Source organism: Dama dama, chromosome 28 (genome assembly GCF_033118175.1).
Source record: "Dama dama isolate Ldn47 chromosome 28, ASM3311817v1, whole genome shotgun sequence".
In the NCBI taxonomy this organism is placed as follows: Eukaryota; Metazoa; Chordata; class Mammalia; order Artiodactyla; family Cervidae; genus Dama; species Dama dama.
Genome location: NC_083708.1, coordinates 30986890 through 31275247, shown reverse-complemented (window position 1 = coordinate 31275247; position 288358 = coordinate 30986890). Strand labels below are relative to the sequence as shown.

Genomic DNA, 288358 nt, shown 5'->3' with positions numbered 1-288358 from the left:
TGAGATACCTATGGGACATCGAAGTGGAGATGCAAGTGAATTCACTCAGTTGCAAGTGAATATAGAATAGGGGAGGTAATGAGAGTAATCAAATCTGAATACAACAAGAGAAGGTAAGTACTGCTTATAAGAGCAGACTAGAAAAGAAGCATCGGTGTAGGTGGGTTGTCATCTACAACGTGATAGAACTTGTCCTTGAGGAGGAGTCATAACCCAAGGCTGCAAGCATCAGGCCCAAGGGATGAGCTGGAAGTAAAAAAATAGTGAGGAGTAGAGATGGGTCAGAACTTCAAGTCCAAGGCTCTTGTTTCACACATATTGAACATCAGAAAGGTTGAGTTGCACAAATTTTAAAAGCCAGTTAAAGCTAGAATTATTACCCAGATGTTTTAAACCCCAGCTCTCTGGTTTACAGTAATTTAAAGTTATTTATCAGAGAATCTCTGTTCTGGTATTCTCTAACTAGACATTTCTTATGCTAATATTTCCATACTCTGATGTTGCAATATGATTTGGATTTGCAGTGATGTCTCAGAGGATTGCAAATTCCCCTCAACACTTTCTGCACTGTTAAAAATGGTGGGGAGAGGGAAGAAGAAAGTGGTGGTGGTAGCTGTGAAGACCAATTGATGATGAAGCTACTGAGACTCAGATGATTCCGTCCAGGAAGGGTTCTCATGAGTTATAACATGGTTATAAAATTTAGTAAACATTTATATTAACAACTTTTTTTTTTTCTCTTAAGTTTTCCAAATCATATATACTTCATGCTCCAGAAAACCTAGATTAATCCCAGGCAGCAGTATGTAAAGTTAAGAATTTAATAGAGGGTTGGAGTGGAATATGACATACAATGGAATATTACCTAGTCATAAAAAAGAATGCAATAATGCCATTTATGGCAACATGGATGAACCTGGAGATTATTGTATTATATGAAGTAAGTCAAAGACAAATATCATATATCACATGTGAAATCTAAAAAAAATGGTACAAATGAACTTATTTACATAAGTGTCCAACTCTTTGAGACCCCTTAGACTATAGCCCACCAGGCTGCTTTATCCATGGAATTCTCCAGGCAAGAATACTAGAGAGCATAGCTATTCCCCTCCTTCAGGGGATCTTCCCAACCCAGAGATAGAACCCAGGTCTCCTGCATTGCAAGCAGATCCTTTACCTTCTGAGCCACAAGGGAAGGCTTGTTTAGTAAACAGTTTATAACTATTTCTGAATTTTATTTTACTTTTAAAAATTGTTGATTTGGCTGTGGCAGGTCTTTGTTGAGGCCTGTGGGATCTTTAGCTGCAGTCTGAGAACTCATAGTTGTCGCCTGTGGGATCTAGTTCCCTGACCAGAGATCAAACCACAGCCCCTGCCTTGAGAGTACAGAGTCTTAGCCACTGGACCCACCAGGGAAGTCCATATTTCTGAGTTTTAATTGTCTTCACTTCAGCCACCAAAAATATCATTAGTTTTTCCTTTATTAACAAAGCCAACTTTTTCTATAAACATCATTGAAAGATCAGCAGCTAACTGACTTACTAATCTACCTCGTTTGAGTTTCTCTGAAAGCAGAGACTGAACCAGGTCGTTTACTTGGTAGGTGATTGTGGGAGCCAGAGAAACTGACAGTAAGAAGGAAAAGCATTAGAGGATACATTATTGATCTGACTACCATTCTGATCAACTGGGACTCAATCCCACTAAGGATTCTCTGAGGAACCATGTAGAAAGCATGTCAGAATTTGCCTTCCCAAGGACAAATGGCTGACATTTATCCAGTGTCTCCCTTCACTCACTGGTTGAGGGTGGCTCCCAGAGGAATTGACTGCTCAGTGTACCTGGTTATTCAGTATGAATTCGGCTCCTGGGGCTTTGGAGAGAGCTGTTAGTTAGGAAGATGTGCAGCAGGCACTTGAGGGGTTCTAGGGGGCTGTGGAGGAACTGTCCAGCACCTCTGCAGCTGAAATAAAAGGAAATGGCATGGGACACCAAAAGTATATGCTGTGGTCTACGACTTACACCTTTCAGAGCTATTCTTTTTGCCCTATGTAACATCCAATCTCTCACCAATTCTTTAAGTCATGACCAACTGCTAGTTAATTTTCAACAGGAGTTAAGGCAAGACAGTTGTGTAGCAAGATGTCTCTTGCTGCAACTGGTGCAAAGGCCATAATACATTCATTGGGTCCCTTCTCCACCATTCATTTTAGATTTTCCTTACCCTTAGCAAGCACTTCTGCTGGTCTAAATTACTTGTTTGGTAGGGAAACCCAGGCCTTCATCCTTAAGGTGTTTAGCCTTGTTCATGTTAGGCTGAGGTTGTCACAGTTTTGCAAATGACACCACTCTTATGGCAGAAAACAAAGAGGAACTAAAGAACCTCTTGATGAAGGTGAACGAGGACAGTGAAAAAGCTGGCTTAAAATTCAACATTCAGAAAAACTAAGCTCATGGCATCTGGTCCCATTACTTCATGGCAAATGGATGGGGAAACAATGGAAACAGTGACAGGCTTTTATTTTCTTGGACTCCAGAATCACTGCAGATGGTGACTGCAACCATGAAATTAAAAGACACTTGCTCCTTGGAAGAAAACCTTTGACAAACTTGGACAGCACATTAAAAAGCAGAGACAGTACTTTGCCGACAAAGGTCCATCTAGTCAAAGCTATGGTTTTTCCAGCAGTCATGTATGGATGTAAGAGTTGGACTATAAAGAAAGCTGAGTGCCGAAGAATTGATGCTTTTGAACTATGGTCTTGGAGAAGACTCTTAAGAGTCCCTTGGACTGCAAGAAGATCCAACCAGTCCATCATAAAGGAAATCAGTCCTGAATAGTCATTGGAAGGACTGATGCTGAAGCTGAAGCTCCAATTCTTTGGCCATCTGATGTGAAGAGCTGACTCATTGGAAAAGACCCTGATGTTGGGAAAGACTGAAGGGGATAACAGAGGATGAGATGGTTGGATGGCATCACTGACTCAATGGACATAAATTTGAGCAAGCTCCAGGAGCTGGTGAAGGACGTGGAACCCTGGCATGCTGCAGTCCATGGGGTCACAAAGAGTTGGACATGACCAAGTGACTGAACAACAAACAACATCACTGGGTGTGGAAGGATAAGGAGAATCCCAGTAAATCTGTTGAGACCTAGAATTACTCCTCCTTGCCTCCATTATTTAGCAAAAATCCTAGGTGCTCATCATAATTAGATCAATTACCCTGCCAGCAGAAAAAGTGCCTATCTTTTTAGCTATGCTTCTTGAGGGATCTTAATTCCCAGACCAGTCCCCTGGCAGTGGAAACACAGAGTCCTAACTACTGGACTGCTAGGGAATTCTGAAAAAAAAAAAAAAAAAGTCTTTATTTAGCTGCTGAACGCCTGGAATAAAGAGCCTAAGTGAGCAGATGGTAGTCATAAGTGGTTTTGAGAAACTCTTACTGTGTCCCCTGTGGTGGTGGTTTAGTCGCTAAGTCATGTCTGACTCTTGCGACCCCGTGGATTGTAGCCTGCCAGACTCCTCTCTCCATGGGATTCTCCAGGCAAGAATGCTGGAGTGGGTTGCCATTTCCTTCTCCAGGGGATCTTCCTGACTCATGGATCGAACCTAAGTCGCCTGTATTGCAGGCAAGTTCTTTATCAACTGAGCTGCAAGGGAAGCCCCTAGTAGAAGTGATTTTCTTCCTCCCACCTTTAGCAGTAACCAAGACCTATAATCTAACAGAACCTAAGAACATGGAAACAAGAAGCACAAATTCTGCAATATTTCTGTTACTGGGTATCTTGGTGAGAGAAACCATTCCTACTCCCCCTTCTTGGGTTCCAGACCTCCTATATTTTAACTGTTGAATACATAGCATTATATATTGGTCACTGATTCAATACATGTACCACATCCTATAAGACAACTCTCAACCATGCAGTATGTTGTCCCCAAACTAACCCTAGCTCTCAGATAATAATCCTGAAAGATATAGTGTGAGCAAGAAAGCCAAGTACATATCTAGTAGAGGAGATGCTTCCTGTAACGATGAACAGTTTCCTCCTCTGTGGCATGAGGTGTAGGGGGAGATCTGATGTAATAAACACCATGAAGTGTCTGGCTGTGTCCTTGAGGAATGAGTCTCCTCCCAGTGCTTAGTACTGGTCTTTCCTGCTGCTGAGTCAGAACCTCTGCAGAAGCGGTAGTTATATCAATTTGGTGAGAAGGAGTCAATACTATTAGGGTCACATATGATCTCTTCTGGGGCTTTTCAGGTGGTGCAGTGGTAAAGAATCCGCCTGCCAAGGCAGGAGAAACGGGAGATGTGGGTTTGATCCCTGGATTGAGAAAATCCCCAGGAGGAGGAAATGGTAACCCATTCCAGTATTGTTGCCTGGGCAACCCCATGGACAGAGGGGCCTGGCAGGCTACAGCCCAGGGGGTTCCAAAGAGTCACACATGACTGAGCACATACGCACGAATTACCAATAGCCTCTATTCCTACCAACAAGGCTACTATATTTATGGGTTCATTGCACTAGCATTGAGGTGTCCAGAATAGGAGCTAGCTGACATTTGCCTGAGGAGAATCCTGCCTACCTGGTTTTAAGAGCCTCCTCAGTGATAGATGCTCCCTGACAGACATTAATGTGAGACATAGAGATGGGCACATTTATTTCTACTCCTTTAGATATTTTCATTTGCCTTTTCCTCAAACCTCTTTACACTGAATATTATAATCTTGCTCATTCTAGGCCTCTGATATATCAGCCAAGTAATTCACCAGTGCACAAGCAAAGATCCTTATGTCAGGCTAGTTCTCCCTCCACACACCAAGTACCTATTTGCTGCTCTGAGAACTGTGAGAGTTTCTCCTCACTACTGTCTCTCAGGGATGCCTGTGAATGGGATGTAGTGCAAAAGCAGGCCATCTGCACCTCTACCAACATACTGAGTCAAGACTCGGGATTTTTCTTCCTCTACTGCTTGGTCACAGGAAACAGGGAACATCGCATGAGGCCATGGGTGTGGACTGATAGAGACTCACTGAGGGTAGTGACATGGGAATCTGAACTCCTCTTATGAGATTTACTTGTGCCTTCTGGACGTTCTCAGGTCCCATCCTGGAAGTCTCATTCCTATCATACGATCATCGGCTGATCTGCAAGCTCATCTTGTCACTTAGATGACTTGACATTTCTAGGTGCAGTCACTTGATGTCACACGGTCATGTTTTCAGTCTCTACCAGGACCCTGGAATATATCAGAAACTGTTTTTGCAATAGTGGGCAGTTCCCTGTAGCAGAAGTCATGCCTCGACTCAGAATCTCAGAGCTCTCAGTTGCCACGCTTTTGTTAGACATCTCTAACACCACTGAATCTGTTGGGTCATATAGTCCTAGATACAAGGAAGCTTGCACCCTGCCTGAACCTGCTATAGAGCCTTCTCTTGCTTTGGACCCATGTAATTTGGAAAATTTTCTGAGTCACTCAAAAATGGTTTGAAACAGGATATCCCTCATGGTCCCTGCTGCCTCCAAAATGAAAAGAGACCACATTTTGCTGTACTTCATTCTCAATGTTAGGAATGCAGAGTTCAGTAACTAAGTATATCCATCCTAGTTATGCACTCAGATATTGGGACAGTGACCACAAGATGACCTGCAAGTCCACTGGAGATGGCTTGTAGCAGGACTCCATAGATCCCCTGGCCTCCTTCAACTCCCACTTTACTGATGGGGCCATGATGGCCGTTTATGTTCCCTGTTATCTGTGTCACTGTATATTCTGTATCTAACAGCCTTTGAAAGATCTGGGTGAATGGTCATAGGTTTTTCAGGGGGGAAGAATTGAAGAGTTAATACATATATAGATACAATGGAGTCGCAGGGACTTTCCTCAAGAGGGATGAGGCTTTCCCCTCAGGCAGTGGGCTCAAGGTCTGAGATATGGAGACTTAACAAAGAATTATGATTTTCTACTATGGCTGCTGATCCTAGCCTGCTACTCACCTGCTTTTTTTTCTTCTGAATATTAAAATCAAGTAAAACTTTTGCAGGCTGCCTATCTATCTTATCCCTAGGAACACAAAGAGCATCCAGCAATTATTGCAAATCCCTGAGTCCAGGCACCCTGGTTACCCGTCTAATCTTATTGCCTATTACAATAATTATGCCTTTGATGTTTAAGTACACTACTTGGCCTCTAATATCAAGGAATTTTTTCATTCTCTTTGACTCTAGAGAACCCATTTCTGTGGCAGCATTTTATTCTATGAACCCTGGTTCATAGACAACAGTGACACCGAGCTTTAAAAAATACTAGTGCATTTCTTTTTGCCCGAGTGAAGGGAGTATTCTGGGAAACATAGTCAAATAGTGGGTCTCACACAAAAACCTTATTCTAATATGCCTGTTTCCTTGAGCCTTCTGACCTTTTCCTTTATACTATGATGGCCGTTCTGGCATCTCTGCATTCTCTTATCCAAGCTTGAAACTATCATCTTAGCAGTGTTGTGACAAGCTCCAGATAAAATTAAAAGGATGTTAAGCCCTGTGTTGTGCTGTATATTCCAATAAACTCTCCCCTATTCATCCTTCTATCCCACTCACTATTCGGTTTAACACTTAAAAAAAAAATTCTTTTTATTTATTTAATTTATGTGGCTGCACCAGGTCTTAGTTGTGGCATGTGGGATCTAGTACCCTGACCAGGGATTGAACCCGGGCCCCCTGCACTGGAAGCATGGAGTCCTAGCCCCTGGACCACCAGGGAAGTCCCACTTTAACACTTTCTAATCTATTCCCACAGATCTTTCCCTCATTCCCATGTGTACATACTGACCAGATACTGTAACACTTAGTTATTTCTTCCCATAGCAGAGACTGTACGGCCCTCTTATGATATTCTAGCTCCTGACTCACATTATCAGTCTGAAAGTAACTGGAGGAGTCAGAGGAGGGTATCCCAAGGAGGACAGCATCATCTTGCAAGGCCTTTATCTCGGGGATGTGTTTATCCGCTCAAGACAAGAGGAGGACTGCTGTCCTCTAGCGAGGAGGAAGAGACTGTCTCCTACAGCCTCTGTGACTCAAGAGCATCCAGGGTTCAAAGTGTACATACATTTTCTCACAGTGGCTTTCATCCCAAGTGGAGCAGTCCCGGTTTTTCTCTGTCAAAGCTGTCACTTAAGCAGGCATCTTTAACACAGGAGAACCTCATGTGCAGACAGTCTCCGTTCTGTCACTCTGAAGATTACACTCTGAACCTGGCTTTTACTGCTGTCTGCCCTTTTGCCACAGGGTCTCTTAACTGTCTGTCATGGAGGACTCTGATTTTCATGAAATGCCATGAGTTCATGGTTGGCTGAAATGAACTTCTCTCTCTCTCTTCCTTTCAAGCATTCTTTAAGGCTTCTAAAGCAGTTTGGATGGGCTTCCCAGGTGGCACTCAGTTCAGTTCAGTCGCTCAGTCGTGTCCGACTCTTTGCGACCCCATGAACCGCAGCACACCAGGCCTCCCTGTCCATCACCAACTCCTGGAGTTTACCCAAACTCATGTCCATTGAGTTGGTGATGCCATCCAACCATCTCATTCTCTGTCATCCCTTTCTCCTCCTGCTCTCAATCTTTCCCAGCATCAGGGTCTTTTCAAATGAGTCAGCTCTTTGCATGAGGTAGCCACAGTATTGGAGTTTCATCTTCAACATCAGTCCTTCCAATGAACACCCAGGACTGATCTCCCTTAGGATGGACTGGTTGGATCTCCTTATAGTCCAAGGGACTCTCAAGAGTCTTCTCCAACACCACAGTTCAAAAGCATCAATTCTTTGGCGCTCAGCTTTCTTTATAGTCCAACTCTCATATCCATACATGACTACTGGAAAAACCATAGCCTTGACTAGATGGACTTTTGTTGACAAAGGTGTCACTAGTGGTAAAGAATCTGCCTGCCAATGCAGGAGACTTAAAAGAGGCAGGTTTGAAAGCGGGTTGGGAAGATCCAGGGGAGGAGGAAATGGCAATGCATTCCAGTATTCTTGCCTGGAGAATTCCATGGACAGAGGAGCCTGGTGGGCTACAGTCCATAGGATTGCAAAGAGTAGGACACAACTGAAGTGAATTAGCACGCACAAGGCAATTTGGGCTTCCCAGGCTGCACTAGTCGTAAAGAATCTACCCGCCAACACAGGAGACTTAAGAGACACAGGTGCAGCCCCTGTGTCAGGAAGATTCCCTGGAGGGGGAAATGGCAATCCACTCCAGTATTCTTGCCTAGAAAATCCCATGGACAGAGGAACCTGGCGGGCTATGGTTCATAGGGCCACAGAGTTGGACACAACTGAAGTGATTTAGCAAGGCAGTTTATGAAAGCCAGCCAATTTCACTCCATGTTTGATTACCATTGGCCTTTTCATTCCAGTATTAGAGATACTGGGTGAACAAAGCTCCCTATTCTGCATCCTATCCACCACACTTGAGAGTTTGGTACTTATGCCAGAGGTATGATGGTGGTGGTTTAGTCGCTAAGTTGTATCCAACTCTTGTGACCCCATAGACTGTAGCCTGCCAGTCTCCTCTGTCCATGGGATTCTCCAGGCAAGAATACTGGAGTGGGTTGCCATTTCCTTCTCCAGGGCATCTTCCCGACCCAGGGATTGAACCTGGCTCTCATTCATTGCAGGCAGACTCTACCAACTGAGCTTCAAGGGAAGATGATGCCAGAGGTGTGGACATTACAATTACCACCAGCAACAGAGGTTTTGTTTCCATTTAACTGGTGAATAAATCATTTTAAGCATACTATCCTGAGGTCTGCTTTCTAGGCTTTTATCTGGTATTATTGTCAGCTTGGGGTCCCTCAAGAGCAGAGCCTGAAGTAAGGACTTGAGTTTAGGTAATTGATTTTCTGGATGACTCTAGAAAATAGGAGTTTGAACTTATTGAGAGAAGGAAGATGAAGAAATCAATGAATGAGAGAAAATATTTACAAACCATCTATCTGATATGAAGTTAATATCCAAAATACATAAAACTCATACAACTCTAATAAAAAAAAAAGGGAAAACAAACCAATTCAATTTTAAACATGGCTGAGGCTATGAATAGACATGTTTACAAATAAGACATATAGGTGGCCAACAGGCACATGAAGTACTCAACATCACTAATCATCAGGGAAATATAAATCAAAACCACAATGAAGTATCACCCTACACCTCTTAGGTTGGCTATTTTCAGAAAAACAAGAGATAACGGATGCTGTCCAGGATGTGGAGAAAAGGGAACCCTTCTGTACTGCTGGTAGGAACGTAAACTGGTGCAACCACTGTGGAAAACAGTACAGAGTCCTCTCAGAAAATTAAAAATAGAACTACCATGTTGTTGTTTAGTCGCTCAGTCATGTCCGACTCCCAGCGACCCCATGGACTGCAGCCTGCCGGGCTCCTCTGTCCATGAGATTCTCCAGGCAAGAATACTGGGGTGGGTTGCCATTTCCTTCTTCAGAACTACCATATGATCCAATAATTCTACTTCTGGGAATTTACTCAAATGAAACAAAAACACAAACTTGAAAAGCTATATGCACCCCCACATTCACTGCAGGGTTATTTACAATAGCCAAGACATGGAAACAATCTAAGTGTCCATTAAAGGAGAAACTGATAAAGAAAATGTGACATAATACTATTCCATCCTAAAAAAGAAATGAAGTCTTGCCATTTGTAACAACATGGATGGACCTTAAGGGCATTATATTAAGTAAAATAAGTGAGACATAAAAAGTCAAATATATGATTTCACATATAGTTAAATTCTAAAAAACAAAACAAAACAAAAAACAACCAAGCTAATAGATACAGAGAACAGACTGGTGATTTCCAGAGGTGAGGGATGGAGGCGGGCAAAATGGGTGAAGGGGATGAAAGGTACAAGCTTCCAGTTATAAAATAAATAAGTCATGAAAATGTAATGTGCAACTTAGTGACTACAGTTAATAATACTATTTGTATTACATGTTTGAAAGTTGCTGAGAGAAATAAAATGGAATAAATTATTGATCCATGATACAGCATGGGTGAATCGCAAAATAATTATGCTGAGTGAAAGAAGCCAAACGGAGTGTGTTTTTTGTGACTCCATTTACATAAAATTATCGCAGATGCACAGTAACAGAGGCAGAAAATAGATCAATGGTAGACTTCGGAGGGGATAGACGGTGTGGTACAGAGAAGCAGAAGGAGGGAGGATATTATAAAGGAGCAAGAGACAACTTTTATGGGTAATGGACATGTTCATTATCTTGACTGTGGTGATGGTTTTGTACAAGGTTGGCCAAAAATTTCATTTGTATTTTTCTGTACCATCAGTGTGTATGCCCCTTCTGATTAAGTGTTCTTAGCAAATACAATTGGCTTCTCAAGTCCATATTTCTCTAAGACCTCTGACACACTATTAAGTAAGAGAATTTTTTTTAGGTCTTGTTACCAAACAAAAAACCTCTAAGAATCTTAGACATACTAGTAGCACTTAGGTGTTAAAAGGCACATAGAATAACTCAATTTTATATATTACATTGACTCTCAGCAGAAAAAGCTAATAATTATTTATAAAATCTTATTTCCCATAGTAACTTTTATTGTAATATACTTGGAATAAGTTAATATATTTTTAAAAAGCATACATGTTCTTTATCTCAAAGTCGTTTTTACAAATTTCCTGTACTCTAAAATCAGGTCAGTAAGATAAGCCAAATCTATCATTTCATACTCAGCTTTAACTCTTAACAGCCCCAGTGAGTACTTTGTCATAGGCAAGGCTTCTAGAAAAGCAATAAGAAACGAATTTGAATTGGAGAACTATAGAAAGCATCATAAAGGTCCATCTCCCATTCTGTAAGCATACAAGACATGTCACAAGTTTCCTTGGCCTCTTATGAATCATCTTAAGATATCCCATTCCGTAACCATCAGTATTGTATATACACCTGGTGTATCTCAGCAAATATTACATTGGTGAGTTAACTACTACTGGGCTTAAAGAGTGGAGAAGGCAATGACACCCCACTCCAGTACTCTTGCCTGGAAAATCCCATGGACGGAGGAGCCTGGTGGGCTGCAGTTCATCAGGTCGCTACGAGTCGGACATGACTGAGCGACTTCACTTTCACTTTTCACTTTCACACATCAGAGAAGGAAATGGCAACCCGCTCCAGTGTTCTTGCCTTGAGAATCCCAGGGATGGAGGAGCCTGGTGGGCTGGCATCTATGGGGTCGCACAGGGTCGGACACGACTGAAATGACTTAGCAGCAGCAGTGCTTAAAGAGAGACTAGGTAGAATTCAATAACTCTTCATAAGGATAAGTTTCATGGATCATATCACCTGACATTAGGTACACTAAAAGATTTATCAACTATTAATGTCTGTAAGGTGGAACAAGAGTAAGAAGTTATTGTAAAAGGTCGGTAAATTAAACAGTGAAAGGCCTGGGTATCATCCAGAAACCTACAGGGTGTTATTGTTTCCTAGTGGTGTTAAGAGCCTAATTCAACTATCAGGACAACATGGTTTTACTCAGGAACATATGGTGAAATAAATGATGTTTATTCAGAAATAGTAATTCTTGATGGAATAAATTATGCTTATTACACTGTTTCCCAGGTGGTACTAGTGGTAAAGAATCTGCCTGCCAATGCAGGAGGTGTAAGAGACGTAGGTTCTATCCGTGGGTCAGAAAGATCCCCTGGAAGAGGGCACGGCAACGCCCTCCAGTATTCTTGCCTAGATAGTCCCATGGACGGAGGAGCCTGGCAGGCTATGGTCCACAGGGTCGCAAAGAGTTGGACATTACTGAGTGACTTAGCACAAGCACAACACTGTTTATAAAACAAGAAAGAAAGTTGATAAGAGAATAATTCTTAGCAGTTCTCATTTCAAGAGAAAAAAAAACTAACAACGTCTGAGGACAAATGTTAACTAGACTTACTATGTTGATAATGTTACAGTATATACAAATAGGGAATCATTTTACACACCTGAAACTCATATAACATATGTCAATTATACCTCAGTAAAAAGAAAGAGGGAGGGAGGGAGAAAGGAAGAAAGGAAGAGGGGCTGGGTAAAGTCAGCAAAAGATATATTATCGAGCTAATCACCACTGAGAAAAACAGAGCTCGAATCTCTGAGGAGCCTCTGAAGAACCACGTGGAAAACATCTCAGTATTGTTCCTCTAGTCAATGAGAGGTTGAAACACTTACCCCCCGGGCTTCCATGCCCCATTGGTTGAAACATGCCTGAGGCGCATTCCTTCCTTACGTTTTGAGCTTATCCTGCTCACAGCTGTATAAGCTCTTTCTGCTTCAGAGAAAGACTTGAGAAAGGAAGTCAGAGAGATAAAGAGGGCACTTGGGATGGGACTCTGTCAGCAGGCTTGAGAACGTCCACTACTCCTGTTGTGAAAATCAATGGTGGGCAGAGTGGAGGGGGTGCCGTTTACTAAGAGCATCTGCTTCAGACCCGAAGCCAGTCCCAAACACCAATAAGTGGTCTCCTTGAATTAATATTTCCATTTTATGGGCCCTATTTATTCTTACCAGAGTAACCCTTGCCTCCTCAAGGGCACTGAGGGAGAGAAGAAACAATCTATGTACATTTTATAGAGTCAGTGCTGAAGTTAGGACAGATCCTTGCTCTTAGGTGTTGAGCGATTGTGTGACTTCCTGTCAAGTGTGTGCGTGCGTGTGTGTGTGTGTGTGTGTGTGTTAACCTGTGTTCAGTTATTGGGGAAAGTGAAAGGAAAGTCACTCAGTTGTGTCCGACTCTTTGCGACCCCATGGACTATACAGTCCATGGAGTTCTCCAGGCCAGAATACTGGAGTGGGTAGCCTTTCCTTTCTCCAGGGGATTTTCCCAAGCCAGGGATCAAACCCAGGTCCCTTCACCAGGTTCCCCTGGTAAAGAATCCTTTACCAGCTGAGCCACAAGGGAAGCCCAAGAATACCAGGGTGGGTAGCCTATCCCTGGAGAAGGCGATGGCACCCCACTCCAGTACTCTTGCCTGGAAAATGCCATGGACGGAGGAGCCTGGTAGGCTGCAGTCCATGGGGTCTCGAAGAGTTGGACACAACTGAGCGACTTCACTTTCACTTCTCACTTTCATGCATTGGAGAAGGAAATGGCAATCCACTCCAGTGTTCTTGCCTGGAGAATTCCAGGGACGGGGGAGCCTGGTGGGCTGCCGTCTATGGGGTCACACAGAGTCGGATACGACTGAAGCGACTTAGCAGCAGCAGTCCCAGCAGCCTATCCCTTCTCCAACACATCTTCCCAACCTAGGAATCACACCGCGGTCTCCTGCATTGCAGGCGGATTCTTTACCAACCGAGCTATGAGGAAGAATTAAGCAAATCATCACTTGTCCAATCTCTTGCTCCAAAATCCAGTGTCCAGAACATAGAACTTTGGTTCACCTTGCATGACAGTATCTAGGGTGGCCTCTCCCAGAGAAGACACTAAAATACGTAGATGAGAAATAATACAGGTTTTTCTATTCTTTGGTGAACTGCTGGCCTATTTTCCATCCTTACAGAGAATGGAAGAAAAGGAAGAAAAGAGTAGTGTGCTTATGGGTATCATTAGTATTGTGCCTGAATCTAGGCTGAGATTCCGTGTGGGGAGAGAGCACTTTGGGTAAATATTTGCATCCATGTTCCTCCTCCCCACTTGCTCCTCTCGGGTCGTGGCCTGTCCTTGGCATTGGTAGATGTGGGCTGGTTCCAGGCAGCCCATTCAAGTTCAGAACTTAGAGACAAAGCTGTCCATACTGTCTTGAAGCTCCTTTTTTTCCCCCTTAATTGAAGATTTGATGTGTCACCCTGAGGGGATGAGGAATGGGGTTAAGAAGGAATGAGGGGAGTACTAGGAGAAGGGGCCAGAAGAGACCATAATGAGAAGAGTCCAGATTTAGAAACTTTATATTTAAAGGACTATTTGGGTCAGAACAACAACTTATCTTCCATCGTTTCCAGCCAGTGGTTCACGCTGTTCTCCCTCACCTCTACCTCATGACGGATTTTATTCACAACTTGAAATGTGCTACTTCCTTTTTCAAAAATGCTTATTCACTTAAGTAAAAGAGCTTAGTTTTCAGTTCTCCACCTCTTTTCCTCTTTCTTCTTCCTGCACTACTCTCCAGTGTCTCAGACCAGCTTTATAAAAAGAGCGATTAAAAGCAAAGACATGAACAAAATGAGAGGCATCACAAACACACGTAAAACAAGTGTCACACGTCTATACCAAACTTAGAAAATGGAAAACTGAGATGTCTTCCTTTGAGTTTCACCCCAAAGCAGATTCTGCAATAAGGATTAGGGTACAAGGAGTTTATTTGGGGAGTGATCGCAGGCAGCAGGTTGAGGGAGGGGGGCAGTAAAACAGCAAACGGATGGAGATAGGGCAGAACCGTGGATTGTTTCTGCAAAGGTTACTGCGGTGAGCAAATGGCCCTCACTACCACTGCGGACTCTCTGGGGGATTATGTAAAACACAACTGAAATAGTCCCACAAAGGACAAGGAAGTAGAAGTATTTACCCCTCAAGATCCACTCAGTAGTGGTTGAAGACCTGGGAGCCCTCAGGAATCGCTGGAGGTAAGCAAATTGTTTGCCTGAACACAGCTGGCCTCCTGGGTGGGCTGAGAGGATGTGAGCAGGGCGTTGATGTCAGAGTTGTGTGTTTTTGTTTTTTGACTGAGTCTTTAGGGTTTTCTATACATAAGACTGTGTCATCTGCAGAAAGAAACAATTTTATATATTCTTCATCTCTGATTTGGATAATTTAATTTCTTTTCTCACCTGAGAGCTCTGGTTAGAACATTCAGTATTATGTTGAATAGGAGTCATGAGAATAGGTACAGTGAAGTCAAAGTGAATTCGCTCAGTCGTGTCCAACTCTTTGCAACCCCATGGACTGTAGCCTATGATGTTCCTTCATCCGTGGAATTTTCCAGGCAAGGGTACGGGAGTGGGTTGCCATTTCCTTCTCCAGGGGATCTTCCCGACCCAGGGATTGAACCTGGGTCTCCAGCATTGCAAGTAGACGACTTTACCATCTAAGCCACCAGGGAAGCTGGAAAATAGGTAAACTTGTTCTTAATTTGAGAGGTAAAGCTTTCAAGCTTTCACCATTTGGTAGGATGTTAGCTGGGGGTGTGAGCATAGTTAGTTTTAAAAGATTAATTTGAGTTAGCAAATATTCTAGATGCCATAGAAAGAGAAATGAGGAAAGGATTGGCTTTCAGGATATGGAATCTTTATCATAAAACTTAAACCTCTTGAGGGCAAGGATGATGTCTCAGATTTGTATTCCCAGAGTTCAGCATAGTTCCTGATAAACAAAAGGTTTTCAATTTAATAATCTAAAAAACTGGAAACATTTAATAACACACAGTGAGTATCCAAATGGTATCACACAGAGACTATTCCTACAAAGATTCCAAGAATGGGATCTAAATTTTTCAAAGTTTCAAGATGCTAAAATTCACCAGGACTTTCATTATTTCATTTTTTAAATGGCTCATACTTTCAAACTTATGAATTCCATTTTATTCACATGTAGAAAGTATATAGCTCTCTACTCAATTGTAAAGTGTACATTTCTTCCAAAAGAGCGCTATGGAAAAAAGGGAAAAGAATAACTTTAGGGTGCAGAAGCTGACAAACACTACCTTAGCCAGACTATCAAGATGAACGTCAATGGTGATGAGTTGTTTTAATAGCACGCACCTTTGATTATAGGGTTTCCCTGGTGGCTCAGACAGTAAAGAATTTGCCTGCAATGCAGGAGACCCAGGTTCAATCCCTGGGTTGGGAAGATCCTCTGGAGAAAGGAATGGCAACCCACTCCAGTATTCTTGCCTGGAGAATCCTATGGACAGAGGAGCCTGGCGGGCTACAGTCCATGGGGTCACAAAGAGTCGGACACAACCGAGCAACTAACACACAGCCTTGACATAATGGGATGAAGTGGCACTTTAGATCGGTGATCTTTCTCCATAAAATTTATAAGCCCAGCTGATTATAAGAAAAGCATAAGGTGAATCTCAGTAGAGAGATGTTCTTCAAAATATTTACAAGCATACCTCAAAACTGTCAAGGTCATAAAAAACAAGGGAAGTCTGAGAAATTGTCACAGCCAAGAAGAGCCTAAGGAGACACAGCTATTAAATGTAACTTGGTATCCTGAATGAAATCCTGGAATGGAATACTAACAGTAGGTGAAAAAAAAAAAAAACCCAAGGAAAACGGAATAAAGAATAGACTTTAGTTGACAGTAGTATAATTATGGATATGCATGTTCAGTCATGTCTGGCTCTTTGCAACCCTATGGACTGTAGCCCACCAAGTTCCTCTGTCCATGGGATTGTCCAGGCAAGAATACTGGAGTGGGTTGCCATGCCCTCCTCCAGGGGATCTTCCCAACCCAGGGATCGAACTCATGTCTCCTATAAAGTGAAAGAAAGTGAAGTCGCTCACTTGTGTCCAACTCTTTGCGACCCCATGGACTGTAGCCTACCAGGCTCCTCCATCCATGGGATTTTCCAGGCAAGAATACTGGAGTGGGTTGCCATTTCCTTCTCTAGAGGATCTTCCCGACCCAGGGATCAAACCCAGGTCTCTTGCATTGTAGGCAGAGGCTTCACGGTCTGAGCCACCGGAGAATCATGTCTTCTATACATTAATTTAAAATGTTAATAACAGAGGAAACTGGGTGGGGAATATTGGAAACTCTCTGTACTGTCTTCAAAATTTTCATGTAAATCTAAAATAGTTCAAAAAATAAAATTTATTTTAAAAATATATGGAATACATTTAAAATGGATAGCCAATAAGGACCTGTTGTATATCACAGGGAACTCTGATCAATGCTATGTGCCAGCCTGGATAGGAGGGAAGCTTAGGGGGGAATGGATACATGTGTGTGTATGGCTGTGTCACTCTGCTGTCTTCTCTAGAGGATCTTCCCGACCCAGGGATCAAACCCAGGTCTCTTGCATTGTAGGCAGAGGCTTCACGGTCTGAGCCACCGGAGAATCATGTCTCCTATACATTAATTTAAAATGTTAATAACAGAGGAAACTGGGTGGGGAATATTGGAAACTCTCTGTACTGTCTTCAAAATTTTCATGTAAATCTAAAATAGTTCAAAAAATAAAATTTATTTTAAAAATATATGGAATACATTTAAAATGGATAGCCAATAAGGACCTGTTGTATATCACAGGGAACTCTGATCAATGCTATGTGCCAGCCTGGATAGGAGGGAAGCTTAGTGGGGAATGGATACATGTGTGTGTATGGCTGTGTCACTCTGCTGTCCACCTAAAACTCTCAAAACATTGTTAATTGGCTATACTCCAATATACAATAAAAAGTTTAAAAATAAACAATCTTTTAAAATATATATATATATATGCTACAAGTGGTCAAAATAGAAATATTAACTTTCTAGTTTTCTGTTGTTGCAAAAATTTCCATCTCGTACAAAACTGGTTTGCCCTTCCAATAATAGATATACACATAGAAGCATATTCATATCACAGAAATTCATAATAATCTGTACTTTGACAGTAAGTATTAAATACATTTACTGCCAAGATGTAAAGTAAGTTAGTCAGCAAACAGTTTTAATTAACTATGTGTAAGGAGATCTGGGTTCAATTCCTGGGTCAGGAAGATCCCCTGGAGAAGAAAATGTAACCCACTCCAGTATTCTTGCCTGGAGAATCCCATGGACAGAGGAGCCTGGAAGGCTAGTCTATGGGGTCACACGAGCCAGATACGACTTAGTGACTAAACTACTACTAACTAACCTAAAGACATCGATCATGAACACCAAGTGTCAGTAAGTTACCAATTCTATGCTTAAAGAAATTGTATCACTATCCAAGATTAGAGAATTGTCTTGGTATGCTTTTTATAAACTGTCATTTGTGAACTGGATATTACCATGAAGACAGATGCTATTAAAAAATCAAACTGATTTATTTTATAAAAGAATATATTACACAATAATCTGTATAGCAATTACCCAGAATGTTACCTTTTTCTTCTCATCTGTTTTCAGTCTTACGGTTTTTAAAATAGGAAGCCAAGTATTGACAATGCTATTAGGTAATTTTCTTATTTCAACTTTTATAATTAGAGGTCATATGAAATATTCAGAGTAAAGTCAGTATATCTACTTAATTGCTTGGTTCCCACCTTGGCTCTAAAACAAATTAACTGGATGCCAGTCCATCCTAAAGGAGATCAGTCCTGGGTGTTAATTGGAAGGACTGATGTTGAAGCTGAAACTCCAATACTTTGGCCACCTCTTGTGAAGAGCTGACTCGTTGGAAAAGATGCTGGGAAAGATTAAGGGCAGGAGGAGAAGGGGACGACAGATGATGAGATGGTTGGATGGCATCACTGACTCAATGGACATGGGTTTGGGTGGACTCCGGGAGTTGGTGATGGACAGGGAGGCCTGGCGTGCTGCGGTTCATGGGGTCGCAACGAGTCGGACACGACTGCGTGACTGAACTGAACTGGATGTACTTTGGCAAGTTACTTAAACTTATTGTGTCTCAGTTTCCTCATCTCTAAAATTGTTGGCTAATATTATTTCATATGACATAAAGTTGTCATGATAATAAGTAAAGTAACAAGACATGAAAAGTATGTGGTAGGTAAGTTATTTTTCAGAGTACTAACAGTTCTTTGTAAATACAAACATTCACTGAAAAAAAAATCTCTGAAGTTACTGTGAATGGGAACGATTCTGTAAGAAGAAAGATTGGTAACTGGGAGTAACTTTTTTTAAAAATGAGGGGAAAGCCTCACATATATTTGTTATACTAATTTATCCAGGTTACTCACTTCATGAACTGTTTCTGTAGGCCATATATTCCTTTCACAGCACTCAAGGGAATATCAAACTTTGGGGCTAAATCCATTATCCTAAACTTGTAATAAAAGATAATTAATAAAAATAATTAATTGAAAATACTACTTAATGTATAGTAAACAGTAAATGTATAAACTGCACATGAAAAAGAATTTATGCATGATCTCTATTTGCCAAAGCCCTTCACTCCTCTCACAGATACTCATGTTCAAACTACTTTCCTAGGTTGTCATGGTTTATTAATATTAACCTGAATATGAACTTAACGTTTCTGAAGCAGAACAGATTAATATTTGCTTACAGCAAAAAACTGTACCAGTTCCCTTTTGTCCCAGTTCTTAGCCATACAACAACATGATGAGAGCTGGATTTGGTATCATCACACACATATCAGAGTTTGTAATATGGTTAAGAACTCTGAGAATATAAATCTGGGCGTTTACATAGAGAGGGACAGCTCTTTCCCTTCCTCTCCTGAAAGGTAAGGACAAAAATCTTTTTTCCCTTGAGAAGGATCCTAGGTTGTTGCTCTTACCCTTTGAAATAGAAATAAATCTCACCAGGGGAAGATAAGACTAGCATCTCTGTGGAGGATTTTATAGCAATTTTATAGCTTCCCCAAAAGGGTTGTCCTGAAATATGAAATGATAAGCATCCCATTCCTGCAGGCTATAAGGATAAATTTGATGGGCACATTTTTAAAAGAATACCAGAGGTGGAATTTCTGTAGTAAGAAGGATGATGGACTAGAGAATCTTCAAGTTTTTCTTGTTTTTGAGTTTGTGGTAAAAATAAAAAAGGCATTGATTTTTTTCCTGCTATTCATAGTCTGAGGAAATTGAAGACATTCGTTAGGTAGCAATATTCTTTATAAATATCAACCGAATTGGGAGAAAAAGGTCAGTCAGGTTAGGTTCTCCAGAGAGCAGAATCAGGAGTTCTGAGAGTGAGGTCCAGAATCTATGTTTTAATGAGCTCTCCATATCGTTTCGTATTCTAAAATTTGAGAAGCACTAGCAATAATGATCAGAGAAGGCAATGGCACCACACTCCAGTACTCTTGCCTGGAAAATCCCATGGATGGAGGAGCCTGGTGGGCTGCAGTTCATCAGGTCACTACGAGTCAGACATGACTGAGGGACTTCACTTTCACTTTTCACCTTCATGCATTGGAGAAGGAAATGGCAACCCACTCCAGTGTTCTTGCCTGGAGAATCCCAGGAACGGGGGAGCCTGGTGGGCTGTCGGCTATGGGGTTGCACAGAGTCGGACACGACTGAAGCGACTTAGCAGCAGCAGCAGCGATAATGATATGACAGTCATGATGATTTTTCATGCAGAGTTTTGTATGTTTATCCTAATATTCCTTTTCTTATTTGTGGTTAATATAGGTGACAGACTTCATTTTATTGGGCTCCAAAATCACTGCAGATGGTGACTGCAGCATTGCAGTTAAAAGACGCTTGCTCCTTGGAAGAAAAGCTATAACCAACCCAGACAGCATATTAAAAAAGCAGAGACACTACTTTGCCAATAAAGATCTGTCTAGTCAAAGCTATGGTTTTTCCAGTAGTCATGTATGGATGTGAGAGTTGGACCATAAAGAAAGCTGAGTGCTGAAGTATTGATGCTTTTGAACTGTGGTGTTGGAGAAGACTCTTGAGAGTTCCTTGGACTGCAAGGAGATCAAATCAGTCAATCCTAAAGGAAATCAGTCCTGAATATTCATTGGAAGGGCTGATGCTGAAGTTCCAATACTTTGGCCACCTGATGCAAAGAATTGACTCGTTTGAAAAGATCCTGATGCTGGGAAAGATGGAGGAACGGAGGAGGAGGAGGGGACGGCAGAGGATGAGATGTTTGGATGGCATCACCGACTCAATGGGCATGAGTTTGAGCATGCTCTGGGAGTTCGTGATGGACAGGGAAGCCTGGTGTGCTGCAGTCCATGGAGTCACAAAGAGTCGGATGCGACTGAGCAACTGAACTGAACTGATAGGTAGCTCATCCAGATCTTTTGATGCCTTGACATAAGATGGGTGAATTTGCCTTGACACACTTACTAGTTACTTTTTTGTCAAATAAGGATGTGGAAGTGGGAGGAACTGGAGAGCTTGTCTAGAGCAGAGTGGAACCATTGCATAGCCAGGGACCGAAAAGTCTCTACTGTCTATTGAAATGCTGTACTCTTGGGATTGTTTTCTTGGATTTTTGTTAGGACTCCATTTGCCTTTTCAAATGGTATGAAAGAAAGTCGCTTAGTCGTGCCTGACTCTTTGTGACCCCATGGATTGTAGCCTGCCAGGCTCCTCTATCCATGGAATTCACCAGGCAAGATTTGCCAGGCAAGAACACTGGGGTGGGTTGCCATGCACTCCTCCAGGGGATCTTCCTGATCCAAGGATTGAACCCAGGTCTCCTACATTGCAGGCAGATTCTTTACTGTCTGAGCCACTATTTCTCTTCAAATTGCAAAAACTAGCTAGTTTTCCAGCCCCTTACCATGGATCGGAAAAGACAATGTCCTCTGTTGTTTAGGTTGGTGTCTATTTCAGAAGGAATCAACCAGGACTTCATGGATGGTTTGATGGAGAGTGAGGAGAGCTGCTGGTCCATGAGCTGAGGTTCAGCACAAACTTGGGCATCCTGGGATACTGCTAGGTTATCCAGTGATCAAGGGTTTGTATGGAGCTGGGAATGATAGAACGAATAATCTCTGTTTTTCAGGAAATAGGATTGCATCCTCCTAGTCCTCTTCAAAGCTTTTCCTTCCTAGCTTTTGAGGGCACCCATGAGTTGATGCAACACTATAAATCTAAATCTATTTTCACCAATTTTCCTCTCCATCCCACAAAAAAGTTGATTGTGTTCATACCTCTTTGCCTTTCCTTCCTTTCTATTTGGGAAGTTTTTTTTTGTTTTGTTTTTTTTTAACCTCTCCTTTCACAATTTCTCTCCTTTCCCATCTCTTCCATAAAAACCTTCTTGAATATTGTTGTTCTTATATTCTCAATTTCTGTAGCACTTATCCCCTGAGCCATGTAATTTAATCATTAATTACATGTTGCACCACATTGTTCGCTCTAGCATTAACATGTCTTAGATTTTTTTTTCTCCAACTAAATTATAAGTGTCATGAGACTTTTCACATCTCTCACTTCACAAATGCAAAACCCTGCTCTTAGCATAGAAAAGAAATTCAGGTCCCAGATTTAGATCTGGTTTTAGCACGTCAGCCTCCACCAGTTCTCCTATTTAATTCCACCAGGTGCTCTGATTCTGGAATATTTTCTCTAAACTCTCTTATCTTACTTTGTAAATGACTCCTTCTCTTTCTCTTGGATGTTGATAAATGTTCATTTCACAGGATGAATGTATTAGCTACATACATAGACCATCAAATGTTCTTATAAAATAGAATATTGATGGGAACAACATTTTCTTGGCCTTATGGCATTTCACAAATGAGTTATTAGAGCATGTGGTAAAATCTGGTAAGTTGAAGTCTTTAATGAATAGGGACTCCCACATTCATGAGGATTTTTACGAGAAATATTAAAACTCAACTCTACATTTATTGTTTAAAAACGTTATTCTCTTCTGCTATTTCCACTGCTAAATGCCACTCCTTCATTTGTCTACAGGTCTCCTAACTTGTTACTTTTAATGTTGCACAATGTTGGCCTTAGCCAGTGATTTCTAGATGCATAACTGATTAAAATGTAATTCTGCACTATATTTTAGGCACCTTTTCTCAATTGAAAAAATGATCATATTTATTATCTCTGTCTCTAAACACACCTTTAACTCATCTACCCATCTCAGAATGTCTATCCATCCGACTAAGGGGTTGGGTCTGCTTCACTGGCATAAACTTGACAGTGATGATTAAAACAAATATGGGAATATTTTTCTCACGTAACAGGAAGTAGGAAGTCCTCATGGAAAGCAAGAATCCAGCTAGGGTAGCCCAGGGATGGTTACCACCTCAGGCTCCTTTTCCTATTTTGAAATATTGAACATGTGCCTTTTGTTTTCCTAATAGTCTCATGGTTACAATACAGCTGCCCCACATTTTGTTTCCCATCCAACTCTGAGGTAGGAAGCCAACAATCAAGCAAAAATAAAACAATAAAGAAAACAAGGAAAACAATAAGGAAGGAGGAAGAGCCTATATCAAGAAAATAAAACTTTTGATCTGCAATAGATATGAGGCTACATGTCAGGATAGAACTATGTCATGTGGCCTCCTCTGGCGGTAGTGGAGATAAGGAATTATAGTTTTTTTTAGTTGGGTATACTGTCAGCTGGGGTTTTTATTATTAGCAAAGAAGGTGAGAAGGATATTGGATAAGCAACAAGCAGTGTCTGTCACAGAAAAGCCAGAGGCAAGTCACTCATGAACGATTTAACCTACTTTCAAAGTTCCAAGACATTGTGGCAAGGAGATTATAAGGTATGTGCGGTTGGCTGAGACATTTCAGGCAAGATTGCTGAAAGCTCTGAGCAGAATTTCAACCCTTCAGATACTGCTTGCACTGATTCATTAATCTTCTACATTTCTCAATTAAAGGACACCTTATTAGTTAAACCCAAATAAATGCCTCAAGAGTTCCTTATATTGAAAGCAGGAGACTAGAGAAAAGTATTCATTCTACTCTGAAGGGCCAAAAATAAACAGGAAAAAAACAGCTATCCTTTTGGCAAGCGTTGTGCTTAGTTTATTGATGTTTGCTGCCACCTGCAGTTAAAGCTTGATATTCACTCTGGAGCATACTGACCCAGGAGGTGAAAGGAATTACACTGAGTGTGTGTGTGTGTGTGTGTGTGTGTGTGTGTGTGTAAGTAAAAAGAAAGAATTACACTATCTTTGCCAGGGGTGTGTGTGTGTGTGTGTGTGTGTGTGTGTGTATGTGTAAGTAAAAAGAAAGAATTACACTATCTTTGCCAGGTGTGTGTGTGTGTGTGTGTGTGTAAGTAAAAAGAAAGAATTACACTATCTTTGCCAGGGGTGTGTGCGTGTGTGTGTGTGTGAGTAAAGAGAAAGAATTACACTCTTTGCCAGGGGTGTGTGTGTGTGTGTGTGTGTGTGTGTAAGTGAAAAGAAAGAATTACACTATCTTTGCCAGGGGTGTGTGTGTGTGTGTGTGTGTGTATGTGTAAGTAAAAAGAAAGAATTACGCTATCTTTGCCACTGCTGCAGGGGTGTGTGTGTGTGTGTGTGTGTGTGTGTGTAAGTGAAAAGAAAGAATTACACTATCTTTGCCAGGGGTGTGTGTGTGTGTGTGTTTGTGTGTGAGTAAAAAGAAAGAATTACACTATCTTTGCCACTGCTGCAGGGGGGTGTGTGTGTGTGTGTGTGTGTGTGTGTGTGTAAGTAAAAAGAAAGAATTACACTATCTTTGCCAGGGGTGTGTGCGTGTGTGTGTGTGTGAGTAAAAAGAAAGAATTACGTTATCTTTGCCAGGGGTGTGTGTGTGTGTGTGTGTAAGTAAAAAGAAAGAATTATACTATCTTTGCCAGGGGTCTGTGTGTGTGTGTGTGTGTGTGTGTGTGTGTAAGTAAAAAGAAAGAATTACACTATCCTTGCCAGGGGTGTGTGCGTGTGTGTGTGTGTGAGTAAAAAGAAAGAATTACACTATCTTTGCCACTGCTGCAGGGGTGGGTGGGTGGGGGTGTGTATGCGTGTGTGTCTTTTCATTGGACTGTTTGCCCTTAGTTGAGTGGTTATTGGATATTTAAGTGTACATTAATTCATCAGCTGTGTCACTTACACCTGGCTTCATGCTCAACAGATTAGAAGGCTAAGTGGATTAAGGCAAAGTGATTTCTCAAAAAGGCACAAAGATCTGAAATATCAATGAAGCTGAACGGTGGTATACTCCACTTTGCTAAGAAAATGATGCAGTCCCTAACAGAATTTAGCTCTATTTATTATCCTTTCTAAGTAGACTGTCACTGTTTAGTGTGACTTTTTTTCTTTGAGAGTTAATTGACCGTTCTCCAGTAGGACTATTGCTCTTCTGTATTGGGTTGTGGATCATTAAAGAAGCACCAGATGGGCAGCCCTCCTGTATGGAAACATCCAGGCTCAGTGGTCAGAGAAGTGGGAAAAAGTCTCCAAAGGGCATGTCCTGCATAACGAGGGCTTCTGGGGGAATTCAGGTATTCCTGGAAGATGTAGTTCCTTTGTTAAACCTCTGCTATTTACATTGATAAGTTGATTACAGTTCACCCGATTTGTAGTATGCATAGCTGTTTTCATCACATAATCTTTGGTGAGACAGACTGGTATTTAGGAAATAAATCTAGGCAGTTATTTTTTAAAACTGTAGAGAAATAGATCTGGAAACATTGTTCCTCCCTATTCTAGTTTTAATTCTGTCTGAGTCACCCATTTTTTGTGGGTTTTCATTATAGTTGTAATATGCAGGTGTTGATGATCTGACAAAAACATTTATAAAGCACACCCCAAGCATGAAGTTGAAGTGAAGTGAAGTGAAGGTTGCCCAATTGTGTCTGACTCTGGCTCTTCTGTCCATGGAATTCTCCAGGCAGAATACTGGAGTGGGTTGCTATATCCTGCTCCAGGGCTTCTTCCCAACCCAGGTATAAAACCCAGGTTTCTGGCATTGCAGGCAGGTTCTTTACTATCTAAGCCACCAGGGAACCCCAAGGCATGTTCACTATCAATTGCTATTTATGGAACCTCATGTTACTGATAAGTAAAATTGGTCTTGAAATTTTTTGTTTTATTTCTTTTATAAATTGAAAATGTTCTTGGCTATTCATAGCCTTAGCTAACCAGTGTTTGTGGAGTTAAATATGACAGTCAAAGAAAATTTTAATTAAAAAGATTCTTGTCTTTTCACTCATTTGGTTTAATTACCTGGCCAGTGAACAAGTTAGCAGTCATGTACAGATGTGAGAGTTAGACTGTAAAGAAGGCTGAGTACTGAAGAATTGATGTTTTCGAATTGTGGTGCTGGAGAAGACTCTTGAGAGTCCCTTGGACAGCAAAGAGATCAAATCAGTCAATCCTAAAGGAAATCAACCCTGAATATTCATTGGAAGGACTGATGCGGAAGCTCCAATATTTGACCATCTGATGCCAGGAGTCAACTCATTGAAAAAGCCCCTGATGCTGGGAAAGATTGAGGGCAAGAGGAGAAGGGGGTGACAGAGGATAAGATGGTTTGATAGCATCACTGAATCAATGGACATGAGTTTGAGCAAACTCTGGGAGACAGTGAAGAATAGGGAAGCCTGGTGTGCTGCAGTCCATGGGGTCGCAAAGAGTTGGACACGACTTAGCAACCGAACAACAATAAAAATAAATGAGTTAAATTCTGGCAGAGTTTCTATTACTCCAGTTCTTAGCCACTGCCTTGAAGACTTTTTATATATGTGTATTAATGATGCAAAGAACTTTGCCATATCAAAATGCATCTTGTAAGTTCAACAACTTTCGTTGACTGGCAACATTTTATGAAATTTTTGGATTAAATTATTTTGGAATTTATGGTAGCATCTCTTGAATTTCTAAAGCAAGGCAAACATGAATATAACTAGTCAATTGGCTTCAACTTTGTGCTAGTGATTGTAATTATAATAAAAAAAATCTACATTTACTTATGAAATTTTACCTGGGGGTGTAAAAAAACCTCATAGTCTATTAGAAAGATGATAGTTTTATATGCTATTAAAATGAGTCATGCTGAAATTATTGCTTACAAGGAGTCCATGTAAATGATAATGGGAACAAAATGTAGGTTATGCTCTGTCAGTAAAGGTCTTATTTCCATCTGGCAAATCTAATGATACTTGAAAGATATTAAGTCATGAACAAACTAATAGCCCAATTAGAACATCAAATAATCCATGACGCCAGTGGTTTATTTTATCTTACACCTTTAAAGTACTTTTGGTAACAATTACTAATCTGTATATTCCAAAAAAATGTAACCTCAGAACCTCTATAGTACTGAAGTTGTTTTTAGCTCTCTTGGGGTTATGTATCTGAGGAAAGTGATGAATACTTTGGTCCAGGAAAATGCAATATTCATGCTTAATTTTGCATAAAAATTCCTGGGATTCATAGCTCTCTAGAAATCCTGTTCTGTTAGGCATAGAAAAGAATATTAAATGAAATGGAGTTAATTTTACTAATGCTTTGAAAGGTATTATTTATAAATGATTCTTTATAAACATTGCTGTGACTTGATATTCAGAAATTTTAATTCTAACCCAGGCTGTAACATTGATTAATATTTTCTTAGGATAAAACACCAGAAAATTTGCACACACATCTGGTCTAAGACTTGAGCCAGCTTTATTCTATCATTCAGTCAATCAGAAAATGTATTGTTAACAATTACTGTTGTTGCCATCTTTAAGGAAGTCACAATACATGAAATATTTCCTTCAGGTTTATACTCTTACATTCATTGAAGAGCTAGTTATAAACCTAGATGGACACACCAATTTGCTCATCAGTGTTGGGGATTTTTACATTTTCCGGCATAAAAATTACATGTCTTTACAACTTTGCACTTGCAATTGGCAAGCTACTTTTGAATTCTGAGTTGGGTCTAATTCTGCAGGGTGTCCATTAGTCAACATTCTGTAATGAAGAATTTTTTAAAGAGTCTTGTTCATAGCATGTGCCACAGGGAAAAAGCAAACAGTAAGCCAACAAGTGGGAGATTTTTCCCAGGAGCATGTAGCCAGGGGGAAGTTTGACAGTGGAAGTCAGGATGCTATCTTGAAGAGTTTCTGAGTGGTGAGAGTACCATTCAGGTCCCAACAAGAAATGGATGGCACACTCAAATTAGGGTAGTTTGAGAGGGGTCCATTTACAAAGAGATGATGACAAAAATAGAAGTGGAGTAGGGAAATTATTACAATAGTGCAGGAACCTGGGACCACTAGCTGGGACTGTCATCACCCGTAGGTCTGAGGGGCCATGACGAGGAAGAGGTTACTAGGAGCTGGAAGGGAAAGCGTGATGGAGTGCAGGTCACCTCTATCTAGGGACACATCAGCCCAGAGTGGCCTCCTGGGATAGAAACAGGGAAGTAACTATCTCTGTGTCACTCTCCTCCCATCTCTGATCTCTTGTTGGGCTCTCTTTTAGCAAGAACCAATAAAACCCCCTGGGTTTCCCAGGTGGCTCAGTGGTTCGACCCCTGGGTCAGGAGAAGGAAGTGGCAACCCACTCCAGTATTCTTGCCTGGGAAATCCCATGGACAGAGCATCCTAGGGGACTGCTGTCCTTGGGGTCACCAAGGAGTCGGACAAGACTTAGTGACTAAACGACAGAAACAATAAAAATCCCTATTGGTCAACCTCCTGGGGCAGAGAGTGATAACAGATAACAGGTGGAGAGTGACTCTTTGGGCAAAGGAATGTTCTTCCACCTGGAAGCAAGGTGTCTGAAATCCCTCCTTTTTGGGGTAGAAAATTTTTCTGTTCTTACCTTTTTCTTTGAACCTCATCCTGCTTTTTCCTCTCTTGAACCGAGTAAAACCAGTTGCTTTAAAATCAGACCCTCTGAGGATACAAAGCACAAACCCCTCATTTTCTATGTTCCCCGGACTGAACCTGAACTGTTAGCCATATTCAAACGTTTTCCCAAAGTCACTGAGGATCCCCACGGATTTGCTGAGGGATTTAATATAGTCATTTAAGCCTATCAACCTGGTTTCTCTGACTTTTATCAGCTAGTTCGTGTGCTTCTCTGTGACGGCCAGGCCCAGTGGTGGATGAAACCGGCTGACTGGGATGATCTTGAGAAGTCTTTAGAATTACATCTTGGAGACAAAGGAATCCCTGCTGTTTATTGTTTGATGTAATCATATTGTCTATGATCAGGTAGGGAGAACTGTTAGGTGACTGCATCTGACAGTTTCCAGAGCTTTCCCAAAGCCAGTTGATTGGAATAATTTTCAGGCTTTTATTAAAAACCCTAGTGAGCTCATGCATGATCATTAAAGCCAGCTCCTAATTGTCTTTAAAGAAAACTCTTTTTTGTATGTTGAATCTACTTGGGAAGACCTGAAGTCTATGTTCATTGACAGGCTGAACCAAGATCTTTTTCTTCTAGTTAAAAAGGCCAGGATGGAATGGGAAACTATGTCCTGTCCAGATTTAATTTAGCAGACCAGCTCACCTGCATCCTAGATGATTAGACCAAAAGGAAGATCACTAAAGTCTTTAATTTTCAACTGCAAAAAATGGAGGCCACTAAACCAAACCAAAACCCTCTTAGTCTCTGCCATTGTTGCAAAAATCCAGGGCATTGGAGGAAAGACGGTTACAAGCTTAAGTGCTCCAGGTGCCTTCAGACTTTTCAATGTCCTCCTGACCCCCCAGTGATGGGACTCTGAAGAACTATAGAGGTTTTTCCCAATCCTTCCCCTTAAACAACTTGGAGAAACCACTCTCAAGATTGGGAATGAATCTTTCTCTGCCTTTATTGGTTCTGGAGCTGGACCTTTGGTTCTCAACCCCACTCTCATGAAAGTCCCCGCCTCAGAGTGCTAAATAAAATGGTTCAAACAGTAGGGGTCTCAAACTTGGACAAGTTACTGTTTCTAAACCCATCCCCTTTGGTTTAGGCCCTCTAAGACATTCTTACCCTTTTCTCTTTAGTTCCTCCACCTCTTATTTATGTATTGGGGAGAAATTTCTTAGAAAAACATCATGCTGAAATATCTTTCTCCCAAAATGGGGAAATAATTCTAGGATTTGATAGTAGCAACCGTTTTGGCCAAACAGGCAAAGCAAATGACCCTTCAACATCCCCTCTTTCCTCTGCCTCTGAACACACTAGAGCTAATTTTAGGGACACTAATCATTTGTCCCCATTGGATCGGCTACCACATTCCTTATCAACAAAATCCTTAACTGATATTGATAGAGTGCACCTTCTTCTGAAGTCCAAATAGGTTCCTCAAAGCCTCTCCCCAGAATTAATTAATACCTTATAAATAAAGACTTGCCTGGTGGCTCAGATGGTTAAGAATCTGCCGGCAATGTAGGAGATCTGGGTTCAATCCCTGGGTTGGGAAGATCCCCTGGAGAAGGAAATGGCAACTCACTCCAGTATTCTTGCCTGGAGAATTCCATGGACAGAGGAGCCTGGCGGGCTACAGTCCATGGGGTCGCAAAGAGTCGGATGTGACTGAGCAATAATACTTTCACTTTCACTTCACTATAAATAAAGAAGTCCTGCAAGGCATTAATCTGATAATGAAAGACTCTAAGACCCAGGACTTCCTTATCCTCTTCACTAGTCCCTCCCGAAACCCTATTTTACCCGTAAAGAAACCTAAAGTCTAAGTACGGATATTTATCCAAGACCTCTGAACCATAAACAGTATTGCTATCCTGCATCAACCTTTTGTTCTCAGTCTCAGCTTATTAGCCTTCATCATGCTGAAAGCAAATTGTTCACCATGATTGATTCATGTAGCTCTTTCTTTCTTATCCCTGTGAAAAAGCTGGTCAGTATCTCCTCACCTTTATTTGGGAAAGAAAATAGACCTGGAAGTGATATCCCAGAGTTTTACCAAAGGCTGTTCTTAATTCTCACCTTGAAAGCAGATTTAGATAACAATATCTGTGTGACCTGTTGCCATTTCAGTGTAGAGAGTACACTAGTTTTCTGTTGCCGCATAACAAGTTGTTGTTAACTTAAAGGCTTACAAGAACAATCACTGATAGGCTCTCAGTTCTACAGATCAGAAATTGGCATGCCATGGTTACGTTCTCTGCTCACCGTCTTCTTAGACTGACATTGAGGTATCGGCCAGGGCCGTGATGCTCATCTAAGGCTTGCAGTCATCTTCTGAACGTATTCAGGTTATTGGCAGAATACAGTGGCTTGTGGTTGTCTGTCTGAGGTTGCCACCTTTTGCTGGTGGCATTGCTCAGCTGCCAGGGACTGCCTATTTGAAAGTCACTTATTTGGGACTCTTGGAGATTATCCTTAGTGAGCTTGACCTAGTCGGATAAGTTACTAAAGGTATTTGACTTTTTCTGGAAAGAGATCCAAAGCATGAGGGAGATGGATGGAAGGGAGGGTCTCCGCTGCTGAGAGTGTCAATAGGAGGAGTCATGTGGCAGAAGACAGTGGGCAGATGTAGTCACAGTTCTGAGAGGTGGAAGGGAAAAGCTGACAAGCAGGGGAGATGAGCATGCAGTGTGGAATTTTTCCTTAACTCATCCATCCATCCATCCATTCCACAAAGAGTCATTTAAGACCAGCTACTTTGTGCCAAACACTCAGAGGGGCAGCTAGAGAGAATCAAGTGGACAGCCTCTCTGCTTCCTGTCCAGCGGAGAGACAGAGACAAGTGGATGCAAGACGGTGAATGTTACTGCGCGGGGACCACAGGACGCCAAGAGGGTTGAGAGCAGGGGGTCCTTTTTAAGGAACAAATGCTTAAGGATTAGGCATTAGCTAAGAGAAGAGGGTGGAAAAGCAAGAGAGTGGAAAGGTGGAGACTTTCCTTCCTTCAGGAAAGGAAAAAATCACTGATGAAGGGTGGAAGCTTTAATGACTAAAGGCACATTTAAGTAACTATAATTAGCCCAATATGACCTGAATTGGTACATGTCACAGTCCTCCATACAAATCATGCAAATGAGTTTGAATTTTTCTTCTAAGCACAATGGGAAGACACTCAAAGGACTTAAGCAAGTGTAACTTGAAGAGATAGGCACTTAATATCCCAGGCTGTAGCGTGAAAAATATATTGAAGAGGGTGGCCGTAGCAGAGTCATTGAGATGACTGCAGAGGGGTGGGAACAGGATGGTGTCCGGAGCGAGCAGAGAAGAAGGCAGATTTGAAAGAGATGCATAGTGCTTGGTTGGACTTGTGTGATGATTTGTATATTATCAATTATAGGAGTTGTAGGATTAAATGTGGCTGCGTGTATTTGAATTCACAGTTGCCCCTTTGTACTACTCAAGATGTGTCTTTTCCATTCCCAAGATCTTTAGGTTGCAACAAGACAGCGCGTCTTCCATCCACGTTTGGAATACTTGTTCCATCGGTTTGGAATATTTCACCAGGAATACGTTTTTAAGCAGGATGGAGAAGATCTGGATCTCCGTGCCTTCTATTTCCTTGTCTGCTTGCTGAGAGGACTGAATTGTAAACCTCAAAGGCTGGCTCTAGGACTGACACTCCTGAACTGGGCTCCCTCTTGTTTCCCCCCAGGCTAGCCAGAGTTTCTGGCTGCAGTAACAGCAGAATTGGCAGTACCCCGAGAACAGTGCACATTTGGATCAAGGGCTGATTCTGAACTTTTGTACTCCTCCAGTCCCAGGAGTAACGTAAAGAGAGTAGCCAGAAACAGTCAGGCCTAGAGATTCAGCTTCAGAGCCTGATACCTCTGAAAGTTAACCAATGTGTCACACAGCAGGGTCATCCATCTGAGCGCATGGGGGTACTTAATCACTGTCAATTTCCCTTTAATTTCTCCTCTCTCCGTAGGAGAAGATGCATTGAATACAGTGAATGACATGAATTCCACATAAAATTTATATTTTATGCATATATATATGTGCAGAATTCTGTACTGCATTTATAAACTTCATTTTGCTCTGTCCTCAGAGATTCCAATCAGCAGTGGAGTTCTGTGCCTGGGCAGAAATGCCTGAATGCACACTGCTGAGGATGGCAAGGGGAAAATTCTGTCTGCAGCTAAACTTACCAGTTCCCCCAGCAAAACTTGCCGTGAAGCAGATACAATGGAGATTTTCCACTCTTTTAAGACCCAGACTCATTTCACTGGATGCATATTGCCTTTTTGTGAGTGCATCTCATAATTTGTCTTTCTGTGTGTTTTAATCTAATTTAACTCTCCTAATGGCTTAGATGAATTGTAGAAAGTGCATTTTATTTTAATCCACTAGAGGGAGCCGGAGGGATTTAGCAAGGAGACAATCAAGGTTCTTAAGGTCTAAGAAATTCAGACATTTAAACATTTAGACAAATATCCAGGATTTCTCAAAGTGGGCTTACTGTCAATATTACTGGGAGGTGCTTTTTGTTTTTGCTTCTTAACTTGTTTGCATTAAAAAATAGACTAAGAGAATTTTAGATTTACAAGCAAAGCTGAGCTGAAGGGGAGTTTTTAAAAATATGTAGATTTCCAGACCCTATCTGAGATCCATAACATCAGAAGCTTTGGGGTGAGGAATCGCTACTGTAAGGGTTGGTAGAATGCCTGGATTATAAGAAACTGTATTTATGCAAGCTTAAAACCAAGAACAGGGGCAGAAACACACTGAACTTTATGTTGCACACACAGCAGGATGTAGGAACGAAGACTCACAAGATTTAAATATTAAAAAAATACAGAGAGATTCAACACTTAGAGGCTGTCAATATTTAAACTATGGGTCATATATTTTTCTAATTCCAACTGTTATTAATAAATAGAATCTATGTGATTTACATAGAGTCAAAGGAAAATCTGAGAACTACCATTAGGATAAGGTTTCCAAGCTCCAAGATGAGGTTTTTAGGGAACCCCCAAATCAGTAAAGACTATATTGTGTTGGAAATAAGCATTTCATGAAAGACTGTCCGATTCCTGTGGATCTTACCCAGGGAATAGAAATAAATGCTCTAGATCCGATTGCTACCAGACCCAGATGTCTCCATAGTGTCCAGTGCAATCTGTCACTTTGGCCCCGACACAAGCAGCTTAAAAAATTAAAGAAAGAAAGGAGGGCATATGGATTAACAGAGAGAATTTAACAAATTCTGTCCCTATAGAAAGAAATTTAAAATAAAATGAAAATAATCGGATTGATTTACAGGAAAGTATGTTAGAAAACCCAAATGGTATGATGAAAATTAGCAATCCAGCCCCTTTGGATGCTGCTGGCCCTGTGGAAATTTACAGATTTGTTTAAATCAACATCAAATAGCCAGAATCCTTGTGATAAGAATTGGTCTTTATAACTGGCATCTCAAACCTAACTTGAATATCAAATAAAAACTCAGAGCAATGCTTTAACAAACCCCACCAAGGTATAGCCTAACTAGGTTTTCTTTTTTCTTATCTCAATTTATTTACTTGGCCACATCACCTGGCATGTGGGATCTTAGTTCCCACACCAGAGATTGAATCCACGCCCCCTACAGTGGAAGGGCAGTCTTAACCACTGGACCCGCAGGTCGTCCCCCTAACTGGGTATCTACTACAATCTCAGGGTCAGAAGCGTCTTCCTCATGACGATGACTTTCCAGTGTCAAGAGGTAAAAGGGCACACCTCTTTTTGCCTCTATGTAAAAACAGAGATTCTGAGCACATTCACACTTGAAATAGTTTTCCTCAAAGATTAAATACAATGGTAATTTTAAAAGGAAAAGTGGCAAGGCTCAATTGGCCCAACAGACCCTGATAAGTGTGGAAACAAGATTCTTCCCTTTGAGCTTCTGCCTGAGAAACCTGGGCAGGTTGGCCACTATCTTAAGAGTTCCTCATTGTTTTTTCTTCAAAGGTTTCTTTCCTCTCTAAGGAGGACCCTCATACTTTTATAACCGAATCTACTCAATCATAAAGCATAACAGAATTGTATTTTATGTTACATGTATTTTGTATTACATGTTATATGTATTTCAACACAGAAATAAAGGGAAGTTATGTGATGGAGAAGGAGGTTATGTGATGATGGAGAACTGTACATTTAGTAATGTACAGTCAACTCTGAGTAAATCATGCAAATGAATAAAACTTTCTAGCTAACTTAATTATATATCCTTCCTCTACATAATCATGTTCCATTTTGAAAACAAAATTTTAAAAGAATATTTTTGTGGAGAAAAATTTTTTTTCACAAAAATCTTTTGTTTTAAAATAATGAATGACAGGGAATTCAGGGAACTATGATCCTGCATTCTCCGAGGTGTGACTAAAAAACAAAAAAATGAATGAAAAGTTCCCTATGGATTTTAATGATAAAATAAGACTATGTGCCATTTTCCTCATAATAAAATATAAATACATTTATATTGTTATTCACTCCCTTTTGATTGCAGAATCATTTGCAGTCCCCTGTCTGCCCCCACCAGCTAAATATTTTTCTCCTATCAGCCTTTGGTTAAAAATGAAATATATCTTACAATAAGTTAGTTGGCTGCAAACCTTGGCAGTTCCTACTAGGCTGGCTTGGCTAGAGGACAAGAGCTCTTGTTTGAGGTTCTGATACAGAGTCAGGCCTTCGAGATCATTAAAATTGTCAGCTGGTCTGTAACAGCTGCCTAGGTCCCAGGTTCAACACCCACACACCAAATCCACATTTTTGAAGGTAAAGGTAATTCTAATAGTAAATACCATTTTTTTTTTATTTGCAAATTTCTTATTCAATCTCTGATTTTTTTTTTTTAATGTTAACCACTTTCCATTCCTGCCCTAGTTATCCCACCCCTGGGAGGCATATTTGATGGATTACAGTTGTTTTTCCCTCAGAATGGGGATGTAGCCTTGTAATCCTTTTAGCATAGTGATCCATAGTTTCCTTTACTGGAAGTTGGCACTCGTAGTGAAATCTGTTTACTTGCCCTGGCTTTAAGTTACACCTTTTGGAAACATTAGGTTCCAATTAGCTTTTCCCTTGGTGGTAAGGAGCTTAGAGGAGGAGTTCAACTGGGACTCAGATGCTCATACAATGCTCCTTTCATTTTAATCAACACAGTGTTGAAAATATCAGGGGACTAAAAGTCAAACCTGGCAAGACAGACTTTGTTCATAAATATTACTGGCCTGGGACTTCTCACTGGGTTGAGAAACTGGCTGACATATATCTTGTTTGACTGTGCTTGTTTCTGCTCAATTGTGGATATTTTTGATCCACAATTATCTTCAATGAGTGGTAATCTCATCAGAAGTTTGCAAATTAATAAAGTCTCAGGAGGGAACCTGTATTCAAAGGAGAAATCTTGGCAAGTATTTGGCACAAAAGTCAACTCTGATTGGTTGTTGCCAACTGCATTCTAAAACTCAGTTCCTATACAGGCTTGTTCACATGAGTTTTAACTGATCCCAAATTGTTTTACTAATTTATTCTGAATTATCTTAATTGATTAAAAATGTTAGATAATGTGGTAGATTAGCTATAACTTTCCTACATGAAACAGTCAAATCTTAGTTTTTCTAAGTGTCTCTTCCTTCCCACCTGCATTGGTAAACTGACATTAAAGTAAGAAAACCCCAAACCTCCCAGACAGAAGAGAAAAGAAGAATTCTGAAAGCTAAGGAAGGTCAAACCAATCTTCACTCTGAGAGTTTCTGCCAAACCGTTGAGACTTTGAGATCTGTTTGATCAGGGCAGGAAGTAGGGGGTAGTGGATGAAAGCTAGCACCTGCTCCAAGTGGAAAACCTGATATGAGGCACTAACATACAGCTGAGACCCCAAAGAGGTGCACCATCAGTCTCAGGGTGAATGAGTGAAGCCTCTTGCATTGAAGGTGGAGAAAAGGCCTCTTGACCTTGGCACCAAGGGAAGGGCAAGGAATAACTCTGGAGAATTCGTAACCCTATACTGTTCTTGAGTGGCTGTGTGTTTTGAATTTACTCTGCTCATGTGGCCGCAGAAAGCCTTATATGTAGGATGTGATTTATTGTGGTTTCAGGCTGGTCATCCCCTGGATAACTGGCAGAAACAAATGCCCTCTGGAGAGACTCAGGCTACGAACAAATACAAATGGAAAGTTGCCATGAAATGATCCTCATTAGAGCACCAACAAATTGATGCTTTCAAACTGTGCTGCTAGAGAAGACTCTTGAGAGCCCCTTATATAGCAAGGAGATCAAACCAGTCAATCCTAAAGGAAATCAACCCTGAATACTCATTGGAAGGACTGATGCTGAAGCTGAAGCTCCAATACTTTGGCCACCTGATGCAAAGAGCCGACTCATTGGAAAAGACCCTGATGCTGGGAAAGATTGAAGGCAGGAGGAGAAGGGGATGAGAGGATGAGATGGTTGTATGGCATCACTGATTCAAAGGACATGAGTTTAAGCAAACTCCAGGAGATGGTGAAGGATGTGTGATGCAGTCCGTGGTGTTGCAAAGAGTTGGACATGACTGAGCAACTGAACAACAAGAGGAAACTCTGAAATTTCCATATATGCTGAGGAGAAGGAAGGTCTGAGATGCAAGAAAGAAAGGGGAGCTAAAATATTGCTAAATATGTGGATAGATGCAAACAAGATTGCCAGGAGAAATATCAATAACCTCAGATATGCAGATGACACCACCTTTATGGCAGAAAGTGAAGAACTAAAGAGCCTCTTGATGAAAGTGAAAAAGGAGAGTGAAAAAGTTGGCTTAAAGCGCAACATTCAGAAAACTAAGATCATGGCATCTGGTCCCATCACTTTATGACAAATAGATGGGTAACAGTGGACAGAGTGGCTGACTTTAGTTTTTGGGGCTCCAAAATCACTGCAGATGGTGATTGCAGCCATGAAATTAAAAGACGCTTACTCCTTGGAAGGAAAGTTATAACCAACCTAGATAGCATATTAAAAAGCAGAGGCATTACTTTGTCAACAAAGGTCTATCTAGTTAAGGCTGTGGTTTTTCCAGTGGTCACGCATGGATGTAAGAGTTGGACTATAAAGAAAGCTGAGCACTGAAGAATTGATGTTTTTGAACTGTGGTGTTGGAGAAGACTCTTGAGAGTCCCTTGGACTGCAAGGAGATCCAACCAGTCCACTCTAAAGGAAATCAGTCCTGGGTGTTCATTGGAAGGCCTGATGTTGAAGCTGAAACGCCAATATTTTGGCCACCTGATGCAAAGAGCTGACTCATTTGAAAAGACCCTGATGTTGGGAAAGACTGAAGGCAGAAGGAAAAGGGGATGACAGAGGATGAGATGGTTGGATGGCATCACGGACACAATGGACATGGGTTTGGGTGGTCTCCGGGAGTTGGTGATGGACAGGGAGGCCTGGCATGCTGCGGTTCATGGGGTCGCAAAGAGTCAGACATGACTGTGCAACTGAACTGAACTGTATAAAACAATACTTTTTCCCACAAATAAAACATTAAGGTAAACTAAAAGACTAGATAGACAGCAATAAACTTATAAGGTGCAGAAAGGTAAGAGAGTTAAAAGTTTTTTAAGGTTCTTATGTCTTTCAGGAAGGGAATAAGTATATTAACTATAATTTTTATGTATGTGAATTAAAATAGCTTGAATTGACTTTAAAAGCCTAGAAATAGTATAACTCTCAAAGAAACAGAGAAGGAAAAATGGGATGGTAAAGATATAGCAATTTTAATCAGTTTAAAAGAAGGCAAGAAAGCTAGGAAGAAAAAAAACAGAAATTTAAGACAAAGAGAAAGTACATGATTCAGTGCTAGAAATAATGCAAGTGTGTAAAAGTCCCTGATGCTGGGAAAGAGAAGGCAAAAGGAGAAGGACATGGCAGAGAATGAGATGGTTGGATATTACCATTGACCCAATGGACATAAATTTGAGGAAACTCTGTGATGCAGTGAAGGACAGGGAGCCTGGCGTGCTGCAGTTCATGGGGTCACAAAGAATCAGACATGACTTAGTGACTGAACAACAACAATAATATAAATAATTACAACCACTCTCTAGTGAAAGGCAAGTTTTTTCAAAATAAATAAAATTCTGCTGTATGGTCTCTATAAGAGCTATACATAAACATAAAAAAAAAACACAGAAAGATTGGAAGTCAAAGGATTGAAAAGATACTCAGGCAACAGCTAAATGAAAACTGGCATAGCAAAATTATTACTAGACAAAGTATAATTAAGAGTTAAAGTCACTTTATGATGGAAAAAGTTAAATTCCCCAGGATGACACAAGTCAAAACTTGTATGCACTTAATGAAGTCTCAAATTATATAAACCAAATATAGAACTGTGAAGATAAATTGGTAAGTCCACAAGCATACTTGGAAATATTAAATCTCTCTCATAGTAATAAATCTCTCCCATGTGTGTGTGTACTCAGTCATGTCCAACTCTTTGTGACCCTATGGGCTGTAACCCACCAGGCTCCTCTGTCCATGGAATTTTCTAGGCAAAAATACTGGAGTGGGTTGCCATTTCCTACTCCAGGGGATCTTCCCGACTCAGGGATCGAACACAGGTTTCCTGCATTGCAAGTAGATTCTTTACCACTTGGCAACAGGGAATCCCCAATACCTCTCATAGTAAACAGTAAGGCTGACAGTATCTGTGAAGACAGAGTAGATTCAAGGAGAAAAAGAAAACTTAATCCCCAAATTGGAGTATGCACATTTTTTTGAAGCACGATGAAACATTATGAAAACTGACACTTTGAAAATTGGTATTAAGTTTCCACACCTATCTATGTAAAACCTCAGGTCAAAGGACTGGTGTCATATAGATCACATCTTTAACACAAGGCAACTAAATTAGAGATAAGAAAATCCTACACATTTAGCCAGCAAACAACCACACATGTCTAAGGGTCAAAGAAAAAATCATAGAAATTTGAAAATGTTAAGCTCTGAACAATAATAAGAGTACTCCCATCAAATTTGGGGGGATTCAAATAAGGTGGTACTTAGGGGGAATTTATATTAAGAAGAATCAGGGTTCAAAGTTAGTAAGTTAAATATCTATCTTAGGAAGTTAGAAAAAGAACAAGAGGAAAACACAAAGTGAAAGAAAAAATGTAATGCAATTTGAACAGAAAATAATGAAATAGAAACATAAACAAACATACAATAGAGAAATCAATAGTCTCAAAATTGATTCTTTGAAAAAGAATACAAAAACAAATCTCTGGTAAAGTTAAGGAAAAAAAGGAGAGTATTCTCAAAGTAAATGTCATGAACAAAAAAAAAATGCTATGACTAAAGATGTCAAAGTCATGAGAAAAATAAGTTATTTTACAATCTAGATGAAAATATTTCTTTTTTTTAATTAATTTTTTTTGGTGGCTGTCCAAAAACAATTTTTTTTCATTTATTTTTATTAGTTGGAGGCTAATTACTTTACAATATTGTAGTGATTTTTGCCATACATTGACTTGAATCAGCCATGGATTTACATGTGTTCCCCATCCTGATCCCCCCTCCTGCCTCCCTGAAAATATTTCTTATAAAAATACAAATTGTTAAATCTATCTCAAGAAGAATTAGAGAACCTGAACAGTCTTATAACTATTAAAGAAACGAAATAGTTAAAAATCTTTGCACAGAGCAATTTTGATCTTCAGATAATTCCAGTCTTCCCAAACCCTTTCAGAGACCAGAAATGGAGGGAAATACTCCCCAACTTATTTTATGAAGCCAACATTATCTTGATATCAAATCTAGACAAAACTATTACAAGCAAAATGGAAACCCAGAAAATCCTGAAATAAGCCAATCTCAATCATGACCACAAATAAAAATTCTGAACAAAATTTATATTGGCAAATTGAATCTGAAAATGCACAAAGATGGTACATTATGATCAAATTGCCTTCATTCCACAAATGTAATTATCAGTTTACTTTTAAATTGTCTACAGCCTCATAAACAATAGAGAAAAATCAGGTGATTACTCCAATTGATGCATAAGAAACATTAGAAAAACTTGATATTCACTTAGATTAGAAAAATTGGAAAACTGAAAATAGTCACTGTCATAGCCTGAGTTTCCAGGAAGAAGTGTCTGAGATGGAGGTTAACATGGAGGAAACTGATTAGGGAGTGTTCCCAAGGTTAGGATCTTTGGAAGAGAAAGCAGGAAGTAGGACTGGGCAGCGGAGGGAGAAGTCAGGCTGCAGTGTAGATTCAGGGAAAGCTTCACCCAACCCTAAAGAGAGTGCTGAAATGAGGGTAGCCCTTTGGAGTTGGTTTGACTTGGGGTGATAGGTGGGCCTTTATACCTTGTGTCAACCAGTCACCCAAGTTGAGCTGCCCCAGGAAGTGGATGTGATGTGGGCAGGTTGATTCTCTTTACCTGAAGAAGGCTGACAGTCGAGGGCTGTTTGCCAGTAGCACCGCCAGCTGCTGGAAGAATTACTTCAGCTCAGAAAGAAGGACCTCAGAGGCACATCACAGAGTCTGTTACAGGCATGTACAAAAAGCCTACAGCAGATGTCACAGTTAATGTTAAAATGTGGAAAGCATTCCCTTCAAGATGAGAAATAAGGCAAGGAAGCCCATTATCACCATGTCTGTTTAGCACTGTGTGGTGAGACAGGATAAACAGAAGGTTTAAGGATTAAAATGGAAATAAAATGAATATGATTTGCAGGTGATATGATTGTCTACGAAGAAAATGAAACTGGAGCCCCTTATACAGAGTGAAGTAAGCCAGAAAGATAAAGAACATTACAGCATACTAACACATATATATGGAATTTAGAAAGATGGTAACGATAACCCTATATGCAAAACAGAAAAAGAGACACAGAAATACAGAACAGACTTTTGAACTCTGTGGGAGAAGGTGAGGGTGGGATGTTTCGAAAGAACAGCATGTATACTATCTATGGTGAAACAGGTCACCAGCCCAGGTGGGATGCATGAGACAAGTGCTCCGGCCTGGTGCACTGGGAAGACCCAGAGGAATCGGGTGGAGAGGGAGGTGGGAGGGGGGATCGGGATGGGGAATACGTGTAAATCTATGGCTGATTCATATCAATGTATGACAAAACCCACTGAAATGTTGTGAAGTAATTAGCCTCCAACTAATAAAAAAAAAAAAAAAGAAAATAATCTACAAATGAATTATAACAATAAAAAGTTTGGATGCAAAGCAAATGTATATAAATGTGTATACATATGTGTGTTGATGCCATTTTTATAGACAATTATTTAGAAAACCTTATTCATAAATGGTATTTACAATGGCATAGAAATACAGTAACTGAAATAAATCTAACAAAAATGCGTGATACTAAAGAATACGTTAAATAAATATATGATGTTTATGGCTAGTACTCTGTTCTATAAAGATTTCAATTCTTCCCCAACTGATCTATAGAAGTGAAACTCCAATATGCAAAAATATTACCATGTTGTTTGTGGAATTTGACAAGCTGATTTGAAAATTTACAGGGAAGCATAAAAGACCAAGGAAAATGAAAAGTGAAAAGACTTGCATTACTGGATAAAATGACTTGTTATCAGATTATATTATTAAGAATAGGATGTTGATACAGGATGAGATAAATTGACAAGTGAAACTGAACAGAATAGAGTCCAGAACGAAATCCCCATATATGCACATACAGAAACTGGATTTTCACAGATCATTGGGAAACAGTAGACTATTTTGTTAATGGCTTAAGGACAATTTGGTTCCCATACACTTTTAAAAACCTGAAAATTGATTCTAATCTTATATCATAAGGTCAATCTAGGTGTTAAAGACAATGTAAAAGGCACAACCATACAGTTTTAGAAATAGTGTATTGGGAATATCTTAAAAATCTTTAGTAAGTAAAGTTTCTTAAAGAAGACACAAAAGTGCAAATTATGCAGGAATGGATGAATACACTCAAGTACATTAAAAATGAGAGTTCAGATAGTCAAAAGACACAATAAACAACCCCAAAATTAGAACATTAAAAAAAACCCAAAGCTAGGAGATGATATTTGCAAACTTTATTTATTAACAAAAAACTAGTATCTGAAATATATATAAAAACTTTGAAAAAAATAAGACAAACTAACAGAAAAATGGAGAAAACACATGAGCCAGATACTTAAACAGAAAAGGAATACAAAAAGCTCAGAACCATAGGAAAATGTTTTAACCTCATTAGTAACAGCATATTGAATGAAAAGCAGAGACATTAGTTTGTCAAAAAAGGTCCGTCTAGTCAGGGCTATGGTTTTTCCAGTGGTCATGTATGGATGTGAGAGTTGGACCGTAAAGGAAGCTGAGTGCCAAAGAGTTGATGCTTTTGAACTGTGGTGTTAGAGAAGACTCTTGAGAGTCCCTTGGACTGCAAGGAGATCCAACCAGTCCATCCTAAAGGAGATCAGTCCTGGGTGTTCATTGGAAGGACTGATTCTGAAGCTGAAACTACAATACTTTGGCCACCTGATGTGAAGAGTTGACTCATTGGAAAAGACCCTGATGCTGGGAAAGATTAAGGGCAGGAGGAGAAGGGGATGACAGAGGATGAGATGGTTGGATGGTATCACCGACTTGATGGACATGAGTTTGAGTAAACTCCGGGAGTTGGTGATGGACAGGGAGGCTTGGCATGCTGCGGTTCATGGGGTTGCAAAGAGTCAGACACGACTGAGCAACTGAACTGAACTGAATAGGGAAATACAAGCCAAAACCAAAATAAGCCATGTGAGTTATTTTTCCTTTGCCTCTAAACTTAGTAGACACTTATTATCTCAAAGTTTCTGTGGGTGAGGACTTTGAGAGTGGCTTAGCTAGGTGATTCTTGCTTAGGATGTGTCATGAGGTCAGACTCAAGAAGTTAGTGAGACAAGGATATCATACAGCTGGGGAATATAGCCAATAGTTTATAATAACTATGAATGGAGTGCAACCTTAAAAAGTTATGGATCACTATGTTGTACATCCCAAACTTACATAACATTGTAAATCAACCATATGTCAATTAAAAAAAAAAGAAAGTAGCTTCTAAAGGCTCAAGTGGGACTAGAAGTTCTGCTTCCAAGATGGCTCACACACATGGCTAGCAGACGGATGTTGGCTGTTGCCGTGGGGAGAAACTGCTTGAGCATCCTTACAATATTGCAGTGGGCTTCTCCCAGAGAAAATGATCTAAAACAAAGGCAAACCAAATTGTGATGTCCTTTGTGATCTTTCCTCAGAAATCATAGTCCACCATTTTTGCAATATCTTAGCGTTTCCGGAGATCAGCTGTATTTATTGTGGGAGTGCAGTGTATCCGGAGGAGAATATTGAGAGTCAAGATTCATTGAGAACCATCTTAGGTACAAGTAACTATGGTTACCATTGCACATTTAACAGACTGACAAAATTTTAAGTCTACCACTCCCTGTCATGAAAAAGACACAGTTATGCTCACTAGGACCACATGGGGAAAATTCAAGACTGAAGAGTTAGCCATGTCCTGTGTGTCCCCTATCCTCTTGTCATCCTACTGGTGAGAGAGAGGTTCTAGGGCCATTGAGCCATGCTGTCTCTCTCAGTCCAAGGGTTTAGAGCGACAAAGACTGTCACCTGGTTGCACATGGGAATATAAACTGGCACAAACATGTCAAAAATATTTGCATTTCCTAGGAGAGTTGAACTTTTGTGCAACCTGTGATCTAGCAATTCCATTCCCAGTGTGTATTTTAAAGACAGTTTTGCACATATGCAATAGAAAAACATGTTCATAGAAGTCTACTTTTAAGACCAGAGATTTATAAATAATCCATAAAAGGGTAAACAAATTATGGTATACTTATCAAGCAGAAAAGGATATAGTAATGTAAAATGAATGAACTAAGGTACATGCTTCAATTTTAAGTAATCTAAAAACAATATTGAACAAAAGTTGCAAGTCACAAGGAATACGCTCAATATATTCTTTAGAGACCATACATATGAGATGAAACTATCAAGAAAACAAGAGAATGAATCAAGAGAATGAATGAACAATATAAAATATAGACTGGTGGTTACTTCTGTGGGAAAGGGATCAGGAAGTAATTCAAAAGAGGGTTGTGGTAATGTCCTATTTCTCAAAGGCCATGGTTCTTTAAATTCTACTGATACATTTTATATAGTCCTTTTGTAAAAAGGACATGTTTCACAATAAAAATGCAAATTAAAATGTTCTTAAAAAATAATTTTAAATGTCAGGGCTATTTCAGTGAGCAAACGGATTGTTCTTAAATATTCATCATTACACATCAAGCATCTCCCCATCCTCCATGCCTCTTTATCAAAAGAGAAAAGTATAAATGCATCAAGCCCCTCAAGGAGGACCAAGTTTCCTCAATTTGCAAATGTTACCACAAAAGTAATGGTAATTTGCCCCCAGAGCTCCCTCTGATTCATTGTCTGGCTCCACATCTTTGATGTGGGTTTTCAGGAGAACACTAAAACAGACTGAGAATAATAAGCCCAAATTCAACTTTATGTAAAAGAAAAATTAGAATTTGACTAAAATTGATTTCCTAGGTGGATTCTTTTATTCCTCAGGCCTGTGACATCATGCCATTTTAATTTTAAAACGTATATACATATATGACTTGGACTTCCCTGGTGGCTCAGTGGGTAAGAATCTGCCTGCCAATGCAGGGATGAGTTCAGTCCTTGGTCTGAGACGATTCCACATGCCTCGGAGCAACTAAGCCCATGTGCCACAACTTCTGAGCCCAAGCGCTGTAACTACTGAAAATCAAGTGCCTAGATCCTGTACTCCGCAACAAGAAAAGCCACCACAATGAGAAGCCCGAGCAGAGCAACGAACAGTAGCCCCCACTCACTGCAACTAGAGAAAGCCCACACACAGCAACAAAGACCCAGCACAGCCAAAGATAAAAGGAAAAAAAAAAAAAAAACAAAACCCCAAACATATATGACCCTCTTTATTCTCATTGTTCTGTAAATATTTCAGAATAGAAATTTCATCAACTCCAGATGAGTTACCCAGATGGCCCTAAATATTAGGGTTCTCTTGTTGATTAAAAAAAAATCAGAATATTTCCAGAAACATAGTACATTTTCCTATAGTACATTAATCACTAAACTCTTTTTAAATAACATTCTCTCCAAACTATGAGTAGCTTTCAAAGTGTATGCATTTTAGTTGCATAATTATACAAAAATAATTCATTGGCATTAAGATAAGATCAACAGCACAGATTTGACAGACCCACGTATCTGTCAGAGTTTCACAGTTGCAAGCAACCAAAACCAATGCTGACTGGTTAAAACTAGAAAGTAATTTATTGTGAGGATATGGGGTGTCTCACCAGACTGAAGACATAACTGGCCAAGCAGACTTTGGAAATGACAGGATTTAGGGTAGTTCCAAGAATCTAGACAGTAGAAACTATTAGGCAGTATTTTTCCCTAGGTATTATCATCAAAATAAATTAGCTCCAGGTCTTCTCCGGTGGTTCAGTGGTGAAGAATCCACCTGTCAATGCAGGAGACACAGGTTCAATTCCTGATCTGGGAAGATCTCACATGTAGCAGGGCAACTAAGCCCGTGCATCCCAACTGCTGAATCTGTGCTCTAGAGCCCACATGCCTCAACTAAGCCCGTGCTCTGCAATAGGAGAAGCCACCACAGGGACAAGCTCACGCCCTGCAACTAGAGAGTGGCCCAGGGAGCAACGAAGACCCAGCACAGCCAAAAGTAAATAACATAATAAAATTAAAAAAAAATTTAACTCCAATATATTTCAGTCCTTATGTCACTGTGCTCAATTTTCAAATTTCTGTGACAATCTGGTCTGGGCCACTTCTTGGCAGTAGAAAGTATGGCATAACTGACAATTCCACTCAGGCTGCTGCAGTCAAAAGTTTGGGGTGGTAGTGGGAAAAGATTCGGTAGTTCCCATAGTAAAATCAGGTGCTGTTACTAAAAGAACAGGGGATATTGATGCTGAGCTGGCAAATAGCAGATATCCACTATAACCCTCTTAACAGAAATTAATTTTGCTGTAATCTTCTTATCCAGAACCACTGTACAATTTAAATTAATGCTATAAGCATTTGTGCATTGTCTTAGTCTGCTTGGACTGCCACAAAAAAATAAATAAATAAATCCAATAGATAGGGTGGCTTACACAACAGAAATTAATTTTCTCACAGTTTTGGAGGTTAGAAGTCTGAGATCAGGGTGCCAGCATGGTTGGCTTCTGCAGAGAGATCTCTTCCCGCTTGCAGATGGGTCACCTTTTCCCTGTGTCTTCACATGGTCCTTCCCATCTCTTTAATCTTAAGGCCACCAATCCTATCAGATTAGAATCCCACCCTTATGACTTCATTTAACCTTGTCTTTTTTTCCCTTGATCTAGAAAGTTTCAGTTCATTTTAGCAGTTACTATTTAGGAGTGTTTGTGAAATGATTCTGCTATTAAAAAGTTGTGAACTTACTATATGATGGGTACCATGGGGTCGTGCAAATAAGTAGAAAGTAGATAATTATGTCTTAATAGTCCTATCTCCAAAAACAGTCATACTGAGGCTTGGGGCTTCAACATATAAATTTTATGGAGACACAATAGTTTTTTGGCAGATACCACTATGGGATTCACGATTTGCTAACTCACTTTGAAGTCTTCTTGTCCTCATGCACAAACTTAACTATAAATTCTGGTGAACACGTGCTGTTTTCTAAGTAATCTGTCAGAGGTTTGTGGGGAGCCTGGTTCTGCTCTTCCTGGACCAGGAAACACTGTGCTCAAAGCCAGAGGCTCGTGTCTATCGTCCATATGCCAGACTGACTTGTCTGAGTCCATTACTTTTCCACACTTCCGCTCTGGAGCACTCTCTGCTCTGGTCTTGGTACCACTTCCTCTCCTGTTTTGTGCAAGGCCAGGTGGAGTCGTAGAAAGTGTGGAAGTCAGAACACCTGTGCCTATTCTGAGCTCCAGCGCTTCAAGCTGTGTGACTTTAGGGAAATCACTTACCTTCAGGAAATTCATCTGTGCCTTGCTTTCCTACTTGCAAATCTGTGGCTAGGTGTTGAGAAGTCAGAGATACACGCTATGAAGGAAAATGTGGGATGCTGTGAGACTGTGTGGGCAGGGAGAGGAGCGAACAATGAATCTGGTGGTGTAGGTTGCAGAAGGCTTTCTGGAGGAAATGATAAGGAAAATGCAGCATAAGTAGGAGTTACCTAGGAGTAGGCAGTGGGCAGTGTGGGAGAGGGACCACTCAAGACAGAGGGACCAGCGTGAGTACAGCCCCTGAGGCCGGAGGGACTGGTCAGAAGGTCAGTGTGCCTGGCCAGAGAGAGGCCTGGCAGGAGTGAGGTCTGGTGAGCCTAGGCAGGCAGGCAGGGACAAGAGTAGGGAGCTGCCAGGCTGTTGGAGATTCTGTTCTCTTTTCCAGGACCTGGTGGGAAGAGGAGATAGTAAAGGCCACTCCAGTGCGTGTTTTCAAAACATCCCTTAGTCTAGAATATGGCCAAGTATTGAGAGAGGAGTATGGACTTCTCTGGGGTGGCTCAGACGATAAAGAATCTGCCTGCAAGGCAAGAGACTGGGTTTGATCCCTGGGTTGGGAAGATCCCTTGGAGAAGGGAATGGCAACCCACTCCAGGACTCTTGCCTGGAGAATCCCATAGACAGAGGAGTCTGGCAGCCTTCAGTTCATGGGGTCGCAAAGAGTTGGATGTGATGGAGAGGCTAACACTAAGAGGTGGCTGAGGCAAGATTAGTGAAGCAGCTGGGGAGGATGGTGGTTTGGAATAGGATGGGGAGAGTAAACATACTAGTCAAGTCTTTCCATTTTCAATGTATAAATATTTAGCTGCACCAGGTCTTAGTTGCAGCATGTGGGATCTAGTTCCCTGACTAGGGATTGAACCCTGACCCCCTGCATTGGGAGCTTGGAATCTTGACCACTGGGAAGTCCTAACCTGTTAGTCATTTCTAAACAACGTTACTATTTATGTTACCTGCAGATTACACAATACTACCTGATTGGCCCAGAGTGATGTTTACTGAGTAATACATTCAGCAGATATTGAACTAGACTCTTCTGTAGGTGCTGAGGACATAGTAGTGACCAAAACACAGAATTTGCCCTCTTAGACCTGTTTTGCTAGTAAAATGGCTTGCATTCTACTCAGGTTGTTATAGAGTCCAAATGAGATATGTAAACTACCCAAATGTGAATGATTACCTTGGGATCTCGAGTTCGTGGATTTCTAGAAAATACTGGTTTTCAGCTTTTTCCCAGTATTAGTTTACTATGGTTGCTGTAACAAATTACCACAAACTCAGTGGCTTAAAACACCACGCATTCATTACCTTCAGTTCTGGAGGTCAGAAACCTGAAATGCATCTCAGTGGGCTCAAACCAGGACAGAGCTGAGTCCCTTCTGGAGGCTCCTTGGGAAGAATCTGTTTCCTTGCCTTTTCCAGCTTCCAGAAACTGCCTGCACTCCTGGCTCCGGCCCTCCCATCTACCAGCCTGCAATGGCCAGTCTCATCTTCCTCACACCCCACCACCCTGGTTCTCACCCACCTTCCTATCTTTGACATGTAAGGATTCTTATCAGGATTCTTGTGATTGCATTGGGCCCACCTGGAGAATCCAGGAAACTCACTCCATCTGAAGATCCTTCACGTAATTACATCTGCAAACACATCACAGGTGCTGGGGTCAGGATGTGGACAACTTTGGCAGTGGTCATTATTCTGCTGACCCCAGTTCCCACTGCAGTTACAGTCTGTCCAAGTCATGATGTGGAATCACGTTTTCTCATCTCTCTTTTTGGTGATGTCCCCAGGGTGTTATGGAACAGTAAAGTGAATCACAGGGACAACCAAGTTGGTTCAGTCCCTTTTTCCTCTGTCTGAGAGGTTTAGATAATCCTGGACGTTTCCTCTTTATAAGAGGATCTAGTGTCAAAACCACAGGCCTCGCCTGTGTAGCTGGGGAGGAGGGCTCAGCGGCTGGTTCCTACTTATCTCTGCTGCCTTGCTGTTCTCAGACTATTCCAGACAGTATCCTGAAATCTTTTAACTGTGAGTGATCTATCGAGCACAATGTCCTTCCTACAGGGTTGCTACAGGGGAAAAAAACAACACTCCCAAGAATGTAGCCTGATGGTGGCTGAGGTGGTAAAGAATCTGCCTGCAAGGCAGAAGACCCAGGTTTAACCCCTGGGTCAGGAAGATCCCCTGGAGAAGGAGAATCCCATGATCAGAGGAGCCTGGCAGGCTACAGTCCATAGGGTCACAAAGAGTTGGACACAACTGAGCTACTAACACACAAAGAATATGCCCTGACACATTTTATAGCACAGAGGTAGGAAAAGATTCAGTTGATTAAGAAAAGTTCTGGAACTTGTTTCCCTATGGGGGAAGCGATCTAACCAATTCCTTAAAGAATTACACTTTCTCACAATGCTGCTATTAAGGGATGAGTAAAACACTCCAGGAGATTTTTGTGACCCATTTAAAACTAAATTTATTGGCATTTCCTCATCAAGGACCAGGCTATAGTTTTACAAATCTTTCCCATGGCTGTGTTAGAGGAGCAGCTCTGAAAAAGAAATATAGGGTTAAGTCAAAAAAGGTTAAGTTCAAGTTCTCTTTTTTTTTTTACTTCAAGAAAATGACTAGGGTTTCCTGATTCTAAATAAGAAACTGCCAACTCAGTAACAGCAAGTAAAAACCTACCCGCTCCAAATGCACACATTGTAAGTGGTGGGAGTGAGGTCTGGGTCTGCCGTAGTGCCCGGCGGGGGTCCTGGGCTGCACTTTGCAGGCAAGTTTGGTTTGGATCCTCAGCTCCTGTGAGTGAGAGGGTGTAAGGCCCAGCAGTAGAGAGTGGTTTCAAATATGTGGATGAAAAAGGGCTTGAGACGGAGGATGGGTACTACAGTGGTGCCAGAAATCAAGGCCATTATCCAAAGGAAAACAGGTCAATCTGCCCTCATGAGTCGCCCCCACTGTGACAAGGGACAAGAGCTGACAGTGGAAAGTACACTGAGATACAGGGCTGGAAAATAAACTGTCTGGGCCCATGTCTGTTTTTTTTTTCTTTTCCTTTTGGCTGTCATGGGTCTTGGTTGTGGCATGTGGGATCTAGTTCCCTGACCAGGAATTGAACCCAGGTCTCCTGCATCGGGAGGGTGGAGTCTTAGCCACCGGACCACCAGGGAAGTCCCCCAGCCCCATGTCTTTATTGCTTGCCATACACCACACTCATGGGTCCTCCGGTCAGATTTGCATCTTCAGTGAACAAGATTCTTCAATTTCCCCGGCCTCTGAGAAGGCCCCTGGGAGAAGAAGGCAAATGAATTTCAGGAGGGACGTCTCTGAAGGACAAAAGCACGAGAGGCCCGCAATCCGCACTATCCACTTTCCTGGACGCACATTGCCCGTCTTTCTTCCTTCCTCAGCCCTTGTCTGAACCCCGCGCTCTGCTTTCTTTCAGCCCTTGTAATCGCATCATCTCTTCCGCGCCTTTCAGCGGCTGGCCGGCCCCTGTTCCCCGAGCGGCGATATCGGTTCTCAGGAGCACTGGCCGGAGAACAGACGCTGCCTCTGCTGCGAGCCGAGTCTCCTTTCCCACACTCCAGGCAGGAAAATGGGTGAAAGGGAGGTGAGGAAGGGCCTCTCTTTCGTTTTCAAAACCCTGGCATCAAACCCGGCTAGGATTTCCATGCGGTTCTTCCTTGTGCATGGACTGCAGCCCATGTCCTTTCTTTTAAAGCTAGAATTGATTCCCCAGGTAATGAGTGGAAGACTCGTCCCCAGGCTTCCCAGAGAAATGAGGCACGCTATTGGTAGCATTCAGTAGGCTTTTACAACTGGAGATAAGCCACCCCAGTGTTCTGTCTCGATGTGTAAAAGCCTGGGTCTCTTCACCTGACCTCGAGTTGGTGACAGGGTCAGAGGAGAATGTGGCCATTTGTGGCTCTGATTCCCAGCTTGGGTTTGTTCCTATGGGGTAGTGGTCTTTCATTCCTTCACTAGAAAGCCATGGCATGTTAAAACCAACTAGACCCAGAGAGCATAAAAAACACACTTTAAAATTCTGACTTTGCCCTAGGGCTTCACATGTGGCGCTAGCGGAAAGAACCTGTCTGCCAATGCAGGAGACGTAAGAGATGTGGGTTCGATTCCTGGTTTGGGAAGGTCCTCTGGAGGAAGACATGGCAACCCACTCCAGTATTCTTGCCTGAGAATCCCATGGACAGAGAAACCTGGTGGGCTACAGTCCATAGAGTTGCAAAGAGTCGGACATGACTGAAGTGACTCAGCATGCATGTCGCCTTGGGGTTTAGCAACCTGCCTAGTCAAATTGCCCTGGTGTTGATCTTAAAGCAAAATTGCCTCTGTAAGTAGATTGCCAGGTGGACCTGTCCAGGCAGCTGCGGAGTTTGTGTCACTGTGTCGTCGAAATTGCTGGCTGCTGCAGTTTCGACAGTCAGTGTGGGGTGGGCACCACCCCGAGCGAGTGCCCTGATTATAGGGCAGCTGAGCTGTTGAATGGGGGAGATCAGCTGAACTCCTTTAGAAGTCTAGCTCAGGACCCCAGACTTGCATATCTGGAAGAGTCTATGTGACATATCAGTAGTCCCGTTTTTCAGTAGATGAGCTCAGAAAAATTTTAAGTGAAATTTTTTATTATTATTATGGCTGGTTGTTCAGCTGCTCAGTCATATCTGACTCTTTGCAAGCCCATGGACTGCACAGCATGCCAGGCTCTTTGCCCTTTACCATCTCCCAGAGTTTGCTCAACCTCATGTCCATTGAGTCGTTGAGGCCATCCAACCGTCTCATCCTCTGTCACCCTCTTCTCCTGCCCTCAGTCTTTCCCAGCATCAGGATCTTTTCCAATGAGTTGGCTCATCACATCAGGTGGCCAAAGTAGCGGAGCTTCAGCTTCAGTGTCAGTCCTTCCAGTGACTATTCAGGGTTGGTTTCCTTTAGAATTACCTGGTTTGATCTCCTTGCTGTCCAAGGGATTCTCCAGAGTCTTCTCCAGTTCAAAAGCATCAATTCTTTGGTGCTCGGCCATTATTATGGCTAGTATAGTTTCATTTAAGGAATTATTTTCATAGTCTTATTTAAGGAATCACATAACAAATCCTTTATAAACACAAATAATCATCCCTTAATTGTACTTCTAGAATCACTGATTTTCATATGTTGGAAAATGGTTATTCCTCTAGAGAACAAGTTTCAGGGGTCAGTAAGCAGTTTAGCAGCAATATAGTTATTTAAATACCAAGAGTGAATAATTTCTGTTCCCTCTTTCAGTAAATCTGTTTTCTGTGTCTCGGCTTGAAGAACGTTGCAGAGGACACAGACAAACATCTGAAGATAATATATCAGGTAGGCAGCCTAAGCCCCTCTGGGGTGCAGTATTTAAGGATGTGGTGACAATTAGATAAGCCAGGGAAGGACATGATGACCTTGCAGTCCCTATAGTCTTGCTTCCCAAGAGTGTCCAGGCACAACATTTCTGCCTGTCCTTGAGGACAAGGGGGGTAATGCAAAGCAGCAGAGAGTGTATTCTTCGGAGATCCAAAGATACAAAAAATACAAAGTGTGAAGACCAGACTTGATCTTCTGAAGTCCACCCTTAATGTTCTTCCTTCTCCTAGGGATGAGAATGACATTTAACAACACATGGCAAAGGCAGTCCCAGTTAGAACCAGAGGGGCACTCAATAAGCAAGAATGAGCTCAGCAGCCCAGACCAACAGGCAAAGGGAGTAGGAACTCCTTGCAGTCAGAAGACACACAAGCTAAGTCTCAGCTTAGACATGATACTCCCACCCAATGTGATTCTTCAGCAATTACAAAAGGCGCTGAATGTTCAGAGATCCTGGAGGCTAGCTGCTGAGGGTTGACTAGTCTTCCTGAAGGTAATGTTGAAGTCCTGGCCCTAGTACCTGTGTATGTGGGTATATATATATGTATGTGAAAGTTGCTCAGTTGTGTTCAGCTCTTTGCAATCCCATGGACTGTAACCTGCCAGGCAACTCCATCCATGGGATTTTCCAGGCAAGAATACTTGAGTGGGTTGCCATTTCCTTCTCCAGGGGATCTTCCTGCCCAGGGATCAGACCCAGGTCTCCCAAATTGCAGGCAGACTCTTTACTGTCTGAGCTACCAGGGAAGTCCTAGTACTTGTGAGTGGGACCTTATTTGGAAATAGGGTCTTTGCAGATATAGTCAATTTAAGATGATGTCATAGTGGATTAGAACGGGCCCTAATCCAGTGGCTGGTATCCTTGCACAATGGGGAAGATTTAGACACACAGAGAGGAGAGAATGTCGTGTAAAGGCGCAGACATACAAGGTAAGACAGCCGTGTGATAAAGGAGCCATGTGACAATGGATGCAGCTGAAAGCCAAGGAGGCCAGGATTGCTAGGAAACTCCAGGAGCTAGGGGACAGGCATGGAACACACTTTCCCTCTGAGCTACCAAGAAGGAACCAGCCTTGCTGACACCTTGATTTTGGACTTTATAGCGTTCAGAATGATGAAAGAATACATGCTTGTGGTTTTAAGGCATCTAGTTTGTCCCTGAGAAACTAATAGTGTGGGTGATATATTTCCAGTTATATGAAAGAAAAACACAGGTTTCAGAGATGTTAAGAAACATTTCCAAGATTATATAGTCAGTAGGAGGTTAGTATGGGCTTCCCTGGTGGCTCAGTCAGTAAAGAATCCACCCACAATGCAGGAGACCTGGGTTCGATCCCTGGGTTGGGAAGATCACCTGGAGGAGGGCATGGCAACTCACTCCAGTATTCTTGCCTGGAGAATACCCATGGACAGAGGGGTCTGTTGGGTTACAGTCCATGTGGTCTCAAAGAGTCTGACATGACTGAGCGACTAAGCACAGCATAGCACAGGAAGTTAGAATGGAAACTTAAAACCCAGAGTATGACTTTCAATCCTCAGCCCTTCCCTCAACACAGCCTCTGAAACAATTGACATGAAGGTGAATAAAAAAGAGATGTGTACCAGCCCTGAGCACTTTTCTCATGCATCCAACTTAGGCTGGTGGTCTGTTTCACCCTTGATAGTATACTTGTTTCAATGTTATTCTCTCAGAACTGGGAAGACCCAGAGTGATGGGAAGGGGAGGGAGGCGGGGTGGGGGGGGATCGGGATGGGGAACACGTGTAAATCCATGGCTGATTCATGTCAATGTATGGCAAAAACCACTACAATATTGTAAAGTAATTAGCCTCCAACTAATAAAAATAAATGAAAAAATAATAATAAAAGGACTTTAGGACAAAGACCTAAGGGTAATAGCTGGGGCTAGAATAGTCTTTGTAATACCCCAGAAAGTCCTAAGGCAGAATACATGAAGTTCATGAGAGGCTCCAAGTCAGAACTGCTTAGATGAGCCTTCCCCTAATTCTTGGCCCACAAAAACCAGTGGAAATAATAAAATAACTGCTGTTGTTTTAAGCAAAAAAAAAAAAAAGAGAGATGTGTAGATATTTCATTTCTGGCTATATACTCAAAAGTATTGAAAGCAGAGTCTCAAAGTGATATTCATACACCTGTACTTATAGCAACATTACTCACGATGGCTAAAAGGTGAAAGCAGCCATAATGTTCATTGATGGATGAATACATTAGCAAAACATGGAATATATATATATATACACAATGGGCTATTATTCAGCCTTAGAACACAAGGAAATTCTGACTTACGGTACAACATAGATGAGTCTTCCCAGGTGGCTCAGTGGAAAATAATCCACCTGCCAATGCAGGAGATGTAGGAGATATGGATTTGACCCCTGGGTAGGGAAGATCCCCTGGAGAAAGAAATGGTACCCCACTCCAGCATACTTGCCTGGAAAATCCTATGGACAGTGGAGCCTAGCAGGCTACAGTCCATGCGGTCTCAAAAGAATCAGACACGATTTAGCATGCATGCACATACTATATCATGGATGAACCTGGGGACATTTTGCTAACAGAAATAAGTGGATCACATAAGGACAAACACTGTATAATCCCACTTATATGAGCAATCTAGAGCAGTCAAATACCTCAAGACAGAAAGTAGAAGCCTGGCTGCCAGAGGCTGAGGGAAGGGGGCAGAGGGGAGTTGCTTAATGGGTGTAGAGTTCAGTTTTACAAGATAGATGGAGTTCTGGAGATTGGTATTACAACAAGTAAATGTACTTAACACTCCTGCACTATACACTTAAAAATGATTGTATGATAAAGTTTATGTGTATTTTACCACAATTTAAAGAGAGGGAGGGAGCATATTTTGATAACAGGATTGTTAGATTCGATTTGCTGTGAGCAGGCAGCCGGATTGGAAGGGCTGGTTTCTTCCCTCAAGAAAATATTGCTTCCACCTAGGTAGCTCAGCTGGTAAAGAATCTGCCTGCAATGCAGGAGACTCTGGTTCAATTTCTGGGTTGGGAAGATCCCATGAAGAAGGGATAGGCTACTCACTCCAGTATTCTTGGGCTTCCCTGGTGGCTCAGAGGGTAAAGAATCCACCTGCAATGCAGGAGACCTGGGTTCGATCCCTGGGTTGGGAAGATCCCCTGGAGGAGGGCGTGGCAACCCACTCCAGTATTCTTGTCTGGAGAATCCCCATGAACAGAGGAGCCTGGTGGGCCACAGTCCATTGAGTTGCAAAGAGTCAGACAGGACTGAGCTACTAAGCACGCACTGCCTAGGCCTTCCACCCTAAGGGAGGCTTCAAATAAGGGGGAGTCACCTGCCTTCCTCCAGGGGGCCTGGAAGCCCACCCTCTGAGGGTGCCAGCCTCACCCTGCAGGTCTGTGCAGGTGCTGGTTATCTGCTCCTAAGACTTCTTCTCTCAGAAGACTTGTACATCCTCAATTTGTTAGTAGGATGGGGATGTTCGTTGCTCTGCTTCCTGATTTTGCTGGCTTGTGGTGTAGAAGAGAGGTGTGGGGGTCCTTTGCATGGCTTGTTTCCTTTGTGGTCCTTGCTGACAGAGCTGTGGCCCAGGGCTGAGAGATGGCCTCCATTCTGTTTCCTGGATGTGAGCCGAGGGCTGAGCTGCTCTGAGCTCCTGGGTGGTGGCCCTTGGCCTGTGGGGGGCGCTCTAGATGGGTGGTACATGCCTCTATTTTGTCTGTGCCTTCACTTGTGTTTGTGTCATTGACATACACATTTACAGTCTGAGTCGCTTAGCATTTCTTCTGAGAATTTAAGGGGCAGGATTTAAGGGGCAAAATTTAAGGACTATCGCATGCAGATGGATAAGCATCATAATATTAGTAAACGTGTTGGTGCCTCTGCATCCAGTCCTCGACATTTATTTCCCACACTCCTCTGCTGACCTCCAAGGATGACCTGTTTAGTGCTCCCCTTTTCCTCTGGCTTCCAGTTGGGTTCAGCCCCCTGGAAGCGCTGGCAGGGGGTGACAGGCAGGAGGAGAGTCCATTCACACCAGGTATTTATTCTGTCTGCGCCCTCACTGCAGGCCTGTGGCTGAATTCCTCCACTAAGGCCACAGCTCCCATTGGGGGCAGAGTGGGGTGACCCTTCTTGGCTTTGGAGTGCCCAGAGATCCAGAAACAGCCTCCTCCTAACGACAAAACTAAAACATTCTAGTCGTGAGTTTGATGTCCTGTATTCAAGAGAAAGCAGTCCATGGGCTAGGGGGAATACAATGCCTCCCAAACAGTGGCACACTCTTCTCAAAGGAATTTAAACAAGAGCCAGTTTTACAGAGCGTTAAAAAGGCAACTCAGAAACGGGCATGATTGGCTGGGGTTACATATCTGACCTTATTCAGAAATGTCAAGGGAATAGGAAATAAATATAGAGTGCAGAGTGGCTTGGCGTTTGGGGATTGGTTGAGGGCTACACTGCATTATGGGTACACGGAAGTCCAGGCACATCTCCATCAACAGCTCTATTACTGGTCTCTTACATGACTCCTTTGGGTACCATCTAATTCCTGCTGAGACTCTGCCTGATACAGTGAGTGTCAGGAGAAAACAGGAATATTATCACTGAGAACCAAGGGGCTGGGAAAGGGCGGGTAATATAAAATGCTCAAATCAAAAGTTGATTGATATACTTCGGTTCTCTGACTCACCCACTGGAATTTTTAACACGAAAGGCCCAGGATCTGCATTGACGAGGTCAGCTGCATTTCTAGGAAATCAAATACAGTTTCTCACCAAGATAGTGCAAGGACCCCAGACTCTCATTAGAGGAACTAAGATCCCCTGCAACCGTGGCAGGCTCTGTTTCACATCTCTTGCCTCCCTCAGCTGCCCACAGGATGAGCCGCCCTACCACCACCAGCCCCGCTGCCATCAACACCACCGCCACTTTCTCCTCTTGAAGCTCAAGTTTCTTTCAAGTTCCTCATCTGATCCTGACTACGATAGCAAGTATTCTGACTCTGGGTACATTTCCTCCCTGCCGCTGCCTGTCTACGTGGCTGTCCAACAGCCCACCCCTGCTCTGCCTCCAGGGGTCTTCTCAGTCCTGACTTTCCCTTCCCCAGCACACACACTTTTGCTGCCTGTATCTATCAGATAGAGGTCCAGCCAGCCCTGTTCTCACAAGCCCCCTAACACAAGAGTCCATCAGTCCGTCTCCCCGCCAGGCTTGGCTCCAGCTGAATTTTGGAAGACACTGGGAAGTGACCACATGATGGCACTAGAAATCTGCCAATGCTCTCAGAGAGTTGGCAACTGCAAGCTCCAGGGAGTTGGGATTTGGGCTTTTCCGTTTTTGTGAATGTCACAAAACTGAAAACTGGTAATGGTCAACAGCCTCCGGAAAATCTTAGTATTGTTTCACCAAGCACTCTTCCTAATCAGTGGTTATTGGTGTTTGACACTTGCCAGACGTCAACCCTCCTTCCTCAGCACGCAGCCACGCTGCCCAAGGCTCTCTTCTCTTTGCACTCAATACATTTCCGTCCTAAATAGTCTGCCAGTTGCTATGAACCCAAAATTACACACACGGAGATGTAAGAAAGAGTAAAATGTCTCACCTAAGCATGACTGAGCTGTTCTCTCCTTTTGTTTTGGTTCATGATTATGCTACATAGTTAGATGTCTTTTCCCTTTAACACAAACAGAGCTGGGCAAACATGCGCAAATGAAAACTGCCCACATTGAGAAAAATCCCTCAGCTGCCCCTGGCTGATTAGTCATTACATATTTACATAACACAGGCAAGGTTACCCGAGGAATCATACAAACATTTGCTATTTTCCTGTACCTTCCCTGGCTGATTCAGATTCTTAGGAATCGCGATTTGCTTTGAGCATGCTTTTAAAAAACAGCAGTGGTGAGATTTACTTGCACGTCTTCTATTTTAATGTGACTGACAGCCTAACATTCTCTGAGCTCTGTATCAAAGACAGCAAAACTGAGTGGGGTGGGGGAGTGGAATACATCTCCAGGATCTAGGTGGGGGAAGGGATTGGACTGAATCCTGGCTCAGTTCTTACTTTGTGACCTTTGCCAACTGTTCTCAGCTTCTTTGACCTTTAATTTGCTTATCTGTGAACTGGGGTAAAGAATATTTGACTTCTGGGTTGTTTGGGGGGATTAAATGAGATAAGGCAAATATGCACAGAAGGTATTCAATCATTCAGAGCTATTAATAGTATTCCCGTGATTAGGCTGGATGATCATAGATCCTAACCCACGGTCAAGTGGCTGAAAGGTCAGGAGACTTCCTCGTGCTCCTTCTGAAATGCCACGTGGGGATGAAGAGCATGATCTTTTGAGTCAAAAGGTCTGGATTTAAACCGTGGTTCTCTCATTTGTGCAGCAGATGAATTCAGCAAAGGTAAAATAAAAAGCTTTCCAAGCCTCAGTGTTGCAGTTGTAATTGTAACAATCATAGCCATTATAGCACTGAACAAGATAATCCCTGTATTGTGGATTGAGTTGTGTTCCCTGAAAAGATGCTGAAGTCCTAATTCTCAGGACCTGCCACGGTGACCTTATTTAGTGATAATGTCTTTGCACATGGTCAAATGAAGATGAGGTCATTCAGTTCATTTCACTTCAGTTCAGTTGCTCAGTTGTGTCCGACTCTTAGCAACCCCATGGACTGCAACACACCAGGCCTCCCTGTCCATCACCAACTCCCGGAGTTTACTCAAACTCACGTCCATTGAGTTGGTGATGCCATCCAACCATCTCATCCTCTATTGTCCCCTTCTCCTCCTGCCTTCAATCTTTCCCAGCATCAGGGTCTTTCCAATGAGTCAGTTCTTAGCATCAGGTGGCCAAAGTATTGGAGTTTCAGCTTCAGCGTCAGTCCTTCAATGAATATTCAGGACTGATTTCCTTTAGGATGGACTGGTTGGATCTCCTTGCAGTCCAAGGGACTCTCAAGAGTCTTCAATGCCACAGTTCAAAAGCATCAGTTCTTCGGTGCTCAGCTTTCTTTATAATCCAACTCTCACATCCATACATGACTCCTGGAAAAACCATAGTTTTGACTAGACATTAGGGTCATTAGGACAGGCCTTAATCCAATACAACTGATATTCTTACAGAAAGTGGACATTTGAATCCAGAAAGAGGTTCACATAGGGAGAACATGTGAGGATGAAGGAAGAGATCAGGGTGATGTACCTACAAGTCAAGGAATGCCAAAGGTTGCCAGCAAACCTCCAGGAGCTAGGAGAGGCATGAACAGATTCTTCTTCAAAGCCCTGGGAAGGAACCAACCCCGCTGAGACCTTCATCTCAAACTTCTAGCCTCCAGGGCTGTGAGATGCTAAATTTCTGTTAAGTCAGCCAGTTTGTGGTACTTTGTTACGGTAGCCCCTCCCCCCCACAAACTAACGCAGTGTGTATGCACTAACCCAGTGGTTGGTACCTCATAAGCATTCAATAAATCTTAGATATTATTGTTGTGGTTGTTGGCTAATGACACGTCTTACCTTTTCTAACATTAGTTCCTTTGCACACAAGTATTCCCAGCTGATCTCCCCTGCTTGGTTTCTAGAACATGCATTTTATTGTGATGTTTAAACATGTACAGAAAGAAATATACAAAAGCAGATTGCAATCAAGCTGTTGTTTGGATTTTTAAAACATGTAAGCAGAGCTTCATTAAATAGAAAGCCCAGGGTATAAAGAATGATTTTATACAGGGTGAGGGTGGAACCAGAAAACATCCCTGATTAAATTGTGAGGCGTTTTGGCAGGTGTCAGGCCCATGGCCAGCAGGAGACAGATCAGCAGCTCAGAGAGTGAGGATGAGGCATCTTGACTTGCTGTTCACACGTTTCCAGAGAGTGGAAGTTCACCTCATGAAAAATACAAGATTCCTAGCGGGGCTCTTCAGTGGCTGTTTTATTTTACACTTGTCCTGTGACAGCACAATAGAAGCAGTTTTATTCTCTCATTTCTTGGTATGACCTGTCTTGCTGATGACTACTACTCAGGAGTCTTGACCGATCTGACCTGTGACTTGATTTTGTATCTTGGCATTTAAACTGTATCTAAAACCACGAACGCAGCACAGAAGCTCACACAGTTTCTTACACACTGTTCAACAATATGTATGTGCTGAAAGAATATGAACTGAAAAAATAAATATGTATTTTACTAATACTTGATTCTTGACCTTAAAGATCATTAGGATGGTCTCACTGGACACACACTATAAAAGTGGAAAGCATCGGTGGTCTGTCTTTCTGGAGAAATTAAAATTACAAGCATTCTCTTCCTCTCATATATGCAATGTACAAACAATCCCTAGAAATGAACTGTCTAGAGTATTTTATTTCTTAATTAATCCAGTTTTGCTATTTGGTATAAATAGGATGATGTTCAGGCTGAATGAAAGAATAGGAAAGTTTAGGGAATACAATCCAAGGAGGAGTTTTAACTCCCTCCACATCTGCTGCTGTATTTTGCTTTAAATTAGATTTTAAAATTAATTTAATTTTTCATTTGAAACAGCTCAGCTTTCCCTCACCCCTTTCTCTTTTCATTCTATAGCTGGTCCTCCTGTCTGTGTCTCCTTGGAGAACAAACACTACTTTCTCCATCACCTGATAGTTCTTTTCCCATCTATTTTTCTTTTTTTTTTTTTTATCATTTAGCTATATTTCAGTAAGAAGAACATGACATTAGAAATAGGCTTATTGGCATATAAAAAAGATAAAATTCTCCCCCACCATGTTAGAAATTCCACTCCATAACTTACCTGTTTCTGAAAGTACTGCCCTCTTTCCACATGCAAATACTCAAGGTAACACAATATTACACAACTTGACACACCTTCACCTTAGTTTCCTCGTGTGGGAAACTGAGACTCACCATGAGGATAACTATGTCCCAAAACTATTTCTGAAGATTGTATTTTCATGTATTTATTGATACTCAGTTTTCCACCAAGCAAAATTTTTATCTGCTGACCTGACATGTAATACAAGAAAACAATGGTAAAATAAAATTAAGGAACCAGAAACAAGGATGAAATAAGGATATTACATATGATAGTAGAAAGTCAAGACTGAGTCAGGAAAAATATGTTGAGGGGGTGGAAGGGCTGTGCCACCTAGTTTCTGTAATTAAGCTTTATTTAATTAATTAATTTTATTTATTTATTTATTTATTTATTGTTTGGCTGCACAGCATGTGAGACCTTAGTTTCCCTACCAAGGATCAAATCCCTGAAATTAAGCTTTAAATACAACTTAGATTCTTGAGAATTCATGGGTTAAGGGTCAGCTATATATGATCTTTATGAACACAGAGAAGAGAAGGGTTTTAAGACATGACACATGGAACTTGAATGTCCTTAGCCCCAATAGCATGTGGTGCAATGAGGTCATGTTTTCATAAATAATTCACACTCCCATAACTTCTGGTTGTTGATATTAGCCCATTATCTTCCACTAACTGCTCTCCTCTACTTCCTGCATCTCTATGTTTCCTCCAGTCACCCTTGCAAACAGTAACAACAGCAGCACACAGAATAAGAACCACAAACACAGCTCGTCACGTGGCGAAATGTGTGAGGGAGCTCTCTGGGGTCTCTTTTACAAAGGATGCTAATCTAATTCTTTTATAAAGGATGCTAATTTCAACTCATTCAGTTGTGGATGTGACTGGTGATGGAAGCAAGGTCCGATGGTGTAAAGAGCAATATTGCATAGGAACCTGGAATGGTAGGTCCATGAATCAGTGCAAATTGGAAGTGATCAAACAGGAGATGGCAAGAGTGAATATCGACATTTTAGGAATCAGTGAACTAAAATGGACTGGGATGGGTGAATTTAACTCAGATGACCTTTATATCATGGGGCTTCCCTATAGCTCAGTTGGTAAAGAATCTGCCTGCAATGCAGGAGACCCGGGTTCATTTCCTGGGTCGGGAAGGTCCCCTGGAGAAGAGAATGGCAACTCACTCCAGTATCCTTGCCTGGAGAATCCCATGGGCAGAGGAGCCTGGTGGGCTCCAGTCCACAGGGTCGCAAGAGTCAGACTTAGCTTAGCAAGTAAAGCAGCACCACCACTGTGGGCAAGAATCCCTTAGAAGAAATGTAGTGGCAATCATAGTCAACAAAAGAGTCCAAAATGCAGTACTTGGATGCAGTCTCAGAAAAGACAGAATGATCTCTGTTCGTCTCCAAGGCAAACCATTCAATATTACGGTAACCCAAGTCTAGGCCCCTACCAGTAATGCTGCAGAAGCTGAAGTTGAACGGTTCTATGAAGACCTACAAGACCTTCTAGACAAAAACCCAAAAAAGATGTCCTTTCCGTTATAGGTGACTGGAATGCAAAAGTAGGAAGTCAAGAAACACCTGAAGTAACAAGCAAATTTGGCCTTGGAGTACAGAATGAGGCAGGGCAAAGGCTAATAGACTTCTGCCAAGAGAATGCACTGGTCATAGCAAACACCCTCTTCCAACAAAACATGAGAAGACTCTACACATGGACATCACCAGATGGTCAACACTGAAATCAGATTGATTATATTCCTTGCAGCCAAAGATGGAGAAGCTCTATACAGTCAGCAAAAACAAGACCAGGAGCTGACTGTGGCTCAGATCATGAACGCCTTATTGCCAAATTCAGACTTACATTGAAGAAAGTAGGGAAAACCACGAGACCATTCAGGTATGACCTAAATCAAATCCCTTAGGACTATACAGTGGAAGAGAGAAATAGATTTAAGGGACTAGATCTGATAGACAGAGTGCCTGATGAACTATGGATGGAGGTTCGTGTCATTGTACAGGAGACAGGGAACAAGACCATCTTCCCAAAAAAGAAATGAAAAAAAGCAAAATGGCTGTCTGAGGAGGCCTTACAAATAGCTGTGAAAAGAAAAGAAGCAAAAAGCAAAGGAGAAAAGGAAAGATATACCCATTTGAATGCAGAGTTCCAAAGAATAGCAAGGAGAGATAAGAAAGCGTTCCTCAACGATCAGTGCAAAGAAATAGAGTAAAACAATAGAATGGGAAAGACCAGAGACCTCTTCAAGAAAGTTAGAGATACCAAGGAAATATTTCAAGCAAAGATGGGCTCAATAAAGGAAGGAAATGGTTTGGACCTAACAGAAGTCGAAGATATTAAGAAGAGGTGGCAAGAATACACAGAAGAGATCTTCATGACCCAGATAATCACGATGGTGTGGTCACTCACCTAGAGCCAGACATCCTGAAATGTGAAGTCAAGTGGACCTTAGGAAGCATCACTATGAAAAAAGCTAGTGGAGGTGATGGAATTCCAGTTGAGCTATTTCAAATCCTAAAAGATGATGCTGTAAAGTGCTGCACTCAATATGCCAGCAAACTTGGAAAACTCACCAGTGGCCACAGGACTGGAAAAGGTCAGTTTTCATCCCAATCCCAAAGAAAGGCAATACCAAAGAATGCTCTAACTACTACACAATTGCACTGATCTCACATGCTAGTAAAGTAACACTCAAAATTCTCCAAGCCAGGCTTCAGCAATACATGAACTGTGAACTTCCAGATGTTCAAGCTGGTTTTAGAAAGGCAGAGGAATGAGAGATCAAATTGCCAACATCCGCTGGATCATCAAAAAAGCAAGAAAGTTCCAGAAAAACATCTATTTCTGCTTTATTGACTATGCCAAAGCCTTTGACTGTGTGGATCTCAAAAAACTGGAAAATTCTGAAAGAGATGGGAATACCAGACCACCTGACGTGCCTCTTGAGAAACCTGTATGCAGGTCAGGAAGCAACAGTTGGAACTGGACATGGAACAACAGACTGGTTCCAAATAGGAAAAGGAGAATGTCAAGGCTATATATTGTCACCCTGCTTATTTAACTTCTATGCAGAGTACATCATGAGAAACACTGGGCTTGATGAAGCTCAAGCTGGAATCAAGACTGTTGGGAGAAATATCAATAACCTCAGATATGCAGTTGACACCACCCTTATGGCAGAAAGTGAAGAAGAACTAAAGAGACTCTTGAAGAAAGTGAAAGAGGAGAGTGAAAAGTTTAAAGTTTAAAGTTCAACATTCAGAAAACAAAGGTCATGGAATCTGGTCCCATCACTTCATGGCAAATAGATGGAGAAACAGTGGAAACAGTGGCAGATTTCATTCTGGGGGGCTCCCAAATCACTGCAGATGGTGATTGCAACCATGAAATAAAAAGACACTTATTCCTTGGAAGAAAAGTTATGACCAACCTAGACAGAACATTAAGAAGGAGAGACATTACTTTGTCAACAAAAGTCCATCTAGTCAAGGCTATGGTTTTTCCACTGGTTATGTATGGATGTGAGAGTTGGACTATAAAGAAAGCTGAGTGCCAAAGAATTGATGGTTTTGAACTGTGGTGTTAGAGAAGACTCTTGAGAGTACTGCAAGGAGATCCAACCAGTTTATCCTAAAGGACATCAGTCCTGAATATTCGTTGGAAGGACTGATGTTGAAGCTGAAACTCCAATACTTTGGCCACCTGATGCAAAGAGCTGACTCATTTGAAAAGACCTTGAAGTGCAAAAGCTTTTAAGTTTCATTAGGTCCCATTTGTTTAGTTTTGCTTTTATTTCCAATATTCTGGGAGGTGGGTCATAGAGGATCTTGCTGTGATTTATGTCAGAGAGTGTTTTGCCTATGTTCTCCTCTAGGAGTTTTAGTTTCTGGTCTTACATTTAGATCTTTAATCCATTTTGAGTTTATTTTTGTGTATGGTGTTAGAAAGTGTTCTAGTTTCATTCTTTTACAAGTGGTTGACCAGTTTTCCCAGCACCACTTGTTAAAGAGGTTGTCTTTTTTCCATTGTATATCCTTGCCTCCTTTGTCGAAGATAAGGTGTCCATAGGTTCGTGGATTTATCTCTGGGCTTTCTATTCTGTTCCACTGATCTATATTTCTGTCTTTGTGCCAGTACCATACTGTCTTGATGACTGTGGCTTTGTAGTAGAGTCTGAAGTCAGGCAGATTGATTCCTCCAGTTCCATTCTTCTTTCTCAAGATTGCTTTGGCTATTCGAGGTTTTTTGTATTTCCATACAAATTGTGAAATTATTTGGTCTAGTTCTGTGAAGAATACCATTGGTAGCTTGATAGGGATTGCATTGAATCTATAGACTGCTTTGGGTAGAATAGCCATTTTGACAATATTGATTCTTCCAATCCATGAACACGGTATGTTTCTCCATCTGTTTGTGTCCTCTTTGATTTCTTTCATCAGTGTTTTATAGTTTTCTATGTATAAAGGAAACTATAAGTAAGGTGAAAAGACAGCCCTCAGATTGGGAGAAAATAATAGCAAATGAAGAAACAGACAAAGGATTAATCTCAAAAATATACAAGCAACTCCTGAAGCTCAATTCCAGAAAAGTAAATGACCCAATCAAAAAATGGGCCAAAGAACTAAACAGACATTTCTCCAAAGAAGACATACAGATGGCTAACAAACACATGAAAAGATGCTCAACATCACTCATTATTAGAGAAATGCAAATCAAAACCACAATGAGGTACCATTACATGCCAGTCAGGATGGCTGCTATCCAAAAGTCTACAAGCAATAAATGCTGGAGAGGGTGTGGAGAAAAGGGAACCCTCCTACACTGTTGGTGGGAATGCAAACTAGTACAGCCGCTATGGAAAACAGTGTGGAGATTTCTTAAAAAACTGGAAATAGAACTGCCATATGACCCAGCAATCCCACTTCTGGGCATACACACTGAGGAAACCAGATCTGAAAGAGACACGTGCACCCCAATGTTCATCACAGCACTGTTTATAATAGCCAGGACATGGAAGCAACCTAGATGCCCATCAGCAGATGAATGGATAAGGAAGCTGTGGTACATATACACCATGGAATATTACTCAGTCATTAAAAAGAATTCATTTGAACCAGTTCTAATGAGATGGATGAAGCTGGAGCCCCTTATACAGAGTGAAGTAAGCCAGAAAGATAAAGAACATTACAGTATACTAACACATATATATGGAATTTAGAAAGATGGTAACGATAACCCTATATGCAAAACAGAAAAAGAGACACAGAAATACAGAACAGACTTTTGAACTCTGTGGGAGAAGGCGAGGGTGGGATGTTTCGAGAGGAATCGGGTGGAGAGGGAGGTGGGAGCGGGGATTGGGATGGGGAAGACGTGTAAATCCATGGCTGATTCATATCAATGTATGACAAAACCCACTGAAATGTTGTGAAGTAATTAGCCTCCAACTAATAAAAAAAAAAAAAGAAAGAAAAAAAAAAAGATACTACTTAAAACGTCAAAAAAAAAAAAAAAAAAGACCTTGATGCTGGGGAAGATTGAAGGTGAGAGAAGGGGATGAGAGAGGATGAGATGGTTGGATGGCGTCACCAACTCAATGGACATGGGTTTGAGTAAACTCTGGGAGTTGGTGATGGACAGGGCGGCCTGGCTTGCTGCAGTCCATGGGGTCGCTAAGAGTCAGACACAACTGAGTGACTGAACTGAAACTGAATCTCATTCATGAACACTCCATCCTCGTGATTCAAGCACCTCTCAAAGACCCCACCTACTAATACCATGACAGGATTTCAACACTTGAATTTTGGGGGAATAAAACATTCCATCCATGGCAGTGGTTGACTCCTCCGTTGGCGGTGAGGTGGGTACAGACACGGAGAACTCAGATCTTTTTTTGTTTTGTTTTCAATTAAAAATGGACTCTTTTTAAGTTGCCTTTTGAACACAGTTGAAACCCCTTACATAGGAGGTATTACAAAACAGTGAGGGAAGTAACATAAGCCAAAGTGGAATGGGGGGGAACCATGAGGAGTTAACCTGCATTTGGGCTGAAGACTGGGTTCCTGACCAAAAGTCAGTTAGGGTTTCTTTCATTTTTTCTTGGGAAATCTCACACTGTACCCTGTGCATCCTCAGAAGAGTATTAGTCCTATGCTAGGTATCATTATCTTCTATTAACCTGTCTCTCTCTTGATTCTGGAGTTGCCTGAGAGGAGACTTTTTTTTGTTTTGTCTTTACCTGAGTATCGCTAATTCCTAGCAGATTCTTAGCTACAAGAGGGCAGGGAATATATTTTGCTATCTTCTCTATCCTCTGCTCAGTCTCCAATAAATATTTGTTGCATGAATAAATAAATTACTCAGCAAATTGTAGGGATAAATAAATATTTATTCAATTAATGAATCATACGTGGAAATTAAATCATGCTCTGCTGTGCTAAATCGCTTCAGTCATGTCTGACTTTTTGCGACCCCATGGACTGTAGCCTGCCAGGCTCCTCTGTCCATGGGGTTCTCCAGGCAAGAATACTGGAGTGGGTTGCCATGCCCTCCTCCAGGGGATCTTCCTGGCCCAGGGATTGAATCCACGTCTCCCACAACTCCTGCATTTACCACTGAGCCACCGGGGGAACCCAAATTAAATCATATTTTCATGCAATAAGGGAGTTAACTGCTTTGACACACATTAAATATATCCTGCGTTAATTGATTCTTTTATCCACTTAAAATCTCTAGTCTTGTCTTTAGGTTTTCCTGATTGTACAAGTAATATGTATCCCGGACTGAAAACCTAGGAAACAGAAAATATAAATGATACAGAATCCTCCCACATAAAATTAAGAACTGTTAATATAGCCTTATTCATACAGCACACAGTTTTTTATTCTGCTCTTTACTTAATCATATTTTCCTTCATTGTCAAATCTTTTGGGTTAACATCCTTTTTAATGGCTATGCGCTATTCTGACTAATTGATGTGCCTTATTTTATTTAGCTATTTCTCTTACTCTAATGTAGGTCAGTTTTGATTTTTCACTATTATAAATAACATTGCAAAGAAGACCAAATATAAATTCCAGTCTGCATTTCTGATTGTGTGCTTAGCATCGATTTCTAAAAATCTTTTTTTCTCCCAAGCTGTTCAGGGCAGTATATCTGAGTAAACACTAGGACTTTCTGCCTTTTATTAGTGACCTTGGGTAAGCGAAAACATTATTACCAGCCATTAGTCTGCAGATGGTTCTTTCTTCAGGATAGAGACCCAGTAATTCCTACTCCTCTAGCCTGGGACTACCTACGGAATTGTATCATGACCCCAGCCATATTTACAGTGCTCTGCCACCCCACCCCTGCCCCCTCCAGGGCTGTCTGAATGCCCTGGACATTTCCTTAACATCCACAAAAGGGCTTTGAAAAACCTGAGATTGACGGGGTCATTCCGGAGTATCCTCTTCAGGACAGAAAGGATGAAGGTAAGGACATTTTTATGACAGCTTTCGGTCACCCTGAGCACCTACTGACTTCACCAATCCCCTGCATTTATGCCCCTTGTCACCCTCTGAAGACTACTTTGGACTCTAGCACGAACTCAAGGACACGGTGATTCTGTCAGCTGTGTGTGGCAGCAGCTCTCATTAGAAGACCAGATGGGGCACCTTAGCCCCAAACATTACATAAAGAATGCCAGTCTTCATAGCCGCAGAGGCAGCTTACCTGACTGTCCCTAGGCAGCCGTGTTGTGGCTAAGACCTCAGTAGCTACAGTAGATTTTTAAACTGGACTGAACAGAAATTGCCACGAGGCTAAAGACACAGAGGCAGTTCCGGTCCCCAGCTCCGCACTGGGGCGGCTCCTGTGTAAACCCCTAGGACTGGCCTGTGATCTCCAGCTGCCACGGGGCTAGAGGCTTATTGGACTGTATCAGAGGCCACAGTTATTGGCACATGATGGCCCTAAAGACGGTCATGGGTCAGGGGAGGGTCAAGAGGGTTAGAAGGCTAAGTGCCCACCTCTGCTTTTAGACATTTTCTGGGTTACCATTCCCTGGTGGCTCAGTCAGAAAAGAATCTGCCTGCAATGCTGGAGATCTAGGTTCGATCCCTGAGTCAGGAAGAGTCCCCCGGAGAAGGAAATGGCAACCCACTCCGGTATTCTTGCCCGGAGAACCCTATGGACAGAGGAGTCTGATGGGCTATGGTCCATAGAGTCACGGAGAGTCGGATATAACTTAGCGACTAAACCACCATCACCGATACCTGAGAGACTGGCTGGTCCAGAAGAAAGGAAATCCTTAGAAAGTCAGGGGAACTGTGGTCATGTGTTGGAAAGCTGCATATCCCAGGTATGAGAGAGGCAGAGAGGCAAGGACAGCGTGGGAAACGCGATCAAGAGAGGGTACAGGTAACTGTCAGCATGCCCGAGTCCATCGCCAACTACTTCATTCTTCCACTACTGAAATTTCTGGTTTTAAAACAAAAGAAACATTTGATCTGGAAATAGATGACAGGCAGGATTAAAGCAGACACTTATGAATTACTAGCATGAACTTTTAAACCGGTGATACACACACTTAACTGGTAGCACAAACACTGTGGTTTAAAAAAAAATATCACGTGGTCCACAAGCCTTGCCAATATATTTTTACAAGGTGGTTAATACTGCCAGCACTCTGTGATGTTGAGCCAAATTACCCTGGAGTATTGTGGTACAGAGCATGACACCATGTTTTTGTGACAGACTAGATACCAGGGGAGCAATCCCTATAACTCAGGAATGTGTCCAGAATGGACTGGAGGGATAGAGGCCCTCGTGCGGAGCATCTCAGCTCCCTACCTTTGATGGTGGGTGGGTGTAGAGTTAGGCTGAGTGAGACATCTTCCTTGGAGGCAGGGAAAACCAAGGCCTGATGCTGATTTATTAAAACCCCAAGCATGTATCTCATAACTAGAATTGGGAACTTCTCCCGGCCTAACGTTTGCCTTAGCGTGGGATACCCGATAGGGAGCCAGTGATGTTTTCCAAGAATCAGTCTGAGCGCTGGCTGGAGCTCTGCTTGCAGGAATCTGGAGCAGGTCTCCTTGAGGTCATCGACCTGCAAACAGGCCCAGCATCCACCAAATGCTCACCGCATCCATGGCCAGCCCAGGCCTGCTGCTGCCTTAATGGGCACCTTCCTCACCAGTGCCGCTTCCCCCACTTCCAACAGGACTGACTTCCTGCTTGTCTGACCAGAGCTCCTCTGGACTCCCTGACGTTTAGTCAAGCTGCCTAATGAGGAAGCCATGGTTCAGTCTGTATTTTAGTACAGGAGATGCCAAGGCCTGCGAGTTTGGCTAAGATTCTCCCAGTAACCAAACCAGATAAGAGCTCAGAGGCTGCTAAGTGGGCAGAAGGGTTGTTTACACTTGGCTCTTTTCAGAGGTTCTCTGCAGAGCTGGCTCTGGCTTTCTTGTGCAGTACACGGTCTCCCAGGGCTGGCGGAGATGGGCAGACCAGAACTGGGGGAAGTCACGGAGAGTTCTTGGGGTTTAGCAACCACACAGACCATTAACACAAGAATCTAGCACTTGCCTTGGAGTATGGAATACGTGAGCCCTAGCTATTCATTGCAAGAAGACAGCAATGTTCTCAATAGCGGGTACCATTGAGGGAGAGGGAAAGAGGATATATTTTTCATACAAACAGTAGTTCTTTTCCCTGCAGCAACCACCCTCCCTACCCCAACCTTCACCCTCCGCAAGAAGGATGATATGGAATATGTAATGGGAAAACACGTCCCTTTCCTTTTCTTCTCCAGCAGTTTTTCTGCCATCGAGACTAAGCTGTGATGGGGACTTCCCCTGTGGTCCAGTGGTAATGCAGGGGGCTGGGGTGCGATCCCCGGTCAGGGAACTAGATCCTACTTGCCGTAACTAAGAGTTGGAGTGCTGCAACTAAAGATGCTGTGTGCAGCAACCAAGACCTGGTGCAGCCAAATGAATGAATGAACAACAACAAAAAAATTTGAAAAATAAAGATAGACTAAGCTGGGATGACCTAATTGAGGAAGAAGAAGCCCTGACCTGGAGGAAGTTATTGCCAGATGGAAAAAGGAGAGGAGAGAGCTCCTTCCTCTATGGGTGGGTTTGGAAATGACAGAGGACATGATGTGGAGGGCGAAGGTTGGCTGTGACAGTCTGGCCACCATCTGGTGCTGGTAGGTGAGGCTTCGGCGGCATTTCTCAAGGAGTATCAGACCTGGGACCCGCCTCACTGTCCTCCTCCCTCCAACCCAGCCCAGCTCTCTGTGATGAAATGTTCCCCCGGCCGCTCTGGTTGGAAGCTGGAAACGCAGAATAAAAGAACAAAAATGGAGGGTGCCAGAGCCCTGCAGTCTGTGCTTGCCATCTGTGAGTTTTCTGAGTGATTCTGCTTCCAGCCTCCCCTCCAGAGGCAACTGACATTCTTTTCATAGGCAGAGCTTCTCATATCCCGGCAGCCTTCTTTGGCTGCCAGAAATAAGAGTCTCAGGGTCGAGAAGCTTCCCCAGGGATCCGATCCACTCAAGATGGACATTGTCTGTGGCTGCCCACTCATGGGCGCTGGGGCAGAAATTGTTCCTGGTGAGGAGCTGAGTGTGTGATGCGCTGTCTGGTGGGGTGGGGGGCGGCCGTACGCGTGATGTGGAGCTGGTCCTTTTCCTCGGCCACATCAGCCCAACACATGAAACCTTCAGGGACCCTGCATTTCTCAATGGAGAATGTTAAACTCTTTTCCCTACTTTCATCATCCTGTTTAGTCTGGCCCCAGCCTGCTTACGCAACTTATTTTGTACTCATCCACCCTTAACATCTCATCCTCTGTCCGGTCGCCCTGTTGGCCCTGTTCTTCGATGCCTCAGCTTCTGTAGACTCTCCCAGTTCTCCTCCTTTCTGATCGCTGCTTGGCACGCATCTGCTACACACTCTTCCAAAGCTCACTCTGGTCTCTGGTGTCGGTTTTGTCTCCCTCAGCTCATTTAAAAGTGCATCGAGGCCAGAGTCCCTGCCTCATTGCTCTTTCTGAAGCCCTGTATTAGTCAACACAGACAAGGGCGAGCTTTCGCTGGGGTTCAGGTCTTGTGTCTCTGAGCCAAGACCCAACTCTTAAGAGCTGTGACCTGCGTGGGACAGGGAGGCACGGCCCGTTCTCGGAAGAGGAAGAGGAACGAGGCAGCGCTGGCCGCTGACTGGGATGAACAATTCCCGGAAGTCAGTAGCACGCTAGTGGAACAGGGCCTGGGGTGGCCACTCCTGCCTGCTGTGGTCGTTCCTAGGCTCTTCTCCTCCTTCCAGGCGGTAAGGTGGGGCTAGAGAGGAAACCAAGGCCTGCCGGCCTGCTGGGGAGGAATCCACAGCCCTTCACTGTGCTGGCTCCTCCCTGGAGGGGGAGGTCCGTGTGAAGGGGGGCATTTACTGCAAGAGACGGTGTTGTGGGAACCTGGCTTTGGTGGACACCCATCCAAGCGCTGCACCTCCGCGGGAGGAAGGGGGCATTGCTGTCTTTTCATGTCAGCATTTCACCTCCTCTCATTGGCAGAGAGAGGTGAGACATCAGCCAGAGGAATGATGACTGGTTCTCCCTCCCCCAGGACACGCCGAAGAGGGGCAGCAAGCATGTCCCATGTAGGTTCCCCCCACCTACTTGCAGGTGGGGGGAAGGCCCCCACCTACTTGCTTGTTGCCCCTTCTTCAGTCCGCCCCCTCCTTCCCAGGGACCTGCTGGTCCATGCACACTTTGCTCGTCAGTGTACCCAGAGGCACCCAATCGAGGCTCAGGTCAGACCCCACGGTGGGGTCTCCCCTCCCCCCTCCCCCCTCATGCCTGACCAGGCCCGGAACTGGGACGTGGGGTTCTATCCTGCAGCTCAGGGTCAGGGGGGCCTGACCCTCGATTGGGTGCACCTCCCCCCACCCCACCCTGCCTGTGAACAAAAGTGCCTGCATTTCTGACTCTCTTCCTCAACCCTGGGTCTCCAGGGGGCCTGTGGTGGCCACCAGCTTGGACTGCTGGCTGGAGGGAGGGTACCGGGGGCAGGTGGTGGTGGTGAAAATGTTCACATTTGTTGCAAAAAAGACACCTTGTTTTAAGGTGTTTGCCCTCTGCTACTCTGCTATGGGGCACAGCTTCTATTTCCCAGCCGTGATTTTGAGCTCATTTGCACTAGCTATGCACCTGAGGTGAAAGAGGTGGAAGGGAATTCTGATCTTAAGGAGACTCCACTTTGTGCTCTGCAGAGCCCTTCAGCCCATATCACGTTCTCACAGCCCTTCACAGAAGGTGTTTTATATCCATCATACTCAGGAGGAGGTGAGAGCCGAGATGAGGGGCTTGCTCCCCACAGTGGTCTCCAAGCCCCCTCCTGCATGCCTCTCCTCTCTCCTCTAGCTCCCACCCTCACCCACTCCCCTCCTGGCCCTTCTCCTCGCTGTTCCTTGACCTTCACGCCCTGTTGTATCTCTCTTTTTTTCACTGTATCTTTTTTAAAAAATATTTTTTATTGTGGTAAAAGTCACATAAATAAAACATACTATTTTCACTTATTTAACTGTACAGTTCAGTGGCCCTAAGTACATTCACACTGTGTAGCTCCTACCATTGTCCATCTCCTGAATTTTTCATCTTCCTAAACTGAAACTTTGTCCCCTTTAAACACTAATCCCCGTTCCCCCATCCCCTCCCCCTCAGCCCCTGGCACCTACCATTGTACTTTCTGACTCTATGAATTGGACAATTCTATTCTAGGAACCTCGTATAATGGAGTCCAACAGTATTTATCTGCACCTACTGTATGCTGGGATGCATTTTTAAGGTTAACTTGTCCCACAAACAGATTGTACCTTCTTTTTCTTCCTCCTGTGTTATACAGTAGATTCTCATTGGTTATCTATTTTATACATACTTGTGTATATGTGTCAATCCCAGTCCCCCAAGTTATCTCCTCCCTCCTCCATTGTATCTTAAATCCTTTGCTCTAGCCAGTTGCTCTGCCTGGAACACTCTTCTCCTGGATGACCCAAAAAACTCCCTGTCTAATTCTTCGTATCCTTCATGCTTTCCCACCAGTCTCCCATTCTCCATGGTGGTCCACACTGACCACCCAATCCTCATCCTGCAACATGTACAGAAGGTATCATCCCCAGCTCTTGTGATGTCTTAATCTTGTCCCATTTTTATATTTTCCTATCCTTCTCATCTTCTTTATATTTTCCTATATTGTCACCCTACTTATTTAACTTATATGCAGAGTACATCTTGAGAAACACTGGGCTGGAAGAAGCACAAGCTGGAATCAAGATTGCCGGGAGAAATATCAATAACCTCAGATATGCAGATGACACCACCCTTATGGCAGAGAGTGAAGAGGAACTAAAAAACCTCTTGATGAAAGTGAAAGAGGAGAGTGAAAAAGTGGGCTTAAAGCTCAACATTCAGAAAACTAAGATCATGGCATCTGGTCCCATCACCTCATGGGAAATAGATGGGGAGACAGTGGAAACAGTGTCAGACTTTATTTTTTGGGCTCCAAAATCACTGCAAATGGTGACTGCAGCCATGAAATTAAAAGATGCTTACTCTCTGGAAGGAAAGTTATGACCAACCTAGACAGCATATTAAAAAGCAGAGACATTATTTTGCCAACAAAGGTCCATCTGGTCAAGGTTATGGTTTTTCCAGTGGTCATGTATGGATGTGAGAGTTGGATTGTGAAGAAAGCCGAGCACCGAAAAATTGATGCTTTTGAACTGTGGTGTTGGAGAAGACTCTTGAGAGTCCCTTGGACTGCAAGGAGATCCAACCAGTCCATCCTAAAGGAGATCAGTCCTGGGTGTTAATTGGAAGGACTGATGTTGAAGCTGAAACTCCAATACTTTGGCCACCTCATGCGAAGGGTTGACTCATTGGAAAAGACCCTGATGCTGGGAGGGATTGGGGGCAGGAGGAGCAGGGGACGACAGAGGATGAGATGGCTGGATGGCATCACCGATTTGATGGGCACAAGTTTGAGCAAACTCCGGGAGTTTGTGATGGACAGGGAGGCCTGGCGTGTTGCGATTCATGGGGTTGCAAAGAGTTGGACACAACGGAGCGACTGAACTGAACTAAACTGAACTGATCCTCCCATCTATTTCATTGTTCAGTTGCTAAATAGTGTCCGATTCTGTGACCCCATGAACTACAGCATGCTAGGCTTCCCTGTGTCCTTCACTATCTCCTGGAGTTTGCTCAAACTCATGTCCATTGAGTCGATTATGCCAACCAGCCATCTCCTCCTCTGTCATCCCCTTCTCCTCCTGCCCTCAGTCTTTCCCAGCAGCAGGGTCTTTTTCAATGAGTCAGCTCTTCACATCAGGTGGCCAAGGTATTAGAGCTTCAACTTTAGCATCAGTCCTTCCATTGAATATTCACAGTTGATTTCTTTTAGGATAGACTGGTTTGATCTCCTTGCTGTCCAAGGGACTCTCAAGAGTCTTCTCCAACACCACAGTTCAAAAGTGTCAATTCTTCAGCATTTAGCCTTCTTTATGGTCCAACTATCACAACCACTGGAAAAATCATACCTTTGACTAGACGGATCTCTATCGGCAAAATGATATCTCTACTTTTTAATATGCTGTCTAGGTTTATCATAATTTCCTTATTTATAAAATTTATTGTTTTCTGCTAGTGGCCTGCTTATTCACTGCTGTCTCTGAAGTGCCTGGCATTGTGCCTTGCAGGTGGCAGGCACTCAGTCCATGGCTGAGGAATCAATTTAATGAAAGGTCACCCTCACCTGGATCTAGACAGAGACAGAGCTGGATTCGAACTCTAAGGGTGTCATCTTGCTCTTCCATCTTAGAACCCAAAGCCTATCCAGGTGGAGAGCAGGCTATTGGCTGCTCAAGAGATGCCTGTTAACTGGATTTCCCCATCAGACTGCTCCTCTTCCACATCAGGGATACCAGAGCCTGTGAACACAGGGCCTGGCCTTGTTTTTCTTGGTTGACAGGTTTGCTGGCATCTGGAGGCGGTGGCACACTCCTGGTCACAGGCACCAAGCGCTGTGGTCCTCAGGAATGTCCTGAATGAGCTCTTCCAAACAACACAAGCCGTAGGCCCATGCTGCATGCTCAAGACACAAGCTTGCAATTTCTCCAAGTCAGACACCTGTCAAATCCAGAATTGGCTCCCGGCCTTGCTCGAAGGATTTGCTCTTTAGGAAATGGTGGAGGGAAACAGGTGGGGCTTGCAAGGCATGAGCTGGAGGTATCAGGGCAGCACAGAGCTAGAGAGGATGCGGGGAGAAGCCGGTGGAGCAAGGGCCCAGCTATTACCCGAGAGGCTGCTCTCTGAGCAGTAATGCGGCTGAGCCCTGGAGAGCTGAGATGCGACAGTGGTTTTGTCGTTTTTGTTTTTAATGAGGGTCTGGGGGTGGAGACTATAAAGAAACTCTATAACATGAGGGTAGACTTGGGTCAATTCAGGTCCACTGGCTTAAAGGATGAAGACATCTTCCTGCTCATTTCATAATCAGTTTCCTCAGAACAGATTCTCCCCTGAACTCCATTTACCTGGTCCTTGTACTTGTTATGCTGTGGTTCTGGTTTCTATTTTCTTTTTTCTTGTTTTTGTTCCTGTTATTAGCTGACCTTGTTTATGTTGGCATTAAGGACAGTTTTCTTCCTAATCTCAGTGGCTTGGTAATAGAAAGTTACACATGGTTTGGATTCTGGGTGAAAGGGAACATTTGTATTTATTCTCATACTTACTGGCTATGTTAGTGTTTCTAGGATAGCCCCAGAATTAATGTTTTAATGAATGCTCCAACTGCTAGGAACGCCATTCTGGAACATATTAACCCAGTCAGAGAACTGCCAGTTAGGCTGGTATTTGGTCAACAACAAGCATTTTCTTCCCCACAAAAGAGAGTAATGGAATTAATTTACCATTTCCTAGCTTATGGCATCTATCTCAACATAAATCTCTATATAGAGATCGATTGCACATATAACTATAAAACAGAGTATTGGGGGAAATATTATGATGAGGAAAATCAGAACAGAAGCACAAATCAGGCCTGGCTGATGACATACAGGCAACCAATACATGTTCTCAGGAACAGCATTTAGAAAATGGACTTAGGAACTTCCCTGGCAGTCTAGTGGTTAAGACTTCGCCTTCCAATGCAGTGGGTGTAGGTTCAACCCCTGGTCAGGGAGCTAAAATCCCACATGCCTGCAGCCAAAGGGCCAAAACACAGAACAGAAGCAATATTGTAACAAATCAATAGACTTTAAAAATGGCCCACATAAAAAAAAATCTTTGAAAAAAAAAAGAAAATGGACTTAATGAAAATAAATCACCTCTCTATGAGTTTTCATTGCAGATAATCTCGGTATTTGGAATGAGTGTGTCACTGTTTCAGTCAGTTCTGGGTAATTCTGGGTAATTTAGTCTTGTTCCCAGTGGATATACATTTTCTGTTCACGTGTTACTTTGTAATAGAGTACATCTTCGGATTGAGACTGTCACTTTTTGATGACCTAACAAGTAAATAAAACAATTTTTAAAAATAGCATCCTGGTGACCTGGGAAAATCTGCTTGGCTTCCTAAAGTGTGTAGCTCACCTGGATGCAGTTTGCCCCTGGCCCCAGACTGCCTGGTCTAGCAGAAAGCACACGGGGTGTTGACATAGTAGCAATACCCTTCTTCATATGAGCATCTCTTCCTTGCTATTCTCACAAAAGCTCCCACATGAATAAAAAAGAGACTCAACTTCATCACCATATGTTAACTGGGATCACAGAAGAAAACTGAACAATTTTAGCAGAATTCTCCAGCTCCAAATAGTGCAATGAACCTACTCTTGAGAGCGCCTAGGTTAACTGAGCTACTTGTTTTTAACTTGTTAACTGTAGCATCTATCTACAACAGTGGTTTCTAGTCTTTTTCAGGTCACAGACTCTCTTTCTCCGACTTTGGGAATCTGGTTAAAGTTTTAGATTCTCATTTCTGAAAAATGCACATAGAGGTATACCCTGGTTTTTGAAAGTTCACTTTAGGCCACTTTAACGAAGACTTACATCAGTTCTTGTTGTCACTAACCAGAAGAAATCCAAGGAGGATTTCTGATTTTACAAAAAAGACAGAAAGTGAAAATAGCATTCAGCACGTGTCTTGCAGTGAGCTGTTACAGAGGCAGCTCACACCTTGAGCAGCAGCAATGTCACCCCCAAGCTCCTTCCCTGGGAACCATGCTCAGCATCTCAGCATCCAGGCACCATAGCTTTGAACTGTGTCTGTGAGCATCTGGGCTTTATCTCAGTTTGTATATCCATTAGCAAGATGCCTCCTAAGGTAATTGCTTCTTTGCTTACACCGTTTCACCTTACAGAAGGTTTTTCAGATAACAGGGAATCCTATACACTCACAGGCCCCATTCACAGACTCCTAGGCCAACAATTGCTCATCTGACACCATGCCAGAAATCTCTTGTGCTTATGTTCTTTGGAGTGCTCTCTAGAAATGTGCTAAAATTTGATGTTTACATTGAAACATGTACACATACTAAATATATATATACATGAAGACACTTGAGAGTCCCTTGGATAGCAAGGAAATCAAACCAGTCAATTCTAAAGGAAATTAACCTTGAATATTCATTGGAAGCACTGATGCTGAAGCTGAAGCTCCAATACCTTGGCCACCTGATGCAAAGAGCCAACTCGTTGGAAAAGACCCTGAAGCTGGGAAAGACTGAAGGCAATAGAAGAAGGAGAAGACAGGGTATGAGATGGTTGGATGGCATTATCAACTCAAAGGACACGAGTTTGAACAAACTCTGGGAGATAGTGAAGGACAGGGAAGCCTGGTGTGTTGCAGTCTGTGAGGTCACAAAGAGTTGGACATGACTTAGTGACTGAACAATAACATATATATATATATGACATTTTCTCTATTAGAATGAATAAATGAAATAATATATGAAAAGATACATCATAAAAAGCCAAATTGAGAATGTTTATATTATTGTTATTATTATTTGAATTGGCCATTTAAAATTCAGTACTAAAACTTTAGCTGCATATTGCAGCAGAGAGTATCTTTTATGGAAACTGCTCTAACATATGACCTTTCATTCTTATAATCCAGACTGCCTCTTTATTTTTATTCTACTCTAATCAATTATTTAAAAAGTCATGACACACCTGCTCACCAGTCTTTGTGGGACAGGTACTTTTGGGGTGTGTACTGTATATGAAGTCCTTTTCATTCTGTGAAAAAAACCACTTCTCCATAGTACTCTGATGGGCCTGCACCTTACTCTAGGTCCAATACAGGTCCTGACGAAAGCAATTAAATTCTGACCTGAATTAGAAATCTTATTAATTACACTTAATCGATCAATTGCTTGTTTGTTTCGCTGATTTCTTGTTATAGACTGATTACAGACCATTAGTGTTCATTAATATACCAAATTAGATTTCACATCTTCTTCATTATACACTGGAAATAACACCAGTTCACACTTTGACAGGGTCTGTTAAAAAGAATGCCTGTTGTAACCATACTCTCCTATGTGATTCTGGAAGTAGATAAACCACTCAAGAACAATTTATGAGCTTGCTAATTCTTTTTTTTTTTTTTTTTCTGCTCCTTGCCTTTAGTAGTAATATACAGCTCTGATGTGGAGAGCCCTCAGGAGTGCTGTCTCAATGAAATTCTTACAGTAGGGAGGAAAATAACTTATGAGAAGGATAACTTTATTCCAGCATATGTTTTATGGAGAGTGAGACTTTTGCTCAACATTTGGGGAGGAGGGATACTGAATGGGGGGAGCTGGGAGTTGGAGAAATACACACAGTAGGGAGAGAAACAATATTTCCTATTTTGAAAAATAGCATCTCAGTTCAGTAGAATCATATTTGAACTAATGGACTCATGAAAAGTCTTTGTTAAAGAAAGACCTCTCAATATACATATTTGTTGAATACATGAAAGAGTGGGTGCCTTCTGTAGATATGGATTGAATTTAGAAGGAAAAAAACCAAAATTATATTTACAGTTAGTCCATTGGGGCTGCTATAATAGAATACCATGGACATTCGTTTCTCACAGTTCTGGGTTGTTCAAGATTCTGAAGATTCAATGTCTTATGAAGGCCCTCCTCCTGGTTCACAGATGACCTTACGGCTGTGTCTTTCATTGGTAGGAGAGATGAGAAAACTCTCTGAGGCTTGGGATGTCTTCTTATAAGGACACTTGCCCTTATAAGAGGTCATGAGGGGTTCCACCTTTATGACCTCATAACTTCTCAAAGCCCCGAAGGAAAACATACCTTAAATATTGTTTTCTAGCAATCAATTTTGACTTCAAAGTTGTTTCAATTTGTCGCCTAGTACTAGATACTTGTCTTACCCAATTTCCTAAATCGGTATTTTGGTTGTTTCAACTTTTATAAATAATACATAGTAGCAACTAACAGAAAATAATTTAGCAAAATGAGAAAAACTCCACTCCCAATTCTGGAGAAAAAAAAAAAGACCAAAGAACCCCCTCAAATCCAAAACACTGTTCTACAACAAAATGATCAAACTTGGCAACAGTGACTGAGGATATTATTTTTTGACCAAATTATAATGCAGATTGGCCTTAATTGCTTTTGATAGATTGTTTTGGTTTAAATCACTAGTAGAGAGAGATAGACTGGCACAAATAACTGCAGTATAATGTGCTAAGTACACCCATTTAGGCTTATCCAAGATGCTAATACATCAAAAAGGAGGAAGACAGGGTCAGAGAAGTTCACAGGTAACATTTTAACTGGACTTAGCAAAGTAGGCATTTACATCTAAACCCAGCCAAGAATGCAGAGAAAAATACTCCAAACTGTCTCAAAACATTTTTTTTTTTTTTTTTTTAAATCACAGGATTCTGTGATGCTAAGTATTATTAAACTAATAGAGTCATTGTTTTGAAAAAAAATCTAAGTTCTCTCTCTTGGAAGATCATTTAGCTTTCATCATTTTTATGTTCCACTAAGTAGGATATAAAACTAAGCTGATGTATATGGGTTGGCAGATAAAGGCTTAGAAAAGTGCTACTATTAGTCATGTGAAAATCTGGAGTTAAGATCAATGTGATCTAAAGCAGGGTAGCCAAAGTTTAATCACTGACATCTGAAACGATCATTTTGATGGCCATGCTTTTTTCAGGTTTTATTTCAGGTTCATCTGTCCCTCTATTCTCTGAGAACAGGTGACGATTTCCTGGAAATATGGAATATCACATATTTCCTTCTCTGAAGCCTGTTCTTTGGCTGAAAGCACATGCTAAACTTTTTGGGATCTTTCATGGATGGGCAAACGTGACTTCTCACCAGCAAGTTCATCACTGAGATATGAAGGCTCAAAAATACATTCAGTATTTTTGCTCTGCAGCTCAGGGAGGACTCATGGATCCTTGCAGTAAAGGCTCTCAATCTATTAGTTTCTAGCAGTTGGTTATGAAAGTGAAAGAGAGTGAAAAAGTTGGCTTAAAGCTCAACATTCAGAAAACTAAGATCATGGCATCTGGTCCCATCACTTCATGGGAAATAGATGGGGAAACAATGGAAACAGTGTCAGACTTTATTTTTTTGGGCTCCAAAATCACTGCAAATGGTGATTGCAGCCATGAAATTAAAAGATGCTTACTCTCTGGAAGGAAAGTTATGACCAACCTAGACAACATATTAAAAAGCAGAGACATGACTTTGCCAATAACGGTTCACCTGGTCAAGGCTATGGTTTTTCCAGTGGTCATGTATGGATGTGAGAGTTGGACTGTGAAGAAAGCTGAGCGCCGAAGAATTGACGCTTTTGAACTGTGGTGTTGGAGAAGACTCTTGAGAGTCCCTTGGACTGCAAGGAGATCCAACCAGTCCATCCTAAAGGAGATCAGCCCTGGGTGTTAATTGGAAGGACTGATGTTGAAGCTGAAACTCCAATACTTTGGCCACCTGATGCGAAGAGCTGACTCACTGGAAAAGACCCTGATGCTGGGGAGGGACTGGGGGCAGGAGGAGAAGGGGACAACAGAGGATGAGATGGCTGGATGGCATCACCGACTCGATGGACATGAGTCTGAGTAAACTCCGGGAGTTGGTGATGGACAGGGAGGCCTGGCGTGCTGTGATTCATGGGGTCGCAGAGTCAGACACAACTGAGCGAATGAACTGAACCGAGCAGTTGATAGTCCTAAGATCTATTTTTTTCAATGAGGATCTCTCAAGCTAAGCGGAGGTTCCAAATAGTGAGTCTAACTGTAGCTAACTTGGTGACATTTACCTGTTTCCTCTCCTATCTATTCCTTGAGCTTCTTAAGGTTAATTCTGCATCTCAGGGAACTAGAGTTCTCAGACTCTTGTTCTGTTTTCCTGGGAGTCTTGGTCGTCTTGACCAATGGGAAGCATTGGTAAAAGACCCAGAGGTAGAAGGAAGGAAGAAGCCAGGGTATGTTTCCTATTCATTGTTCTTCTAATGCTGCCTAGCCATTGCTGTATCACCTTCATGATTCTAGCTTCTCCTGGACTATTCCTGCCCACTGTGGTCTCAGCTTCTGCTGAGTCCTCCATTGTCGATCTAGCTCATGCGCTGGTCTTTTCTTCTCTCTTGTAGCATCACCGTCACCTTGTCTTTCCTCCTCCTGCCCAGAGAGTGGCATATTGCCGTTGCTAATTTCTGAACTGCCATCAGAATTCACCATCCACTGTTTGATGTCTCAGCTCTTCTGTCAGCAATGTAACTCATGCTTTGTGTGTTAAATTTCTTCTTTTTGAGACTGAGTGGTTTCTGGTTCCCTGGCTGACCCCACTTGTAATAATTGCAAAGATAATGACCATAGAAGAAACTGGAGGATTTCTCACTTTAAACAAATCTCTTCACAGTGTGATGCCTGCTTCTGAGAATCTAGGGATCTTGGTATTGTAACCATAAGAATCACAGAAAAAAGAAGGTTTTACCAACTTCCTTTGAGATGTGGGGCATATCAGCAGTTTCACCAAAGGTCTCAGGGAAGCTCCTAAAAAGTACTGAGGGGCCAACAAGTAACCTCTGTAGAGTGGAGCAGTAATTGATACTTGGTCTTGGATTTTCATCTCACGAGGTAAAATACAATCTCATTGCCAAATGGATTTTTTTTTCTTGCTTCAAACTTTTTATAAAAATATCATGGGCAAAAATGTAATACAGCATATATTTGTAGGGAAAGGGAGGAGTATGTATGTCTCATTTTTCCCTTCACACCTTTTACTCCAAATAGAATAAAACATTTATTTTACAGCGTATTCAAGACTCATTTTAAACAGAATAGCTTCTACAGTTAATCAATAGATAAAGACTCTGGAGAAGTCTTTGCTCTTGCTCGGACGTGCTGAATCTCCTGTTTAAAGAATGAGCTGTGTACACGAGCCAAGAATGCTTTTTGGTTTGGCAGTCTTTATCTGATCTTTGGGAGAGGTTAAAAGCCCAGATACACAATGTGGAAATTTTGAAACTTCTCCTTAATGCACTCATCATTGTATGAGGAGACAGAAAGAGAACTAAATCTACTCTATACTGTTTTTACAACAGAAAAATAAATCCAAGATCTTGTGAAAATTCATTATAATTATTTACCTTTTAATCATGTTTTTGATGTATTATATGCGTTTATCTAGTATTTAAAAGAAATTCTGTATATTGACTGATAATAACGACAAAAGTTGCTTTCAGATTTTCAGGGACTGATTAATCTCTCTGAGATCCTTTGCTATTCTCCCTCTCGGTTATTTGCTCATTTATATTAGCACTTCCACCAGAAACAAAGACAAGAAGATAAGGTTGATGAGAGCGAAAATTCTAACCAGTCATTTTTGTCACCTGTTATTATCACTGAAGAAAGGCCAGCTTGGGAAAAGGAAGATGAACTTATTAGGAAGAATATAACAATGTAATTATTAAGGGATTTGCTTGACTCCTAAAATCCTTGATCCTATTTCTAGAGAGGATTACAAAAAGGCTGCAGTAGCTACAGAGGAATTCTTCCTCCTTTACATCACTGACAGTGTCTCCCAGGTGCTTCACTGACCAGAAGAAACCAGTCTCAGATGCGTGAGCAGCCTTTAACTAGGATGGCTCAAACAAAAAAACCCCCATCCCCTCCAAAACAAAATAAACAAGCAAGCCTAATCCTAACGGTGAGAGAGTATCTGGTGTGTCTGTTGATCTTACCAGCAGTATGTAGTCCAGAATCAATTAAAATGGAGAAATACAGCTCGAGCTCCTGTGGGTTTTCCCTGAGACAACGCATGTATTTTGAACATGCTAAGAGATGAGAGAACTGTCCTATCTTTGGTGAGTTTTCTGTTGCAGGTACAGTGATGAAAATTTTCTAATGACAGCTTATAATTAGGTATCTCACAGTTAAGGTAAACATGAGGTTACCCACTAAAAATAGAATCTGCATTCAATCTTGCAGATAAAAGTACCACTTTGAGTTAGTAGGGCCTAGCAGAGGCTGTGTTCTGTTGCAGGCAAACTTAAGATGAAAATTTTGTTTTTATTTTTTCAACAAAAGTTTGAGACTTTTCCTTCATAATACTTTCTATGTGCTAAGTTACTTCAGTTGTGTCTGACTCTTTGCTACCCTTTGGACTGTAGCTCTCCAGGCTCCTCTGTCCACGGGATTCTCCAGGCAAGATTGGAGTGGGTTGCTAGCCCTCCTCCAGGGGATCTTCCTGACCCAGGGATCGAACCCCTGTCTCTTATGTCTCCTGCACTGGCAGGTGGGTTCTTTACCACTAGCGCCACCAGGGAAGCCCTTAACACTTCGTTCAGCCTTTACCATATGTTCTCTGAGTGCCTTCCAGTGCAGGATGGAAGGATGTAACCAGATTGAAAACAAATACATGCCAGATGCCACATTGTCTTGTATTTTTATTCATTAATAAGCCATGGCAACTTCCTTTTAAAATCTTCTATATATTTTTTGCATATTTGCCCCCTTTCTAGCCTCCTGCTCTCTTCAAGCAAGAAGCAAGTCTAACTTGTTCTCTGCTGAATCCCTAGGAACCTGGGATAGTGTCTGAAACACTCTGGGAGCTTAACAAATGTCTGTGGAATGAATGAATAAAAAATAATGACCCAAGAGTGTGATGCATGTGAATAGGAGTTTGCACAAAGTCCTTTGGAGACTCACAAGAAGCAAGAACAAATTGGGGGAAGAGAGAGGCAGACAGGTCACAAACATGTAAACTGAGACTTAAAGGTGAGTAGACATTTTCCCAAGAAGAGTAGAATACAGACAGGGAGGGCCATTTCAGGTGGAGTCCAGAAAAGTGAAAGTAAGCAGGGGTGTGGCTGGGGAGGAGAGGGGAACTGTGTGTACTTTGTTAGGCAGAATCTAGGGCAGAAATGCAATCCCCTCCTTAGAAGCGAACAGTCTTCTTCACTGGTGGGGATACTAAATGAAAAGGCAAGTGTCACTCTCACATAATTCATGTCCTCCATGCTACAGAAACTAAGACTTTTTTTTTTCTTTTGGAAGGCGGAGGATAGGTAACTGGACTCTCAATCAAAATCACTTTATGCACCTGTCTTTGAAAGGATGTGATTAGTTTTAAATCACTGTAAGTACATTTCAAACATTTAAGCTGAGGAGCTTCCAGTTCAAGATGGGAGAGTAGAAGGATATGGGCTTATCTCTTCCTGCTAGGGCACCAAAATCACAACTAGCTGTTGAACCACCATTGACAGGAGGGTGCTAGAATCCACGAAGAAAAGATACCCCACGTCCAAAGACAAGAAGATGCAAAGAGATGGTAGGAGGGGCACAATCACGATAAAATCAGATCCCATAGTCACCAAGTGCGTGACCCACAGGCTGGAGAACAATAACACCAAAGAGGTTCTCCCACTGTGAAAGTTCTAGGCACCAAGTCAGGCTTCCCAGCCTGGGGATCTGGGAAAGGGACTGGGAATCCCCAGGGAATCTGACCTTGAAGGCCAGCAGGGTTTGATGACAGGACTTCCATGGGACTGGGGGAAACAGAGATTTCACTTTTGGAGGGCACAAACAAACATGTAAGCTGATCTTGGAAGCAATACTGGCTCTTTCAGAAATTATATCAGCAATCCTTCCTAGTTCATAAAATTGATTTTGTTGGTTTCCAAAGCTACTTTTGGATGAAAACAAAACTATACTTCAGTTTAAAAGCAGTTCTTAACTTGCAGTCACTGTTTTACTTTCATGGCATTATTTGAATACATCAATAACACAACTGATAATAGTGCTCTTCCTAGTGCGGCAATCAAGCAGGTTGATCTCTATTTCTTTTCTTCTATAAATGCTAACAGAAAACCTCCTGTTCTTTTAACAAAAAGTATGTGGAAAAGTCAATTAGTGCAGCATACTGGTGTGAAGAAAGAGCTGGATATTTCTGTTCTCATCTCAGAAAATAAGAGCCAAACTCTGACCTTGGAAGATGAGCAATAACATGTGTTTGAAGCAGTCTGACTGAAGGACGGCATCCAAAAAACCCTAGGCTAGTTGGAAACCGCAAGCAAAATAATAGCAAATGTGTTGTCATAACAAAACAAGCTGGAGGCTTCCCAAGGTAGAGGAGAGACGATTCTTTTGCAGGAGATGATTCTTGTTAGCTCTTTATAAAGCTAGAAATTACCCCACTCCAGTACTCTTGCCTGGAAAATCCCATGGATGGAGAAGCCTGGTAGGCTGCAGGCCATGGGATCGCTGAGTTGGACACGACTGAGTGACTTCAGTTTCAGTTTTCAGTAAAGCTAGAAATAGGGACTGGGATTCAGGGATTGAAGCATAATCCTACCACTTACAGAGATAAGAACATGTACATATATGAGCTATATTGGTCCTCATGATGTAGGTGTTATTATTCCCATTTTACAGATGAGAAAAGTAAGGTTTTAATGTCTTATAATTTGGCTGTGGTGGTCTCAAGTCCATGCATGGAACATTCCTTGCTTGTGTACTGCGTTTCCTGCTCCGCCATCCACAAGACATCACTGAAGGTATAGCCTAGCTGCTCCACCGGGGCTGATCACTCCTCTCATTTTACAGATGAAGAAGCTGAGATGTAAAGACTTTAAGGACTTGTTTCAAATCATACAGGAAACTTATAGCTAATGCTATAGCCAAGTTTGGAACTCAGTTGTCTTGATTCTTAGTGAAATCTGTTTGCCACTGGCCCAACTATACCTATTTTCTTCTCTACTGCATTATATAAAGAAAAGAGACTAGATAGATTTTTAGTGGTGGTATTTAAAATATATAAAATTTGGCAGCTCCTGGCCAAGAGTACATTAAGTCACAAAGTTATCCATCTGGAAATAACAGATAGCAAGTTGAACAGTACTTAAAACGTACTTAGGGTTTATTTAACTAGTGAGGCCAAAGTGTTGTACTGACTGGCAGGGTGGTGGTGAGGTTTTGCACAAAGAAGGAAGAGACAGTTTGCTGGTCCTTCTGTCACTTACTAAACAGATGCCTTGGGTCCCAAGAATCAAAGCTGTCATGCCCATGATATGGGGCCAACAGCACTGTGCCTGCCGTAAGAAGTTGGTGTGGTGACTTCTCAGCTTAGTTCTAAGGGGCGATTTGATGCTACGTGTTTCTACTTCCTACCAACTACAAAAATTGAGAGTTAGGAACAAAGTTCCTAAAAATTCGGTGAATGAGAATCATCACTTCTCCTAGGAGAGTCAAAAATAAAACAGAATAGAACAAGCAAAACAAAAAACTTAGGTGCCAGTCATTTTTTTGGAAAATGTTACTTGAAAATCAGTACATTTTATGGCCCTTTGTGCAGAATTATGAATTAATGTGTGTTCATAGCCTAAGGCCAAAATAACCCAGGATGTGGAAAAGTTGCTCTGCATCTAACACTGTTCTTCTCTAGGCTTTCATGGTAATTTGCATTCACTGGGGAATTAAATGGATCTGTAACACAAGTTTACGTTAATTTATAAGTAATGGCAAGTTGTAAGGGGATTCAAAGTAATCATAACAATGACAAGTCAAAAAATCTTTGGTGATTAGCATTACAATGAATGTAAAAATAGGGTGGGAGGGGCAAAGGTGGGTGTGGATGGAAATGAAGGTGCTTTTCAGAGGTCATTTCCAAGGACATCTCATACATTTACATGACACACGGCCCACTAGGAATTCTGTGTACTCTGCACAAGTGACAACCATGTTAAATTTCAAGAAAAACAGAAGAAACAATTTAAGAATTGACTTTAAAAGCAGCTATTGGGAGAAGAAAGCAAATGGAACAGTCACTGAATTAAAAATAGAGGTGATTGAAGTTAATACTTTTAAGATTCCTTCAGTAAGAAAGAGTTGTTTAAAAATCCAATGTAAATCTGTTTCTCAAAGATTTAGGTGTATGGCTTACTACTTAGAAATGCTTTTGTAAAAGGATGAATCTATGTTTCCAAAGTGATCCAAATTTTGTTCCAGGTTGTTGTTGTGCTTAAACCTTGAAGTAGAAATAAAAATTCAGACGGTACATATGCTTGTCTTGCCTTGCTAATTAATTCACTATTTCTTCTGCTATTTTAGGACTTCCACCTACTTATAACTTAAAATTGTGACTCTTGACTTTAGAATGGATGGGAATTACAGAAAGAGCTCACTAAACATGGATATTCCAGGCCACCCACTAATTTTGATTTGCTTAGTTTAGGATAATGCTCTGGAATCTGCAGTTTAACAAGACTTACAAGAGATTCTGGCACAGGTGAACTGCAGCCAACACCTTGAGAAATATAGCCTTAGACCAGTTTCCAACAGTGAACTCTGAATTTACACCTTTATTTTGGAGTGGGCTGGTTGGATATAATGTATGTTCTTATATATTGTTCTTTCTTATAAGCATAAATCTTACTAAATCTCTGTGTCTGGTAGCACAGAGCCAGGATAGAGAACAGTTCCTGACCTTGGGAGAATTTCCCAGTTTCCTCATATTTAAAATAAAAGACTTGGACTAAATGCTGTCTAGACTTCTATGTAGTTCTAATACTTTATGTGCATATCTGATGCCTAGCAAATATTTTGTAAAGATTATGACTCATGTATTGGCCAATGTAGATGGAATGAACCAGAAGAAACAGAAATCAGTCTTTGGGCCATTAAATCAGTTAAAAAGATTAAAAAAAAAATTTCTCTTCATCCGAGGACCCCCAGATGTTAGCCACAACCTAAGGAGCTGGAATGGCAATTAGATATTATGAACTCTAGGCTTAAATAAATTAAAATAAAAAGATCTATATTGTTTTCTTAAAAATTTAAGCAACAGTCTACATATAATTGGGCTTCCCTGGTAGCTTAGTTGGTTAAGAATCTGCCTGCAATGCAGGAGGCCTGGTTTTGATCCCTGGGTCAGGAAGATCCCCTGGAGAAGGTAATGGCAACCCACTCTAGTATTCTTGCCTGGGAAATCCCTTGGGCAGAGGAGCCTGTTGGGCTATAGTCCATAGGGTCATAGAGTCAGACACGACTTAGTGACTAAACCACACTACCACCTCCACATAATTATCAGAAATTAGATTGTACTGATTGCCAAGTTGTCATCTCTGTATGGATGGTTGATATTAGTATAAAAAAAATCATGCTTAGAATCTTTTTAAGTAATCCTGTCACCAACAGAGTAAACAAAAGCAACATCATTTGTGTTACAAATAATTGAATTCAAAAGGTTCCCTTTTGATTAACTCTACATTAAGTAAAAAAAACCCAATTTATTTGCTTGATGCTATTCAAATAGGTTCTTTTTTTGACATAGGGACTGGGAGATTAAGTTACAGAAAACAATAGTAGGCTATTCAAATAGAAACACTGAAAAAAACTCAATATTGGAGAAATCGTGACTTATAATTTTTTTGGTATGTATTTTACACAAGGCTATATATATACAGTACCTTAATGATATAAATGGTGTAAAAAAACACCTGTTGGTTGAAGGTTATTCCAGTCATAAATAATAATTTATTCTATATTTCCCTAAAACTACCACGTGTGCTAAGTTGCTTCACTTCTGTCCGACTCTTTGTGACCCCATGGACTGTAGCCTGCCAGGCTCCTCTGTCTATGGGATTCTCCAGGCAAGAATACTGGAGTGAGTTTCCATGCCTTCTTCCAGTGGATCTTCCGAACCCACGGATCAAACCCATGTCTCTTACATCTCCTGCACTGGCAGGCAGATTCATTACCACTAGTACCACCTGGGATGCCCCAAAACTACTATAGGTAGCAGTTTTAAAAACTGCCCATTCTTGTGATTAGTTATTTAGAACAATAGCAGGTAATACTGGTACTTAGTATTTTTTTTTTTAATGTACTACTTATTAAGACATTTGTAAATAGCTGTAGCAAAGCCTGTGAATACAAGGTAGAATTTCATTCATTCATTCACCTGTTAACCAAACATTCACTGTGTACACCAGGTATGAGATGCCACTCCAGGCACTGAAAAGGGCAGGGGGCGAAAGACCCAATAAAGTAACTTTCTGTTCATACCAGCTTAAATTCTAAGAGGTCAGGCAGACAACAGACACATAAGGAAAACAATATGTTACGTAACAAATCTAAATAGAAAGTAAAACAGAGTAAGGGGCAAAGGGTGATTGGGAATTTTATATTGATTTGTCAAGGAATCCACTCTGATAAGGTGCTAATTGAGCAGAGGCCTGAATGAAGTGAGGATGAGCCAGAAGAACATCTAGGAGAGATCTGGGCAGAGAGAACAGCAGTCCAAATGTTTGAAACATTTAAAAAAGTACAACCTGAATCTGAAAAACCCAGCCTTTTAAAAAATATTGGGAGGTTCTCCTGTAGCTTAAGTTGTTCTTTTCTATTAAGCCTCTTTGACCACTCAAACCCTAGTGACCTCCTTCTCCTCTGAACATCTATAGCAGAATTTAAATTGTCATCTAACACAATGAAATGTTTTGTTTCACTGGTGGTGGTGGTGGTGGGGTTTGATCTCAACTGGACTGTCAACTGAAGAACAAGGATCACTGATGTCTCCCTGGTGGTCCGGTGGTTGATAGTCTGCCCGCTAAGGTTGGGGACATGGGTTTGATCCCTAGTCTGGGAACTGGGATCCTACATGTCTTGGGGCAGCTGAGTCCCCAGGCAACAACCACTGATCCCATGGGCCACAATTACTGAAACCTGTGCACCTAGAGTCCATGCTCCGCAACAAGAGAAGCCACTGCAACGAGAAGCCAGAGGACTGCAACCGGAGAGTAGCTTTTGCTCGCTGCAGCTAGAGAAAGCCCATGCGAGCAACGAACACCTAATGCAGCCAAAATTAAAAAAAAAGAAACACACTTCATGTTATTTCTGATGCCAACTCCCTGTCTCTACTCCATGTGCTCTGGGGTGTTCAACATGTATTAGACTCTTAACAAAAGTATCTGATTAACCAAAGGTGGTTATGCAACATTATTTGCAATCTAAAGTTTTTAATGGGAAAACTGTCCTTGTCACAATTCTCTGGGTATGGTACGGAATCACTGTTAGGATTTAATATGTCCATTTGCCATGGTATACTCTCATCCCCAAATATCCAAAAACTTACTTAAATGGTGAAAAACATAACAAATAAGGAGATATATCAAAAGACTTTATTTACAATAGAGAAATTTTACAAATATAGTTTTTAAAAATTATGTGTCAATCTATTATGTTTCCCATAACATTAGAGATTTATATAAAGTTGAAAATGACACAGTGGATTTAAGTACAAATCAAAAACAATGGGAATAACTACTAGGACATATGAAGGTGTCATGACAAACATCACTGAAGTTCTGTAAACGGCCATGTAACTTACATGTGTAATATTAATCACACAATGTATATCAGAACATGTGCAGAAACAAAATTAAGTGCTATTTTATTTATTCACCTTTTGGGATGTGAAAACATATGTAAACATAATTGTATAGTTTTTGCTGAAAATGAACAAAAGACAGCCTCTACCTAAGGACTTCAGTTGTTTAAAATAATTAACACAAAATATAACTTTAATTAAATTACATCACCATAATAGTAATCTCTTATTTTGCTTACATGATTGGTATTTTGGGTCCTAGGCTAAAAATATCCAAGTTCTAGAATTGAAATAACTTTGTTCTTGCTATTGGCTGAGCAAAATGTAGTACAATCTTCTTGCCTATTTATATCAGAAAGCAAAAGGTACATCATAGTACAGTCCTATGTGTTCATACAACCTGATTTTAATATCCTATCTGCTGCAGAAATACCTATCAGCTTGTGCTCCTTCAAATCAGATTGAAAAGCAAAGAAAATAAATTATTTTAAATTGCTAGTTCAAAGACATTCATATGAAAGTTATAATCTAAATACATATGGCCCAATTTTGATGCGAATCTTCTATACTTTGCCTTTAAGTTTTGGAAATAGCAATCATGATGTCCTAAAGGATCTTTTCCACTTACTAATTTTACTGATTTATTTTTTGTCATATACCAATGAATAATATTGAAAAAAGGGGCAGGTCATATGCCTTTCAGACAATGGAAATCTTTTGAAACGCTTTCAAAAGCTGAAATAGCTAAAACAACTAAATCTATTGAGATCTAAGAAAATAACTGTCTTAAAAATTATTAGGCTGAAGCATATGGAATCACTGCTATTGAGCAATTTTTAAACTACAAATGCCTTAATTTCATATGCTTCAACCTAATCCATGGGGTTGCACTGATCTATGTGACCGCTGTAGTTGAAAAGTACAGATGGTCAAAATCTCTGTACCTTAGTACATGCATCATCATATTAGCCCTTTCATAGGAACATATATAAAATATGAACCAATATGATAACCAAATCTATTTCTGGGAAAATGATTCATATCTCAAAAAATGTTTTGAAGAATCATTTAATTATAATTATTTTGATCTGCTACAGGACTGTAGAGGATTGGGAGTGTCCATTACTATGCATTACTTCTAAGCGGAGATTGCTACGTTGAACTTAACCAGACAAAATATACTATATCCTAATTTGGTCTAAAAGTTTATTAGGTTTTTCCTCAATTGACCATGAATAGACACACTGCCAAAGATTCTTTGAGTTAAATCCTGCTTTCATAAACTGAAATGAATAATTTACTAAGTTTGGGAAAAGACCCTTTTCAAACCTGAAAAACCTAAGTAAATGTAATAGTTTCTTTTTTTCAAGAAAAATACATTAAAGATGAAATGCAAACAAAAAAACCGGAGAGAAATACCCTCTCTCCAGAGAGTGAGCCCCGATTTCTTTACATATTCAGATAAAAGCAAAAGCTAACACACTAAAAGTTATACAATTTCCCTTTAAAAAATATAATTTGGTAATAGCAGAGCTCTGCAAAACTGAAAAGCTCACTTTGTCGTGCGGTGGAGAATGGAAGAAATTAACCAGTACATGATCCAGAGATGACACAGGGCATTTAAAATAAAATCTGAAAACTATTTCCCAAATTAGGAAACACTAATATAATTAACTGACAGAAATATACTGTGGATCTGATGAAATGAGGTCGACAGGAGATGATCCTTTGGGGATGATATTCTAATTTGAATTACAACGTGAGTAAAGTATTCTAGAAGACATTCTATCAAATAATGATAGACCCGCATAAGGACACTGTCACAGTTATAAGATCTGTCTCCGGTGGATAGACAAACCTGATTAACATGAAATTGAAAAGGAAAAAAGCTTTTTTATTATTTAATTCATTATTATGGCTTTTTGCAACATGGCAAAACATTACAGCTTAAAGCAGACATCATCTCCTCATAGAGGAGGAAAAAGTTTTGCAGTCAAATCAAAATTGTAATTAAGAGATCATAGGTATACCATTCTATTCAGTTTACTAAAAATGATACTACATCTTCATAAACTTTAGAGATAACAGATGACTTAAAAGCAACAACAACAAAAAACCTGTGATTCACTGGCTGAATAATAAAGGATACAGTAAGTAATATAGGTCCATCTATATGTAAGATAATAAGCATATAAGACTGCAAAACAATTTTAAAACTTAGAATAATCACAGATCTATTAATGAAAATTCATCATGTGCCTGATCACCAGAAAAAGAATTATTAAGGTATGCAGTGAAAGGAGTGGAGGAGAGTAAAATATAAAATGTCGTTTTATTTCCCATCGTCTTCAACTTTCTTTAAATTCCTAGAGAGTACAGGGAGAAGATGTGCCTCGGTGTTGAAGATCCAATGTTCCAGAGGAAGTAGATCGTCATCAGAAAATATTAAGTACAAATATCTGGAGAGAGAAACATGGGTACGTGAGGCCTGGTTAGTCAGTGAAACCACAAAGACACAGGAAAAAAGCCGTATCACCGTCTCCATTCCCCTTATGGAGAAGTGTGGACAAGAGTCAAGTACAGCAAAACCTTAAGAAGTACACTCGCTAATGCTGAGGAAAGGAAGCTGCCACGTGCTTTGGTCCCGTGGACAAGAACCATACAAAGCGGTCCCAAGGGGCTTCTCTGGCGGCTCAGCAGGAAAGAATCTGCCTGCCAACGCAGGAGCCATGGGTTCAGTCCCTGACCCAGGAAGATCCCACACTTGGAACAGCTGAGCCCATGCACCACAACTGTTGCGCCTGGGCTCTAGAGCCTGGGAGCCGCAACTACTAAGCCCATAGGCGGCGAGGACTGAAGCCCAGGTGCCCGGGAGCTCATGCTCTGCAACGAGAGAGGCCACCGCGATGAGAAGCCTGCTCACTGCAACCAGAGCGTAGCCCCCGCTCACCACAACTAGAGAAAAGCCTGTGCTGCAATGAAGACCCAGCGCAGCCAAAAATTAAAAAAAAATAAAAAACAAAAAAAGTAGAACATATAAAAATGTTAACTTAAAAAAAAAAAGGCAGTACCAAGCCGCCGAACTTACACGATGATGAAAACACACCCACAGTTACTGCCATGCATGTAGAATGGATTTTGGAAGCAGTCATGCTTGATATTATTTGAATGTGCTCATGATAAAGACAACTGGAAAGAAGACCTGTTCAGGGATCTCGGTCCCATGCACTGAGAATAACTTTTACTTACTTTAGTGTCTCTGCCAGGAAGAAGCTCTGTTGCACATCATCATAGCTCTCCTTGCTGAAGTAAACATCCCTGAGGCCGGAATAGCCTCCCTTCACTCTGCAGTGTTTCTCCAGGGCCTAAACCACGAAGGGGAGGGGAAAAATGGTCACATTTCAGGAAACTGGCTGTCACAAAATTTTACTATTAGACTGTCACATTTAAATAAAATAAGGATTTAAACTGAATGACAGATGGCAATAGTTTCAGGTGAAAATTTAGAATATGACAAGTTAAAGGACCTACGGACAGTATGTTCGTGCATGCTAAGTTGCTTCAGTCGCGGCCAACTGTGCAACCCTGTAGACTGGAGCCCGCCAGGCTCCTCCATCCACGGGATTCTCCAGGCAAGAATACTGGAATGGGTTGCCATGCTCTCCTCCAGGGGACGTTCCCAACCCAGGGATAGAACCCCAGTCTCTTATGTCTACCTGCATTGGCAGGAGGCTTTTTGACCACTAGCACTAGCTGGGAAGCCCATGGACAGTATATCTCACCTAACTGGAAACACCTTTACATTTAATTTTGGAATAATTTTTCAGTGTTTTTTTTTTTTTAACCATTTCTTCTTATGGTCTAGAGCAAGATTCGTCAAACTATAGACCACAAGGTACATCCGGCCTGCTTTTTGTTTTTGTAAATACAGTATGATGGAACCACAGACACACTCATTTATATATTGTGTATGGCTGTTTTTCACTACAGTGGCAGAGCTGAGTAAATGCTTATGGCCCCCAAGCCTAATTCTCTTTGGCTCTTAACAGAAAGTTTGCTGACACCTGGTCTGGAAAGACTGCTAATGTAACTGGGATTCTAAACCACTGGTTCAGAGAGGATGCTACTGTCATCAGAACATCTTATCTTTAAAAAACCAATAGCAGAGTACTAATGAGTGATACTGGTGACTGACAGATATAAAAGGAGAAAATGAAAACCAGCGGAAAAGATCATGGCTGGCATCTATTTCTGAAATATACTTTTCTTTTCTTTTAGACTGAGATGGAAGAAGATGGGATTAATCCACTGGTAACTACCCAGAGAGAAATGATCCTACATTCCTACAGCTGCCTGACTACAAGTATTATAGTCAGAGATGGGAAAAGACATGGGATGAGCAGTGTGGGAATGAAAATTTAGGTCACAAAATTTTAAAATAACTTGCCTTCTATTGTGTCAGTTACTGCTAACCTGACTGCTCTTTGTATTGGATATTTGGATATCACACTGGTTTGCCTTACTGGTTACCGGGTACAATCATCTCCAGGAAGTTATTTTCTACTCACTACATCCTATTCATTTTAATAACTATATGGTCAAGTAAAGATTCCTACTGTATACAAACTCTTATTGGAAATCTGGTTCTAATTCATAGAATGTGGACAAAAATAATAAAGTGTAAGACTAAGTCCCTTACAATGTTTAATGAGATAAAGGAAACATGAATAAGATAAAGGTACTCTTTAGGTTATTTTTCAGTTTTCTTCTACAGATCACAAACTTGTCCCCTTTTAAAAAAAATTTGTATAATTACATTGCATTTTCCTCCTATTCAGCTCAACTACCAAGAAGATATGGCATAGTTCTTGCCATATTAATTGAGAAAAATCTTCATGGGCGAGAAAAGGGTTTTGGAGGAAAGTACGGCTCTAAGAATGCAGAGCCTGGAAAAGGTGTGGTGGAAGGCAAAGGCAGGAAGCAGGAATGTGGTGCTGAGCGATCCACTTCCATCTGCAGACACTGATAATGAGGATATTGATTCCACACCCTAGGGCTGGAGGGCAGAAGGGAGACAGCATTGGTCGGGAGAAAAAGCTTTTAATTACCAGGTGAAAGAAAATCTAAGTGGCAGGCTACGTGAACATGTCTCCTAGTGTAGAACTTTTTAAAAGCCCTAAGGAACATAAGAACAATCAACTTAAAAAAAAGCAGTTTCGATTATACTCTTAGTTTCAGACAAAGAACTAAATGGAGGGAAAGCCTGAAGAAAGGAACTTTCAGGCTCTATTATATTTTTCCTTCCTTTTTTGATAACTGTTCTGGTTGATAAAAAGTCAAATACCAGATACATGGAGTAGGCCAAAAATTATTTGTCAAAAAGGGTAAAAAAATAAAGATTCAGAAGAAATGGGTAAATTTGTTGTTACTGAATGTAATGAAATCCTATGTCCAGACGTTTCCTTAAAAGAAGATTTTATCCACAAAAATTTTTCTTGATTTGTCCCTTGAAGTTCTTTGGTAATGAGAGAAACTAAAGAGAGGGCCAGGCACGATAAACAGCTAACCTTCTTTCCTAGAGAGATTTCTATGTGATAATGTGTTAGTTGCTCAGTTGTGTCAGACTCTTTGTGACCCCATGGACTATCGCCTCTCAGGCTCCTCTGTCCATAGGATTTTCCAGGCGAGAATACTGGAGTGGGTTGCCATTTCCTTCTCCAGGGGATCTTCCCGACCCAGGGACCAGAAATTTCTATAAGTTCCTTCTTTTGTTATAGAAAAAAAGAGTTGTTTTGCGGACAGGTGCTGCCCAAACATTTTTCATCTTTCAGTTCACTTCCACTCATTCTTTTTTCTCTCCCACGCCTCATGTGGTGAACCAGAGTAGTCAAGAACACAATCTGACATTTTAGAGGTGGGGGCTGATTCCCAGCTCTAGATTCCTAACTGTGGCCTCAGTTTTCTGGATCCAGGGAGCATCCTTTTTCTCAACATGAGGTTGTCCTGAGAACAGAACAAGATGATGACACATTATTATTAGCGCCGTGCGGGCCTTTCAGAAGTTTAGAGAGGACTGCCTCTGTGCTAGGTCGCTTTAGTCGTGTCCGACTCCTTGTGGCCCTATGACTGTATAGCCCATCAGGCTCCTCTGTCCATGGGGATTCTCCTGGCAAGAATGCTGGAGTGGGTTGTCATGCCCTCCTCCAGCGGATCTTTCCAACCCGGGGATCAAACCCACCCTCTTATGTCTCAGGCATTGGCAGGTGGGTTCTTCACCGCTAGGGCCACCGGGGAAGCTGAGAGAGGCCTAGCTACTTTAATTTTTTGAGGTTTTCAGTAAATTGAAAAGAAAAACAAGGTGGGGAGAAATGCCAAAGAGGTGTTTTTAACATTCAAAAAGTAAAAAAGCCTTCATGTCAAGTCTAAATCTTAAGACTTCAGAGACGTGAAGCTGGGGACGAGCAGCTCTCCTGGGCCCCCATGACAGTCGCTGGCTTTACAGTTTCTCGACAGTGGAAGGGGCCACATACCCAGGACGCTTAGTCTGATCAGAATATCATTTCACTACAATCTTTGGGACTCAGCTTCTGGACATAGGTTCCTCCAAAAACAGGGCATGAGACATGGGTTGGATGCAGGGAGCTTTTTACAGCGGTGACATCAGGAAGTGATCGAGCTGGTGGGGAAAGTGAAGTAACGAAGGGAGGAGGGCGGTGAAATACACATGGAGCAGGTCACAGCTGTGTGCGGGGGCTCCCGCCTGAAACCCTCAAAAGAGCCAAATAGAATGCCTCTCAGAATGACTCTTCGGAATAACTATTCTGGGATAGAGATGTATCAACTCCAAAACCTCAGTGGCTGAGGGCGGCCCTTGGGGCTTCAGCCTCCCACACGTCCCGGAGCCCCACCAGCTGCCTGGGAAGAGGCTCTGAGTCAGAACAGCTGAGAAGCGCATGACAGGACCGGCAGGCCAGGGTGTTGTCCACTGAAGCTGGAGCCAGGACACGGGGAGGGCTGGGGGGACGGGACACAGCAGAAAAGGAAAAAAGGGGCTGCCGTTCCTTCCAAGTCTAGGATCTTCGTGCTTTTTCACAGAAGGCAAGAGGCACTCCTCCCCGCCCCCGACCCCACTACATTTCAAGTTCTAACAGAAGTTACCACAGGCAAACACGGGGGAATTCCTGTGTTGCGACACAAGCAAACACTTTGACATCATATGCTACAGTAAAAGGAGTCAACAGATAAAAACCCTAACACATCAAACCAACCTTCATACCCTACAGACAACCCCCTCTCCAAGCAGCAAGCAAATCAAAGCTTTCTGCCCACATGGCAAACTTCCGTCATACAATTTTTTTTCACACTTCAACATCTCTAAAATTGGCATGTTATAATTTAATTGGTATTTCTTAATGGTATATAAAATAATGGTGTTTCTTATCAATTACAGTGTTTCATATTTGAGGAAATATTATTACTGAAATTTTTAATTTAAACTGATCCTTGCAAGTGAGTGTTAACCTTAATTTCCTTGCTGGCCTATTGAAGACCAAAATAATTCCTAATTACCAAAGCTTAGCTGAACCTCAATTTTAATATACTTTTTATTCAGAGGAAAAAACATAAAGAAATTGGAATTACAACTGACTAACCATAATTAGAAAATTTTGCAAAAAAAAAAAGAGGCCTAAACAATTGCTATTACTTAAAATAACTGACAACTGGTGATAAAATACATACCAAATGAAAAGAGTAATAAGCAAGATTCATCAACAGCTTCCTAAGATATTAAATTATACACAAAGGCAATGCTCATTTTAGATTTCCTAAGAGAAGTTATTCCTAATGGTCTTAAAAGACAGCTAACTTTCTAACAAAGAGTGCTAGACAATAAGAGAGTGTATTGATAATTAAAGCATTTGCCTGTTCTTATCCCCTGAATTTCCTCCCACTCCTTTTGAAATAATAGCTCTTAAAATTAGACATTGTTTGATGCATATTCTAAGGTGCACCTTCTCTGGCATTCAGCACACAAAGTGTTCAACAGATTAGTTTAGAAAGATGATACATCATATTTAGCAGGAAGAGATCCATGAAATGCCAAGATAATCCAAATAACACACTGGACAGATAGAAAGCTTATACATATTCCAAGGAGTCCGAGACTCATGTTGGAATATTCGTGTACAAAGTAGTTCTTCTACAGGTACTATCTAAAAGTTAGATCTAAGTAGCTCATTTGCTCTAATTAAAAGCATATATTACCACTGTGATGCTCAAAGACTAAAAGAAACAATCATACAGTGGTTTCTTGAAACACACAACAGATAAGGGTGACTATTCCCAAGTTGTCAGATATCCTCTGTGGGATTAACTGATCAATGCTTTTATAAACATGAGAACTTAATTTTATAATAGGTCTTTCTAGATTCTCCTTCAATACCAGAGTAGGTATATTTATATACAAAAAGCAGAGCTGAAGGCAGGAATGTGAGATGACCTAACTGAAAACACTCAGTCTTGAATGGAAAGATGGCTGGGCAAAGCTTTAGAAGAATCATAGGAGAGTTAATATGCTAGATTGATAGGGATCACTGAACATTTTTTCCACACACAAATTCCCGTAAGAAACACAAGCAAACTAAAACGTCACCTCCACAGCTTCCCAGGCCCACTTCCTGTACTTTGGATCATGAGTCAGTCGCCACATGTACATGTAAGTCTCAACAACTTCTGGCCGTAAGATGTAGTATTTCTCATTTTGCCTCGTAGCAATGGCTTCAACACCACCATCGAATCTGAAAGCTTCTGGTCCCAGTTTCACAACTAAAAGACATGCAGTGGGAGACAAGGGTTATTGTCTCTGACAATGCTTAGTGTCTATAACTTAAATGAAATTAAAAGATACTTTAAAACATTCAAGAGGGGTGCCAAAATGATCATTTTAAGGAATAGTTATAAACACTGTAAAATAAGCAATATTCAATATACATTTTTAATTTATCCACTGAAAGGAGTACATTTAAGAAAGTGGTAATAATCCTTTATTTTCTTTCATTTTACCACCATTTACTGAGTACTCACTGGGTTGGTGCAAAGCACCACCTTATTAGTGAGCTAAAAAATTAGCATTTGAGAATTCTAAGTTATTATGGCATGACTGTATGGCATGAATTCTGTCATTATGGCATGAGTGTTATATAGTATTTGTGCATCAAACTTTTATAAGAAGGCAGCTAGACTCATCATATGGGGCTTCCCAGGTGGTGCTAGTGGTAAAGAACCTGCCTGCCAATGTGGGAGACTTAAGAGACATGAGTTTGATCCCTAAGTTGGGAAGATCGCCTGGAGGAGGGCATGCAACTCCCTCCAGTATTCTTGCCTGGAGAATCTCATGGACAGGGGAGCCTGGTGGGTTACAGCCCATAGGGTCACAGAGTCAGATACAAATGAAGCAACTTAGCATGCATTGTATATTTCATGGAGATTCTGGGAAGATTAATAATGGTTTATAACATACCAAATTTCTTCTGTATTAGGACAGGGACTCTCACCCAATATTATTTACGTAAAGCAGGGTCAATAAGTTAGACTTGACCTTTTATGGCCTGGATTTTTGTTTATTAGTAAACTAAGGGTGGCATGCTGCGATTCATGGGGTCGCAAAGTCGGACATGACTGAGCGACTGAACTGAACTGAAACTAAGGGTAAATATTTTTATGCAGAAAAGCAATGCCTCTTAAAGTAAAAAATGTAAATTCCTTTAAGATATTAATCATAATCATCAAATATTCATCAGGCACAGTGGATGTTCTTTTGATGGCAACAAATGGACAAAGCTACTTACTGAATGAAATAAAAAGCACAAAGATTACATATGAAGAGAAACAGGGACTCACAGGTGCGATTGTAAGATTCGTGACAGGTCCGAGCAATTTCAGCCCCGAGCTGAAGGTAGTGTTGGGTCATTCCTTCAGGAGCGTCGTCTGCCCCGAGTGCAAACATGCCTCCAGCAAAGCAGGTCAGGTGGCCCATCTTGTGTTCCAGGAGGCCCCCTTTCCACTCTGCGATGTAAGTCAGGCCGTTACGGGACTTCCGGATCAAGTGAGTCTCGATAGCCTGAAAATAATACTCATTTTCAACATTTTGTAATCTTTTTTCATATTTATACTAAAAACACATTGTGGCTCAGATGGTAAAGAGTCCGTCTGCAACGCAGGAGACCAGGGTTCGATCCCTGGGTCGGGAATATCCCCTGGAGAAGGGAATGGCAACCTACTCCAGTATTCTTGCCTGGAAAATCCCATGGACACAGGAGCCTGATGGGCTACAGTCCATGGAGTCGCAAACAGTTGGACAGGACTGAGCGACTAACACATTCACTTTCACCACAACATTTTATATATATATATATATATTTTATATATATATGTATTTTATATATATATATATTTATAAGAATAAAACCTCACTCACAATTTGAATTTGGTTCCATAAATACAATTCAACTTGAAATTTCATTTATTGCTCTTGTACTTCTTCTGTAACCTATGCTTTGTTCGTTTGGTGAGTTAGAATTAATGCTGTTGGGCCAGCCCCGTAGGTTTGGCTTGGTTCCATGATCAAACACTTGTAGTCCTCAGACCAGAAAAGCTGTCTCCTTTTCAAAGACAGGCCACTGGTATAGGAGTGAGAGCTGCTTTAATGCATTTCCATTTTCAAAAATAACACAAATCACAGGCTCAGCTCTGAATAATGAACAGGGCATATTTGTGTATAAAACCCAGTGCTATTACTCCTCCTTTTTCTCTCTTAGGCTTGAAAGGGTGGCAAAACAGAGTGGAGAAAAAGGAGCTGTTCTTCAGTCAGTCAGACTTTGTGTATGTATGCACCTAGTTGCTCAGTCGTGTCTGACTCTGCGATGCCATGGACTGTAGCACGCCAGGCTCTTCTAATCATGGAATTTTCCAGGCAAGAATACTATAGTGGGTTGTCATTTCCTACTCCAGGGGATCTTCCTGACCCAGGTATCAAACCAGTGTCTCTTGCATTTCTTGTACCGGCAGGTAGAACTTTACCACTGCTTGGTCTGGGAAGCCCCAATTGCTTGGCTTCAAATTCCAGCACTGACATTTACTATCTGTAAACTTTGTGGGTAATTTGCTTCCTGTATCTTTAAATCTCAGTATCCTTATCCATGAAACAGGAATAGTAGTATCCATTGAAAAAACTGCAACATTACATTTATAAAGCAGTCAGTACAGTGATTAGTTCAGTTCAGTTCAGTCGCTCAGTCGTGTCCGACTCTTTGCGACCCCATGAATCGCAGCACACCAGGCCTCCCTGTCCATCACCAACTCCTGGAGCTTACTCAAACTCATGTCCATCGAGTCGGTGATGCCATCCAGCCACCTCATCCTCTGTCATCCCCTTCACCTCCTGCCCCCAATCCCTCCCAGCATCAGGGTCTTTTCCAATGAGTCAACTCTTCACATGAGGTGGCCAAAGTACTGGAGTTTCAACTTCAGCATCAGTCCTTCCAATGAACACCCAGGACTGATCTCCTTTAGGATGGACTGGTTGGATCTCCTTGCAGTCCCAGGGACTCTCAAGAGTCTTCTCCAATACCACAGTTCAAAAGCATCAATTTTTCAGCGCTCAGCTTTCTTCACAGTCCAACTCTCACATCCATACATGACCACTGGAAAAACCCATAGCCTTGACCAGACGGACCTTTGTTGGCAAAGTCATGTCTCTGCTTTTTAATGTGCTGTCTAGGTTAGTCATAACTTTCCTTCCAAGGAGTGTCTTTTAATTTCATGGCTGCAGTCACCATCCGCAGTGATTTTGGAGCCCCCCAAAATTAAGTCTGACACTGTTTCCACTGTCTCTCCATCTATTTCTCATGAGGTGATGGGACCAGATGCCATGATCTTAGTTTTCTGAATGTCAAGCTTTAAGCCAACTTTTTCACTCTCCTCTTTCACTTTCATCAAGATGCTTTTTAGTTCCTCTTCACTCTCTGCCATAAGGGTGGTGTCATCTGCATATCTGAGGTTATTGATATTTCTCCTGGCAATCTTGATTCCAGCTTGTGCTTCTTCCAGCCCAGCGTGTCTCATGATGTACTCTGCATATAAGTTAAATAAGCAGGTAACAATATACAGCCTTGATGTACTCCTTTTCCTATTTGGAACCAGTCTGTTGTTCCATGTCCAGTTCTAACTGTTGCTTCCTGACCTGCATACAAGTTTCTCAAGAGGCAAGTCAGGTGGTCTGGTATTCCCATTTCTTTCAGAATTTTCCACAGTTTATTGTGATTCACACAGTTGAAGGCTTTGGCATAGTCAATAAAGCAGAAATAGATGTTTTTCTGGAACTCTCTTGCTTTTTCAATGATCCAGCAGATATTGGCAATTTGATCTCTGGTTCCTCGGCCTTTTCTAAAACCAGCTTGAACATCTGGAAGTTCTCGGTTCACGTATTGCTGAAGCTTGGCTTGGAGAATTTTGAGCATTACGTTACTAGCATGTGAGATGAGTGCAATTGTGTGGTAGTTTGAGCATTCTTTGGCATTGCCTTTCTTAGGGACTGGAATGAAAACTGACCTTTTCCAGTCCTGTGGCCACTGCTGAGTTTTCCAAATTTGCTGGCATATTGAGTGCAGCACTTTCACAGCATCATCTTCTAGGATTTGAAATAGCTCAACTGGAATTCCATAACATCCACTAGCTTTGTTCGTAGTGATGCTTTCTAAGGCCCACTTGACTTCACATTCCAGGATGTCTGGCTCTAGGTCAGTGATCACACCATTGTGATTATCTGGGTCGTGAAGATCTTTTTTGTACAGTTCTTCTGTGTATTCTTGCCACCTCTTCTTAATATCTTCTGCTTCTGTTAGGTCCATACCATTTCGGTCCTTTATCGCACCCATCTTTGCCTGAAATGTTCCCTTGATATCTCTAATTTTCCTGAAGAGATCTCTAGTCTTTCCCATTCTATTGTTTTCTTCTATTTCTTTGCATTGATCACCGAGGAAGGCTTTCTTATCTCTCCTGGCTATTCTTTGGAACTCTGCATTCAAATGGGAATGAATATCTTTAGTTTTCTCCTTTGCTTTTCGCTTCTCTTCTTTTCACAGCTATTTGTAAGGCCTCCTCAGACAACCATTTTGCCTTTTTGCATTTCTTTTCCTTGGGGATGGTCTTGATCCCTGTCTCCTGTACAATGTCACGCCAAATTCAGACTTAAACTGAAGAAAGTAGGGAAAACCACTAGACCATTCAGGTATGACCTAAATCAAATCCCTTATGACTATACAGTGGAAGTGAGAAATAGATTTAAGGGACTAGATCTGATAGACAGAGTACAGTGATTAGCACTTGATGAAAGTCATTTATTATCATCACATCACCACTGTGGTAACACATGAATAAATTCCTCCCTAATAATTCTATTAAAAAGGATATTAATATGTGATGAATAAGTATTTTTTTTAAAAAGAAAACAGGTCTTTAAATTTGGGAGAAATGATTTTACAAAAATGACTAAATATCTTTGGTTATTTCTGCCCCAGAACTGTTGATATTCTTCTGTGTATATAAAGAAAATAAGCCTTATTAGAAAAAAAACAAAGTTGTAGTGTAAGGGCTTGGCATTACCATTTTTATTACTTAAATAGGAAATATCCCCCCACACCCTCAATTATTAATACTTCTTGGAAGGAGAAGGGCTATGACTATGTCTATAACTGTTATAGTATCATCAAAAAAGAGATTTTAGGAAGTACATTTGAGAATACAGGCATACCTTTTTTTATTGTGCTTTGCTTTATTACACTTTGCAGATACTGTATTTCCACAAACTGAAGTTTTGCTGTGACCCTGTGTTAAGAAAGTCTATCAGCATTGTTTTTCCAACAGCATTTGCTCTTTTCATGTCTCTGGGTCACATTTTGATAATTCACAATACTTCAAACTTTTTCAATATTATTCTATTCATTATGGTGAATTGTATCTGTGATCTTTAATGTTACTATTATGACTCAGATGATGGTTAGTATTTTTAACCAGAGTATATACATTGCTTGCTTTATACATACTGTTATCGTACACTTAACAGCCTAAAGTGTAGTGTAAATATAACTTTATATGCATGGGACAACCAAAAATTCCATGTGAGTTGCTTTACTATGTTACTTGCTTTATTGCAGTGGTCTGGAACTGAACCCACAATATCTCTGAGGCATGCCTGTGGTAGATACAGACAAAATTGTGATAGAGAAGAATGAATAAAAATAAATGCATAGGTAGATAAAACCTCTTCTACCTTTATTGGAAATAAACAAATGAAACCAAGATGGTAGGAAATAAATGAACACACTACTGTGCTCATTAACTGTGGTTAAGCTAATTTTATTGATAGTCTAGTTATTACATTAATATTTCATTCTTATTTAATGCAACTGAACATCTTAGATATTTACACTTCTCATAGCACAAATTGCAATAAAGTCCTTCAAGCAGATACTTGTTCATCACCCAAGAAATTATTCTTTCTACATGGCAAGAGTAATAGCTTTGAGCATGCATTACAGAAACATTATTACCCTGTTATGGATCCTGAATAAAGTACTGTATTATTTTTGGCATGATTCTGACCAAGTCACTATCTCTCAAAACAAACTACAGTGAAGTTCCAAGACTTTTGAAACAATGTTTGTGTGGCAATGGGAAAATGTAAATAAATATAAAGGAGGAAAAATTAGTCTTCAGTGGTTTTAAAATATGTTGTGTCAAGCCTATAGAGAATTGATTAGGAAAAAAACAGTTGTATATTTTGTGATTTCATCCTTCTATATTTGAAAAAAATTAGTTCGCTGTGCCTCTAGAATCCTAAATGCCTAATACATCACCTGTCCAGGTCACTCCAGTGGACTTTCTGGCAGCATGAGAATCTACCACCATGGATTCTTAGCATGGCTTCCAGATGAGGCCACATAACAGCCAGCTAAAAACTCAAAAGTATCTGTTACTAACACATACCAAACAAAACATGCCACTCTGGGATTAAATGATTTCCAAAAGGCACTAGAAGCTTAAGCTGATGGACTACATGTCCAGTAAATTAACTGTCCAGAATGACATTGCAAGGGATTCTCTACTTCATAACAATCATCTTTTAAAGTACAATCAGGTGGTGATAGTGCTAAAGAACTCGCTTGCCAATGCAGGAAATGTGAGACACAGGTTTGATCCCTGGATCGGGAAGATCTCCTGGAAGACGGCATGGCAACCCACTCCAGCATTCTTGCCTGGAGAATCCCATGGACAGAGGAGCCTGGTGGGCTTCAGTCCACAGGGTGGCAAAGAGTCAGACATGACTGAAACGACTTAGCAAGCACGCAAGCAGCAAAATAAAACCAGCACAAAGAAACTTTACTATGTAAGACATGACTGCTTCTTCAAATCAAAAGTGTAATTGTTCTAACTTTGCTTTCTAAGTTGAAAAACACAATATGGATTGAAAGTGTTTTTACTATTAAGAGAAAGAGGAAACACTTTGACTTCATTTGCTCTTAATGGATTTTCCTGTCAATGGTTTGTCTAAATACAATATGTTAAAAGCTGGGTGGGTATAGTTCTAGAAACCAAGGGAAAAGTATTTCAAAGAGTATTTTTAAAGTTGTCTTTCCTAGAAAATCAAGATCTTAGGGGGCCACTTTTAAGATTAGAATAATTAAAATGTCTGCCAGGACAGTAATTAAAAATGATATAATGGAAACCATACTGTTTGGAGAACTCCCTGAGTTAAAACCTAAAACCTCATAGGAATAAAGAAAAAATAAATTTGCAAGAGGGCATATGGACCATATCCTAATCTGCTTTTAATGTTTATCAAGTGTCTTAAAGGCTGTGCGAAATGAAGGCCAGTGTTCTAACTAAGGTGACTGGTTCCTATATTAAACAGCTGCATCTGCTCTGTGCAGTAAAGTTCACTATTGACCTTGGAAGGAACCAGTGTAATATTAAATCTAGAGAGAGGGGATATAGGTATGCATGTGGCTGATTCACTTCATCGTACAGCAGAAACTGACACGACACAGTAAAATAATTACATTCCAATTAAAAAGTGGTGATGGGAAAACCGGACAGCTACATGCAAGAGACTCAAACTGGACTACTTTTCCATACCATATATAAACATAAATTCAAAATGGATTAAAGACTTAAGTGTAAGATCTGAAACTATAAAGCTCCTAGAAGAAAATATTGGCAGTGCATTCTTTGACATTGGTCCTAGAACTGTATATTTATATGACTTCCTTGGTGGCTCAAATGGTAAAGAATGTGCCTGTGATGCAGGAGACCTGGGTTCAATCTGTGGGTTGGGAATATCCCCTGAGAAGGGAATGGCTATCCACTCCAGTATTCTTGCCTGGAGAATTCCATATATTGTTTTTTGATCTGTCACCTTAGGGAAGGAAAATAAAATCAAATAAGGGAGACTACATCAAACTAAAGAACTTCTGCACAGTGAAGGAAACGAACAACAACAACAAAAAAAACGAAAGGCCACCTACTAAATGGGAGAAGATATTTGAAAATATATCTGATAAAGGATTAAACAAAATCCACAAAGAACTCATACAACTCAACAAACAACCCTATTAAAATGGACAGAAAACCTGAATAGACATTTTTCCAAAGAAGAGAGTAGACAGAGAGATGGCCAACAATCACATGAAAAGATGCTCAACATCACTCATTATCAGGAAAATGCAAGTTAAAACCACAATGAGCTATCACATCACACCTGTCAGAATGGCAATCATCAAAAAGACAACAGATAACAAGTGTTGATGAGGATATGAAGAGAATATGGTTGATAATACTGTAATAACTTTGTATGGGGACAGATGGTTACCAGACTCACTGTGGGTGATAATTTCATAACATACACAAATGTCAAATCACTGTATAGTACATTTGAGACTAATATAATATCATACATCAACTACATCTCACTTAAAAAAAAAACTAAACTAACACAACATTGGTAGTCAACTATACTCCAATGGAAAATAAAAACAAAAAAACTATTTAAGGAAACAAACATATTATATATTTACCTAACACACTACTTAGTACACAGTAAATCAATAAATATTTGTTCTCCCTCATTCCTCTTCTATCACAAGGACCTTTGAAAACTATTAATAATCGTCCCTTACAGATTAGTTTGGTTACTTCACGTTTTTATTTCAAAGTACTGTCCATAATTAAATGGAAGTAGCCATTAGGACTGTCTGTAATTTTGGGTAATTTTAACTTACTTAATTTTTAGAATATAAATTCAGGATTTTACAATAATTTTAACTGTGACTTTAACAGGGAACTCACACTTGTTGAAGAAAAATCCTCATTTTCAGATGTGTGAATCCATGAAAAAACTTTCAACTGCCCTATTAGAACTAAACCATATCAAGTATGATTACTATTGTTATAATTATACTAGCACATATTGAATTCTACCTAACTGAAAATATTTTGCAACCTACTCATGTAGTATTTCATTTTTTCATTAAAGCTTGATTAATATGCAAGTTATAAGTTAGCTGAGTGCCAATAATGATTTAAATTTGTGTTTACCTTAATAGCATCAAAATACATTTTCTTAGCCTGGAGATCTGTCTTGTCAGACATTAACCATGCCTTTAGCAAATATTCATAAAAACTGTCTCCAAGTCCTCCAACTGATACATGATCTGCAAAGAGAAGAAAATGAATTTTAGAGTGATTCAGACTTTAATTCAGATAATACAGTAAAATCACATCAGTAAGTAGGATGCAAAACCCTAAGTCAACAGCAAGTCAATGGTACATTTAAATTCCAACAAATCTCCTGTTTTCAGAAAGATATTCTGAAATGAGCAGATGTGCTATTAATTAATGTGATATACTTTAAATAATAACCACTGTAGTTTTATAAACATGCAGATAAAAAATAATCAACCCTAATTCTAAAATTGTTTCATTAGGAAAAATACTAAATTAAAATGTTTCACTATATATACAGAAATTTTAATTGCTTTATCTCTCAGTAAGAAAATAAACCATATCAAAGCTATGAGTATCATCATATCTTACAAAAAAAGAAAAAAAAAACCTGGCCTGAAATATAACCAGAAACTGCTCAGTTTCTTGTAATTATTATTATTTGATAGCTTTTGTAGTATTATCAATCTGAAGGGTCAGAATTCTTTAGGGGAGGCCAGTAAGAAAGAAGACAGGGCAGAAGTTTTTCTTCCTAATACAGTCACCCCTCTGCATCTGTGGGCTCCCTGTAAGTAAATCCAATCAACTGTGGATTGAATATATGGAAAAAAAATTCAAGGAAGTTCCAGAGAGCAAAACTTGAACTTGCCACACACAGCAAAATATGATTTTAACGGCATTTATACTGTATTTACATGGCATTTACACTGTATTAGGTATTAAAGGTAGCATAGTGGTAAAAAATCTGCCTGCTAGTGCAGGAGACACGGATTTGATCCCTGGGTTGGGAAGATCTCCTGCAGCAGGAAATGACAAACCACTCCAGTATTCTTGCTGGAAAACTCTTGTGGACAGAGAAGCCTGGCGGGCTAGAATCCATGGGATCACAAGAGGCAGACATGACTGAGCAACTAAGCATGCACATGCACACAGGTATTAAAGGTACTCTAGAGATGATTTAAAGTATCTGGAGGATATGCATAGGTTACTTGCAAATACTATGCCATTTTATATAAGGGAATGAGCATCCATGAATTTTGGAATTGTGGAGTCCTGGAGGCTATACTCTACAGATAGGAAGGATGGATTGTACTCCATTCCTACAATCCTCCTCCACTGTCATTTATTATGCTAGATCCACTACATAATATTATAAACAATCTTGTAACTTGTAGGTAGGTAATCTTTAAAAGTGAGATAAGAGGCTTAGAGGAGCTAAATGAGATTTTAACACTGGTAGGTGCCAAGTGACTCTCCAGCCCACACAGGGTCTCAAATTTGCAATCACCTGCTCTCCAACATATATACCAACTATATGTATTCTTTTGCTACTACTTGAATAAATACATTTTCCAAGCATATTTACCTATAAAAACAGAGACATACTCTCTTTGGAAGATCATTCCTAGAATTCACAGACAATTTGAGCATTAATAAGATGGTCTTATTTGGGAAATTTGCATTTGAAGTTTCAAACCTTAAAACTAATTTTATGTATCTATTAAAAAAAGTATTTGTTGACTTAGTTACACAAAAGTAAACTGATTTTTATACCACTATCCAAACAATTTTCTCCTGAGTCCCACCCAAGAATGAAACTTGGACACTGGGACCTAAAATTGAAGAGGTAATAAGAATGAATATATTATCTTTCCCTCCTCAACCTTATCTTAGCCTTGGTCCCTATTTCACTAAGTGGCACCATCATGCTGCCAGGTCTACATAAGTCAGACATCAGATGCTCATTCTTTACTTCTCTCCCTCACTCCCACATTCACTGAGTTATTGAACTCTACTAATTTTACCCCCAATGTATCTCTTGAGTCCATCCATTCCTTCCTGTCTTCACTAATACAATTTTGACCTGAGCTACCACTATGCCTGAGTTTGCAATGGCTAATTATCTTGTCTCCTGCACCGTGACAGCATTTTACTATTTAAACTAATTAAAAAATCAGTTCCTCAGCCATACTAGTGCTCAAGAGCTACATAAGGCCTTGGCTACGGCACTGGAGGGAAGATACAGTTCATTTCCGGCATCACACAAGGTTCCAATGGCAGTACCATTCCAATCTATCCTCCACATTAATGCCAGAGCAACTCTTAACATGTGAATCGGATCATCCTTTTCTTGATGCCTTTAATGTTAAAGACTCAAATCCTGGGTCTTTGGAGACCAGGGAGGCCCTGCATGATCTCAACCTTCCCTATATCATCCATCCTGCTCTCTACCCTCTCAATATATGGCGCTTCTTTTGGTTTCTCAAAACAATCAGACTCCTTCCCACCTCAGGGTCTCTCAAGGTGTTGTTCTCTCTGCCTGAAGTGTGCTGCCTGACTCCTCTCCCCTTCCTTCAGTAATCCTTACTCACAGTTCATGTGTCAGACTGCCCACTAGGCTCTCTCATCATGCACTTTCTTACAGCACATGTTAGCCACATCTGCACTTTCATAAAATGGTGACTTTTTTGTGTGTGTGTCTTCTCCATGAGATTATGGTCCAGGAGGGCAGGGACTAGACCTGTTATGTTTTCCAGTCCATGTCAACCCCTAAGAAGTATCTTGCACATAGTAGGTACTCAGTAAATACCTGATGAACAAAGCCCCAAATTCTTTTAAGTTAATCTTATTAAGAACTACATCTATGAAGCCTAGAAGGGATATATTTTTAAGTTAATGTGTGATTTTCTTTTGCAGAAAGCCCAGAATTATAGTTTAAGTTTTATTGTAAAATTAGTATTTTTATAATTGTAAGGCTGATTCTTAAAATAGCAGTTTGACATGACCTTTACAATTTCCTAAATAAACCACCATAGAAACCTCTGACATTTACAAACTAAACAGACTAAGTACTATCTCATCAATAAGAAGCCTTGTTGTTATAAACATGATCACAGGAGACAAATGCAAGTGATGCGTGGTAAAGCAAATCTCTGTCCAGTTACTGTCAAAATAACAGGGACTAAATGAAGTAATAGGAAATGATGGCCATGATTCAGACATGTCCTTTAGAGTTAAAGCAATAAGAGTTGAAAACTAACAGCCAGAAACAGCTTCATTTTCTTCCCCCTTGGGTTATGATTCTATAATGGAGGAAGATGCAAGCTTAGGCATTTGGTGATTTTTTTAAAAAAGGAAAAGGGTTTACATATTTGCTTTAATGCCAGTTAGTTTTCTATTTTTTTCACCTATAAAACTTTTATATTTGGAAAGAATCAAAATAAAGGAACATAAAGGAATATGGAGGAGAAACAAGAAAAACTCGTCTTTATAATTTAGCATTTCACTCACTAAACTCCCCTCCATGTCTGGATGACTATTTGTGTTGGCAACAAAGTCCTGTGTAAACATCTTAGTGGCTGTAAGAGAAAACATGCCTCATTTTATCAGCAGGAAAGGACTGTCTACTAGAAGGAACATATATGGTATTCTCATTCCCAAATGCTCTAAACATAATGTGTATGACAGTCACTCAAATATTATACTCTTCTATAAAAGGGGTAATTTATTCTTTTCAATAGGAATAGGTCCCAGAAAAGGATGTCTGCTACTTAAAAAGAGAAAAAAAGATCAAAAGAATCAAGACAAAAAGGATTATATACTCAATATCTTAACCCTTTAATTTTATAGACTTCGTCTGAATATGAACTTCCCTCTTCAAAGCAATCCTCCAATGATGCTCGTTACACCATATTTTATACATATATATAATTACTGTGTTACTATATGTATATATAATATGGTGTTACTATACACACACACAATGTTGTCTCTATTAATTGAAGAAGGGTGACAGTTGTTCTGTTTATAGACATGGAACCCCATCTTTGGCCTCAACAGTCACGACATATTATTAGTGATCAGGACTAGATGCTGCCTCTCAACCACAATTGAGGAGCAGGAGACAAATGGTTCAGAGAGGAAAAACAGAACCATTACTAAAAGCAGAGGCAGGAGTCAGACTGGATACACACTGCATGCATATTCACAAAATTCAAGTAAACTTCTATTAGCTGTAAGACATTATGTGATGGGTTAACAAATATGACAAAGTCACTGTCCTCAAAAGTTCTGGATGCCTAGGAAGACGGGTATGTATATAAACAATTAGGAAAAGGATTGTGATAGGAAGGTACCCAAAGTGTTGGGATGGGGGAGGAAGATGGTGGCAAGCAGAGGAGGAGTGGGTGAACAATTGCCAAACAATGTCTTGAAGAAGGCTACGTAGAAGAAAGGGTGATTGAGTTGGTTCTTGGTAGGGTTAGAAAAACAGGAAAATGGCTGAGGGAAAAGGCACAAAAGACAAGCCCCAGATATGGCCAAGCAGAACTTGATTAATGAATAAAAAAAAAGTGCATCTTCCTTGTGGCTGGAACATTGGATGGGGGAAGAGAGGCAGGAGATGCATGAACCCTATTTGTTTTTCCATCAGGAAATTGGCCCATAAGCAAATCAATTACAAAGGGCCCTTTGTACCAGGAAACATGGACAAATACGTAGTACATTGGTGATCCAGAAGGTGAAACTCAGATGTTCCAGAACATCTTTGTGACTCTTTCTGTCCTTCTTCATAGTGACCTCTAAATTCTATAACACAGGAAGGAAAGAGCAACTCACAGAGACTCTTCTTTAACTTTTGAAATCTTTCATGAGGAGAACTTAAAAAATACTTTTCCTTTCAGGGAATCCTATCTAGTTATCTTGAATTGAGAAAGTTACTCAAGTTCTATTTTTCCCAAATATTATGGTGGCCCTCACATTTTTAACCTCAGTATGCCTTAACACTCTTAAAAATGAATAAGCATGGTGAAGAATTCATTTATGTAATATCTATCAATATTTGGGTTTCCCAGGTGGTGCTAGTGGTAAAGAACCCACCTGCCAATTAAGGAGACACAAGAGGCATGGGTTCGATTCCTGGGTTGGGAAGATCCCCTGGAGGGCAACCCATTCCAGTACTCTTGCCTGGAGAATCCCATGGACAGAAGAGCGTGGTGGGCTACAGTCCACAGAGTCGAGTCAGACATGACTGAAGCAACTTAGCATGCATGCATATCAATATTTACCATACTGGAAATTTAAACAGAACTTAAAATATTTTTATTAAAGTAATAATATACCAATTATGTTAATATATAGGCTTTTCAGAAGAATATGCTATATTTTACCAAAAAAAAAAAAAATAGTGGGAAGACAGACAACGTTTTACATTTTTGCAAATCTCTTTAATGTTTGCTATACTAGAAGACAATTGGATTTTCATATCTGCTCTACATTCAATCGGTTGCTATATGTTGTACTGGCTGAAACATATGAAGAAAATGCAGCCTCACACATTTATATAATTGGAGAGCAAAGAGTATTTTGATAGTCTTTTCAGATAATTGCAGATAATTTTTTTGGTACTACAACAAAACTTGACAAGTGGTTAAAGTTTTTAACAGTTACAATGTGGAGTTAGAACTCACATCGATGAATTTTTGTACTATTACATTAAAATCCACTGGGCCATCTTGCACTTTAAATGCACTTTTTCTCACACATGATTTTGCAACATCATACATAGTCATTTGGGAAATACTGGTTCTCTGAATTATGCACATCTTCCAGATGATGATACACTTGACTATATAGCATCAAAAAAACCATATTTGTTATATCATCACCAATCTTAGCAGAAGAATCTTTTAGTGTTGGTGAAAGGCATTAAGCTTATGGGTGCCATGTGCAAATTTTTCAAAACTCTAATTATAAGCTCAAGTTTTATCTTTGGTAGAGACATTCTTCATTTTCCTTGAAGGAACATGCTCATTTTTGTGACATTTACCAATTACCCAAGTCTGAATAATCAGTTTGTCTTCAGTACTTCTTTCAAGTAAAAATGATGACTCATGAAACAACACGGCAGCTAGTTCAGCTTGCAACTCAAATCACAACACAAGTGCTTTCTATGAGGTTTTTCATCATGCAGCAGAAGCGTTTTGTGTCTTTTTCATTTAATCATACAGAATATTACAAGGATGTGATGTACTCAGTGATTGAGATTTACTAGAATCAGTAAATGTTTTGCTTCATTAACAGCATTCATGAGTGAAAGTGGCATCTTTTATTTGTTGTGGTTATCTGTAGTGAAGGACATAACTACAGGCAAATCTCATGTTACTGCCCTTCATTTTATTGCCCTTTGCAGATACTGAGTTTGTTAGAAGTTGGAAGTTTGTGAAAATCCCGCATTTAGCAAGTCCGGTATCATTATTCCAAAACCACTTGCTCACTTCCTGTCTCTGAATCATAGTTTGGTAATTTTCCAATATTTCTAAGTCTTTCACTACTATTATATTTTTTATGGTCAACTGTGATCAGTGATCTTTGATGCTACTATGACTTGGTAAAGACTCAGAAAATGGCTAGCACTTTTTAGCAATAAAGTATTTTTACGTTAAGGTAAGTATATTGCTTTTTAGATATAATATTGTACTACTGCATGCTTAATGGACTCCAGTATAAACATGACTTTTATATGCACTGGGAAATCAAAAAAGCTGTGTCACCTGCTTTACTGTGATATTTGATTTACTGCAGTGGCCTCAAACGGAACCTGCGATGTTTCTGAGCTTTGCCTATTAGTCTCTGGTGTCTCTGGCACAATTCTCACCGTGGCTTCAGCAGTTTTACTCACCGCTGCTTTTGCAACATAACTCCAACTGTCAACACGGTGAACAGTGTTATTACAAAAATAGCTTTGACTGTGGAGATCCCCTGAGAGGTCCAGAGAACACCTAAGGATCTAGCAGACCACGCTCAGGTTAAGTGGCAACCTTGATTGTGGCATTATGATGTCAATGACAAGCCTTCCACAGACATGACTAATGCAGACACAGATTTTAGCGCATTTTTTCCTATTAAATTATTCTTTAAGAAAAATACTTGTAAAGTAACAGTGAGGCATACTCACCTAAGAATACCCTATTTAAATATAAAGAAAAAACTCTGGAGTAAAATCCCAAGGCGTCGCTAACATCCTTGGCACTGCTAGACATCTCACTTAGGACTCTTCATTTGCTCTCGGGTGCTGCTTAATCTGCCACTGTTTTCCCCGATCAGCCTGAGAACATGTCTTTCAGCTACTCTGAGTCTTTATATCCTTGGTCAAAGTCCCTCAGGATCTTAAGTGAGGGCTTCCAGCACAATACTTTCTCCTATGATAAAGGTAGCTCTCCTGGCGAGAAGCCTTTATCTGCCGCCTTAAAACTGACTAAAGAAAAGTACCCTGTTTGCTCCTTCAATTTCTCAGCCCTTAAAGATTCAGGCTCCTCTTTCATCCTGTAGCCAAGCAGAAAGAGAAAATGTTACGAAACAGAATGCTGTAGCTACTCTGTGCAAACCCTGCTAGTCATTAGCACTAAGAACAGTTTTCTTATCTGCATAATCAGTTTGTTAGAGGCTATCATCCCCACACTACCCTAACCAGATCTTCCCTTTCTGATTAACACCTTTAAGTGTGCTTAATCAAGCTCACAGCTAAGCATGAAAAATAAACAATCTCGTTCCCCTGGTAACATTTACAGTCTGCCTTACAACAGAAGCCTATTTATGAAGGGAACTTGCCCCTTTTCTAAGGATTCTCCAACAAGATTTGGGCTATTTTGGTGTTCCTTCTCTCTGTTAGTAGAACAGTGCTAGGTACTATAAACAGCTAAAACAAGGCTTAACTCTTGACTTACATTGAGCCCACTGTCCACTATTGGGATTCAGATAGTTAGGGTAAAGTCCTTCTGGTTTTTCCAGGTTGTTCAGAACTGTTCGAATATTCATTACCTACAACAGAGAATGAAATGTTACTATGAAAAATCCAAAGAAAAAAACAAGTTTGGTGCCATTCTTCTCTTTCTTGATTACATTTTTTCCCATGTTAGAATAACAGTTGATTTAAATGATGCAGTATTAGAACAAAGATAGTTGCCACCAGCTTACAAATAATAACAGTCAGTGAATATAGTCACACTGATTACCATATGCCAGACACCATATAAAGAAGTAGAATGTATCAGTGGATACACTGGATAAACAAAGTCATTACTGTTTTGGAGTTTGCATCCAGTGGAGTGAGACAGCTAAGAAACAAATAAATAGTCAAGTGGCAATAAAAGCTATAAAAAATACAAAGGGGTAATGGGACAGAGTGATGGGAGGTGGTGAGGCTGCATTTGGTTAGGGTGCTCTGGGGAGGTTACTGGGAGAGTGTTTAAGCACAAATAAGCCCTGAGAAGAGAGTGGGTTTGGCAAGACCACAGAGGCTGGAGGTGAGGAAGCAAAGGTAGACAGGACCCACACTGTGCACGCCTCACAGATCCTATCTTAATCTGAGTAAGATGCAAAGCCATTGAAAACTTGTAATTTTACAGGATCAGTGGGACTGAGGGGTTAAGAGAGGGAGTGGTAGTCAGACGGCTGCTGCATACTCCAGGTGAGAGATGATGGGTCCCTGAACCAGGGTAATGCACAGGGGATGGATACAGAAGATTTCTTGATGGTTTGGACCTGAGGTTTATAAAAAGAGAAGAACCACGATGACTTCAAGAGTTTTGGTCTGAGCCCTTGGATAAACTGAGGCGTCTTTCCCCAGAGAGTCAAGACTAGAGTGGAAGCAGGTGTGGGGGCTGAGTCTGAGGCATTTTAGGTGGGACTTGTCTGAGCGACCTTGCAGTGAAGATGTTGAATAGGTACTTGGCTATAGAGCTTGGAGTTCAGGGGGCAGGTTGGGACTGGACTTACTAATGTGAAGGCAGTCAGCATACAGATAACACATAAAGTCATGAGATGGGAGAATAATGGAGAGGGTGAAAGTAAAAAAGAAGAGCCCCCAGTTTGAGGGCTGGGGTTTTCCAGTGTTTAGAGGTTGGGGCAATAAGGAGGAGCCAACAGAAGAAAGTGAGAAGGAAGCAACCCAGGGGAGGATTGTGTGTCTGCCTCCAGGGCCCGAGAAAGCCTCCTGGAGAAGGAAGTGATCAGGTGCATCAGCGCGGGGAGGGCGAGGAAGACGGAGGGATGAGAAGGGTCACTGGATGCGGCAACAGTGCGGCTGGGAGGAAAGCCCAGCGGGAAAGCGTTCCAGGAGGTGGGAGTCAGGCAGAGAAGACAACACACACAGACAATGCTTCCAAGGACTCTGCCGTAAAGGGGAGCCGGCAAAGCGTGGTGAAAGCTAAACAAGGGCGGGGTGGTGGGTGGTGGGTGTGTTTCTTGAAAATTAAAAATCAATTCAACTGCGACCTTGCATTTGTAAAACTGAGTTTAAAAAGTCTTTCACATGTGTGGTTCACATAGTCCACAAAAACACTGTATGTTTTTTAGAAAAGGGAAAAAATTCAGAGAGGTGAAGTTACTTACTGGAGGTGCAGAGAACTGGACATGTAAGGCAGGCCCTCTTACAATGAGTTAGAACAGTGCCATGAAATAGTGCTTTATACTTTGGTTACAAGCAATGCTGCATGTAACAAAACTTCATGAAGGGCTCCATTAGACTTGGCTGTTCTGTTCCACATTCCATATGCCTAAATCTCCCCAGAGAGGATATTTTTTCCTACAAGTACTCTTTTGTAATGCAGGGTCGACTGGAGAATCTCACCTTATCAGCAAAGATGGGGTTTCCTGATAAGTAGCTCAAGTGCATAAACTCCAAGTGCAGAGTTCCAAATTCTGCCAAAATACTGCTCCCTCCTGAGGCCCAGGGCCAGTTCCTTCCAATCCCACTACAGAAGAGAAGAGAGCGAAGAGTTATGGGTCAGACTAATTCCATCTTTTTGTAGCTCTAAGTAGTAGAAGCTAAAGAGATAGCTTGTGAATAACGGCATCTCAGCTAACAGATCACTTTGTATATTTTAAAATATTCACTGCTGTTTTCCTTGGCTACTGGTTTCAAGCTTTCACCCTTATCTCCAGATGGAAAATTACTTTTGACGTAAGTCAGAAAGAAGTTGTTATGTGCTTGCTGTTGATGAACAAGTATTTCAGAAGGTATAGGTGCCATATAGAGATACACACCCATTCCAATTAGAATATAAAACAAAGTCAGACCAAAATACCCCCACCATGTTCGAGATTCCACATAAAGCCTTTCAACATTTTATTTAATAAAAGTCCAGGGACTTTTATTGATTTTACATATAACATTTTCTATACAATTTTATATAAAACATTATTCTTGGATAGAAGATCCAACACTCATTCCAACCCGCTTCAAACTTCCTCCCCATTTACTTGACATCCTTTCTTATGTTTCCCTTCACACAATATTACCTATTCTCTAAGGCACTCAGGTATTATTCCATGATCTAGTTAATTTATGCTAAAAAATTTCAACAAAATTATGTAATTCAAATCTGAAAGACGTCAATCAGATACACTTAAAAAATGATTGCCTTGTGGCTTATCTTAGTGAAATGCTTTTTAGAAAGAGTTAGTCCCAAACATACACTGACACAAATACGTACAAGTGACTCTTGAGACATGGTCATACTCTTGGGTATGGTTTATTTTTGGAAGGCTATTTAAAATGTCAAACACAGGTGATAATTCAAATAAAGAATAAAGCTAATGATTCTCCTGACCAATAAATCTCCTTCCAGAAGCTGAAAATCCACATTTTGGTTTTCATTCAGACTCACATTTATTGTATGCCTACTCTTTGCCAGGGACTACAGTAGGACACTGGGTTCCAAGGATTTTTATAATGAACGAATCACTCTTAACTGCCTTCTAGTATAATGGGAGAGAAAGACCTAAGCATAAATAATTCTAATCACATACAATAAGAGCCAAGTTAAGTGTGTGAAGTGTTCTGAGTGCCTAGAGTCAGGACATGCAATCCAGCATGGTAGTGATCAAGATGGCTTCTTCAAGAAGAGTCTTGAGTTGATTCTTGAAGGGTAAGTAAGAAACAGCGAGGGAAGAATGAAGAGAGAATCCAGACAGTGAGAGACTCACAGCAGAAGGGCTAGCCAGGAACTGGAGGTAGCTCCAGAGATTGGTAAGTGGAGGGAGGGGAAGGTGGGAAGGAGAGAAGGCTACAAGGTTAAGTTAAAGCCAAATCTTGGAGGGTAAAGAGCCTCTTGATGAGGATGGAAGAGGACAGTGAAAAAGCTGGCTTAAAACTCAACAGTCAAAAAACTAAGATCATGGCATCTGGTCTCACCACCTCATGGCAAATAGATGGGGAAAAAGTGGAAGCAGTGACAGATTTTATTTTCTTGGGCTCCAAAATCACTGTGGACAGTGACTGCAACTATGAAATTAAAAGACAGTTTACTCCTTGGAAGGAAAGCTATGACAAGCCTATTAAAAAGCAAAGACATCCCTTTCCTGACAAAGGTCCATCTAGTCAAAGCTGTGGTTTTTCCAGTAATCATGTATGAATGTAAGAGCTGGACCATAAAGAAGGCTGGGTACTGAAGAATTGAGGCTTTCAAATTGTGGTGCTGGAGAAGACTCTTGAGAGTCTCTTGGACTGCAAGGAGATCAAACCAGTCAATCCTAAAGGAAATCAATCCTGAATACTCGTTGGAAGGACTGATACTGAAGCTGAAGCTCCAATACTTTGGCCACCTGATGCAAAGAACAGACTCACTGGAAAAGCCTGATGCTGGGAAAGATTGAGGGCAGGAGGAGAAGGGGGTGACAGAGGATGAGATGGTTGGATGGCATCACTGACTCAATGGACATGACTTTGAGCAAGTCTCCGGGAGTTGGTGATGGACAGGGAAGCCTGGCGTGCTGCAGTCCACAGGATCACAAAGAGTCGGACACAACTTAGCAACTGGTCAAAACACCTGGAGGCTTGTGGATTTCTCACTTTCCTCTCTTTCTAAGTTGGCTCCACGGACACCCTGCTCTTGGTGTACCCTAGGTTTCCCACCTGCTTTGTTTTTCATCTTAGGTATTCACAACCCTGGGTAAACCCTTCTGTTCTGTCACTGCTTCTGCTGCAGGGCTTCTAAGGACACCCAAGAAAAGGAAAATAATGATGACAAACTGGTATCTGACATGGCATGCCTTCCTCTTATTCCCTGTTTCTTTTTAGAAAAATCTAGGTTTTGTTTCCAAAACACAAATTTATAGTAAACCTAATAAACAGAAATAAAAGACAGAGATCTGAAAATATTTATTTTAGAAAATGCCTTACATTTACTAACTTCTGGGACTGAGAGTCAGTTTTTATTTTCATGGTTGGCTTAGGTAAAAGGAACAGCCAATCATTCAAATAGGATGAACAGCTACTTTCAAATTTTATTAACATATGGCAAATGCATACAGTAATTGGTCATTAATTTGCTGTCATGACATATTATTTTTTTATTCTAACCATTCCATCACTGACCAAAGTCAATTAGCCTATTTAGCAAAACTACAAATTTCCATGTTCCAGAGAATCTATAAAAAACAAAGCCACAAAACCAAGCAAGAGGGAACAACGACTTCATGCTAGAGAAGGAAGAGGATGGCGCATTTCCAGATCTTCAGGGACTGATTCAAATTCAGGGTATCAGAGGGTGTGGGAGGGCACTCAGATGCAAAACAAGCAGTACAGGTACTAAATAAAATTCAAATTACTTTTGTATGCAGGTATTTGCTCTCTGCTATTAATGTGGTTAATGAAGAGAATATCAGAGACACTGAAAATTTTTCAATATGTTAAAAAATAAAAATTTAAAAAGGGTTATACACACACACAAATATATATGTATATGTTTTCTCTTTCTCTTTGTACTCATTCATATCAGAATGAAAACAGCACTGTATCACTAATTATATATGAAGCAAAACATTAAAAGCACTAGCAAAGGATATGTCATGTGAACAGAAAGGAAGCTGGGCTTCAAATGCATGTATTATGCTTATAAGAAAGTATAGTTTTGGTTGCCAGTCTTTCAACCTACAAAATCAATATATTTCAGTAAAATTATAAGATCAACGGTTACACTGGCTTTTAAATATAAGTCCTGAAAGGGTTTCAAGAAATCAGGTAAGGCATCATTACATCTTGATACTAAATAAGGTCAAAATGAATTTTACTTGAGAGAGTAAGGGATTTTAAATATCTTTAACTTTAGTTTTGTTGTCAGTATTTTAAAAGAAATCATGTTCTTTTTTTTATTTTACAAGCACTAATATTTTAGAAAAGTGTTTTAAAGATAAAATAACAGTTTGTGCTCAGAAACTATAAATTCCATAAGGCAAGCATGAAAGGAAAGAATATTTAAATACTGCCAATCTTGTTATAGTGACTGCATATTAAGCCAAAATGATGACTCAGCATATGGAAATACATACACAGAAAGGCAATTAACATGATGTGAAGAGCTGCCAAGTATTTGATTCAAAGAATCCTGGAGTAGAACTTCAAACTTTGGTATCATCCTAATTTCATTTATTTCTGTTTCGTTCCATCTTCAGTTCTTCCATTTTACATTGGAGTATTATTTAATACATGTGTCTCAACTTTTAATTTAAAACATCATAATTCTACAAAGGTAATAGTTCTTGGAAAATAAAACATCACATCAGAAAATAACTGATTTTGGCAACTGCAATTAGAAACATGTTTTTTAAAAAACTGAGTTGCTATGATTCTTTTGAAAATGTGGATTACTGTTTTGTTGCTTTAGAGACTGTAATTTGAATGTGGTTTATTAGCAGCTGTATTATACTTCCTCATTTGACCGCACTCAAAAGCAAGAAGGTATAATTATTTACTGAACTTATAACTCTGATAAGCAATGGGCATTATGTGTTTCCCTTCCCTCTCCTGGGAATAGTTAACAGCACCAAAGAAAGGAAGTACAGTACTAATGATGCTATTCTACTCACGTTTGAATCCTATGGGAGAGATGCTAACTCTTTTGCCAGAACTTATAATGAATCAAGTAGCTGGAGGATTATTCTGGATTGACGGTATACCCCCTCAAATTAATCTTAAATCCAGGTACCTAAAGTTATATGTTATAGTTACTTTCCAGATACAATTTAGAACATTAACAAATACACCTGTTTTTCTTAATATCATCAAATGTAATAAAGAATTTATAGAACTGAACAATTCTAAAAAACTGCCAGATGAATATACAAGCAAAACATTAAATAGTTCTAAAGTCCTGCTGCAGACTTTAAATTTACTCTTCCTTGCTGCCTGCTCATCTTTATAAAATGGAAAATGGGCCAATAAAGAAATTTCTTGAGGATTCTTGCCTGAATAATTTCTGATTAGCTGATCAGTAAACAAACTCAAGTTCACAGTCCAAAACACAGCCTATTCCTTAGGGCTATAGAGTTAACAAGTTTGGAAGAAAAAAAAAATTTCCCATGTTCTATATATCATGGTAAAATTTTACTTATGTTTGCAAATGAAGGGGCACACGGGGATATTTAATTCAAAACAGCAGATAATCCAATATTATTCCTTTTGGATTTTAGCACAAATTAGGAAAAAATAATTAGAAAGTTCATGATGATTGTTTCATTTAAACGTATTCCCAAAGCTAACTGATTTCAAGACTAAGCAATTTCAGCTACACTTACTATAAATGCTTCCTTCCTGCAAAGGTTCGCACAGTGCCAATCTTCCAAGTTTCTAGCCTAAGACCTCATTAAGACTTGGACCACAATTCCAGGAACTAAGACTAGTCATGATCCCACTGTAGTTCATGCACAGAAATTCTGACTGAGGAGCACTGATCCCCCGAGGGCTATCCTTACAGGGAAAGCTATCTTAATAAAGGGCAGTCACTAGACTGAATTAATTCATAATCCAATATTTAACTGTTTCTGAATAGTAGCATGTGGATTATACCTCTAAAGAATTTTCATACTTAAAATTTTTTAACCAAGGGCCCACACAACTTTTTAAAAATTATCCATATCTTGTTCCATTTTTTGGGTATTTAGTTTAGACAGAATTATAACTGAATAGTTATTATCTTAGTTTATTCTCATCCTCAATACTGCTGTCCTTGTATTTGACTATCTTGGATTGGAGGATAAGCTCAGGACTACAAAGACTGAGATGACAAGTCCTCTCTAATTCCATAACGAATTTGCTCCCGAGATTCAGAGATGCTAAAACTGTTTTCCAGCTGCTCTTTGGGTAAGGCCCCCCTGCTAACCACTTTCAACAGACTGAAAAGAAGTTGAATGTAGTTTCTGCCCAGTTATGGGGCACATGGAATATCCTACCATTAGGTCAGGGAATCCCACCAAAAGGCAGTACTAACGAGAAAATATTCCAGTGACTTTAGGATGTGTGAGCATGCTCATATATTTACTTTATCATACTTAAAAAAATCATATTCTACTTGTTTGCTTTAAATATACATTACATTTTTTTTCACAGACATTTCCCATGTCAATCAATGTATATCATTGTCATTGTGGAGTACTGAGTGCATAGTATCTGATTAAACGGATATATTCTAATTTACTTAAATATACCCCTACTGACTCAATGGACATGAGTTTGAGCAAATTCCGGGAGATGGTGAAGGACAGGGAAGCCTGATGTACTGCAGTCTATGGAGTTGCAAAGAGTTGGACATGACAGAGCAACTGAACAACAACCACCCCTACTGATGGACATTGAAGCTAATTTATTTTTTATTTACGATTATACTGCTATAAATAATTTGCTGGTAAGTGTAGACCTTTGATAAAGCTAACTTACTTTTACATAAAAAATGTTGACATCAATTCCAGCTGGAAGCTGTTAGCTTGTCTAAACTGATAATGAGGATGGGCTTGGAGGCATATATGTCCACTGTTTACAGAGATATTTCTCCTTACAAAGTGGGCTCGTTACCTACCATCACATTTGGTAGCTTCTAGAACTCTTGGGGTAGTGCAAATCCATTTGTTATAAATCATCACATTAAGTCCTTTGAAATTGGAGTGGTGGAAGTTACAGACAAGGACTTCACATCCAGACACTTTTCTAATAAACCTCGGGGTGGAACAGAAGCATAGGATGTTGCATCTTCCAAATGGTAATTCACTAATAAAATTAATAGTTTGCCAGACATTCCCTTCCTTTGATTTTAGATACAATTATTCCACTATTGTAAGAGTTTAACATATAACATCATTCCAAGACATTACTTAAGATCTAAGACTACAGTCAGATTTGATTATGTTTGTTATAGAGTCGCCAAGTTGTGTCTGACTCTTTGAGACCCCTTGAACTGCAGCATGCCACGCTTCCCTATCTTTCACTATCTCGCGGAGTTTGCTCAAACTTATGCCTATTAAGTTGGTGATGTCATCCAGCTGTCTCATCCTCTGCCACCCACTCCCTCCCCCTGCCCTCAATCTTTCCCAGTATCCAGGGTCTTTTCTAATAAGACAGCTCTTCACAACAGGTAGCTGGAGCTTCAGCTCAAGCATCAGTCCTTCCAATGAATATTCAGGGTTGATATCCTTTAGGATTGACTAGTTTGATCTCCTTGCAGTCCTAGGGACTCTCAAGAGTCTTCTCCAGCACCACAATTTGAAAGCATCAATTCTTTGGTGTTCATTCGTCTTTATGATCCAATTCTCACATCTGGTACATGACTACTGGAAAAATCATAGCTTTGACTAGACGGAACTTTGTTGGCAAAGTAATGTCTCTGCCTTTTAATATGCTGTCTAGGTTTGTCATGGCTTTTCTTCCAAGGAGCAAGTGTCTTTTAATTTCATGGCTGCAGTCATCATCTGCAGTGATTTTAGAGCCCAAGAAAATAAAGTCTGTCACTGTTTCCACTTTTTCCCCATCTGTTTGCCATGAGGTGATGGGACCAGATGCCATGATCTTAATTTTCTGAATGCTGAGTTTTAAGCCAGCTTTTCCACTCTCCTCTTTCACCTTCATCCAGAGGTTCTTTAGTTCTTCACTTTCTGCCATTAGAGTGGTATCATCTGCATATCTGAGGTTGTTGATATTTCACCCAGCAATCTTGACTCCAGCTTGTGAATCATCCAGCCTGGCATTTCACATGATGTACTCTGCATAGAACTTAAATAAGCAGGGTGACAATATATGGCCTTCACATACTCCTTTTCCAATTTTGAACCAGTCTGTTGTTCCATGGCCAGTTCTAACTGTTGCATCTTGTCCTGTACCCAGGTTTCTCAGGAGACAGGTAAGCTGGTTTAGTATTCCCATCTCTTTAAGAATTTTCCACAGTTTGCTGTGATCTAGACAAAGGCTTTAGCATAGTCAATGAAGCAGATGTTGTGTTATAATTCCCTTGCTTTTCTATGATCCAATGAATATTGGCAATTTGATCTCTGGTTCCCCTACCTTTTCTAAATCTAGCTTGTACCTCCAGAAGTTCCTGGTTCACATACTGTTGAAGCTGAGCTTAAAGGATTTTGAATATTACCTTGAGAGCATGTGAAATGAGTACAATTGTATGGTAGTTGGAACATTCTTTGGCACTGCCCTCTTTTTCTGCCTTGCATTGTATGGGTCTATGGCTCATCTGCAGATCAAGACAAATGAAATCAGTACAGACCCCAAGTCCTTGATTTTCTGTATACTATACAATAGTCTCTTTCCATAACCAGAATGGCCAGGATTTCTCCCTTCTACTTGATTCTAAATCCTCAGAGAGACAGATTCTGCTTTATGCACCTATGCAACCTCAAAGTCTAAGGCCTGCCAAGAAAGAGAGGTGCTCAATTCAAGCTTCATTTAATAAAATTGAAAAAAAATTAGCAAAAGGATGTTTTTATTGCCTCCTCTCCCTAATTTATACCTAAATTATATAATCCTACATTAGTGTCACCATACATCTGCCCTCTTAAAGCCAACTCAAGAAAAAACATACTTGCTAGGTTAATCATATAGTTTTCTACCATAAACTTGAGGTAGTCTGAGGTTGTAATTTCTAAGAACTTAGAGGTGAAATGAGGAAAGTGTGGATAGAATGGTAAATTTTTATGAAGGCTAAATTTTATTCAATTTAATGACTTTTTAATTCTGAATCTATGTCTTTCCTATTTTTGTGATATTAAGCTTATCTTTTTCTTCCTAAATGGAATAATGATAGGAGGCAGTTTTCCTTTCTGTTTTCTTGAGCATCTTTTTTTTTTTTTTAATGAAAAAAAAAAAAAAAATGCTGGCAATGTAAAGCTGGTCTCTCAATAACTGGGGAAATTTTACTAGGTCCATGAAAGCTAAAAATGTGGCACCACTAATTGTAAGATACAGTCAAAGCTTCACAGCAATTACTACTGGAAAGCTCACTATCAGTTACACCAAAACTAATGTTAGTTTTTGGCAGAAATTCCGAGGTATAAAAGGAGTGTTAAGTGAGTTTGTCCAACAGGTTAAAAAATAAGCACTTTGGAGGTACATCCTGCTAAACTAAGAAGTCAGACTGAATCAGTCAGTCAACAGTCAGGTGCTGTGCAAAGCAAACATCAAACACTGTAAAACCATATGCGAAGGTTTCTTAATAGTCAAGATCGCTTACTCTGACATTTGTGGTATCAACTGAAATTCACTGCAATTTTTGTTCAGGCACTTGAGTAGAGGTAAAACTGTTTTCAGAGAACAGTTTCTGCTCTTACTAGAGGCATTCCCCAGAGGTCTTTAGTGAAAAAAATCCAGTGAGTCTAATTAAATTTTTATAAAAGCAAATGAACTTCATGCCTGGTATATGAAGTACATTGGTATCTTATTTTCGAGTTCAGCAGATATTGACCATAGGTCTTTTCTAGATACTAAACTGCTTGGGAATAACTGGGAAAGAGTCATTCCCTAATGATTAATAAATTAGTTATCACTATACTTTAAGGTGGGTAATACATTGTTTTAAAGGCATGAACAGTAAATAAGTTCTGTAGTGGAAATAAGGACGCTGTAGTGGGAAAATGTATCTAAATGCTACAGATACTATTCAAATTCCCAAAGATGAATCAGCAAGAAAGTTCAAGAAAATGGATGATATCAAGGTAATCAGGACTAATAAGTAATGCATTCTTTTAAGTAACATTAGGTAAACTCAGATATTTTTCTTACCATCTAATGGAAATCTAACCAGCCCAAAGAAACTAGATGGTTAGTTAAACTACTTTATCATTTGAAATGGTAGTTTTCTTAGTTTTGAATTTTTACATAAGAAGTATCACACAAACAAAAATGTGTGTATAGCTTGTGGGAAGAACAAACAGACTCTGGGATTACTCTGAACAGATGCTGGAGAATAAAGCTACCAGCTATTGCATTCTCATTTTCCTGCCTTCTGCCTACAACGTATGCTTCCGAGACTGTGGAAAACAGTGTTATGAAATAGTGTGGCAACTAAAGGTTTGAAAACATAAAGATAAGGAAAAATTATGACAAAAGAATAGAGAGGACAATAGAAATAAAGAGGAAGCATAAATCGTTGAGGAAAATCCAGCAATAAAGACAGGTGTCCTCAACGGAACATTACCTACTACAATGAAATCGACATCTGTTCTAACTCTCACTGACATCCTTATATAAAATAGAATTGTGCTAAAGGATCATCTGTGTATAATTAGCTATATGCTGCCTGGTGACACCTTCTCTGTTATTTTTCCACATGCTGAAATTCATCTCTCTAACCAGAGAATAAGATCTACAGGGGGAGACAAAACTGTCTTTTTTTTTTTTTTAATCACCACCACCCCTTCAAAGAGATACTCATAGTAGAGGCCATAATTTGATGTTTGATGCATTTATATATTAGGGCAACAAATCCACTTCTAATATTACCATAATTTAAATTCTGAAAGTATTCTAAGCAAGGTTTATTGAAATTAAAATATTTTATATGTACTGACACTTTCAGTTTATGTTTACCTTTAATTTCCAAGTGTGAATATTTTCAGTAATTAAGATCCTTTATATTATAGGAAGAAATACTAAAAAAAAGTAACTAATCTCCTAAAAACTTTCACGAAGTAAAAATAATCAAAATGGGTAAACTACATGGTCTGAACCTTTGGTAGTCTCCTAATGCTGATATGAACATTCACAAAATGTTTTAAAATACTGAGCAAATAGTTGGTGGAACTTTGATAGTAAAACTGCCTGTTTCCCAGTAAAATATTCAAAATACGAGCACTGACACACATAACTAACTTTTAAAATCTATAATGTGTGTTAGTTCTGTAAAATGCCACAAAGAATACATAATATTTTGAGACCATTCAGTCATATTTATTTTACCATTAAGGAAATAATCAGATAAATGAGTGCCATCACAAAAATGTAGCTTCTGATAACTTTAATGTTAGAAAACATTATAAAATGCTAAAATGAAAATATCAAAATAGCATTTCAAAATTTTAAGTAATAGCCACTCTCATTTTACCCATTTGTGTAGTTGCTAAGTCATGTCCAATTCTTTGCGACCCCATGAACTGCAGCCTGCCAGGCTCCCCTGTCCAAGGGATTCTTCAGGCAAGAACACTGGTTGCCATGCCCTCTTCCAGGGGATCTTCCCAACCCAGGGATCAAACCCAGGGATCAAACCCAGGTCTCCAACATTTCAGGCAGATTCTTGACCATCTGAGCCACCAGGGAAGCCCAAGAATACTGGAGTGGGTAGCGTATCCCTTCTCCAGGGGAGCTTCCTGACCCAGGAACGGTTAGGCTTTATATTTCATATAAGGTTCAGTGCAAACATGATGGCTCAGAGAATTTTACGTAATTAATAGGCCCCAAACACTGCTGTTTGGATCCTCCCTTGTAGCTTCAGTCGGTAAAGAACCTGCCTGCAATGCAGGAGACCCAGGTCGGGAAGATCCCCTGGAGAAGGAACTGGCAACCCACTCCAGTATTATTGCCTGGAGAATCCCATGGACAGAAGAGCCTGGCAGGCTATATATAGTCCATGGGGTCACAAGAGTTGGACTTGGTGACTAAACCACAACTGAATACTGCTGTTCTTAACCCACTGAGGATAGGGTTTGATGATATTATAAAAAAAAGAAAATAATATATAAGAAACAGAGGAATCTGGAATGAAAGGGGAGAGGCAAGGCTTAGGACAATCTATATTAGACTAAGGTAAGACCAGACTTTCCAGGTAGATCTGGTCTGAAATGAGCTGTTGTGAAATAAAGCAATGAACTAGTAGGGGGATTCCAGGGTTTTATGGACTGGGGTTACTCTTGGTACAAAATAAGTCTTAACAGCTCTGATGTGTCGTCCTGTTCCATGAATACCAATTTAAAAACAATCACAATGTTTATGGTCTCTTCCCTGCCTCCCTCATTCAAAATGAAAATGCTCTCCTAAGGTCCTTGGGGAAAATGTACTTTCTTGGAATTTAAGATGACCTACTTCAGTTAAGAGTAGGACTCCAATGTGGCAAATGGCACAATCATCATGTAATGTTAAGCACCAAGAAGAGAATAAAACAAGCTGATGTGACAGAGTCTGATGGGGAGCCTTTTTAGATGGTTCTTTTGGGGAAGATCATGCTAAAGAGGGGATTTTCAAGTGCAGACGAGCAAGATAAAAATGAATCTGTCAGTGAGGACCTGGGAATGGTTCCGGCAAGTGCCCTAAAAGGGGGACGTAACTCTGCGAAGTGTGAAAACATAGAGGCTGGTTGTGTGGCTGTAGACAGGGACACTGAAGAGCTGATGAGGGCAGATCACCCAGGATTGGTGGGACAGAGCAAGCACTGACTTATTCTAAGTGCAGGTGGGAACTCAATCTAGGGTTTTAGGAAGTAATTTGCATTATTAAAGTTCACACTGGACACTGCGGGAAGAACGGACAATGTGAAAGCAAGACTGGAAGTAAGCAAGTGCAGGTATCCAGGCGAGATCAAGACAGCGGCCTGTTCTGGGTGCTGACAGGGGCCATGGGCAGACGCGGAGGGATTCAGGCTCTGTCCGCAGGAGGAAATGGATTTGGGGATGAGGGAAGACCAGAATTAAGGCAGATTTTTAATTTTTTGGCTTTAGCAGCTGAGGGGTATTGGTGCCACTTAAGAAGATGCAAAAGACTAATGTAGGAGCAGCCATGATGAAGTATGAGCTCTCTTTTTCAGACTTTGCAATAATAATCATCATTTATAATTAGAAGGACAAAGCCAAATTTGATCATTTTAACTTTCCTTTTTTAGTTTTTTTTATAAAGATCAATTTATGCAATTTAAGGAACTTTTACAATGCTTTTTCTCAACTTTAAAAATTATGAAAACAACATGAATATGGCAAAAAATTGAAAACATAGAAAAGAATATGTAATCAAAACAATATTTGCATCATATTATAAGTCATAATTCTAATGGACAGAGGAGCCTGGCAGGCTGCAGTCCATGGGGTCACAGAGTCAGACATGACTGAGCGACTAACACCTTCATTTTCACTAAATCCTAAAATTATTTCTCAGAGAAAACACCATCAAGAATTTACTGAAATCTCTCCCCAAATTTCCTAATGCATGGTCACTAGACAAAATTTTTAAAAGTATTAAGTGGAAGTATGCTATACATATTACTATACACTGTGTTTCATGAAAGATTTAAGTATCTTGGTGTTCTACCATGTTATAGCTGCATTGTATTCCAGTGTGTTGGTAAACAGTGACTTATTCAATTGTCTTTGGTCTCAAGTTTTGCTATTATAAATAATGTTGCACATTCATGAGTAGGTCTAAAGAATAAAATCTTACAAATGGAATTTCCAGGTCATAAAGAATATGTCTAAAATTTAATGAACACTACCCAGTTACCATCTAACAAATTTGCCCCAATACATATTCCCTTTAAGTGTGCATGAGAACATGCTAGCTACTAATTCTGGGCTACTAACTCTACTAACTTTCAAATTTTTGAAACTTGGTAAATTTGCTAGGTGAAAAATGACATCTTAATGCTATTTTAATTTGCATTTCTTTATTTATGAGTTTCTGATGTTCAATGGACAATTGCATCTTTCTCTGAGAAGCACATGTTTATGAAATTGTTTCATGTGTGGATTGGACAAAATGTTCTCCATTATCATTTAAATGCAGCTTTTTTTCTCCTGTATTAATGGGGAAATATTGATGAAACTACTAAATAGTTTAATAGTTTAGTTACTGCCTCTCCCATTTCTGCTACTTTTGATAAATTAAAAAAATATAAAAGTATTATATAAGAAACAATGTAAAAATGAATTGAGAAACAGTTAAATATTGAATCCCTGTGCTGAGTTGCTCAGTCCTGTCTGACTCTTTGAGACCCCATGGACTGTAGCCCACCAGTCTCTTCTGTCCATGGGGATTCTCCAGACAAGAATACTGGAATGGGTTGCCATGCTCTCCTCCAGAGAATCATCCCAACCCAGGGATCGAACCCAGGTCTCCCACATTGCAGGCGGGTTCTTTACCATCTGAGCCACCAGGGAAGCCCAAGAATACTGGAGTGGGTAGTAGCCTATCCCTTCTCCAGGGGATCTTCCTGATCCAGGAATCAAACCGGGATCTCCTGCACTAAAGGTAGATTCTTGACTAGCCAAGCTATCAGGGAAGCCCACTGAATCCCTAACCCCTTGTAATGTTTCCCACCTGTCAATCCTACTTAACCAGTATCTTCCAACCACATGCATGCAAACATACAGATATATATATCTACATAGATATATGTCTCTCAAGGATTTGTTCTTTTCAATAAAAAATATTACTTTATATACACTACTTCGTGAGGTAGCTGTCTTAATTAACAGCTTATCACAGACACTTTCTGGGATAATCTTTTTAACAGCTGCATAATAATATTCCATAAAATGGATAATCACATTTCATTAAGCCAGTCTTTTACTGATAAACAGGTAGAGCTCTTCAAAATTTTAAATACTGCAGTTATGCCATGTTAACCATCCATAGTCATACTCATGCTTGTAGAAATAGCTTTTTACACATTAAGAAAACTTGCTTTTTATCTAGCACGTGTTTTGCTAATTTTCCCCCAAGTTACTCTTTGTCATTTGATTTTGGCCATTTTTTTTTTTTTGCTGTTATTTTTATTTGGTAAAAATTTCAATTTTTTCTCTATATATTTAATAAGTTCTCGCTTCTGTGCCCTATTTATAAAGTCTTCTCCCTTCAAAATAATGCTTTAAAAATCCTGAAAATCTGGGCAATAAATCCTTTTCTTAAAAAGTTAGATTCAACAGTGAAAACCAAAGTATTATTGTATATAAGGAAGCATAAAATTTACATTTTTAAACTATTAAGTACTTTTGTTTCTTAGGTCATGTAATACTTTAAAAAAAAACTGTATTAAGCTCACCTGTTCAATAGCTTAGCTAATTATAGCTGTTGAATATTTAAGTTTCTAAAGTTAATTTTCCTCAGTATTTTTTGGATTGTACTGCAAATTTAGTGATTTACTTCTTCCCTATAGAGATTTAGTAGTTTCATCAATATTTCCTCATTAATAAAGAGAAAAAAAGCTGCATTTAAATGATAATGGAGAATATTTTATCCAGAAAAACAACAGAGAGGCTATAGGTAAATCAGAGAATGGGCCATAAAATCTTTAAACCTTATGTATTTAGATAATTTGCAGGTGTAACCATGGCCAAGGCCCTTAAACTCTCTAAGGCAGCCATCTTTTGCGTTGCAAAACAAAGCAACACTGTGCAACCCGCCTCCTATGATTTCACTGGGATCACATGGGATAATACACATGCAAGTGCACAGAAAACATAGGGTTTAGCCCAGAAAAGTATTTTTATCTTTTGCATTAAGCAACTGACATTTAGCTAACCAAAAGAAATCTGTTTTGGGTTTTTTTCTCTTCAATTTTAGAGATATGTACTCAATAAAAATAAATTAACCAAATGTTCACTTGGAGATAGAAACTATAACACAAGTAATAAGGAAACAAAATAAGGCATTCCCAAAACTTAAAAATGTAACAAATTACAACCATTAACACCCAACTTCCTTAAAACAATTTAATTGCTGTAAAGCTACCAAGTAAGCAGGCTTTAAGAAAGCTCTTACATGTTGCAAGTCCTCTGCTGCTGCTGCTGCTAAGTCGCTTCAGTTGTGTCTGACTCTGTGTGACCCCACAGACGGCTGCCCACCAGGCTCCCCTGTCCCTGGGATTCTCCAGGCAGGAACACTGGAGTGGGTTGCCATTTCCTTCTCCAGTGCATGAAAGTGAAAAGTGAAAGTGAAGTCGCTCAGTCGTGTCCCACTCTTAGCGACCCCATGGACTGCAGCCCACCAGGCTCCTCCATCCATGGGATTTTTCAGGTAAGAGTACTGGAGTGGGGTGCAAGTCCACTAGAAAAAGGTAATTCCAAAAATATTTCCAGGAGTAAGACACAACTGCACAGACCTATGACATGTATATAAGAAAACATGAAAATCCCTGAGTGATTCCTCCACCCCCACTCCAGCCCCAGCCAAAGGTGAGAAATCTTCATTTGTTCTGGACAGGCACGGTATATCCCTTCTGCAAGTTGGATAAATAATCAATTATGAGTCTTTAAGGAATCATCATTTTAAAAATTCACATATTTATAAATATCCATATACATAGCAAATTATTAAAGATTATTCTCGTAAATTATCCCCTGCCAAAATAGAACTTGTACAACAACATCCATTTTAGAATGATTTCTAAAAGCTTATCAGAAAAATCTTTCTTAGGCCCAAACTTGCTCATTATGCTAACTACTTTACTAGAGTAATGTGTAATGTCTGTAAAGAGTATTATGATTTCCAGAGCTGCTGATCTAATCAACTGTGAATCAGTGGGTTAAATCCACTACAAAGTTTAAAGCTTAATTTTAAAGGGTAAAGATTTGATAACTCAAGATTTATTTTACTTGGCAAGTGTGAAGAGTCATTGGTATAAACAATTTTTTGAAGTTAACCTTAATTTTTAATTTAGTTAAACTTACTTTCATTAAACTTAACTTTGCAAGCGAAGTAGTTTAAATTTCATTCTTGTTAGAAATATCTGTAAATAATGAAGCACTGCAACCAATGTCAAAAATAACAGTCTTTCACAGACTTTTATTTTGACATCAGTTACACTGCTTCACAGACATATTGGTAATTCACACTTAAAAAAAAAACAAAAACAAATGTATCAGGCTAGAGGTAAATTCAGAGAAGAGAGGATGGCAAAAGGAAGTGGTAATCAACTTCACCTGTGGAAAGCAGAAGAGACTCTGGTAATGCTACAGTAAGTTAATTAAAATTTTATTCACAGAAAAATAAAATAATATGAGGATCCTAACTCATATCCTGAAAAGCTAAATGACGTGTTGGCTGTAAAAATTCCTTGAAAGCTTCATGTTATCAAATTGCAATTGTTCCGTTTATTCTAATTTTTAAAAAGTGGTCCTTATTTGTTTGTTTAAAAAAAAAATAAAAATAGGCAATGGGTGCTACCTTTAAATGAGGGCGGACTGGTAGAAGGTTGTATATAATTAAGTTAATCTTCACAAAAACCACATAGGTAATATTACCTTACTGTTTGCAGGAAACTGGTAAGATTAAGAGACTTCCCTAAGGCTTTCAGTTAAGTGGCAGGAATGGGTGGGTTTCTAAGCCAGGTCTATTTCTACAGCGTGTGTTCTACTCATTTCACATAATACGTCATGTCATTTTTCATGCTGCTAAAGATGGTAGGGCCATGAAAATAAGAAAATTACCTAAGTCTAGGATAGCAAAAGGAATTTATTAAATGAAAATTGAGGAATGACCAATCAGTATTCATTTATTTGAAACAAGACAGTGTTTTAAAAAAGAAAATAATAGATACAAGACTGACTCATAATATACTTTTTCTTTAAAATAAAACTCCCCAGTACAAATATGCTATAGAGATAAAAATGATGCTGATATCTTGCAACAAAATAAAACAAGTTCAGTTTTTTAATGACTCCAAAATAAACTCTAAATGTCCAGGTCAACGACAGTTACTAGATCTATAAGTCTAATGCTTTGCCAAAATTGAAAGTTTTTTGGATACAAAAAAATTTTTAATTTTTTTTAGGATCCAATTCTTAACGGCAATTCAGGACATCATCTCTCTCGTTTAACGTATATTTTTGTTAGATATAAAATGTTTCAAAATATTGAAAAGCATTAAAAATGAAAAGTTTGACTTTCAATTTGTGCCTCATCTTCTCTTTTCCTATTCTCTCTCCTCCACTGAGAATCACTCCTGTCTGTTGAATCACTTTTACAGAAATTTTTTTCATATGTTAACAAATATGAATAAATATTCATTCCTTTTAACAGAAATAGGGCTTCCCCAGTAGCTCAGCTGGTAAACAATCTGCCTGCAATGCAGGAGACCCTGGTTTGATTCCTGGGTCAGGAAGATCCGCTGGAGAAGGGACAGGCTACCCACTCCAGTATTCTGGCCTGGGGGACACGACTGAGTGACTTTCACTTTTACTAAGACCATATTCTTGTTTCATATTTAGAATACTCACTGATCTACTTTTAAAACTTAAATTTTAACAAAAAATTTCGAATACATAGACAAGGTAAAGCAAAAGTTCAATAAGCACCTAGATTTATCCGTATACCCACCACCTAGATTTAATACTATTAATATTCATATTGTTATATTTGCTTTACTTACCTACCTATATATAAGCATATTAGTATTCTTTTGGGGAATTATTTTAATGAAATTATAGATATCTAGTCACGAAACAGTTCAATATTCATCTTCAAAGAGTAGGGACATTTTTCTTCAAATCATGTAATGCCTAGTCATTATCCAATCTCATCAACAAACTGACCTCAACATGTAAAGAACCATTACTTTTTACAGAGCTCTTTTTGCCTGCAGGACTGCTGGCTTAAGAGAAATATTACAGTCTTTATCTAATACCCAAAGTTTACAGTGTTTATTTTTCATTTTGGTTGTTGTTGCCACTTTATTTTTATTAGCACTTTTCATCTCTATTAAAAAAGTACTGTCTTAACTTCACTTTGACATTGGCATAGCAAACTGTCCTCACCATATTTAGTCTTCTGCAGTTTGACATGCACAAAATTGCCTTAAAAATGTTATTTATATAATCATAGCTAACATCCTGAGCAGCGATAGGAAGTGCAAAGGAGAAAGCCCAGTTGCTCTTGTGGCAGAATCTTCCTTCTCTCTGTTGCACAAATTCTCTACTCATTGACCTTGCCGGGACTTTATCTTACATTCTCAATTTGTTAATCAACAGGAAGAGTGATTAGTGGTGGTGAAAACTGCACAGCTTTGTGTATATATACTAAAAAACTTTGCATACTTCATATGGGTGAATTGTATGGTATGTAAATTGTATGGTATGTTCATTAAAGCAGTTTTAAAAACAGAGGGAATACATATAAAATTCATTCTAAAGTATGTTCTAAACAGAATTAATTCCTTAAAGTGAAATTTAGGATTTTTCTATGTATATTCTTAGTACTAAAAAAAAGCCTAATAATTAAACTAAATGAATTAAAGTTCCTATTTATTGTACTATTTTGGTTATGTAACCATATTACAACTGTGAGTCTTACAAATGTAGGCACAGTATGTGTAGACAGTTTATAAAAATGTATTGTTAAAAAAAAAGAAAAAAGTATTGTTGTTTAGCTGCTAAGTCGTGTCTGACTCTTTGGGACCCCATGGACTGTAGCTGGCCAGGATCCTCTGTCCATGGAATTTCCCAGGCAAGGATACTGGAGTGGGTTGCCATTTCCTTCTCCAGGATCTTGCCACCCAGGGATGTAACCTGAGTCTCCTGCATTGGCAGGCAGATTCTCTACCACTGAGCCACAAGGGAAGTCCATAAAAAAGTACAGTTAGAAACAATCTTTTGTCCTATAAATACCAATCAAATAATCCTTTAAGCAAACAAAAAACAAAACATAATAAATTTAAAGCTGTGTGATTTGAAGGGAAATAAGTAATCTTACTTTCACAGGTAACATTGACAGTTGGTACAATCATTCTGCAGGGGTGTTTGTCAAAATATATAAAAAAAATTTATAATAGTCATACTCCCTAATAATTCCATTTCCAGAAACTTATCCTGAAGAAATAATTTTATTCAAGTATAAACACTTATATTCCCAAGTATAAATAAATGACTTGTATATTCAGGTACTATTTATATTAACGTAAGACTGAAATGAGCCTGGCTATCTAACAACAAGAAGAAGTTTAAAAATTACAGAAGATCTTATACTATGCAGCCATGTTGTAAGAAAATGTTTAATAACATGGAGGACCCTAACTTTTTTTTTTTTTTTTTTAAATGAAAGGGCTTCTGACTTCCAGTAATGATGAAGGGAGTTAGTTGGCAAATCCTCCAGTAAGTAACAATTATAAAATCATGTTACCTATCTATCTATTAAAGGTACCAGAAAGTCACCAAGCGCAGGCTTAACATAAAAGCAAAGCACTGACCACTGAAAGACACCACTGCAATGAGCTAGGATTCAAGTTAGTGGCTTTTCCCCAGATCTCATGGGGCTTCCCAGGTGGCGCAGTGGCAAAGAATCCACCTGCAAATGCAGGAGATGTAAGAGACATGGGTTTGATTCCTGGGTCAGGAAGATCCTCTGGAGGAGGAAACGGCAACCCATTCCACTATTCTTGCCTGGAAAATTCCATGGACAGAGGAGCCTGGTGCGCGGAGTTAAAGATTGGTAGAGCAGCTGAAAATTTGTGTGTGTGTGTGTCCCTGTGGGCATGGGGGCATAGTCCAGAGAAGCCATAGAAGATGTGGGACTCCTGTTGGACCACTAAATAAGATACCACTGGGTCACCAGGAAAACAGCTAACAGAAACCGGAGGAACATTTACCACTGAAAGGCAGAAGTGCACTAGATGAGATCTGTGAGTTTGTGGCTTTGTCTGACTCAGGTTACTCCTGAATCTATGCCTAACTTGGGAGGCAGAAAGTTAAAGCCTTACTGATTTCAAGTGTCAGAGGACAGAGATTACTGATGGCCAACCACAGACTTTGCCCCAAACCTTGACTGAACGCTAAATTGCACAGGTACAAGAAAGTTCCCCGGCAGGCCAGATGGAAAACAATAACATCTGGAAACTAAAAGAACTGAGCAGAAATCTCAGCTGTTGTACACTGCAGGGGAGACAGAGTTTATGGTCTGAATGCAAAGAAGCTAGCTGCTTACTAAACAACAAAATCATTCTCAGAAGGACATAAAATGTCAAAGGTCATATCCACAATATCTAGTTCTTAACCAAATTCACTAGATATGCAAAGAAACAGGAAAATGTGATTCATACTCGAAAGAAGGATCTAGATGCTGGATTTAGCAATGACTCCAGAGCAACTATTTAAATATATTCAAAGAATTAAAGAGAAACTTGCCAAAGAAATTGTCAGAAGAAACAGAAAACTTGAAATTATTAATAAAAATTCATCTGTTGAACACAAAGAAGACATCTACACATAAATTTCAGAGTCTGGAGGAGAACATTTAGAGGTCAAATAGAAGTGTAAAGGAGAGAAGAAAGAGTGGAAAAAATATCTGAAGAAATAACGGTTGAAAAGTTCCCAACATTTTTTGAAAAGCATGATTTGCTAATCTAAAAAATGCATTGAACACAAGCAGGATAAATACAAAGAAATCTACACCTGGCTAGGTACATTAGGGTCAAACTTATGATAGCCAAAGATAATGAGAAAAAATTAAAGGCAGCCAGAAAATAACCAGCAAATTACATAAAGGGAAACAATGACAAGGCAATAGCTGACTTATTATCAGAATCAATGGAGGCCACAAGCTGAAGGAATGATATTCAAACTGTTAATAAGGTTTGAAAAGTAAAAATTCTATCTTTGATGAAGCCTTTCTCCAAAGATAAAAGAGAAATAGGTATTATCAGATAAGAAACAGATTGTTTGTGGCCGGTAGCAAAAACAAACAAAATCTAATACTAACACTCAGTGATTATGAAGGGCCATCTATACTATGACATCTTATGTAAAGGGCCTGAGCATTTCGGATTTTGGTATCTGAGGAGGATGCCCTTGTATACCAAGAGCTGACTATGTACTGTTATAAAGTTCCTATATTTCACCTGAAATAGAATATTTACTCCTTAGAGCAAAATATATCTAGATATATAGATTATATACCAATATATAAAAATATATGCTCACATATAATAATACAGGAAAGGAGAAAAAGAGGGACAGCGGACGGCATGCAGTTCAGAGGGACAGCAGTTCCTCTGTCTTCACGCCCCACAGGGGTGACACACAGAAGCCTGAGTGGATGCTACATATGTGGTTGGCTTGTATTCCTGTCAAGGAACTTTAACCTAATAAGCATGCCCAATGTTTGCTCCAGAACAAGACATTATCTTTGCTATCCTGAGCAGCAAAAACCACAACAAAACCATACAAACAGAACTGCCCACTACCCTAGAAGACATGTTAGATACTTTATCTTCTAAGGTTGTTTAAAACATCTTTGAAAACAGAGTCAGGAACAAAAACTGGTATGATTCAATAATTCCATTCCAGGTATTTACCCTAAGAAAACTAAATAACATGTCCATATAAAGACTTGAACTTTCATAAACAGCTTTACCCATGATAACCAAACATTGGAAATATCATAAATGTCCATAAACTACAGAACAGATAAACCATAGTACATCCATAAGACACTATTCAGCAATCAAAAGGAACTATTATACACAGAATAATATTAATGAACCTCAAATACTATGCTATATGAAAGAAATGAGACAGAAAAGAGCATTTATTGTATGATTCCCTTTGTATAAAATTCTAGAAAGGGCAAAAGTCATCTATGGTGACAGCAACCTATCAGTGGTTGTTGATGGTCAGATGAAGGGGAGTGATGATTGTAAAGGTCTCAAGGAGAGTTTTATGAGTGATGAAATACTGTATACCTTGATTGTGGTAGTTACAAAGTATACCTATTTATCCAAATTCATTGAAATTTATATTTAAAATGGGTACATTTTGGCCTATAAATTATATCTCAAAAAATAGCCAAAGCAATCTTGAGAAAGAATGGAACTGGAGGAATCAACCTGCCTGACTTCAGGCTCTACTACAAAGCCACAGTCATCAAGACAGTATGGTACTGGCACAAAGACAGAAATATAGATTAATGGAACAAAATAGAAAACCCAGAGATAAATCCACATACCTATGGACACCTTATCTTCAACAAAGTAGGCAAGGATATACAATGGAAAAAAGACAACCTCTTTAACAAGTGGTGCTGGGAAAACTGGTCAACCACTTGTAAAAGAATGAAACTAGAACACTTTCTAACACCATACACAAAAATAAACTCAAAATGGATTAAAGATCTAAATGTAAGACCAGAAACTATAAAACTCCTCGAGGAGAACATAGGCAAAACACTCTCCGACATAAATCACAGCAGGATCCTCTATGACCCACCTCCCAAAATATTGGGAATAAAAGCAAAACTAAACAAATGGGACCTAATGAAACTTAAAAGCTTTTGCACAACAAAGGAAACTATAAGCAAGGTGAAAAGATAGCCTTCAGAATTGGAGAAAATAATAGCAAACAAAGCAACAGACAAAGGATTAATCTCAAAAATATACAAGCAACTCCTGAAGCTCAATTCCAGAAAAATAAATGACCCAATCAAAAAATGGGCCAAAGAACTAAACAGACATTTCTCCAAAGAAGACATACAGATGGCTAACAAACACATGAAAAGATGCTCAACATCACTCATTATCAGAGAAATGCAAATCAAAACCACAATGAGGTACCATTACACGCCAGTCAGGATGGCTGCTATCCAAGAGTCTACAAGCAATAAATGCTGGAGAGGCTGTGGAGAAAAGGGAACCCTCTTACACTGTTGGTAGGAATGCAAACTAGTACAGCTGCTATGGAAAACAGTGTGGAGATTTCTTAAAAAACTGGAAATAGAACTGCCATATGACCCAGCAATCCCACTCCTGGGCATACACACTGAGGAAACTAGATCTGAAAGAGACACGTGCACCCCAATGTTCATCGCAGCACTGTTTATAATAGCCAGGACATGGAAGCAACCTAGATGCCCATCAGCAGATGAATGGATAAGGAAGCTGTGGTACATATACACCATGGAATATTACTCAGCCATTAAAAAGAATTCATTTGAATCAGTTCTAATGAGATGGATGAAACTGGAGCCCATTATACAGACTTAAGTAATCCAGAAAGATAAAGACCAATACAGTATATGGAATTTAAGAAGATGGTAACGATAACCCTATATGCAAGACAGAAAAAGAGACACAGATGTACACAACAGACTTGGGGACTCTGTGGGAGAAGGTGAGGGTGGGATATTCTGAGAGAGGAGCATTGAAACAAGTATACTATCAAGGGTGAAACAGATCACCAGCCCAGGTTGGATGCATGAGACAAGTGCTCAGGGCTGGTGCACTGGGAAGACCTGGAGGGATGGGATGGGGAGGGGGAATAGGTATGGGGAACACATGTGGATCCATGGCTAATTCATGTCAATGTATGGCAAAAACCACTACAATATTGTAAAGTGATTAGCCTCCAACTAATAAAAATAAATGAAAAAAAAAAAGTACATGAAAAGGAAAAAGAACAAGGGAAAAAAGTATATGATTTCAGTGTTGACTACTTGAAAATGAGAACTGGATGATTTTTAAAGTATTTATTTACACTGGATTGAAATTGTGAGTGATTATTTTCTTTACTTTTTCTATATTTTCTCCAATTAATATAGTTTTTTTATAATAAGAGAAAAAGAAAATATACAGTTTATTAAAAACAACAGACTTACCAAAAATTATTTTACTAATTAAAATTGTTTAAAAATGTGTTATCTAGAGAGAAAGACACCTATAGTATTTCACTGCAGGTGGCACTAGTGGTAAAGAATCCGCCTGCCAATGCAGAAGACACAAGAGACACAGGTTTGATCCCTGGATCAGGAAGATCCCCTGGAGAAGGAAACGGCACCCCACTCCAGGATTCTTGCCTGGAGAATCCCATGCACAGAGGAGCCTGGTGGCCTATAGCCAGTCCATGGGGTTGCAAAAAGTCAGACACCGCTGGGCAACCAAGCACATGATATGAAACTAATGCTTAGAAAAAAAATTTCTAAATATGCAAAAATCCTATTGGACTAAAAAAGGAGACAAGAAAAACAGCTTGATTTTCTCGCTCTTGGGTTAACATATTCAACTGAATGTTAAACAGTGTTGGAATACTAAACTTGCTAGACTTGTATAAGTGACATGGTTCAGAGACACCCTTGTAATATAGCTCTGGGGTAATTACTTATTGATTGTTTGCCAGCATATTTATCCCTTGATAACTTAATTGAAGAATGTTTTATCTTTAGTTCAGAAGCAAAGAATCTCATTAACTTCATTCTAACACTACTGGTATTTCATGTGTTTACAATGAATCCAAAGCTTTGGTCAATAAAAAGGATTACACTTTGAAAATATCATGATATTGCAGTATTGACTTAGGATTTTCTTTAATATATATTGATAATTCCCAAACAATTTTTAATGACACTTAATATTTTTTTTTTTTCTGAGAAACTCAACCATCTTGACTGACCATTCAAAAATGAATCATGGAATAAATTATTAGCACACAAAAAGTAACTGTAATTCAGAAAAAGAGTTTCTGGAACAATATACCTTAAATTTTTCTTATAAAATAAGTCAGACTTTTTTGGGAAGCTCAGACTTTTAGAAAACTAATTGTTAAACTAATATCTTAGTCACAGGATTACTGGAAACTGAAAATAAATCTAAAGAGTTTTAAAAAACAAACATGGAGGCAATACTAAATTTTTTCTAAATAAAAATACAGCTGCTTTACCTACTCATAGATGAAAATGAAATATAGTTTGTATCAATCTTATACCTTTTAACCTCCAGGGTTCAAACCTCTCACTGAGGGCAACATAGAAGCCTGTTCCTTTTTAATTAGAAAGAATCATAAATATAAGCAATAAGGCTAATTTTCTACAGTGGGTACTTTTTGATATTAAGATTTCATATTACTAAACACATGTTACTTTCATTAGTAGCTAATACAAATGAATACTAATGATATTTCAATTCATTTCCAAATATATTCTGGGAATAAGTTTATTATACTAGAGTAATGAAATATTTATCAAGATGACTATGTGAAGAATGTGTAACAACATTCATCTGAATCACTAATTTATGAAAGTGCATTCTGGAGACAGGAAATGTAGATCAGAAACAGCAATAGTTGTTCTGGATAAAAGAGGTTCCAAGTGAAAGAAGTCTGGGAAACAAAAGTTATAAAAAAGCTCAAATCCTAGTTAATTGCTCTGAGAAGTGTACAGTGAGGAAGGCTGTGTAACATAGTGTTTACATTAACCTACAGAGCTGTCTTCTCTTCATAGATCACCTATGGACATTTTATTCTGTGAAACACAGTTTGCTATTACTATCAATACAACTTATCAATAAATTCTGCTGTGCTGATATAAAAATACATATTTCACAAATGCAGTTGAGTTGCAAGCATTTTTGATTGATAATCAACAGCACACACTTATGTTCTTTGAGGATAAGTGCTTTACCAATACCAGGAAAGAAGGCTACATGTTTCATGAACCTTTTACTCATTTTTCTGTGGTCCTACTTCCTCTGTGACATTCTCAACTCATGTAATTCCCTCTTCTTTATCGATTTTAAACATATGTGAGATGAACTGATAAAGAGATGCATATATATACCTGTACCTTCTGAGTTTAGGCTTTTGGTAGCAGGACTCATTTTAAGCTATAGCAATTTTGAATCTGAACCCACTATGGTGGTCTCTTCTACAAATTAAATGAACAGGTTCCTTTTTTCAGTTTTCATTTTTGACTAACTGAAACAAATAAACAGAACTGAAAAATGCTAATTCACTAGTGGTATCAAACACAGGCTTTTTCTCTCAAGTCAAGTCGTTTTTGGTAGCAGTCCCTTGTAAACAATCTGATTTCACAGATTATTTCAACTGAATGGAAATCTTGGAGACTGCTGCCTGATGGCTAAACTAATGACAAAAGATCAAGTTTAAAACTGTACTCAGCATTTTGAGTACTGGCAACCTACTCCAGTATCCTTGCCTGGAGAATTCCATGGACAGAGGAGCCTGGCAGGCTACAGTCCACGGGGCTGCAAAGAGTTGGACACGACTGAGTAACTAACACACACCTGACTGTGAACTTCCACATGCAGGACTTCACAGGTTTGTGTTCTGGGGACAAGTTAAATATGAAAGGAGAAAAATATAGAGATCCCAAACTATCAGCTCCTGAAAGTGGGTATGATTTGGTCCCATGTTTTATGGCTTTCAAGACAAGGATGAGCAGTAAATCTAACTCAGCTAAGTTCAAGCCCAATTATATAGCTCATCCTGCTTAAAATCTTCAACAGCTTCCCACTGACATCAAGAGAAACATGAAACTCCCAAGAGGAGCCTGTTCTTGCTCCTTTCCAGATGCTGCTCTGGGTTCCAGGCAGCCTTGCCTTTGTTCTGCATCTCAGCCTTACCCTGCTCCTTTCTGCCATGGAGATTCTCCATCATGGGCCCCACTGCCTGGATGGTCCACTCTTTCCTCTTCACCTAGGTTTCATCTACACATTCCCTTGATCTCATCTTGAAAATCACTTCTTCAGGATAACTGTCTCTGATCTCCCTGAAATTTGATTGTTTTTGTGATTAATTAATGCTTGTTGGTCTCATAGACGATAAATTCTGTTCAGAGTCACCAGGAATGTGTTTGTGTTTACCAATTCATCACTGGCACCTAGCCCAGGATCTATAAGGAGGAGGACGGTCACTTGATGGTTGCTGAGTAAGTGAGCAGGTCCCTTTAACTCACTACAATGGAAGCACAGGTCTAGTTCCCAGACCACTTTGCTGGAGCATCTTCTCTGTACCAGTGCTGCCCTGGTTGAATATAACTATAGTGACTATGACAAATATATAACTGGACCTCAGATAACAAGCACAAGAATATTTCTTGGACCACATGGTTCTTCTGCTGATTCTACAATTCTATGCTTGCTCTGCACCAGCCTGCTTGCTTTCTTGTCTTGCCAAAGCATTACTGAACTTATTTTACCTGATCATTAACCCTTCAAACAGCCTATCAAAATGCTCATGAAAAGTAGAGTCTTACTGGGTAAAGAAATAAGATGGTATTTTTGAGTCTTAATTTTTCATATGAAAGGAGTCTACCCAGAGTTTAAAAGGCAAAGGCAAGAGAAATGTTCTCCTGGACTACAGTCTGGGCACTGGGTCAGTGATTAACTGTGATTATCTGCCACATTGCACTGTGATATTCCACTTTGATCATTTCAGATGCACTGGGCCAAAGATTCATGCATATACATATTCTTAAAAGGACTTACTTTCTACCTCATCTTCTAATTAAAAATGCTTTCCCACTAAAAAATTATGAAGAATGTTTTTGCAAGGTGGTCTCTCTACTTTTTTCCACAGATTTTATTATTTTCTTAGAAACTGGAATATAATTGCTTTTGCTTTACAATGTTGTATTACTTTCTGTTGTACAACATCATGAATCTGGCATATGTATACACATATCCCCTCTCTTTTGAGCTTTTAAAATCAGCTTAACTGAACCAAACATCTTCCATCCCATTCTTCTGATATCCTTGAAGTATGCAGATATAATTTAAATCCTACCTATGAGTCTTGTTTTCTGATCATGCCAGAATAAGAGAATCTAAACATTATTTAGATAAATCACTTAACTTGGTATACCAGTTTTTAAGGTTTAGATGATGGGGTAGCCTCAATCTCTTCTCTACCTATGTAAAACAGGAAAAAAAGCAAACAGTGAAACACCATTTTGTAAAAAGCTGCCTACACTATTTTTTACTACATACTTAATTTCATATTTACACAATAGAGACTGACCAAAAAGACACTTCTGATAACTATACTTCTATGCACCAATTTTTGTTTTAGGGGAGGAAAATGATCATATTACTTCTTAGTTCACTCAGGAGCCTTTATCTCTATGCATTCAGCACACAACTAAGTGGTATAGCTTGTATTTGTAGAAGGAAACAAAATGCTAGCAGAACAAAGAAAGGAATGTGATTAAACTTGTCCAGGATGGGGAAGGGACAAGGTAGAAAGGAATCGAAAAAAAAAAAAAATCTTCCACAGAACAAGAAATGTAACTGGCCCTTTAAAAACTGCAGACAGATGATCCATCAATCCCACTCTTGGACACGAACCTAGGCAAAAGTATAATTCGAAAAGATACATGCACCTCTATGTTTATGACAGCACTGTTTACAATAGCCAAGACTTGGAAACAGCCTAAATGTCCATCAACAGATAACTGAGTAAAGAAGATGCAGTACACATATATAAAGGAGTATTATTACTCAGCCATAAAAAAGAATGAAATAATGCCATTTGCAGCAACATGGATGGACCTAAGGGATTATTATACTAAGTGAAGTAAGTCAGAAAGAGGAACATAAATACTGTACAACAGCATTTATATGTGGAATATAAAATACAACACAAGTAAACGTATCTATGAAACAGAAACAGACTTACAGACGTAGAGAATAGATGTGTCGTTGCCAAGGGGCAGGAAAAGTGGGAAGAAGGACGGATTGGGAACTTTGAGATTAGCAGATGCAAGCTAGTATATATAGAATGGATAAACAACAAGATCCTACTGTATAACACAAGGAACTATATTCAGTATTCTGTGATAGAAGTCACAATGGAAAAGAGTAAGAAAAATACACATAGGTATAACTGAGTCACTTTGTTGTACAGCAGAAATTAACACAATATTGCTAATCAACAATATTTCAGTAAATTTTTTAAATGGCAGAGTTCTGTTGAGGGTTAAGAGGGCCCTTTCAGGCAAATGGGAAATATACATAAACGTGGGGGGCTTGAAAGCACAATAATTATTTGAAGAAAAGCTCTAAAGCTCCTGAAATTAAAAGATGCTTGCTCCTTGGAAGAAAGCTATGACTAACCTAGACAGCATATTAAAAAGCAGAGACATTATTTTGCCGACAAAGGTCTGTATAGTCAAAGCTATGGTTTCTCCAGTAGTCATGTATGGATGTCAGAGTTGAACCATAAAGAAAGCTGAGCACCGAAGAATTGATTCTTTTGAACTGTGGTGTTGGAGAAGGCTCTTGAGAGTCCCTTCGACAGCAAGACGATCCAACCAGTCGGTCCTAAAGGAAATTAGTCCTGAATATTCATTGGAAAGACTGATGCTGAAGCTGCAGCTCCAATAACTTGGCCACCTGATGAGATGAACTGACTCATTGGAAGAGACCCTGATGCTGGGAAAGACTGAAGACAGGAGGAGAAGGGGATGAGAGAGAATGAGATGGTTGCATGGCATCGCTGACTTGATGGACATGCGTTTGAGCAAGCTCCGGGAGTTGGTGATGGACAGGGAAGCCTGGTGTGCTGCAGTGCATGGAGTCTCAATGAGTCGGACACGACTGGGTGACTGAACTGAACTGAACAGCTCTTGGGAAGCTGTTCAAGATTCTTGACTAAGGGGAGAAAGTGTGGAGAGCAGAAGGATAACAATTTGGGAAGATTACTCTAGCTATAATAGATACATGCATGCACTCTAATTGGAGGGAAGAGAAACTGGCGGCCAGCAGAGTATTTCCAAACCTATTGCTCCAGATCATAACTGAACTGACCGGTGGTTGGGTGTGGGGGGCGGTGGGGATGAAATGAGAATGGGAAAGGAACCTGGCTGAGAGGAGTCAGACATATTATAGGAATAGAGTACATAGGATCTGATGACAGACAAGCTATCAGAATAAGTATTTCAAGATGTCCTCGGGATGAACTGAGGTTACTGGTATAACAAAAGGTCAATCTGGAAGGGACACTAGCTTAGGGAAAACATTTAAGTTTAGGAGCTATCTGGCACTCAGCAGGATATAGGGATTACATTCTATAGGGAGGACTGGGCTAGAGATTTGGATCAAAGGATGGCTACTGCCATAAAATTAGGACTTAACAATAGAATATCCAGATGTTTCTATCTAGAGAAGGCTCATAGCAAAGTATCATAACATCTCAACGGAGTGGGGAGGATGAGGTGTAAATAAGTAGGTGGTGTGAAAGATGAAGAGGAAAAGACTGATGCCTTGAAGAGTCAATATAAGAGAGGATGCAAAGACCTCCCTCACTGCATGGAGGGCCTGGACACTGTATTAAAAGAGGCAGGAAGAGGATGAGCCACAGAAAAATGCTTTCACCCTTTCTACACCCCTAAGACTCTTAATGAATGCAGTTCCAAATTCTGATTATTTTGACATTATCACAAAGTTGAGGGGGACATACAGAAGGAGAAGAGTAACAAAGATGGTAGAAGAGAAAAAAGCATAACAAAAAGGGTTTAAAATAATTCAGCTTCTACATGAAACACTTACAAATATATTCCTGTGATTTATCAAAGTATGTCTTTCAGTTGATTCCACTTGCAAAATAATTTTTTTGGGGAAAAAAGAAGAAAAAAAAGAATACAGATTCTTTACTCTAAAAGAGGATAAAGGGAAGATTTATATAATCCTAGCTCTTTCATCCAGATAAGAAAGATGCTATGCATATAATTTTCCATTGTAACTCTTTTATTTTTTTCATTGTAACTCTTTAGAAAGGAGATTATATTTGTTTACATTTATCTTTAAATACTGAAAGTGAGTTTAACAAAAGATATAGTTCTAATCGTAGGGTACTGGTGAAATTTCATTGTGGGCGGTATGTGGAATTCTATCAGACCTCATGAATACACTTTAATAGCCAGGAAGTGCTCAATGATCAATATAGCACAAATAGACAAACATGGTGATAGCCTATAATGGCAGTAAAATATCACGACAGTTTTCTATTCCGTCTTTCTGAAAGCATAAAATTATTTTTTTTCCTAAAAAAATTATTTGTTTTTATTCCAATTGTTTCAAACTATTTAAAAAAGAAATCTGAATTACAGACTTGGATATTTATGTCTGTGCCAGACCAGATTAAATCACATTAGTGAAAAATTTCAAACATATATCTATTTGGGACTCCTCTGTAGACTACAGAGAATTGCAGAAGCATAAGGCATTAATATTAGTTTGTCTGGTGGCCTGTAGCTTGTACACTCATAATTCCTCTTGCTTCCCATCTCCTCCCCATTACATCTTTTCCTTTGGGATCAACATAATAATAAATGAATTTTGTAGCCCCTTTAGTTTGAAAAGAGACCCTAGGCTTTACTGTCTTTGGAAAAACTTGAAAAAGCAAATGTATTTTTCTTAATCTATAAATTCCAATTTTTAAAATTTCTTTTTAAAATATAAACATGAAATCATTCATCCTTATAATCCCCAGAAACTCACATGAGTGAATTCTATAATTTGAAGTCCTTTGACTCTTGTAAAAATTTTGGATACTAGCACTACATATGTTGTTCATTTAAAAATACACTCTTAAAAAAAAAACAAAAAAAAAAACACTCTTTCAGTATAGACTTACACCTTCAGCCATTTTGTTGCATAGCTAATCAATATTAAAGATTAATGTCCTTAAGCACTTTCTGACCTATTTCATCTTAAAACCAATAACTCACCTAAGAAAAGCTCTTGATCTAATTAACAACTTTTTCAGGCACACTTCCATGGTTGGCCCACTTTAAAGTGGAGAAAATTAATACCACAAGATTATGTAGTCTTATAATATTTAGATCTAGTTAAAAGTAATTTAGAACTTCTCTTGAAGCCAATTTAAAAAATATTCTCAAGAGTAATCTAAACAGGATCAAAGTCCACTTAATATATTAAGACAATATGCCCATTATAAACTGCCAAATGATAAGGCATTGGTCCAGGCTTGATAAAGGCAAATGACATTTAGATATTTATTGTTTATGGCAGCGGCCTTTGAAGCAGAATGCAAAACTCTTAATTAGTGCAGGAAGAAACTATCAAAGCTGCTGTTTCTAAATTTTTTATCTAAAAGAAAAAAGCTTTATTAAATTAAATATTCAGATATATACTGTTCCCCTCCCTTGGTGCTTATGTAAAAGGTTTCACATAAAAGATACTCAGAGGTTTCCGTAGAGACTCCACAATGAGGAGAGGTTGGCAGTGGGTCCCTCGCTTGTTCTACAGCTTTCAGGGACTGTGTATGTAGTGGGATTTATGAGTACAGAATGTCATTGATGCAGTTAATTTTAAAATTCAAGATCTTTACACAGTAGAAAAATTATAATATCGTAACATTTTGTAAAAGGATGGAGAGCGACCACACAAACATTCTGCACTAAATAAGAGATTTTTTTGACTGTCTTGAGGCAAAGTATTTAATTAAGAGTTCACATTTCACAAAAGAAATGTGTCCCTATTTGCTGATGTTTTCTAGTATAAGTAGCTGTTTGTATTTGCTACCTACCAGATAATTTAAAAACAGAATGAAAAATGAAAGAAAAGAAATAGAAAACATGCTTAACCCATCATTTGAAGATAAAAGTAACATTTGACATGAAGAAAAAAAAAATCTGAATTTGAAAGAAAGTTTTTCTAAGAAAAGATCATTTTGAAATTGTATATTTATGAAAATATGTGTGACTGTGACTCACCTTTAAAATTCATCAAAAATTTATCAAATTTATACAAATTGATCAAAATTTGTATCCAACTTGAGAATGGAATTTGCTATCCTGCTCTAGAATCTCCCAAAGGAAGAGTTCCAGAGGTTTTTCTTATTTTCTATTAGTTTGCAAGAAGAAATATCAAGAAAGACTGAAAATTTCCAGCAGAGTTACAAGAATATTCTTTGCATAATTAAAGAACAGGATTTAAAACAAGTATCATGTCTTAAGATCAGCCAATACCACACTTCTCTCAACAATACAACTTTTTTTTTTCTCTGACAGTATTTATTTCTTATGTTTTATTTTCTTTCTTCTTTTTCATTTATTTTTATTAGTTGGAGGCTAATTACTTTACAATATTGTAGTGGTTTTTGCCATACATTGACATGAATCAGCCATGGATTTACATGTGTTCCCCATCCTGATCCCCCCACCCACCTCCCTCCCCATCCCATCCCTCTGGGTCTTCCCAGTGCATCAGCCCACAACTTTAAATCTTTTCCATCTGGACAAAATTAAAACCAAGTTGAAATAAACACAGAACAAGATCTGTGAATCACTCACTGTATCACAAGTATTAAACTGAATTAAAAAAATCATATGACTCACTAAAAATGAATAAAAATTTATTTCCTCATCTGTATCTTTTTACAATTTTATTTTTTGGAGTGTCTTAAAGTGATCATGACATATTAATACACTGGTATTTGCATATAAAACTTATAAGCAAAAATACATGCTCTGGGGTAAGTGCTCAAAAATATACTACTGATAAGAGAGCAGAAGCTTAAAAACCATGGACTTATGGTACTGACATAATTGTTCAGTACAAAATTACATGTAAATAAATGGCTAAAAGTGATATACTTATACAGCATTCACATTAATTTTTCTCGTTAAGGAACCATAATTTTTATACCTCATGATGAATGAAACTGCCACAATTTTAGCCCTTATTTTAGAGTATCCCATAACTTAAAAATAACCTTTCTTCAGCTGGGCAGTTCCACTGTGTACTTCCCTTTGTTGTCCCAGATGATGACAATTATTATGAAACCTTATAATATTTCCCTTGTTTGAGGAAAACTATGAGTTTTACGGGGATTTCCAGGTGATGCTAGTGGTAAAGAATCTGCCTGCCAATGCAGGTGATATAAGAGACATGGGTTAGATCCCTGAGTCAGGAAGATCCTCTGGAGGAGGGCATGGCAACCCATTCCAGTATTCTTGCCTGGGAAATCCTATGGACAGAGGAGCCTGGAAGGCTACAGTCCATGGGGTTGCACAGAGTCGGACACGACTGAAGTGACTTAGCACACAGGCATGCATGAGTTCCGTGGGGAGAAGTCTCACCCATGGGGTGGATGCGCTGCCTGGGAACCTCTTCCCAATCAGAACTCCAGATGTGCTATGACACAGGACTTCCCAGCGCTGATTAAGTCCGGATGTTGGTCAAAACCCAACCTGGTGATGTATCCTCTATCTTCTGTTTGATTCCTGGGTTGGGAAGATCCCCTGGAGAAGTGAAAGGCTGCCCACTCCAGTATTCTGGCCTGGAGAATTCCATGGACTGTATAATCCATGGAGTTGCAAAGAGTCAGACATGACCTAGCAACTACACACACACAGATATACATATTATACACACACACATAAAGAGACATACACTCATTTACTTGAAAATCCATTCTTCTCTCGTAACTTAAACACAGGTGATATGGACGGCTACCATAATGATGTCAGGGTTCTGAAATTCCATAATGGTCCCCTGTTTTGTATCTAAAAGACCCCAACTTCTCAAATGTCTAAGGGCCTGTCATAAACATTATCCCTGTAAAATTGATACTATTTATTAATTGCACTTAAGAAATGAGAAAGCCAAGGCTGAGAGAAAGAAGAGATGTGATCCCATTATAAACACAGCATCTTAAACATATAGTTTGAAGTATTTTTGAAAAATAAATCACACTATTAATGTAGCAGAGGTGGGACTTATGCTCCTGTTCCTTCTGCTGCCATTTTCTTACACACAATCAGCCAAGTTATAGAAACTGGCAGTGTCAGATACTAAAAAATTATGGCACATATCTAATTCTTAATTCATTTATTTTCCAAAGTCCATTTGCAGAGTGCTGGCCAAAAAAATCACTACTCTGACAGCAGTCTGGGACAGAGAGAGTGGGACAGGACATCCCCTAGCTCTCCAAGGAGAGCAGGTACCAACCCCAGGGTCTAGGCACAGAAAAGCAGAAGTGAAGGAACACAAAAATGTGTAACAGGTTTGACCAAAGCATACAGGTCATTTATAAAATCATATGCTTTAAGGGCAAGTAGATTTGCCCTTTGGCAAGTAGATTCACTGACCTTTGAAATAAATGCAATCGTATTTTAAAAGAAAGAAACACAAAAAATCCAAGCTCTTTGTACAGTGTACTCACACACAGCTATATGGATGATACCCACCTTAAAATAGCTTATGTAACTTTTATTGTACTTCCAGGGGGATAGAATAGATTTATGCTTAAATTTTTGGAGAAACTGCTCACTGATAAAGCCATTATAGTAATTGCACTGGGTCTGTTTATTAATTTGTCACAATTAAGTCAATAAGAGCTTTACTAATGTCCTATTACTTGATTAGTTTTGAAAGTGATTATCTTAAGAACTAGACTTAATTGGAAGCCTCTCAATTTACAAGGTACATTAAACTCTCAGTAGCATCTTAAGATTATTCAACATATGCAGGTCAATTACCAGTAATCACTGTTTTGTACAAATGTTCCATAAAAACTATAGCATGACATGACAAAGAGGGAGAGTGAGATTTAATTAATAATGCCAGACTCCAATTGACATTTCCAGGATGAAAGGGCAACATGAGCATTCATATAAAGTCTTCCTGAAACTGGGCCTGTTACTAAAAATCAAATAATGGAAAGCTAGCAACTCTACACCTTACGGATAAAGATAATTTGTCATGATTGCTAAATCACCAAATTGCACTGCCTCTACTCATGCCCAGCTGCATATTAATTTCCAGATTAGTAAATTACAATTAATTCTTACTATTGCTCCATCACTTTTACTTTTCCAATTAATAAAAGAGACTTCAATTAATTATTGTTCATCCCCGTTTTCAGAACAGATCAACTACAGCTATTACTGCATAAACAAGAAACCTGGAGTGGTTAATGTATCCACCGAGATTGTGAGGTCTTTAAAAATTATTGGCTGTAGCATAAATATTTTATATTGACCTTCCAATTTCGACTCAAAGATTAAATGTTGTTAGTTGAATATTTATAATGACTAACAATTATAAGGTCTAAGAAAGTACCTTGAGACCTAGGCTGATTTTCAAATACCTATTCAAACAATTTCATAATTTTAAAATTAAACTTTTTTTAGATATTTGAAAGGTCTGCCCCACACTAATAACATGAGCCTGGTCTTGAGATTCATCACAGGAAAATTGATTGCTGCTTCATTAAAAACCTGGGATTGTAACTCCTTGAGAAAACTATTCCACCGCTGACTTGTAAAGGCACCCTATGAATTATGTGTTCTGACTTGTTCCTAATCTAAGTTCTGTACACAGAATACATTTCAAATTGCCAAAGCTGATTTGCCACCAATTGTGTGAACACAGTGAACAAAGCTGAATCTGCAAAACACTAGTTCTGTGCATTTGAAAATCTTGAGATGAAAGGCGCTTTGAGTTTGTTGCATTCAAATAACTATAATTGCCCTTAAACAAAAATTTCCTGGTGCGTTAACCACTTAAATGGTGGGGATGCTATGGGGAAAGTCATGGTCATATTTAACCATCCAATTCCATGGATTTTGTACCAAGAATCTATCTGCCTGAAATAGAAGAGTGAGGAAGGTCTCTTAACAGACTTCCTACATACCACAAGTCGTTTTTTTAAGGGTTTTAAGCAATCCTCTTAGGATAGATTGTCTCTAAATTGCCTATACATCACCTCTGATACGTTTCTGGACTTTACGCATTTGCTGTAATTGAGCTTTAAAGGCAGGACAATATGAAAATATACAAAAAATATTTTTTCAATATCTAACCCATGTGTGCGTGCATGCTAAGTCACTTCTGCCACGTCCAACTCTTTGCGACCCTATGGACTCATAGCCTGCCAGCCTCCTCTGTCCATGGGATTCTCAGGCAAGAATACTGGAATGGGCTGCCATGTCCTTCTCCTGGGGATCTTCCAGACTGACCCAGGGGTTGAACCTGCGTCTCTTACCATGGTTGAGTAAGATAGCCAGTTTTTTCCATTCACAGGTCATTTTTCTGTCCCTGTCCTACCAGAAGCACACAGAGGCGGTCTATGGCAGGTGTAGATTCATGGAGAAAGAGGGTGGGTGACATGCAGAAGTTAGGAGGACTGTTAGTGCCTGTGTTCAGAGACAGATTACATCTCCTTCTTCCTCCAGGGAACAAAAGACACTGAAACCCCATTTACCTGGGCATTAACTTCAATTATGACCAGAGGAGTGGGATAAAAGGGAACAGTCTGCCGACAGTTGGGCTCTTCAAATTCCCTCTGCCTCACAATGCATGACTAAGAAACAGCAAAGCATCTTTTGCTCAGGATTGCTCTTCCCTTAAGTCCCAATAAAAGAGGCTACACACAAAGTACATTTAAATTAAGTGCTGCCACCCTGATTCTCCACTTGCAATAAATAAATGCCTTGAACTTGGCCAACCCACTGAGTGTCTGGCATGGACTTAGTGATCTGAACTTGCTGAGAGGATTAAATGATTCAGAAGAAGCCTAGTTTCCCTCTTCCTCTGGTGGAAGGATAACCTTAGCCTCTTTTCATGGGTGTGGAATGTCCTCAGGTACAAGAACAGGTTGCCAGCTGCTGTTCATAAAGTTGCTTTGCCTGAAGCAACAAGAGTAGCTTTATGGAAATGGTTCTTCTTTTTACAGTTACCCTGAGATCCTTAATTAAAAATGCCTTTCTTTCCTCCTTCTATGCTAAAATGGCCCAAATCTTGCTTTCCAGTCTTACGGGATTAAAAAATATATATTCCAAGGGGACAAAGGAGATGCAAACTCTTTTTTGGTAACTAATGTCAGGAATTAGCTGTTTTCCAGAAGAAGCAACAAACTGCTTGGGGATAAGTGAAAATACTGGGCAATTACAACAAGAGTAAATTAATCATAGAACTACCCCCCCCCCATCCCCCGCCCAATCCCTCACTTTAACCCTATGGAAATTTGGAATTGGCTGCCCCTCTGAGCAGCTCTGAAATTTAAGAATTTAAACAGCTTGGATGTCTCAGTCAATTCTTCTATTAGAGTGGTCCTCAAAGTGTGGTCCTAGAACCAGAAGCATCGATTAGCCTCTGCATCAGCTGGGACCTGGCTGTTGCTGCTGTTCAGCTGCCAGGTCGTGGCGACCCCATGGACTGCAGCGCGCCATGCTTCCCTGTCCCTCCCCACCTCCTGGAGTCGGCCCAAGTTCATGTGCACTGCACCAGTGATGCCAATGTAAATCATCATGCCTGACCAAAAACCTGCCCAATCAGAAACTCTGTGGGTGAGGCTCAGCAACAAGAGTTTTAACAAGCCTTCTAAGCAATTCTTGAGGCTTCCCCGGTGGCTCAGTGGTAAAGAATCTGCCTGCGAATGCAGGAGACACAGGATATGTGGGTTTGTTTCCTGGGTCAGGAAAATCCCCTGGAGGAAGAAATGGCAACCCACTCCAGTACTCTTGCCTGGAGAATCCCATGGAAAGAGGAGCCTGGTGGGCTACAGTCTATAGGACTGCCAAGAACTGGGTAAGACTGAGCATGTATGCATGCTAGGCAATTCAAACATACTCTAAATGTTGAGAATTATTGCTCTATTAGAGCTAGGTGTTTTCAAATCAATTGGCTATTTATTTCAATAGTTAAATTGGCCACCAATGGGGAAGGAAAGGTTTCCAAAGGTAACTGAAAACAGAAATCAATCTATACTTAGGATAAAAATATTAGACTTCCAGCAGTGATTCTCAAACCTAGATTAATAATGGAAAGGCTGAAGAGGCTTAAAAAATGCCAGGATCTTACTCCAAGCCAACTGAAACAGAATGGAGGGCAGAAAGGTAGTGATGGTATTTTAAAAATGCACAGGTTAGTCTAAAGCACAGGGAAGGCTGAGAATCACTGATGGAATACAACCACAGTAGTCAGGCCCTTACTAGAAGTAGGACAGCCTAAGAACTAGAAAATAGGGCTATGTGGATGTTTCTAGCAAAAATGTATATACATTTACATAGACTCACGTCATATTAAATAAGCACTAAGTGGCATGTAGGACTTGGGAAAATAACATCACATTTTATTGGCTCACACTCTTCTTAAACCTCATAGGTTGAACAGCTCCTCTTTCTAGAAGAGAAAATTCACCAATAAATATAATTTGAGAGAGGTATCTGGGTTTTGACCCTACAGACTGATTCTAAAATAATTTTCAAAATAATATATGTTGGAACATAAAGCCCCCACAATCCTACATGGACTATAGGGACATATTCTCTCCACACTTCTAGCTGGTTCTACTAATACCAGTTCCATTTCTGACCTAGAAAAATGGGACTCGAGTTTGAGAATGGATTAGAAGCACTGAGTGACTTAAAAAAAGAAGATTACCATAAAAAGGTATGGTATGATTACCATACCAAGTCAGTTTTAGCTATGTATTATTTAATTGCTCTGTACACACACACATTATTTTATAACGAAAATTTAGAACAAGGCCATAAATTGATAATTTCAATTTATATTTATTTCACAGCACTCTGCAATGACTAATCTTCTTTTACATATTAATTCATTAGATTTTCACAAAAAATACCTTATGAGGTCATCAGGACAGATGCTATTATTGTGGCTATTTTAGTTTTACTTATGAGAAGAGAAACTCAATTAAGTGAATTATCCAAGGCCAACCTGATGCAAAGAACTGACTCATCTGAAAAGACCCTGAGGCTGGGAAATACTGAAGGCAGGAGGAGAAGGGGACAACAGAGGATGAGATGATTGGATGGACATGAGTTTGAGTAAGCTCCGGGAGTTGGTGATGGACAGGGAAACCTGGTGTACTGCAGTCCATGGGGTTGCAAAGAGTCAGACACGACTGAACGACTGAACTGAACTGAACTGAAGAGTTATACTGACAGTCTTAACAAGTAGCAACTTTAACTTTGATATTTTGATGTCTGACATTAGTAACTTCATGCATGTAAGTTTCAAACCTCAAAATATGGTTATTTTATTTCCAGAAGAGTATAAACAGATAAAAGAGAGAAACCCAATAAAATATCCAATCAGAAAAAATAAAAACATAGTTTAGCATAAATACTTGGAAAGACTAACTTCTTCTTTACTTTTCTAGAGTTGGTAGGGCTTATTTTTGAATTGTTAACAGTTCCATAAAACATATAAAAGATAAACTATAAGATGTAGCTCTAATTTTATACTTAGGCTATATAACTGCTACAAAACATGTCTAGGATAACTAAGTACTATTTTGCTTCTTATAATATTAGCAAATCATTAAATAAGTTTGATCTCAGGGCAAAAAATTTGTTTCTTGATATTTTTTAATATTTTTATTATGATGTTAAACTATAGAATTGTATTCTGCTTCATTTTAAAACACAATACACCTCTTTCAAATCTAAAACCAGATACTTTAAAAAATGGTTAGCAAATTAAAAAATGTAGATGTTTATATTTCAATGTCAGGTAAAAATGCAGGGAGATATATGGAAAATACTTTTTTAAATATTTAACCTGATTAGTCTGTCTTTCATAGTTTGTGTCTATTAAAACTATGATTTAATATTCAAGCATTTTATACCACCAAAGTATTAAGAAACCCCAAATGGGGGTTTGTTACAATACACAAACTACCTACTTCACAAAGGATAATGTTTCACTATTAGAAAACATTAGGCTATGTACTATTCTTAATTAAGCATCCATTTCTGTTAAAGTAAAGCAATTTGCAATTTAATTATTATAATACAAGCTAAAATGTAACTAATGACATAGTATGCATTTGTGTTGGATAATTAGAGTAGTCAGTAAATAAAGCTTTACAAAGCAGGAAATAAAAACAGGTGAGGGAGTTGCGGCTCCTTCATGGCCTTGCTTGAGCTTCCCTGGAAGCTCAGACAGTGAAGATTCTGCCTGCAATGCAGGAGACCTGGGTTCAACCCCTGGATTGGGAAGCGCCCCTGGAGAAGGGAATGGCAATCCGCTCCAGTATTCTTGCCTGGAAAATTCCACGGACAGAGGAGCCTGGCAGGCTACAGTCCACGGGGTCACAAAGAGTGGGACACGACTGAGTGACTAACACATGTGGCCTTGCTTACTAATGAGAATTGGAGTAGAGATCAGTCACTTGCCAGCATGTTTCCCTGATGTGCGCAATAAAAGCACATACTGTAGACAGACCCGCTAACCTACCACCTGGTAAGTATCTGTTCAGGGAAATCCACAAAGGGAAACAACTAATGAAACAGTATAAGCTAAAACTAACTCAAAGGAAAGACAGAATAATCACTAGGAATGCCCAGCCTATACTCTCTGTGATATAAATGAGTAATGGGAATATTAACCATATTATTTTAAATTAAGAATACTTTTTAGAAAACTTCAAACTACTACATTTATTCTATTTAGGCTTAAATTATAACTAGAAATATGGGAATGGTGAAACATTTGATTTTACAAACCACAGAAGTGATTTTTCTTCTTTAGGTTGGAAAGAAAAAAAATGCATAGAGCCTCTTACTAGTAGTACTAACAGGATCAGACATCAAATTTTGACATTTTCACAGTAGCGAAATTGAGTTCTACCAAAATCTAATCTGTGAAAAAGGCAATATTTTCTTTTTACCAGAGGTGTTACATAATGTAGGCATTTTCATTCTACTGTTGCACTGGTGAAGTAAGCACGTTATTCTTATCAGGTACTATGTGTAATACCCAGGTGTTTATTTAATCAAATTACTACTTACTATCAATATATAATTTCAATTAACTTACAACTTCATATAGCAACTCTTGAATTAGGAATTTATTATAGATGTAGCAGAAGAGATAATTAAAAACTTTTTTTTTTTCCTGAGCAGATTTTGGGACAAACTTTCTAATGTAGGATATGCGTAAATTATTTCGATTCTCTGTTATTCTCAGTTTGCACAAATACTGAAATCTAATTTGGTTTATTGGTGTTTGGGCTCCAAATACATAAACCTCCCCAATTCAAAATACTGCTTGCTTTAAGTTCAAACTGCTAAAACCTGAGTACTAGAGGAATGTGAACACATAATACCAGTAAGTTCACATTTCTGTTAACCTATAGGTGCTGGCAAAGAGTAGCCTCCATAACTATTTTCAAAACTGAGATGGAAGAGCAGAATTATGTTACAGACAGCATACTGTGCCTCTCCCATCATAATTATTGCCAAGAGTTTCAAAGCAGTCAACAGTGAATAAGGAGCTATTCTAAATAGCATTCTCAAACACTTTTTTTTCCTCTTGAGCATCCTTCCATTGATACTCCCTAGTCTAAGAAGGTAATTAAGAAAATATAATTTTGCCAGATATATTTTTCCCCACCTCTTCACTAGTGACAGGCTTCAAAAAACTAGAATATAAACTCCAAACCTGCTGTCCCTTGCCCTCTGGCCCATATTGCAAAAATACAGAGATTTGAGAAAACAGCAGATATGCACAGGGTGACATCAATAACACATCCTGAAATGTAATTATTGCAGATAAATATCAAATACTGTTTTTGTTTCCTAGAGAGAAAATCCTTCAAGATGATAAATCAAGCTGATTGGGCAAAGGGTAGGATGAATTTCAATGGGTTGATATTACTATTAATTTTGCCAAGACTTATTGTGTAAATTTGGGTAAGTCACTGATATTTAGTAAATGAGATTGAGAGTGGATAAAATAAATAATAAAAAACTCATACAGGTTGCCAAGAAGTTAAGAGTGTTCCTGTCAGCTGTAAAATGGTTACCTAATTTCCTCTAGTTCAACATGAAAACATCATAGAATATATAAATGATATGGCACATTATTTTTGACCCAAAATAATTTTCCTGTAATACTTAAAAATCAAAAGTTATAAAGTACAATACTGTAAAATAATGTACAATACTGTAAATTTGAAATAAGGTCTGATTAAAAAAAAAAGGGTAAAGCCCCAGTTAATGAATTTTTAGGAGATATAAAGATAACAAAGGATTCAGTACTGAATAGTTTTTAGAAATATTCCTTTATGTGTTGAAAAATATCTCCACTGTACACAAAGGATAGATTTAACTAAGGAAAAAATCCTCTTGGCTGTAAAAATAAATACTAAGTTAAATATGTTTTAAAACAATCTAATTTCTTATGAGCATTTCAAGAGAGGCTAGAATTAATTAAATGATATCAGTACTTTATAACTGACTTAACTTATGCAAAGATGTAGGCCCATACCTCAATTAGTTTTAAGAGTCTTTATCTAATTCCATTTTTTTCCACAAAGCAATAAGAACTACCTCGATAGCATCCTGGGCTTTCTGACCACTCAATGGGAAAAGAATCTGCCTGTTGCGCAGGAGACACAGGAGATGTGAGTTCGATCCCTGGGTCAGGAAGATCTTCTGGAGAAGGAAATGGCAACCTACTCCAGTATTCTTGCCTAAGAAATCCCACGGACAGAGGAGCCTGGTGGGATACAGTCCATGGGGTCGCAGAGAGTCAGACACAACTGAAGCGACTTACTATGCATGCACACACTTAGAACCAGGTCTCTTGGTAAGCAATTAACTCAGTGGGTTATCATGCCCATGTCATTCCTCTCAGAGGGTGGGGAAAATGCGTGTTAAATGTGCACACGGTTTTTGAACCTAGATCTCATTTCAAGTCGCAGAGAAGTTTCTAGGTCTGCATACTATCTGTGTACTATCTGAATACAAAATCTGAGGATATGGAAAGTAATATAGGTGATCTACATGAGCCAAATAAAGAGCTCACAGATCTTGAATAGCAAGCTGCTCAAGCCAAGCATGTATACCCTCTTCCACCTTAAGACACTGGAACATGTGCCATGATCTCCAGGCTAACAGAGAAAGCCGGACGAACCCAAAGGGAAGAATGAATCCTGAGATACCACGTTATACAACAGAAAGCAACTTCAACTTAACACGGCCCAGGGGTGTGAACTCTGCCCGTTTCATCACCTCAACACCTTTGCCTCTGCCCCAAACACATGCACATACACATACAGAGACAAACATACATACATCAAATTATAGATAGGTACAGGGTGATTTCAAGGTATAGATATAACATACAGACAAAGCATGACATTTAGCTGATACATTAGCCAATTAATTTCATGATTTTCCATGATTAATTTCAGGAAGGAATGTCACTAAAATAAATAATTAAGGAAAAATGTGCATTAATCTTGCCAAGTCGCCCTGTGCATCCTCTTGGCTTTTCTAACATTAGAAAGCCATTTAACTTTTGCCTGTGAATCCATGCATCTGAGTACTCTGGCTCTACCATTTACACACGGCATGATGTTAGGCAAATAACTGTCTCTGTGACTCAAGTTCCTGATTAGTGAAGTGGAGGTAACAGTAGTACTGACCTTATTGGGTTGCTGTGAGGATTAAGTGTGGTAAAGTGTCTACACAAAACTTCCTATTTTATGACCAAACAGCTGTCATTATCATCATCATTGCAAAGAGATACATGCAACTAATTAGTTATGGGGAAGAAGGAGTTAGAAAGAAGCTTAAGATAAAACTATTAACAAAATGTGCAGGCTATCATGAAAATTCAAACTATTAACACTTCCTGGGAGAATATGAGAAATTCTGTTTAGCCCAGGTTTTTCTTGGGGCCACATTCCTATGAACTTGGCATGCCAGGGTTCTCTACCCACATGGGATGAGAAGGATGGACTGATCGGGGTCAGTGGAGCAGTTCCCTTCCCTCCTTACAACTGTGGGTGAGCAGCCTCAGACGCACCCAGTCTCAGTTACACTTAGCTCGCCGCATGGTTGTTCCACATGTTTTATCTGCTGATCTACATCTTGTATTATGCTGATTGATCTACAGGTTCTATCTTGGCAATGTCTCTGACCAGCAGCTTAATTGATGGAAGTGATCTAGGAACTGGCTTCTTTTGAGAGTGAAATGTTCTGATGATAAAAGATGCTCTTGGAATTTATAGACAGTATCATTGATGCAATGTCACCATGCAACAGTGAAAACCTTGAATCATGTCTCATGTGGATGACTCTCTTGAGGTCATTTGATCCCATGATGGGAACCCATGGAACACTGAAAACCACTAATAACTTCCAATACAAGGACATATTCCAAGACTCCCAATGGTGTCAGTCACCAATACCATTCAAGTAAATATCCATCTGGTGTCTGTGTGTTAGACCACAATCTTGACTATTTCAACTTAAAACATGTTGTTGAAAATGAAGAGTTTTACCTTTTTATATTCAGCAATGCCCAAGGTATTCCAGAGGGTGTTTGAAATGCAGGTAGCAATTTTACCCCAAGTTCCACTGCTTTCTTTCGAAATATCTGAAAAGTTAAACAGTTAAGTAAGCTACTGTTCTAAGAAAAACAAAATGTGTTATTCTACTACCCCACATTGAGTACGTTTCTGCTTAACATTTAAAAAAAAAATGTTTCTGAAATTAATGGAATTACCAAGGAAAGTAAGAATGGTCCAGGGACCGCTATGTGGTCCAATAAATACCAATAAATTGGTATTTATTACCATTGTTGGTTGCACATTAGACTCATGTGAGGTGACCTGAATACTACTGATGTCTTGGTAGCACTCCTGATATTCTAATTGCTATGGTTTGGGGGCTCCCAGATCAGAACTTTTTAAAGCACCACCTGTGACGTCAAGTGATTCCCATGTGCATGCCCAGGGGAGAACCACTGTTGCCGGTTAAGTCTTGGGCTGAAAATCAGAAGTTCTGGTCCTGGTTTCACTTATTTACTAGGGCACAGAGAAGGGAGAAGTTGTAAAAAGATATATTATCTTACAAATAATCTGTAAGTCCTCTTAGCCCTCTGCAGTTTTAACTTCCCCTTATGGTTAAGTGCAGGTGATACGGAAAATACAAAGTTAAAATAGATACAAATCCTGCCCAGAATTTAGTAAAGAAGGCAATGTATGAACATAGATATCTGACACACAGATAATGAGAGCCTGACATAAAGTCATCTAAGAGTTCTGATGAGTTCAGCAAGGCTGCATGGCATTTAGATGAGGATTGTATGCAGCATGTAATGGGGGGATCATAATTCTAGAGACAGGCTGAGGAGGAGAGGGAGCCTTGTGAAGGCATCTGTGTTAAGCACTGATGCAGGCAAGTGGGGGCCTGCAGAAGAAATGGACCAGGTCAGCTTCCCTGTCCAAAGCAAGAGGGGATACTGGTAAATGAGGTCTGGTATGCACAGCATGGGCCCAAATCACAAAGGGTCATAAATATAAGGCTAAGAATTTTATTCCATTAAAATGAAAAAAATATTGAAAGTTTTGAGCAGCCAGTTCACTCAATCAGAACTGTGCTTTAGGAAGATTAATTAAATGACATCCAGTCACAGATTCAGGTCCAAAGAAAAGCACCGAGTTAATTTATTCACTCAAGGAAGGACGGCTACAGTGTTCCCTGCTCGAGCTGCGGCAGCTAGCAGATGCCTTGTCCCTTCTCCTTGCCACGCTCTGTGACTGAGTGTGGTGGGCTGGGAACTCACTGTTTCCTCTGTCTCTTCCTCAACCAAGAGAGATGTGAGAAAACCTGGGGGGACCCTAAGAAGCATGGAGCACGAGCAAAGTCCTCTTCCTGCGTGGGAAGGGGTTCATTAAAGCCATGGTCAAAGAAGCCTTATGTGGCTTCTCCAGAGGCAAGGGTTCCAGTCCTCGGAACTCCTGCTGTAAGACCTAAGCCCCCCACAGAGAAGTCTAGGCACTGGGGCTTACGGACCGAGAAGAATCCAGTGATATCAATATTGATGCTGCTTCTGAAACCCTACTCTTTTGGAAACTAACTCCTACTCTGTAATGAAAGTTGAGAAAATAATGAGTTTTAATGTAAGAATTTGGCTGGCAGTCAATTTAGATAAACTAGCATTCCTGGAATACAAATGAGGACAAAGACATTTGTAGTATATAAGGCACTAAAAAAAAGAGAGATATCATTTTTCCCATAAAATATTATTATAACTCTTCGAAATGGACAATTTCCTGTTTCAACAGCTGACAGTGAGTCGAAGAGGAAGAAAAAGAAAATAAGCCAAAGGTATATTCTTCCTTTCCAGTCTCTTAGTCTAAAGAATTCCAAGTTCTCTTCTGCTGTAAGGAATTATCCAATCACTGCCCAGCCATCTGCCCACTTTCTAGTTTCCACCCAACTTTTAAAACTGTTAATTAATTAACTCCTTTTAAGAAACTTACATAAGACTGGAAGTCAGACTTGTAATTAAAACACCATCATGGATATTATAGCCATATGGCTTGGGAGTTAAGGGCTCGGGCTTTGAAAACACAATGCCTGCCTTGGAACCTCAGTCCTACTTATTCAAATTGGCTAATCTTGGGCAAACTGCTTAATCTACCTATGCCTAAACTTTCTCATCTACAAAATGGGGCTAACCATGTCCGAGGCCAACCTCCCCAGCTCCATCACTGACACTACTGTTCAGCCAGTCCCTGGGGCATGAGAGAGCACACATTCTGACTTTCATCACCCTTCGGTTGTTAAACATCAACATCAAAGTTCCCAGAAACATCTCATTTACAGCTCATTCCCTTCCCGTGATGTGAACATAGTTCATATTTTCATCACCAGGCACAATGAAGGGGCATGGCGGCAAAGAAGGTCTTCCTACCTAGGCTCCCATTCTCCAGGATCCCCCTTCCTATCGCCATTAGCCTGTATTTATTTTAACATGTTTCTCTTTATACCATGTGATTTTCTTATTCAAGAAACCATCATGATTCCTTCTGCTGTGTAAAATGTCAAGTCAAAAACTAACGTACTGGCTAATCTACTGACCTCTATGAATCCGACCATCTATTATCTTCTGTTTTTACAAAGGCCATCCTGGCTCCAGCTTGAGTCTTCAGGGTCTCAAGTACTCATTCAAGTTCAGTCTACCTTAGTATCTTTATTTTTTTATTTTTTTTTTATTTTTTTTTTCCTTCAGATCTAGTGAGATATAATTGACATACAATGTTGTGTAAGTTTAAGATGTAACACATGATTATTTGATACATGTAGATATTGTGAAACGATAATCACAGTGAGGTCAGTTACCACTCTCATCCTCTTGCAGAACTATCTTCTGTATAAGTGTATCATGCCAGCTTAATATATTTATTTACACGGTTTTCTCATCCTAAAACACGCAGTGCTGCCTCCAGTTGGCTAAAGCAAACTCACCCATTCTCCAGGCTAAGATATTTATTAACACCTTCAGCGAACTTCTACTTGACAATTGGCATCACCCAGTGCAGCATTTGGAGAAGGCAATGGCGACCCACTCCAGTATTCTTGCCTGGAGAGTCCCAGGGACGGGGGAGCCTGGTGGGCTGCCTGCCGTCTGTGGGGTCGGACACGACTGAAATGAGTCAGCAGCAACAGTGCAGCATCTGATTACAGAAGGCAAGATCCAGATCTCTGTTTTCCTGTGTTACTCTCTTATATCCTTGAGTAACTTTCTTCTTCAAAAGTAGAGGAAAAAGAATCTGTTTCTCCTTCACTGTCTATTATACATATCCAACCCAAATTTGGTCACTTTGCATTAAATTTATTGATGTCACCACAGTATTCCTGAGTAGTAGGTGGGAAGACATTTATAATCTTAGTTAACATATAGGAAGGAAACAGCAACCTTTCCCATCCTGAGGTTTTTGCCTTTGCTATTTTCTCTGGCAGCAATGCCCATTTCCTAGCTCTTTGCATAGCTGTTTCATCCTTAACTTCAGGAATCTGCTTGAAAGTCCCCTTTTAAGAGAGGTCTTTCTTAGCAACCCCACATAAAGCTGGCCATTCTCATCATTTATCATACCACCTTATTTCCATCCCACAACCACACCCTAATCATCTTATTTGCTTGCTGGTTGGCTGACAGCCCCACTAGATGTAAACTTCACGAGGGCAGGACTTTTCTCTTGTTCCTCCTTGCTGGATGTACACACCTAGTATCCAGCAAAGTGGCTTGTCCTCAATAAATGTCCATTTAATAAATGAAAGAATCAATCACATATTAAACATATCTGGAGCACTCTAATGAGAAACCACTAATATCCTAGTGTCTGCAAAGTGTCTGTCCTATTCCATGAATTTCTATTGTCTTCAATGTCTGCAAGTAATTATATCAAGTACTCTGCAGTCTCTATGCTGGGCACAATTACAAAATAGTTTTCGGATGAAAACATTAATTAACCTATTGATACTTTAAGTGAAATCATATGTGAGCCTAAATTAATTCCAATTCTTAACGTTTGATTTGTTACCTCCTCTTGAGACATGAAGAGAGGTTAGTTACTTGGAGGAGGAATCCAGATTCTCAAAGAGAACATCTTTCTACCCAAAATGGTGAGTAATAAAATTCCAATTTAGCTTACGAAGTTAATACTGTTAAAAGAACGAAGGAGCAATGTCACAAAGCATCCTAAAGGGCAGTTAAGTTTTAACTAGCACATCTTAGTTAACGGGCCCAAGAGTGAAAGGCTGCAGAAAGCACACTAAATGGCACTTCAGTGCCTCTTCCCATGGGGCAGGCATGATGGAGGGCACACTGGACCCAGGCCAGCACCAGGTCCCAGGACGGGTTTCACTGTGGGTCACGAGGAGGCCTGGGCCTGTCACTTAACCATTTTGCTCTCAGTTTCCCAAAATGGGAGAGCGGGGTTGGTAACTTCTAGTTCTGACTTATTCCTGAAAAAACTAGCATCAGAAATCACAAAGCTAGTATTAAAATGAGACTGGTAAAAAAGCAAAACTATCATAATTTTTTAATAAAGATAGAAAATATTAATGTGCCAGCCAATTCTTAGTCAATCTTGGTTTGTTGGTACTTACATTAGGTAGGGTAGATTTTATAAAGTTAAGAGGGAAAGATGAAAAATGACAGGTAATAAAATGTAATCTGTGCTGATAATAGAAGACATACTCTTTTTTAAAAAAATGACCATTAAAACTAAATATGGCCTTGAGTAACTTGCAGCAATCAGCTTGAAACGGGCAGATATCTAATGACACAAAAGGAATCTTCAAAAAGATTCTGCATTATAGAGACTGATTACATTCACATCAAAAAAATCAAAACTAATAAAATTTACTAGAAGGTGGTAAAATATTATGAAATAGCTTCTGAAATAATCTTTCAAGCATGTAACTAACAAATAGATTTAAATAAAAACATTTATGGTCTAAACTTAAGAGTTTCAAAATAACTACATCCAAATTGTATATTTTCATTATACTTAAATAATATCATCACAGTCTTATTGCTGTTTTTGATCAAAAGTTTAGAAAACTTCAGATTTTAGAATCTATTAAATAAAAACACTTATCTTTTTACTTTACTCTTACAGATAGGATTAGACAGGCTGTAAACAAGATGTATGGCTTTCTTTGCCTTACCAGTTTGCAGATCCCTGAAGAACTGCACAAGAATATTTACACATCAGAGCAAAGAATAAGGAAAGAAGAAATGAATAACAACAGACGGCTCTAGAAAGAACCAGTTTCAGTTCAGACATGCTTCGGTTTGAAATGTACAATTAATATAAAAGCCTTTCTTTAAACGCTCCTGCCGAAAACTTCACTGTTAAAAGATCAAACACTAATTCCCCATTAGGACAAGCAGAGTTTACCTATTACTCATTTTTGCTACATAAAGCTTTCAGGACAAGATGCTGTCGATCTCATAAATATCTTTGGCTTAAAATAACTGAAATAACCCACATATCATTAGCTGAGTTGATTAACACATATAATATGGGCCAAATTTAATCACTCAACCAATAAGCTACTGTGTTGAGCTACTCTGGCTTTTCAACTTAGAGTGGAACATGGGAAGGTTTAAATATTTGAATAAAGATATAAAAATAGTTAATCCAGGAGAAATTTAGAGCTAGAAGGGACATCAAAGGTCATCTAGTTACATAACCTTGGTTTACAGATGAGGAAACTGAGGTTCAGAGAGGCCCCATTTCCCTAATTAAATGCTTCAAAGTGTGATGGTTTGGTAAGAACTACAGCCAAGTGAATGCCACTTTTATGCCATCCCAGATACATGTAATTCTTCTGATCAGGGGGAATCACCCCTGTGAGTCCCTTACATGTAAGTGTGTACACATCTTTCATTGCCTCCTTCTAATGTTTGCATTCTCTCTACAATTAAGCAAAATACTGAACTGAAGCTTTTCTAAATTAAATGAATTATTTGTTGTATTTGTCAAACTGCACTTTGAACTTCATTTTTAAAATTTATAAATTTAATTAGATTAAAATTGTTATCAACTGTTTTGTCTTTCTTCCCTGTGATTCAGTACAATTCAATTTTTAGCCTCTAGGCCATTAGATGAAGAAAATATTCTTCACTTCTTCACTTTTCTGAAAAATTAAAGCACTAACATCTTCCCAACTTGTTTACTGAAAATAACAAGGATATGCATACTAACCTACCAGTAATCACAGGTTATAACAAAGAAGAACCACTATAACAGGTTATAATCACAGGTTAAAACAAAGAATAGCTCTGTCTTAGACTTGAGTTTCTAATGTACGAAAGCACAAAGTTTGAGTGAAAAGAACAATTTTCTGATAAACTTAAAAAAATCTAGCCATAGAATGCTCTTACTGAACAGGCATTTTAGACTTGAAAGTGAAAGTCGCTTAGTCATGTCCGACTCTCTGCGACTGTATAGTCCATGGAATTCTACAGGCCAGAATACTGGAGTGGGTAGCTGTTCCCTTCTCCAGGGGATCTTCCCAACTCAGGGATGGAACGCAGGTCTCCCACATGGCAGGTGGATTCTTTACCAGCTGAGCCGGCTTTTAGAAGATCATTATTCTTATAAAATAATTAACAGCTAGTGAAACTCTTTAAAGTTTGCTTTTACACTATCCCCTTGTCAAAATGAAATACATGTTGATAATCAATTAATAAAATTGCATCCTGATAGTGATTTTTTTCCTGAAGGTTCAATCTCATTTTCTAGCATGGAAGATTTTACAAAGTTGAGAGAGCAAGATGAAAAATGGGGAGAAATATTGAGAAGAACTTCAGGCTATTGTTCAAGGTAGACATCACTAGCATCCATGGTGGCAGAAACCAACGCCACCTACTCATAGAAGTGGTCCTGTATTTTTCTTGAGCATGAGCCACAGTCAAGGTGGTCTGGTAGCAGACATACTGAACAGGGCCTCAGTTCTAGCTCAGGGCCTACTACTTACCTGTTCTGTCACAGTAAAGATGCGTTATTTCAGTTCTCTAGTTTTTTTTTTTCCTTGTAAAATGTGGGCACTAGATAAGACACTTTCTAAGGTACTTTTCCGCTCCACAGGAAGTGGGTTTAAGACTTAAGAAGAACTTACTACATGCTTCTCAGTGTGGTAAGGGCGATAAGGGAGATACACCAGAAAAAATAAGATCCCTGATTCCAAGAAGCTTATATCCAGAAAGGCAAGTCAGTTATATAAAACTAGATAAACATAAAATATACACCAGAAAACAACCGTATGAACCAACATAGAAGTAGAGAATAAACTCAGTGATGTAGGCTATAACTAGGGGAATAAAAAAGAGAGACTGAGTTAGGTCATAGGGGAGAGTAAGACTGAAGATGGCGCTTCTGTGGGTGCAGGTGTGTATTCATTTGGGGGTTGGTATGTACATGGTTGGGCACACTCTGGGTTAATGTCCTGGAGCTTGGGAGATACAGCAGAAGGGGAGAGGAAGGCGCCTGACGAGAGACGAAGATTAACAGGGTCTAGAAAAATGATAAGACAGACACAGATGAAAGAAGGCAGGCTAATGACCTTAACTGTCAGGGACAGAAGTTAAAGGGTTGGTTAAAAGAGCACATCAATTGGGTCAAGAAAGTCCCAATACTTCTGATCTTGGTTCCTCCCATTTACAAGTGGAAGGACTTCTCAGTCATCAGGGTTCTGAGAGACGGGGCAGGGAAAAAGGCGGTGGTTCTCACTGGGAACTTTTCTTAGTTGTAAGGGCAAAGATACATAAATGACAACATCAAGAAACAGTAAATTGTCTGTCTGAAGGAAAGACCTTGAGAAGTAATTAGGGTCCTTTTAAAATAATGTTTTCTCAAGAAGAAAGTACACATGTGTTGTAGAGATAAATGCGGCAGGGACTGGAAAAGAGGAAATAGTGTGATAATCAAAAGGTATATGTTCCCTTCTAACACACATTCAGTATGAAAGTTAAAAATGCACAGTAAAGGAGAAGAAAATCAATGGCTAGATAGTTCTCACACTTAGAATTATTGTGAAGTGTACAACAGATTCTGTTATCTAGATGTTCTAACTCCTAAAGCACTGGCCCAGGAACTGTTATAAATAACAGTATAACAGTCCGAGCCATTACACAGGGCTTAAAGATAGATTTCTGAGCTGATCTTTCCAACTCAATTTAAGTTTTAAAAATGGGCAAGTTGCCAACATAATGTTTTGAAAATACACAGTTTATTGTGTACTTAATGTTATTTAATATTAGGTAAGCACGTCAAATAGTTCCTGAACTATTTTGCATCAAGAAGAAAAAGTTTTTTAAAGAAAACATAAAGAGACAGGAAATTATGAAAACATGAACCCTATCTGGTTATTTCTCCCATGGTTATTTCTAAAAGAATTTGTGTGAACCATCACAAAAAGCCTGTTAACATGTGATACCATAGTGTTAAAATAGGAACTGTTTGGTTTACTATTATGTTTATAGGTAAACCTCACAAATCACTTGAAATACACAAAATCCAGACTTCGAAACCTTTGATCCAAAGAAAGATAAGAGAAAGAAAATGAGAGCCTCATCCGAGTAAATACATTGTGATTTTTTGGCATTTTTGAGTTATGAGGCATTCTCTGCTAGTGAATTTTTCCAGATACTGAAACTTACTTCTAAAGAGCACTGAAATATTTATAGTTTAACCTTTTTGTCTCAGTTTTATAAACATGTTTATCTGCTCTTTTGATTTAGTGCAATTACACAAATCCTGTCTTGATGACTCAGTTTTCAGCATCACATGAGTTGGGGCTAGAAGATCTAACTCTTGGTCATCAGCTGACTGAACTGTATGATCTTGAGCGGCAGTCCCTAACCTTTTTGGCACCAGGGACTGGTTTCATGGAAGAAAATTTTTCCACAGACTGGGTGAGGGGAGAGGAGGAGGATGGTTTCAGGATAATTCAAGCCACATTATGTTTATCATGCACTTTATTTCTATTAGTATTACATCAGCTCCACTTCAAATCATCAGGCACTAGATCCCAGAGGTTGGGACCCCTGATCTCAAGAACTCACTTAACCCCCTCTTTGCCTTAGTTTCTAAGTATGTGAATAAGGATCATTCTCGCAAATCACAAGATGATTAAATGTGATTAAATGCATAAGTGCTTTTTAAAGGGCATAATAGTTACCATTATCATTGTTTTTCGCTATAAGACACTGGTTCCTTCAGAAAAATGGAAGCATATTAGACTTTTTGTCCACACACTAAATGGTCCAAAAAACTGCTGAGCTTTTACGTCTGTTTTCTATAACCCTACTGTTTAAATATCCATTAATTACAATGAAGACTTCTCACTACAACAGACTACAACAGTAACTGCTGTAGGGTGTCTGCTTTCCCCTAAGTTGCAGACTAATTTTTGTGCACAGTTGTCTGTACCAGGGCTTACGGATAAGTCAAATGTCTCTTTTTATGGTGCGGGGTGTAAATTTCAGGAAACATGCCCTCTTCTTTGTCAATGACTACATTTGAACTACTAACTCTACAGGTATGAAAAAGCAATTGATTAGTATATTATTTAGGAGTAATAGTTTGCAAGTTTACAAAGTAAACAAAACACCCATATCTACATAGATTTTGTTTTGCTTTTGTTTAAAAAAAAAAAAAAGTGCAAAATGGAAGCCACTCCTTTTTCATTTTATCTAAGCATATGTAAACCTATCTGGTTGTGCATCTATTCCCATTAATCTGGTGTTTTTTGACTTCTGCATGACCTGCCTTTATTTATTATACATGGATACCTCCACAGTACCTATGGGCACAGAGTTCATAATTTCATGTCAGTTCATCGATGAACATTTTAAGTTATCAAAAGGTACAAAATTTGGAAGCAGTGCTATTTTTTGTCTTATGCTTGTGTCCCCCAAAGCAAGGTGATTAATCTTTTAACCTCGGTTTCCTTGTCTACAAAATAGAGAAATATACAATTGCATTCTAGAACTCGAAAGAACTTCTTTTTCCTATTCTTTCTCCCAGGACAAAATTAAAAATTTTAATTTTCTAATCATGCAATAAAAATATTCTCATTATTGAAAAATTATAAAATTAGACAAATAAACAAAAAATAGAGCCCCATTAATCCTATCTGCAAAGAGTTGGACATGACTTAGTGACTGAACAACCACATCCCTATCCACCCAAACACAATTACCATTAACATCTTAACTATCTCTTTTCTAAATGGAATTGATTGCATTTGAGAAATGGCATCTTTCCATATACACTATTTTGTAATGTTTTAAATTCATCCCCAGCAACTTAATCAACATTAAATACATCATTCAACATCAGAGGTCAGCAAACATTTTCTGTAGAGGGTCAGATAGTAAGTATTTCAGGCTTTGCCAGGCACATCTCATGTCTTGTTTTTTTAAAATAATCTTTCAAATTGTAAAACCATTCTTAACTTTGGTAGTACAAAACAAGTCTCACAGCACAAAAATTTGTGCTGTAGGTTGTTGACTTTTGTTTTATATCAATGGATAGATTTCTGTATACAGGTGTATGGATATGTCAGAACCTAGATACAAGTTCCCTATCATTTGACACTTAGGTTTCCACTGTCTAGATGTTGCAAACAGTAGTGAATAAACATCCCTGTACATACTTATCTGTATGCATGATTATTTCCTCAGGTTAAATATTTGAACATGGAATTTCTGGTCAGAGGGCATTTGCGCCTTCATTTACTCATTAACTCTAGTTGTAGGGTCAAAGCAGCCATAGACAAAATGTAAGTGAATGAGCATGTCTACAGTTTGCCAGTCCCTGGATTATACTAACTTGACTGAAAGCATCAAGCATTAAATATTTTTCACTTAAATGAAGAGATTTTAAAATATATTCATATATCCTACTTCAGGACAACACTACTGTGTTTTTAATAGATCAGTGTTATATTTTTACAGTACCATAAATAATTCAATGAAACATCCTGATTAACAATAATCAGACCAGAATACAAAATGTCACATAACTCAATACTTTTCTTATTAGAAGAGTCTTGAATGTATCAATTGAAATAATTTGGGAGGCATTTCCTCTTTAAAGTATGAGCATAAATAATAACACTACAAAACATTATTCATCTTGTCAACTGTGGTCACTCTTGTACTATGTGAATGTTTTTAAAAATGATTACACACATAGACACACACACACAGATACATACTTCAACAGAGTTTAAACTTTCTAAATTATGAGCATTCAAAAAGGAACCTGTACTATAATTTTGAACTTTTAGAGATGTCAAGTCATTTATTCAACAAATATTTATTAAACGCCTATGAACTACATGTCAAGTTTCACAAGGTACTTGGGATACAAAACTAAACAAGAAAGCTGTGGTCAATGACTCGAACACTTGTTTTTAAAGACTGACAGTTGAAAAATATTCAGAGTAGTATTTTATGATATACAGGGAAGGCTAAAGTAATAACTTATATTTCTTCTCCAAAAAGAAAATGAAGATGTATTTTTACAAGTATTAATGGCAGAAGCTGTGCTTCAAGAATGTGAAGCAGAGCAGAAGGTGATGGTCCTGCCTCAGCATGTCCTCCACCTGTCTTTAGAGGAAAAACTTTTGCCGAAGAATAAGCTTTACCAGAGAATTATGAAAATGCAGAAAGAAAGGAAAACTGTCAAAAGAGGCCAAATAATAATAGTTTAGTCATTAAGCATAGTCAAGGACTTTTAGTATCTTCACAAAAGGCTAATAATATTCCGAGCCACATCCTGAGAGTTGTCTTGTAAAGATACTGAAACCCCCAACAGGTGGAAGAAGTTAACTACATGATATCCAGACTGTGGCCATGACAGAAGATGCCACCATTACGAGCACTGGCCTCAAAGATAAGGAACAAACTGACACTGGAACTGAAGATTAATTATACTTAAAACAATCAAGATGACACTGGTCAAACCAGCATCTGCATGACCATTTTTCAAGATCACTGTTAGAGCTGACTGTACTGTTTCTACAGGTAGCCCCCTCCCCCTCCATCTATAAGGGCTCTTGCCCATGATTTTTTGTTTTGTTGGTGGTGGGTTGAGGCAAGGCAGTTGGCTTTTGGGTAGGAGTCTGCCCTTCTCCCCAGTTACTGGCATCCAAAATAAACTTTCCTTTCCAAATAAAAAAGAAAACGAAGACAAGTACAATACTGTTGTATTACTTCACAAAGTAATGAGACAAACCCTCGCCATTAGTCTGACCATGCAAAACTGGCAAAGGTATGAGATATATGGAAAAACTACTGTACAAAACTGTAGAGAAAGCTACCATTTAGTTGTTTTTGAAGATCTCAAATTCAGCTTTAGACTAACCTGAACACATACATTTGTGTGTGTGTGTGATTAGTCAACAACTTGAAGGTTATCATTTAGATGCGAATCACCTACAGGAGTTAAGAACTGACCTATTAGATCTGTAAAAAGAAGTAGCTTCAACAGAAGACACTGAAATAGTCTTTTATAGAGACTCATGGACAGGGAAAGACTATATATTATCTATATGTGGAATGTTACAAAGCTGAACTCATAGAAACAGAGGACAGGGGCAGGTGGGATGATGGGAAAGTGGGAAAATGTTGATCAAAGGGCATATAAGATGAGTAAGTTCTGTAGGTCTAGGTATGGTAAGGTGATTATGGTTAACAACACATTATTATTAATATATACTTGAAACGTGCTGAGAGAGTAGATCATAAAATATTCTCGCCACAAAAAAGAAATGATAATTATGGAATTAGGTGATGGAATGTAGGTGTTAACTAACCCTACTGTAGTAATCATTTTGCAATATATAAATGACATATATATATGATATATATATATATAAATGATAATTATGGAATGTAGGTGATGGAATGTAGGTGTTAACTAACCCTACTGTAGTAATCATTTTGCAATATATAAATGACATATATATATGATACATATATATATATAAATGATAATTATGGAATGTAGGTGATGGAATGTAGGTGTTAACTAACCCTACTGTAGTAATCATTTTGCAATATATAAATGATAAAATCAACACTTTGTACATCTTAAATTTACACCATGTTATATGTCAGTTATATCTCAAAGAAGCTGGAAAACAAGTGAGACTCAAAGTCCTGAGAAAGCACAGTGGAGAAAACACGGCAGTCAAAAGATAAGGCGGAATAAAGCAGTCCAGCTGAAGGGCCGTGCAGCAGACCCACAGAATCAAGATGCAAAGGAAATGGAGTCAAGTTCGTCTAACATTAAACAAAAGCAGCACAAAAGAGTCAAACACGACTTAGTGACTAAACAACAACAAACAACAATGCAGCGGGCTGAAACTTGACGTGAGAATCCTAGGAGTTCAGTTGCTCAGTCGTGTCCGACTCCTCCAACCCCACAGACGGCAGCCCACCAGGCTCCTCCGTCCATGGGATTCTCCAGGCAGGAACACTGGAGTGGGTTGCCATGTCCTTCTCCAGGGGATCTTCCTGACCCAGGGGTCGAGCCCAGGTCTCCTGCGTCGTAGGCAGATTCTTTACCAACTGAGCTATGAGAGAAACCGGACACGAGAATGGATACATGTGTGTGTGGTCAAGTTCCTTCACTGCTCACCTTAAGTTACCACAACATGGGCTACACCCCAACACAAAATAAAAAGTTCAAAAGAAAAACCAAACAAACAAAAAAACTTGACATCAGTGTTGAAAATTTCATCCGTAACAAAACAGAGGAAGAGTGGGACATTCTTAAGTCACTTACAAGGCAGTGCTGTTGAAGACAAAAGACAGAGAATCCTAGGAAAAAACAAATGTCTCTTTTAAAGGGTTGGAAAACAGAAACTATTTTTTAGAGATAGACAAAAAAAAAAAATTCTGGCCAGGTCCAACACAGATCTTGGACTTTGAGGAAATAAGATTTCAAAAGGCTCTCAAAAAATCTTCATTATAAATTAATGATAGAAATTAGTGTCACATATTCCATGGGGATTATGACAGGATTCTTCCGTTTGCTTTATTCAACTAGAGTTGCCCTTAATATAAATGAAAACCCAAACAGCTTATGCTTCCTTTGATAGGACATTTGTTAGATTTCAGGAAAAAAAGCTTTGTTATAATTCCCAGGAAAGAAAATGTTTCTCTCAATTCTTTATCTAGCAAATTAGGACATGGTTTCCTTACCAGTGGTAAAGGCCAATCTTGGATGTCTATTTTCTTAGTTGATTTTTTTAAAAAAGAGGAATCCTGTTTATTGCAAGGGGTCGAAGGTTCTCAAACCAGCAGCATTAGCATTATCTGGGAAAGGCACATTAGCAGCCCCGGACTGAGATCTACAGAATCAGAAACTCTGATAGTGGGGCCCACAAATCTGCATTTTAATAAGGCTTCCTGGGAAATCTGATACACAGCACAGTTTAGGAAGCACTGAACTAGGTGAACTCAGGTAATTCAATAAGAATAGGAAATAAATTGATTGGAAAGAATAATAAAAATATTTATTGCCATGGGTATTATGTACACTGTTTCTGTAGTGAACCAAGCAAAAAAAATCTTTAATAATCTTCAAGTTTAGCAAATAGAATAGGTATTAAGCCATGTGATGCTGAATCTGCAGTTTAACAGCCAACTCTCCATTTGCTGCTTGCCTGATATTTAAGAGCAAACGGGACAGCCAATTCCTAAATGAATAGCAGTCATTGTGGCATAATTTCAGTCTTATGTGCTTGCCACTGTGGTTTAGGAGCTTATTTTACTGTTAAGTCATGTCTCTAAGTCACTTAATAGCATTAGAATGGAAAGATATGGTCAAATTTATGAGGCCAAAAATGAACCTCCTGTGAGTACTTTACACCACATTGAGAATCTAATTATTGGTTAACAACACAGCATTTATTAGTTTTCTCTCTCTTCATACAGACTCTGAGGCAAATCAGCATACAATAGTATTATTTTAAAGAGCCCTTTATATGTAAAATAGCTCTTGTATCTGTTTTTGGTAGTTCATAGGTTTAAAAAAAATACCTGTTTTAGGGTAAGACTGGTCATACAAGGTCAAACACATTAGAAAACAATAAAACAATTATTTTTCAACTGTGAGAGCTATGCCAATACCATAGATTTGAAATCACATAACTGAAAAATATTTGTAAAATGAGGCATAGTATATTAATAATGGGAAGAAGATTTACGTTCAGCTTTCTTAAGATATATTTTGGGCTTTTTTTCATTAAAGTTCTTAATAAGGAAATCAACAAGAAAGAAATGGAAACTAGAGGAACATACGTAAATATTTCTTGATGTCTGGATTCCTTAGAAAACTTGGAAAAATTAAATATATAAATATTTTAAAGTTTCCTAAGGCCTTTCCAAAGGCTAGGCTTTATTTATCAATGATTGGTTAGAATGTAGAATTGGGGTGAAGGGATCAAGCATATTCGTTTTGTGCTGGTTGAATAATTTCTTACATTTAAAAAATCACAATAAACATTTTTCACTAAAAAATACAAATACAGTTAAATAAAATAATCACACAGCTAATTATGATCATGGACCACATGCATCTCAGTAGACTGCAAGTCAAGTGTTTTAAGGCCACTTCTTATTCCCATGAGTTGTTTTATTTCCTCCCCTCTTTTTTTTTTTTGCCTTCTCCCTCCTTTCCTAAACATCTTCATTTTATATAGCTCTTGCAATAATATATACTTACACTGTGAATCGATAACATTTCACGATAAAAAGAACATAGATTTCACCCCAACTTACCTCTAACATGCTAACTATAAGCAAATATGCGGACATAAACTATAAAAGCTGAACAACATGCTTTGTTTATATTTCTGTCCTATAAGAAGTAGTTTAAGTAGGATGAGAACATCTGAGAAAACACATTTAGTAAGAATTCTCAAGTTCAGGGATGCTAGGAATGAGAAAGTTTAAGTAGGCTTTCAACCATATAATTTCCCAAAGACTGAACTGCATAAATGATTTTGGCCAAGTAATAAACAGCTGATGCTTATGTAGAATTCACCATATTCCAGGGACTCTTCTGAATGTCTGCATTTACTAAGTTGCTCTATCCTTCTACAAGGCTTCTGAGGTGGGAAAGGTTATCATCCCTGATTATGTTCACACAATGCCAGCAAGAAGCAGAGCAAGGACTTGAATGCCACAATCTGATCCCAGAGTTTATGGTCTTGACCACTACTCCACTCTGCTGAAACAAAGTGTTGTTAACAACTCTGAACAAAATGTAACATATGTTGTAAACTGAGAAATGAATTAATGAAAGAATTGTTCAGTGTTCTCTATATATGTTATATCATAGTGAAAGCCACCAGTCGTGTCTATTTGCGACCCCATGGACTATACAGTCCATGGAACTCTCCAGGCCAGAATACCGGAGTGGGTAGCCTTTCCCTTTCCCAAGAGATCTTCCCAACCCAGAGATCAAACCCAGGTCTCCAGCACTGTAGGTGTATTCTTTACCAGCTGAGCCACAAGGGAAGCCCAAGAATACTGGAGTGGGTAGCCTATCCCTTCTCCAACGAATCTTCCCCATCTGGGGATCAAACTGGGGTCTCCTGCATTGTAGGCAAACTCTTTACCAACTGAGCTATCAAGGAAGCCCTTATATCATAGTAGATCCTACTAAGTCTTTGGCATGTTCATGACTAGAAAATTTACTACCAAACTAAAAGTGGTATTTGAAAAAACTGTTTCAAGTTATCTGGACAATCTGTTTCATAAAGTAAAAAGATGAATGCTGTAAGACAAAGTATCCTTTGAACCAGCACTTTAAGACAAGTATTATAGAATATTTGTTGTTGTTATTTAGTAACCAAGTCATGTCTGACTCTTTGCAACCCCATAGACTGTAGTCCACCAGGCTCCTCTGTCCATGGGATTCTCCAGGCAAGAATACTGGAGTCTGTTGCCATTTCTTTCTCCAGGGGGCTCTTCCTAACCCAGGGATTGAAGCTGTCTCCTGCATTGGCAGGAGGGTTCTTTAACACTGAGCCACCAGGGAAGCCCGTATAGAACATTTATATATACTTTACACTTAAATTATGCTTGTTTTATATGTGAAGTATGATCTCTAATGTATACACATCAAGCTAATTGCAAATACATTAAATATTCTTTCAAATAAAGAATATTCTTTCAAATAAGAAAGATCCAAAATAGATCCCAAGATCCAAAATTGATTCCATCAAGCTTTGACTGTTCTTCTGGGTCATCTCTTTTATTATTAATATGTTAAAAAACATATTTAAATTCAAAAGACACACATCTTCCCAACCCACAACACACATGCCTACAAGAATGCATAACTAAAGACACACATCCTAATTACCATCTAGGTCAAGAAACAGGGCTCTGTCAGCCCCTCTAGAGGCCATCTATCTGTGCGCCTTGTCCCAACCGCTACTCTTTCCCTCTCTCCAAAAGTAACCACATCCTGGCAATTATTCTTAATATTTCTTTATCAACCAACAGCACATCCTTAGACACTATAGTCAGTCCTGCCCACTTTAAAAAAACAACTACTTAAAGGCCTCTTTTAAACCATAGGCTGCCCCCTTTCCCCTTTCTTTTAATTTATCTGGACAAATTTAAGTCTTTGCAAATCTAGGAGCCTCATTCTGCACATGTATAGTGCAGTTCAATACATTCTTCTCACAGTGTTTCTGACAAATTACAAGTTGGATCCAGAGACTTGGTTCCTTTGACAAGGTTCTAGGTGATACGCTCTTTTATCAGGAGGTTTGTATTGGTTTGCTTTCCTTTTGAGAAGTCAGCAGCTTTGATAATCATGGCCTGGATCTATTAACTCATCAGGAGTTGTAAAAATGGGTGTGCCTTCAACCTTTATCATTTCACTTTCATTTATTAACAGAAATAATTTTATTAAGACACTTGGCTTATCTACCACTTGGTTTCCTGTTATACAGTTCACATAGGAAAGGCAAGTCAAAGGCTTGGTTTTACCAATTTTCATGGTAATAAATTGCTTTCCTTTCATTCTTTGAAGGTGACCAATTGTTTTTGATTTTTAACATCATTAAGAATTTACAAATTTAAACATATTTGGTGGGTGTTAATCTGTTACATTTCTTATTTATACTGAAACTAAAAATTTCCATCTTTTGCTGGAGGAAGTCTCTTTTAAGTTGGCCCCTATTTCCTTTTGACATTACGCTTGTAGTCTCTGTCCGTGTCTTTGTCACCTGGTTTGATGTTTCAGAATGATACTGTATATTTTTTATTTCAGCCATTTCTCAGAAGCCCTGGTTAGTAAGGAATCAGAATTCAACACCCAGTCTGGGCATACTTCACTGTTTCCAGGCCTCTTCAGGGGATACACACACATATTTATATATTTTAAGATATAGTATCTCATAAGTTCTTACTAATATTTTCAATTAAATTTCAGAGCTACAGTGTTTTTAACACTTTCATCATATAATTTACCCATTAAAGTATACATTTCAGTGGTTTTAGTATAGTCATACTAAATTGATTCCCACAACAAATTTTGGAACATTTTTTATCATCCATCCCAAAGAAACACCATGTTCATTAGCAGTCGCTCCTCATTTCCTCCAACCACTTCAGTCCTATGCAACCTCTAATCTACTTTCTGTCTCTATAGATATTTTCCTACTTTTGACCTTTCATAAAAATGGACTCATGATGCACGCTCTTTGGCTGTCTGAAGCTTGTTGCTTGGTATATTCATCAGGAAGGGCTCTTAGAAACAATACTCCCCAACTTCCTGCAAGCAGATAATAGTTTGTCAGTGGGCTTTACACCTGAAAGTCAGTTTTGCTGGGTATAAATCCTTGTTTCTCATTCTTGCTACAGCTGCCAGAATTGCCTTTGAGTTTGTCATTAAAATGGTAGATCTGTGTATAATGAAAAGCAATCTGCATTTAAATTTTGCATAAGGAAGGAGTTAAGACTGTGGGTATTCATTAAGTAAAGAACCAGTGCATATTCCTCATTGTTTCTGTGTCTGTAGCAGTTTATTGTTTTCCTTGCAGAGCTTCTCTAATTTTTAGCCTCTCCCTTCCACTATCAACCAGCCAACTCACCTTCCATAGCACACAAGGTTTTTCCAGAACATAAAGAAGCCCAACTTTCCTATTTCTATTACACCCCCAGGTATTTACATGGACCACCTAAGAAGCACAAATCTGTATTTCACCAGAAGTTGTCACTGAATTTACACTCCAAAACAAGCTAACAAGTTGTGAGTTATGAGGAAGAAACTTCTCCCACACACCCACTCCTCCAATTTACAACATTCTGTGAACTTGAAAAATCAGTTTCATAGTTCCAGAACACTACATTTAGAGGATACTTAAAAGACATTTATTTCCCATTCCATAACTGCAAATTAATGGAAAAAAAAAATCTGAAAGTGATAAAATGGCTTGTTCAAGGTAATGCAGTGAGGCAACCACTCAACAGCATCCGAGAAGCCAGGATTCCAGATTCTAAGAGCAACATTCCTTCCACTCCATATGAGCTACTTAAGCTCACTTGGTAGATGCCTCCAAAACAATGAATATTTCAAGTAGCCCCCTGTTTACAGATAGTTTACCTGTAGGCCCCAAATGTGGCAACTTTCCTAAAAATAAAATTTTAACTAATGAGAACCTCAGATCATCACACAGAAGTCTACTCCTATTACAGGGCCACAATGAGTAAGTAGCTAATCCTCATAAATGGAAGGAGAGGCAGAGTTTTAGGAGAGGCAGAGGAGAGTGTGACGTGAAAGAAGACACTTGACTTTTTCATCACATCTATAAATTCCTCCGAACATTTTTAAAAAGTAAAGTATTTCAAAATATAGAAACTGCCAATATCTGTGTACCCATAAACAAGTTCTATCAATTCATATAGTCACGTTTGCTTTGGATTTTAAAAAATGAAGGAAAATATTACAAATTTTAAATAGTTTCTAATGACCTTGGGTTTCCATCATAAAGTGAGTCTAGCTTTTGATCTAAGAAGTCTCATGAGTGTCTACACGTTCCCCTTTTTATAGTTACTTCCTTTATCTCACAGACAAGGTTTTCCTTTTTCCCTGGCTCATTACTGAATAGCTTTTCTCTTACTCTCTTCTTCAAGCAAGCATGCATGTTTCTGAAGTTTCTTAAGGATATTTACTGCTGTAACAACAGGAAAAAGGCTCTTTGCTATGTCTTCCCTAATACCTTCTTTCAGTTAGATCCTGTAGAGAAAGACAAAGTCACAGATTGAGCCAAATGCCTCAGTAGTTCCAGATTTCCTTCTATGTTAGTAATGAACACAAACTTTATTACTGAATCTATAATAATAATCACAAGTAATTCCACTCTTGGCTTTTAAATGGTTGAGAATGGAAAATGCAAAGAGATTTTCCATGAATGTATTTTTTTAAGAATATGAAATACTGTACATACTATTTTGTATCACTTTAGATAGGCATGTGTAGCAAAAAAATCTTGTTACTATAATCAGCTTTTGTCTTTTTAAACTGCTCTTGAAACTATAAAGATTAAGGATTTATGACCAATCTGTTTACTTAAACTTTGTGTCACCTCCATTTCCATGTGAACTGAGGATGATACTAACATCTAATAGATGTTGCTGTAAATAAACCCACCATCTGAAATGGAAATCTATAAATTGACAATAAAGAAGGAAATTCAATTATCACTGAGTAAAGTCATTTTCTTTATGAAACAGATGTCAGAAAGGGAGAAAGGTGACTTTCAAGACTTCACAGGCTGGATTCTTACAAGAAAAGTTTAAAATATTCAAATTTTAAAAAAGGCTAGAACAACTGAATCCTGAGGAAGTCTAGGGGAAAAAGTTTGGTAAGGATTTTTTTCAAGTTTATTGCAATTTTCCTTTAATATTTTTCTGATCATAAGATTACTACTAGCTCACTCTGAAAAATCTGATAAGAAAAACAAAAGGACATGGGAAAGATCATATGATGATTATAAGCAAATCTGTTCACATTTAAGAATAATTCCCTATGTGGTTATTCTTTTTGTAGCTGAAAACAAAGAAACAAACAAAAACACAGTTCACAGATATAGAGAACAGAATGGTAGTTGCCGGAAATGCATGAAGGGAATCAAAAACAATCATATACACATTAAATTTTGTCTCATTTTATTTATCAATATTTGTCTATGTCATCAAATAAATTAACAAGCATAAATTTTAATGGTTGCACAACATGACATTATGTGAGCATTCCATGAACTGCGCCACCATCCTTCTACTGTTGGATATTGGAGATGTCTCTTCCTATTTTACTGAGTATATAAAATATATTCATTAACTGCTTTGGCATAATAAGATTACATTTTGGATTACTTCCTTTGGATAGATTCCCCAACGCTGAATAACTGGAACTAAATAAATACCTTTATAGTAAGGATCTTCTTCTATGCACAGTACTGAATTGCTTTTTGGAGCAACTAAATCTAGTTACATTTCCTTCAGCAATGTTGAGCAAATTTTTATCCTATCCTCACCAAACTGGGTATTAACATGTTTTCAGTCTTTGCTAATTTGACAGGGAAGAAAAAAGGGGAGAAAGAAGTTGGAAGTGTTGCTACTTTATTGTGAGTATTTACAAGGAGAGTCAGTGATTACTCTACATCTGTCTGGATATGTGGGTGGGGAGAATGCACTGAACAGGTAAGCAAAGCAAGAGGGAAGGGCCTGCCAGGCAGTGGTGACATGAGACTGGAAATCTGAAAGTGTGGCAACTACCTATTTATCTGAGTACTAGCTAGACCCCATTATTTGAAGTCGCATCTTGAAATTCCATAATGGAATGAACTCCTAGGAAAAACTGGAGAAATGTCAGGTCCCTGGATCTAATCTTAGTTTAACTCAAGGGCCCTGGTTTTGAGCCTTATCTTGTGACAACAGTTAACTTAATGGAAGGAAAACCTACTAGAAAATGGTTCACTGCCTATCTTTAATGACTGTGAGAAATAGATATTTTAATCAATTTTTGCAGCTACTTTTATGATATATGACAATAAATATGAGCTTTCCTTCTTCTCTTTGTCTAATATAAAAAGCAAGTAGGCAACTGGATTCCAAATTTTTATTCATAGTCAGGAGAAATTTATTAAAGTGCTGTCAACCTATGGTAGATTTATGAGCTATTTCTAAGTTCTTTTTGGAATTCTCTAATTATATAAAAGCATTCCAACTGTATTGGTAAACTTTCACAATTTACGTATTAATAAAGTCAAACTATTTTAATTTCATTTGAAATGACAAGGTACTACCTTTCCCCTTCATATTTCATTATCAAAAAATATGATTCAAAACTTGAAAGTAATTATTCTTTTTTCTAAATTGTATACGAGTAGATCATTCAGTGCTCTCAATTACTACGGCTCTCAAAACATATTTTGTTCTGAGGAAGAGGGTGAGAGAATGCAGGATAAAACCACAGAGAAGGAAATGAGAACGCTTGCAACTCAAAGAACTATTTGGAAAAATTCCAGGAAAAGTTTGTTTTGGAAAAAGACATGAATATGATGAATATGTAATTTCAAATATGACTGGAATAATAAAAATATGTTATAAACTCTTAAGTGTTACTGTATAATAGCTGAGTTTTCATACATCAATTATTCCTTGTTGCTCAGAAAAGTGGAAGATTTCATGGGTTTCAGAAGATTGCAGCTGGCTCATTACAGGGTGAACTGATAAGCAAGTAAATAAGAAAGGAAGACTGTGGTAACTTTGGATTTGGGAATAATATGTGGTTAGGGTCATTGTGCAGACAGAGCAGGGTCTGTATAGTCACTTACTATATGACTCAGGAATCAGTCAGACCTTCAGTGTAGCTACAATATGGGGTTTATGAAATCTCTCCAGTATCGATACTGTATGCCCGGCATGCAATAACCCTAAGATAATGGTCTTACTACCACCATTATCATCACTACCACTGTCCTCCTCCTCTTCTCTGTTCCAAAGAAAAGAGAGAAATCTACTACAAACTCTGAATTCTGAGGTTCTTCTGTTTAGAAAGTTATTTTCTCCCAATCTTCAAAGGGGTCATTCCAATCTGAGCTCCATTTCCTGCTAAAGCAGTCCTTCTTGACCCATCCATCTCTGTCACTCTTTATCCCACGATTGAATTGTATTTTCTTCATAGCACTTACTGTTATCTGACATTATACTGTTAACTTATTTAATATTTTATCTCACTAGAATGCACATTTCACGAGAGCAGGGACTTGGTCTAATTTGTGCATCACTGAAACTTCCAGATATAAGGACACAGTTTGGCACATAATAGATGCTCAAAATTATCAGAGCTCACACATAGTATTTGCTGAATAAAGATGTGAATCATAAGCAACTAAACATGTTAATAACTGCAAGTCTGACAAGATGAAAGAGCTTTAAAGTTCACTATATCTAATTCTTCAGAGTTAAACTCCAGGTTAATATTATTCTAGGCTTCCCTGGTGGCTCAGATGGTAACGAAAAGTCTAGTCATATAGCATTATATGGTTATAAAGACTAGATAGCAGAAACTCAACACACACACTATGGTTGTTATTTGAATTAATAGTTAAATCTAAACTGAATAATATGTGTACTTTCTACCTGACCAGGGGAAGTTCATGAGACACAGTGGTTTTAAAAAAAAAAAACATTTAATAATTTTAATACCAAGTTAGCTGTAAGAATTGAAACACAGAAGTTAGCAGCAATTTATACATTAGTGTAATTGTGGTTATTATTATATCAAGAACTTAAATATGTTAAAATAATATTAAACAAATAAATGCATTAACCAAACAGAACTTAGAAGACAAGGTGACGATCTCTTTGGCTTATCTGTTCTAACTCTAACTGTCTACCTAATGGCATGAATGAAAAATAAAAGTGTTAATAACAAAGAGCTGTGAGAAAATCCCTGGGTTCTCTGCCCCTATCATTAAATCGCTTAGATTTCCTTACTTTGCAGGACCCTGGAAATAGTCACTATTCGTACTGCTTCAGAAGAATTGGATAACTCAAATTAAAATAAAGATCAATTATTAAGTTAAAAACAAACGTTACCCTCAAGGCTTAGGTTCTCTTTATTATCAATGGAAAAGAATTTTCAGCTAAATTATAAGATGAACTTCCAAATGCAAAATTAATGGTAGTATATCCAGATAAAGGCTTCTCAAGTGGCAATAGTGGTAAAGAACCCACCTGCCAAAGCAGGAGACATAAAAGACGTGGGTTTGATCCCTGGCTTGGGATATATGAGCAGATCTCTCTAGGGAAACACTTCATGATGTAGCAGAAATGGCTGCAGTTACTAGGATAGTTAACCCTAAAATTTGTCAATGAACTATCTTCTAAAGTGTTTTAAAGAAAAAAGTTTAAAGAAATAGATACAACTATACATCTGCAACATAAAGTGGTAACACAAGAAAGCTTTTTAAATGAAATCTTCAGAAGACTTACTTTAAAAGGCACTTGCTATACACTGAATGTTTCCTCTCCTCCCAAAACTCATGCGTGCAATCCTAATCCCTAATGCGATGATAATTTGGAGATAGGTGGATGCTTTTGGAGGTGGTTTAGGTCTTGAGAGTAGAGTCCCCTTAGATGAGATCGGTGCCTTTATAAAAGATAGCCTAAAGAGCTCTCTCAACTCTTCTGCCATGTGAGGATGCATAGAGAAGATGGCATCTATGAAACAAGAAGCTGACCACCATGAGACACCAGAATCTTCTGGCACCTTGATCTTGGATTTCCCAGCCACCATAACTATGAGAAATAAGTGTGTGTTGTTTATAAGCCACCTAGTTTATGATATGCTACCATACCATTATAGCAGTGCGAATGGGCTAAAGGAAATTCAAAACAAATTCACATCACTACAATTAAATTTACTACAGTTATCACTGACAAAATTTCACCTAGTTATAGCTGAAAAGAAACAGCTTTGCACAGGTACATAGTTGCATTAAATCTAACTAACTAGTTATATGCATTTGTTTACATTTCTACTGCCAACTCCAATCATCTGTACTAACTTAAGGCTCTACAGTCATGAATGTTTGTCCAACAATCATACATTTAAATTTCATACTGCATGAATATTCTTCTCCTTTTTGTTGAAGTAGTGACCTTTGTTCAGTACATATTTCCTTATGGATTTATAAATATTATGTAAAGTGTTTATATCTTACGAAATTTAAAAATAAGTTCACTGATGCTTGGAAGGCTTTTTTCTTTTTAAGACCAGTTATGTTTTTCAATTAAAATACATTGTACAGGAAGCCATGCAGATAGTTTCTTGCAAAATCTCCTTAGTCACTCATCCTTATGATGTCATCCTGGATTATGACATCATTCAAAACTGCCCTATTTTTTTAGATCTCTTATTTATACATTCCACTATGCAGCGTTAACTTCCAGACTGTCTAGTTATTTGCTAAATTACTGCTACGACTGCTATCCTACTTCAACTAAGCAGGCAATTTAACCAGTCGATTTTCTCTCTGTCACTCACCTGATTTTTTCATACTGTCTTATACTTGTTCTTGGACTTCATGGTCTATAATTTTAATACTCTTTTTGACAATACCACATTAAGTCCATACCTTTTTTGATGTCTCTGTCTCACCCATCTAGCAAAACTCAACAAAAACAAACCAGCTACCTTGTCCATGCTAGTATCTGCACTCCTGAGCACTGCTGGAGAAAGAAGTATCACATAACCGAGGACTGATGCCACCATGACTTCATGGTCTCCTGCCAAGATGCTGTCCAGAAAGTCTACCATGTTTCTCTAGCCAGCCCTCTCTAGCATGACAATTTCAAAGTATACACAGTCATCTGAAATGTCTATTCTCTCCTCATGAACCTCAGCAAACACCCTGTCTGATAATTCTTCGCACAGTTAACAGGGACCATTGGATAATAAACATCTCATATGTTTGCCACCAAATCTGCCAAGGCACTCACATGTACGCCTATTTTCTCCTCTATTCTCCCATACTGCAATGGAGGAGGAAACACTCTATAAAGTTGTCTGTCCTCTGAATCCTCCCCTCCCCTACCTTCTTAAAGATCTCCTCTTCAATCAAAATCAATCTGGATTATATGCTATTACTCTACCAAAAGTACTTTCAGTAGAGTTATCCGTGACCTCTATATAGTTATGTCCAAAGATACTTTTCAGTCCTCAGACATCCTGCCCTAGCAGCAACCTTTGACACAACTGAGTATTTCCTCATTTTTCAAATACTTTTTTCCCTTTGCTTCTGTGATAATCACATTTTATTGGTTTTCCTCTTAATTCTGGGATTACAACTTCCAACTTCTTGGTGTCCTTTTCTAGCTCCTTTCTCTCACTAATGCCTACATGTTTAGGCTATCTCTTTTCAATCTATATATATTCTTAGCAGCCCCATTCCCTTCTACCCATTCAATTATCATTTAGCTGTTGATGACTCATAAGTCTGGGCTTCCCAGGTGGTGCAGTGATAAGAGAACCCGCTTGCTGATGCAGGAGATGCAGGAGAAGTAGGTTCGTTCCCTGGGTCAGGAAGATCCCCTGGAATAGGAAATGGTAACCCACTCCAGTATTCTTGACTGGAAAATTCCATCCATGGTCAGAGGAGCCTGGAGGGTTATAGTTCTAGGGTCACAGAGTCAGACATGACTGAGCACTCATAAATTCAAGCCTAGAGCCCACTTCTAGCTCCTAAGTTTGAGATCCCTAATGTTTGGTTGCTACTTGGTATCCTAAAGCTAGACTGTCCAACTCTGAAAGCCAGCTCTGCTATTTTGTATGCCCTTGGGTAAGTTACTTAACTCTCAGTGCTATGTTTCTTCCTATATAAAATGAGGATAAAAACAATATCTACTCTTACTTTATAGGGCTGTTATAACATCTGGATTAATATTTGTCAACGGAGACTACTTCCCTTGTTCACTGTTTCTGCAGCACCAAGTGCAGTGCCTCAAAGTAGGTATTCAATAAGCATATGCTGATTCACTCAATACATGAGCTTAACAGATGGTAAATTATCCCAGTTCTCAGGAATTTTCTACCCGTCCCATTAAATTTAAGATTCCTTGCTACAGCTACCTCATGATACCTTTCTAAAAGACCTCACAGTAATTTCAAAGAAAAAACATATACAGAAATATTCCTGGAAAAATATAGCATTTGTTTACATCACACACATATATACACATACAAATTTAGTATTAGAAATCCATGTCAATATAACTCAGGCAATAAAAATGATTTGAAGCATTGGTTTTAACAGGTATTGTAAATTATGAAATGATTCAACATAAATCTAAATGTAAACATATTACCTCATCTTTTACATTAGGTTTTGCAAAACAAGAAGTGCCTGGCCTTATGAAACACTTTAATTGAAGAGAATAGTGGCTAGACAAAAAACACCAGGTCTACAAGGAGGGCTCAACACAGCAGGGTGATGCCAAAAAGCAACAATCAGCTCGCCCACCAGACAACTCAGGGCTGGTGGCAGGTGTCTCTGTTCTATAAAGTAGTTTATCTCTGTTTCTCAACTTTGCTGTTTGAAATTTGGAAAGTTAGAGGAGACGTCTAGAATGCAGATGTTTCTTGGAGAAACAGCTGCTGCTGCTGCGTCACTTCAGTCGTGTCCGACTCTGTGCGACCCCATAGACGGCAGCCCACCAGGCTCCTCCATCCCTGGGATTCTCCAGGTAAGAACACTGGAGTGGGTTGCCAGTTCCTTCTCCAATGCATGAAAGTGAAAAGTGAAAGTGAAGTCGCTCAGTCGTGTCTGACTCTTCATGACCCCATGGACTGCAGCCCACCAGGCTCCTCCATCCATGGGATTTTCCAGGCAAGAGTACTGGAGTGGGGTGCCACTGCTTTCTCTGTGGAGAAACAGAATTTTTGCAGACATGTGCTAGAAGGGTAGCCTTTTACTTGAAAAGTTAGTGAAGATATGTATTCCTATCCCACGATGATTCCCATTCCTGTCCCTATCTCTACTTATTACCCTAGGGCCACAGGATGGAAGTCTTTTCCTTGTGGTGCAGGCTAATTCCAGTTTGGGAACTCTTCAAAAAGTTCTCCTTCTCACAAATTCCTATCTTCTGCTTCTCCTGGCAGTTGAGAAGACTACACAGTTTAACCCAAGTCACTGGCCCCTGGGGCGGTCACTAACACTATTTACTCCCAGGCATGTGGTGGAACACTGCATTCCCTCCCCTAACCCTTTAAGTTACAGTGACCAAGTGACTTGCTTTGGCCAATGAGAAGAGAGCTGAAGTAACAGGTGTTTTTCCAACTGCTGCATTAAAAGCCAGTGTGTGATTTTCTAGGTTTTCTTTTGCTACCTCCCCTCCAACACCCTGACTCCTGTCTTGGCAAATGCAAATGACTCAGATGGCAGCTGGTCCATCTGTGTCTGGGCTCCGGAGGGAGGCTGACGAGAAGCAGAGTCGTGGGCAGATCATGTGGCAGGCACAGGACAGAAAGTGGGTAGAGCATATTCTTTTAAACCACTAGGATTTTTGAGGCTGTTATTGTACCATGCTAGTTTCTTCTAACTGATGTGAATTTGCAGTCCGATTTCATAAAGCAGCAAGTTAATTTTCTGAGTTCCCCTCTCCTTTAGGTGCCAAGCCCTCTTGTTTGGTCTATCATTTTTATCAATCAGATGCAAATCTATGCCAGCTTTGGGCATTTATATATTAGCCATGAATAAGTTTTGGAGCTGAAATTATTGGCACACTGTAGAACTGCTTTCATGAATTACTGAGATAAAGTTCTCATAGCTAATAAAACTTCTGTGCTTTCAAAAACAATCATAAATACAGGATAGAGCTTTGTACACAGTGAGACATATAGCAAACCTGAGTTAAACAGTAGGGATGATTTCTATAACTCAATGTAGGACAAAAAAAAAAAAAAGTAGTATTTTCGCTTGACTAAAGTGTACATTATTTTAGAATCAATTCCATGTACTCCTAGATCCCTTTTAAAGTATAAAATAAACTTCCAATCTTAATAGAATATTCAACATGAAACAATTTAACTCATTAACCATGGAAACAATGACACATTTAAGCAAAATTACTGTCATCTAGTATCATTTTGCTAAGTTGAACATTTTTAAATGCAATTATTACTTATTCAGTTTATCACACTCTTCTATAAAAGTTTCAATAGTAAATTAATATCTAAAGTATATGTAAGGAACATCACTAAATAAACTCTACAAAATTGATGTCTAGCCCCTGTAAGCACCCCAAATGCCTGAATCCATTATGAGGGAAAAAAAAAAAAAAGATTTTTCTACCACTATACTCACATTCTCAATCTTATTTCCCTCCTCCCCACTCCACAATCCTTCCCCTTCCTTTAGGTTTACCCCCTTGATATTCTTAAAATTAGTGATATTAGCTACTTCTCTTTTTCAGGAAGTTCTTCAAGCAATCTTTCCTATTGGTATGTCTGGAGCAGTGGATTTCTTTTGGTTAATTTGGGAAAACATTCTTTTGCTGCCTTCAAAATGAAGGCTATCTTGACGGAGTAAAGTGATCTAATGTAAAAATCCACTATACATGTTTCCCCAGTCTTGGAGCAGATGCCCTTGTTTCTTTTATTCACTGGAAGCTCATTCAATCTTTTTAGCTTTGATGAGTTGACTTTTTGTTTTTCTACTTCACATACTTAAACCGTATTAACTGTTTCCTCTGAGAACTAAATACCTGGTCAGTACTAAATGTTCTCTCTCAATTTATAGTTTTTCAAATCAGGAAAAGCTTTCCTAAGTATTTTATTAAATTATCAGTTTCCATAGAGCTTGTGTATTTCCTTTGACCCACCATGGTGAAATTATGTCCTTTTTTTTTTTTTTAAACTCCCAAACATTTTTTCTTCATACCCTTCCAACAGAGCCTCAATTTCCTGTTTAGAAATTATCTATATTTGGTTTTCATGGGATACTGAATTCAAGCCACACGGAAGACTCCTATCATATCCTCTCTTTCATTTCCCAAGACCCTCACAGGGCCACATTAACTAAAACAACAACTGACTTTTCTGATAGGGCTTTGCGTCTTGATAAGGGTAGAAAAAAATCAGTGCATATTTATTATTTCTAGGATATCCCAGAGTGATTGCTCAGCTATAAAGATCCTCTCTGGCACCTTGAGAGTGTTAGTTTCAATTTGTTCTTCAGACTTTTTCTACATGTCTGTGATATGACTGTATCCCATTAACTTTCTGCTCAACACAACCACTGATTTCTGTGGTAAAACAAACAATAATATTTGATATAGTCATACATGTTATTTTCTACATGTATCATTGTCTCTTGAAATGGCTTGTTTTGCATTTGCCGATTTTCAATGTCACTTTTGCTTTGGTTACTCTTAATCAACATTTCCCAAAATTTGTTCTGGGAAACAATGTTTGTAACTCAGTGTTACCAGATGTTACATTAAAAAAACAAAGAGTTTGTAATTAAGTAAGTATGGCAAACACAAAGATAAATAAAATTAGTTTCTTCTGTGACTTGAATTTCTAAGAGAAAATATAGGATGTAGTTTTTCCTAATTTATTTTTAGAATGTATACAGATACAGATTTATCCTGCCATATCTAAGGAAACTGGTGATCTGTAGAACATAAATTGGGGAATGATATTCTAGATGCTGCTATTTACTATCTTCAATAAAGACTTTAGTTTCCCTTGAACTTGTTAATAATATAGCAATGCTACCGCTTTTATTTTTAACACTATTTAGTGTTTGGTATTCATCTTATTCTTATCCCATTGGTTTGTACTTTTTGTGGTTATCTGTATTTCTTATATGCACTCTGGAAATCCTGTGACTTGGTTTTAAAAAAAATACTACAACATACTTTAACTGAGCTAGGGCATTTTAAGTTTTGAAAATGTATTTCACATGTCTATTGCCCTTTTGATAGGTTTAGAAATTTACTGACATACTCCATTATTGCTCAGTGTTTCTAACTGTGATTTTCCTGAGGTATGTAACCCAAAGCAGTGGTTCCTCTTCTGTTTTTGCAGCATAAATTTAACAATCTTAAGCTTATATCAATGTAGGCTTATATACTTCTGATGGTGATTTATAAGATGTTCTCAGAATATGCCTGAACCCCAGCGATGAAATGAGAATGTTAAATTATGGTGATTTAGCAGTCCTTCTATGAGATAATTTAGGAAGATGAATTTTCCTAGACTATCTTAGTAATACCTTAATCTACATAAAAGTGTGTAGCATAGAACTTTATCAACAATCAAAAACCAACTGATTCATAGTGTGGCCATGCTGATGTTCTATTAAATAAATGCCTAATTTTTCATTTTGATATGGAGACAAATAGATCAAGCTCAGGCTTAGGGTAGTTTTTCCTTGATCCTATTCCTGATAGTCAATTCTCCTGAGTGCATTGGTCAAATGACAGGTAACTGTCAGTGATGAGGTAACTGGTAGGAAAAAACAGGAGATGATGGTAAAACAACCTAATACTAATTGTTTCTCATCTGGCAATCCCACTTTAAAGAATAAATATATTTAATGGTTAATTATAGCTACATTATTCAAACTATAGGAATACTGAAAACAACCCAACTATCCAACATTTAGGGAACAGTTAGTGAAAACTGTGGTGAGAAGATGAATCTTTAAGAACTAAAATTAAAAATACATTCTATATAAACATAGAAAAGTATATAAGAAAGGAAATTAAGTTAATTTTTACCATAAAATTAAAATACAGAAAATATAGATAAAATTAACACAATGTTTTGCACATGGATAAGGACAAAGCATATATACTAAAAGAATAATTACTTTCAATGGAAGTGTTCTTTATGGTCTTTTGCTTACTACAGTTAGCTAAGCATAGAATTTTAAAATACTCTTACAAGATCTTAGGCAAATGATTTTATCCAGGCAAACTGTATCTGTGGGTATTATATTTTTATCAGCAAATAAATATATGTATCTAATAAGAATGCACATATATAGAAACAAACCCAGGTATATAAACTTAAGACACTGTTATGAGTGAAAAAGTATCCCAATTTACATGATAAATATTTAGAAGAAAAACGTAACTGCTTCTCTTTGCATGCTCTATTACCCTATCTGAGTCCAGATACAATGAAGTAGTCCTATTTCCTCCAAATTGTCTCACCCCCATAGAAATGACGACAAGAGTTAAAACCAAGTATGCCACATCAAAAGTAACGAGAATATGCAGACACTGGGTTCTCAAAGACACAAACGCTAAAAGCAGAAATGTGTTCAGTAAAAAACCAGTAGCTAATTTTAAGTTGGAGTTTTTAAAATTATGGATTCCCTTGCTTAGTGTTTAGAAAGTCCTAAACCAAAATGAACAACTGAAGTTATTTGGGACTGGACAAAGGGAAGAAGAGGGATAATGAAGAACAGGATTTAACACAAAGAGGACAGATTAAGAGGAATACAGAAGCCACCTATATACTTTGAAAACCTCTATGGTAGAATAAAATCTACAGTGAATGACAAGCTGTTTTGCTATTACTAGGAAAGTACCTGAGAGACAATAGCAAAGGCACGCAGCCTTTCTCATTAAACGTTTATTGCTCTGCTTAAGCTTGTTTGAAGGAGCACAGAAACACATGAACTAGTATACTAGGTAAGATCCACTCCTGCCTCAGCCAGACTGCTGAGACTGACACAAATCTGATTGATATGCAAATGAAATATGTGACAGTTTTTCCTTGATGTCAGCTTCTAACACTGTTGACATTAAAAGTGACGTCCACTAATGACTCTTAGTGGACACTTAGGTTGTTATCCATAAAGTTGCCCAAAGCCTTTTGAGGAAATAGCATCTATGCTCTTCATGAGCATGATAGAAAAATCTTTTCTTAATCTATTGATAAAAAGCAGCTAAAAATGAAAAATTTCTTCTTTGCTCTGAGCAGCAGATAATCAATGAAGCCTAACCTAGGAACAGCTGCAAAACACTTTACAAGGACTTACTGGCCTACAGGACTTCTAACTGGGAAGCAGAATATCTCACTCATTTTCTGAAATACTAGTTTTTATCTCTCACTTGCCAAGCTTTCTTTATTTCAGATTTTTTTTTATTAAGCTAACATTATACTAACATCTCTGATGGCTCAGTGGGTGAAGAATCTGCCTGAAATGCAGGAGACATAGGAGACAGGGGTTTGATCCCTAGGCTGGGAAGATACCCTGGAGAAGGAAATGGCAATCCACTCCAGTATTCTTGCCTGAAGGATCCCATGGACAGAGGAGCCTGGCAGGCTACAGTCCATGGGGTCACAAAGAGTCAGACATGACTCAGTGACAGGGATATATACTAACATTAAAATAATTTTTAAAGAAAGAAATCCACAAACTTGCCACTCTACTAAGCCTCATGATTTTGTCCATAGGCATATATAATTTGTAGTTTTAATCATATGATACGTAACCTAATGGAGCCAGGCTTTTTAAAAGGCATTGTTTAACATTTTCTGACATGCATGTTCTGCTGAACTTTCCCAGTGTGCTCACTTAATTAGTACATTATAAAAGAAATTCTGTATATGCTAGAGGCCAATCAAAATGTGAGAATTTAATGGATACCACAAAAGCCATACAGAAAATATGATTTTAAGACACTTCATAATTCCCATTTATAAGCCACTTTCCATCTTACCTCTGCTCCAGACAGATAGTAGGCTGAGATTAGTCCACCAACAAAGCGTATATTTACTTCAAAAACAGAAACTTCAGCATTCTGTGGGAAACAGAATAAAGGAGGTTCATATATAAGTGGTAGGATACAACTGAGAAAAATATCACCATGAAAAGTGCATGAAATACTTAAATTTTGTTCAATCTTATATGCTTCCTCAGAGAACTTTATACACAAGAGGAAAAAGCTTTGTCTTTTAACTGTGTCAAATATATGTAAATGTTATAGATAATTTTGACCCTTAAAATAACAATTATGAAAATATTTATAAAATGAAGCTATTTCCTCCCTCTATTCAGTAGAGGTTAAGTTCAGTTCAGTCACTCAGTCACGTCCAACTCTGCAATCCCATGGACTGCAGCACACCAGGCCTCCCTGTCCATCACCAACTCCCAGAGTTTACCCAAACTCATGTCCACTGACTCGGTGATGCCATCCAACCATCTCATCCTCTGTCGTCCCCTTCTCCTCCCACCCTCAATCTTTCCCAGCATCAGGGTCTTTTCAAATGAGTCAGCTCTTCCCATCAGGTGGCCAAAGTAATGGAGTTTCAGCTTCAACATCAGTCCTTGCAATGAACACCCAGGACTGATCTCCTTTAGGATGGACTGGTTGGATCCCCTTGCAGTCCAAGGGACTCTCAAGAGTCTTCTCCAACACCACAGTTCAAAAGCATGGATTTTTCGGCGCTCAGCTTTCTTCACAGTCCAACTCTCACATCCATACATGACCACTGGAAAAACCATAGCCTTGACTACACGGACCTTTGTTGGCAAAGTAATGTCTCTGCTTTTGCATATGCTGTCTAGGTTGGTCATAACTTTTCTTTCAAGGAGCAAGCATCTTTTAATTTCATGGCTGCAGTCACCATCTGCAGTGATTTTGGAGCCCCCCAAAATAAAGTCAGCCACTATTTCCACTGCTTCCCCATCTATTTGCCATGAAGTGATGGGAGCGGATGTCATGATCTTAGTTTTCTGAATGTTGAGCTTTAGGCCCACTTTTTCAGTCTCCTCTTTTACCTTCATCAAGAGGCTCTTTAGTAGAGGTTACAATACTCAATATTCTCTGTGCAGATGTGACAGGCTCAGGATATTCTATTATTCTGATCTGTGTTCTTTTATTTTATTCATTTGACTGTTTGGCCATAAGGACTCTATACATTGGCAAGTAGTTCAACATTATTCTATAACTCTTCCCGCATCATTTTAGAATATTAATAGCACAGCTAGAATGTAAATAGGATCTGAAGTTGGAGCAGCGTGGGTTCTAGTACTGGATCTCAAATATCCTGCTTTTGGTCTGGGATGGTCATATTTCTTTGAGAATAAGTTTCATCTCTAAGTAAAGGATCATATGTTGGACTTCACAGGTGACTCAGTGGTAAAGAAGCCTCCTGTCAGTGCAGGAGATGTGGGTTCAATCCCTGGATTGGGATGATGCCCTTGAGTAGGAAACGGCAACCCATTCCAATATTCTTGCATGAAAAATCCCATGGACAGAGGAGCCTGGTGGGCTACAGTCCATAAGGTTGCAAAGAGTCAGACACAACTGAGTGACTGAGCGCTGAGCAATAATATATGTTGAACCTTGCTAAATTAGCTCTTATATACACCAATAATAGCTTGATTTTATTATTATTTACAAAGTACTATATCATGCATTATAGAGTCATATAGTCTCTCTATATGACTAAGTCTTTTAATCCTCATACCAACTGTATGAAATAACTGCTATTCTGTTGTCCATTTTACAAATGGAAAAACAAAATTATAGTGGTTATTGTGACTATTTTAAGGTCAGGCAATCAATAAGTGGTTGAATCAGGATTTAAACTTGAGTACTCTGATTCATGGTCTAGGGCTCTGTTATCCTCATTCCTGTAACACCTCACATGATAATGCATCAGGTATCTTTATTTATTAATGGTCATATAATTCTGGCATATAATTAGTAATTATTGCCAATAATTGTTTTATAATATTTGACTACTACATGGATCTGTCCAACATTCTATTATAGATAATTTAGCACAGCTAACCTACAACAGAAGTTAGATGTACTGTGTTATCAAACCAAACTTTGGGTCTGCTTGCCCACACAACAAAGCCAATCTACTGACACTGGATTGCAGTGAAGGAAAGTACAGGGTTTACTGCACGATGCTAATGAGAACAAGGGCAGCTCATGCTCAAAAGACCTGAACTCTCGATGGCTCTGAGGGAAGGGGTTTTAAAGGCAGTGTGAGGGAGGGGACTGTAGGGTGCATGATCAGCTCATGCACCATTCTCAGGATTGGCTGGCATCAAGGTAAAATTTCAAGCACCATCAATATCCTGTTTTCAACTAGACTAGGGTCTGTGTGCTTATAGTCAGCAGCTTTCATCTGGGGTGGGTCTGTTTCCTGTAAAAATAACACAGGAATGTGTGCCAGGCCTTTATCTATATCTTTCAGGGAACTGGGAGTTCAGTGATTATGCTATGTGGCATATTTATAATCTAAATTACTACCAGGTCCCAGGCCCAAAAGCTATTTTTTGTTTCTACATTTTCACATTTCCTAATCATTAACTCTTGAGCTAGTCTTTTGAGACTCAAGAGAGGCCTGGAAGACTAAAGTAAAAGTCTTTTGCTTCAAAGGATAGGGACACAGGGGCTTGTATATTGTTTCAACGCCAAACTTTTGTTGAGCTTCTTTTCATGGTCACTGGGCCTACACGATAATTGTTCACTTTTGCCTGACATCAAATCATTCACTGAAATCACAGAGGCTAATAGCAAACTAATATATGGAGTCAATAACCAGCAGATGAGCTTAGTCACAATTTTCAGAGAAATTATTTCCTTTAACAAACATTTATTAAGCAACTACTATGTGCCAGGCACTGTCCTAGGTTCCAGGGACACAGCAATGAACACTTAGGTCCTCAACTTATGGAGTCTACATTTTAGTGGAAGAAAACAATTTCAGGAAGAAAAGGATATGTATTTTCATTTAATTTCCACATGTTCTCTCTAAAAAGGTGTAAGGATCTCACAAAATAAAGCTAAGTAATTGCTTAAGTTACAACTTTGTTTTTCAAAAAAATTTCTTGCAAAAGGAAAATCATGAAAATTACTCATAAGAGACAATGCCTAGGTTAGAGAGGGAAAACCATCATAATATATGACTCTCTGGTGAGTTTGTTTACTTGTATTCCCTACTTTGTAATATGTACCTAATACCTAATATAATTTGATTAGAGAACTTTACATAATAATAATTTACCTGTGATGTGTATCACTCTGAATGAGTATCATATAAATATTGGTAGAAGCTTTAATATTCCACACAATTACTGATAAGGAAAAAGGAAGGAAATTATTTATTTTTGCTCACACAGCCATACTTCTTATGTCTAACGGAAACAATGTCTAATAATAAAATCTAATAAATAAAACCCTTAAATCTTATCCCTCTCAATTTGTACTAGTGGTTTTTATTTTTTATTTTTTTTAATTTTTTTTTATTATTATTTTTTTTATTAGTTGGCGGCTAATTACTTCACAACATTTCAGTGGGTTTTGTCATACATTGATATGAATCAGCCATGGATTTACATGTATTCCCAATCCCGATCCCCCCTCCCACCTCCCTCTCCACCCGATTCCTCTGGGTCTTCCCAGTGCACCAGGCCGGAGCACTTGTCTCGTGCATCCCACCTGGGCTGGTGATCTGTTTCACCATAGATAGTATACATGCTGTTCTTTTGAAATATCCCACCTTCACATTCTCCCACAGAGTTCAAAAGTCTGTTCTGTATTTCTGTGTCTCTTTTTTCTGTTTTGCATATAGGGTTATTGTTACCATCTTTCTAAATTCCATATATATGTGTTAGTATGCTGTAATGGTCTTTATCTTTCTGGCTTACTTCACTCTGTATAAGGGGCTCCAGCTTCATCCATCTCATTAGGACTGGTTCAAATGAATTCTTTTTAATGGCTGAGTAATATTCCATGGTGTATATGTACCACAGCTTCCTTATCCATTCATCTGCTGATGGGCATCTAGGTTGCTTCCATGTCCTGGCTATTATAAACAGTGCTGTGATGAACATTGGGGTGCACGTGTCTCTTTCAGATCTGGTTTCCTCAGTGTGTATGCCCAGAAGTGGGATTGCTGGGTCATATGGCAGTTCTATTTCCAGTTTTTTAAGAAATCTCCACACTGTTTTCCATAGTGGCTGTACTAGTTTGCATTCCCACCAACAGTGTAAGAGGGTTCCCTTTTCTCCACACCCTCTCCAGCATTTATTGCTTGTAGACTTTTGGATAGCAGCCATCCTGACTGGCGTGTAATGGAACCTCATTGTGGTTTTGATTTGCATTTCTCTAATAATGAGTGATGTTGAGCATCTTTTCATGTATTTGTTAGCCATCTGTATGTCTTCTTTGGAGAAATGTCTGTTTAGTTCTTTGGCCCATTTTTTGATTGGGTCATTTATTTTTCTGGAATTGAGCTTCAGGAGTTGCTTGTATATTTTTGAGATTAATCCTTTGTCTGTTTCTTCATTTGCTATTATTTTCTCCCAATCTGAGGGCTGTCTTTTCACCTTACTTATAGTTTCCTTTGTAGTGCAAAAGCTTTTAAGTTTCATTAGGTCCCATTTGTTTAATTTTGCTTTTATTTCCAATATTCTGGGAGGTGGGTCATAGAGGATCTTGCTGTGATTTATGTCGGAGAATGTTTTGCCTATGTTCTCCTCTAGGAGTTTTATAGTTTCTGGGCTTACATTTAGATCTTTAATCCATTTTGAGTTTATTTTTGTGTATGGTGTTAGAACGTGTTCTAGTTTCAGTCTTTTACAAGTGGTTGACCAGTTTTCCCAGCACCACTTGTTAAAGAGGTTGTCTTTTTTCCATTGTATATCCTTGCCTCCTTTGTCAAAGATAAGGTGTCCATAGGTTCGTGGATTTATCTCTGGGCTTTCTATTCTGTTCCATTGATCTATATTTCTGTCTTTGTGCCAGTACCATACTGTCTTGATGACTGTGGCTTTGTAGTAGAGTCTGAAGTCAGGCAGGTTGATTCCTCCAGTTCCATTCTTCTTTCTCAAGATTACTTTGGCTATTCGAGGTTTTTTGTATTTCCATACAAATTGTGAAATTCTTTGTTCTAGTTCTGTGAAAAATACCGTTGGTAGCTTGATAGGGATTGCATTGAATCTATAGATTGCTTTGGGTAGAATAGCCATTTTGACAATATTGATTCTTCCAATCCATGAACACGGTATGTTTCTCCATCTCTTTGTGTCCTCTTTGATTTCTTTCATCAGTGTTTTATAGTTTTCTATGTATAGGTCTTTTGTTTCTTTAGGTAGATATACTCCTAAGTATTTTATTCTTTTTGTTGCAATGGTGAATGGTATTGTTTCCTTAATTTCTCTTTCTGTTTTTTCATTGTTAGTATATAGGAATGCAAGGGATTTCTGTGTGTTAATTTTATATCCTGCAACTTTACTATATTCATTGATTAGCTCTAGTAATTTTCTGGTAGAGTCTTTAGGGTTTTCTATGTAGAGGATCATGTCATCTGCAAACAGTGAGAGTTTCACTTCTTCTTTTCCTATCTGGATTCCTTTTACTTCTTTTTCTGCTCTGATTGCTGTGGCCAAAACTTCCAACACTATGTTGAATAGTAGTGGTGAGAGTGGGTACCCTTGTCTTGTTCCTGATTTCAGGGGAAATGGTTTCAATTTTTCACCATTGAGGGTGATGTTTGCTGTGGGTTTGTCATATATAGCTTTTATTATGTTGAGGTATGTTCCTTCTATTCCTGCTTTTTGGAGAGTTTTAATCATAAATGAGTGTTGAATTTTGTCAAAGGCTTTCTCTGCATCTATTGAGATAATCATATGGTTTTTATCTTTCAATTTGTTAATGTGGTGTATTACATTGATTGATTTGCGGATATTTGTACTAGTGGTTTTTAGTTTTTAAACCTAAGAACAGTCCTCCACATTTCTGCCTATTGAAGCATGTTGATTTTATATTCTTATTCTAGCTTTGGGTTCATTTGCTATACATTCTCTTTTCCTCCTATGAAAACTTTGGATAACTGGGACTTTCATATAAATATCTGATAAAATTATTGCAAAGTAGAGGACTGAGCCATGTCAAACACCATCATAAATATATCTTCAGCAAGACATCAGTCACTTACAGGGTACAGCTGTTCAACCACTTATTGATCCAGCAATGTGTTCTAGAACCTAAATTCTATTTATCTTCCTCTGTCCGAAGATATTGAGAGATGGTTTTGCAAAGTGCCCTGCTCAAGGTCAGTGCTTTGTCTTTTGAATTTCTCAGATCTAATAGTTTGGTGAGCCCGTCCAAGCAGCAAATCTGGCTTGTTAGTGAATCCATGCAGGTTCCTAGTTCCTTGTGTTCCTGTCTTTAAAGATCTCATTCAGGAATGTCAAATCACCATTAGCCATACACAATAGTCATCATATTTACCTTCTTTTGAAAGCCAAAACTACATTTGAATTCCCAATATATAATTTTTTATCCTTCTCCCCCCCCCCACAAAGTTAAATCCAACTTATTTGAAACCTAAGTTTGATAGCTTTTAACATTTGGGGTTATACTATGTTTTAGGTAAGAAGATTGAAATTTATATACTTTAGTTCACTCTTTACAGATCTCTAGATGAAAAGGACTAATAAGATAAAAATATAACATCTTGCTTGGCTATAGTGGGGGCAAAAGACTATAAAAAACACTGCTCTAGAGGCAGAAAGACCTGGTATTGAAGGTTGGTTCAGGAGACAGCTAAATGTGAGATTCCAGGCAAACCACATATTCTGAGTCTTGGTTTTCCCATTTGTAAAAAGGGACCATGCACTTTTTACAGGGCACTATGAGTCCATGCATTGCACACAATGCCTGGTACAGGTAAAAGTACCCAGTAAAGAGTTGCTGCCATTACACTGCACAAACCTCAGCTGAAGTAGACCAATAAGGCCTAGCTTCCTCAGGGGTGAATAGCAAACAAGAAACTGCAGAATCATAATCTTCTAAATGCTAGAATGCAAACTGATCCTTTTGGGAGTCATGGGCCATACCCTTATAAGTGAGTTATGTTTCAAATCCTCTTTTTGAAATATAGTATCCTGACCAAACTTCCTTTTGTGCTTAAAGTACTTTGTACCATATCTGGATTTTCCAAAGTGAACTTCTACAATCTGTGGGTTTGAGGCCAATTTTATAAATGTCTGATTCTAATTTACATGAAAATAAACTTATTAAATTTGAATGAAGATACGCATCCTATTAATATTAATGCAGCATCTTTTCAGATGCTCTGAAACTTCACCAGTGATTCACCCTAATGACAGAAGAGGGGTCCGGGCAGGGAGAGAACAGTATGTGAAGGATGGGAGCCCCAAACAGCCCGCAACACTAAAATTTTGTGTGATTTATCTTAACAGTGTAGATTTTGTAATCTCCTTCAATCCGTGTTTTTTTTTTTTTTTTAACATATGTAATCTTTAAAAAATTAAAAAATGGGAGTATAAGTGCTTTAAATGTCGTGCTCGTTTCTTCTGTACAACATCATGAATCAGCTACATGTAACCATATATCTCCCTCTCTCTTGAGCCTTCCTCCCATCTCCCGACCCCATCCCACCCCTCCACATCATCCCAGAGCATCAAGCTGAGCTCCCTGTGCTATCCAGAAGCTTGTGTTTATTTTAAATGAGGTTAAATTCCTTGAATCTTTAAGTAAGGTCACATTTCAGGAACATACCCTATGTAGTCTATGGTGTCTAGTACACAGTGAGTGTGCACACGTGAGTGTCAGTTTGAGAAGTAGATCCAGTCTTTGTTTAAACTGCATGCACAACGGATGAGAAAGGGCAAGGTGGACGTTTTTGGCTTAAAGCCTACCCACAAAACTATGTGGGCTGGAAAAACTGCTCTTTCACTTTGACTTTCCTCTACCAATAGCTTTTGAATCAAAGAACACACTTAACCAGAATCACACATAAATTTAATAAAATATAAAGTTCGCAAATAAAATTAAGAGGTGAAATCATGAAAAAACTAGGCGTCCCTACTAATGTCTCATATTGCTCAGGGTGTCTTAGACTGGTAATTTCCACATTAAGTTAACCCTTTCCTTAGTATTGCTGTCCTCTGGCATACTAAGTGTGTGTATATGTGCTCGTGATATACAAATATATACAAAGTGAAAGTCACTCAGTCGTGTCCGACTCTTTGCACCCCCATGGATTATACAGTCCATGCAATTCTCTAGGCCAGAATACTGGAGTGGGTAGCCTTTCCCTTCTCCAGGGGATCTTCCCAACCCAGGGTTCGAACCCAGGTCTCCCGCATTGCAGGTAGATTCTTTACCAGCTGAGCTACAAGAGAAGCCCTGCAGCTTAAGAGAAAGAAAAAACGTCTGACACTTGCAGCCTATTTTCTCCGTTTGGTGGCCCCTAGCCTTCCTGCCTGTTACCCTCTCATTCTCCCCTTTTCTTTTAGGAAAATTATGTTGCCAAGGGAGAGGAGTGTTATTCTCGTTCCGTAACTGCTTCTGAGCTGATAAGGGGCGTCATACCTAAGTTGGTGAGGCAACATATTCTCCTAACCCTCATATTGAAGGTCTCTGATACAAATATATATATCAACCTTCTCCTACTAGACAGGATGGTATTTTAAATAACTCAAATAAATTTATTAGGTTGCATTTTTTATAAGCAACTTATTCACTTTTATAAGCAAATTATAAGATGATAGATTTTAGTAAGTGAAATAACAGGCTTGACCATTTGTATAACAAACTAAGGTTGTAGAACAGATTCAGCCATGGATTTTGATTGAGGAATTATAGAGGCACAAACTTTCCTTGATAGATATATTGCTCTTTGCACCTTCAGGCTTTAAGATAATTATTTAGAATCAAACCTGCATCAAGTTTAAGGAACTCTCCTTGATTCTTAACTTATGTTCCATACAGCAGGACAGATCAGATTACTTTAAAATGAAAAAGACTTCTTAGAAAAGAATTTTTATTTCCAGAAATATCTTAATTTTAAATATCTTAATCCTATTTCCTATTCCAATTATTAGACTTTTTTTTTTTAGACTAATTCTCTGAGCCCTAAAATCAGAGAATACTTCTCTGCTAGCTATTCCTCTAAACTTCCTGTCAGTTTTCTACTCAATGAACTATAAGCAAGGAACAAGCAAGTATTAATAACAGCTGTCCCACTACAAACCAATGCCATAACTCGGTTTAATAACAACTGCTCCACTACTAACAGGTGGAGGTGTCTAGGTGATAACCTAGACAGCATATTAAAAAGCAGAGACTTCATTTTGCTGACACATTTCCATATAATCAAAACCATGGTTTTTCCAGTAGTCATGTATGGAGTCATGCATGTGAGAGCTGGACCACAAAAAAGGCTGAGTGCTGAGGAATTGATGCTTTCGAACTGTGGTGTTAGAGAAGACTCTTAGAGTCCTCTGGACATCAAGGAGATTAAACCAGTCAATCCTAAAGGAAATCAACCCTGAATATTTGTTGGAAGGACCGATGCTGAAGCTGGAGCTCCAGTACTTTGGCCACCTGATGCAAAGAGCTAACTCATTAGAAAAGTAACTGATGCTGAAAAATATTGAGGAGAGGAGGAAAAGGGGGCAACAGAGGATGAGATGGTTGGATGGCATCACTGACTCAATGGGTATGAGTTTGAACAAACTCACAAAAATAGTGAAGGACAGAGAAGCCTGGCATGCAGTCGATGGGGTCGCAAAGAATGGGACATAACTGAGCAACTGAACAACTATGCTTTATCTTACTGAGACTCAGTGGAAACAGCATTAGACTTTTCAAGACAGGTAACTACCTATTAGCCTTGTCTATGTTTGGGCTTAGCATACACATTCATTTGTATGTGGAACTTCAGAGTGTGTGTTGTAGTAACATCTTGAGGATTACATCTCCTCTTAATAGATTAAATTATAATATTAAACAGTATAGCTTAGTGTAATATGTGTTTGAACAGCTTTTAACTTCATGTTTAAGTAACATGATAAACCTCTTAAGATGAACAAAGTTCTTTGGGCAACAGAGATAGGCAAATCACCTTCTTCTCTCTGTTAATAGGTTAGTTTTACCAAGCAGGTCCAGAAAGACCCTCAAGTAGCAGTCCAATCTATCACTGATTACTGTCAGAGGGATCATAGCTCAGTATCCTTATAGCCAAAACCCAAATCATCTCCTTTGGCAGACACTGATCAGCATTCAGAGAGAAAACACTGAATAGCTCCATCTGACAGGATAATTAACTTAGTTATCTACACCATCAGGATGTTAAGGCTGCTTGAAAACAGAGCTTTTATAAAAGCAATACTAAGGCAAAGGTCACTTCTCCTATACTCCATGGTATGGAGCTCTGGACCTAAGCCAAGAACTCATTCAGGCACTTGAAGAGATCCCAATTTGCTTCTTGAGGTTATTTAACAACCTTCAAATAGAGAACCCTATAGCTTATTTTCTAAAAAGTAGGATGGCATTCCAATTGGGTAACAGAACAATCTGAATCTTTAAAAAATACAGTCACTGTTGCTACCAATACCTCTGCTATCTAAAACATATGGTGTTCATTACAATTAAAAAGCACAATTCAAGTGCTTGCCAAAGATCAGTCTCATTGTGATGCTAGTTAGAGTCTGGAACAAGCTAATCATCTACCCTTTGTCATTCTCAAAGCTCATCCTCTCATACAGAGATACCACTTTACCTCAATGCAGAAAAAGGCTTTTTAATATTATTTTAAAATAGTTTTGGTTTTTGCTGAGGGTTTATATAAGAAATTGTTATCTGGAGAAAATGTCTATGACATAAAACTCATTATGGAAGGCAGTTTTCAATATTCCTCATGGAAGGATCTAGGTGATCAATACTTCTTTAAAGGCATAGAAGAGAGAAGAAGTTCAGAAGTGAATTTGCAAAGGCCTAAATATGAAACTCCTGATTACTGTTCTTAGGTTAATGATCTTCCTGTATCAGGAGCTACTACAAACTTGTTCTGCAAGTAGGTTAGGTAAAAAGCACATCAGTTGCACCTGAACTGCAGATCATTTCTAACTATTTAAAAATATGACACAGTGCAGCTACCCATGTTCCATGCCAGCTTCTCTACTAGCTGAGTCTAGCACAGTTTGTCAGGAAGTAGGACAAGATAACAACATCTCATCACTTCATTAATCTTTAGTGAATACCTATGGAATGATGTATCCTAATGAGTACTGAGATATCAAGATTACATGCCTACTTTTGAGGGACTCAAATTCTTTGGCTGCCTATGTATTTCTCAACTCTTGGCATTTCCTCTCCACTAAAAACAGGGTCACTGAGTTAGGCAGATCTTATAAAAAATCACAGCTCTTGTCTGATGCATGATTTGGGGCAGATAATTAGTTACCTTTTCATTTATAAAAATAGGGAAAACACCACTTAACCCCGGTAATGTGTCACAAAGACCAAATCAGGTAATCTATGAAAAAAATCACCGAGTATTAATACTCTGTATGTCTCAGTACTCTTTAAATAGTAATTTCCTTTGTCCTTTCTTTATTTCCTAAAAAACCTGGCCCGAGCTAGGTAATTTGACTATTATTCCTGCTAGACTATAAGCTTCATTAGGATAAGAACTTGACAATTAAAAGGTAATTACTATAGCTATATTTAAAAAGGATAACTAAAAAGATCCTACTGTATAGCACATGGAACTCTGTTCAATGTTACGTGGCAGCCTGGATGGGAGGGGAGTTTCGGGAAGAATGTATACATGTATATGTAAGGCTGAATGCCTTTGGGGGTTCACCTGAAAATATCACAACATTGTTAATGAGCTATTCTCCAATACAAACTAAAAAGTTAAAAGGTAATGAGTACATAATTAATATATGCATGAATTAATGAATGAGTAATAAGTAGCCAAGGATCTGCTTTAGATTCCTTGTCCTAGGATTACTTCAAATTAAAACCAGAAAACTCAGTCACCAGAGTCTACCCTTACAGTTTTCTGCCCAGACCTGCGTGCCTTTAGAGACTTGGAATAAATACAAAGCTCTACCTGAAGCCCCTGCACCTACAGATTATCTCAGTGATTTAAGTCAGTTGTTAAAGCCATTTGAACTTTGTACTACCAAGTATGCAAATTCAATCAACTTGCTATGTCTTAATTAAAAGAAAATGAGTTTTGTTTAATGACAGTATAAACCCATAAAAAAACATGTACTTTATATCTGTAAGTGACACAAATCAAATATTTCACATATAAACAAATTTATTCTTGACTGTAAGATTTGTTTATATTCAGGAGCACCACAAGATAAAACAACTCTCAACAACAGTGATTCTATTCCAGTTTCATTCTTATTTTTCCCTTGCAATAAATTTGGATGCATTAACTTTTTTTTGCATTACCTTTATACTGTCAATTAAAATACCTTATCAGGAAAAAGCATTAATTTGAAAACAAGCAATAATTTATCCAGGCTGGAATGATACTACACGTTATCCATAAAAATAAGTTTTCTGTCTCTGTTTAAGCTTTTCCAATTTCTCCTTCCTTTACATAAATGGAACAATGTTTTCAGCAAGAATAATTGTTGACACAACTGCCAGAATCTCTGGGTAGAATGACTGAATACAGGACAGATTCTTTTATGGGACATAATAAAACCAACTACAAGACTGTAAGCTGAAGCACTTTAAATCAATATAGTTGTCCTGAATTTATATGTTATTAATTTTAATATGGAAGTATTATCATTTGGATGTTACTGGTAAACTTTTATATTTTTAAAGAAAAATACAGCAATACCCAAAGTTGTCACTGTTCAGTCGCTCAATTGTGTCCAGCTCTTTGCAACCCCATGGATTGAATACTCAAAGAGAGAATTGCAAAAAATACATTTCAAGACCTCTCACATTAGGAACAGTAAAATAAACTGAAATTTGAGACCTGTGACTATGGCTTTTAAAAGTATGTTTTGAAGGGTATAGCCCAAGATTATCAATACCAGTTCTAAAATGATATTTTATATAAAAGTCTGTGAAGTCACTGAATAAAATCTTACAGAAATACAAAAATACAATTTTAAAGAAACAAAGCGCAGTATCTGAGGCATCACTCAGCTGATAGTCTAATTCCTTTACCTGACAAGTAAGGAAGTCAAAGAATTTGCTCTTCGGAACTTCTAAATAGCCTGATACCCCCTATTAGATTCCCTCTGCCTCTTCACAGGCCCTTACGGTCCACGGAACACATTCATGTCCCCTGGTCATGGTCTGAGGCCAGCCAACTGCCTTCTGTCACCCTGACTATTACTGTGAGAGGCTAGGCTTTTGTGCTTCATCCTTTTAAATAAACGATTCCAGAGTTTCTCAGACTACCACTGGACATGAAAAGCAAAGAACTGCTGCAGTGTTTGGGGAAGCTTTGGGGCAGCAACGGCATAAGAGCCGAACAAGGGACCTGGATACTCTTTAGGCCTATGTCACTAAAGTCTACCCTCCAGTTTTCCATCATTAGACTCTGGAAGAATCTAGTTCTCATTCTCCTCCTCCTCTGGAAGAGAGGATGGGGAGGGAATATATTCTCCATTCTCTCCTCCATATACAGCTGAAGACATTCCATAATTCTTTACCAGTAGGTAGCTGAGTTTACTCAGAAATAACATGGAAGGGCAAAAGTACTCTTAAGAAAGAACTGCTGCTGTTGTTCAGTTGCTAGGTTGTATCCGACTCTTTGCAACTCCATGGACAGAAGCACAACAGGCTTCCCTGTCCTTCACCATCTCCTGGAGTTTGCTCAAAGTCATGTCCATTGAGTCGGTGATGCCATAGAACCATCTCATCCTCTGTCACCCCCTTCTCCTCCTGCCTTCAATCTTTCCCAGCATCAGGGTCTTTTCCAATGAGTCAGCTCTTAGCATCAGGTGGCCAAAGTATTGGAGCTTTAGCATCAGTCCTTCCAATGATTATTCAGGGTTGATCTCCTTTAGGATTTATTGATTTGATCTCCTTGCTGTCCAAGGGACTCAAGAGTCTTCTCTAGCACCACAGTTTGAAAGCATCAATTCTTTCATGCTCAGCCTTCTTTGTGGTCCAACTCTCACATTCATATAGGACTACTGGAAAAATTATCAGAAAGAAACCTTTTTGTTCATTGCCTTAATTTTTCACACTCAGGTCTATTGGTTACATCTGAGCTACCACAGGTCATATCCAACCAAAAAGGCATAGAACCTTACAAAATCACTCAATCCTTGAGCCTGTTTTTTTCATATTTAAAATAAAAAGACAGAACATGTCAATTTCCAAGGTCCCTTTATGTTGGAATACTGTGTCTTTTATATTCTAAATTCAGTTATAGGCAGACTAAGCACAGGCTCATCTGATTCTTCTTTAACTCAGTGATTTCCAAAGTGGGGTATTTATGGCAATTAATTAGAGGAATAGGAATATGTTTTTAATTCAAAGAGGTAGGAACAGGACTCAGTGTTACGCTGCCTTTAATACTCTGGATGGTGCTGGTGAGAAGAAGAGCTCCACAATGCAGAGGGGTCAGCAGGGAGACACCCTTTCTCTGTCCATTCTCAACATACAGCATGGTACTTGTGCCTGGTTATGGGGATTTACAGATATCAGCAAATGCTTAGCAGATAGAAAGAGGCTTACAAGAATTTCTGCAAAGTAATCTCAGATTAAAAATAATACAGTGATATAAGTCAAATACCACATGATATCATTTATATGTGGAATCTAAAAAAATGATACAAATGAACTTATGAATCAGAAACAGACTCACAGACACAGAAGACAAACTTCTGGTTATTAAAGGAGAAAGGGGGAGGGATAAACTAGGAATTTGGGATTAAGAGACACATACTATTGTATATAAAATAAACAACAAGGACCTACTATATAGCTCAGGGAACTCTATTTAGTAGTTTGTAACAAACTATAATGGAAAAGAATCTGGAAAAAAGTATGTGTGTGGGTATGTGTATGTAACTCAACTTAAAAAAACATACTGATGATGCAAATGTAAGTGAATGACTAAAAATCACCAGGGCCAACTTTTCCTGTTCTAAAAACAAGTTCTTTGTTAATCTCATTATGAGGAAAAGCAATGACTGTGGAATTAGATTTGCTCTGACAGGATGTAGTCCCAAACTATCAAGAAATGTTCACTACCCATAATTATGAACCTGTTCCTTGATGTACAGTGGGTACTGAGGTTTGTTAAAAATGATAGTATGTGTACAAAGTTTTAAAAATATTTCATATAGAAATTGACAAAAGTTTATATTGGGAATTCCCTGGCCATCCAGTGACTAGGACTCTGTTCTTCCACTGCAGTGGGCACAGGTTCGATCCCTGGTCTGGGAACTAAGATCCTGCAAGCCGCGTGATACAGCCAAAAGAAAGTTTATACTGATAAGGGTCTACAATCAAAACAGTTTAAAACCTTATTTATGGGAAAGTGGATGCAGCTGCTGCTGGATGCATGTGGCGTGGTCAGATAAGCTGCTTCATGGTATTACTGACTCAGCATCCATTTTGTTTGGCCAAGTGGCTGGCAGGGGCTTTAAATGAACACTAGCCCCTCAGGCAAGAGTGTGCCCTTGATAACAGCCCCAGGGTCACAAAGCAAATGTCAGTTCCTGGTAGGACTCCCTCTTGTGATCACGTTTCCCCCACCCCCAGGGCCCACCCTCTGTGTGCCCTTCAGAAAAGACCTTACTGGAACCTACTAAATTGGTTTGAATTGACCAATTTGGCCTTACCTTCGGAAACCTGAAGCACTCCACCTACCGTCACAAAGGCATGTGCCCCAGGTCCTGTCTCTCTGTCTGTACTCTGCCTTGACCTCCCTGTGTGGCCCCTGGAGGTGAGTCATGTACCTTTTCAGGACTTGTTAAGTAATAAACCTCTCTATTTCAATTTCTCTTGTGGTCTTTCATTGAACTGCAGCTTACCATATAACACCCTGGGTTCTAGCTAACAAAGGTTCATCTAACAAAGTCGTAATATTGCACCATGGTGCAGTGCAGAAGCACAAGGCTTCTGTGAGGCTCAGAGCTCTGACATACAACTATCTGTATTGTCTAGATAAGCCCTGAGGCTCTGATTTCTAATCTGTAAAGGTGTGAAAATAATACTTATTTCCTGGGGCTGCTGCGGGACTTGAACAAGAATATGTGTCATGTGTAGGTCTTAATAAATACTAATTTCTTCATTCTTAATTTGCAAAAAAACCCAGACATGTATCTGTGTAGTAAGGTAGGGAAAGTTAAGAATACAGTATGATACTATTTAAAACTGCATTTATTTGTTTCTGCTAGGGTACAATCTGCCCCACAGGGGAATTTATCCATGTTAACTGAGATTTAAGAACTGAATAGGCAGCTTTTGTTTAACTTACCACATTAAAATTTAGATTTTCTTCAACCCATGCTTGAGCCTCTTCAAATTCATCTTTCATATTCATAATAAAAAGTGTATCCAGGGCATCTACTATTGTTGCTCCTTGGATACTACCTGAAAATATCAGAAAAATATTTATTCAATAAAAGACCTTTGACAGATCCATACATCCACACTGAGCATACCTTGGACAGGAAGTGAGTAATAACTGAATTTATTAGTAAACAAGAATATTGAACACAGTCTGAAGTTCTTTCAGTGGAAGAAAATTTAAAAGTTGAGTCAAACCAAACTAAAAATTATCACAGGCTATAGACTGGTACACTATTCTTTAAAGTCTGAGTTGCAGAAAATAAATCTCTTAGAAATTTCACTTGTGATCACATTCTCTAGCAAGAAAAAAAAAAGACCTGAAACCAAGGAGCAACACACATATTAATTTTAATGTAATTACATCAAAGTGCACCTGCACAAAACTGTTTTAATTATAATTAGATCTAAAATTGTTTAGTGATAGCTCTAAGAAACCATTACTCAAAAATGGAATTCTACTCCCTCTCTGCAGCTCTGAATGATCCTAACTTCTCCTCCCATGTCCTAGCCAAGACTGAGTCTCATTTATTTCCTCTCAACTCCCTCAACAGGAAGACTTTACATTGCTCTTTCACTCATCACTTTATATTTCCCATTATAACTATATATATGCATCTCCTTTTAGCCTGTGAAGTTTCTCAAAATAGAGAAGTCATGTCTTATTCACCTCCACATTCCATATTAAAAGACTCAGTATGTTTTTAAGGCTTAAGAATAAATTTAAAAATCATCACTGTATTAACAGAGAACTAAGGAATCTCTTCAATAAAGATTATGGCAAATTTACAACTAAATGATTTCTTAATGGTATGAACAACTTTCATAGAGATAAAAGTAAAACTGGAAATATTTTTTTAAAGTTACAGTAAGCAATAAAAAGATTAAGAACTGTGAGTCTGCATGAAGTGTCTGGGTTTCTCTCTTCATTTACCACCACCCATGTTAACTGGTCACCAGGTCCTCAAAACATACTTTAGAATTATCTGAAACCACGTGTACTGCTACCATGCCAGGTTTGACTCTCTTCACCTTTAAAGTGAGTTGCTGTGATGGACCAGCCAGCCCTCCCTAACTGTTCCTGCAATGTCCTTCTCCCTACCACAGAGTCTACTGTTTTTCAGAACTTCCAATGATTATCTACTGAATCCACCCAGTCCAGTTCAATTGCTCAGTCGTGTCTGAATCTTTGCAACCCCATGGACTGCAGCACACCAGGCCTCCCTGTCGTCCATCACTAACTCCTGGAGTTTACTCAAACTTGTGTCCATTGACTCAGTGATGCCATCCAACCGTCTCACCCTCTGTTGTCCCCTTCTCCTCCTGCCTTCAATCTTTCCCAGCATCAGGGCCTTTTCAAAATGAGTCAGTTCTTTGCCTCAGGTGGCCAAAGTACTGGAGTTTCAGCTTTAGCATCAGTCCTTCCAATGAATATTCAGGACTGATTTCCTTTAGGATGGTCTGGTTGGATCTCCTTGCAGTCCAAAGGGACTCTCAAGCGTCTTCTGCATCACCACAGTTCAAAGAATACACCTGGTCCTTTGGTAATTCACTATCTGTACATATGTCTTCTGCACTAGGTCATAAACTTTGCAAAGATTTGTGTTTATTAATCACAGTGCTGGAAAGGGAGCCAAACACATGGAAAGGTCCTAAATAGATGGAAAAGTACAGTGGGGTGATGAGGAGCAGACTCTGACCTTAGCCAGTCACACATGGGTTCATGTTATAGTACCAGTTCAGCCAGTTAGTAGGTGGCTAGCACTAGGCAAGCTGTTCTCTCAGTTTCATATTTCTCATCCATAAAATGCACATAATAACAGGGATTAAATGAGAAGATGCACAAATGGCACTGTGGCACATAGGGTCAGCTGATACTGTTACTTGTTACAGAATGTGATCTGTTTAACAGGGGGCGTCCCAGGTGGTGCTAGTGGTAAAGAAACTGCCTGCCAATGCAGGTGATGTGAGAGATGCAGGTGTGATCCCTGGGTCAGAAAGATCCCCTGGAGGAGGGCATGGCAACCCACTCCAGTATTCTTGCCTGGAGACTCCCATGGACAGAGGAGCCTGGTGGCCTACAGTCCACAAGGTGGTAAAGAGTCGGACACAACCCAAGTGACTTAGCACACACTATCTAACAGCTTCAGTTAAAAGACAGGACATCAGCTTTTCCATGGTGATTTCAGAAGCATCAGGCCAAGATTCACATCCTCCCCCCGCCCTTCATCCTGTTACTTATAGACGAAATTGTGAGAACTGAAGAGGAATGAAGTTCAGGGAGACGGGTGCTGGGGAGCTCTGCGACCCAAGGAATCCATCTAATTCTTCTGTTACTTAGCTTCTGCACCTCCACAATGTCAATGTTATTAATACGTGGAGAAGGTATTAATCACAGAAGCAGGCTGTGAGGACCCAAAGCAATAAAATGATGCCAAAGTGGATAAATGGAAGTTCATATAACAGACGACTCCATCCTCACTTGCTCTCACAAACAAGAGAAATTCAGAGCCAAAGCTGAGAGTCACCGAGACACAGCGAAGGTCACCACGGCTGGCTGCCTTGGCCAGCTTATTGATAAAGACACAGCTTTTATCTGACAGGAAGCAGTTAATGCAGCCAACAAATACTCCTCTGCTATGTACCACATGGGAGCTAAAAATCAGGATACTGTGCCCATATCCATTAAATAAGGATCTTTGGAAGTCTGCCCCAGGCATCAGTATTTTTTCAAGGGATGTAGGTGGTTGCAAAGTGCAGTCAGTGCTACATCTGAAGGACACACTACACACAACCTCTGCAGACAACTCATCAGGTGTGCAAGTCTCCTAGCAACACAAGCTGGAGGGGGACACAGACTTTCTCCACCACCCACAAGTTCGGCCGATTGGAGAGAAGTTACTGTCAGGAATGAGCCAAAGCACATTCTACTCACCAAACAAACTGCTTGAATGGCCTCCTTTTGACACAGGCTTCAGTTCGTTTTTACCCCAGGCATAACGTTTATAATTTTTCCAAGCATGTTTCATCATCTGAGAAAAGAAATAAAAATGGGATTATAATTTGAATTTGAGATGTTTTTGCTTCAAGACAGATCATACATTGATGATCTAAAGGTTAAAACACTAAAACTCACTGCTTAGTTAAAAGGATGATGATAATTAAAAGGGGGACAATGGTATGAATAAGCTGGAACACACACATAACATACAAATCCACATCATCCCTTTATGTCTACAAATGGAGACTTTTTTAATCCATTTAATCTTATTTCGTATATTAACACATATCATTTTCAAAAGTCAGTTCCCAGCAACAGAAACTTAGCTTATCATAAAAGGATGAAATCGTTCTTAATAGATAAGTCTAAGTAGATAAATCATTCATTTATCTATTTCATCCTCATAATGCATTAAATCTATAAGGACTGTATACTTAAGATTCCCCTTTTTTGCATAAAGTTCTCAGTACTTCATATACAGACAAATATCCAAAGTTATTATTTTAAACACTGATATATCTTGACCAAGACTATATGGAGAAGTATTTTTGAATAAATATAGGAAATGAAAAAAAGAAGCTAATTCTATATATTCCCAACCAGGATGTCTTGTACCAGGACTGTTTTTAAAGTCCAAAACTCTCTGCCATAAATTAGTTGTATACATTTTTCATTTTTAAATTTTATTAATTTTAACAAAATTAGTTTACTTATATATAATGAAAATCAATCAATTTCTCCTGGCTTAGAGACTAAGTTCTGACCTATTGTGGTAGATATTAACTCTAGCAGAAAATGAATAATAATCAAGGAAAGAAATTATTCTCTAAGAGTCTATCAAAATAGTTGTGTAACTATTATATAGTTACACAGATGTTTAGTTGCACAGATGTTTCTAATGACTCCAAGAATATACTTCACCTACTTACTTTTGTATACATTTTTTAAAAAGGATTGAGGACTCCTCACCTGTCCAGAATTTATTCATGCCACTATCCCCAATCCATTAGCAACAGTAACTAAAATAGGAACACAATGGGGAAATATTCTAATCTGGGTCCATATTTTAAAATATCTTAAAAAGCATCAGTAAAGTTATACATACTATATATAGGCTGTTTATCACTAAAAATCTTCAGTGAGATCAGTATGATTTTATTAGTAAAAAAGTCTTCCTATGCCCCCCCAAATAACAATGCACATCTGTCTTCAATCACTCTGTATCAGTATAGGATCTTCCTAACTCACCACTACTGTTAGTAATAACAGCTACGAAAAAATCTGTACTATCTGCTCAGTACCCCACTAAATGCTCTATGTTCAGTACTGTATTCAATTCTCATTACCACTCTACGAATGATGTTGTATTGTCACTGTTTGGTAGATGAAAAATTCGAGACTTTGAGAAGTTACAACACAAACATGTTTACTCAAAGTCATGACATTTCTCCACAGCTGTGGAGCCGGGGCTCATCCCTGTGTTGGCCTGACTTCAAAGCCATTGGCATTAATCATACACTGCATAAACTTCCTTTGATGAGTCAGCAACAGACCCTTCCTTTGATGAACCAGACTGTTGATCTTCTAACCATCAATAGAATGCGTATATGGTAGTGTTTTAGAGATTTTCTCCTTATAAATTAATTTTGTGGAAAAGTATCCTAGGTTTGAAGGTGAAATAACTTGATTCATAATGACCACCAATTAGTCACACAATCATGGATGAGTCAGGCTTTCTTTATGTGGAAATCTGGGGTGATTCCTCACAGGTCGTGCCTCACAGGATGCATGTAAGGATTACATGAGCACGACCTGTGAGGTGGCGCCCTGTGCAGACAGTGAATAATCACACACCTACTGAATTTAAGCCTATGTTGAGACCAACTAAACTCACGTCACACAAATAGAAACCAATGAGCCTCTGAAAAGACCGGGTACATGAACTCTAGGTACATAAACACCTTGAGATTACATCTCAGGTTGATTTGGTTTTCCCATTAAATGTACTGTATTTGGTAAACTCTTTATTCCTGTTTCAAAGATACTTTATAAATCCAAAAGCTTTTGGAATACACCTAACACAAAAACAGAAAAAAAAAAAAATTTCGATGATTTGTTTCCACTCCAAGTCTGAATGGAAATCTGTGCCATGCACTACTAATGACTCCAAGACAGCATAAAGCTTTCCTATAGAAGACTGTTGTTTAGTCAAACATGATCATTTTATACAATTGCACCACTGGTACAGAACTTCACTGAGTTACTACTGTAGTATATATTAACTTTCCTTATCTTTTATCCCCAAGGGAAAATTGGACACTAATTGCTTATCTGCCTGTATTTCAAAAGCTGCTGTGACCCGTTTCTCAAAATGGGTTCCTCACCCCATGGGATTTTCTATGTGTTACAGTTAGAAAAGAAAAAGAAAACAAATGCGGTTAAAGTGCCCTGTATGGAGCTCTAACATTGGTTTCTCCAGGAATCTGTGAAATAAAGAGGAAGAGCCATCCTGTTAAAGGACTCCAGGGGTTGGTCACCTGGGGTGAAACCATGAGTTTGCTGGAAGGCAAGGAGAGAGAGACCTGGAAGCAGGCAGGGGGGGTCAGTTATCGGCATGGTGCCCAGGGGAATTATGCCAGGTTTGTAGAGCTGCTACTGAACTGCAAACGATGCTGCTGAGTGCTCAATGTTGATGAATTATCTTCCTCTCCTCCATGAGGCACGGCTCTTTTCCTGCTGAGACTGTTTACTTACTGCCCAGTGGTATGTCCTCATAGAAAAACCCTCCTGTTCATGGAGGAGGAACGTGTAAGAGCAGGTCACAGGTACAAGCATCTTAAAAAATGGGTTCATATCCGAGCTCTGCCATCATTGGTGTGACTCCAAGTGAGGCAATTAATCTGAGTCCACTTTCCACATCCATTAAATGCAAACAAATAAACGCACCAGTCCAGTAGACAGCAAGGAGATCAAACCAGTCAATCTGAAAGGAAGTCAACCCTGAGAACTCACTGGAAGGACTGAAGCTGAAACTCCAGGATTTTGGTCACCTGATGTGAACAGCTGACTCATTGGAAAAGTCCCTGATGCTGGGAAAGATTGAGGGCAGAAGGAGAAAAGGGTGTCAGAGGATGAGATGGCTGGACGGCATCGCTGATGCAATGGACATGAACTTGGGCAAACTCTGGGAGATGGTGAGGGACAGGGAGGCCTGACGTGCTGCAGTCCGTGGGGTTGCACAGTTGGACGCGAATGAACAACCAGTTCAGTGACACTCCCATTCCAGCTGTTCCATAGGACAGGGAGGGCTACATTCGGTTCGGTTGAGGACTAGAGGGGAAAGAGGGAGGGAGCTGAATCTATTGCCCTGATAAAGTGGAAATTGGTGGCCTTCGCTCTTAAAATTATATTTACAATCAATGCTTTGAACAAACTAATTTTAAAAGCCTGTAATTTCCACCAAACTTTGACATTACTTGTCACATGAAAGTAACTTCTGAAACGTCCAGATAAAAAATCTCAACTGAAAACATTTTTAGGATCACTCTATCAGTCTTCTTTACTTTAATCTTTGGTGGAACGGGGACATGGCAGAAGGGAAACAAGATAAAAAATGAAACTTCAGGAAATCAAGTGTCACAGCTTGGCCAAACTCTCCTCATCCACTGGAAAACAATGTCTAGATTCGTGAACATGAGACAACAATCTAGCCGCCCCTGCCTCTCACCTGGGGCAGCCCTGCTCCCTACATTTCCCTGTGGGAAGAAGGCTCAGAGGATCAGGAGCCCCGAGCCCCCAGGAGACCCTGTGCTGTGGATGCCGTCACAGGGAGCAAGGCAGGCGGGCTTCAGCTGGGGGAGCCGGAGCCCTGCTGTCTAAGATCGGCTCTCTCAGACCCTCAGTTTCTCATCTTTCAAAACAACAACCAAAGGAAACAAAGGTCCCACCGCAGTGCAGGATGTTAACTGTGTGGGAGGATCGGGTTGTGCTAGGGCAGGGATCTATGGGAATATGGCATACTTTCCACTCAATTTTGCCGTGAACCTAAAGCTGCTCTAAAAATTACCGTCTACATGAAAAAATAAATGAAGAGCATTATCTTCCTCACATCATGGTCAGGAGATCAGATCTGATAACGTCCGGCTGCAGGCAGACATCTGAAGAGCATCCCTGGCTTTCATGCCCACCTCCACCTCACTGCTCCACCAGGTGCAGGAGTTAAACAGAGATAAGCAAGAATGGTGCAAAGGAAAGTGGACACAGAGCTACGCTCATGGGGGACAGGGCAATTCAGCGGGAGGGAAATTCACAGGGGAGGGAAGAGGTCAATGTCAACGAGAGGTGACAGAACGCAGAGCACGGTATGACTCGGCACTCACAGACACTGCGGGCCTGGAGTCTACCACAATTACTGCATTTGGCACCCTGTTACCCTAAATGGAATCAGGATGCTGCCTAAGACAGTCCTGGGAAGATTGTCCCTTTAAGACGGCATACTGGGCAAGGTCCGAGTCCACCCACCTTCTATCTGTCCTTGCTCTGCACAGAGAAGAACCCTCCCAGTCATGAGAGCTTCCAACTTTACCCCGTATCAGATTAAAACACTCATTCAGCACCTTGCTCAATTTCTCTCTTTCGAAAACTGAAACACATCAGTTCTCTCTCCCTTTCCATTGGACAATAAAGAATCCCCCTGCAATGCAGGAGACCTGGGTTTGATCCCTGGGTCAGGAAGGTCCCCTGGAGAAGGAAATGGCAACCCACTCCAGGATTCTTGCCTCAAGAATCCCCATGGACAGAAGAGCCTGGCAGGCTAGAGTCCATGTGGTAGCAAAGTGCTGGACATGACTGAGCGACTAACACTTGCTTTCTGCCTTTCCACAAGGCTGTTTGTGTGCCTGTGCTCAGTTGGACCCATCCGACTCCTTGTGACCCCATGGACTGAAGCCCACTCCAAATTCAACAGAGCCCTGTGGTCCACCCAGCAGCCCCTGGACAGAGGGACAGAACACATTCAGTCGTTGGTTCTGGGTCCAGGGCCAGCTCCCTGGCTTGTGCCCTGCTCCGCTTTGGGCTCAGAAGAGGAACTGAAAATTCAAGGGCCAGACAGAAATAGAATGGCCAGGTTTAGGGCAACTGGAAATGATGGGGAATTTGGCCAAACAAGAGTGAAGGCCCTGGCTAAAGCAATTTAAAGAAACACTCTTTAAAAAAAAATACTAAGCTTGCTTTCAAGGTTTGAGCCAGGATTTCCAGGGGTCTAGAATAAAAACAGTATACTAGTTAAGGGGAAAAAATATCCGTGAGCCACAGATGGCCCACAGACCAGCAGTCTGCACTGCAAGCCCTGCTGTGAGGGCACATGTCTAGCCCTGACCGCTCTGTTCTCAGGCCTGTGGGCAGCACGCATCCCTCCAGGCTGCGCCCCCAGCTCAGTGAGCGGTGCCTGGCCCACTTCCAGCCCAGGTTGCCTCAGTGCCTGCTCTTGTCATTCAGGGCCCGTCAGGACATCAGTGTTGACTCTGCCTAGAATTAGTGAGTCCTCGAGACCTTAGATGTATAAAGCATTATGCACATGCCTCTCAGCCATTCTCTTCTTGCTGAATGAGTGGTAAGCTCCCATTTCAGAAAGCATTTGTAATTCTAAATCCTACGCTGTTCTACACATACAAGTGTAGAAGCTGTAAAGAAGAAAGTGACTTAACTTTGTCCCACACCTACAAGGCACTGGGAGAGGAACCTGGTAACGCTTTGCCACACACTTAATCCTCCTTAATGCCTCTGGGGTACTATCAACCCCATTTTACAGAGTAGGAAGCAGAGGCCCAGCGCAGCACAGAGAAAGAGCAAGGTTGTGAACTCTCCCATTCTGATTCTTTCCTCTGCATCACTTAGGATGCCGTGACTTTTTGCTGCTTGCAAACCGTAAGACTGAGCTCCCCTGCTGCTCCAGGCACAGGGGGCAGCCCTACCTGGGGTCCAAAGGGACACGGCCGGGTCCGGCAGCAGAAGGGCACACACCAAGCTGGACTTGTAAGCTGGCTCCAGGACGGGTCCTAGCAGCACGTTTTTCTCATCTGCATTGTATCCTTCAACCCTCAGGACCTTCGTTCCCTCTGCGTCAGCTCCTTCTCCAGCTCTGAATCCCAACTCTTCTCCTCCCACTGTGTAGGCTACTTGGGCGGACAAGAAGGCTCTGCCCTCCTCCGACCCTGCCTATCCCTGGATTTATGGAGAATCATGAACTCTTCTTCAGCACACTGATCTGCCAACTGTGCTGACACCTCATCTCTTCAGCTGCAGTATTTCCTGAGCTTCATCACCACCTCCAGGGCTAACGGTGGCCACTCTTCTCTACTCTCCACTAGCCTACTACTTGTCCCGGTGTGTGCAATTAGTCACCAGGCACCCCAGGCTGCCTTATAACCAAGAAGTGGACAGACGTGTGATCATATTTTCTTAAGATTCAGATGTCCTGAATTCTCCCACAGCTGATTTAATATACTTTTTTTTTTTTTTAAGACAGCAGGGGATACATAAAGGAGGAGTAATTATTAATGCTATTATTCTATGAACCCTAATGGGCTACTGAACATTAATTCCTTGAACTCAAAGAGCAGTTAGAGCGGCAATCTCTTCTGAAAAAGACTCAGAAAGCCTGATAAGTCAGTTTTAACATAAAGGAGGAGTAATTATTAATGCTATTATTCTATGAACCCTAATGGGCTACTGAACATTAATTCCTTGAACTCAAAGAGCAGTTAGAGCGGCAATCTCTTCTGAAAAAGACTCAGAAAGCCTGATAAGTCAGTTTTAAAAAATGAGAAGTCCAGTTAATCACCACTTATAGAGGACAGATTGTCCTGTTTCTAAGAAGCATCTCATACCCTAAGAAAAACCCAGTTTTTCTATGTCTGGTCCAGAGAATTGGGTTATAAGCTATTTAATTGTTCTTTCTTTGTGACCAAATTCTGACACTCTTTTATAAAATGTCTGTGCTATTACCGAATGGGAGAAGGTAGAGGACATCCCCCTCAAGCCCCCCAAACTTGACTACAATAAAAATATATAACTTGGCTGCTATCCAAAAGTCTACAAGCAATAAATGCTGGAGAGGGTGTGGAGAAAAGGGAACCCTCTTACACTGTTGGTGGGAATGCAAACTAGTACAGCCGCTATGGAAAACAGTGTGGAGATTTCTTAAAAAACTGGAAATAGAACTGCCATATGACCCAGCAATCCCACTTCTGGGCATACACACTGAGGAAACCAGATCTGAAAGAGACACGTGCACCCCAATGTTCATCGCAGCACTGTTTATAATAGCCAGGACATGGAAGCAACCTAGATGCCCATCAGCAGATGAATGGATAAGGAAGCTGTGGTACATATACACCATGGAATATTACTCAGCCATGAAAAAAGAATTCATTTGAACCAGTCCTAATGAGATGGATGAAGCTGGAGCCCATTATACAGAGTGAAGTAAGCCAGAAAGATAAAGAACATTACAGCATACTGACACATGTATATGGAATTTAGAAAGGTGATAACGATAACCCTATATGCAGAACAGAAAAAGAGACACAGAAATACAGAACAGACTTTTGAACTCTGTGGGAGAATGTGAGGGTGGGATATTTCAAAAGAACAGCATGTATACTATCTATGGTGAAACAGATCACCAGCCCAGGTGGGATGCACGAGACAAGTGCTCGGGCCTGGTGCACTGGGAAGACCCAGAGGAATCGGGTGGAGAGGGAGGTGGGAGGGGGGTTCGGGATTGGGAATACATGTAAATCCATGGCTGATTCATATCAATGTATGACAAAACCCACTGGAAAAAAAAAAATAAAAATAAAATTAAAAAAATAAAAAAATAAAAAATAAAATATTCTAAGAGATAGTAATTTCACATCTTAAAGTTAGCTGTTAGAAAAAGATTTGTTCATATACGACTAGTACATTCCTTTTTTTGGAGAGAAGTATTTATTAGTGAGAGTGTTTTCTTTACACAGACAAGCTCTGGATCAGCCGAGGGTCTATGACTTGCAGTTATTCCCTTCTCAAAAATATCTGTCTTGTGGTTAGTGACTGTGGCCTCTTCCCATAGAGTTCAAACATTCAGCATCAGACTTCTTGGTTTTTCTTTGGTTGATTTTAAATTGATCTAAATCTGCCTTCATTAGATTATCCTTGCTAAGTAAGACCTCTGTGGTCAATGGGAGGCTAGCAAGTGGTCCTTTGCAGGCCAGATGCCAACTGATCTGCCCTGTCCAGTTCCCAGGCAAGGACCTAGTACTGCTTTTCCAAACCTGGGAATCATCAGTGACTACAGACCTTTTAGCAGTCAAGAGAAAATGATACCCACTGCTTGGATACCAGGAACCTTCCTTTTATTCTAAGAAGGTCTCAAAAAAGTATCTTCATAGGAAACAAATACTATTCTCAGTGAATCTCTTCTCTCAAAAGCCTTTTTTTTGTAGTTTTAATATTTGTAATAAAATAAGCTTCCCCGGTGGCTCAGTAGTAAAGAACCCACCTGCCAATGCAGGAGATGTGGGTTCAATCCCTGGATCGGGAAAATCCCTTGCAGGAGGAAATGGCAACCAACTCTAGTACTCTTGCATGGGAAATGCCATGGACAGAGGAACCTGGAGGGCTGCAGTCCACAGCGTTGCAGAAGAGTCGGACGCGACTTAGCAAGTGACTAAACAACAACAACAAAGCAAGTCCAAACATTCTTTTAACTCATGCATGTCACTCTACAGCTTCAAATTTTCACTCCATTTATCTTTCTGCAGTAGTGACACCATGTTTTAGAACAAATATGCTCTTTAAGGGAGATCTGTTTATAAGATTTATCAAGTTCTTGAAGACTAATAAACTTTTTATTGGTTCTTTTAATATTCCTTTTTTAAACATTACAAATACTATGAAGTTAGAATATAATTAATGAGAAAGAATACTTAAATAATGAAAAAAGAACAAGCAAAATTTTTCTAAAAGTGAGCAAAAGTTAGAGATATCTGCCTTTTAAAATTTACATTCTTTTCCTCTTATTTTCTTAAGCAAGCAGAGTAGTCTGAGAGAGTCCTGTTCTGCTTCAGTTATCAAGAGGAGAGTTTCAGGACACAGCATTTCTTGTTTTTCTTTCATATGTATGTGCTTTTAATAGACAATTTTTTCAGAGCAGTTTTCGGTTCACAGCAAAATTAAAAGGACAGTATAGATTTTCCATATACTCCCTACCCACACACTGTAGTAATACTAATATTATGTCTCTGAATGATTCATTTGTTACATTAGTGAGCCTACACTGACACGTCACCATCACCAGAAGTTCACAGTTTACATTAAGGTTCACTCTGCTTATTGCACATTCTATGAGTTTTGGCAAATGTATAGTGACTTTGTATCCATCATTATATTATACAGAATAGTTTCATTGCCCCCCAAATCCTCTGGGCTCCACTATTTTTCCCTCTCCTCCACCCCACCCTACAACCACTGATCTTTTTACTATCTCCATAGTTTTGCACTATCCAGAATGTCATATAGTTGAAATCATATAGTATATAGTCTTTCAGACTGACTTCTTTCACTTGGTAAATACATACTTAAGGTTCCTCTATGTCTGAATTTTTATGACTTAGTAACTCATTTCTTTTTTTTTAATTTAAATATACTTTAAAATTTTTACAATGTTGTGTTATTTCAGCCATACAACCATGCAAATTAACCATAATTATACATATAGCCCTTCCCTCTCTAGCCTCCCTCCCCTCCCCCAACCCCATCCCTCCCAGTGAATAGTACTCCAGTGACTGCATGTATCGGTTTATCTATTCACCTTCTGGGGAGAAGGCAATGGCACCCCACTCCAGTCCTCTTGCAGAGAAGGCAATGGCAACCCACTCCAGTACTCTTGCCTGGAAAATCCCATGGACAGAGGAGCCTGGTAGGCTGCAGTCCATGGGGTCACTAAGAGTCAGACATGACTGAGCGACTTCACTTTCACTTTTCACTTTCATGCATTGGAGAAGGAACTGACAACCCACTCCAGTGTTCTTGCCTGGAGAATCCAGGGACTGGGGAGCCTGGTGGGCTGCCGTCTTTGAGGTCACACAGAGTTGGACACGACTGAAGTGACTTAGCAGCAGCAGCAGCATTCACCTTCTGAAGGACATCTTGGTTGTTTCCAAGTTTTGACAATTATGAATAAAGCTGTTATCAGTAGGAGAATTGCAGGGCACAACTGTTCCCTTTTCAAATTAAAACTAGAAATCACTATCTTCTTAACTAAAGGATTATAAATTATTGATATAATTTTGTAAGTTATTACTTCTTGAAGGTAGAATTCACACTATATTGCTTATAAAATGTCACATATTATAGGGAAATATTTTTTAAAAACTTCTGAAATAATTACCCTTAAGATTGTCCATTGTTAATAAATAGTTGGGATACTCCTTGTCATTTGAGATTCTATAATATTATGAAAGTAATCCTTTGTATACTGCAGATGACCATTTTAAACATTAGTATCTAGTATACCAATAAAAATGTTCTAGAAAAGGTACTATTTTAAAAATTACCTATGAAATGTCAGCTATATATATTAAATATCAAAAATGCTGGTTCCTAAGTATAATCTTGAAGTAGCGGCTAGTGCTTCTGCAAGACATAAAATTCATAATTGATGTGTCACAAAAAGGTATTTTCTTATCATCCTTAATAATAGAAAGGGCCAGCATTCATTGAACACTTATATGTCAGGAAATATGTGAAACATTTACATATTCTCTCAGTCCTTCACAACAATTCTACAAGGAAAGTAGTCTCTCTGCTGAGAGTCCCATCAACACAGATGAAGAAATCAAGAGGTTAAGTAATTTTTTCAAGGTCAGCCCTCCATCAGGGTGGAGGCTCTGAATTCAGACTGACTCTGAAGCCTGTACAGTGTCCTGATTTAAACATGTGACCCATGAAATCTGGGGAATATGCCTTACAAATAAGTTTCCAAACAAACTGTTAACTCGTGTGTTATTGATACATATAATGCATGCTTTCTATTATTTATTTAATTATCCTGGATAAATTCAACTTCCAGTAGTGAGACTTCAGAAACAGGCTATGCAAAACCACCTTCCAATTTTTCCATTTTTAAAAACCTTGCTGACACAGGAGGGAAACATTAAATAGATTGGTAGATTGAGAAACTAGAATAAAAATAAGAATATCTCCTGTTTCTGATGCCCTGTGGGAAAAGATATCTTACATACACCAAAAAAGACTTTTGCCTTACATATATTTTAATATCTAAAATTTCCTTCCAGTGAAAGATATTAGTTTATTTCCTTCTGAGCAAACTATGGTGTTAGATCATGATCTTTATTCTTGGTTTCATAGTATACAACATTTCATCACCAAAAAAACCCCTAGTAATTTTGTTTATTGAGAACTGAAAAAACATATTTTGCTCAAAATGAGTTTAAATGTTAATATCATTCTATAAAGTTCCCATAAATTGGAAACATCAGGTTTTTCCCCAAACACCTACCAAAAAAGTATAGCAATACTGATTATTTCCCGATGTCCTATTACAGGTTTATTTAGACTTCTACTATGTTTTTAATACTGAATATGGCAAACAATGATTTTGGACTATATGTGTTACCACTGTTAAGGCAAGCACTAACATATAATACAGTTGTATCCTTACCATCCAATAAGCCATATTTTCTATGTGTTGAAGATCATCTGTGATGTTTTGTAAGAGATGGCAGGTATTTCCCTGGACTTGAAGATGCATTACTCTAACCATTCTGTTAGAACTCTAAATTCTGATAAGGCTAGATTTTTTTTTTTTTTTTTTTGGAAGAAGGAGATAATCATCATTCATTCTACAGTTGCTGGATGCCAAGTGCCCAGTATTAAATGTACACCAGATTCAGTGACCTGTTAAAGTAGATGGCATTACTTAGTATTAGCTTTGGGTACAAAGACTTCCAATTTTGTTCAGTTATTTCATGGCTTAAAAAATTGGGCAAAGACCTTCATAGATTTAAGAAGGAAAAAAAACAGTGCCAAGTTTATCAGCAGAGGTCAACATACTTCACTACTCATAAAACTACAAAACAATAATAAAACAGGAAAATGATGAACATATATTCTTCCTGTTGCAGACTGGCTCACCCCACACCCCAATCTCCTTCTCCTTGCTTGTCCCTGGAACAGAAGCTACAGAAGCTGAATGTGTGTTTTCCTAATCTCTCTACAGCTAGAGAGGGCTGTGACAAAGCTCAGGCCAAAGAGACATGTGTCAGGCTGACCAGCAGCCCTGCCGTTCCCCTTCTGTCTGTCTTAAATGGAGGTGCGATGCAGGTAGACATGCTGTCACTGCGGCTATTCTGCTACCATAAATGAGTGTAAATCCGGTACTACAGGGCACCATCCTGATGAGACGGCGATAGTCTGCCTGATTATGTTTTATTTATTTTTAAAATTAATCAATTTTATTTTTGGCTGTGCTGGGTCTTCATGGCTGCACGCAGGCTCTCTCTAGTTGTGGCAAGCGGGGGCTACTCTCTAGTTGGGCTGGGTGGGTTTCTTATTGTGGTGGGTTCTCTTGTGGAGCACAGGCTCTAGGGTGCATAGGCTCAGAAGCTTCAGCTCGAGGGCTCCACAGTACAGGCTCAGAAGTTGTGATACACGGGCTGAGCTGCCTTGTGGCATATGGAATCCTCCTGGACCAGGGATCGAACCTGTGTCCCATGAATTGGCAGGTGGATTCTTCATCAGTGGACCACAAGGGAAGTCCCCCGTTATGTTTCAAATTCAAACTAAGGCTATTTTGTCACTTAACTCACTGATTACCAATCACTGATGAATTTAACGTGTGTGTAACTACCGTTTTAAAAACCTGAGTGATCAGATCAAAATTGGACTTTTACGATACCCTCAATCTGGGGAAACAGGAAGTTTTTCTCTGCATTATTTCTTTTCATAACATTGTTTCATAGCTGAAACTATTCTGAAGGTTTGTTCAGAAAAGTTGTATAATAATAAATACTATAATTTGTCAAAGAAATTATGGGACTTGAGTCCTTTGTTCAAGGTTTAAAGGACCAGTAGGGGGATGTGCATAAATAATTTAAAAAAGAAAAATTATGTAGTCAGGATTCCTGGATTTACCCAGAAGACAATAACTTCAAGAGGCAATCTGAGTTGTTTTCATCCACCTTCCTTGAAAAAAAAAAAAATTGTTCAAAATGGGGTAAACTGTTCAAGTAAATATTGTTATCAAGGAAGAAGATTATATTTTTGGATGAAAATCCCAAATATTAGTTCAGGCATCTTCTATAAAAGAATTTATCCACAGTATGGTAAAAACTGAATTACCTTAATAGTTGCATCACATTCTTGTTATCTTGAAAAGGGCTCTGGTTAATACATAATATAGTATTTTTACTAAATATTGTGCTTCTGTGAGTAACAATACTAGTTGAAATGTTTAATTTTTATCTACTTTTATGGAGCATCATAGCTGAGTTACACTTTCTTTCTCTCAAATGTAAAATTTATCTTATTGCCCTCAAATATATGTGGGTGTATATGAAAGAATACAGCCTTTTCCTATGTATTATAACTACACCAAATCTTATTTAAAATAGGTCAGTGTATTTGTGATCTTCAACTATCAATTTCCATATAAACCAGCTGTTTTATACTGTGTATTTTCTTCTCATTGTTTGAACAATATTAGAATTCCATATCCTTCATTTCTGGAAACAAGACTGTTGTTCCAAATAGAGAAGTATGACCTTCTACTGTCGACAGAAAATACCTTCCTAGCACTGAATATAAAACACTGTCCTTGGCTTAGGACTCTCTACCATGATTCAGAATATCCATGTTTAAAATGCGTCTCAGAACCAGGAGAATATCCTGCCTTCTCCCGGGATGCTCTGTCAGGCCTTGGGAGGGATGTGTCCCTCCTGCCTGCTTCCTCAGCCCCGTCTTAGAAGGACACCCTCCTAGGAACTAACTACTCACTTTAAAATTTTACTGGCAAAGATCTGAGGTCTTGAAACGAAGTAAGAGGTCAAACACATAACCAGTAAACATGTACCCCGGGCAATAGTGAGGGCGATGCAGTAGTCTCAGCCTCGGCACGCTAGCCGCTAGCTGGCTCCTGCAGGACGTGCTCACACAGAAGGAAGCAGACCAAACCCCTGTCAGCCAGGCAGAGGGCAAATTCCGGAAGAGATACAGTGAGGCAGCGGGGTGCAACCGCTCCCATACAAGACTCTCTGGACGCCAAGTCCCAACTTCATTCCCACCTGTTTCCTTAGAGACAGGCTGCACTGCTCATTCCTTTCACGAGCATCTGTGTGCCTACAGCTACACGACCAGTGCCGCGCTCACTTCCTGTCCCCAAGGGGCTAACCAGTACACAGCTGTCGTGTTGTAAGTCTTATCAGTGTTAGTAAGTGCTGGAATTCTGGTCCTGCTGTTTTCTCCTCTGACTTGGACTTCTGGGTCCCAAGCTCTGCTCAGCTTAGACCCAGGACAACTAGGATACGCCTTGCTGCTGGCATTCTTTGAAACCCGGATTCACAGTTTAGCTCCACCCTTGGGACTACCGGTAACCAGTTCTTGAACTGCCTTTCTAGCACACTCTCTATCTTCAGCCCAGTCCCCTCAAGCCACTGGCCTGGTCCATCACAATAAAATGTCATTCTCCACACTACACAGGCAAGAGGCACGGTCCTTGTGACATCTGCTGCTGAGCCAAGCCTGTTTACCAGTCCTTTCCGTAGAAGAACGGAAATGCTGATTCATTGTAATCCAAGGTCTCCCTCCCCCAGATCAACTAATTCTCCAGGGAGAAACTTAAGCATTTCCCTATTACCAGTTTCACTGGTAAAGCTGCTAAAGATTAGTTTTTCCAAAATGTCTTCATCACAAGGCTCTAAATTATGAAGTGGCAAAATAAGATTCAGGTAACAGTCATTTCAAAACTGAAGGAAGGCCTTCATTCATTTTCAACTGCTGTGTAGTTTGATCTTTTAAGGTTCAAGGATGCAGCTAAGTCCATACTGAGGTGGCCACTGACAGATAAGTTTCTCCATTCTAACAGTCTGAGATCACAGAAATGATCCAAACTCTTGAAGAATGCCAGTTACTCCTAAAATTAATCCCTCTTCAACACGAAGTCTGTGAAGAATGTTATCACAGTCCTGCCACTTCTAAAGAGTGTCATAAAAACAAAGTTTTAAAGTTTAACAAAAGACCACATTAAAAAGTGTAATTCTGCTGTAAACTGCTTTTCCCAGTTTCTGGCCCTGAAGACAAAATATGGCTGATAGGGTTGCGTATTCAAAAACATTTTGTTTGTTCCTTTTAAATGTAGTGTCTGGGTGTTTCTCTTTGAACCTCTACAGGTACATAATACTTAATATGAAAATGTTAGTCACACAGTTGTGTGACCCCATGGACTGTATAGCCTGCATGGAATTCTCCAGCCAAGAATACTGGAGTGGGTAACCATTTCCTTCTCCAAGGGAATCTTCTCGACCCAGGGATTGAACTGAGGTCTCCTGCATTGCAGGCAGATTCTTTACTGTTTGAGCCTCCAGGGAAGCCTAATACATAACATAACGACCCAAAAAGGACAGAGTGGATGTCATGCTCACTGCAAGGAACACTCCTTTTGCTGATATTTATGAGCCAAGAATCTGTTACTTACAACAAGAAAAATCTATTTCTATTACTTACAATCACAAGTGTTACCAATACTTAGCACGTGCATCAGGTAGTCACGTATTTCTGAGCACCTTCTAGGTGCCCAGCGTGACCACAATGATTCACAGCTGCAGGCTGCTGTGTGTCTGTCCTGTGGTTCTCGGTTTCCTCAGGCAGACGACAGAGAGGAAGCTAAGGGAATGCACCCAGATTCTTTGCTTTCCCTCCTGGAGGTCAGTTCCCGTAGTTCTCTGGACCCTAGCTGTAGCGCAGGTGTTGAAGACTAACTGAACCAGTCATCAAAAGGACAAATTCTGTGAGAAGGGAGAATGGATAAATATAGTCTTGGATAGATAGCGAGAAAGACGGCTTAAGTAGCCAAACTTGAGGGGGAGGTAACAAGGGTGAGGGGTAATGGAGAGAAAGGACTAGTTGAAGAATATTCAAAATCATCCGATACATGTAAGAGGGAGGTGGGGAGTGAAGACAGCACACAAGCTTTATATAACAGTCAGAAATAAAAATGACACTGGCACAAATGTTTCTGGCCTTTCTAGACCATATACTACAATGTAGGTAAATTCTAAATTGGTAACCATAATGGGTATTTATCTTGTCTGTACTCTGTTTCAACATACATAGTAACAGCAAATATCCAAATTCAAGTCAAATTCAAGTAATTTCTTTCCTATGATCTCCAGAAGAAAGCTCACTGGAAAATTTGTAAATTAGGAAAATTAGAAATTCTGTCAATTTCTTCACAAGAACAAAGTATGTCTAACACCTAATTGTGTATTCAGAGGTTAAGCACATTCTTGTAAACTTTGTCTTACCTATAAAAATAGACAAGTAGATAAAGTAAGATCTTTTTTAAATACTTGAAAAATATTATTACTATTATTAATAATTTTATTGTAGACCTCAGAGCTCCATGGCTGTCAAGGATGAATATATTCAGTGTTAAAAGTCACTAATGAAACATGACTATCTCATTTGCAAATAAAGGTGTTACTAAAACCACATAAGGTCACTGGTTTAAAACAGGGTTTCAGCCGCAGCTTTACTGACATTTTGGGTAGACAGAGCTCTATGTTGCAGGGGGCTTTTCTGGGCATTGCAGGATCTTTCTAGCAGGATCCCTGGCCTCTATCCATTGGATGCCTGGAGCACATAATCCCACTGTGACAGCCACTGTCTGGGGGAGAGACAAAATTCAACAAAATTTTGGTTGAGAAGCAAAGATTAAACCAAACTGTTTGATTAGAATAATAATCCTAATACTTACACAGCGCATGTACTAGGCACCACTCCATCTGACCATCCATGACAATTCTATAAAGCAGGGCTTATTTTACAGATGAGGAAACCAAGAGGTTAAGTTAGTTTCCCAAGGTCACTGGAGACATAAGGGGCAAACAAGGAAGTCAAGCCCAAGGAGTCTGGTTCCAGAGTTTGTCCTCCTAACGTGTATACTACACTTGCGATGACATATGGAGAACAGACACAAATCGGAAATATTTTTCACTCAGGATTCTAAACTCTATAACATTGGGTACTGTACATATCTGAGTTCAGAATACTCATTTGTAAAATAAAAATGATAATGAAATTAAAATAAGGTACTTTATCAAAGGCTTCAAGAAAAGCTCTAAGAATAAAGAGTAGAGTATTTTTCTTATTTACCAGTCCTCTTTTGCATGTGGTTATAACTCTGGTTTCTTTTTCCTGTTTATCTGCATACAGCAATTAGAGTTGGGTATATCTGGTGGCTCAGCAGTCAAGAATCTGACTGCAAAGCAGGAAGACACTGGCAGGAGATGTGGATTTGACCCCTGGGTCAGGAAGATCTGTTGGAGAAGGAAATGGCAACCCACTCCAGTATTCTTGCCTGGAGAATCCCATGGACAGAGGAGCCTGGCAGGCTTTACAGTCCATGTGGTTGCAAAGAGTGGGACATGACTTAGTGACTAAACAACAGCAACATACACAAATGAACTACTATAAAACCTGGTTTCTTTTGGTTTGCTTTCCCCTACCCGTAACCTGGGGCACAAAATACCTCCGAGGTAACAGCTTGGCTGATCACAAACCACAGCAACAGGCCACAACTCACCAATGGCTGTGAGTAACTTCTGTATGTAAAGAGCTGCACTGCAGTTACTGCCACATACAGGATCACACATAATACCCACAGGTGGTTAGAAGAAATCCCCCAAAGAGGCCCATTCCCTTGACCTGTAACTATATTGTTTCACAGGGCAAAAAGAAGTCTGCAGATGTAATGATAGTTACTCAAGGATAACTAAGACAACTTTAAAATACAGAGATGAGCAACCTTAAAATACACAGTATTTGGCCACACCTAATCTAGTCACAGAAGCAGAAAACATTTTTGAGCTGGAGACCAAGGAGATACAGCAAAGGGGCAAGTCAGAGGTTCAAGTGAGAGGTTCATCACACTCAATGTGATATCGCCAGTTTGAAGATGGAGGGGTTATCTCAACGTGGTAGCTCAACGCCAAGCCTCTAGGAGCTGAGAGGCTCCTGGCTGACAGCCAAGCAAGAAAGTGGGGAGCTCAGCTCTACAGTTACAAGGAACTGAATTTTGCAACAAGTTTGAATGAAACTCTGAGAGGCTCCTCCTCCAAAGCCTGCAGATAAGACCCTGGCGCCTTGAATTTTGGCCTTATGAGACCCACTGCAGAGAAACCCAAAAACAAGCCCACTCAGGCTCTGTGAGATATTGATTTGTATTGTTTTAAGTTGCTATGTTTGTGATAATTTCTTGCAGAGCTACAAGAAGCCTAACAGCACAGGATACACCTCAGACAAGAAAGAACAGTAATTCACCCACTGCTATGCCACAAATTATCAAGTGGTAGACAGGGGTTTTAGAAACCTGGTTCTTCAACCTCCAAACTATTTCCTTAAATAATCAATATCTACATCATAGTGGAGGCAAACAGTTTTGCATCCACTCATCACTGGCTCCTAACAGCCAAGGAGGGCAGGCATTATCCTCCATTTTACAGATGAGAAAGGCTCAAAGAGTTGTGTACTTAACAGAGGGTAAGGCTGTCCATAAGTGACCCAGCCATGAGCTCCTTCATCTCACTCTCTTGCATGTGCTGCCTTTAGCAGTAAAACTGTAATAAACATGGTAAAGAGGATTAAACAAAGCAGGCCATCGGAGACAGGAACACAAATGATTTTCTGCTGAAGGGGGATAGGAACAGGTTAGAATTTGTGGAACTGATAACATTTAAGTTGTATTTTGATGGGCAGGTAGGATTTCAAAAGAAGATGATTGTTAAGACTTTTTGTTGTCAGTGTAAACTTGGAATCAAGGCAGCAATATGGTAGGCTACTAAATAATGAACATCTCAGGGAAGGTTTGGCTCATGAACCGGTATTCTTCAGGCAAGTTTATATCACAGTTACTGGAACAATATGAAGATACTAACACCTGTGTGTGTGCTCAGTTTCTAAGTCCTATCTGACTCTTTGCGACCCTGTCAACTGTAGCCTGGCCAGGCTCCTCTGTCCATGGTATTTCTTGGGCAAGAATACTGGGAGTGGGTTGCCATTTGCTCCTCCAGGGGATCTTCCTGATCCAGGGATTGAACCCGTGTCACTTGCGTCTCCAGCATTGCGGGTGGATTCTTTACTGCTGAACCACTGGGGAAGCCCCTGGTGATACTAACACTGGTGAACTGCAATTTCATGACAATAGAACTTTCCATAGAGAATATACAGCAGAAACCAAGCAGTCCCACAACGGAGAAACTTCCAACAAGAAAAATGAGGCTGGGTGCAGCAGAGATGATGGAGACCTCCGTGTAGCCAGGCAACCCTCTCCTCCCCAATATTCAGGAGGCTCTGCACCCTGGCTGTGCTGGTGCTTAAAACCAATTCTCCACCCCTTGGCCACAGCTGATTATAGACATCTAAACTACAGCTAGATCAGATTCTCTGTTCTGGAAATTTGAAACTGAATCTCTGAGATGCTTTTTAGAACCTCTATCAGTCCTTAAACCCACTGGCCATGTAAATTTGTTTGCAGAGGGAAAAATAAAGCAGGCATGTCTGCAAACGATCAAGCAGCCCAGGAGGAATAACAGACTTGGTTTCAAGTGCCCTGCAGATTCATAATTCCAGGCCCTCTGAGGTTCTGGTGCTCCGCCTGACCTGGATCCATGAGATTAACTCCTCTTATCTTTATAATATATATCTCTCCTTGTTTTCTCTAACCTACGTTGAGTGAATTTATATCCTTAACAAACATATGAGTTTCTAACAGATTCTCCAAAACAGCACTTGAGACCATGTATCTTCTGTTTCAGACACTTAGGGAAACCCCAAGATTAGGTCAATCTATTTTGTCCACCTTCTCCAAATATGGCAGAGTAGCTGAATCCTGCTAAAGAAAAAAAAAAAAAAATCAAACAAGTGAGCAGATGGGGCCACAACAAATCCATGGCCGCTGGCCCCACATGTGTGATCAGCAGGGCCCAGCAGACTATTTTGTTTCTCTCCTCAGTCTTCCCATTGCCCCTTGTCATCTCACAGCTACCATCCCATCTCTCTAGTCCTGCTCACAGCAGCCTTCCTGTCTCTGTCCTTCTTTACCTCCATTACAACAAGGCTCCTACCCCAAATAGTCCACTGTGGATGCTCCAGCTTTCTACCTGCTTGTCATGAAGCCCAAATTCTCAGCCCTCTTGCCTTTCAGCAACATTTGACACTGCTGAGACTCACCACTTAAAACAGAAAATATCCAAAAATGCTCCAGGGTGTCATACTCTAGTTTATGACTAAGGTTTTCTGTTGCCTCTTTCTCTCTGCATCCCTTAAATGTTGGTGTTCTTCAGACTTTAGGCCCTGAACTCTGACAGGACTCCCTACCCTCAAAGGAACTTATTTACTTCCCTGGCTTGATGATCTTCAGATTGATAACTCTAGTTTACTCCTCTCTTTGCAGGGCTTACTGTGTGCTTCCAATCGCCTGTGAGAGACCTTCTCCACATGGATATCTTTCACACTTGATGCAGAACACCCGAAATCAAATCCACCACACCTCCCCACTTCTCTGCTTCACTTGGGTCTCTGTCACCAAAACTCTTGTGCAAGCCAGGAACCCGAGAACCACTTTTGACTCCGCTCCCTGCCCGCCTCAATATAAATACAATGTTCTGTAAATATTTTTAAAAAATATCTCAAGGATCTGTTCACTTTATCCTCACTACTTTTGCACGTTGAGGTCATTATTACTTTACCCAGATTACTGCAGAGTCTTCTAACACTTGCCCCTGACTCCAGTCTAATCCAAAAATGCAAATATTATTTCCCCAACTTACAACTTCCCATGGCTCCCAGTGATCTCAGGATAAAGTCTGAACACCTTGCAAGAGCCATTCTCTGTTTTACTTCTCTGGCCCACTTAGCATTCTCTTCTCAACTGCCATGTCCCAGGTTCAGCTCCTTGGCCGGACCTAATAGCTATTTTCTACAAGGAAATGGCCCTTCAGTGGGCTAGGTCCTACTCATGTTCAGGTTTCTCTAATCCTTTACTACTTTTAGAAAGTATTCCTGAACCCCCCAAACCTGAGCTAACTGTCCCTATCAGATGCCCCCACCACACTCTGCAATTCCCCCACCAAAGCATTTATCTTTGCTCTTTATCCCTCTGGATACCAGACACGCAGTGGTTCCATCTGTCCTGCTAACTGCTGTTTCTCTAATGCCTTGCACAGCATGGTACTCCTAAATAGTTCTATGAGGACATTGTTGGCTAACATTTCTTAGTTTATTAAAGGAAAATGATATTAAGGTTATTTTTTAAAAAAACATTCACATGTGTATGATTACTGCATTGCCCCACTTGCATATACTTTTAGAAAGAGTTCTAGGATCTAGTGTATCATCACAGGACCAATTAAACAAGTCTTTGTGATCATTCCTATATAAAACCTGAGTGTCAAGTTAGTAATGATGTGTTGTGTTACTCTGACTCACAGATCTGTTTTGGCAATAAACCTCATTACGAATTTAAAATTCACATCTCATTTCATATGGTCACACTTAATGGAAAGTCTCACTTGAAAAGTAAGTTATTGCAAGAATTATTCATTCTAAAATTTAAGATTTGTCTGGTGGTCCAGTGGTTAAGAATATGCCTTGCAATGCAGGGGACACAGGTTTGATCCCTGGTCTGGGAAGATTCCACATGCCGTGGTGCAACTAAACCTGTATGCCGCAACTACTAAGCCTGAGCTCTAGAGCCCACAAGCCCCAACAACCCAGCCTACAGAGCAACTAAGTCCGTGAGCTGCAACTACTAAGTCCAAGCACCACAACTACTGAAGCCCATGTGCCTACAGGCCATGCTCTGCAACAAGAGAAGCCACTGCAATGAGAAACCCTCCCACCCCAGCTAGAGAGTAGTCCCCACTCACTGCAACTAGAGAAAGCCTGTGTGCTACAATGAAGATCCAGGGCAGCCAAAATAAATATAAAGAAACGACCATATCCTCATCACATCCAAAAAAAACTTAAAAGAAATAAACTATAGGAGTCATAATTGCCCCAAGTTGAGGGTGAGGAAGGAAGCAAGTTCAGCTTTCTTTCAGGGACCACTTTTCCTCTCCACTTTGATTTAAACAACTTTCCAGAACTCCCAATTCCTTTCATTAGTGTGTCAAGTATTATTTAGATAATTATATACATACACATACACAATCATGTATTTATATATATTATGCATATACATATTATTAACATCTATGCACAGACATTAATACACACTAATGAACTTATGCTTAATGTTGGACATAATATTACTCTTAAGAAAAGCATTTCCAAATGAACTGATCATGGGTTTTGAGAATTAAGTATAAAAAACCCAAACCAAGAAAAATCCCCTGAACCCCAGCATGCTTTTTGCCACAAGCTGAGATGGAAACAGTGTCAAGCTTCACACTCCTGCCTCCCCCTCCATGCTTCTCAGGCAGAGGAGTGACTCTGTCACAGGGGTTCCAGGGCTTCAGTCCAGGTGGGTAAGATCCTCGAGGGTCTCAAGGTACAGGGGTTGGGGTGGGGAGGCTGAGGGGCACTGACTGGGGTGAGCACAGTGAGTGGGGCATGTGCCAGGATGGCCAGATGAGCCCACGTCCAATGCCAGGCAAGGACCCAAGAGCTCTGCAACCCTGCTTGATCCTGTCTCCCTCAACTTCCTGTATCTAAAACTGGGAAAATAATACTGAACTCACAGGGCTGTTCTGAGAATTAAATGAGTTTATGCATGTAAAGTGGTTAGCACTGTGCCTAACAAGAAGTAAATACTCCACAAATGGTATCATGTAATTTACTTTCATACATCTCACCACTCTAGAATTAAAATTGCAGATAAAGGAGAGACAATCTACACAAAGATGAAGACTGTAAAAATCTAGTTACTGGTTGTTTTAATTATATATAGATCAAGCTACACAGAAAATCACTTAAGGAAAGACTGTTCTCAGAACAAGGAAAGTTAACACATGCACTCTATTGGGAGAAAGAAGGGAGCATCTTTTGGAATATAACTGAGAAGCTGTATTTTTTATACCTTTTCAAACTGTTTAGTTTTATACATCAGGGTCTTACTTAGAAAAGACCCTGATGCTGGGAAAGACTGAGGCAGGAGGAGAAGGGGATGACAGAGGATGAGATGGTTGGATGGCATCACCGACTCAATGGACATGAGTTTGAGCAAGCTCTGGGAGATGGTGAAGGACAGGGAAGCCTGGCGTACCGCAGTCCACGGGGTCACAAAGAGTCGGACACAACGGAGTGACGGAACAACAGCAGCAACAAAAACATACCCGCAAACTAATAGTTAAGGTTTGAGTCAACTAAGCAATAAAAAAAAAAAATCTCATTTTAAATATTAAGGCAAAGTGTTAGTCACTCAGTCGTGTCCAACTCTTTGCAGCCCCATGGACTTTTGTAGCCCTCCAGACTCCTCTGTCCATGGAATTTTCCAGGCAAGAATACTGGAGTGGGTTGCCATTTCCTCCTCCAGGATTAAGGCAAAATTTGGTTTAATAAAGAAATAGCTAACTTGGGATCTTGTTATGTGAGGGCAGAAAACTAGAGTGCATTATATACAGACATTCTCTTTTAGGATCACTGATGTGTGCTGTGCCCCTGGGGTTTGTGAAGATAGGATACTCCAGGTGAGGTCCAGGTACTGTAATCTCACCTGGAAGTAGAAGAAGAACCTTCCCTCCATGCCAGTTTAGTTTACCATCTTCACGTCAGCTCCTGAAAGTGCTGTCTGCAAAAATCCTCCAGTGTTTTGGAAAATTCGAGCAACACTATGATGATGCCTGAGATTTCGAATCAATCAAAGGCATTCCCTCCTGAGATAGCTTCCAAGCAATTCCATTGAGAGTCGAAGACCCACAAATATGCTAACCAATCATATAACTGGACAGCTTTCTCCCTCAGGAATTCTAAAACCTAGCAGCGGAGCGCCAGCAGGTCAGGGGAAAGGTGATCTGTCTGTGTGCAGTGCTAATGTCTGGAATCCACTTCTTAAGGTTCCAGGAAGCCAGAGTGCTCCTTGGACCTGGCTGATAAGCACAGTCACTTCCGGATTGTTAAGGACACAAGTAATGTGACGTGTAATATGTATAATCCTATTTGTGCTACCCTCTGCTTCTGCGTCATCAGCACCACCTCGCCAAGAGAAAACAAAAAAGGATGGATGACAATTAACAGCACAGGTAAAAAGAATGACAGAAAAACACAGCTATGTTAAGCTCAATTAAGACAGCTAAAACGAATACCTGAGTACTTGTGTGGTGTATTTAGCCCTAAAATCCTAAAACTCTATTACCACATCAAAGTCAAAGTAGGGGATTTAGGTCAAAACCTTCACTTATCAAAAACACATACATGCAGAGAGTAGTTTTCCTGCTAAGGAATCTGCAACTAGTTAACTCGTCCTGTTATTACAGTTTATCAAACATCTTCCTAGTCCCCACAGAAGTCCCTTCTAAATGTCCAAATTTTAGTGCCTATACCTTACAAAAACCTAGAGTGTAATTCTCCAGATCACAGGTGGGTGGAGAACTACAACCACAGAAACACATACACAGAAACCCAGATTTACAGGCATATTCTAGTGAAACTGTATTAAAAAAGCATTAAGAAAGAAAGAGATGAATAGCGTTATCTCTTCCCTACGCCACTAAGGGCAGTTGTTCTTAAACTTCTGTATTTAAGCTTATCACACTATGTTATATCTTGGAATAGGACTCCTTCCTATTTATAAAATTAGGATTATCTATTGGTTTTCAATTTTAGAAGCATTTGACAAGGCATGGGTAATGCAAATGCCTTTTGATTTTAACTTTTCCTATTTTCCTTTCTACCAATGGCAAACAGGTTTAAATTCTAAGATATGGAAAAACAGATGGGCTAGGGGGTGGGGGTGGCATGAAAAAAGGACAGCTAGAAAAAAAAGTAGAGTAAATAAACTCATGACAAACAAGCATACCTTTACTTCTTAATTGTTTTTATTAAACAAATTCTGCTTTGAAAATCTAACATTAAAAAACTTATAGATATCATAGATCAAAAGTTCTCTATTGTTTTAGGTTGAATCATTAGAACTTAGACATCACCACTTATGTTAAAACTAAATTCAGCCAAAACACTCTTCAGAAAGTCTTTAATATAATGTTCCAATTAAAAAAAGTAAACTTTAAGAACACTAGCTGGTGTTCTGTTTCCAAATCTAATCCTCCAGGCATAAACTACAAAGTTAATAAACAGCAGATTAAAACTAACCAGGAACAAGTTATTAATTCCGTTTTCCATTTCACTCTTCAATTCTTGTTCTAAATGCTCTAGGAATCTCTGCTGCTGATGTAGTTAAAGCTGCAGCAGCTCTAATAATCAACGAATCTTATCACATAGGGTGTAGATACTTTCTAAATGAAAGCACCATATGCCTAATTATTGAGCTAAATTTATACCCGTAGCTATCTCTGAATGAAACATTTTCAGCTCCTTCCGCTCACAAAACATTTCTTTCTATGCCCTTAAGGCATTTTAGATTTCATTCTTCTCCCCCGCCTTTTTTCCTCCCCGCAAATCTGAGTGTTTGTGAGACACCAAACCAGGAAACCAGAGGCAACTGGCCACTGATGAATGGACGCCCTCTCTCTGGTTTTCCTAAGCTTGAGTATCACACTTCTGTGAGATAACAATTGAAAAGAGGAAAAGAATGCTTTCTTTCCCACCACAGGAAGCAAGGATTTTGGCAGTAACATCTAAGAAAATACAAGCTATGGGTTAACACAGCAACACTGCAGTTCAAGCTTCCTTTTCTTTCCTGGAAGTAGCATCTCAAAACCAGTTCTCACCAACAACCTCTTTTCTCAACCTATTCCTTGAATCAATCACTACTTGCCAGTAAATACTATTATTGACTAATGCTATGTACCAGGAATCATATAGAGATTCATCTTCTACTTTAATTCTTAGAAGAAATCTGCAAAAGGGAACGACCGGTCATTTCCATTTCACAGGTGGAAAGGGAAGCTCAGAAGGGTTTCTACTCTGCCATCATGCCTCACCATCTGAGTAGATTGTAAAGGATTTTGGTGATATACTTGTTTCTCATTTTGGTTGTATTTACGACACATTGTCTTCCACTGTTAAATTCTGGACCATGAACCTATGCAATAAAAAAAGGTGTCTCCATACAGAGGAGGAGTTTAGACCTAGCTGGAAGATAACCAAGCCCACGAAATTAGCAACACACAGGTCAATGACAGAAACAATCAAAGCCATGCGATTCTGGAGATAGCAGAGACCAGTAAAAGTTGGGAATGTGAGAGAGCTTCTTGGTGGCATAGAATTTGAGAAAATGAAAAGACACTCCATTTGAGAAGGATAAAATAGGGTGTGGTTTGGAGACAGTAACTATGCAAGTTTTGCTTTTCAGCAAACACAGAATCCTTCCTAATTTAAGGGATGTGACTCCAGCAAACAGAGCTAGATTTGTAGGAGATAATGAATGCCAGCTAGAACAATGTTTTTTAAACTTTAGTCAAGGGACCAGAAGTATCAGCATCACCCACAGGAATATGTTAAAAATGCAAATTCTGTGTGGCCCACCCAGATCTAGTGAATTAAAAATTTTGCAAGCAACAACTTGCAATCTGAGTGTGAATGTGCTTTCCAGGTGACTTTAAACTGGCTAAAGTTTCAATCAGTGCTTCATAGGAAATGAACCCCACTAAAACCTCTCAGCTGGGCAACATGAGAGAAGGGATATTTTTGGAAGATGAATCTAATATGCAGAATGAATTGGAAAAGCGACCATGTGCAAATTCATGAAATTCACAAAGCCTCTACCATGCAATTATTTATATGAGATAACACTTTTTAGGAGATATAACATTAACTGGGAAACAGAAGAGTAAGGTTCTTTCTCTAAATACTACAACTCTTACAGAGAAAGTTTTATTAAATTCTAACTTCTCTAGAGGAAATAATATCTAACCCATGACTTTTCATTTCAATGTGATACTGTAAGCACTATTTATAAAAACACCATTGTCTCTCAAAATTTTTTGCAGGGATAGGGAAAAAAATATCCACGCCAAATTTAATTAGGGTGTACCAATGTATAAAATTGAAATATAAGAAAAATGACAGCTCTTATTAAATTTAGTCCACAACTTTAGATAGAAAAGAACACAAATGAACAAGGATTACCTAATTTAAAAATCACAGACCTGAAAAACAAAATACTGGGTTCTAAATATAAAGTAGATTAACTTTTAAGCAAAAGAGAACTTTTTATATTCAAGTGTTGACCTTCAAAAGAATCTTATGAGTATCCACATTTATTTCAGTGATGTTATATCTGCTTAAAAGATTTTTTTATGAACCTCCTCACAGCCAGTTACAAGTCACATGAGAAAATGAATATAGCTTTTTACTTTATAAATCATTCTAAAAACTTATTTAAAACTAGAAAAGGTGTTTCCCATATTGATGAATCTCTTTATTTACTAGACCTGCTTCTGTATGACTTTTGACTGTTATTAAAAAATCACGTCTCCCCTCCAATGGCCTGTAGCCCCTGAGAACAGGTAGCAAAGGTTCCAAAGATGCAAGGATACCACTTTTGGAATACATGGTTAAATGGGGTCGGGTGTCACACTTAACCTAAGTAACCCCTCTTGGTGGTTGTTGCTTAGTCACTAAGTCATGTCCGACTCTCTGGGACCCTGTGGGCTCTAGCCCACCAGGCTCCTCTCTCCATGGGATTCCCCAGGCAAGACTACTGGAGTGAGTTGCCATTTCCTACTCCAGGGGATCTTCCTGACCCAGGGATCAAACCTGCATCTCCTTCGCTGGCAGATGGATTCTTTACCAGGGAGCCACTAGGGAAGCAACTCCTCCTGGAACGCTTGTTTAAGAAGGTGAATTCAGAAAAAAAAGAAAAAAAAAAAAAAAGAAGGTGTATTCATTCAACACACATTTACTGGTTCTGTTATGGGTGAGGCCCAGGGCTAGCTGCTCAGGTGGATGAATTCAGGGAAGCACTTCGTCCTGCTTTCAACACGACAGTCCTGCTGCAGATTCATGCGATGAAGAGCCAACATCACGAAGATTCTGCACTCTCAGAGTAAGTGAAAACAGGAGTATTTCCAACCTCTGCAGTATCTTATTACTAACAGAACACTTAATAAATCATAATTTTTATTCACCCTAACTGCTAAAGCAGCTTTTCTACAGTAGTTAATAAATCATCTTCATTTCTTTATGCTCCTCCAATTGCACCTGTCCCACCCCACCTGCTTTTTTTCCTTCATCACACATTCTAAGTTAAGCGAGCCCTGTGTGTGTGCGTGCTCGGCTGCTCAGCCGTATCCAGCTCTCTGTGACCCCATGGACTGTAGCCCGCCAGGCTCCTCTGTCCATGGGAGTTTTCATGCAAGAATGCTGGAGTAGGTTGCAATTTCCTACTCCAAAGGATCTTTCTGACCCAGGGATAGAACCTGTGTTTCCTGCATTGGCAGGTGGGTTCTTTACCACTGTACCACCTTGGAAGCCTAACTAAGCCATAGGAGAATTAAATAATGAAGAATAGCGAAACACTTAATATGAGTGAACATATACAACATATTAAATACATGTCAATTATAAACTACATTTCTTACTACATAAACTTACTAAGAATGCCTTATAGAATTGCTGACTCAGGCTAACTCTTGAAATCACAACATGGACTGCTGAAGCACTTCTAATCATGAGATGAAAACTTGTAGTTCTAATCATGAGATGAAAACCTGCAGTTCTAATCATGAGATGAAAACTTGTAGTTGACTAGATACATTATAACATTCCACACTGCTAGTTGACTACAAAAATAACACGTCTTAGAGAACAGCATCCTAAACAGTCTAAAATTACTATCATCTCAAACCACAATTTATAAAAATAATACAGTACGTTTATGTCCATCGTTATTCACCATGTTAACTCAAAGCGAAATTTAAACAGTTCTGGCATTTGGACGACTTTTATGAACTAATCAAGGTTAGAATATAAATACATTTTGAGATGTGCAGCTCCTCACTATATCAAAAAAGCACAGCTAAAAACACATTTATTTGAAGAAATTGGCCAAAAAAAAGAAAGAAAGAAACCCAAAGCCTACACTTCATAAACAAATCATGCTTTGCTTTTATTCTAAAATAAAATACCTTAGACAAAATGCAGATTTGTCGTACTTAAGTCACCAAAGGCCTCTAATATATAAAAGATCAGCCTGCTCCTTCAAACATAAATATCTATGTTGCTTTGACATTTTATCAACAATTTTCCTTTGGTTAATTTTTCTTCTGTAAGAATTCAGCTTTGTAAGACTTGCCATTTTCTGGAACCACTTGGTGGGGGCGGGGCGGGGGGGGTGCTGCGGGAAGTCACTTCTGAAATTCTATCTGGATTATTTTTGAGCTTCAATTATGATCTTAAAATATTAGGAAGCCATCCTAATAAATTCTAAAAAAAGAGGATTCCCTCCCTCTTTCCCCAGCATCTTCCTCAAATATCTGATGCAAAAACCCAATGATAACAATGAAGATGAGCCAATGGGAGTTGGCTGGCTGGGTCTTGGCTGACCGAAAGTGGGCTGTTCTAGTGTGCTTGGCAGATACTCATATCAGTAAAGAGTACTTATAATTCTAGGGATCCAGCCCAGGAAAGAAGCATATTTTGTTGTTGTTTTTTTAAATAAAATGCTGACTATTGCCTTTCAGGACTGTGCCTCCTTCGGGAGCCCATATGTCTCTAGCCAGCTGGTTAGATCCATCTTCTCTGATGTCCCACTTCTTAGGTCTCCAAGCTCTGTCTTCATTCCCAACCCTGCTCCTTTAAAAACTTCCTTGTCCTGTACATTTCACAATGAGGAAATCCAACTAGTCAACCAACACAGGGAAAAGTGCTGCTCAAAGAAGGGTAAATTAAATACACGCGATACTGTTTCATCACCCATGAAAATCAGAAAGAGTCAAGACTAGGTTCATTACATTACAGGTGGAAGTATAAGAAAAATCACCCCTCAAAATGTTCTACGAGTCTTTGACCTATTCATTTCCCCTATTAGAAATTTAAGGTTAGAAATCCTACTTATGGGGTGAGGGCAATGAAAAGTCAGCCGGAATCTTAATGGACAAACATGTTTATCTCAGCCTAAGATAAAAACAAAAAACTGGAAATAATCTAAATGTTTAGGTCCCAGGGGAGAGTTAAATAAACTACGATGCTTCTATTTCATATATTATGCTATCATAAAATGATACTTTAAAAGAAAAATTTTTTAAAATATGTATCCATAGTGTGGTTTTAATTGTGAGAAAAAATAACCAATATGTTGGGGTGGGAAGTGTTGACACTGCTTGTGACTGAGTGATTGATCTACGAAGAATTTCCCCCCCCTTTTTTCTAGTCCTGTGTACTTTCAAAATGTTCTTTCCTAAGCTAGTATTACTTTACAACGAAATAATACAGTGGAAGATCCTTGCTTGTTTTACAAACCCATTCTCACACTTGCTAAGATAAATCTCAAAGAATAATAATTTCTGCTGGGCAAATTTAGTGATATCGTTTTAACAGGAGCCTTTAAGAAGTAATACATGATTGAAAGGGAGGCAGTGATGGTGAAATTTCAGGCAGCTGAGAATGAGATTTCTGAGACCAGGTATACACCCTATGCTGCCTTCATCGTTCCACAGGTCTATCCTTTTGTGGCCCAACAGACAGACAGACAGTGAGGAAACGCAATCTTTTAGTGGCTGCAGCACATATTCTTGTGAAAGAGGAACTAGAGTTAATCTTGCCCCGAGCATCAGCTCAGAGAAGGTGGAGGTGGCCATCCCGAGTGTGGGCCACGAGTCCTGGCCTCCTGTGTCTGAATCCTCTCATCCCTTAGAAGAAACAGGGGAAAAAAACTGAAAAAAAAAAAAAATTAAAAAAAAAAGAAACAAGTGCTCTTCATAGGACTTTACAAAGACCTTTCCATGAAGGAGGATTTGACAGGTACGAAGATCCCAGCTACAGCTCATGGTCTCTGGATGGCCCAGCTTCACGTCTCAACCACAGTTACTCACCGGTCCATCATTATTACTGCTGCACCTTCTCTCATAAACTCCTGGCCTAGGCAAACAGCTATCCCCACTAGCGTTGCAACAAAGGTTGTTTTAGGGTGTAGTGTGCTGTATTATTGAGCTTCCTTGGTGGCTCAGATGGTAAAGAATCTGCCTGCAATGCAGGAGATCAGGTTTGATACCTGGGTTGGGAAGATCCCCTGGAGAAGGGAATAGTGACCCACTCCAGTACGCTTGCCTGAAGAATTTCATGGACAGAGGATCTCTGCAGAGCTTGGCGCCCTTGACCACGTTTTTATCCCCTCCCTTTACAGGCCCCCTCTCATACTAAGCACCTTCATACTAGAGACTGGAGACCGGACAGTTGCATGGGAGACAGACTAATAATTACATGAAAAATGCAAATAAAAGTTAATACAGTATGCCTGAGTATCATTGTATGGAAGGATGCAGAACAAGGGGAACCAGAGTGTATCAGAGCAAATGAGGGACCAGGTTGCTGCTAAGCTTAAGAGGGAGGGAGACTAAGAGACTGACAGTTTTTAAAAAGGAAGTGAGGGTGGCGTTCTACTGATAGTTACAAAAGTCAAGCAAATTCAAAGGCTACACGGGCTTTTTAATTTCATCATCTCTAGTCTGGATTATCTACAGGTCTGCCGGGCTCTAAGGCGCCTAAAGCAACTGCCAGAGTGTTCATGACAGAAATGAGGGCTGTGACTTCTAAATGCTCTTAAGCCTTAATCTCATTTGGTTTTCTTTCAAGTATCTAATGATCACAGAAGTCTTTATCAGGCCTCAGTGGGGGTGGGGCAGCGCCTCTGCTTTCTGCAGAGCGAAGGAACTAGCCAGGACTGCTTTCTCAGGCAATACCTCACCAAGCAAAGATCTTCCATCTCCTTCTAGGATACTCTCGGCGGGGTTTCTAGCTGCTGGCCTGCTATTCAGGGCTGAAGAGGAGGGAGGGCCGGGCCAGCCAGCCTCCAGAGCATATGTTCTCATTAGAGTCAAGATATCACAGGCAGAGCCGGCCTGAGAACTAAGAGGCAGTTCCCAGCTCAATAGTAAATGCACTTGGGGAATCTCAGGAGCTCTCGGCTCACAGAACCCTATTTTTCATATGTAAAGTGAGTATGGGCTTCAGGATCTCTGAAGTCCTTCTGGGCCGGATACCTTAGCTCTCAAAAAGGCCAAGATCTGTGAGTTACAAACTAGAGCTGATTTATGTGAATTTTGACTACCAGGTAACACACTGAGATCTGATTATAGAATTGATCATAATTACATACATTTGTGCTAAACCTAAAATAATTTTCTTTGCACTTCTTAAAAATATTCCTCCAAAGACAAAACAGGTTAAAATGCATTTTACTTAATCCCTCTTCTTCTCTACCTTGGAGAACAATTTCAAGGCTTAAGGAGGCAACTCAAGAACTGTGCTCATTCTGAGAAGATGGTACTTCAGGAAGAAGCACATGAGACTGTGAGAAAGAGACAAATGAATTCTTTCACACATATTTTGAAGTAGAGAAGCTGAAAAAGTATGCAATTTTTAAGGACACCGAAAGTTTTTTGGACTTGGCAGGAACGTGAGAAAATCAGAGTTGACGGCAGCACAGTAAAATTCTAGCTGTCTGGAAAGATCATCCTGAACTGGAAATGTACCCTTTAAGCAAACCTACTCTGAACTGTTTTTGATAACTTTTTGAAACATCATTACCCACTTTCCTGATGCATTAAACAGTATCTGAAACAATGTAATATTGGCTTGATGGCTTCAGGTAGCGACTGCTAACAGTAATAACAGCAAGCACCACTGATTATACACTCCCTATGCTTTATAATAATGTGTGCTAAGTCACTTCAGTCACGTCTGACGCTCTGTAACCCCATGGTCTCTCCAGGCTCCGTTGTCCATGGGGCTTCCCTGTCAAGAATACTAGAGTGGGTTGCCATTTCCTACTCCAGGGGATCTTCCTGACCCAGGGATCGAACCCGGGTCTCTAATGTCTCCTGCACTGGCAGGTGAGTTCTTTACCACCGGTGTCACCTGGGCAAAACCCATGTATAATAATAATACCATTTTAAGTGCTTTGTGTGGATGCCCACATTTAAGCTTTCTGATACAAGAAAGCGCATACTTAATTATTACTGCCATTTTACAAATAAGAAAACTGAAGCTCTGACAGATTAAGCAACTTGCTTAAGGTCACAACAACTAGTACACGGTAAAAGCCAGATTCAGGCCCAACTTGTCTGACTCCAAAACTAGCCCTTCTCACCACACCATGTTGCTACAAATGAATGTAGCAGGGGCAGGTAAAAGCATCCGGAGACTCTCCAGGACCTTCTTGGGTGAAGAGAATTGTGTGCTCCTATAACAAAGAGACCCCAGATTGGTGCTTTTTAAATGTATGTCTACTTTTTGTTTTTTTAAGGTAAGTATAGTTAATGTGCAAAATTATATAAGTTATAAGTGAACAATATAGTGATTCACAATTTTTAAAGGTTATACTCCATGTATTGTTATTATAAAATGTTGGTTATATACCTCATGTTACATAATATCTCCTTGCAGCTTATTTCATACCTAATAGTTTGCATCTCTTAATTCCCTATCCCTAGATTTCCCCCTCCCCCTTCCCTCTCATCACTGGTAACCACTAGTTTGTTCTCTATACCTGCGAGCCTGCTTCATTTTTGTCATACTCATGAATCCCACAGATAAGTGCTACTATTAAATATATGTCTACTTTTAAAAATATATACTCCTTCAGGGAATGGCATGATATATTGAAAGCGATGAAAGGGAAGAACCTACAACCAAGAATACTCTACCCAGCAAGACTCTGATTCAGATCTGATGGGGAAATCAAAAGCTTTTACAGACAAGCGAAAGCTAAGAGAATTCAGCATCACCAAACCAGCTTTACAATGAATGCTAAAGGGACTTCTCTAGGCAGGAAACACAGAGAAGGAAAAGACCTACAGAAAATAAACCCCAAACAATTAATAAAATGCTAACAGGATCATACATATTGATAATTACCTTAAATGTAAATGGATTAAATGTACCAACCAAAAGACACAGACTGGCTGGGTAGATGAACCCCACAAATTGTATGAAATTATTTTATATTGTTAGGTTAATCATGTTTCCATTATGGCTTGCAACTGTAATTATCTTTTTTTTTTTTGGTCTGGTTATTGACTGTGAAAACTGATAAACATCTTTTACTACTGTGATTATGTAACTATTATTCATTTAATACCACTGTATTATGACTGTGTGCTCAGCTGCTCACTCACGTCCCATTTTTTGTGACTCTATGAACTGTAGCCTGCCAGCCTCCTCTGTCCATGGAATTTTCCAGGCAAGAACACTGGAGCAGGTTGCCATTTCCTCCTCCAGGAGATCTTCCTGACTCAGGGATCGAGCCCACATCTCTTGCATCTTCTGCATTGGCAGGCAGATTCTTTATCACCAGCAACGCCCAGGAAGCCCATATCAACAGAAAACAGTAACATTCTATATCACCAAAACTACCATTTAAGAGAAAAACCTGTAATTGCTTTTTAAATCCAGATGCACATTAGAATTATCTTGGAATATTTTGAAAAATACAAATGCACAGGTATTCTTTTTTCTTCAAAGCTCCAGACCTGATTCTAATGAGCAGCCATGTTTAAAACTACAGGACTATATGATTATCTTTTAGTTCTATCTAGTTTGTTTCATTTTTTTCTATTTCACATTCAGTGCTCCTATTTTATGTTTTCCAATTTCTCCATCTCTTTTTTTTTGGTTATTCTTTCTCAAGCCTTTATCAAGTGTAACAGAAAAGCTTTTGTATACATATATGTATATAAATAGCATGTACAATATATTTATTTTAGAAAACTATGAATTTTTGCCATGTGAAAAAATTTACATTTTGATTCTACTTGTTTGACTATGAACAGAGTGCTAGATTTCTAATTTATATTCTTTGATATAGTTCCATTTATTCTGGCAGCTAGTATCACTGCTAACAGTCTAGAAAGCTTATTATCTTGGTGATTTTTAAAAAAAAATTTTTTTCTGAATGAGGCTTGAAACTTCTAATTCTAAAAATATAAATACTATGTTGCAAAAAGAAAAAAACCAGGAAAGTAACATGTGATATAGTATTACTGTATCATATTGTATTATAAAGTGAAGATTTTGTTCAAATTTCAAAAATTTTATGTTAGTGTCCATTATTTGTTTTCATACCTTATACAAGATTTCATATTGCATTTAGTTGCATTGAGCAGCTTCAGCTGCATACAACAAATTCTGATAACTTCTCTTTTCATTTTTATTCTGTCACAAATATTTTCTAATTTCCCTCGTTATGGTTTCTTTGATACACTTATTTAAAAATAGACATTTAATTTCCAAATACATGGGGTTTTTAAGTATTTCTTATATTAATTTTTCATTTTGATATTAATTTCTCATTTAAATCCTTTTTCTCTGTAATCACCGCCTTCATTTTTTCAATCTTATAACTTTATTGAAGCTTCAATGGCTAAGTAAAGATCACTTTTGGTAACTCTCACATTGCACATGAAAATAGGTGGGTTATTTTCAAATATCTTTTGATATTGATTTCTAACATAATTCCATAGTGATAAGAGAACAGACTATATGATTTCAATATCTTTAGACCATGAAATTTTTGCATCTTGTTTTATGTCCCTGGATATGTCCCAGTGTCTCCAGGTTTATAGTCTATGGGAACTAGAATAGAATTTGTACCCTGTTGTGTGAAAATTATATAAATCTTAATTACGTTGAATTGATTCATAGTGCTTTTTCAGGTCTACTATATCCTTCTAATTTTCTGTCTATCCATTCTATTAATTTTTGAGAGTCTGATACTGAAACTCCAACTAAAAATCTTAATTTATCTATTTTTAAAAATAATTATAATACATAGTGGAACTATATATAATTGCTCTTTATTTTCCAAGTCTCCTGTAAATGTGTTATCCTCCTTTCACAATTTAGAAAAGAAAAAATATACTTCTTCAGGTTAACTTTCAATTCTTCTGTTATGCATTGTGCAATGTCAAAAGAGCACCTACATTTACAGTTTGAAAGAACTCTCCCACGCTGGTAACACCCCTTTCCTCTTTTTTTTTTTTAAATTTCTCCCCCAGGTCTCTTTGTAAAGAATGCCCAATTGAATAATTGTTAATGCCTCTGTTCCCCTGCAGGGATCTTCATAAGGAGAAAAAGATGTCATCAGATTTCCCAAGATGGTTTTAAAAGGAAGAGGCCTTCTTAACCATGCCCCTAGTAAGATCTTTTTTTAAATTACAATAGTTAATGTTAATTCATATGAGACTAAAGTTATAATACTGCAGGATTGTACATGTTTTTCAGTTACTTGACATTAGTGTCTGCAAATAATGAATGTGAGAGTCAATTTATACACCTCCTTGATATTTTACTTAGGAGTCAAGTCATGTCCGGATAATGAGCAACATTCACCCAGGAATGCTACCACTAACTACCAAAATTATTTTCAGGGCAATCTTTGTATCTCAGCTGCCTTTATTGTAGCTATCTCTAAAGTCTCATTCAGATAGAATATTTTATGGCTTAGAGCACATGGGAAAGATTGAAGGCAAGAGGAGAAGGGCATGACAGAAGATGAGATGGTTGGATGGCATCACTGACTCGATGGACATGAGTTTGAGCAAGTCTCCGGGAGTTGGTGATGGACAGGGAAGCCTGGTGTGCTGCAGTCCATGCGATTGCAAACAGTCTGATACAACTGAATGACTGAACTGAACTGCATGTTTACTTTTAAAAATCAGAGTTATTTTTATAGCATTTTTTGGTAATAGGAAAAAATTTGGCAGACTTGTTTAAAGGACCTTTAAACATATTTAGTGGTAAAGGGTGGGGGACTAAAGGTAGCTCAATTATTTAACACTATACAAGACATTAGACAAAGAACATTGAGGGAAAAGTCAAGACTTAGTTTCCCCAAAGAAAGAATCTCTTTCTTACAATACCAAACACTGGCTTGTCCTTTATCATTTCTGTCCCCTTAGGGTAAATGCAAGTCATGGTATCCACGGAGCCCAGCAGAGGGGCTACTCCTATTGTGACCAACCAAAACTCACCTTTGACAAACACATTTTTGTGGTTTTGCAGGTTATAAAGGACTTAAAAGGCCACAGGTTCTCTACTGGGTTATGAGATACAAGGGTCCTATGCAGTGCTGATCTACCCATGCATATATTACCCTCATCACTCACACTGACCTGTTGGGTTTCCTCCTGTCTGACCTTTAGACCCATGCTTTAATCTCGCCCTGACAATGAATTTGTATAACCATAGCTTATTACATAATTTAATACAAATCAGTTAACTAAGCTGCTGAAGTCCAACAAATTCACTTATCCAAAGATACTTTTTACAAATGTGAATCATCAGCACAAATTTCTCAAAGTAGTTTATTAGCTCACCCAAGAAATAAAGATGCATTTACTTGAAAATGCATTTTTTAACCTCTTTTCCACAGAATTAACTAGGTTCTAGATCCTATATAGAGCTCCTTTATATGAATGTTAAGTTACCCAGTAAGAGAAAAATACTCCTCCCAAACAAATTATCAATAGCTTACAGAAAATTAAGCTGAGCATAACTGATTATCCATTAACAATCTTTTCCTGCTTTTGTACATATATTAATGTTCAACACTCAGCACCTATTCTAATACTTACACTGCTGAAATCTTAATTTATTCATTTACTTGTTAAAGAAATTTTTACAAATGCTCCATGACCTACCCGCTCTGAGGAAGGTTCTAAGAGTGGGGAAATCTTGCATTTGTTCCTGTTCAATGTCTGGTGTGTTTCAGAACTTGGTGAGTTGAACAGGCAAGGTAACCCAAGGGCATCCAAGCTCCTTCAGAGTCAGGTCTTCAAATTGTGGCCTTTATTAATTTGCAAGTATTATTTTCCACACTACTACTCATACAAATAAGTTTCCAAATAAAAATGTCTTGTTTTAATATGTCAAGGTAGATTATTCCTATGTCTGATTTTTAATAAAAGTTAATTGTCAGTAGTTAACATAAATTACAGATTCATGAACAACCTAAGGCTAGTTTGTCAGGCATAAAAATATATCTTCACCATTAGCTATCAATATGAAAATTTTCTTTCAGCTTATAATTATGTAACAGTTCTGGAATTAAAAACGAAGGCCTGTTTTGAGAAACCTAGAGAAGAAAACTATGACCCAACAGTTAACTGGTCCTAAAACCATACTTGATAGACCCAAAGCTGGCTGTCAGCCTCCCCACTCCTATCCCATTTAGACTGGTGGGGGTTCCAATCTAAGAAGTGAGGGATCACATTGATAGTTTGACCATCTTCAGGCACTATTACTCAGAGACCCTCCCCATAATTACACAGAACTGGGGGGGAAAGTTCATGTTCTAAATTAGGATTAAGGCTCTAATTCTAAAGGACAGTGTAGATGCTTTGGGTAGATTCCCCCTAAAAGCTTCCTGATTTTTTAAAAATGTTGGGGTAGAAAAAGAAATTACTATTTTTCTAAAAATTCCATGCTGCTCTTTCACTTCTGTGTTTCATTTGCTTTTTAAAGTTAAGGGCAACTTGAGCACAATTTTAAAAAGATCAGCCTCGTGGGAATACATACTATGTGTGTATTATAAATGTCACAGAAGTCCCAAAGTTGATTTATTTATGAAGTTTTCATGGGGTGGGGGGCTGTCTTAATTTCAATTTTAAGTTTTATGACAAATATTTACTATCCTTCCAGTCAGTATTCTAGAAAGCATGTAGCTAGCACCTTTTGTGAAGGGTGCTAGGCAATAAACATCCTATTTGAAATTAAAGACTGTTTCCCCTTAACACAAATTTTAAAAAAATTTACCACAATACCAGTAACACAACTGTGTTGGCAATATAAGAAAAGACCACTGGCTGTTTTTAAACCAAATTTACAAAATGAAAGTTGGGCTCAGAAATTATAGTCCAAACTCCCAATATGTTAGAAGACTTGCTTATATCAATACTTTCTAAATTTTACCTCTAACTGTTAGTACCTCCAGGTGTGATAGAGAACCTAAGTAAATAAAAAGAACTAGAAAAAACAGGAACAATAAAAATCAAGATCAAGGCGAAGATCCATTGGTTCATGACAAGGCATACATGGTACCTGAAACTGAATCTAAATGTATCAAGCTGAAGTCCATTTATAATGGGCAACCACTCTTCCCTCTCTAAAACTGAATGTTTACAGAACAGTTTTATAATAGCATGAGTTAACTTTTTTTTTTTGGTTTACAAAGGAACACATCTGCCTGAACTAATCTGATGAAAAACCATAATCCATTTCTTCCCATTAGTCTTTGACTAAACACTGAAGCTAATCATGCTGGTTTTCTACCCCCACCCCACCCCCACAGGCCTTGGTTCTCACCACAACATGAAATTTTAAAGAATCCATTTAGTTCCACCACTTTATGCAAGACTGGGCAGTTTCAAAACATGTAGGTACAAAGATGTTAGTATCACACTGATACAGAAGGCTATATAAATTTCCTTTACATGGTTAATTAAAACCTTTTGATCTACAAAGATAACGGTCGATCTAATAGCAAGAGATACGTGACAAACACATAATGTTAATATTCTGTCCTCAATTGACAGCTACTGTCCCAGTGCTTCTGGTCTAAATGCACTTTTACTCAGTCCTAATCGGCACCAATAGCTTTTTCACATCCATGGATCTATAATATTTAAAATAATATCCTGGGACAATTGTGATCTGCACTAACTGTCAGCTCATAGGAATTCAGAGGCATGAAACGTGAATTACACTGCTTCAAACTTAAGGAAAACATAAGCAGATACAGATTTGGGGCTAATTTATCTGTAGGTTTTGGTGGGATATTTTCAAGGAGGCTGAGAGATGAAAAGGAGAGGGAGATGACTGGTGAAAGCAGAGCTTTTTTCCACCTTCCTGGAGAGTGGAGAAGAGTTTCATGGAGAAGGAAAACTGCTAGACAGAAGTTGTCACAGGGAATACAATCCACTTCCGCCAAGTCTGGGAAGGTTCTATGCCTTAGGAAGGGTCTCATAGTACAAAGGCTGATGGGCTACGGTGCGGGAGGGATGACTGAAGGCACTCTGCCTAGCGTAAACTGCAAGGACCCAAGTCCACCTTAACTTGCTCAGTTACAGCTTAACCAAATTTATCTGGTCGTCATATTAAAATCACAAATTCTACAATGATCAAGCTACCTCCAATCTGCAGCCACTTAGCTAAGTACCTCTTCACAACCTCAAAACTCTTTTTATGCTCTGAAAAGGGGGGGGGGGGGGCGGCGGGGGAATAAGGAAGCTTCCTTTCCTGAGTACCTGGCCCAATGTCAAAACACAGCATTTATTTTCAAACACTGTGAAACTTTAAAAAAAAAAAAAGAAAAAAGAAAATTCATCGTGTATTTCAGAAATTCAAAATTTGGGATAACATGCTTTTAACATGGTTCCTACAGTTGTTGCACTGTGCAAAAATTTAGAATGGTATAGTTTCACAGGGAAGAGTAGCTGAGAAAGAAGCCTTGTCCACAGACAGCCTGGTGACAAGAAGTCTGGGCTTCAAGTCCTGACTCAGTCACTAACTGATTCTGGGGCTCTGGGCCCTTCAATGTTCATTTTTAAAACGATAGTCTGAAATGATTTTGAAGGTCCTCTTCAGCTTCAAGCTAAGCACAAACTGACCAGATGTTTCAAGTTCCAACTGAAAATTACAGGAAAGAAATTATGAAAGACTTAACAAAGTCCATGTTTGCCCGAGATTAAGTCTGTCATCATTGTGCTGCTGTGGAGGAAAACCTGTTGCATCACATGGAATACTCTTTTTCTAGCTACACGAGAAATTCAAAACACAGTAGTCTGGCTTTTTGCATTTTTTTTTTTTTTTCATTTTGTGAAAAGTAAACAACCGTGTGCTCCCTATGATAACAAGTTCTCAAGTTTCACCTTTATAGTCTGTAAGTACACACAGGATGCCACCTGGCGGAATGGGGCCACGTGACTGAACGCGGGCTGGGCTGGCTTGCTGTTGAAACATTTCTGTTGATGCGTGATTGATGCTTTGCGTTTACATTGAAGCTTCATTCCAAACCCACCTCCAAGCTTTAGTAGAAGGCTGTTTGGGACCTTCACTGTTGCTGTTTTCAGGGACGATTAACCACGTATTGGCCAGTGGAAGAGGAAGTCTGCACAGGATCTGCCCACTACTTCGTGTGGCTTGTGCTCACTCGAGCATGCAAGTTAAAAACAACGAGATTCAACCTCAGATCCTAATTGGTCACATCTACTTTGACAATAAAAGGGAAGTCAAAGAGCCTCTGACACTGCATCTGGTGTAAGTGGAAAACCTCCCTGTCTCCCCACACTAATGTCACAGACCTGCCCTCCCCCGCCCCCAGCACTGTAATATCACACGGTTAAGAGTTTCAAAGGTCTGTCATTTTTCCCAGAAAAACACCGCGGGTCTGGAGGGATTCTAGCTGGGTGCACTCACCTCTTTGATCTTTTCCCTTTTCTCGCGGATGGCGGCGTCGGCGGGTTCCCGGTCAATCGCCCCGATTGTATTCTGGGGTGCTAAGTACACGGGGGGTAGCCTTCTGAACCCCGCCCTGTTACTCAGCTGGTCCTGGGCCACCTTCTCCTTCTCCATCAGGATGTCTCTCTGGATCTCCTCGGGCAGCTTCTGCAGGGTCTCCTTGGCTTCCCTCAGAGCCCGCTCGTGGTTTTCGCGGATCCTGGCCAAGTTGTCCTCTAGGGAGGCCGCGGGGTCCCCCGGAGCGTCCTCCTCGCCGCGCCGGGCGCGCCCCTCCGCCGCGTCCTCGGCGCGCGCCCCGGGTCCGGGCTTGTGGTCGGCGGCCGGCTGCAGGGCGGGGCTGGAGTGGAACAGGACCCCGCTGAGCAGCTTGGAAGAGTCGGGCAGGAAGAAGATCGCCCCGAAGCAGAGCGTGATGAAGGCGCTGAACACCAACAGCAGCACGAACTTCTCCGTCAGGCGGAAGGCGGCGGGGCCCGACCCCTTCCTGCCGCTGCTGCCGCCGCCGCCGCCTCCGAGCCCCCCGCCCAGGCCGCCGCCCGCCGGACTACTGAAGAGCGGCAACAGGCCCCCCACGGGCATCGCGCCCGCCGCCCCGGCCGCCGGGTCGCCCGCTGTCCAGTGGCCTCGCGCCGCGCCGCTCAGCAGCCAAACTTCGCCGCCGCCGGGCGTCAGCGGCCGCGGGGCTGCGTCCTGGGCATCCAGGCCGCCTAAATCCCCCGCCCGGGCTGCAGGTATCCCCCGGGGAGACAACTCCCCTCAGAGTCTTCTCCCCGAGGCGGCTCCTTTGGCAAACGACGCGAGCGCGACAGACCTCTCGCTGCAGCCCCTGCGGGGAGAGAAACAGTAAAAACACAGTAATTAACCAGGATGGTGATAAAGTTTCCACCGGTCTCCACCCTCCGACGACCGCGAGAGCCGCCAGGACAGCTCCCCCGGCACGGAGTCCGGAGTCCGGCTGCCGGCACCGCCCTCGGAACCCACGCTTTGGACTTAGGGGTGAAGTTGGCGGGTCTCGGGGGTGGCGTGTCCCGCGCGCACCTGGAGTGGGGCCGTGCGCGGTCACCTCCTTGCAGAGGGCAGCGCGGGAGAGGCGCCGCAGGGGTGGCGGTGGCGGGGTTCGTCAACTTCGCCCGCTCCTCATCCCGAAGCTGGGACCAGCTGTCTCTCCGCTTCCCAGGTGGCGTCTGAGCGTGCTTCCCCGCAGCCCCGAGCACCGCGCGGCTGGGCTAGCGCGCCGACCCGCGGGCGAGTCGGCGCGAGCAGGGTAGCGCGACACCCTCCGCCGCGGCCCCGCGAGCACTAACACCACTGCCGGTCTCGGGGCGGTCGGAAACGAGGGCGGTGACGCGGCCGGAGAGTGACGGCGCGGCCGGGCCAATCACGCGCCGCTCAGGGCCCCCCGGGGGCGGGACCGAGGCAGGGAGGGGGGCCATGCCGGGAGGGGAGTTTACGGGAAGCGCAGCCTCGTGGGGGCCCGGCCGGGGGCGGGGAGGGTAGCTGGGGCCCCTGAGGCACGAGGCGGGCGGGAGAGGCGGCGGAAAGCCGGGCAGTCTGACCCTCTGTGGAGGCCAGGGGCCGGAGGCTGCGGGCGGGACCCGGGGTCCGGGACTTTATCCTGGTCCGGCCTCGGGCCCGGGTCCTAGAGGGTGGCTGGTCTCGAGTTGCGGGGGAGGCGCCTGGGCTGATGCAGGACCTCCCTGTTGCCCTCTCGGACCTGCGCCTGGCCGTGCGGGGCCCGGTCCAGGAGCGTCGAGAAGGACGGGGTCTTGCCAAGAATCGCCAGATCTCTATGAAGCGTGGTTACTCTTCTTTACCCAAAGCAGGGATTCCCCCAGTGCTCGGTAGCAGTTAACACAAAAGTCCCTTGATGAGAGGCTGTGATTTGGAGAGCTCTTGAGCTCAGCTTTTGAGCTCTTTGGTCGAACATCCTTTCACCTAAGAGGCTTAATGGTTTTGTGGTTGCTCCGAAGTCTTCGACTGAATCCTCTCCCTCTTAAAAAAAAAAAGTGGTGTAGCTCCCCCACCCACTCCCACTTTCAAAATTCACCTACCTCATACAAGTTGGTCATATTTTCCACTTAAAGAAGAAGTTTTATGCTGCCATAGCTTCAAGTAATAAATTTCAACGTTGTTGAAATTGACTTGGATTTGACTACTTCCAGGGAAATAAGGACTTGGTCCAACAGAGATTGTCTTCTAGACAGCATTAGTTTTGCAAAATGTGTTTGTAATTCCCCTGTTGCTCTGCAAATAAAGGATTATCAGAGAGGAGAAAGTTGACTGATTTCCCATTTTCCATTTCTGAAAGCTGGTTTATATAGCAGGCTTACCTTCTATCCTGCATGCTTCTCTAGAAAGGTGATTTTAGATCTATTTCTGTTTGTTGTCTTTAGCAAAAAGGAAACAGCTGACACCTTTCAGGAAGGTGTCCACAGCATAGTTGTTCTCAGGATTTAGACTGTGTGAGAAAATCTAAAATTAAAAATCCTTATTACAGATTTCATTTTAGTATTCATTTTAACCATCATTACAGTATTTGTTTTGTGTAAAATGAATCATACACCCAAAGTTTTTGTTAATGGGAAATTACTGTTCGATAAAACCAACTGTCTGGCTTTTTTTTTTTTTTGATAACTGCTCTGATATTCTATGCCCAGAAGAGTGCAGCATATCCAAGCAGGGTAACAAAGTTTAGAAGGACTGAAACAGAAAACAATAATTTTTATTTTTAATAATGGAAGGGTAATTTTTGTTTCAAACTACAACTTGTAGATAGGTTGGAAAGTTTAAATCATTGGGAATTAAGGTCTGTCTCTTTATCGTCATGTTTTATGGAATGCTTTATTATTTCAACTATTGAATTATTTCTTGTAACCACAAACTATTTAGAAACATTACGATTAATGTTACTAAGTATTCCAGAGAAGCAATAAAATCTACTTTTACGTGCATGTTGAAGTGATGAAGAAAGGAAGTTATAAATCTAATGCTATTTCTTTAATTTTGATATCAAACCAATTTGAGTTTAACTCATATCCTGTAATGGGAACATTTAAAATTTAGCGTATGGACTTAAAGATGATTTTTTTCCCCTAAACACCTTAAATTTTATTTATCTATATTGTGTTTAGGGCTTCTCCAGTGGCCCAGTGGTAAAGAATTTGCCTGCAATGCAGGAGAAGCAGAAGAGGTGGGTTCAATCCTTGGGTGGGGAAGATTCCCCTAGAGGAGAAAATGACAACCCATTCCAGTATTCTTGCCTGGAGAATCCCATGGACAGAGAATCTTGGTGGGTTACAGTCCATAGGGTCGCAAAAAGTCAGACTTGACTGAGCAATATTGTGTTTAAATCTTTTACAGTGACTATTATATTTATTTGTGTTTACCTTTATGTAGCTTATTTTAAGACTGCTTTCTTACTATATGTTTTTCTTATGAAACAGATTTATTAAGAGTGAAGCCTGCTTTTAATGACTGGTTAAACCAAGAAATTAGCATGGGTGGTTGATTATGGGATACATATTAAAGGGTGCCAGTCTGTGTTAGGTAGAATGAAAAACATGTGGGAATGCTCACATTTGGGCTAAAGCAAGTTTAAAAAAAGTTCACAGAGAAGGTATTTGAAGAGACATACCAACTAAATCAACCACATTAAACCCCTGAAAACCAACCATGTGTATTCATGGTAAGGAAGGAGGACAGAATGTTCAATAAGTAAAAATGTATGTTTTGTAAAAGTGAAATATAAGACTTTGCCCTGATTTCAAAACCATACATACTCTTACAGTTGGAATCACAATACTGTGTATCCTCATATATAGCAAAAATAAAGGAAACTGTTCTGGTCTCCAAATAATAAATTTACTTCCTGTAAATTCAGACTCCCTGCCTTGCCTACCTGAAGACATCTGATCTTTGTGAATGCAATGATTGTGACAAAGTTGCTGTTTTCTCATGAATAGTCTAATGTAAACTTAGCAACCTTAGTAATTTTGTGCAGTTTTTCTGTTCAGGTATTTGCTGTGTTTTCTTATGTGGCCAGCTAGTCCTGAAGTGACACCCTTGTACTTCTTGTGAGCTTGCTTACAAACTTAATTCTTAATTTTTCCTTTTCTAGAGCTTATATCTGTGTATCTTTGACAATTTGTAAAATATTTGTTTCAAGATAAAATCTTTAGCATCAATTAATTTTTTAAAACTTGATTTTGGTTGGAGACATCCCCCCAAATTACAAAAAATCACCAATTTATTTGACTGCTTGAATTTCTCTGTTTCTAAAATAACATTTTTAGCAAAGGGTAGGTTTAACTTTTACATGGATTTGCTAAAATTAAATATAATGATAATTATAAACAGGATTACAAAGGAAAAGGGACAATATTTTTATGAAAACTGTGGTGAATAAATATTTTTGTAAAGCTATAAGTTCTCGAAAATTAAATTGCAAAAAACTTTTCTGACTAGGAAGTTTCTAGGAGGTGCTTCTTGGTTTATGAAAGAATCTTTTTGACATTCTTTGTTGTTTAATTTAAAAATATAATGTAATCTAATGAAAGAATTTAACACATATGTATAATAATTAATACTAAGATGTTCCAACAAGTTAAATTTTTAGTAAAAACAAATCTTCCTAAAGCTGATTTTCTAATTGTCTTCAAATTCCAGTTCAGAATAACTTTTTACTTTTATTTTTAAAAAACCAAAACATAAATATGAAAAAAATTGTTCATTGTGAACATTAATCTTGAAATTTCAATAATTCAATGGGCAATGCTGAATTTTACAGAAAATGTATTATAATGAGAATAAACCAAAGTCTAAAATAAGCTATCAATAATATTCTTAATTATTTGAGGAGTTGCAGTCATATATCTGGCCTTTTTTTTTTCTCAGATTACTTTGGAACAGCTTCAGTAGTAGATTATTTTTACAGAACTTCAATCATCTTTGTGTGTGTTTGGGGCGAAGGTTGGGTGAGGGGTGGGCAGGAGTAAGAGGCTGAATCAAGGAGCCCCCTCTGTCCCTGCGTGCTCCTGTTGAAAGATGTTGTTGTTTTGAAAACTCATTTCATCAATATTAGCAGTTTCCAACTTAAAAACATTGTGTTCCACGAAGTGTTTGGGCATAGCCCTTGGAAATTTTAGAGCATTTCTCTCTATAGAAACAAAGTTCTAAACGGTGCTTTGGTACTAGTCTGCTCTATAAAGATCTGAAACCCTAGGGGACAATAAAACGTTGGAAAAAATAATGTTGCAATGCTAGTAATCAAAGTAGGATTAAATTAGAAAGTGTTTATTTATCATGATTGTTGGAGCCTCAGGACAGATTTATCTGGAAGAAGCAGCAATATAATGATTGTTTCAGGAAGATTCTAAACTAACTTGCAAGGTTGTAAGGTTTGTGGAAGTTCTTAGGTATAGTTTTCCTCCAAGTAGATTTCTTTCCAGTGCTAGTGCTACCCTTAGGGTGTTTTGTTTCTATTCTCTTTTGATTTGATTAACAAAGGAACTGAAAGAGATAAACAAGTTCCTGGAGAGGTTTTCCTGAGGTAATTGAGCAAGAGTTTGAATGAGAGAGTGATTTATTATAGAAGACATGCATGTCCTTGGCTGTGTGACCATGGGTGATAAGTCAACCATCTTCTGTATCTCTCATTCTTCATCTATAACATTGTTGTGGCTCTTAGATTAAGTGATATAACTAATGTGTCTGGCACAACAGCGTTCAAGAAATTTAATTCAGTTTCTCACCTCTCCTAAAAAGGGAACTAATGAGTTTGGGTAAACTCCAGGAGTTGGTGATGGACCGGGAGGCCTGGCGTGCTGCAGTTCATGGGGTCGCAAAGAGTCGGACACGACTGAGTGACTGAACTGACTGAATGTCACTAGTGGCAAAAGAACAGTGTCTATAGGATTCTCCTAAGCAAGAACCAGAAAAGGGTGGCGGAAAGAAATTTTGGATTATGTGGTTCTTCACATGGTTGTCACTTTTAAACCTTTATTTTCTATTTAAATAATATCCACTGGACTTGTGGACATGATGGGAGAAGGAGAGGGTGGGATGAATTTAGAGAGTATCATTGGCATATATATACTACCAAAGAAGAAAAGGAAAGATATACCCATTTGAAAGCAGAGTTCCAAAGAATAGCAAGGAGTGCTAAGAAAGACTTCCTCAGCGATCAATGCAAAGAAATAGAGGGAAACAGTAGAATGGGAAAGTCTAGAGATTTCTTCAAGAAAACTAGATATACCAAGGGAACATTTCATGCAGGGATGGGTACAATAAAGGAAAGAAATGGTATGAACCTAACAGAAGCAAAAGATATTAAGAACAGGTGGTAAGAATACACAGAAGAGCTATACAAAAAAGATCTTCACGACCCAATAATCATGATGCTGTGATCACTCACCAAGAGCCAGATATCCTCGAATGCAAAGTCAAGTGGGCCTTTGGAAGCTTCACTACAAGGTAGTTGAGGTGACGAAATTCCAGTTGCACTATTTGAAATCTTAAAAGATGATGTTATACACTGTTTATAATAGCCAGGACATGGAAGCAACCTAGATGCCCATTAGCAGACGAATGGATAAGGAAGCTATGGTAAATATACACAATGGAATATTACTCAGCCATTAAAAAGAATTCATTTGAATCAGTTCTAATGAGATGGATGAAACTGGAGCCCATTATACAGAGTGAAGTAAGCCAGAAAGATGAATACCAATATAGTATACTAATGCATATATATGGAATTTAGAAAGATGGTAACGATAACCCTATATGCAAAACAGAAAAAGAGACAGATGTACAGAATAGACTTTTGGACTCTGTGGGAGAAGGCAAGGGTGGGATGTTTTGAGAGAACAGTATTGAAACATGTATATTATCAAGGGTGAAACAGATCACCAGCCCAGGTTGGATGCATGAGACAAGTGCTCAGGGCTGGTGCACTGGGAAGACCCAGAAGGATGGGGTTGGGAGGGAGGCGGGACAAGGGATCGGGATGGGAAATACATGTAAATCCATGGCTGATTCATGTCAATGTATGGCAAAAACCACTACAATATTGTAAAGTAGTTAGCCTCCAACTAATAAAAATAAATGGAAAAAAAAAAGATGATGCTGTGAAAGTGCTGCATTCAATATGCCAGCAAATTTGAAAAACTCAACAATAGCCATAGGACTGGAAAAGGTCAGTTTTCATCCCAATCCCAAAGAAAGGCAATGCTAAAGAATGCTCAAACTACCGCACAATTGCACTCATCTAACATGCTATTAAAGTAATGCTCAAAATTCTCCAAGCCAGGCTTCAACAGTAAGAGAACTGTGAACTTGCAGATGTTCAAACTGGATTTAGAAAAGGCAGAGGAACCAGAGATCAAATTGCCAACATCCATTGGATCATAGAAAAAGCAAGAGAGTTCCAGAAAAACATCTATTTCTGTTTTGTTGACTATGCCAAAGCCTTTGACTGTGTGGACCTCAACAAACTCTGGAAAATTCTTAAAGACATGAGAATACCAGACCACCTGATGTGCCTCTTGAGAAATCTGTATGCAGGTTAGGAAGCAACAGTTACAACTGAATATGGAACAAGAAACTGGTTCCAAATAGGAAAAGAAGTACGTCAAGACTATATTGTCACCCTGCTTATTTAGCTTATATGCAGAGTACATCATGAGAAACACTGGACTGGATGAGGCACAAGCTGGAGTCAAGATTTCCGGGAGAAATATCAATAACTTCAGATATGCAGATGACACTACACTTATGGCAGAAAGTGAAGAACTAAAGAGCATCTTGGTGAAAGTCAAAAAGGAGAGTGAAGTGTTGGCCTAAAACTCAAAATTGAGAAAACTAAGATCATGGAATCTGGTTCCATCACTTCACGGTGAATAGATGGGGAAACAGTGACAGACTTTATTTTTTGGGGCTCCAAAATCACTGCAGTTGGTGACTGCAGCCATGAAATTAAAAGATGCTTGCTCCTTGGAAGGAAAGTTATGACCAACCTAGACAGCATATTAAAAAGCAGAGACATTACTTTGCCAACAAAGGTCTGTCTCATCAAGGCTATGGTTTTTTCAGCGGTCATGTATATATGTGAGAGTTGGGCTATAAAGAAAGCTGAGCACTGAAGAATTGATGCTTTTGAACTGTGGTGTTGGAGAAGACTCTTGAGAGTCCCTTGGACTGCAAGGCGATCCAACTAGTCAATCCTAAAGGAAATCAGTCCTGAATATTCATTGGAAGGACTGATGTTGAAGCTGAAACTCTAATACTGTGGCCACGTGATGCGAAGAACTGACTCATTGGAAAAGACCCTGATGCTGAGGAAGATTGAAGGCAGGAAGAGAAGGGGATGACAGAGGATGAGACGGCTGGATGGCATCACTGACTCAATGGACATGAGTTTGAGTAAACTCTGGGAGTTGGTGATGGACAGGGAAGCCTGGCGTGCTGCAGTCCATGGGGTTGCAAAGAGTCACACATGACTGAGCGACTGAACTGAACTGAACTGACACTCAGTTCAGTTCAGTCGCTCAGTTGTGTCCAACTCTTTGTGATCCCATGAATTGCAGCACACCAGGCCTCCCTGTCCATCACCAACTCCCAGAGTTTACTCAAACTTAAGTCCATTGAGTCAGTGATGCCATCCAACCATCTCATCTTCTGTCGTCCCCTTCTCCTCCTGCCCCCAATCCCTGCCAGCATCAGGGTCTTTTCCAATCAGTCAACTCTTCGTGTGAGGTGGCCAAAGTATTGGAGTTTCAGCTTCAACATCAGTCCTTCCAATGAACACCCAAGACTGATCTTTAGGATGCACTGGTTGGATCGCCTTGCAGTCCAAGGGACTCTCAAGAGTCTTCTCCAACACCACAGTTCAAAAGCATCAGTTTTTTGGCACTCAGCTTTCTTCACAGTCCAACTCTCACATTCATACATGACCACTGGAAAAACCATAGCCTTGATGAGACAGACGTTTGTTGGCAAAGTCATGTCTCTGCTTTTTAATATGCTGTCTAGGTTGGTCATAACTTTGCTTCCAAGGAGTACGCGTCTTTTAATTTCATGGCTGCAATCACCATCTGCAGTGATTTTGGAGCCCCAAAAAATAAAGTCTGACACTGTTTCCACTGTTTCCCCATCTATTTCCGAGGTGATGGGACCAGATGCCATGATCTTAGTTTTCTGAATGTTGAGCTTTAAGCCAACTTTTTCACTCTCCTCTTTCACTTTCCTCAAGAGGCTTTTTAGTTCCTCTTCATTTTCTGCCATAAGGGTGGTGTCATCTGCATATCTGAGTTTATTGATATTTCTCCCGGCAATCTTGATTCCAGCTTATGCAGACCAGCATTTCTCATGATGTACTCTGCATATAAGTTAAACAAGCAGGGTGACAATATATAGTCTTGATGTACTCCTTTTCCTACTTGGAACCAGTCTGTTGTTTCATGTCCAGCTCTAACTGTTGCTTCCTGACCTGCATACAGGTTTCTCAAGAGGCAGGTCAGGTGGTCTGGTATTCTCATCTCTTTAAGAATTTTCCACAGTTTATTGTGATCCACACAGTCAAAGGCTTTGGCATAGTCAACAAAACAGAAATAGATGTTTTTCTGGAACTCTCTTGCTTTTTCATTGATCCAGCGGATGTTGGCAATTTGATCTCTGGTTCCTTGGCCTTTTCTAAAACCAGCTTGAACATCTGGAAGTTCACGGTTCACGTATTGCTGAAGCCTGGCTTGGAGAATTTTGAGCATTACTTTACTAGTGTGTGAGATGAGTGCAATTGTGCAATAGTTTGAGCATTCTTTGGCATGGCCTTTCTTTGGGATTGGAATGAAAACTGACTTTTTCCAGTCCTGTGGCCACTGCTGAGTTTTCCAAATTTGCTGGCATATTGAATGCAGCACTTTCACAGCATCATCTTTCAGGATTTGAACTAGCCCAACTGGAATTCCATCACCTCCACTAGCTTTGTTTGTAATGATGCTTTCTAAGGCCCACTTGACTTTGCATTCCAGAATGTCTGACTCTAGGTGAGTGATCACACCATTGTGATTATCTGGGTCGTGAAGATCCTTTTTGTACAGTTCTTCTGTGTATTCTTGCCACCTCTTAATATCTTCTGCTTCTGTTAGGTCCCTACCATTTCTGTCCTTTATTGAGCCCATCTTTGCATGAAATGTTCCCTTGGTATCTCTAATACACCACCATGTGTAAAATGGAACACTAGTGGGAATCTTCTGTATAGCACAGGGAGCTCACTCGGTGCTCTGTGATGACCCTTAGGGGTGGGATGGGGGAGTGGGGGTGGAGGAAGGCTTTGGGGGAGGACTATATGTATACATATAGCTGAGTCTCATTGTTGTGCGGCAGAAACACAATGTTGTAAATCAGCTATATTTCAATTTAAAAAAGTAAAATGGGAAAAAAACTTTCATGTGTACCAATAGTAATATCCACCAGAGGAAAAGTGGGGGAAAGAGCCCCAGGTTTTGTAGGGAGAGAGTCCTACAGTGTCTCCCCACTCTTTTTAAACAGGACCAAAAGGTTTATGAAAGAATCAACTTTATATTTCTTAAACTTGAGAAAATATGAATGATGGCAGAGTCTGAATGTAAGGAAAGTGTTATTACTGCTCAGTGCTTGAAGAAGCAGGAAAAGAACAATTCAGGCAGAAAGCTTGGCTAGAGAAGGCCAACAATGACCTTTCAGATTTCTGGTATATATATGTTTGAATTTTATGACTTGAAGAGATAACTCTTTTTTTTATTTTTATTATTTTAGAAGAGTACTCTTGACTGAGTGAGACTGCAGGAGAAAAGTTTTTTTTCGTATGACTAGAGAAAGAGTTTTTCTTAGTTTTAAATTCATTACATACATTAAAAAAAAAAAAAAGCTTTTAATTTTTTTTTAAAAATAGTATTTTTTCTCTCCATTCTATGTTCTGTAAAGATCACATGCTGCTCCAGAAAAATCAAACTCAGAAAATGAGAAAAATTATGATATGTTATTCTGCCCAAGTGAAAATTTTTTCATGAAATAAAGCAAAATGAAACCACATGGGCTTGTTCCTATTTTGGAGAAACTCTCTACAGCTATGACATGACAGCACTTGCCTTCCCAATTTTATTGCAAAATAAATGTGCTCTTTTCACTACATATTTGGTCTTTCATACTGCCCTTCAGGGCAGAACTTTTTCTTAGCCCTAGGTCTCTATAAATGAATCAAGAATTCACTTGTGGTTCTCTGTCCATAGAACAAAGTTCACTTGAAGCACTCTCCTGCAGCATATAGTTTCATTTAGGGGCTAAAGTAAAAGCAGATTTGTTGCAGAGAGTACCTGAACAAATTATATCTATTGAGTGTGTGACTGGTAGTCAGATTGTTTGGTATAATTAATAGTGGTCTAGACTGTGGGAATGGAAGGGATGTATTGAAATTAACATAGGAGAAGAGAAGGGAAGAATTACAAACCACTGACCCATGTATCAATTAGACTCAATGATCTGAAACTGCCTGGGTCTCATATAGGGTTTCTACAAATTCCTGGGCCTAAAATGTGTTGAGCTTGAGATATGCAATCTGGCTGTTAGATTATAAACAGCTTTTGAGCATCTACTGGGGTTGTTTGATTCTCCAGTTTCTCCCAAATATTAAATGGGTATAATGCATTTGACTATTATGATATATTATATCCTGAAGAGCAACCAACAAACAATGAAAATAGCAAATTCCTAAACATGCCATTCCTTTAAAAAATTCTTAGTATTAAAGCCCATCTCTCTCTCTATCTATATCTATTTTATATATATATATATATACATATATATATATAAAGAAATTAATTTCAGTGTTTTTAAAAGGAAGAATTTAGTTTACTTAAGAAGTAATTGATTGCCTTAGTCTGGGATCCTGAGAGAATGAAAGGCCACTGCTGAAGGATATGCGGTTCCTTTTAGGGAATGATTGTGGTGATAGTTGCATGACTCTTAGTATACTACAGTTGTACACACGAAATGGGTGGCTTTTATGGTATGTGAACTATATTTGAATAAATTTGTTATAAAAAAAGTTTCCTTTCAGAACTCATTTATAAGAATCTTTCTTGAGAACAATGGAATACCTTAAGCAAAAAAAAAAAAAAGGTAAAAATAAAAGGATGGAGTTGACATCATACAAAATGGTATTAAACATTTGAAAAGTAGTAAGTAGAGAGTATAAAGTCAAAAAAGATTTTCAAGAACATAGAGGAAAATGCTATAAATTCTCAGCTTGAGAAGTATATATTTTCACTGAGTAGTCAAACCAAAGTAATGTTTTAAAATTCTGAATGACTTCTACACTCTACACTCTTTCCTATTAAGTAAAACATGGACAAGTAATATCATTCATATTTTTTGTATACATGGAAAATTGCTATTAAATTAACTGTACTTCACAGCACTGTAGAGACCAAAATGTTTCCAGAAGCTAACTGCTTAGAGGAGCACTTTCTACTAAGCAAAATGATGCAGGGGCAAGAGAGCTGGATTAGGAATCAGAAGACTTGTCTTTAAAACTAGCTCTGATTTCTGTGGACTTTTAAACACTCAGCTTCCATTTTTTTTCCTGTAAAATAATGGGAACTCCTAATTGAAAGAGTTGTCATGGTTAAATTAGATACTTGTTTGTCTATTAGAGAATGTTCTACAGCTATAAGGTATTATAACAGCTATTAATAATATTAATTATTAACACAGTAACATACATTAATATTAGATAATAATAATAATTATTAATCACTTAGAGAATCATCTAGCATCAGAATTCCAACACAATGTCATTAAGAAGACTAAAAGGGTAAAATTTGTATCTATAGTATCATTTCTTTCATTATTCCTTTCTTTCTTTTCCCATCATCTATCTTTAAGATCTTTAACTCAAAAAGCTGAAATATTTTAAAGAATTGACTACTGTTATAATTTTTTTAAAAACTCAAGTATTTAATGGGATGTATTATAAAATTTGTAGCAGAATCTGTCTCTGACTCTTCTATGTTCAGTTAATCCTACCAAAATAGAAAACAGTATTTTACATGCCTTCAAAAAAAAAAATAAAACCCAGACATTCTGAGTTTTCTATTTTTCTGCTTTCACATACTGTTTATACAGCCTTATGTTTTCTACTCAAATTGTTTTTACTTTTTGCATTTTTATAGTTTTATAAGCTTATCACCAGTATAATGCATGTGTAGATAATTTAGGATATGTGGCCAAAAAAAGAAAAAAAAAAATTAAAAATTTTACCACAGTGACACCTTTGTACATATCTTATGTACAGAAGGAAAACTTTTCCGTTTTCCTTTCTGGATTCTTTGGCAGGTTTAATAATTAAATTGACATGAGATAGATTAAGAGGAGAAAAACAAATTTAAATTCATACTTATAGGAGCTCATAAAAATATGAGACTGAAAGAAGTAACCAGTGCAAGCAAATTTTATACTTTTTAGATAAACTATTATTGGTGAAGATTTGACAAAATGAAGGGGTTTGGGCTTGGGATAGCAATTTAATAAAGAAGTAATAAGCTTTTCTTATACAGCCTTCTCAGCCTTGAATTTCCGATCTCTGGTGATAAAAATGCCTTCTACCTTCCTGGTATAGGGCAGACACCATCACATGGGACATTTATTTCTGGCATTCAAAGAGACAAAGAGAGTCAGAGTGTTCTTCTTGTACTGGCTATTTCTTGAATAATTTTAATTAAAAATAATCAACATGCCAAAGTGGCATATTTTGACGTACTCTATTTTGTTCACCTTCAATCCTGCCTTTGAAACTTTCCCAAGAAGTTTCACTCTCACAAGTTGTGTTGGTAGATTGTTCCATCTCATTGAACCAGTCTTCTATTCCTAACAACAGGTTGGTTCAGATAAATTCATTTCAGGAACTGGTGATGCAACACATGTATGCATGCTCCGTAGTGTCTGACTCTTTGCGATCCCATGGACTGTAGCTCGCCAGGCTCCACCGTCCATGGAATTTTCTAGGCAAGGATACTAGAGTGGGTTGCCATTTCCTACTCTGGGGAATTTTCCCAACCCAGAACTCAAACCTGCATCTCTTGCATCTCCTACAATGGGAGCCCCAAATTAGACCTATATTGTGCTAGCTCTCAGGCATTTAATAGAAGGCATGTCTATGGAAACAAAAGAAAAACAATGATTAATGACTGAAGTAGATCATACATCTGGTTTCTAAGTTCTGCAGAAAACCAATAAAGAAGATTTCTAGATATCAAGCTCAAAGCATTTTCAGATAGGTGAGGACAAGTAATGGCAATTTGATAACTTTTCCTGGCTTGTGGATTGAATATCTGTGATGATCTGAATGGTTCACAAAGCAGTAGGTGCAAAGACTATATATGAGCTGTTGTGGTGATTTCTCTGAAGTTTTTATCAAGTTGTCCTACTTGAGCTTGCATGGCTTCAGGAAAAAGGGCAGTTTTAGTTTTCAATGATTTCAAGTCAGAAAGGTGGGGGAAAAATTTGGAAATAATAGTTTGGAGAGTTGTAGGCAAATATTGGAGAAAACTAAAATTCAGGATTCAGTCTAGTTTACAGGTAGAAAACAAAACCTCAAAGACAATTAATAGCACTGATCTTTGATATCCACAAAGATGTAGTACTGAAGCATAATTTTTCTCCCTATCATCACTCCATTTCTATCAAAGAGAACCACAATAAGACTAATTTGCTTGCAAATAATTCTGGTTTAATAAACTTGACCTGCTTGTTTACATATGTGTAGCAATGTAGACCATATAGGTAGCAATAGAATGACCATATAGGCTCTTTGAAATATGCTGGAACTTTTCATAAAAAGACTCATATTGAACTCTAAAAAGCCTGTTGTGGCTAAGGGCCAAACCAAGAACTTGCCACCGGACTTTGCCTGCAGTACCTATAGATATGGGTACATTCCTCTCTTCTTCAGTTCAGTTCAGTTCAGTAGCTCAGTCATGTCCACCTCTTTGCGACCCCACGAATCGCAGCACGCCAGGCCTCCCTGTCCATCACCAACTCCCGGAGTTTACTCAAACTCATATTCATCGAGTCGGTGATGCCATCCAGCTATCTCATCCTCTGTCGTCCCCTTCTCCTCCTGCCCCCAATCCCTCCCAGCATCAGGGTCTTTTTCAATGAGTCAGCTCTTCGCATGGGGTGGCCAAAGTACTGAAGTTTTAGCTTCAGCCTCTCTTCTTAAGGTCCCCCAAATCCTGAGTTTCCTGAAACTGTCAGGAAGTGACCTTCCTTCCTCACCTGATAAGGCTCTAGGAACCCTGTAGGCAAGATATCAGGTTGTTTTTCCAAGTGACTTTATTGACTTCATTAATTCAGTCTAGTTTCTTAAAGCTGTCTGGTCAAATTTTAAGTCTATACACATCTCTCTTAAACGTGACATTCTGGTCAAAGCTTTGATGATATGACTACTGTTTTCAGTTGTGTCCTGTTACAAAGAGAAGAAATTCTTAAGTGAGCTTATGCAAATAATTATATTGCCATGAAAATAACAATGCTCATTGAGAGTTTTCAAATTCTAGAGTGATCAGGTAAAGAGAAAAAGTAATTGCTTTATCTTTGTTCACAAGGGTATACTTTACCAAGCTGCTTTAAGTTAGGCATAGCTTGAGAGAAAACAGAGAAATGTTTTCTTAAATCTGGAAAAAAACAAAACAAAAACACCAAGGAACCAATAACTTTTCAAACAAAAATTCATGAAAATTATAATCATCCTAGTCAGTTCATTCAGTCCCATATAATTATTTCTTGTCGATCCTGATCTTTTGTTAGCAGTTTTAAGAAGCCATTAGTTTCTCCATTAGAGTTTTGTAAATTCTTACCCAATTCAGTGGTATGATCTGTAAGTTATCAGTATTCTACAGTACTTGTCAGAGTCCTTTCCATGAATCTCTCTGAAGATGAAACACTTTTGCAAAATCATCAGAGTAAAATAGTAAATGCAGAAGACTTTATTATTTTTTTTTTATTTATTATTATTATTATTATTATTTTCCAGTGGGTTTTGTCATACATTGATATGAATCAGCCATGGATTTACATGTATTCCCAATCCCGATCCCCCCTCCCACCTCCCTCTCCACCCGATTCCTCTGGGTCTTCCCAGTGCACCAGGCCCGAGCACTTGTCTCATGCATCCCACCTGGGCTGGTGATCTGTTTCACCATAGATAGTATACATGCTGTTCTTTTGAAATATCCCACCCTCACATTCTCCCACAAAGTTCAAAAGTCTGTTCTGTATTTCTGTGTCTCTTTTTCTGTTCTGCATATAGGGTTATCGTTATCACCTTTCTAAATTCCATATATATGTGTTAGTATGCTGTAATGTTCTTCATCTTTCTGGCTTACTTCACTCTGTATAATGGGCTCCAGCTTCATCCATCTCATTAGGACTGGTTCAAATGAATTCTTTTTAATGGCTGAGTAATATTCCATGGTGTATATGTACCACAGCTTCCTTATCCATTCATCTGCTGATGGGCATCTAGGTTGCTTCCATGTCCTGGCTATTATAAACAGTGCTGCGATGAACATTGGGGTGCACGTGTCTCTTTCAGATCTGGTTTCCTCAGTGTGTATGCCCAGAAGTGGGATTGCTGGGTCATATGGCAGTTCTATTTCCAGTTTTTTAAGAAATCTCCACACTGTTTTCCATAGCGGCTGTACTAGTTTGCATTCCCACCAACAGTGTAAGAGGGTTCCCTTTTCTCCACACCCTCTCCAGCATTTATTGCTTGTAGACTTTTGGATAGCAGCCATCCTGACTGGCGTGTAATGGTACCTCATTGTGGTTTTGATTTGCATTTCTCTAATAATGAGTGATGTTGAGCATCTTTTCATGTGTTTGTTAGCCATCTGTATGTCTTCTTTGGAGAAATGTCTGTTTAGTTCTTTGGCCCATTTTTTGATTGGGTCATTTACTTTTCTGGAATTGAGCTTCAGGAGTTGCTTGTATATTTTTGAGATTAATCCTTTGTCTGTTTCTTCATTTGCTATTATTTTCTCCCAATCTGAGGGCTGTCTTTTCACCTTACTTATAGTTTCCTTTGTAGTGCAAAAGCTTTTAAGTTTCATTAGGTCCCATTTGTTTAGTTTTGCTTTTATTTCCAATATTCTGGGAGGTGGGTCATAGAGGATCCTGCTGTGATTCATGTCGGAGTCTGTTTTGCCTATGTTCTCCTCGAGGAGTTTTATAGTTTCTGGTCTTACATTTAGATCTTTAATCCATTTTGAGTTTATTTTTGTGTATGGTGTTAGAAAGTGTTCTAGTTTCATTCTTTTACAAGTGGTTGACCAGTTTTCCCAGCACCACTTGTTAAAGAGGTTGTCTTTTTTCCATTGTATATCCTTGCCTCCTTTGTTGAAGATAAGGTGTCCATAGGTTCGTGGATTTATCTCTGGGCTTTCTATTCTGTTCCATTGATCTATCAATAGAAACCCTCCAGGCCAGAAGGGAATGGCAGGACGTACTGAAAGTAATGAAAGAAAATAACCTACAACCTAGATTACTGTATCCAGCAAGGATCTCATTCAGATATGAAGGAGAATTCAAAAGCTTTACAGATAAGCAAAAGCTGAGAGAATTCAGCACCACCAAACCAGCTCTTCAACAAATGCTAAAGGATCTTCTCTAGACAGGAAATGCAGACAGGTTGTATAAACGTGAACCCAAAACAACAAAGTAAATGGCAACGGGACCACACCTATCAATAATTACCCTAAATGTAAATGGGTTGAATGCCCCAACCAAAAGACAAAGATTGGCTGAATGGATACAAAAACAAGACCCCTATATATGCTGTCTACAAGAGACCCACCTCAAAACAAGAGACACATACAGACTAAAAGTGAAGGGCTGGAAAAAAATATTTCACGCAAACGGAGACCAAAAGAAAGCAGGAGTCGCAATACTCGTATCAGATAAAATAGACTTTCAAATAAAGGATGTGAAAAGAGACAAAGAAGAACACTACATAATGATCAAAGGATCAATCCAAGAAGAAGATATAACAATTATAAATATATATGCACCCAACATAGGAGCACCGCAATATGTACAGCAAACGCTAACGAGTATGAAAGAGGAAACTAATAGTAACACAATAATAGTGGGAGACTTTAATACCCCACTCACAACTATGGATAGATCAACTAAACAGAAAATTAACAAGGAAACACAAACCTTAAATGACACAATGGACCAGCTAGACCTAATTGATATCTATAGGACATTTCACCCCAAAACAATCAACTTCACCTTTTTCTCAAGTGCACACAGAACCTTCTCCAGAATAGATCACATCCTGGGCCATAAATCTGGTCTTGGAAAATTCAAAAAAATTGAAATCATTCCAGTCATCTTTTCTGACCACAGTGCAGTAAGATTAGATCTCAATTACAGGAAAAAAATTGTTAAAAATTCAAACATATGGAGGCTAAATAACATGCTTCTGAATAACCAACAAATCATAGAAGAAATCAAAAAAGAAATCAAAATATGTATAGAAATGAATGAAAATGAAAACACAACAACCCAAAACCTATGGGACACTGTAAAAGCAGTGCTAAGGGGAAGGTTCATAGCATTACAGGCTTACATCAAGAAACAAGAAAAAAACCAAATAAATAACCTAACTCTACACCTAAAGCAATTAGAGAAGCAAGAAATGAAGAACCCCAGAGTTAGCAGAAGGAAAGAAATCTTAAAAATCAGGGCAGAAATAAATGCAAAAGAAACTAAAGAGACCATAGCAAAAATCAACAAAGCTAAAAGCTGGTTTTTTGAAAAAATAAACAAAATTGACAAACCATTAGCAAGACTCATTAAGAAACAAAGAGAGAAAAACCAAATTAACAAAATTAGAAATGAAAATGGAGAGATCAGGACAGACAACACTGAAATACAAAGGATCATAAGAGACTACTACCAGCAGCTCTATGCCAATAAAATGGACAACTTGGATGAAATGGACAAATTCTTAGAAAAGTATAACTTTCCAAAACTGAACCAGGAAGAAATAGAAGTAAATGCAGAAGACTTTAAAATGCCCACAATTAAAGGTCTGATGAAAGTTCATTACAAGGTTCTTGTCAAAGAAATTTTAGTTATTTCTGTGACATACATTTTAAGATAGTAGTTAGAGTTATAAGTGATAACATCATGCTAGGACATATGGATTTGGAAGTATTTTGTACTATTTCTGGAACACTTACAACATATGCCTATACAAATACTACATAAAGAAAGCCTAGTACTATTCTCTTCTTTGACAAAATAAAAATTGTGTGTCTGCATTATGCTTAATAACTCTGAAGACATGTCTATTTTAATCAAATCAACTTAAATTAGCTTCTATTTACCAAAGATTATCCCAGATCATATAAACTTGAAACACATTTTTGTTATTTTCTCTATTTCTGAGTTTTAGGTATGTTTAGTTTATAAACACTCAATTTAAGCCAATGAAATAGAGTTCTTTTACAAATTAATTGGCAATATCATCTGGAAAATAGAGAAAAACGCCTTATCTGTAACATACATACATAAACATATGGGCACAGAGATCTAAACGTTTATTCTAGGAGCTCCCCAGTGGTCCAGTGGTTAAGAATCCATCTGCTAATACAGGGGACAAGTGTTCGATCGCTGACCTGGGAAGATTCCACAGAACATGGGGCAAATAAGCCGGCACGCCACAACTATTGAACCTATGCTCTACAGCCCATCAGCCACAATTCTTGATCCCACCAGCCACAACTCCTGAGATCTACCACAATCCTGAGCCCTTGCGCCCAAGAGCCCAGGCTCTGCAACAAGAAAAGTCACTGGGATGAGAGGCCCACACACTGCAACTAGAGAGAAAGGCTGCTCCCAGCAATGAAGACCCAACACAGCCAAACAAATAAATAATCAATAAACTTTATAAAAAGAAAGAAAATGTTTTAAAAAATAACTTTTATTCTAAAATTTTAGCCATGAATCAAATATAACAATGTAAAACTTGCTAGTTTATAAATAACAGTTGAATTCAAGTTATATCTCTGCTGGACAGAATAAGTTAAGGTTACCTTGCTGAGATGGCTAAAGCCTTTTATTAACATTTATGGAGAAGGTTTTTAAGATTTATATTTGCCCTTGACAAGTGATCTTATGGAGGCTGTGGACTAGATTTTGGGCAGGGGAGTTTCTAGAGGAGTCTGTATTTTAAAAAGCCTCCCCTCTTTGTTTTCAGTCCCTGGTAAGTGGGGGCTGTGTTTTATTTATTTCCTGAGGTGTTACTATCTCAAAGACTTGGTAAGATTTATAACTTCAGGGGATAGGGAAAGAATGTAAGCTTTTTCTTAGGAGTTTTGGAGTATATTTATCTATTATCAAAAGTCTAGGGCAATTGCTATTTACATTTTTTCTCTTTTTTTCTTCTGTGCAGGACAATTGCACTGTCATTGTCTGGATTTTTTACACCTGCAAATGTCTGACGGCAAGTAGGAAGGGATGTGAGTGGATTTTGAGTTGCTCTCAGAGTTGCACTTTTATTCCTCTGCAGATTCAAGTTGCAAATCAAGAATTACTGACTTGAACTCTTCCTTTTTCTGTAATCTGTCTTCAAAGAATTGGGGAGCTGCTTTTATCATAGTGCTCAGAGGTTAGTTAACCTACCGAACGGGGAGAAAATTTTCTACTAAGGTGGAAATGAGAGGATTTTTATGTTCTAGAGCTTGAGGGTTTAGTGCAGTGTGGCTTTGAAAAGTTTGTACAAAGCATTCAACAAAGGTGTTTGTATGTGCTTCTGTTTGAGCGCACAGTTTAACCTCAAACCAACTCACCTTCGAGGAGAAAACCTCTGCTTGTGTTTCTATTTGTCCCTTAATATCAACTTCCAGTTAAGCTATTTCCTGATCATTTGCAGAAGGGCCTGGGAGAATTTTTGGCCATCTGTTTCCTCTGAGAGGAGGGTTTTTTCCAGGGGGCCATCTGGCTTGTCTGATAACCACAATATAATCATGGGTGGGAAGAACACCCCTTAGCAGCCAAACAAGGTTCTTGTGAGTAGGGTTGTAAATGGCCATTAATCTTTTCAATTCCTCTTTAAATTTGGTAGGATCTTCTGAAAGTGGAGGTAAAAGGGTCTTAGAATTCAAAAGACTTGTGCTTTAGGTAACATGAACTGTTTGGTGCTGGTGGTGGCGGTGGGTGTGTGGTCTAGGTCATATCTGCGAAGGACATTGCTTAAGAAGACCTGAAGCTGGCAGAGCCTGAAAAGCAGGAGGAGCCCTGGAAAGCAGGAGGAGTTTTTAAGGGAGAGCAAAGCAAGTTTTACTGTCTGTCTTGGGTGCTTCTGCTAAACTCATTTACTGGCTTTTAACATTTACCTGAGTAACTTGTATACCCTGGGCTTTGAGACTGGAGGCACTCGGGTGACGAGTGCTCCCTGTAAATCTTGTAGGAGAAGGAAAGTTAAAATTGGGATTGGGATTGGGAGTACATGTAAATCCATGGCTGATTCATATCAATGTATGACAAAACCCACTGGGAAAAAAAAAAATAATAATAATAATAAAAAAATAAAAAATAAAATAAATATCTGGATGTTTAAGGAATTTTCTGTGGAAGCCGGAGGATTTGAGCAGTTAAGGGATTCGTTGAGGAAATGGGGGAATTTACATGGTATGTGGACTTTAATTTTGTTTTTTTAATTTCTATTATTTCATCTTGTTAAAGGAATCCCTCAGGCTAGTGTTATATTCCTTTATATTCACTTTTCAACTTGGCCTTTCTACAGGTATCTTTAAGACAATTGTTTAGGACAGAGGGCCCTAGTTTTTTTTCCTCCTTTTAAGTATAATCAATTAAGGAGCCCAGCATTTGGCCATGACAATAGGACCTTCTGTTAATCTTAATGCTATGCTGTGCTTAATTGCTAAGTTGTGTGGACTCGTGACCCCACGGACCATTGCCGGCCAGGTTCCTCTGTCCATGGGGATTCTCCAGGCCAGAATACTGGAGTGAGTAGCTGTTCCCTTCTCCAGGGGATCTTCCCATCCCAGGAATTGAACCCAGGTCTCCTGCATTGCAGGCAGATTCTTTACCATCTGAGCACGAGGGAAGCCCCAATCTCAGTAGCAACTCAAAGCTAATAAGCCTATTTATAGCTTTACCAAGGATGCAAGAGGTGCCCCCCAAAGAGGGTGCAAAACACCCTTATAGCATCCAGAAAATTCACTCTTAGAGTTAGCCTAAGAAAGCGAAGACCTTTGCTGTCATAAGCAGTAGGACTTGTGTAGTGAAAACAGTGACTCCGTCTGTCATGGGATGGGAAACACCTCTAGTTCCACACTGGCTAGTCTTTGACACTAGGCAGGTGCTAGTAGGATGAGACTTTCCCAATACTAACAAAGCCACAAAGGTTGAGATGACAAAGGCCTCTTATGGACAAGGATCCCTTATGCCTAACTCCCCTGAGAGCTAGCACAACCAGACAAAGAGAATGCTGCTTGTGACTTTGAGTCCATTCTACTGGCCACCAGAGACACACTGGTACATGACCTTCTGAATGCTGGAGACCAGAGAAAATATTCTCACTGGTTACAGAGCTACACTCTCAGCACTTAGAACAAGATGAAAGGAAAACCTCCGCTGTTTTTTATATAGGGGACCCATAGCAAAGTCCACACTAGTCTGCTGAGAACCGTGAACTCACAAGTCTTTGAGCCCTGCTCAAATAGGCTTATAGACCTATTGCCTTCGATGGCAATACTGGTGCTCTGCAGCAGTGGTTTTTATGTTCTGGCCAGATCATTCCTTCTGTTTATGGTCCTTTGTGGTTCTAAGAGCTCGAGAGTGACTTCACTTCTTATCTATTTCCCAATCCTGATTAGTCAGAGAAGTAAGGATTGCTTCTGAGGACAGAGGTGCATTTAGAGGAGGTCCCCCAACAGGATGCAAATTCTTTCGATACCACTTGCAAACAATCAACTTTTACTTTCATGTGAGAACTGGATAGATGGACATTGAAAAATAGCAACTCCCAAATAATTCATGTTGGGAACGGTGAAAGTCTGATTTTGGCTTAGGTTTCGCCAGAGATGAGAGATTTTGTTAGTCAGACTGGAATAGTCACTTCTGAAATAGTCACTGGAATTTCCTAGGTTTTAATTCATACTGTGACCAAAGCTTTAGGTATTTGTATTTAATCATCTCTTTCTTTAAGATTTCTAATGCTGTCAAAAGCACTAACTTGCATTTGCAGTCACTGAATTTGTTGAATAATTCACTGGTGCTGGCAACATTGTCCCCCAGATCTTTACCCCTATTGGGTATACTTGATGCAGGTGACCAGAAATGATAGTTTATTACTTTTTGGTCACTGTATACCATAGATTTCTGGGTTATCTTCCTGTAATATGATAAAGGCATTCATGGGTTTTCTGTTTTCTACTTCCTGGTTCCAAATTCTTTTATTAGTTAAGATGCTTTTGATTGCAGATAACAGAAAGTAATACTGGTTTCCTTCAGCCAACAATAAATTAAAGTGAAGGGATTTATCAGAGGATGCAGAGGATTAATAAAATCAACAGGTGACTGTTGTTGTTTAGTTGCTAAGTCATGTCTGACTCTTTGCGACCCCATGGACTGTAGCCTGCCTGGCTCCTCTGTCCATGGGATTTCCCAGGCAAGAATACTGGAGTGGGTTGCCATTTCCTTCTCCACTTCTCCAGGGGATCTTCTGGACTCAGGGATTGAACCTGGGATCGAACTCCTGCATTGCAGGCAGATTCTTTACCACTAAGCCACCAGGGAAACCCCAATTTGTGACTACTAGGCCCTTAAATGAGGCAGTAACGCTGCTAGTGGGAACTAGAATTATTTGCAGACTTGTATCCAGAGTTAAAACCCAGAAAGCCCCAGGGCACCAGTTATAAAAGTGAAATCTGGAAGGAGAAGGCTTAGACATCAAAAGATTGTGGGACTTGATCAATTTACTTCAGCAGTTATTTGCAAAACATATGGAAGAATAGAAATTTAAGGTATAGAACCAAAGATGGAGAACCATAACTTTATATTAGACTGAATTTATTGATATGAGTTCACTTGTCAGAGATTCCTGATGGCATGTGAAGGTAAAGAACTGGGCTGGTGAGCACTACCCTAGACTTACAAATGAACAGAGATGTCAGACATGTCTTAGAATAAGGTAAAGAAAATAATTCAAAGAATTGGGAGATTGGAATACTGGATTTGATTTATTATAGATGTCTTGTCCACTCATCCAATAAATATGTTCCTCCAGCAGGCCCTGAAGACATTCTATTCACTAGGACTTTGAGACATACGTTGTGATTGAATCTCTGGCTTATTACAAAAGTGGTGTAGTGGTTGTTCTCTGGTGTGTGTGGGAGAAGCTGAAATAGAAATGAATTTCCTGATTTCAGTAGGAACAGTGAGTCCTTAAGGTGGCAGAACCCATATAGGTCACTTACCACTGGAGGACTGGTGGGTCTGGTTACTGTAATGGCAGCAGGGAATGAAATGGGCTGACTGCAACGGGATTATTGCCAGTGGTCATGGAATCCTTGGAGCTGAAATAGAAAAACAATCCTTGAAGGTCACATTTTATTTCTCTAGCCCCAAACTGCAGGTCTGGTGGAGTTCTTTCCTCTATGCTTTATTCTAGAGTATAATATGTGTGGCTTATTATAAAATAGTAGCCATTTCCTTACCCAGGGGATCTTCCCAACTCAGGGATCAAACCCAGGTCTCCTACATTGTAGGCAGATTCTTTACCATCTGAGCTACCAGGGAAGCTCCATTATAAAATAATAGCGGTTAACTCTAAAATTTACTTTTGAGGTTAAGAAGATCAAACCAGTCAATCCCGAAGAAAATTAAGCCTGAATATTCATTGGAGGGACTGATGCTAAAGCTGAAGCTCCAATACTTTGGCCACCTGATGTGAAGAGTGAAAAAGACCCTGATGCTGGGAAAGATTGAGGGCAGGAGGAGAGGGGGATGACAGAGGGTGAGATGGTTGGATGGCATCACCGACTCAGTGGACATGGGTCTGAGCAAATTTCTGGAGACTGAAGGACAGGGAAGCCTGGTGTGCTGCCCAGGGTCTCAAAGAGTTGGACACAACTGAGCGGCTGAAAAACAGAATATGTATCACAATGAAACTAGAGGAGGAAGGAGCGTTACCCAGAGTTTGTAGACTTGTGATTTTACAGAGTAACTGATGAGATTTGGGACAGTCTTCATTTGGAAAAGGAGTGTGTTTTTATGGTACAAGTAATAAATTGTATTAGGAAGAACAATTCTGGGGGAAGTGTGATTTTGGGAAGACGGATATGAATAAATGTTTGTCTGCCAAAGGTGTGGACCGTACATTTTTCATTTTTTTTCTGACTGTCTAGTATCTAACCATATTTCTATTTGGGGAATTCCTCAGTGAATATTCTCTTGGAAAGTATAAGTGCTTCACCTCCCACTACTGACATTAAAGATGTCAGCTCCTCTCTTTGTTTGCCCTTGGAAGACAAGCTTGATCATATAACTAGCCAGTTAGACACTGATACCTTGGACTGTAAGTTTTAATATGGAGCATATACATAAAGATAGGATGAGGTTTCAACTTTGGTAGTATAATGGAATAATTCTTGCAGTGTCAGGGTGTTCTGGTCAGATGATTCTTGTTAAAAGATACTTCTTATGACCCCTGATTCTTCCACTTCTGGACCTACTTTGATTCCTGCCTGGTTACAAGGGCTTGTGATTCAGAATTTTTTGATTTGGTGAGCTCTTGATAGCAGTTATTCTCCATTTTCTTGCACTTAAATAGTCAGAATTCATTTGCATTACTTGTATATGACGCTGTGCTGTGCTCAATCACTTCAGTTGTGTCCAACTTATTGCACCAGGATCTTCAAACCATGGGATCCTGACGGCAAGAATACTGGAGTGGGTTGCCACGCCCTCCTTCAGGGGATCTTCCTGACCCGGGGATCAAACCCGAATCTCTTGCGTCTCCTGCATTGCAGGTAGATTCTTTACCACTGAGCCACCAGGAAAGCCTCACTTGTGTATGTTATTTGCATACTAGTAGACTCAGAATTTAAAGGGAATGTTCTTTTCTCCATAACCCTGGTCCTCTTCTATTATCTCCTCTCAGTAAATGACACCATCATTTATCTAGTTGAACAAGCCAATAGCCAGCCTTGACAATCCTCATCTAATCCATCATTAAGTTTTATTGATTTTTCCTCCTAAATATCTGTTGAGTCTACCCACCACTCCATAGCTCTATCCCCCATCAATATCAACACTTTAGTCTAAGCCACTGTCATATTTCACCTGGACTACAATAATCTCTTTGGTCTACTTGCTTTTTGTTCTCCTCTAATCCATTCTAAATGTAAAATCTGATCATGTTACACACTGTTTCTGGTGAGGGCCTGCCTCCTAGCTTTTCAGACAGCTGACTTTTCATTGCGTTCTTACATGGCCTTTCCTGAGTGCATAGGCCTCAAGTTATATGAGGTCAAGGGATCTCTTCCTCTTCTTATAAAACCATCCATCAGATTAGGGCCCCACTTTTACAACCTTGGTTAGCCTTAATTACCTCTTCACCTTATCCTCAAACACAGTCACTCTGACTGACATCAGGTGAATTTGGGGGGATACAATTCAGTGCATACCATTCTGCCCCTGGTATCCCCAAATTAATGTCCTTATTGCATGCAACACACATTTATTTTATCCTAACAGCCGCCAAAGTCTTAACTGATTCCAAGCATCAACTCTATAAAGCCTGAAGTTTCATCTAAATATCATCTAAATCAGATATGAGTGAGACTAGTGGTATGATTCATCCTAAGGCAAAATTTCTCTCTAGCTGTGAGTGAACCTCTGAAATCAGACAAGCTAGGTGTTTCCAAAATACAATGAAGGGACAGGCATAAGATAGACATTGCTATACCAAAAGGGAGAGATGGGAAAGGAAAAAGGAATGATGGATCCCA

At 39.4% G+C, this 288358-nt stretch overlaps 1 protein-coding gene across 1 annotated transcript; it reads right to left on the bottom strand.

Moving 5' to 3' along the window:
* Positions 1-92499: 92499 nt before the first annotated feature.
* Positions 92500-262561, bottom strand: MAN1A1 (mannosidase alpha class 1A member 1). The gene is made up of 13 exons (XM_061131881.1): positions 262311-262561; positions 261231-262098; positions 219135-219231; positions 216108-216223; positions 199571-199651; positions 165759-165853; positions 120133-120256; positions 118229-118322; positions 110379-110494; positions 102627-102846; positions 101380-101552; positions 95976-96091; positions 92500-95185 (listed from the first exon to the last, which is right to left on the bottom strand). The coding sequence occupies exons 2-13, from the start codon at positions 261849-261851 to the stop codon at positions 95059-95061; spliced, it is 1980 nt and encodes a 659-aa protein (XP_060987864.1). The 5' UTR covers positions 261852-262098; positions 262311-262561; the 3' UTR covers positions 92500-95058.
* Between the last annotated feature and the right edge of the window lie 25797 nt (positions 262562-288358).

Bases quoted from the DNA above. Each gene is read 5' to 3' on its own strand.
- MAN1A1 (XM_061131881.1), bottom strand. From the start codon at position 261,851: ATGCCCGTGGGGGGCCTGTTGCCGCTCTTCAGTAGTCCGGCGGGCGGC. The intron at 165,854-199,570 runs GTAAGATGGAAA...TTAACTTTTCAG, and splicing joins ACTATCTGTCTGGAGCAGAG to ATATTTCGAAAGAAAGCAGT. The intron at 96,092-101,379 runs GTGACGTTTTAG...TTCGTGGTTTAG, and splicing joins GGGCCTGGGAAGCTGTGGAG to GCCCTGGAGAAACACTGCAG.